Raw genomic sequence first — 288,358 nt, forward strand, 5'->3', positions numbered from 1 at the left:
AATAACAAACTAAATGGAACATCAAAAATATGACCATACATATATGTGTGTCTCACACCAGAAAAGCCACTACACAACACTAAACAATACATTCATTGCACTATAACGGTTTATGTTTATGTTGGGCCTACTTAAAGATGTCCCAACAGCAGAGCTTTCTTTTCAGCACCATGGAGTGAATCCTCACCACTGCTTCACCTGGCTATCAGCGGAGCCTTGTTTGGCAGCGAAACAGTTCATTCATCCTAATTTAACCTGTTTAAGATGCTGCGAATTTTCGCAGTTTTTTGTTAAAAATCACGCAACATTTCAACGTCCTGCTACTCATGGCAGGAATATAGTATATGCATATGATTAGTATGTGTGGATAGAAAACACTCTGAAGTCTCTAACTCTAATTGGTTAAATCATGTCTGTGGCTTTAACAGAACGTGTTTAGGATCTTTCAACACCCTGCCTTATCACATTCATGCATGCAAAACACTCACTTACACTACTGATTACTGATTACACACACCATTGTATATTTTCCTTAGTTACTTTAGTTAATAAATATATATTTTGTTACACCTTATCTCCACGTTGTCTCCCTTTTGTTACGGGCTTTGAGCCGGTTCAGGACACAAGGGTTAACACATTTAACACAATGTTTTACATTTAAAGGTTTTGGTAGCGGGCCATGTCGGTGGCACTGTATTGTCCACAAATCGAGCAAAGAAGTTGTTTAGTTTGTCTGGGAGCAAGACATCGGGACCCGCGACGGGGCTGGTTTTCTTTTTGTAGTCTGTGATTGACTGTAGACCCTGCCACATTCCTCTTGCTTCTGAGACGTTGAATTGCTACTCTACTTTGTCTCTATACTGACGCTTAGCTTGTTTGATTGCCTTGCGGAGGGAATAGCTACACTGTTTGTATTCAGTCATGTTTCCGGTCACCTTGCCCTGATTAAAAGCAGTGGTTTGCGCTTTCAGTTTTGCGCGAATGTTGCTATCAATCCACGATTTATGGTTAGAGAAGGTTTAAATAGTCGCTGTTTGTACAACATCACCGATGCACTTGCTAATAAACTCACTCACCGAATCAGTATATACATCAATGTTGTTGTTCGACGTTATCCGGAACATATCCCAGTCCACGTGATGGAAGCAATCTTGGAGCGTGGAATCAGATTGGTTGGACCGTTGAACAGACCTGAGCATGAGCGTTTCCTGTTTTAGTTTCTGTCTATGGCCTGGGAGCAACAAAATGGAGTTGTGGTCAGATTTGCCGAAAGGAGGGCGAGGGATTGCTTTGTATGCGTCGCGGAAGTTAGAGCAACAATGATCCAGAATTTCCCCAGCCCCGGTAGCGCATTCAATATGCTGATAAAATTTAGGGAGCCTTGTCAGATTAGCCTTGTTAAAATCCCCAGCTACTTTCTAGGTCAGGTGAACAAAAGGACTTGAGTTCCTGTATGCTGTTATGATCACACCACGACTTGTTAATCATAAGGCATACGCCCCCACCCTTCTTCTTACCATTGAAGTTTGTTTCTGTCGGCGCAATGCGTGAAGAAACCAGGTGGCTGTACCGACTCTGATAACGTATCTCGAGTGAGACATGTTTCTGTGAAACAGAATGTTACAATCTCTGATGTCTCTCTGGAAGGAAACTCTTGCTCGGATTTCGTCCACCTTGTTGTCAAGAGACTGGATAGTATAGTAGTAGTATACTCAGGAGCGGTGGATGATGTGCCCATCTACGGAGCCTGACCAGAAGACCGCTCTGTCTGCCCCTTCTTTGGCGCCTTTGTTTTGGGTCGCCTGCTGTCACTGCCTCCGATCCATTGTCCTGGGTGGTGGACCAAACAGAGGATCCGCTTCGGGAAAGTCCCGGCTGTATGTAATAGACTTAAGATTTCCTGGGGTAACAGTGTAAGAAATAATATGTAAAAAAAACAACTAAATACTGCATAGTTTCCTAAGAACGCGAAGCGAGGCGGCCATCTCTGTCGGCGCCAGAATTTGTTTACATCCCTGTAAGTGAGCATTCCCCCTTTGTCAAGATAATCCATCAACCTGACAGGTGTGGCATATCAAGAAGCTGATTAAACAGCATGATCATTACACAGGTGCAATGATAAATAAAGGGCGGTATGGCCGCTGACCATTTCTTTCCATTGGATTATCTGGAAGTTCTTTTCCAATAAGTGCAGTTTGCCATGTGCTGATATCAACCTTTGGTGGTTTACATTAAACTTGACATTTCTTTATATGAGTGTCTGAGCATCTGTGAAGGATGTCCTCTTTCCAGCCCCTGGGTTACCATGATGGCAGCCAGGCTGACTGGCCACCTGCTTCCAAGACTGTGCTTATTACACGGAACCCAAAACGGCTGCGCGTGTGAACCATCGTGCGCTATTTTGTCCCCCACACCAAACATGATCACTACACGTAGGTTAAAATATCCAAACAAACGCTGAGCCAATTAGTATGGGGACAGGTCAAAAAGCATTAAACATGTATGGCAATTTAGCTGGCTAGCTTGCACTTGTTAGCTAATTTGTACTTTTTAGCTAGCTTGCTGTTACTAGCTAATTTGTCCTGGGATATAAACATTGAGTTGTTATTTTACCTGAAATGCACAAGGTCCTCTACTCCGCCAAGTCATCCACACATAAAACGGTCAACCGAATCGTTTCTAGTCATCTCTCTTCCTTCCAGGCTTTTCTTTTCTTGACTTTATATTGCGATTGGCAACTTTCATAAATTAGGTGCATTGACCTCGATCGTCTTTCAGTCACCCACGTGGGTATAACCAATGAGGAGATGGGAGAGGCAGGACTTGCAGCGCGATCTGCGTCTGAAATAGAACTGATTTCTATTTTAGCCCTTGGCAATGCAGACACTCGTTGGCGTGCGCAATAATTGAATAACATTGAATAACAGATTTCTACATTTATTTTGCGATGCGAGCGGTGTGGTCAGCCTGTTACAGACCTCCAATGTAAGAATGCTACAGGGGACTGACTATTCCATAACCTTGTAATGAACAAATGAAACACCGTGGTCTGCCATGTTAATTCCAAGTCGTTATGTTGGTTATTTCAGAACTATACTGAACACAATATAAACACAACACGTAAAGTGTTGGTCCCATGTTTCATGAGCTGAAATAAAAGATCCCAGAAAGGTTTTACATCCCTGTTATTAGGCATTTTTCCTTTGCCAAGATAATCCATCCACCTGACATGTGTGGCATGTCAAGAAGCTGATTAATTAAACATAATGATCATTACACAGGTGCACCTTGTGCTGGGGCCAATAACAGTTCACTCTAAAATGTGCAGTTTTGTCACACAACACAATGTCACAAATGTCTCTAGTTTTGGGGGAGCATGCAATTGGCATGCTGACTGCAGGAATGTACACCATGGCTGTTGCCAGAGAATTTCATGTTAATTTCTCTACCATAAGCCACTTCCAATGTTGTTTTAGAGAATTTAGCACTACGTTCAACTGGTCTCTGATGTTTTTGTGCATTAACTATATTCCAATGTGAAGGGGTTCAAGGTCAAACATATGTTGTTCTGCAGACAAATGAGCAACAGGTCTCTCGCTCATTTCCCGACACTGGCAGCACCAAAAACCACCGAGGTGCCACACTGACATAGCACATTGAGCGACTTGCATGCTAAGTTCTCCCGCCGCTTCTCAGACTTTGGCAAGATTGAGACTGAGCTGGAGCTTGTATCAATGCCCCCTGTGTTTCGACAGTGAGAAAGCACCACTAGACACACAACTGGAGCTCATCGACATCCAGTGCAACAGTTCTTTGAAGGATAAGTACAACACAGCCACAATAGTCCAGTTTTGTGGCTCACTGAATGAAACAGTTTCCCAACATGAAAAAACACTTTTATTCAGGTTCACATATGTGCGTGAACAAACTTTCTCCATCATGAACTTCAACAAATCATGTCAAGGTCAAATTGAACAAATTACCACTTTGATGCCCTTTCCAAGAGAGGTGGACAGACCCATTCCTCACATTAAGACCGTAATCACCAAGAGTGGGGTAGGCCAGGCTTATGTTATCTTTCCGTGTTTTAAATAGTTTTAGGCTTCACCTGTCTTTGTGCTTGTCTCCGGCCCCCCTCCAGGTGTCGCACATCTTCCCCGTTATCCCCAGTGTACTTATACCTGTGTTCTCTGTTTGTCTGTTGCCAATTGGTTTTGTTTCGGCAAGCCTACCAGCGGTTTTCCCGTGCGCCTGTCTTTCTCTAGTTCCTGTTTTCTAGCTTTCCCGGTTTTGACAATTCTGCCTGCCCTGACCCTGAGTCTGCCTGCCGTTCTGTATCTTGTCACACCCCCCTGGATTAATGACCTCTGCCTACCCTGACCCCTGACTCTGTCTGCCGTTCTGTACCTTTCGGACGCTGATCTGGACTACTGGCTTCTGCCTGCCCTGAAATGTCCTTTGCCTGCCCCCTGTTTCTGTAATACACATTTGTTACTTCAAATCTTTCTGGGTCTTCTCCTAAACCTTGATACTATGTTTTAAAAAAAAATGTATTATGGTGATGGTTATTGCAGTGAGAACTATCCAGCAATGCACTTGGATTCTGGTCTTTTCACCATTCATTTGACATTGAACACTTACAACAATAGCTCAGATTGTACTTAATTTGGGCTGAGATGATCTGAGAACTGTTCAGTAATCTGCTTTAATAGATCTACATTAATTTGAACATGAAGCCAAATGTTTTATGTATGCTCTATGTGGCTCACAATGATCTTTTTTGGGGTTGAGGTGAATTGAGAATTGTTCAATAATATGCTGTCGATAGCTCTTATTTGTGTCACTCAGATTGTACTTTAGGAGAAGAGATGGTCTTTACAGTGCTCTATCAGACATCTGCTGTTTCCAGTTATATAAACATGCTTATTTCATGTTTCTTTTTGTAGATGTGAGTTGCATTGTACTTTAGAAGGGTAGAGATGTTACGGTGACTGAATAGTTCTGCAATCTTAGCAACATACGTAAACCTACAGTACACTAGTAGTTGTGTGTCAATGTGAACGAAGGCTTCAGATGTTTTGTCACACATATAGTATGTGGCCCCTCACATGGTTTCAAAAACTGAATGTGGCCCTTGAGTCAAACTGTTTGCCCATCCCTGTACTAGTGGCTATGTACTGTAGCATAAGGTGTGAAACTGTAAATGATGGACTTTTGGCACCTCTAACACCTTAAAGCTGGAATATGCAGTAGTGGAAAGACAGCATCTCTTCGCCCCAGCACATACTATTATTTCTGTTTTGTTTATGAAATGGAGGAGAGCATCTAATATGTACTTGTATTGCAGTGAAGGAATAGAGCCAGGAAGCAGGTGGGAAGTACAGAGGTGTAGCCTGGTCTTATAGACTAGACATAACATAGTAAAGGTAAATCCGGGACACTCAAATTAGTACGATATGTTACGTTTGGGATGGTTACTTTAAGAAAAAACAAAACTAGGGTGGTTGGTCCGGGTGGATGGGTGGGTGTATAACGCAAATGCAGGTTGTGAGTTCAAATCTCATTATGGACAACTTCAGCATTTTAACTAATTAGCAACTTTTTAACTGCTTACAACTTTTTTAGCTACTTTGCAACTTCTTACTGTAACATGTTTGCTAACCCTTCCCCTAACACAGCATGGCAGCAACACAGGACTGCACAGCATGATAGCAACACAACATGGCAGCAGCACAACATGGTACAAACATTGTTCGGCACAGATAACAGCACAAAGGACAAAAAGGTAAGACAACAACACATCACAAGAAGCAGCTACAAGTGTCAGTAAGTGTCCATGATTGAGTCTTTGAATGTAGAGATGGAGACAAAATTGTCCAGTTTGTGTGTACTTACTATGATGTAGCCTACAATCACAGTTAAAATACAAAGGTGCATGAATTGATATTTATTTTAAGTGAAACCTCAGCTTCTCATCCTGGAGAAGCTTTTCATTGGCAACGCATTCTTCAGGCTTATTTGAAGAATGGACAGCATCACCGGCACCAATACTTCCATGGACATTACCATGTCAATAGACAACAGAACAAGCTCCTCAAGGAGCGAAAATATGCAGAAAATTGTCTACGGACACTGCTGACTTGGAAACAACTCTGGTTGAAACCAGTCCATCAACAAGAAATGATTGATGCTAGAAGTTGTGCACAAAGATCTCAGTGAGCTAAAACGCCAATCTGGAATTCTTCCAGCTCCAAATAAAATACCTGATCAAAGACAATCTTCAGCTCAAAGGTAATGTTGAAACACAACTACTGTTAATTAATTATCACGTGACAATAACATGTTCATGAGACATTAGTAGACCTACAGTCCTGTTTGCTGAAAGAGAACCTGGTTTTCACAGGTATTTCTGAGAATAATTATGAAAAATCTGAGCAAATTGTCAGACTTTATACAAACAAAACTACATATCCCTGCAGATAAGGCATCAAAAATGGTTTTGGACCGTGTCCACAGAATGGCTAGCCCTTCTATGAAATGACATCTTCACTATAGAAGGAACAGTACTTTCTCAAGTAAGATCCCCCAAACCAGTGTCTATGAAAAAAAAATGACCTAGGTATTGACAGCTATAATTGTAATGGTCTTGTAAATTGTTGAAAAAGAAGATAAGTGTTCATGTGGTTTGAGATAGGTAGTTGCCCCCGGTAATGTGTTGTGCGGACCGCACTACCCTCTGGAGAGCCTTGCGGTTGAGGGCTGTGCAGTAACCATACCAGGCGGTGATATGTTTGTGAAGGTTTTAGATGACAAGCCAAATATCTTCAGCCTACTGAGGTTGCGCATTCTTCACCACACTGTCTGTGTGGGTGGACCATTTCAGTTTGTCCGTGATGTGTACACCGAGGAACTTAAAACTTTCCGGGGTGTACAGGAGAGGGCTGAGAACGCACCCTTGTGGGCCCCAGTGTTGAGGATCAGCGGATTGAAGACGTTTCCTACCTTCACCACCTGTAGGTGGCCCGTCAGAAAGTCCAGGACCCAGTTGCACAGGGCAGGGGGGACGGTAGCGTCCTACCTTGCCGACATCCAGTGAAATTGCAGAGCGCGAAATTCAAACTACAGAACTATAAATATTTAACTTTCAGAAAATCACAAGTGTAATACATCAAAATAAAGCTTAACTTCTTGTTAATCCAGCAGCTGTGTCAGATTTCAAAAAGGCTTTACGGCGAAAGCACACCATGCGATTATCTGAGGACAGCGCCCCGCATACAAAAGCATGAAAAACATATTTAAACCAGGCAGGTGCGATATAATAAATGTTTTACCTTTGATGATCTTCTTCTGTTGGCACTCCAAAAGGTCCCAGATACATCTCAAATGGTCCTTTTGTTCGATAATATCCTTCTTTATATCCATAAAAACTCAGTTTAGCTGGAGCGCTTCAATCAATTATCCACCCAGTTCACCTCCATCAAAATTCATACAAAATTAATCCCAAACGTTACTAATAAACTTTTCCAAACAAGTCAAACAACGTTTATAATCAAATCTTAGGTACCCTAATACGTAAATAAATTATAAAAGTTAAGACGGAGAATCATTATTGTCTTTACCGGAGAAAAATACCAAAGAATGCGCTCTCTGCCACGCACTTGGAAACACTACAGCCAAAATGGGAGCCACCTAGAAAAACTACAATTTCTGGCTAATTTTTCCAAAAACTAGCATGAAACTCTTTCTAAAGACTGTTGACATCTAGTGGAAGCCCTAGGAACTGCAATCTGGGAGGATTTTCCCATAGACAGCCATTTCAATGGGTGGTGACCTCAAAACATTTTCCGGATGGATTCTCCTCGGGTGTTCGCCTGCCATATCAGTTTTGTTATACTCACATACATTAATTTAACAGTTTTAGAAACTTCAGAGTGTTTTCTATCGAATACTACCAATTATATGCATATCCTAGCTTCTGGGCCTGAGTAAAAGGTAGTTCACCTCAGTCATCCACACTTCCGAATACTGCCCCCCATATCTCTAAGAAGTTAAAAGCCAGTGTTCCTTTGCTCAGGGGGAGAGAGCTGATTGATATGTCCTGTGTTGGTTGTAGCTCAGAGTGAGCTTATTGGTATGCCCTGTGTTGGTTGTTGCTCAGAGAGAGCTTATTGGTATGCCCTGTGTTGGTTGTTGCTCAGAGAGAGCTTATTGGTATGCCCTGTGTTGGTTGTTGCTCAGAGAGAGCTTATTGGTATGCCCTGTGTTGGTTGTTGCTCAGAGAGAGCTTATTGGTATGCCCTGTGTTGGTTGTTGCTCACAGTTTTTGTTAAGTATTTTGTAGCCGCTGCTTCTGAGGTAATGTATGTGCCAATAGGATGCAGTGTTTTTGATTATTGAAATGGTTTACTTACATTTGTATTATTCTGTTTTTGTTCCCAGGGGGGAAGGGGAAGGCACCTTCGGAGTGCTTAGGCAAGAGGCCTACGGGCATACATATACCCATAGTATATGTTTGTCTATGCACACTAGGTAAGACCTGGGCGGACCATCCCCTGTATTTTGGTTAGTGCGCCAGGTGGTGCTAGTTAGGTAAGTGTTTTAATTTTAAAAAATTTAACCAGGTAGGCTAGTTTAGAACAAGTTCTCATTTACAACTGGGACCTGGCCAAGATAAAGCATAGCAGTGTGAACAGACAACAACACAGAGTTACACATGGAGTAAACAATAAACAAGTCAATAACACAGTAGAAAAAGAAAAGAAAAAGAAAGAGTCTATATACATTGTGTGCAAAAGGCATGAGGAGGTAGGCAAATAATTACAATTTAGCAGATTAACACTGGCTTTAGGGATAATCAGTGAGATACACCTGCTGGAGCGCGTGCTACGGGTGGGTGTTGCCATCGTGACCAGTGAACTGAGATAAGGTGGAGCTTTACCTAGCATGGACTTGTAGATGACCTGTAGCCAGTGGATCTGGCGACGAATATGTAGCGAGGGCCAGCCGACTGGAGCATACAGGTCGCAGTGGTGGGTGGTATAAGGTGATTTGGATGGCACTGTGATAGACTGTATCCAGTTTGCAGGGTAGAGTGTTGGAAGCTATTTTGTAGATGACATCGCCGAAGACCAAAAAAAAACAGAACTTGAGCGTGCATAACTATTCACCCCCCCCCCCCCCAAAGTCCATACTTTGTAGAGCCACCTTTTGTAGCAATTACAGCTGCAAATTTCTTGGTGTATGTCTCTATAAGCTTGGCACATCTAGCTACTGGGATTTTTGCCCTTTCTTCAAGGCAAAACTGCTCCTACTCCTTCAAGTTGGATGGGTTCCGCTGGTGTACAGCAATCTTTAAGTCATACCACAGATTCTCAATTGGATTTAGGTCTGGGCTTTGACTTTGCCATTCCAAGACATTTAAATGTTTCCCATTAAACCACTTGAGTGATGCTTTAGCAGTATGCTTAAGGTCCTTGTCCTACTGGAAGGTGAACCTCCATCCCGGTCTCAAATCTCTGGATGACTGAAACAAGTTTCCCTCAAGAATTTCCCTGTATTTAGCGCCATCCATCATTCCTTCAATTCTGACCAGTTTCCCAGTCCCTGCCGATGAAAAGCATCCCCACAGCATGATGATTCACTGTGAGGATGGATGGTGTTGTCGGTGTGATGAGAGGTGTTGGGTTTGCGCCAGACATAGCGTTTTCCTTGATGGCCATAAAGCTCAATTTTAGTCTCATCTGACCAGAGTACCTTCTTCCATATGTTTGGGGATTCTCCCACATTCCTTTTGGCGAACACCAAACGTCTTTGCTTATTTTTTTCTGTTAAACAATGGCTTTTTTTTCTGGCCCCTCTTCCGTAAAAGCCCAGCTCTGTGGAGTGTACGGCTTAAAGTGGTCCTCTGGACAGATACTCCAATCTCTACTGTGGAGCTTTGCAGCTCCTTCAGGGTTATCTTTGGTCTCTTTGTTGCCTCTGATTAATGCCCTCCTTGCCTGGTCTGTGAGTTTTGGTGGGTGGCCCTCTCTTGGCAGGTTTGTTGTGGTGCCATATTCTTTCCATTTATTAATAATGGATTTAATGGTGTTCAGTGGGTTGTTCAAAGTTTTGGATATTTTTTTATAACCCAACCCTGATCTGTGTTTCTTCACAACTTTGTCCCTGACCTGTTTGGAGAGCCCCTTGGTCTTCATGGTGCCACTTGCTTGGTGGTGCCCCTTGCTTAGCGGTGTTGCAGACTCTGGGGCCTTTCAGAACAGGTACACTGAGTTTACAGTGGGGCAAAAAAGTATTTAGTCAGCCACCAATTGTGCAAGTTCTCCCACTTAAAAAGATGAGAGTGGCCTGTAATTTTCATCATAGGTACACTTCAACTATGACAGACAAAATGAGGATAAAAAATCCAGAAAAATAAGTATTTGGTCACCTATAAACAAGCAAGATTTCTGGCTCTCACAGACCTGTAACTTCTTCTTTAACCTGTCTACGATACTGGTTCCCAATTGGGAATCAACCCTCCCACGTTCAGCTGAAACGGTGGCGCATGGAACGCAAAAATATTCTTAAAAATATTTAACCTCCACACATTAACAAGTCCAATAGCTCAAATGAAAGATAAACATCTTGTTCATCTAGCCAGCAAGTCAGATTTCTAAAATGTTTTACGGCGAAAACATAGCACATATATATGTAAAACCACCACCAGACACAGCTCATTTCAATAGCCAAAACATGCAATCAACAAACGCAGGATTAAAAAATAAATCGCTCACTAACCTTTTGAAAATCTTCATCAGATGACAGTAATATGACATATTACACAGTACATTTTTTTTTTTTCAATAATATGCCATTTATATCCATAAATGTCCATTTACAGTGAGTTCACCTTCAGAAATTACTCAAAAATGCCCGCAGGAAATCTATGTAGTGCGGCAAGATAACGTAAATAGACATCATAAACTTTGACTAAATATACATGTTCTACATATAGTTAGAAAGATACACTGCTTCTTTATGCAACCGCTGTGTTAGATTTATTTTTAACGTTACAGAAATCGCACACTATTCCATATGCTGAGACAGCGCTCAGTTCCAAGCTACATTTCCACGTAATGTTGGAGTCAACAGAAACACAGATTTAAGCATAAATATTCCCTTACCTTCGATGGTCTTCGTTCAGAATGTTCTGGAAGGCTTCATACTTACCCAATACATCGTTTGGTTTCAAGTCTTGCGTCTTTGTATTAGCTACTGCTAATAACATCAGCTGAAATGCACCCAAAACGTCCTCTGGTCCGGATAAGTTGCGCATCAAAACTTCAAAATTACACATTATATGTCGACTAAACAGGTCAAACTAAGTGCAGAAGCAAGCTTTATGATGTTTTAGACGTGCAAAACAAACTTCAATTCAATCGGCCATCGTCTGCCCTTCTCTTGAGTGCTGGAAACAAAGGAATGGCTGGGACCAATTCGCGCCCATACGCACAGCCTATTCTCTCGTGGCACGCACTAATTTCACTCCCATAGGGAGTCCCAGAATCATAGCTGGTTGGGAAGGGTGTGGGCCATGACGTCAAAGTTGCTCCAACTTTCTTGGCCACAAAAACTAGTTTGGAAGAATGCCTGCCCTGTGAGTTCTGCTATACTTACAGACATAATTCCAACGGTTTTAGAATCTTTAGAGTGTTTTCTATCCAATAATAATTTTTATTTGCATATATTAGCAATTTTTGACAGATTTTTTTTCCAGTTTACTAGGGGTACCCAATCTCTCCAAACTCTCCAATCTCTCCATATGTCTGCCATATCCTTAACAGGTTGAGGCTCCTCTGTCCTCCACTCGTTACCTGTATTGGGGAGCCTAGACAGTTTAATAATATTTAAGCCTCATCTTTTTCAAATGATCCACAAAAGGGATCAACTCAGAAAGTGTTTATTGTCGCTAGTTCAGCATGACGGGAGACACCGTTTATGGGTTACAAATTGGAAACATATTTTTGAGCAGTTTTTCATGCACATGGCCGAAAATCATTTTTTAGGCTCAAGGCAGCTTGTCGCTAGTTCAGAATAGCGGGTGACACCGTCTTATCCGGTGTCCTGTGTGAATTTAAGTATGCTCTCTCTAATTCTCTCTCTATCGGAAGACCTGAGCCCTAGGACCATGCCTCAGGACTACCTGACCTGATGACTCCTTGCTGTCCCCAGTCCACCTGGCCATGCTGCTGCTCCAGTTTCAACTGTTCTGCCTGCGGCTATGGAACCCTGACCTGTTCACCAGACGTGCTACCTGTCCCAGACCTGCTGTTTTCAACTCTCTAGAGACAGCAGGAGCGGTAGAGATACTCTGAATGATCGGCTATGAAAAGCCAACTGAAATCTACTCCTGAGCTGCTGACCTGTTGCACTGTGATTATTATTATCTGACCCTGCTGGTCTTCTATGAACGTTTTAACATCTTGGCCATGTACTGTTATAATCTCCACCTGGCACAGCCAGAAGAGGACTGGCCACCTCCTCATAGCCTGCTTCCTCTAGGTTTCTTCCTAGGTTCTGGCCTTTCTAGGGAGTTTTTCCTAGCCACCGTGCTTCTACACCCGCAATGCTTGCTGTTTGGGGTATTAGGCTGGGTTTCTGTTCAGCACTTTCTGACATCAGCTGATGTAAGAAGGGCTTTATAAATACATTTGATTGGGTTACAAATGTGAAAAATATTTTGGAGCAGTATTTCATGCACATTTCCCGAAAATCTTTTTTTATGCCGGTAGTTTAGCATGATGGGAGACACCGTTAATGTGTTACGAATGTGAAAGATATTTTAGAGCAGTTTTTCATGCACATAGCCAAAAATATTTGTAATGCCCTTTCCGGAATGCTGCTAGGTCAACATGACGAGTGACCGTTTCTGGGTTACGAATTTGAAATATGATTTTGAGCAGTTTTTCACGCACATGGCCGAAAATCATTTTTTAGGCTCAATCCAGCTTGTCGCTAGTTCAGAATAGCGGGTGACACCGTCTTATCCGGTGTCCTGTGTGAATTTAAGTATGCTCTCTCTAATTCTATCTCTATCGGAAGACCTGAGCCCTAGGACCATGCCTCAGGACTACCTGACCTGATGACTCCTTGCTGTCCCCAGTCCACCTGGCCATGCTGCTGCTCCAGTTTCAACTGTTCTGCCTGCGGCTATGGAACCCTGACCTGTTCACCAGACGTGCTACCTGTCCCAGACCTGCTGTTTTCAACTCTCTAGAGACAGCAGGAGCGGTAGAGATACTCTGAATGATCGGCTATGAAAAGCCAACTGAAATTTACTCCTGAGCTGCTGACCTGTTGCACTGTGATTATTATTATCTGACCCTGCTGGTCTTCTATGAACGTTTTAACATCTTGGCCATGTACTGTTATAATCTCCACCTGACACAGCCAGAAGAGGACTGGCCACCTCCTCATAGCCTGCTTCCTCTAGGTTTCTTCCTAGGTTCTGGCCTTTCTAGGGAGTTTTTCCTAGCCACCGTGCTTCTACACCCGCAATGCTTGCTGTTTGGGGTATTAGGCTGGGTTTCTGTTCAGCACTTTCTGACATCAGCTGATGTAAGAAGGGCTTTATAAATACATTTGATTGGGTTACAAATGTGAAAAATATTTTGGAGCAGTATTTCATGCACATTTCCCGAAAATCTTTTTTTATGCCGGTAGTTTAGCATGATGGGAGACACCGTTAATGTGTTACGAATGTGAAAGATATTTTAGAGCAGTTTTTCATGCACATAGCCAAAAATATTTGTAATGCCCTTTCCGGAATGCTGCTAGGTCAACATGACGAGTGACCGTTTCTGGGTTACGAATTTGAAATATGATTTTGAGCAGTTTTTCACGCACATGGCCGAAAATCATTTTTTAGGCTCAATCCAGCTTGTCGCTAGTTCAGAATAGCGGGTGACACCGTCTTATCCGGTGTCCTGTGTGAATTTAAGTATGCTCTCTCTAATTCTATCTCTATCGGAAGACCTGAGCCCTAGGACCATGCCTCAGGACTACCTGACCTGATGACTCCTTGCTGTCCCCAGTCCACCTGGCCATGCTGCTGCTCCAGTTTCAACTGTTCTGCCTGCGGCTATGGAACCCTGACCTGTTCACCAGACGTGCTACCTGTCCCAGACCTGCTGTTTTCAACTCTCTAGAGACAGCAGGAGCGGTAGAGATACTCTGAATGATCGGCTATGAAAAGCCAACTGAAATTTACTCCTGAGCTGCTGACCTGTTGCACTGTGATTATTATTATCTGACCCTGCTGGTCTTCTATGAACGTTTTAACATCTTGGCCATGTACTGTTATAATCTCCACCTGACACAGCCAGAAGAGGACTGGCCACCTCCTCATAGCCTGCTTCCTCTAGGTTTCTTCCTAGGTTCTGGCCTTTCTAGGGAGTTTTTCCTAGCCACCGTGCTTCTACACCCGCAATGCTTGCTGTTTGGGGTATTAGGCTGGGTTTCTGTTCAGCACTTTCTGACATCAGCTGATGTAAGAAGGGCTTTATAAATACATTTGATTGGGTTACAAATGTGAAAAATATTTTGGAGCAGTATTTCATGCACATTTCCTGAAAATCTTTTTTTATGCCGGTAGTTTAGCATGATGGGAGACACCGTTAATGTGTTACGAATGTGAAAAATATTTTGGAGCAGTTTTTCATGCACATGGCCGAAAATTATATTTTAGGCCCTATCCAGCATGCTGCTTGTTCAGCATGACGGGAGACACCGTTTCTGGGTTTCAAATGTGAAAAATATTTATGGGCAGTTTTTCATGTACATGAGACTAGCCATAACATTACTGCACTTCTCACTGTCCTACAGTTAGCCTACACATAAATCCACTCAGATTATAGCGTAAATAGCAGTTTACAATTTGTTTTGGTCATTGTAGCCTTTCTCATTTCACTTTTAATTCTGTCATTTTAATACCATATTCCATTGATTAGATATCATGCAGCCCTTTTTTTTTTTTTTTTTTTTTTTTACCTTTATTTAACCAGGCAAGTCAGTTAAGAACAAATTCTTATTTTCAACGACGGCCTGGGAACAGTGGGTTAACTGCCTGTTCAGGGGCAGAACGACAGATTTGTACCTTGTCAGCTCGGGGGTTTGAACTCGCAACCTTCCGGTTACTAGTCCAACGCTCTAACCACTAGGCTACCCTGCCGTTTTGAAGACATTCTCAGGTTTATAGGCCTATCACAACTAAATAAATATTGGATTTTATTGGGATGGCTATATTACATGGATTTATTAAATATTTTAAATTGTAGATGTTCCAAAGTTGCGCTAAACATGTTTATGTTAATTAACGGTCAATAACCTTGAGACCGGCAGTCATTTGCATCTCAGAATGGGTGGCAATAAGCTGGTACTAAATATTTTAAAAATCCTTCAGTAAACCTTAAACCTCAACTAAATATTGCAATGAATAATGTGGAATTGAGCAAGATAAACTGCTTAGTTTGTAAACTGTCATGGTCAAAATATATTGTCATGTTTCACGTGAACACGAAGCCAATCCAGTGGTCTGAAAAGTTTTGGGAGCTATGCTCCGTCTGCCCTGTTTGAGTATTGTCTGTAGACCCCTTAACAGCTCACACAGACACACAAACAGAGAGTGGAAATATTTTTTAATATTTTTATATACACTCACTGACCAGTTTATTAGGTACACCACTCAGCTCACAAAAATGGATCGCTGCTACAGACAGTGGCTTGCTATATAAAGCAGGCAGACAGGCATCAAGGCATTCAGTTACAGTTTGATTGAAAGTTAGAAAAGACAAAACGAGTGACCTAAGCAACTTTGAGCGTGGTATGATCGTCGGTGCCAAGGACGCCGTATCCAGTATGTTAGAAACATCCACCCTCCTGGGCTTTTCATGCACAGTGTCTGGGGTTTACCGAGAATGGTGTGACAAACAAAAACCATCCAGTCAGCGGCAGTCCTGTGGTCAAAAACAGCTCGTTGATGAGAGAGATCGAAGGAGAAGGGCAAGAATCATGCAAGCTAAAAGGCGGGCCACAAACAGACAAATAATGGCATCTCGGAATGCACAACTCGTTGATCCTTGTCACGGATGGGCTAACGCAGCAGACGACCACACCGGGTTTCACTCCTATCAGCTAAAAACAAGAAGAAGCGGCTACAGTACGCAGGCGATCACCAACACTGGACAATTGAGGAGTGGAAAAACATGGTTCGATGAATCCAAGTTCCTGTTGCATCATGCTGGTAGCAGAGGCAGGATTTGGCTTAAGCAGCATGAGTCCTTGCATCCATCCTGCCTGGTGTCAACAGTACAGGCTGGTGGCAGTGGTGTACTGGTGTGGGGAATGTTTTCCTGGCACACGTTAACCTAATTTTATTACCTTGTGCAATCAACCACTCATAAAAAATACAGTTTGACAAAACAAACCATACAACTAATATATATGCCAAACTCACTAAAGGCCAGCATCCCGGAGTCACCTCTTCACTGTTGACGTTGACACTGGTGTTTTGCGGGTATTATTTAATGAAGCTGCTAGTTGAGGACTTGTGAGGCGTCTCTTTCTCAAATTAGACACTCTAATGTACTTGTCCTCTTGCTCAGTTGTGCACCGGGGCCTCCCACTCCTCTTTCTATTCTGGTTAGCGCCCGTTTGCGCTGTTCTGTGAAGGGAGTAGCACACAGAGTTGTACCAGATCTTCAGTTTATTGGCAATTTCTCACATGGAATAACCTTCATTTCTCAGAACAAGAATAGACTGACGAGTTTCAGAAGAAAGTCTTTGTTTCTGACCATTTTGCGCCTGTAATCGAACCCACAAATGCTGATGCTCCAGATACTCAACTAGACTAAAGAAGGCCAGTTTTATTGCTTCCTTAACAGAACAACAGTTTTTAGCTGTGCTAACATAATTTCAAAAGGATTTTCTAATTATCAATTAGCCTTTTAAAATTATAAACTTGGATTAGCTAACACAACGTGCCATTGTAACACAGGTGTGATGGTTGCTGATAATGGGCCTCTGTACACCTATGTAGATATTCCATAAAAAATCTGCAGTTTGCAGCTACAATAGTCATTTACAACATTAACAATGTCTACCTTGTATTTATGATCAATTTTGGTGTTTTTTTAATGGACAAAAATATGCTTTTCTTTCAAAAACAAGGACATTTCTAAGTGACCCAAAACTTTTGAACGGTAGTATATCTCTACTACTCATACGAATCCTCTCAGGATCCCTCCCCCTTGACCCATCTTGCTCAACTTTCTTCACTGCCTCAACATATGACACCCTCTGCTCTACTCTAAACCCTGGTAACCTCAACCTGCCTCTCTTGCACAGGACATTAACAATTCCTAAACTGTATTTCTGATCAATTTTATGTTATTTTAATCAACAAAAAATTTGATTTTCTTTCAGAAACAAGGACATTCCTAAGTGACCTCAAACTTTTGAACAGTAGTGTATATGCTTCAGTAAGATTGGCTTTTTAATGTTCATAGTAATGGTTATCAACTGTACTGCAGGGATGAAACGTAAGTCGCACAAAATAGAGGTTGTGGTGGCAGCTGCAGAGAAGCATTTGGGTGTACGAGATTTGATGTTTGCAGTGTTACAGGGTGTGTTGAGTGGTGGTGTTCCATTCTTTAGATAGGGTTAGATGGTAGGCTATTTGTTGATTTATTTTCCTTTTTTCAAATAAAGTATAAATCAAATAACATTTTATTGGTCACATATTTAGGAGATGTTATTGCGGGTGTAGAGAAATGCCTGTGTTCCTAGCTCCAACAGTGTAGTATCTAACAATTCACCAATCTTAAAAAGTAAAATAATGTAATTAAGAAATATATAAATATTAGGACGAGTAATGTTGGCTAAAATATGGTAGAATAGAATGCAGAACATACATATGAGTAAAGCAGTATGTAAACATTATTAAAGTGACTCGTGTTCCATTATTAAAGTGGCCAGTGATTCCATGTCTATGTATATAGGGCAGCAGCCTCTAAGGTGCAGGGTTGAGTGACTCGGTGGTAGCCAGCTAGTGATGGCTATTTAACAGTCTGATGGCCTTGAGATAGAAGCTGTTTTTTAGTCTCTCTGTCCCAGCTTTGATGCACCAGTACTGACCTCGCCTTCTGGATGACTATGCATAGTCACTTTGCCCCCGACCTACTTGTACAGATTACCTCAACTAGCCTGTACCCCTGCACACTGATTGGTACTGGTGCCCCCTGTATATAGCCTCATTATTCTTATTGTGTTACTTTTTATTATTACTTTTTTTTATTTTAGCCTACTTGGTAAATATTTTCTTCGTCTTGAACTGCACTGTTGGTTAAGGGCTTGTAAGTAAGCATTTCACGGTAAAGACTACACTTGTTGTATTCGGCGCATGTGGCAAATAAAGTTTGATTTGATAGCGGGGTGAATAGGCCGTGGCTTGAGTGGTTGATGTCCTTGATAAATCATACTCCAGTCTAGTTGGCGGTAATGCAACATTTATTGGATGCCAATCGCCAATAATCCTCATCGAAGAAGACAATTTCAGTTAGGTCCCTTCCAGTTTTGTTTGCTTCCGTTTAACCTGTTAGGCCTAGGCAGAATACTGCCCCCTTTGGAGGAATTGCGTGCCCATAGTAAACTGAAAAAAAATCTATCCAAAATTGCTAATATATGCATATAATAATTATTATTGGATAGAAAACACTCTAAAGCTTCTAAAACCGTTGGAATTATGTCTCTAAGTATAGAGCTCACAGGGCAGGCAATCTCCCAAACTAGTTTTGGGATCATGAAAGTTGGGGCAACTTTGACGCCATCGCCCCCACCCTTCCCAACCAGCTATGGATCTGGGGACACTTTCTATGTCTTCCACTAGATGTCCTCATTCAGTACAGCGTTTAATTGTTCAAATCCCGTGAGTTTTGACCCTTTGGGAGTGAATTGAGTGCGTGTCGCGAGAAAATACCTGTGCGTTAGGGCGCGAATTGGTCACAGTCATTCCTTTGTTCCAGCTCACCTGAGAAGAAGTAACAATGACCGGTTGAATTGAGAATTGTTTTGTACGTTTAGAACATCCTAAAGCTTGATTCTACACTTAGTTTGACCAGTTTAGTCGACATATAATATGTAATTATGGGTGCATTTCAGCTGATACTGCTAGCAGATGCTAATACAAAGACACGACTTGAAACCAAACAATGTTTTGGGTAAGTATGACCCCTTCCACTACATTCTGAACGAAGACCATCAAAGGGAATATTTATGTTGTAATTTTGTGTTTCTGTTGACTCCAACATAGCGGAGAAATATTACTTATGTCTGAGCGCCGTCTCAGATTATTGAATAGTGAGCGATTTCTGTAACGTTAAAAATAAATGTGACAAAGCGATTGCATTAAGAAGCAGTGTATCTTTCTAACTATATGTAGAACATGTATATTTAGTCAAAGTTTATGATGTCTATTTATGTTATCTTGCGGCGCTATCTATAATTTCTCCGGACATTTTTGAGTATTTTCTGAACATTCTGAACATGAATCATCCCCGAGAGGAACCCCTCACTTTCGATTCTGCAACAGAATCGTCGTAATGAATAGGCTATGCCAGTTATTTTGGTTTCTGTATTTTACATTCAGTAGACTGTAGTAGCAAATACAATGCTTGAAAAGTGTACAAACTATTCTATCTATAAGAGCTAGAGGAATTATTAGAAATAATACTGCGATAAATAGCTTATAGGCCTAGAATTTACACAGTGAAATATATTTTTTAATCTGATTGATATGAAATTACATGCCTGCAGCCTAGGATAAACATATCGCTTGAAAACGGAGAACAACTCGTAGGCATAGTCTACACATAGTCCAGCCATCCACATGGACTGTTGTCCTCATTCGGTAACTCCTCCAACACCTGATTGAATACATTCACTTTTTTCCAACATTCCATGGAACTTTTTTCCCGAGCTGTGGTCCTTGCGTAATTGTTTAAGGCCATGCTGGTTGTTGTGATAAAAATCACACAAAAAAATGGTTTAAGACAAAACAATTACAAAAATATATACTTCAGGACGGAGTCATGTCAGTGAAATTCAGGTCAGAAAGTCGAAGCTCGAGAAAGATGCCTGAGTTTCCGACTTTGAATTCCAAGTTGGATGACCATTCAAAATGATTTTCGCAGTTGCGCACATTTTTTTTTAACCAATGTCCCCACTTGTTTTGAATGCACATAACTTGAATTGCTGCATTTCTACCACAGTTCTTCTTGCGCACTAGCTCCCTATATCATCAGTACAAGCGCTATTTGATTTGCCAGATACTCCACACGCCAAGCACAAAGAGGGACTGATCGAACAGCCATGGCCTGGACAAAAACATAATAAATACCAAAACCCTCCCCCTGAATGAAATTGAAAAAGCATGACCCTGCCCAATTTTCCTCCAGGTAACAATTTCTGTAAATTAAAATTGACTGGTTCCTTAAACCAGGGTTTCCCAAACTCAGTTCTGCCCCCCGTGCACGTTTTGGTCACAGTACTACAGTTGATTTAAATAATCAAATCTTGGAGTCATTTGAATCAGTTTTGTAGTTAGTGGTGGGAAAAAAAACTAAATGTGCACCAGGGGGGGAGGACCGAGTTTGGGCTGGGTTAGACCACTTCAGCTGGGTTCCAACCTGAACAATGTTTAAAATGTTGATGCAGCCCCCAGTTATCCATAGTGTATACTTTTTTATCTTATCAAAATGAAGATCCCCAAAATTTGGTCGGGAAAACAGTACCAAGAGATGACTTACCTTTTCACAATTTGGTTACAATACTATGTTAAATCCAAAGTCGAGATCGTTTATTAAAAGCCTTTACATTTGTCAGTCCATTTTGTAGATTAATCAAGGCCTAGAATCAATTCAGATGGCGAAATTTAAAGGTCACATGTGCAGAGACTGCATTCAAGGCAAATGTTGCATACATCGGCTCAATCGGAAATCATAATTATCGCACTATTATGTGAATCTAGTCCGAAGTGTGGCAAAGCCCCTCTTGTCCCTATGAAAGTGCCACCCCAGTAAAGTTTTCCACAGACTGCTGGGGCATGCTTGGCATTTAAACGCATTAAAGGTATTAATGGAAACAATTTAACACAGAGCGCTTTGTTCAAGTTAACGCAGCTTACTTGGCTCTGATTAGATATCGGTGTCATGCTCTACAGAAGCAAAGCGAGCGAGTAGTGTCTGTAAAACATTAACATTGTCCCATTTGACCTATGTTGACACCTAACATACTGTATTAATTCCTCTGAAACTTTTTTCTTAGCTATCAGTTCTACACAAATACAGTGGTATCACATTCTACAATAGCAACACATCAGTACTACTGAATATATGTTTGCTATATCCAATCGATGAAATAGAAGGCATTAGCTGCAAAGCATAAATTGCTTTAATCCCAGGACCCTGGGAATATTTTGGCAAGAAAAACAAGCAGACCAGAAGTGAAATTCAAAATGTCAAAACAGACTGAAAAAGATGGTATTTCCAACATATCTACAGTAGCCCGTGCTTCATGATAGTCAATATTAGTCTTTATTATTATTGTAAATCAGACTCAACTCTCCAAAAGTTCCCTAGCCAACCCAACTCTTTGGAAGCGTGGTCTGGGCAGAGGCGGGAGGGGTTCCACTGGTTACACTCAAGTTTAAAAGACATGTCATCCACTCAATCATCTCAAAACTTTCATAGGTCTGCATTAAAATGGTGACTATCTCACAGGTTCTCTTCAATCTGAAGCTACCACTGAGACTTGAAGTAGCATACATTTGAATTAAAATAAGTGAATGGTTATCATCATAATTTAGATACATGTGTAAATAGGAGAAATGCACCACAGACTTAATAGTGGGGGTGATTTTTTATGGGATTCACTGGCATAGTCATGAGCTAATGGTTCAAAATGAATAAAAAACAGTGAGAGTAATAATACTTATTATAAAAAGGTTGATATCGTGTAACATTTTTCAGTAAAAAACAATGAATTTTGCCAGCAAATAATGAGGTTAAGAGCCAACGGAAAAGCAAGGACAAAAACTATGACAAAGATACACACTCATACACATTCTCTCATAGAAACCATGCACTCTCACGTACACATAGACACTTCTTGGATGACAGTTTCATGTGTGGAAGGACTCGGTGATGTGGCACGCTGTGAATGGCCATGGGGGGACTGAAGGTCAAATAATGGTTGATTGAACATAGCCCCATATCCCCTCTCTTCCATCCAATCTCTTTCTCCCTCCCTCTGTCTAGTCTTCTCCTGCTTTCATTCCTCTGACAGATCCCTCATTCCGCATCTGAAAAAAGCAGAGTAAAAACCATACATTATATCCCTGCAACATGTAAAAATGCATCCAATCACACATTTTTCAGACATTCCACGAAGCAACATACATTTTTTGTTAAAATATGATTTTAGGCCATAGCAAAACACATTTAGTGTACAGTCGTGTATGACAACTACAACAATAGCTTATACAGTATGTTGAGAGGGGCTAGGGTCAATTTGTCGTATCCGGTGTGCCGTGTGATCGTAAGCATGCTCCCAGTAATCTTTTCTCTCTCTGTCTCCCCTTCCGGAGGGCCTGAGACCGTAGGACGGCAGCTGAGGACACCCTGGCTCGATGATTGCTGGCTGTGCCTGTCCCCAGTCCACCTGGTTGTGCTGCCGATCCTGTGCTGTGGACTGCCTGGCCTGACTACACATGCTCGTAAGGTAGCCTTCCAAGGTGGCAAGCACAGTAGCATAGTGGTTAGAGATGCAAGCCAGCAACAGGAGGGTTGCCAGTTCTAATCCCAGGTCCGATGGGAAAAATCAGTCAGGAAGTGAGCTGTTAACCAGGGGGTTATTGGTATCAAATCCTAGATGATATCACGTGTCGCTGTGCCCTTGAGCAAGACACTTACGACTCTATTCAATCCACATTGCATATCTTTACAGTGTGATTGCCTTTAAAAATGTCAAAGTTCCTGCTTTAGAGGAGACTGCATTCATGGTAAATGCTGCATATGTCGGCTCAATCGGAAATTCACTTAATTATATTGCGGAATCTGTAAAGCCATTTGTATTTATTCTGGAACCCCATTAGCTGCTGCCAAGGCAGCTACTCTTCCTGGGGTCTGGAAAAATTAAAGCAGTTATACAATTTTAAAAACGTTACAATACATTCATAACAGATTTCACAACACACTAAGTGTGTGCCCTAAGGCCCCTACTCCACTACCACATATCTACAACACAAAATCCATGTGTACATGTGTATGTTATCGTGTGTATATGCATGTGTTTCACAGTCCCCGCTGTTCCATAAGGTGTATTTTATCTGCTTCTACTGCTTGCATCAGTTACCGGATGTGGAATAGAATTCTATGTAGTCATGGCTCCATGTAGTACTGTGCGCCTCCCATAATCTGTTCTGGACTTGGGGACTGTGAAGAGACCTCTGATGGCATGTCTTGTGGGGTATGCATGGGTGTCTGAGCTGTATGCCAGTAGTCAATAGCTCTCACAAATACAAGTAGCGATGAAGTCAATCTCTCCACTTTGAGCCAGGAGAGATTGAAATGCATATTATTAATGTTTGCGCTCTATGTGAATCCAAGGGCCAGCCGTGCTGCCCTGTTCTGGGCTAATTGAGTTGTGGCACCTGACCACACAACTCAACAGTAGCCCAGGTGCGACAAAACTAGAGCCTGTAGGACCTGCCTTGTTGATAGTGCTGTTAAGGTGGTAAAGCAGCGCTTTATTATGGACAGACTTCTCCCCATCTTCGCTACTGTTGTGTCAATATGTTTTGACCATGACAGTTTACAATCCAGGGTTAATCCAAGCAGTTGTCACCTCAACTTGCTCAATTTCCACGTTATTTAGTGAATGATTTGTCCCAAATACAATGCTTTTAGTTTTAGAAATATTTTAGGACTAACTTATTCCTTGCCACCCATTCTGAAACTAACTGCAACTCTTTGTTAACTTCTTGGTGACAGGGGGGCAGTATTGAGTAGCTTGGATGAATAAGGTGCCCAGAGTAAACTGCCTGCTACTCTGTCCCAGATGCTAATATATGCATATTATTAGTAGTATTGGATAGAAAACACTCTGAAGTGTCTAAAACTGTTTGAATTATGTCTGTGAGTATAACAGAACTCTGGCAGGCGAAAACCTGAGAAAAATCCAACCAGGAAGTGGGTAATCTGAGGTTTGTAGTTTTTCAACTCTTTGCCATTCCAATATACAGTGTAAATGGGGTCATATTGCACTTCCTAAGGCTTCCATAGATGTCAACAGTCTTTAGAACTTTGTTTCAGGCTTCTACTATGAAGGGGAGAGAATGAGAGGGGATTGAGCCAGGTGTCTGGCAGAGTGCCACAGGCTCGTGAGGCGCGGTCACGAGAGAGTTAGCTCTCGTTCCATTGCTTTTCTACAGACAATAGAATTCTCCAGTTGGAACATTATTGAAGATTTATGATAAAAACATCCTAAAGATTGATTCTGTACTTAGTTTGACAAGTTTCTACGACCTGTAATATAACTTTTTGAACTTTTCTTTTTGGCTGCTTTGTTGTCTGAACGCTGTACTCAGATTATTGCATGGTTTGCTTTTTCCATAACGTTTTTTTAAAACCTGACACAGCGGTTGCATTAAGGAGAAGTATATCTCTAATTCCATGTATAACACTTGTATTTTCATCAAAATTTATGATGAGTATTTCTGTAAATTGATGTGGCTCTCTGCACAATCACTGCATGTTTTAGAACTACAGAACCAATGTAAAATGAGATTTTTTTATTTAAATATGCACTTTAGCAAACAAAACATACATGTATTGTGTAACATGAAGTCCTATGAGTGTCATCTGATGAAGATCAAAGGTTAGTGATTAATTCTCTGTGCTTTTTGTGAATCCTCTCTATGGCTGGAAAAATGGCTGTGTTTTTCTGTGACCTAACGTAATCGTTTGTGGTGCTTTCGCTGTAAAGCCTTTTTGAAAACAGACACTGTGGCTGGATTAACGAGAATTGTATATTTAAAATGGTGTAAAATACTTGTATGCTTGACAAATTTTAATTATGAGATTTTTGTTGTTTTGAATTTGGCTGGCTGTTGGCGAGGTGGGACGCTATAGTCCCACATATCCCAGAGAGGTTAAGTGTTAATTTCAGTCGCTCTAGTAGCTGACATTTATAGTTTAATTAAGTTTACCTGATAACAACACACTATTTTGCAAAGAAAGTCCACAGTAGCCTCAACAGCACTCTCTAGGGTAGTACCATGGTGTAGCCGGAGGACAGCTAGCTTCCGTCCTCCTCTGGGTACATCAACTTCAATACAAAACCTAGGAGGCTCATGGTTCTCATCCCCTTCCATAGACTTACACAGTAATTATGACAACTTCCGGAGGACTTCCTCCAGCCTATCAGAGCTCTTACATCATGAACTGAAATGTTGTCCACCCAATCAAAGGATCAGAGAATTAATCTAGTAATGAAAGCATGCACTGCAGTGTACAACATTTGGTGAGTAGATTACTGAGGAAAAAATAAAATAGTTGAACAGTTCTGAAGAAATTAATTTCTTCCAAAATGAAGGAGAAGCACGAGTCTTTTTTTCTTCAATGAAATGTATTTATAAAGCCCTTTTTACATCAGCCGATGTCACAAAGTGCTGTACAGAAACCCAGCCTAAAACCCCAAACAGCAAGCAATGCAGATGTAGAAGCACGTGGCTAGGAAACACTCCCTTGAAAGGCCGGAACCTAGGAAGAAACCTAGAGATGAACCAGACTGAGGGGTGGCCAGTCCTCTTCTGGCTGTGCCAGGTGGAGATTATAATAGTACATGGCCAAGATGTTCAAACGTCATAGAATACCAGCAGGGTCAGATAATAATAATCACAGTGGTTATAGAGGGTGCAACAGGTCAACACCTCAGGATTAAATCAGTTGGCTTTTCATAGCCTATCATCCAGAGTTAGAGACAGCAGGTGTGGTAGAGAGAGTCCAAAACAACAGGTCTTGGACAAGGTAGCACTCACTTAGTTACCAAATGCAGCTAGCTAGTTTAGCCTACTGAAAGACCCTTCTCAAACAGAAGGATGCTATTTTAGCTAGATGGTTATGACTTTCCAACAACACTGGCACTCTTCCAAGTCAAGGTAAGCTTTTGGTATTACTAATTTATTGCCACCGGAACCACCGGTGTAACTGTTTACACTAACATTACGGCATGATTGTAGCTGGTTTACAAACACATGAGTTATATTAGCCAGTGGTGTAAAGTACTTAAAACACTTTAAAGTACTCCTTTAGTTTTTGGGGGTATCTGTACTTTACTATTTATATTTTTTGACTACTTTTACTTCACTACATTCCTTTAGAAAATATTGTACTTTTTACACCATACATTTTCCTTGACACCCAAAATTACTCATTACATTTTGAATGCTTAGTAGGCCAGGAAAATAGTCCAATTCACACACTTATCAACCGAACATCCCTGGTCATCCCTACTGCCTCTGATCTGGCGGACTCTCTAAACATACACTTTGTGTGTAAATTATGTCAGTGTTGGAGTGCCCCTGGCTTTCCGCAATTCAATTTTTTTGTTTAGAAATAAAAATGGTGCCATCTGGTTTGAAATGATTTATACTCAGGTATATTTTAAATCAAATACTTTCAGACTTACTCAAGTAGCATTTTACTGGGTGACTTATTTTCTATTAAGGTATCTTTACTTTTACTCAAGTATGACAGTTGGGTACTTTATCCACCACTGCTATTAGCTATGCTGACTATGACATTACTTTAGCTAATATGGTGACAACGACGTAGGCTGTTGTGTGTAGAGGTTTGGCTTGGGAAAGTTTTTTTGCCTGGTCACATACAGGACTGTGGCGGTCACAAAATTGTCAGCCGGTGATTGTCAAGAAAATAACAGTTGGTCTCACACTTCAAGATGCGCACCATTGTTCCTGTACCCAAGAAGGCACAGGTACAGTGCCTTGCGAAAGTATTCGGCCCCCTTGAACTTTGCGACCTTTTGCCACATTTCAGGCTTCAAACATAAAGATATAAAACTGTATTTTTTTGTGAATAATCAACAACAAGTGGGACACAATCATGAAGTGGAACGACATTTATTGGATATTTCAAACTTTTTTAACAAATCAAAAACTGAAAAATTGGGCGTGCAAAATTATTCAGCCCCCTTAAGTTAATACTTTGTAGCGCCACCTTTTGCTGCGATTACAGCTGTAAGTTGCTTGGGGTATGTCTCTATCAGTTTTGCACAACGAGAGACTGACATTTTTTCCCATTCCTTCTTGCAAAACAGCTCGAGCTCAGTGAGGTTGGATGGAGAGCATTTGTGAACAGCAGTTTTCAGTTCTTTCCACAGATTCTCGATTGGATTCAGGTCTGGACTTTGACTTGGCCATTCTAACACCTGGATATGTTTATTTTTGAACCATTCCATTGTAGATTTTGCTTTATGTTTTGGATCATTGTCTTGTTGGAAGACAAATCTCCGTCCCAGTCTCAGGTCTTTTGCAGACTCCATCAGGTTTTCTTCCAGAATGGTCCTGTATTTGGCTCCATCCATCTTCCCATCAATTTTAACCATCTTCCTTGTCCCTGCTGAAGAAAAGCAGGCCCAATCCATGATGCTTGGATTGTTTCCCAAGATGGCGTATTTTTGTCCTCGTCCTGTCGTGTCCCGTATATATATATATATATTTACAACTTTTTTTTCTCCACATACATTTTTAATTTTCCAAAAACTCATCTTCAGAACACTCTCCTGCAATCCGCTTCACCAATTTATATTTATATAAAAAAGTATTATTTACCTCAGATCTGTGATCCTCCGAAAGGCTAGCCAGAAATTAGCCAGAAGCTAGCCGGGAGCTAGCCAGAAGCTGGTCCAGAAGCTACTCTGAAGCTGGTGCAGGGGCTAGTTCAGAAGCTAGTTAGCTTATTTACTGGCTAATCGTTGGTACTCAGCTGACCACGGTTTGTGGTCATCGGCTGTCCTTTGGCTCGAGAATCTATCGCCAGTTTTGTACGGCGCGGTGCAGCGCAGCGCGGCTCTGAGCGGAACATATCGGACCAATTTTTCTCTCCATGTCCCTGGATTTCGGCTGCTGGCTCTGGACGTCCATGCCTGGATCTCGCAGCTAGCTAGCTGCTATCCGTGTGACTATCGGCTTTCGTCGATTCCGGAGCTAACATCAATTGTTCCGGAGCTAGCCAGCTGAAGAGTTCCATCAATCACTCCTGGGCTGCAGTCACCTATCCGGACCCGTTTTGCTGCCTACGCGGAGCCCCACCGGGCCTTCACGGCTAGACGGCCGACGTTGTCTACCCGAGGGAATTGTCCGGCTGGCTCCTCCGGCGCAACGTTGCCTGGGCGCCCATCTGCGGCCTGCTAGCCGTTGGCTATCTTATTGGCTGCTATCTGAATAGACAATCGGACAATTTTTATTTTATTTTAATTTATTTTTCTTCTTGGGCCTCTATAACTATATCTATTGTTTTTATTTTTGTTGTTGTTGTGTGATTTGGATTCATCCCCTCTACCACACGGAAACCCACTAATCTACTGACGGAACGCAAGAGTTGGCTAATAACAGGCCTCCATCTTATGCTAGCTTGCTCCTATGCTAGCTTGCTACCGATTTCTCGCCGTGACCCCCAACCAACCTCTCCACTCACTGGACCCTTTTGATCACTCGACTGAGCATGCCTCTCCTTAATGTCAATATGCCTTGTCCATTGCTGTTCTGGTTAGTGTTTATTGGCTTATTTCACTGTAGAGCCTCTAGTTCTGCTCATTATACCTTATCCAAACTATTAGTTCCACCACCCACACATGCAATGACATCTCCTGGTTTCAATGATGTTTCTAGAGACAATATCTCTCTCTTCATCACTCAATACCTAGGTTTACCTCCACTGTATTCACATCCTACCTTACCTTTGTCTGTACATTATACCTTGATGCTATTTTATCGCCCCCAGAAACCTCCTTTTACTCTCTGTTCCAGACGTTCTAAACGACCAATTCTTATTGCTTTTAGCCGCACCCTTATTCTACTCCTACTCTGTTCCTCTGGCGATGTAGAGGTGAATCCAGGCCCTGCAGTGCCTAGCTCCACTCCTATTCCCCAGGTGCTCTCTTTTGACGACTTCTGTAACCGTAATAGCCTTGGTTTCATGCATGTTAACATTAGAAGCCTCCTCCCTAAGTTTGTTCTATTCACTGCTTTAGCACACTCTGCCAACCCGGATGTTCTAGCTGTGTCTGAATCCTGGCTTAGGAAGACCACCAAAAATTCAGACATTTTAATTCCAAACTACAACATTTTCAGACAAGATAGAACTGCCAAAGGGGGCGGTGTTGCAATCTACTGCAAAGATAGCCTGCAGAGTTCTGTCCTACTATCCAGGTCTGTACCCAAACAATTTGAACTTCTACTTTTAAAAATCCACCTCTCTAAAAACAAGTCTCTCCCCGTTGCCGCCTGCTATAGACCACCCTCTGCCCTCAGCTGTGCTCTGGACACCATATGTGAACTGATTGCCCCCCATCTATCTTCAGAGCTTGTGCTGCTAGGCGACCTAAACTGGAACATGCTTAACACCCCAGCCATCCTACAATCTAAACTTGATGCCCTCAACCTCACACAAATTATCAATGAACCTACTAGGTACCTCCCCAAAGCCTTAAACACGGGCACCCTCATAGATATCACCCTAACCAACTTGCCCTCTAAATACACCTCTGCTGTTTTCAACCAAGATCTCAGCGATCACTGCCTCATTGCCTGCATCCGTAATGGGTCAGCGGTCAAACGACCTCCACTCATCACTGTAAAACGCTCCCTGAAACACTTCAGCGAGCAGGCCTTTCTAATCGATCCTGGAAGGATATTGATCTCATCCCGTCAGTAGAGGATGCCTGGATATTTTTTTTAAATGCCTTCCTAACCATCTTAAATAAACATCCCCCATTCAAGAAATTTAGAACCAGGAATAGATACAGCCCTTGGTTCTCCCCAGACCTGACTGCCCTTAACCAACACAAAAACATCCTATGGCGTTCTGCATTAGCATCGAACAGCCCCCGTGATATGCAGCTGTTCAGGGAAGCTAGAAACCATTATACACAGGCAGTTAGAAAAGCCAAGGCTAGCTTTTTCAAGCAGAAATTTGCTTCCTGCAACACTAACTCAAAAAAGTTCTGGGACACTGTAAAGTCCATGGAGAATAAGAACCCCTCCTCCCAGCTGCCCACTGCACTGAAGATAGGAACACTGTCACCACTGATAAATCCACCATAATTGAGAATTTCAATAAGCATTTTTCTACAGCTGGCCATGCTTTCCACCTGGCTACTCCTAACCCGGTCAACAGCACTGCACCCCCCACAACAACTCGCCCAAGCCTTCCCCATTTCTCCTTCTCCCAAATCTGCTCAGCTGATGTTCTGAATGAGCTGCAAAATCTGGACCCCTACAAATCAGCCGGGCTAGACAATCTGGACCCTTTCTTTCTAAAATTATCTGCCAAAATTGTTGCCACCCCTATTACTAGCCTTTTCAACCTCTCTTTCGTGTCGTCTGAGATTCCCAAAGATTGGAAAGCAGCTGCGGTCATCCCCCTTTTCAAAGGGGGTGACACTCTTGACCCAAACTGCTACAGACCTATATCTATCCTACCATGCCTTTCTAAGGTCTTCGAAAGCCAAGTCAACAAACAGATTACCGACCATTTCGAATCTCACCATACCTTCTCTGCTATGCAATCTGGTTTCAGAGCTGGTCATGGGTGCACCTCAGCCACGCTCAAGGTCCTAAATGATATCTTAACCGCCATCGATAAGAAACATTACTGTGCAGCCGTATTCATTGATCTGGCCAAGGCTTTCGACTCTGTCAATCACCACATCCTCATCGGCAGACTCGACAGCCTTGGTTTCTCAAATGATTGCCTCGCCTGGTTCACCAACTACTTCTCTGATAGAGTTCAGTGTGTCAAATCGGAGGGTCTGCTGTCCGGACCTCTGGCAGTCTCTATGGGGGTGCCACAGGGTTCAATTCTTGGACCGACTCTTCTCTGTATACATCAATGAGGTCGCTCTTGCTGCTGGTGAGTCTCTGATCCACCTCTACGCAGACGACACCATTCTGTATACTTCTGGCCCTTCTTTGGACACTGTGTTAACAACCCTCCAGGCAAGCTTCAATGCCATACAACTCTCCTTCCGTGGCCTCCAATTGCTCTTAAATACAAGTCAAACTAAATGCATGCTCTTCAACCGATCGCTACCTGTACCTACCTGCCTGTCCAACATTACTACTCTGGACGGCTCTGACTTAGAATACGTGGACAACTACAAATACTTAGGTGTCTGGTTAGACTGTAAACTCTCCTTCCAGACCCACATCAAACATCTCCAATCCAAAGTTAAATCTAGAATTGGCTTCCTATTTCGCAACAAAGCATGCTTCACTCATGCTGCCAAACATACCCTTGTAAAACTGACCATCCTACCAATCCTCGACTTTGGCGATGTCATTTACAAAATAGCCTCCAATACCCTACTCAACAAATTGGATGCAGTCTATCACAGTGCAATCCGTTTTGTCACCAAAGCCCCATATACTACCCACCATTGCGACCTGTACGCTCTCGTTGGCTGGCCCTCGCTTCATACTCGTCGCCAAACCCACTGGCTCCATGTCATCTACAAGACCCTGCTAGGTAAAGTCCCCCCTTATCTAAGCTCGCTGGTCACCATTGCATCTCCCACCTGTAGCACACGCTCCAGCAGGTATATCTCTCTAGTCACCCCCAAAACCAATTCTTTCTTTGGCCGCCTCTCCTTCCAGTTCTCTGCTGCCAATGACTGGAACGAACTACAAAAATCTCTGAAACTTGAAACACTTATCTCCCTCACTAGCGTTAAGCACCAACTGTCAGAGCAGCTCACAGATTACTGCACCTGTACATAGCCCACCTATAATTTAGCCCAAACAACTACCTCTTTCCCTACTGTATTTAATTTATTTATTTATTTTGCTCCCCCATTATTTTTATTTCTACTTTGCACATTCTCCCATTGCAAATCTACCATTCCAGTGTTTTACTTGCTATATTGTATTTACTTTGCCACCATGGCCTTTTTGCCTTTACCTCCCTTATCTCACCTCATTTGCTCACATCGTATATAGACTTGTTTATACTGTATTATTGACTGTATGTTTGTTTTACTCCATGTGTCGTTGTATGTGTCGAACTGCTTTGCTTTATCTTGGCCAGGTCGCAATTGTAAACGAGAACTTGTTCTCAACTTGCCTACCTGGTTAAATAAAGGTGAAATAAAATAAATAAATTTAAAAAATGCTGCCACCACCATGTTTGACAGTGGGGATGGTGTGTTCAGCTGTGTTGCTTTTACGCCAAACATAACGTTTTGCATTGTTGCCAAAAAGTTCAATTTTGGTTTCATCTGACCAGAGCACCTTCTTCCACATGTTTGGTGTGTCTCCCAGGTGGCTTGTGGCAAACTTTAAACGACACTTTTTATGGATATCTTTAAGAAATGGCTTTCTTCTTGCCACTCTTCCATAAAGCCCAGATTTGTGCAATATACGACTGATTGTTGTCCTATGGACAGAGTCTCCCACCTCAGCTGTAGATCTCTGCAGTTCATCCAGAGTGATCATGGGCCTCTTGGCTGCATCTCTGATCAGTCTTCTCCTTGTATGAGCTGAAAGTTTAGAGGGACTGCCAGGTCTTGGTAGATTTGCAGTGGTCTGATACTCCTTCCATTTCAATATTATCGCGTGCACAGTGCTCCTTGGGATGTTTAAAGCTTGGGAAATCTTTTTGTATCCAAATCCGGCTTTAAACTTCTTCACAACAGTATCTCGGACCTGCCTGGTGTGTTCCTTGTTCTTCATGATGCTCTCTGCGCTTTTAACAGACCTCTGAGACTATCACAGTGCAGGTGCATTTATACGGAGACTTGATTACACACAGGTGGATTGTATTTATCATCATTAGTCATTTAGGTCAACATTAGATCATTCAGAGATCCTCACTGAACTTCTGGAGAGTTTGCTGCACTGAAAGTAAAGGGGCTGAATAATTTTGCACGCCCAATTTTTCAGTTTTTGATTTGTTAAAAAAGTTTGAAATATCCAATAAATGTCATTCCACTTCATGATTGTGTCCCACTTGTTGTTGATTCTTCACAAAAAAATACAGTTTTATATATTTATGTTTGAAGCCTGAAATGTGGCAAAAGGTCGCAAAGTTCAAGGGGGTCGAATACTTTCGCAAGGCACTGTAACTGAACGTAATGACTATCACCCCGTAGCACTCACCTCTGTCATTATGAAGTGCTTTGAGAGACTAGTCAAGGATCATATCACATCCTCTAACTTACCTGCCACCCTACAGCCACTTCAATTTGCTTATCGCCCCAATAGATGCAATCGCCCTCACTCTGCACACTTCCCTATCCCATCTGGACAAGAATGCGGTTTATTGACTATAGCTTAGCAATCAACACCATAGTACCCTCCAAGCTCATCATTAAGCTTGAGGCCCTGGAACTGAATCCCGCCCTGTGGAAAACTGGGTCCTGGACTTCATGATGGGCCGCCCCCAGATGGTGAAGGTAGGAAACATCACCTCCACTGATCCTCACCATTTGGGCCCCACAAGGGTGCGTGCTCAGCCCCCTCCTGTACTCCCTGTTCACCCATGACTGTGTGGCCAAGCATGCCTCCAACTCCATCATCAAGTTTGCAGATGACATTACAGTGGTAGGCTTGATTACCAACGATGATGAGACAGCCTACAAGGAGGTGGTGAGGGCTCTGGGAGTGTGGCCCTGGAAAACAACCTCCCACTCAATGTCAACAAAAGGAGATGATTGTGGACTTCAGGAAACAGCAGAGCGTGCACCCCCCATCTACGTCAACGGGACCGCAGTGGAGAAAGTGGAAAGCTTCAAGTTCCTTGGCATACACATCACTGACAAACTGAAATGGACCACCCACACAGACAATGTGGTGAAGAAGGCACAAAAGAGCCTCAAACTCACATGCTGCTCATATATGTCAGTTAGGCTCTACACCCCTTGTAAAGTGGATTAATGTGCTTAATTTTAAGAAGAAGTTATTTGGCCACTTTAGTTGTGATACAAACCCCATTAAATCATATAGGCCTATGGGCTAGGCTACATATGGTGTGTGACTATGATTCGAACTAGTCACAAAAAAAGGCATTGTTTCTTATGCTGGGCATCATTCAAAAGTGATAATATATAATTCAAGTGACAGGCTAATATTGTCAACCATCAGACTTTTCTTGATTTAATTTTGTCTTTAAATAAACTAAATAATATGTGTGAAATTTGTTTTGATTTAGAATGGACCCTTATCATGCACCTGTATCGAAACAGGGGCAGCTTGAAAAAAATACATCTATGCACTTAAATAGCGTTTGGAGGATACATTTCCCAATGGCAGCCAGGTAGGCTATACTCCTGTTGGAAATATAAGAAATTTGCTTAATATTAGGAAAGTTGAGAAATACATTTAGTAGGCCTAGCCTATAGAAAACTGATGGGATCCTCTTTTTTAGCGGCCATCACTCGGTTTTCTCCCACAATTGCATAGCCTATAGAAATGTTACGCAACATGACCTCATGGGCTCGCATGAAGTGATTAGATTTTCAATTTCATTTGCATCTAATCATGTCAGAGTGATTAGAGGGACAGTAGAGTGCTGAGTACCAGGCAGTTAGCAAGTTTGGCAGGATACTAATGACAAGCAGCAGCATCAAAGCTTGAAGAAGCCTAATTACTGTGACTAAACGGTCATGTGGAATTTGACAGCCTTCATGACCAGTGACCGCTGGTGTTGCGGTAATAAGGTCACCGCAACAGCCCTAGTTACATACAGCTGTGTTGTGCATTGAAGTCCACAAGCGAAGATAACATGGCTGTTATGAGTGAACTCTGTTTACGCGTGATCAGGGGTGTATTCATTCTGCCGATTCTGTTGAAAAACATTTCTTCCAAAGAAAGTAAACGGAACAAAACGGGATAAACATACCTGAATTTGTCCAACAGAAACTCGTTTGTAACTGTTGGACTAATGATTACACCCCATTTCAGCTAGATGCAGGCAAATGTATGCAAGGCGGTATTGACTGTCACAGTTGGTCACCTCAAATTTGTCTCTCGAACTGTGTGCACCTACGTTTTAAACTTTCATTCATAGGCTAGGTTGTAGCAACCTCATGATGGGTATAGGGAAAATGTAAGTATAATGTAGTAGCCTAAACCTATCGCTATTACATTGAACTGGGTGAATGGAATATGAATGAGTCATCCAATATGCTGTAATAGGAATAAGGCCATGGTCATGAAAATAAAATCATCCTCCCTCATCTTAAACGGCACTGTCCGCCACTGTGGTAGACATATAGGCCCTACATGCACCGCACACAGAGACGGGCATTCCAGTGGCGTTGATGCCTCTGGAAAGATGGTCAATTGCAGATTACGGTTTCAATAAAACATTAAAAAAAGCTAATTGTGAACCAAAAACTAAAAGTGATTAGGTCAAAACATTTTAAAAATTGATAAATAAAAAAAAATCTAATCAATCACTGGCGCCCTTGAGACCAATAAAAAAAAATGTATGCCGCACTGCCAAGTCAAACAGCTGCAAAATGTGACTGTTCGGTCGCAGTATCAAACCCTGACATTTGCCAGAAAGAGTTTCCCTCTCTAAAATGGTTAAAGCAACAACAACAAAAAATCCAATGACTGGTTTGTATAAACCTCTATGACCTCAATGTTGCAATTTACAAATGCTACTATCCTTGTACCATAGAGTGAACAGTGTCCTGACAAGACAGCAACTTCTCTGAGCAAGGAAAAATCATGCATCAGCATCATTGATATGTAAAGTGCATTCATAAAGTATTCAGACCCCTTTACTTTTTCTATATTTTGTTACATTACAGCCTTATTCTAAAATGTATTAAATTGTTTGTTTTTTCTCTCAATCTACACACAATACCCCATAATGACAAAGCAAAAAACTTTAGATATTTTTGCAAATGTATAAAAATCCTGAAATATCACATTTACATAAGTATTCAGACCCTTTACTCTGCACTTTTTTTGAAGCACCTTTAGCAGCAATTACAGCATTGAGCCTTCTTGAGCTACAAGCTTGGCACACCTGTATTTGGGGAGTTTCTCCCATTGTCCTCTGCAGATCCTCTCAAGCTCTGTCAGATTGGATGGGGAGCATTGCTGCAAAGCTATTTTCAGGTCTCTCCAGAGATAGTCGATCAGGTTCAAGTCCAGGCTCTGGCTGGGCCACTCAAGGACATTCAGAGACTCGTCACAAAGACACCCCTGCGTTGTCTTGGCTGTATGCTTAGGATTGTTGTCCTGTTGGAAGGTGAACCTTCGCCCGGGTCTAAGGTCTGAGCGCTCTAGAGCAGGTTTTCATCAACTTTGCTCTGTTCATCTTTGCCTCGAAGAAATAGTCCGGACAAAAATCTGGTTGCTAATTATTTTTCGTTGCGAAGCAATCAATGAAGGCTGGCTAACATTCATGTCACTTGCTAGCTAACAAGCTGTCGACAGCAAACAAAGATGTAAAACTCTCCAGCTGAAATGACAGCAAACTATCTGCATTTGTTTGTTTTAGCTGTTTTCTTTTGACATCTCTTTGGATATATACAGTGCATTTGGAAAGTATTCAGCCACCTCGACTTTCTCCACATTTTGTTACGTTATAGCCTTATTCTAAAATTAATTAAATATGTTTCCCCCCCCCCTCAATCTATACATAATACCCCATAATGACAAAGCGAACCGTTTTTATTTTGGCAAATGTTTTAAAAATAAAAGGTGTGCCTTACATAAGTATTCAGACCCTTTACTATGAGACTTGAGATTGAGCTCAGGTGCATCCTGTTTCCATTGATCATCCTTGAGATGAGAACTTGATTGGAGTCCACCTGTGGTAAATTCAAATAATTGGACATGATTTGGAAAGGCACACACCTGTCTATATAAAGGTCCCACAGTTGACTGTGCATGTCAGAGCAAAAACCAAGCTATGCGGTCGAAGGAATTGTCCGTAGAGCTCCAAGACACAATTGTCTCGAGGCACAGATCTGGGGAAGGGTACCAAAACATGTTTGCAGCATTGAAGGTCTGCATGAACATAGTGGCCTCAATCGTTCTTAAAAGGAAGAAGTTTGGAACCACCAAGACTCCTAGAGCTGGCCGCCCAGAGCTGGCTGCCCAGAGCTGGCTGCCCAGCCAAACTAAGCAATCGGGGGAGAAGGGCCTTGGTCAGGGTGGTGACCAAGAACCTGATGGTCACTCTGACAGAGCTCCATAGTTCATCTGTGGAGATGAGAGAACCTTCCAGAAAGACAACCAATCTCTGCAGCCCTTTATGGTAGAGTGGCCACATGGAAGCCACTCCTCAGTAAAAGGCACATGACAGCCACTTGGAGTTTGCCAAAAGGCACCTAAAGAAGGGAAAGGAGGATGCCTAGTCAGTTGTCCAACTGAAAGTACTGAACTGAAATGTGTCTTCTGCATTTAACCCAACCCTGTGAATCAGAGGAGCGGGGGGGGGCCTGCCTTAATCGACATCCACGTCTTTGGCGCCAGGGGAACAGTGAGTTAACTGCCTTGTTCTGGGGCAGAACGACAGATTTTTACCTTGTCAGCTTGGGGATTCGATCCAGCAACCTTCCGTTTACTGGCTCAACGCACTAACCACTGCCAGACCATGAGAAACAAGATTCTCTGGTCTGATGAATTCAAGATTGAACTTTTTTGCCTGAATACCATGTGTCACGTCTGGAGGAAACCTGGCACCATCCCTACGGTGAAGCATGGTGGTGGCTTTGAGGATGCTTTTCAGTGGCAGGTACTGGGACACTAGGCAGGATTGAGGCAAAGATGAACAGAGCAAAGTAGAGAGATCCTTGATGAAAACCTGCTTCAGACTAGGGCGAAGGTTCTCCTTCCAACAGGACAACGCAGGAGAAGCTTCAGGACAAGTCTCTGAATGTCCTTGAGTGGCCCAGCCAGAGCCCAGACTTGAACCTGATCGAACAACTCTGGAGATACCTGAAAATAGCTGTGCAGCGACACTCCCCATCCAATCTGACAGAGCTTGAGAGGATCTGCAGAGAAGAATAGGAGAAACTCCCTAAATACAGGCGTGTCAAGCTGATAGCGTCATACCCAAGCAGACTCGAGGCTGTAATCACTGTCAAAGGTGCTTCAACAAAGTACTTTGTAAAGGGTCTGAAAATTACATAAATTATGATATTTCCATTTGAATAAACTTTTAAAAATATCAACCTGTTTTTGGGGTACTGTGTGTAGATTGATGGAAAAAAATAACAATTTAATCAATTTCAGAATAAGGCTGTTACGTAACAAAATGTGGGAAAAGTCAAAGGGTCTGAATACTTTCCGAATGCACTGTATGTATTTTGTCACGCATTCTAACTATTTTTAAAGTGAGATTTCCAATGCTCTTTGTCTCGATCTGGTTTTATATGTGCCATTTACAAGAGTAAAAGGTATCAATGAATATAACTCCTCTAAAGTAGATAGTACTGCTCCTTTTTCACAAGTGCATTAACACCAAATTGAACACTATTGGAGACTGTACAGGTAATAGTAAGGACTGTTTAGCAGGCAGAAAATGGTGCCCAATATTCATTCAATATCAGGGTTTATGAATGCATACCTGGTCCAGCTCTCTCTGTGTCTCCTCCTCCATCCGGCGGATGTCATCCATGGTTAGGTTCACCCAACGGTCTAGCCAGCAGAAGAGCTGCCGATGGAAATTAGTGAAGAGGCGCTTTTCTTGCTGCTCCAGGAGGGGGAGGGATGGAGGGCAGAAGAGGGGATATGAGTGTGGTGAGAGAGATATATTCTTATGGAACTCTTTTTCTAATTGTCACTGCACTGATCTTAAAGTGACTAGGTACAAACCAGTCTAATGACGACCTTTTACCCTATTGTCTTCACCAGTTTTTTTCCAATCAGTACAGATGAAAGGGAAGAGACAATGAGAGGATGTGTTTTTAAGCAGTCGAGAGAGCAGGGGTTCTCAACCTTTCTTACACAAGCAAGGCCCCACATTAGAATTTTCTTATTGATCAATCCTAAATCTAGTAGGGCATGTCAATCTGCTTTACATATATAAAAAAAAGGTAATTGGAATGTACTACCACAAAGAGATCATGCAGGACAATTGATTTTTTTGTTGGGATCTTTGAGGGCTCACTCTCTGGTAGGGATATGCATTTTACAGCAGATCAGTAAAGTGAAACGGTTCTTAAAACAAACATAAAAACAACACATTTAAATATGTTGTTCTTGAAGACAAAACTGAATTATTCAAGTAAAACTCTCGCTGCCCTACTACATGGATGGTTATATAGACTGGAGCAGTTATTCTGAAAATCCTAACGTGTCTTTCTATTGTGAATACGTGTTTGTCATTACTTTTTGACAAGTCATACAAATTGCTGTTAAGCCCAAACCCAGCCAGAAGTTGACTCTTAATCCAATTCTGAGACATTCAACTGCTTTTATCTTGCTCCATGTTATACCAGCACTAATGTATGTGCCATTTGGAATGTTGAGTGAAATACTGTTGAAATTCTGTTTTATCACATACATTGTCAATTTGAACAATTTAACCCATTAGGGAAATATTTGTATTGTACAGCAGTATACAATAAAACCCTCCTCCCCCTGTTGAGAACCAAACAACTACTGCAGAGTAGAGCAGAGGTGTAAATGTGGTTAAAAAAAGGTATCCACGTGACTTTTTTTGTGGTATTTAGGCAGTGACATGGTCAAATAAAACCAAAAATGTTTTGGGTTACTGCTATCATGTAGACTCAATTCACACAGATAGATGGTTCGAGATAATATACAAGACAGGATCATCAGAACTAAACAATAAATACATGCGTATACACATACATCAGTGTTTCCCAACCCTGGTCCTCGAGTACCCCCAACAGTACACCTTTACTGTTATAGCCAATAGAAACGCATTGAATAACACATTTGTACATGACAAAACATGTCAATCAAAAATAAATCAGAAGGAATCTAATTTTTAAGTGTCTGTCCAAGTGTATATCTAAGAAAACTCAGAGGGAACATTTTCGTTTTTTAGACCCATGTTTGGTCACATTATAATGACACTGACACTTTTCACCCCACATTGTGCCCTTTTTACAGCATGGTACTGGGTTACCTTTATACGACTACCCTGAAGCTTGTGTGCATCGCAGAGCAACACAACTAACACCTTCTTGTTCGTGAGAGTCTCCCCTTACGATATTGGTGACAGTCGGTTGTGAGAAGACCTCTTCAAAATGATGACGTCTGCGACATAGTTCAGAGGACTGCCGTAAAGCTCTTGGTTATAGATGTGGCCATAAGCCAAAATCCATTGGCGGATGATGTTGGTACTATTTGAGTATTTAAAACCTTTTATCTGAATTATTTGTTTTAACTTAGACTGGCTTACCCCGGCCTCAGACCATTTTAAGAATATTTGTCTCGACTTTAACCTGACTCAACTGATTGCAAAACCCACACGGATGAATGTAAAAAATCCAGCAAATGCCTCACTGATTGGGGGCTATCTGTCAGAATTAGGTCAAAAGTACTTGTCCAGTGGTGTCTTTGCTAATTATCTCAGGGATCACTGTTCTATAAAAACAGGTCCGGTCCTTCGTTACATAGCAGAAAACAAATCATTCCGTCAACACTCATTCCGGGTATTGGCTATGGCGATATCTATATATAAATACAGCTGCCACTGTATTGAACCCATTGGATGCAGTTGATCATAGCGCATTGCGCTTTATTACGGGTGATAGGTTCAGTACACATTGGATTTTGAATCAGAAAGTAGCCTGGCTCCCTTTGAAGTCTTGTAGATCGATGTATTGCATTATTTTTGTTTATAAAGCCCTCTTGCATAAACTTCCACCATACCTTACCTCATTCTAACTTTCAGATGTAGAAGTTACCAGACCCGGATTCAGGGATGTCTAACCCTGTATACTAGGCAGTGTCAGAGGAAGGCCCACCTGGACTATTTACATTGACACCCCGCCCTTTGTTTTTACACTGCTGCTACTCGCTGTTTATTATCTATGCATAGTCACTTTACAAATTACCTCGACCAACCCCTCACATTATATAGTGCAGGAAGGGATGGGCTCTTAACCAAATGTGCTATTTCGCATTGTTTGTAACTTATTTTGTACGTAATGTTGCTGCTACCATATTGTTATTTTACTGCTGCTCTTTAATTATTTTAGACTTTTATCAATAATTCTTTGTGGTATTTTTCTTAAAACTGCATTGTTGGTTAAGGGCTTGTAAGTAAGCATTTCACTGTTGTATTCGGCGCATGTGACAAACACAATTTGATTGACTAGGTACCAGTGCCCCCATGTATATAGCCTCGTTATTGTTATGTAAATGTGTTGTAGATTTTTTTGTAAACTTTAGTTTATTTAATAAATATTTTATTAACTCAATTTCTTGAATTGCATTGTTGGTTAAAACCTGTTGTGTGTAGGGGGCAGTATTTTGATGAAAAACGTACCCAAATGAAACTGCCTATTTCTCAGGCCCAGAATATGCATATAATTTTCAGATTAGGATAGAAAACACTCTAAAGTTTCCAAAACTGTCAAAATATTGTCTGTGAGTATAACAGTACTTGAGGAAAATCCAACCCGGAAGTGCTGTTTTTCCTGAAAGCTCTCTGTTCCATTGCCTGCCTTCGCTCCATTTAAAGGGATATCAACCAGATTGTTCACACCATGGGGAAGCCATAGGAAAAGCAGTCTTTAGACATAGTTTCAGGCTTTTATTTTGACAAATGAGCAAGAAAGATCACATCGCATCATTGTATGGCTGGGTGCCAGCAGCGTTTTGCATGCGCAACAGCTTGGAGCAGACATTTTCTCTCTCTCGCCTATTGAAGAAGCTACAGTCCTGGTTAAAATATTATCGATTATATATTGTAAAAACAACCTGAGGATTGATTATAAAAAACGTTTGACATGTTTCTACGAATTTACGGACACTATTTGGAATTTGTCTGCCCGGTCGTGACCGCTAGAGCCTGTGGATTTCTGAACATAACCCGCCAACCAAATGGAGGTATTTTGGATATAAAAATAATCTTTATGGAACAAAAGGAACATTTATTGTGTAACTGGGAGTCTCGTGAGTGCAAACATCCGAAGATCATCGAAGGTAAGCGATTCATTTTATTGCTTTTCTGACTTTTGTAACAAATCTACTTGGCTTTTAGCTGTTTGTAATGTTTTGTCTGCTGAGAGAGATGTCCTTACATAAACGCTTGGTATGCTTTCGCCGAAAAGCTTTTTTTGAAATCTGACACGCCAGGTGGATTAACAACAAGCTAAGCTGTGTTTTGCTATATTGCACTTGTGATTTCATGAAAATTTAATATTTTTTGTAATTTAATTTGAATTTGGCGCTCTGCAATTCAGCGGATGTTGACGAAAATGATCCCGGTAACGGGATGGGTGCATCAAGAAGTTAAGGGCTTGTAAGTAAGCATTTCAGGGTAAGGTTATACCTGTTATATTCGGCGCATGTGACAAATTAAATTTGATTTGCTTGTGAATTGTTGCATTATTGACGAGTGAAATTATTATTTCACACTATTATTCAACAGTGTAAAATGTTTAACATTAAAAGTTGTTGGCAAAGGTGGCGCAGTGGTCTAAGGCACTGCGTAGCTGTATCACTAGAGAATCTCTGGTTCGAGTCCAGGCTCTGTCACAGCCGACCGGGAGACCCATGGGGCGGCGCACAATTGGCCCAGCATTGTCCAGGTTAGGGGAGGATCTGGCCGGCAGGGATGTTCTTGTCCTATCGCGCACTAGCGACTCCTGTGGCAGGCCAGGCACAATGCACACTGACTTAGTCACCAGGTGTACGGTGTTTACTCCACCACACTAGTGCGGCTGGCTTCCGGGTTAAGCGGGCATTGTGTCAAGAAGCAGCGCAGCTTGGCTGGATTGTGTTTCGGAGGACACAGGTGTCTCGGCATTGGCCTCTCCCAAGTCCGTACGGGAGTTGCAGAGATGGGACAAGACTGACTACCAATTGGGGAGAAAAAGGGGTAAAAAAAAAAAAGTGTAGAAAAAAATAAAACACAAAAGACAAAATAAAAACAAACACTACTGTGATGTTCACTGTAAATTTGAGCTGCGCAGCAAGAATCTTGCATTGCCAAGCCACATCCAAAGGTAAGAAAAGGTTGTAATTTCAATATAAAAGTTTAAAATCTGGGGATCTACGAAGAAGACGGTGCAGCAACAAGTCTAATGAATGTAATGATGCTCTAAGCTCTTACCTTGTGAATAAAGTTCTCCACTCGTCCCTGCAGCCCCCACCAGCGGAAATGCACCGTTACAAGCTTATAGGCAGTCATATAGGGACAGTTACTGTTGTGGAGCTCCTTCTACACAGTAAAAGAGAGATTGAACAGACAAACAAGGGGAGGAATGAGAGAGGCAAAGGATTTAACATGTAAATCACTTTTCTATTCAATGCTAGATTGGGAAAACAAATATGCTTCTTTTACTTTGAAAATGTCACACTGCCTTTATGATACATAAAATCTATGGTAAAATATGGTAAAGTGTAATTTCAGACATGCCTTCCATCCTGGTCCCAGGGGTCCTCTTCCAGTTTTCTCAGAATGGAAGATGGCTGGGTCTTCCTCTGGCTTATAGTCCTACATATGAAAACAGAATTTAATATGTATACATTTTACATATAGACTACAGTATGCATAGAATCAGGAATTAGACATGAACCTTCTTAAATGGTATAAAAGTCAAACATTTTGGTCAGGGAGTTAATCAACCATGGTTTGCCAGTGCTGTGATAAGAAATGTGTTGTAAAACAATAAATGTTAAGTATTTATCTGCACTGTATGTTTATTAGCTAGCCAGACCGTTTTAGAAGAATGATTCCATGCCTATGAAATCCTTAAGAGTCTATTGAGAGTCTATTGACACACCCATGTGTCAATCTAAATAACAAAAAAGTGGAAGTATGGAGGTAGTTTAAGTTGAACAAAAATAATAGGGTTACATGTGTGCAAAAAAAAGATAAGCTCAGGAAATATTACATCTCCTAGATATAGGACAGACACTTTAAAACCATATGATTTATTTTTTGACTGTCTTCTTGCCATTTATTAATGTGTTATTCAATGCGTTTCTATGGACTATAGTAGTAAAGGTCAAATTCTTAATTTTTGTTATACCTAAAAGTCTAGATCAAATAGCGAAATGATCCATGGTATGAATAGGGCTGTTAGAGTCATGGCCGCAGTCAAATTCCACCTGACAATATTCTCATGGCTTCTGGAAGGAAATGCTGTCGGAATGCTCAACAGGTGTCGCTCATTCAGCCGACAAACTTTCAACCGGTTCTCCCCATTAAGCAACGCGTCGGAGTCAGAGGCCGAGCCTTCTCTGGTCTCTCCTCCACAAGTTACAGGATCTGAGCCGCCAAAGCCTCCCACCATTAGCGCTGACAAATTGAAAATCCTAGTCCTTAGCGACTCCATTACCCGCAGTATCAGACTTAAAAAGAATCATCCAGCGATCATACACTGTTTACCAGGAGGCAGGGCTACCGACGTAAAATAACAACTCAATGTTTATATCCCAGGACAAATTAGCTAGGGACAGCTATCCCAATTGAGACCGTGTCTGTGCCTCGATCTAGGTTGGGCAAAACAAAACACGGCAGTGTTCACCTAAGCAATCTCACAGGAATAAAGACCTCCATTCCTGGCATTATTGAAAGAGATAGTGATATCTCACATCTCAAAATAGGGCCACTTAATGTTAGATCCCTCACTTCCAAGGCAGTTATAGTCAATTAATCACTGATCATAATCTTGATGTGATTGGCCTGACTGAAACATGGTTTAAGGCTGATTAATTGACTGTGTTAAATGAGGCCTCTCTTCCTGGTTACACTAGTGACCATATCCCCCCACGCATCCCGCAAAGGCGGAGGTGTTACTAACATTTACTATAGCAAATTTCAATTTACAAAAATGACTGCATTTTCGTCTTTTGAGCTTCTAGTCATGAAATCTATGCAGCCTACTCAATCACTTTTTATAGCTACTGTTTACAGGTGTCCTGGGCCGTACACAGCATTCCTCACTGAGTTCCCTGAATTCCTAAATCGGACCTTGTTGTCACGGCAGATAGACATTTTTGGTGACTTTAAAATTCACATGGAAAAGTCCACAGACCCACTCCAAAAGGATTTTGGAGGCATCATCAACTCAGTGGGTTTTGTCCAACATGTCTCTGGACCTACTTACTGCCACAGTCATACTCTGGACCCAGTTTTGTCCCGTGGAATAAATATTGTGGATCTTAATGTTTTTCCTCATAATCCTGGACTATCGGACCACCAATTTATTACGTTGGCAATCGCAACAAATAATCTGCCTAGACCCCAACCAAGGATCATCAAAAGCCAGTAGTCTAATCTATAAGTGGCAAAAGCATGGATTAACTTTTCTGCATCATTTTTGGACTAAGTTTCAGATTTTTGCAATGTTACGAAGATGGAAAAAAGCTGTCCTTGAAATAGTCTAAGCATTATATCTGGGACAAATAATTCACTAAACCTTAAACTATGTCTCGTAATGAATGATGTGGAAAGTGAGCAAGTTGAGGTGGCTAAATTGCTTGGAGTAACCCTGGAATGTAAACTGTCATGGTCAAAACACATTGATACAACAGTAGCCGAGATGGAGAGAAGTCTGTCCATATTAAAGCGCTACTCTGCCTTAACACTATCAACAAGACAGGTTCTACAGGCCATGGTTGTTGTCACACCTAGACTACTGTTCAGTAGTGTGGTCAGGTGCCACAAAGAGGGACTTGGGAAAATTGCAGTTGGCTCAGAACAGGGAAGCACGGCTGGCCATTAAAAATACACAGGGCGCTAACATTAATAACATGCATGTAATTCTCTCATGGCTCAAAGTGGAGGAGAGACTGACTTCCTCATTACTTGTGTTTTTGTAAAAGGTGTTGACAAGCTGAATGTAACGAGCTCATGAATATAAGCTCCCCGCCCACTTAGACCATTCCTTTAGGCTTCCAGATAGTTTGAGATGAAATAAAATTGTCTTTAATTCTGAGTATTTTAATAGCGTAAAAATATTATGGGAACGTTATGGTCATTCAAATACTATTTTTACTTGGGAAATAGGATGACTGTGCGGGACTTTAAACAAGGCCCACAGGAACAGTGGAAGCAAAATAGCCCCAAACATCAAAGATCCACCACCATATTTTACAGTAGGTATGGGGTTCTTTTCTGCTTATGCATCCTTATTTTAACACCAAATCCACCACTGGTGCGCGGGTCCAAAAGAGGTCTATTGTCATGTGATCTGACCATAGCACCAGTTCCAATCCAAGTGCCAATGCCATTAAGCAAACTCCAAGTTTTCATTTGTTGGATGACATGAAAATAGAGCTCTTTGACCATGCACGCCAGTGGTGGGTATGTCATCAAAATAAGGATTCATAAGCAGAAAAGAACCCCATACCTACTGTAAAATATGGTGGTGGATCTTTGATGTTGTTATGAGGCTATTTTACTTCCACTGGTCCTGGGCCACTTGTTAAGGTCAATGGCATCATGAACTTTACCCAGTACCAGGACATTTTAGCGAAAAACCTGGTTGCCTCTGCCAGGATGCTGAAACTCAGACAAATGTGGATCTTCCAGCAAGACAATAACCCCAAGCACACATCAAAATCTACAAAAATGGTCTCACAGTCCCCGGACTTGACCACGACAGGGCCGGTGTTATGGATTTTACTGAGTTACAGCCTTAGGGCTCAAAGTGGAGGAGAGATTGACTTCATCACTACTTGTTTTTATAAGAAGTGTTGACAAGCTGAATGCACCGAGGTGTCCGTTTAAAATACTAGCACAGTTAGGACACCCATGCATACCCCACAAGACATGCCACCAGAGGTCTCTTCACAATCCAAGAACAGACTATGGGAGGCGCGCAGTACTACATAGAGCCCTAATCCACATCAGGTAAATTGATGCAAGCAGTAGAATCAGATTATTATTTTTATTATCTTATGGAACAACAGGGACTGTGAAGAGACACGCACACACACAGGCGCTAGCACATGCACTATACACACACGTAAATTGTAATATTGTTGTATGGTGGTATTATACATTTTATATTATAGATATGTAGTAATAATGCTATATGATGTACCATTTTATTTTTTGCTTAATGTGTAATGTAAGTGCCTTAATGTGTTTGGACCCCAAGAAGAGTAGCTGCTGAGCTAACGGGAATCCCTAATAAATAGAAAAGCAAATGTAACCTAATTTTTTAAGTGATTTGTTTGACAATAAGATGAAAACATCATGACTGGCTGAGTTCATGCAACATTAAAAAGGTAATACATTTTTACAGTACATTTTTTAATTCCATATCTACTATAAAACACTTTTTTTTTTTTTTTTCTAAACGAGGCCCAGGGAAGAAAATGTACCCCCCAATGAAAATCAAAGGCCCATCCAAATGATTCGTTAAGGCGCTGGCCCTGAACCCCTTTGAAAACTTGTGGTTTGAATTGAAGAGGACAAGGCTGACAAGGCCGTTGAAGGCCGTTTAGTCGTGATAACCCTGAAAAAAAGCAACTGTTACAGCCAAGTTTGCTACTATGCACTCGAATGGTAAGACAAAGTGGCCCTGACACATGAATATTGCACCTCTGCTGGAGTTCAAATCAGACATTTTTCAGTTTAATTGTGCTGCCCAAACTCAGTTTCCACTTCCATCAACTAGGGATGTAAAACAACTGTTTACTGTTAAGTTTGGAACCACCTCTTCAATGTTGGGTGATTATCTTCATCCCACTTTAGCCTAAATGAAATGACATACATTTTTTTAATGATACTTAAACTTTTAAATTTGTCTCATCTTTACAAGTACAAGAAGAATGGCTTTGAATGTGGATGGGTTGTCAGGTTTTCATAAAAAATATCGACATATTCAATGTAAATATTTTATAAATTTGATAGCAGCTCCCAGGTTGAATATCCCTGCAGCTATCATTGTTCATTTACAAAATCATGACATCAAAAACAAACAGAACAAGAGGTTTGATGTTTTTGGGGTAAGATGAGGGTAAGAGTGGTCCTAGCCTCATTATGTAATTTTCAACAATTAAGGAATGCGTTTAATTTCTTGAAGTTACAAATCAGCAACAGGGATTTTATGGTTTAAAAAAATCCATTTTAAACACAAATAATTCATTTTCTCTAGAGGGGGTCTCTAAAAGGAACTTACCACATCATCAACTTGTGATCGGTCAGCGATGTCAATTGGAACAACCTCAGCCTCCTCCCATTCCTCTGGGGAAAGACCATGGGGCTTCAAAGAGAAAGTGAGGGGGACTTATACTGTTAACACGTTTCCACTGGTGTAATAACAGAATAAGAAAAAAAGTGACATCACATATACCTTCATAAATACAACAGAGTTTATTATCTCTGCATAAATTCATGCAGAATATATTGGTAAAGGCATTACAAATCGAGAAGATTCTGAATTTCAGAATGATATTTAGTTTTATTATTGCCCAATCCCAATACCGTGTTAAGTCTGCATTAGTGTAATAATTACTTGAAAAAAATTCTCACATTTTCTGTGGTCCCCATGTCTAGTTTGTGCCAGGTCTCAATCTTAATGAAAAAGTCATCCTTCATGTATTCATTCTGCGAAAAGAAAAATAAGTAAAAATGTCTGCATAATGTATAACACGCACACTGTAAACAAAAATAAAGGTAATATAAATTAAAAACACTTACGGTCACAACTGCATAATCCCAGATTTAGAGCAAGACGAACAGGGTAGAGAGGGGAAAAAGAGAAAAGAAGTAGGAAGATACGTGATAATAGAACATTAAGGATGTTCCTACTAAAACTTTAACACGACAGTAGAATTAGCCACACATACAAATCCAAGCTATAAATCAAATACAAGTTATTTTTAAAGATAGAATATGTGCACCAACTTTGGTGTATCTTACTATAGTGCTGTGCTTCTATAAATCAAGTTAGATTGGATCGTGCCCATTCCTCCCATTTATTTGGGATTGAGGTTTATAGCGGGATCTAAACTCAGCAAAAAAGAAACGTCCCATTTTTAGGACCCTGTCTTTCAAAGGATTCGTAAAAATCCAAATAACTTCACAGATCTTCATAGTAAAGGGTTTAAACACTGTTTCCCATACTTGTTCAAAGAACCATAAACAGTCGTTAAGACACTAACAGCTTACAGACAGTAGACAATTAAGTGAACATGCCTTAGGCATGATGCAAACAGGCATGAGGACTGCAGATGTGGCCAGAACAATAAATTGCAAAGTCCGTACTGTGAGAAGCCTAAGACAGCACTACAGGGAGACAGGACGGACAGCTGATCCTCCTCGCAGCGGCAGACCATGTGTAACAACACGTGCACAGGATAGATAGATCCGAATATCACACCTGCGGGACAGGTACAGGATGGCAACAACAACTGCCCGAGTTACACCAGGAACGCACAATCCCTCCATCAGTGCTCAGACTGTCCGCAATAGGCTGAGAGAGGCTGGAATGAGAGCTTGTAGGCCTGTTGTAAAGGCAGGTCCTCACCAGACATCACCGGCAACAACGTCGCCTATGGGCACAAACCCACCGTCGCTGGACCAGACAGGACTGGCAAAAAGTGCTGTTCACTGACGAATCGCGGTTGTCTCACCAGGGGTAATGGTCGGATTGGCGTTTATCGCCGAAGGAATGAGCGTTACACCAAGGCCTGTACTCTGGAGAGGGATTGATTTGGAGAGTCCATCATGGTCTGGGGCGGTGTGTCACAGCCTCATCGGACAGAGCTTGTTGCAATCTCAACGCTGTGCGTTACAGGGAAGACATCCTCCTCCCTAATGTGGTAACCTTCCTGCAGGCTCATCCTTTACATGACCCTCCAGCATGACAATGCCATCAGCCATACTGCTCATTCTGTGCTGGATTTCCTGCAAGACAGGAATGTAAGTGTTCTGCCGTGGCCAGCGAAGAGCCCGGATCTCAATCCCGTTGAGCACGTCTGGGACCTGTTGGATCGGATGGTGAGGGCTAGGGCCATTTCCCCCAGAAATGTCCAGGAACTTGCAGGTGCCTTGGTGGAAGAGTGGTGAAACATTTCACAGCAAGAACTGGCAAATCTGGTGCAGTCCATGAGGAGGAGATGCAGTGTAGTACTTAATGCAGCTGGTGGCCACACCAGATACTGACTGTTACTTTTGACCACTTCCCCCCATGTTCAGGAACATATTATTCAATTTCTGTTAGTCACATGTCTGTGGAACTTGTTCAGTTTGTCTGTTGTTGAATCTTATGTTCATACAAATATTTAGACATGTTAAGTTTGCTGAAAATAAGTTGACGGTGAGAGGTTTCTTTTTTTGCTGAGTTAAGATAATAGTATGTAGGTAGTAATTCAAAAATCACGTTAAACACTATTATTGCACACAGAATGAGTCCATGCCACTTATTATGGGACTTGTTAAGCACATTTTTACTCCTGAACTTATTTAGGCTTGCCATAACAAAGGTGGTAGATACTTGACACATGACATTTCAGCTTTTCACTTAATTAATTTGTTTAAAAAAAATCCACTTATACATTATGGGGTATTGTGTGTAGGCCAAGGACAATCAATTTTAAATACAGGCTATAACAACAAAATGCAGAAAAAGTTGAGGTGTGTGAACACTTTCTGAAGGCACTGTATAAGCTAACTCATTACAGACCGTTCCTCATCAGTTCTGTCACTGCTCCATCATGTGTGTGCCACACAGACACTTAAGTCCTGCATCGGGTCGTATACCCACGGTTCCCCATGGGTGATCAGCAAATTTAGAGGTCGACCGATAATGATTTTTCAACGCCGATACCGATTATTGGAGGACCAAAAAAAGCCGATACTGATTAATCGGACAAATTTGATTTATTTATTTGTAATAATGACAATTACAACAATACTGAATAAACACTTATTTTAATATAATACATCAATAAAATCAATTTAGCCTCAAATAAATAATGAAACATGTTCAATTTGGTTTAAATACTGCAAAAACAAAGTAAAAGTGCAATATGTGCCATGTAAGAAAGCTAACGTTTCAGTTCCTTGCTCAGAACATGAGAACATATGAAAGCTGGTGGTTCCTTTTAACATGAGTCTTCAATATTCCCAGGTAAGAAGTTTTAGGTTGTAGTTATTATAGGAATTATAGGACTATTTCTCTCTATACCATTTGTATTTCATTAACCTTTGACTATTGGATGTTCTTATAGGCACTTTAGTATTGCCAGTGTAACGGTATAGCTTCCGTCCCTCTCCTCACTCCTACCTGGGCTCGAACCGGGAACACAAAGACAACAGCCACCCTCAAAGCAGCATTACCCATCGCTCCACAAAAGCCGTGGCCCTTGCAAGGCAAGGGGAACAACCACTCCAAGTCTCAGAGCGAGTGATGTTTGAAACGCTATTAGCGCGCACCCCGCTAACTAGCTAGCCATTTCACATTGGTTACACCAGCCTAATCTCGGGAGTTGATAGGCTTGAAGTCATAAACAGCTGTTGGCAAACGCAGGAAAGTGTTGTTTGAATGAATGCTTACGAGCCTGCTGGTGCCTACCATTGCTCAGACTGCTCTATCAAATCATAGACTTAATTATAACATGATAACACACAGAAATACGAGCCGTAGGTCATTAATATGGTCGAATCCGGAAACTATCATCTCGAAAACAAAACGTTTATTCTTTCAGTGAAATACGGAACCGTTCCGTATTTATCTAACGGGTGGCATCCATAAGTCTAAATATTGCTGTTACATTGCACAACCTTCAATGTTAGGTCATAATTACGTACAATTCTGGCTAATTAGGCGGCCCAAACTGTTGCATATACACTGACTCTGCGTGCAATGAACGCAAGAGAAGTGACACAATTTCACCTGGTTAATATTGCCTGCTAACCTGGATTTCTTTTAGCTAAATATGCAGGTTTAAAAATATATACTTCTGTGTATTGATGTTTCTGGTACACAGAGCAACGATACACACCGCATCGATTATATGCAACGCAGGACATGCTAGATAAACTAGTAATATCATCAACCATGTGTAGTTAACTAGTGATTATGATTGATTGATTGTTTTTTATAAGCTACGTTTAATGCTAGCTAGCAACTTACCTTGGCTTACTGCATTCGCGTAACAGGCAGGCTCCTCGTGGAGTGCAATGAAAGGCAGGTGGTTAGAGCTTTGGACTAGTTAACTGTAAGGTTGCAAGATTGAATCCCCGAGCTGACAAGGTAAAAATCTGTCGTTCTGCCCCTGAAAAGGCAGTTAAACCCACCGTTCCTGGGCCGACATTGAAAATAAGAATGCGTTCTTAACTGACTTGCCTAGTTAAATAAAGGTGTAAAAAAACATCTATATATGTATTTCTTTTGAATCGGCCAAATCGGTATCCAAAAATACAGATTTCCGATTGTTATGAAAACTTGAAATCGGCCATTCCGATTAAATCGGTCGACCTCTAGTGGAATGAAAACATTATTTCAACCCGTGGGTCAGTTCGCGGTTCAGAGCAATTACATTGCGGGCCGAAAACATTTTAAATCAAGATAATGAGCCTGAAAAACCCAGGAGCTTGGTGTACTTCCTGTCTGTGAGCGGCAAGGCAGACATAAGGCTATCAGCCACACACGCATTAAGTTTGTGTGGAGCCGGGAACTGTCCCTTATTTATGTGATGCTAAAACTTTCTATTTTGTCCACGCAGAGAGCTTATGGTCCCTTGCCACACATGAGAATATGACACATTGCCAAGTTTACTTTCCCTGAATAGCCTAGCACACAGGGAAATTACTAACATAGGCCGAACCAGAGAAATAAAAAGGTTATAAGGGAATTTAGGCTACAACATCATTGTGGAAACAGGTGCTGCGCAAGTGAAATCCCCAGGAAGGACAACAACACGGTAGATGGAGACAGCCTGCACAAAGTGCAAGCAGGTAGGCCTATTCGTTTTGATAATTAAGTTAATTATTACATTCATTCAGGCTTTCGTTCATTAGACCATATAGTGTAAACCAGTGCATCTGGTAAAAATTTGAGTAGTCTACTAAAGTGTTTTAGTTTGAATTCAGTTTGAATTAAGCCAAAACTATTTGATTATCCAAACGATATTGAATGTAAGGGTAGGCCTATTGTTTTGTTATGTCCATTATAGGCTTTCATTAGGTAAGAAGGCTAATTAGAAGGCTATTTTTCTCAAAGTGATTTGAGTGATACATCACATTATGAAAAGATTTCGTTCTTAATTCATGGCATGGTTTCCTTTTATGCAAATGTTGAATAGACAGGCAGACAAGTTTATTCAAGCAAGAAAGAAGAATAGTAGTAATAATTATTATTATAATAAATCCTACTACTCTGGAGTCATATAAACAATTAAACAAATTGATGTTATATGACGGGTAACGGACCAGCTCTCATAATAATTACAGTGGGGCAAAAAAGTGTTTAGTCAGCCACCAATTGTGCAAGTTCTCCCACTTAAAAAGATGAGGCCTGTAAGTTTCATCATAGGTACACTTCAACTATGACAGACAAAATTAGAAGAAAAAAAATCCAGATATCACATTGTAGGATTTTTAATTAATGTATTTGCAAATTATGGTGGGAAATAAGTATTTGGTCAATAACAAAAGTTTATCTCAATACTTTGTTATATACCCTTTGTTGGCAATGACAGAGGTCAAACGTTTTCTGTAAGTCTTCACAAGGTTTTCACACACTGTTGCTGGTATTTTGGCCCATTCCGCCATGCAGATCTCCTCTAGAGCAGTGATGTTTTGGGGCTGTTGCTGGGCAACACGGACTTTCTCAACTCCCTCCAAAGATTTTCTATGGGGTTGATATCTGGAGACTGGCTAGGCCACTCCAGGACCTTGAAATGCTTCTTATGAAGCCACTCCTTTGTTGCCCGGGCGGTGTGTTTGGGATCATTGTCATGCTGAAAGACCCAGCCACATTTCATCTTCAATGCCCTTGCTGATGGAAGGAGGTTTTCACTTAAAATCTCCCGATACATGGCCCCATTCATTATTTCCTTTACACGGATCAGTCGTCCTGGTCCCTTTGCAGAAAAACAGCCCTAAAGCATGATGTTTCCACCCCCATGCTTCACAGTAGATATGGCGTTCTTTGGATGCAACTCAGCATTCTTTGTCCTCCAAACACGACGAGTTGAGTTTTTACCAAAAAGTTATATTTTGGTTTCATCTGACCATATGACATTCTCCCAATCTTCTTCTGGATCATCCAAATGCTCTCTAGCAAACTTCAGACTGGCTTAAGCAGGGGGACACATCTGGCACTGCAGGATTTGAGTCCCTGGCGACGTAGTGTGTTACTGATGGTAGGCTTTGTTACTTTGGTCCCAGCTCTCTGCAGGTCATTCACTAGGTCCCCCCGTGTGGTTCTGGGATTTTTGCTCACCGTTCTTGTGATCATTTTGACCCCACGGGGTGAGATCTTGCATGGAGCCCCAGATCGAGGGAGATTATCAGGGGTCTTGTATGTCTTCCATTTCCTAACAATTGCTCCCACAGTTGATTTCTTCAAACCAAGCTGCTTACCTATTGCAGATTCAGTCTTCCCAGCCTGGTGCAGGTCTACAATTTTGTTTCTGGCTCTTTGGTCTTGGCCATAGTGGAGTTTGGAGTGTGACTGTTTGAGGTTGTGGACAGGTGTCTTTTATACTGATAACAAGTTCAAACAGGTGCCATTAATACAGGTAACGAGTGGAGGACAGAGGAGCCTCTTAAAGAAGAAGTTACAGGTCTGTGAGAGCCAGAAATCTTGCTTGTTTGTAGGTGACCAAATACTTATTTTCCACCATAATTTGCAAATAAATTCATAAAAAATCCTACAATGTGATTTTCTGGAGAAAAAAAATCTCATTTTGTCTGTCATAGTTGAAGTGTACCTATGATGAAGATTACAGGCCTCTCATCTTTTTAAGTGGGTGAACTTGCACAATTGGTGGCTGACTAAATACTTTTTTGCCCCACTGTATATGTGTCAGGTTGCAAATAAAAAAAATCTGCCCCGATGTCTGGTATTGGGCTCGGAATTGATGTGGCCGGCGTGGAACAGGCGCAAGTCCAAAACACTGACCAGTACAGGACTCCAACATACACACCTGTTCCACGCTGAAGCTCCACCATAAGGAATATTAGAACATATCTGCCTGCACCCAGGCATTCAAAAACATTATGCTTAGTCATGATTCGTCCAGTTGGCGCATTCGATTTTGAGCTATAGCAAAACATTTGTTAAAGCAGTTTGTTTTTCACACATTTTTGGGTTACTATTACCATCCTGTATCAATGTTCTATGGGTACATTATCACGATAGGACAAACCTATAGATGACTGCTTTTTTCGAGAAGAAATTGTGACCACAGAAACAGGGAAAACCAGATGCTATGAATATTATTCACTTGAGCAGGAAACTCAATCAAACCCCTCTCTCACACACACACACACACACACACACACACACGCACACACGCACACACGCACACACAGTCCTGAACACTCACTGGTGCGACAATAGGGGTAGGCATTCCAAGCTTTCTCGTGGAAGACAAGGGCTCCCTCTGGAGCAAACATCTGGATGAAACTGGGTACCTTGCTGTAAGAAGTGAGAGGATAGAATGGATTCAATCATGCAACAAAAACAGTTATGAGTTATTGTTTTAACACAAAATGTCCTCCAAGTAGGGTTCTTATACTTTCAACACAGGTGGAAAGAATCAAAACAATCAGTAACTGCAAACTGCAACTGTTACAAAAGGGGGGAAGTGATCATTTCTCTCTGGCTACAGATTTGCATTTTGACAGACAGGCAAAATGTGTGAATGTGTAATTACACTTTAACCCGGCGTTTAGTAGAGACCATTTATTTTTATAAAATTAGAAAACATATACCCGGCACTTGACATGGTTGGATAGAATTAGAGTAGGCCTAATAATCACATGGATGATGTTAAGCCAAGTGATATACAGATTAGTGTTTCCTTTATTATGAGGGATACAAAAGTATATTGAAAGCAGGTGCTTCCACACAGGGGTGGTTCCTGAGTCAATTAACATCTTATTATGATTAGAGTCATGTATTAAAACAGCCAGTTGCCCATTATTTTTGGCAACCATGGCTAGAAGAGATCTGTGACTTTAAAAGAGGGGTCTCAAAGGAGTATAGAGGGTTTAAAGGGTGTGTGTGTCTCAGTCACCAGATCCTAACCCAATTTAACTTTTAGCCTGCGATAGTTTTCCACCACCACCAAATGGTGGAATTTCTCCAGGAATATTGGTGTTGCATCCCTCCTATAGAGTTCCAGACACTTGTAGAATCTATGCCAAGAGGCAATGAAGCTGTTCTGGCAGCTCGTGATGGCCAAATGCCCTATTAAGACACTTTGTTGGTGTTTCCTTTATTCTGGCAGTTACCTACATATAATGTGCATGATGCTGTGGAAATTGTGATCTATATATTTTAATGGAATTAGCTAAGTAAATTTAGAGTCATGTGGTGCTTAGTTGTGTTGGCCTGCCAGCGAAGAAAAGCTGAATAAATTACAGAGCTTGGTCATTTCCAATAAGCAGTATGGGTGGGGCTCTGTCTATGAGATTGTTTGAAACATGATATGGCGGTTACCACTTTATTATATATCCCCTTAACCATACTCTCATCATGTACACTTTCCACTTCCAATCTGTGAAATGTTGGCTAGAGATATTGGAGTGGGCAAGTTATTAGAAAACGTTCACATGTAGTGGTTTCAATTCCAACACCCTATTTCACTAGTCTGTAACGTCAACTACTAAACAAATGTATTTTGTAAATGACGCTGCTAAAATGATCAATGCCAAAACTGAACTGTTTCACTCCATTTTTTCTTGTTCTGACTGTAAAAATGCATAGGTTAGCCTAATGTTTTCTTGCTCACCTAATAGGAAAATGTTTACGCTTCCATAAAAATTAAATACATTAAATCCCTACCTGTTGAGAAGTATTTACCTCCCTAGCAGAACGCATCTCGCAGCGGTTTTTACACTTTGAAGTAGGCTCATTGCATGCAATAGAAAAAAAGGACAGCAAATGTGTAGGCCAGATCCACCAGATGTATTTTTCCAGAAGTACTCACCTGTGTATGTGGTAGATCTTGTGCGTGTATTGGCCTTTCTCTCCATCCTTTTCATATGGTTCATTTCGAAGCACTTCAATACCCTCTCCTCCTCCAGTGTTATTCTTGCTAGCCTCAGCAACAGAGAACAGCTGGCCGACCTGGTACTGTAAATGAGTGAAGACGTTACATAAGTATGCATGTGTAGCTAATGTAGCCAGGCCTCCCACCAGCTTAATCAGTTCACAGCATGGGAAATAAAGACACGGAAGTTGGTATTCGATGTGGTAGATGCTGAAATACACTGAACAAAAATGCAACAATTTCAAAGATTTTACTGAGTTAGAGTTCATATAAGGAGATCAGTTAACTGAAATACATTCATTAAGCCATAATCTATGGATTTCACATGACTGGGAATACAGATATGCATCAGTTGGTCACAGATACCTTAACAAAAAGGTAGGGGTGTGGATCTGAAAACGAGTCAGTATCTGGTATGACCAGCATTTGCTTCATGCAGCGCAACATCACCTTACTTACCCTATTTTTTACTGAAGTGTCATGTACACGTTTAAAGTGGTGTTTAAATACAAAACAAAACTGACAATACAACTTTCATAACAGTTACATACCAATAAAACAAAAAATAATGTAAAAAAAACTAGCCTGCTGGCCTTACTGAGTTGATAGGAACATTAGTCCGAGCAATTTAGGAGGGATATCACACCTAGCACAAATGATTGTATAGTTCTGTTTTTTCTGCTGAGGGGTGCCCTATACCTGCGCCCAGAGCGGAGTAGTTCAAAGTCCGGGTACAGGGGGTGGCTTGGGTCTAAAATGATTTTGTAAGCCTTGCAGAGAGCCCTGACCTTAAAGATCTCATCCAGGCCTGTCTGTGTGACTCCAAGTACCTTGCTTGCTGTGGTGATAATCCTTCTCAGCATATTTCTCTGGCTGACAGTGGCATTGCCAAACCAACAAACAATACAAAAATTTCAAATTCTCTCAATGAAAGATTTGTAAAATAGAGATTTGTAAAGATTTGTAAAATCTACTTCGCTTAGGGCTCTATTTTTGGCTGCCATACGCACATTAGTTTGCAATTTCATTATGTAAAAACTGGCATTCTGGCATTTTTCAGCCCTAATGTAAATGCCCCACTGGCATTTACCTGTCTAACAACAGCTCACTTGCACTGTCGTGTGAGGGGGCAATATTTGAGATGTGTCCTTAAAAACATGAGCAAAAGTGACAATTTCATGCAGCACTAATGGGAAGTTAAGACTCACAAAAAGAAGGTCTTAGCAGTAATGCAGTCGATGACGGCATGGATTTTGAGAGCAGAAGTGCAGCCTATCCAGCCGTGACGCACAGTGAGTGCCCATTGGAGATCAAATTCAAATCAAATGTATTGTTCTCATAAACATATTTAGCAATGTTATTGTGGGTGCAGCGAAATGCTTGTGTCCCTAGCTCCAACAGTGCAGTAGTATCTAACAATTCACAACACACAAATCTAAATGTAAAATAATGGAATTAACAAATATATCAATATTAGGACGCGCAATGTCTCGAGTGGCATTGACTAAATACAGTATGAGTAAAGCCATATGTAAACATTAATAAAAGTGACTAGTGTTCCATTATTAAAGTGAATTTTATGCAGGTGAATCTCATATTTAGAAACTATTGGATTTCCCCCCCCCCCCCCCCATTTCATTTAATTAAGAACCAAGTATAGCCTCCCCTCCCCTTAATCAAGGCTGGTTTAGCAGCATCATATAGGTGTCGTTTTATCCTGGCCATTAGCCAACTAGCCTATGAATAAATGAGTTTTACCGAGCGTGCTTTGAAATATTTGGAGGTGTTTGTCCTCATGCTTTTTCATTATTCAAAATTGACATACTTGCATACTTCATTTAGCTTGTTTGAGTAGGCTTTCCATCCCCATTTTCAAAGAGGGCCCCTCGTCTGATTCTCCTGTCCTATTCGGTGTCCTGTGTGAATCTAAGTGTGCGTTCTGTAATTCTCTCCTTCTCTCTTTCTCTCTCTCGGAGGACCTGAGCCCTAGGACCATGCCCCAGGACTACCTGACATGATGACTCCTTGCTGTCCCCAGTCCACCTGGCTGTGCTGCTGCTCCAGTTTCAACTGTTCTGCCTTATTATTATTCGACCATGCTGATCATTTATGAACATTTGAACATCTTGGCCATGTTCTGTTATAATCTCCACCCGGCACAGCCAGAAGAGGACTGGCCATCCCACATATGCTCTCTCTAATTCTCTCTTTCTTTCTCTCTCTCGGAGGACCTGAGCCCTAGGACCATGCCCCAGGAATACCTGACATGATGACTCCTTGCTGTCCCCAGTCCACCTGACTGTGCTGCTGCTCCAGTTTCAACTATTCTGCCTTATTATTATTCGACCATGCTGGTCATTTATGAACATTTGAACATCTTGACCATGTTTTGTTATAATCTCCACCCGGCACAGCCAGAAGAGGACTGGCCACCCCACATAGCCTGGTTCCTCTCTAGGTTTCTTCCTAGGTTTTGGCCTTTCTAGGGAGTTTTTCCTAGCCACCGTGCTTCTTCACCTGCATTGCTTGCTGTTTGGGGTTTTAGGCTGGGTTTCTGTACAGCACTTTGAGATATCAGCTGATGTACGAAGGGCTATATAAAATAAATTTGATTGATTGATTGATTGATGATATCATGCTTCTGACCCAATCCTAATTAGAATACGAATATTCACCATCCATGGGTTTATTGTGATGAATTAGTCTGCTACATGGCTCGATGCAATGCAATTTCATCTGCTATTTCTGGAGTGCAAATACTAAATCGGTAAGATGGGTCCATGTTTATAAACATTACATTTGCAAGTAGTACAACAGTGAGTGGACAAGTCCCCTTTATATTGTATCTTTATCCTGCTACTGTGAAAAGGGGAGAAATTACAGCGCCTGTAAATGTATTTAGACATATCCTATTTAGAACATGTCATTTAGTTTCCATTCAAAATATATAGTCTTTTTAGGCTTTATCAATAGCCTATTGAATTTAAATCATGCTTATTGACTACATTTGGCATGTCCATGTCCAGACTGCAATTAACAGTAGGCCTAGACCAGAAATCAGTGAAAATGCCATAGCCTATTTAACAATGTATGTCCATATTGAGGCAATGCAATTAGAACTACAGCTGAAGTCAGATGTTTACATACACCTTAGACAAATATATTTCAACTCTGTTTTTCACAATTCCCGACATTTAATCCCAGTAAAAATTCCCTGTCTTAGGATCACCACTTTATTTTAAGAATGTGAAAATAATTATTTATTTCAGCTTTTTCTTCTTTCATCACATTCCCAGTGGGATAGGTCAGAAATGTATATACACTCACTTAGTATTTGGTAGCATTGCCTTTAAATTGTTTAACTTGGGTCAAACGTTTCATGTAGCCTTCCACAAGCTTCCCACAATAAGTTGGGTGAATTTTGTCCCATTCCTCCTGACAGAGCTGGTGTAACTGAGTCAGGTTTGTAGGCCTCCTTGCTCGCACACGCTTTTTCAGTTCTGCCACTCCAATACCTTGACTTTGTTGTCCTTAAAGCCATTTTGGAAGTATGCTTGGGGTCATTGTCCATTTGGAAGACCCATTTGCGACCAAGCTTTAATTAACTTCCTGACTGATGTCTTGAGATGTTGTTTCAATATATCCACATAATTTTCCTGCCCCATGGTGCCATCTATTTTGTGAAGTGCACCAGTCCCTCCTGCAGCAAAGCACCCACACATCATGACGCTGCCACCCCCATGCTTCAGGTTGGGATGATGTCCTTCGACTTGCAAGCATCCCCCTTTTTCCTCCAACATAACGATGGTCGTCATGGCCATACAGTTCTATTTTTGTTTCATCAGACCAGAGGACATTTCTACAAAAAGTACAATCTTTGTCACCATGTGCAGTTGCAAACTGTAGTCTGGCTTTTTTATGGCGGTTTTGGAGCAGTGGCTTCTTCCTTGCTGAGCGGCCTTTCAGTTTATGTAGGACTCGTTTTACTGTGGATATTTTGTACCTGTTTCCTCCAGCATCTTCACAAGGTCCTTTGCTGCTAATTGATTTGCACTTTTCACACCAAAGTATGTTCATCTCTAGGAAACAGAAAGCGTCTCCTTCCTGAGCGGTATGACGGCTGCGTGGGCCCATGGTGTTTATACTTGTTCATCTGTACAAACAACAGTACGCGTGGTACCTTCAGGTGTTTGGAGATTGCTCCCAAGGATGAACCAGACTTGTGGAAGTCTACAATTTTTTTTCAAAAGTTATAAAACTTCTCAACTTGTAAACTAACTTTTGAGAAAATGGCCTTTGAATGTTTTGTATTTTGTGAAGAGCTCTTTGTCTACACTCATTCAGCATCGTTCACACGCTCTTAAGCTTTAGCCCCAACCATCTCATTTCGCTCGTGGAGCGCACACTTCACGCTCTGGCCGATGATTGGATAACATGAAAATAGCCTAACCAGCTCTGCTGGCAACAATTTCATTACGCTTTTTTGCAGACGTTTACTGATACCGGTCATATTTAATGGGTTTTGTAAACACGTCACTTTCGCTAACGAACCAGCCAGCCAACGTTAGCTAGTTAAACAACAATGAACAGTGCCAAAAATGCCACAGTGCTGGATACTAACCAAGCTAGCTAACAGTACACTTTAACTTTAAATGAAACCACTGTCAAAATTAGAAAAGTAATATCTGAAAATGTAGCTAGCTAACGCTAGACTATCTGATCTGTCTACATCATCATGCATGATGGATGCGTCTCCCTGTCAGGAATGCCATACCACGGTTGCACTTAGGTTGAAGATGTAATCCGGAGACAGGTGTTCTCTCCATCTCTTTAGCTATTGTACTAATTCCACTGATTTCAAAACTTGATCCTCCAGAAAGTGAAGAGCAACAGTTCCACTCCCAAAAAATGAAAAGCCACGTTCGACAGGATTACCAACACAGACTGACAAGCACAAATAGACAGAAGCCTTCTAAATGGCAGACCAATCCGAAATCATCTCTCAGCATGTCCAGCGACTTATCTCAGCCAATCATGGCTATTGGGAAGGTTCCCGCCTTTTTCTGTTGCTTAACCAACAAGGCTCGTAATTTAACAATTGTATTCGTATTTACAGATGGCATGCAAGTTTGTTATTTAGACACGTAAAAGTTCACATGTTCAATTAGGCATTTCTGACAACAAAAAACACATTTTGATAAAACACATTTTATTACATTCAAACGGCTCTCCTGTGAAGTCGTGACTTGCGACATATGCCTAGTTTCCTGAATTGGGTCACATATTTAGCCAAGGAGAATGTTCTGATTGGCGAGTGAGGGGGTAAGCCTCGACACACCCGAAACTGGTTTATTCATCAAAACCCAGCCCTTTCAAATAAAATTGTATTGGTCACATACACATGATTAGCTGTGATTAGCTGTGCAGATGTTACTGCGAGTGTAGCTTAATGCTTGTGCTTCTAGTTCCGACAGTGCAGCAATGTCTAACAAGTAATCTAAGCATAGTTTCCTAAGGACTAGAAGCGAGGTGGCCCTGTGTCGGTGCCATCTTGGTAATTTGCGCAACTGCGCCAATAACTGTGGTGGTGAAAATAGCAAAACTATTTGACCCCCTCAAACCTACAGCGCTACCGCTTAGATTTACCACTGCATTAGGTTTGTTAAAATAGAGGCCATAGAGTTCATCAGGCTGTTGTTTGTGGCCTGTGGAATGTTCTTCCACTCTTCAATGGCTGTGCGAAGATGCTGGATATTGGCAGGAACTGGAACACTGTCGTACACGTCAATCCAGAGCATCCCAAACATGCTCAAAGGGTGACGTGTGTACAGATCCTTGCGACATTGGGCTGTGTATTATCATGTTGAAACATTAGGTGATTGTGGTGGATGAATAGCATGACAATGGCCTTCAGGATCTCATCACAGTGTCTGTGCATTCAAATTGCCATTGTGCTCATTGTCTGTAGCTTATGCCTGCCCATACCATAACCCCACCGCCACCATGGGGCACTCTGTTCACAACGTTGACATTAGTAAATCACTTGCCCACACCAGGTCATCTGCCCAGTACAGTTGAAACCGGGATTCATCCATGAAGAGCACACTTCTCCAGCATGCCAGTGGCCATCAAAAATTAGCATTTGCCCACTGAAGTCGAGCATGCAGATGAGATTCCCTGAGACGTTTATGGTAGAGAAATTAACATTAAATTCTCTGGCAACAGCTCTGTTGGACATTCGTGCAGTCAGCATGCCAAATGCTCACTCCCTCAAAACATCTGTGGCCTTGTGTTGTGTGACAAAACTGCATATTTCAGAGGCTTTTTATTGTCCCCAGCACAAGGTGCACCTGTATAATTATCATGCTGTTTAATCAGATTATTGATATGCCACACCTGTCAAGTGGATGGATTATCTTGGCAAAGTTGAAATGCTCACTAACAGGGATCTAAACAAATGTGTGCACAACATTTGCGATTACTTTTTGTACCTATGTTAACATTTTGGGTTCTTATTTCACGTCACATGTTGCGTTTATATTTTTGTTCAGTGTAAGTGAAATAAACGAAATATTGAAACCATGCTCTTACCTCTTCAACTGAACAGGGCAACAGCACTTGGCTATCAAGAGATGGAGGATAAAGAAAACGGACATACAAGTCAATACAATTGGATAAGTAGTTATTGTGTGAACATTAACAGAGTTTACTCAAATCCACAATATGTTGAGTGAAGTCGGCTATGCGGACAATTGTATGGTATCATCAGCTCGTGCTATAGTAGATTACATTCCACACGTTAGCATCGCCGCTAGCTTGCTACTAACCAAGGACAGGCTCGAAATTGGCTATCCGTAGAGCCGCTATCGCGTTAGCTATCTAGAGTCAGTGGCTAGATAACGTTAGCTATATTTCTACACTAAGTAACGTCAGCTAGCTATCACCGATCATTCAACATTTCTGAAAACCTGTCATCGGCTCAAGGAGTGCCATATTGTAGTGATATCTAGCTATGTATGTCCCACAATTGCGAGTTACATTAGCTAGTCTAATAGACAGCCAGTATTATCGAACAAACATTGACATAGCTTTACTAACTAGCTGAAGCTGGGTGGCTACCGTAGTAGCTAGCCAACCGCATACGTTACCTCGAACCAAATCACTGCTTCAAATTCCTCCTTGCATTAGCTATGTTATGCATTAAATAACATATTTTTATATATTGTGGTAACGATTAAGAGTCATGATGGACGCTATGATATAAATAGAATTCGCGTGCATAATGTACTCACTATTCCTTTATGAGTACCATCCCGAACGTGGACTGAACTGCTTCTTCTTTAAATTTGTATTGGCGGATCACAACTAAGGCGCATATACCGCCCCCTACTATACTGGATGGCTTGTGTACATCGCCGCGGGCCGCACAGAGTGTCTCGCTTGTGGGCGTGTTGGCAGCATATAGCAGCTTTTCGATTGTGCGTAAAGAATTCAGCATAGCAAGTTTGTATGAAGGTCTAGTTATTAAATGGGTAAATAGTGTAATCCGTTTTCCATGTCATGAATTTATTCACAGATAAATAGTAATATGCTCGAAACCGCGCTGGTGACAAACAAACTTTGCTGCCCTGTTTCTAATCGTCCTAAATACTTTTCAAAAATGTTAAAACAAACGATGTATTATTAGCTAACTAGCTACAGTACATGCTAACTCAAATGAACTAGCTAGTTGTGAAGTTGGCTAGCTAAGTGAATGACATATCACAATATACCTACAGTTGAAGTCGGAAGTTTACATACACCTTAGCCAAATACATTTTACATTTAAAATCACAATTCCTGACATTTAATCCTAGTAAAAATTCCCAGTCTTAGGTCAGTTATGATCACTTCATTTTAATGTGATATGTCAGAATAATAGAATAATAGAGTTCCTCCTGATTGATTTAAGCTTTTATTTATTTCGTCACATTCCCAGTGGTTCAGAAGTTTACATACACTCGATTAGTATTTGGTAGCACTGCCTTTAAATTGTTTAACTTGGGTCAAATGTTTCATGTAGCCTTCCACAAGCTTTCCACAATAAGTTGGATGAATTTTGGCCCATTCCTCCTGACAGAGCTGGTGTAACTGAGTCAGGTTTGTAGGCCTCGTTGCTCGCACACACTTTTTCAGTTTTGTCCACAAATTTTCTATAAGATTGAGGTCAGGGCTTTGTGATGGCCAATCCAATACCTTGACTTCGTTGTCCTTAAGCCATTTTGCCACAACTTTGGAAGAATTCTTTGGGATCATTGTCCATTTGGAAGACGCATTTGCGACCAAGCTTTAGCTTCCTGACCGATGTCTTGAGATGTTGCGTCAATACATCCACATAATTTTCCTTCTCATGATGCCATCTATTTTGTGAAGTGCATCAGTCCCTCCTGCAGCAAAGCACCCCCACAACATGATGCTGCCACCCCCGTGCTTCACTTCCCACTTATTCCTCCAAACATAACGATGGTCATTATGGCCAAACAGTTCTATTTTTGACTAGAGGAAAGTATGATGTTTGTCCCCATGTGCAGTTGCAAACCGTAGTCTGGCTTTTTTATGGTGGTTTTGGAGCAGTGGCTTTTTCCTTGCTGAGCGGCCTTTCAGGTTATGTTGAAATATTACTCATTTTATTGTGGATATAAATTACTTTGTACCTGTTTCGTCCAGCATCTTCACAAGGTCCTTTGCTGCTGTTCTGTGATTTATTTGCACTTTTTGCACCAAAGTGCATTCATCTCTAGGAACCAGAACGTGTATCCTTCCTGAGCTGTATGACTGCTGCTTGGTCCCATGTTGTTTATACTTGCGTACTATTGTTTGTACAGATGAATGTGGTACCTTCAGGTGTTTTGAGATTGCTCCCAAGGATGAACCAGGCCTGTGGAGGTCTACAATTTTCTGAGGTCTTGGCTGATTTCTTTTGATTTTCCCATGATGTCAAGAAAAGAGGCACTGAGTTTGAAGGTAGGCCTTGAAATACATCTACAGGTACACCTGCAATTGACTCAGATGATGTCAATTCGCCTATCAGAAGGTTCTAAAGCCATGACCTCATTTTCTGGAATTTTCCAAGCTGTTTAAAGGCACAGTCAATTTAGTGTATGTAATCTTCTGACCCACTGGAATTGTGACACAGTGAATTTTAAGTGAAATAATCTGCCTGTAAACAATTGTTGGAAAAATTACTTGTGTCATGCACAAAGTAGATGTCTTAACCGACTTGCCAAAACTATAGTTTGTTAACAATATATTTGTGGCGTGGTTGAAAAACGAGTTTTAATTACTCCAACTTAAGTGTATGTAAACTTCCGACTTCAGCTGTAACTTCATATTAGCTAGCTATCTTGATGTATTTATCACTGTAAAGAAACAAACTCCAAATACATTTGTAGGTAGCTAACTAACAGCCATGGCGGAGGGTGAAAGGAGAGCAGCCCCAACTGCCAGTGAGAGAGTAGGCTATGCTAGATAGGGCAGGTACTTTTGTGTAGTTCCTGTCCCTAGAAGTGAGGATGGAGATAATAGCAACATAATATTCAGTGTGGTGAATTTGACTATAATGAAGTCTATTTCTTGTGAGGTTTTCTGTCTTCAGATAAAGAGAGCTATGAAAGCCAGTCTACATATGAAGAGGTCCCAATGAAGAGCAGTGGTTCTCAGTCCTGGGGACTCAAAGGGGTGCACATTTTTGTTTTTTCCTTAGCACTGCACCGATGAATCAAATGATCAACTCATCATCAAGCTTCAAGTGGTATTTATGTATTCATTTGTGACGCTATCCTTGATATGATCCTGTTATTGTCACTTGTCACGTGTTATTGAACATGTGCCCATGCATCTTTTAATCCAGTGATGTAAATATCTAACAATTGTTTTCCATATTCCAACAGATACCTTGTAACTGGAGATTTCTTCAAAACGATTTCCTACAGTTAACGTGTAGGGCACTGCAAGGTTGGGTGACCAGGGCCATCTGGGACTGCCTCCTGGAGGAATTCAGGTGTGTGAAGGCTACCTTTTGCTCTACATAACTTCATGAGGATGGACACGAGGACCAGGAGGGGATCTGCAGCTCACTGCCGTGTGCCAGAGAAGCCTGCTGCGCTGCACGATGTTTCAAGGATGGGGTCCAACAACGCAGCAAGAGAGTCAAGCTGTGTGCTGGAGATATTCACCTCCTACTTCTTCGAAGAGGGTGCCGTTCCCTGGCAACACCATAGACTACACTATGCACAACCAAATACTATTTTAAGAGCCATTCACATTGCAATAAGAGTATTCTTCCATTTACGTAGCTATTTCAACTGCAGTTATTAAATTCCCAGTTTCTACTTTTCAGGTGAGGGTGCTGTTTAGGTAAGGGTGTGATGTCTGTACAAAAACAGGCTCCTTTTAAGAGTCATGCATATTGAAAAATGTAGACACCCTATAACCCACACCTACACACTTGTGTATCAATCTGATTGGTGGAGTGTGTTGTGCAGTAAGCAGGCTCAGGTGTGTTACTGTGACTCCTTCCACTTTCAAAGAATAAGCAAGAGGACCAACCATGGAGAATAGTAAGAAATGTCATTATTCTATTTATACTACCGTTCAAAAGTTTGGGGTCGGCCTCCGCGCAGTGGTTAAGGGCGCTGTACTGCAGCGCCAGCTGTGCCATCAGAGTCCCTGGGTTCGCGCCCAGGCTCTGTCGTAACCGGCCGCGACCGGGAGGTCCGTGGGGCGACGCACAATTGGCCTAGCGTCGTCCGTGTTAGGGAGGGATTGGTCGGTAGGGATCTCCTTGTCTCATCGCGCACCAGCGACTCTTGTGGCGGGCCGGGCGCAGTGCGCGCTAGCCAAGGTTGCCAGGTGCACGGTGTAGCCTCCGACACATTGGTGCGGCTGGCTTCCGGGTTGGATGCGCACTGTGTTAAGAAGCAGTACGGATGGTTGGGTTGTGTATCGGAGGACGCATGACATTCAGCCTTCGTCTCTCCCGAGCCCGTACGGGAGTTGTAGCAATGAGACAAGATAGTAGCTACTACAACAATTGGATACCACGAAATTGGGGAGAAAACGGGGTAAAATTCACACACAAAAAAGGTCGTTTGACCCTGTTGATGTGTTGTGTAGACCTCACTACTCTGGAGAGCCTTATGGTTGTGGTCGGAGCAGTTGCCGTACCAGGCGGTGATACAGCCTGACAGGATGCTCTCGAATGTGCATCTGTAAAAGTTTGTGAGTGTTTTTGGTGACAAGACACATTTCTTCAGCCTCCTGAGGTTGCACCTCAGGGTGCAAATGGGGACATTTCCTTGTTTTTGAAATATTATTTTTTTTGTCCATTACAATAACATCAAATTGAATAGAAATACAGTGTAGACATTGTTAATGTTGTAAATTACTTTTGTAGCTGGAAATGGCAGATTATTTTTAATGGAATATCTACGTAGGCGTACAGAGGCCCATTATCAGCAACCATCATTCCTATGTTCCAATGGCACATTGTGTTAGCTAATCCAAGTTTATAATTTTAAGGCTAATTTATCATTAGAATATTATTTTGCAATTATGTTAGCACTGCTGAAACCTGTTGTACTGATTAAAGAAGCAATACATCTCACCTTCTTTAGACTAGTTGAGTATCTGGAGCATCAGCATTGGTGGGTTTGATTACATGCTCAAAATGGCCAGAAACAAAGACCTTTCTTCTGAAACTTGTCAGTCTATTCTTGTTCTGAGAAAGGAAGGCTTTTCCATGTGAGAAATTGGCAAGAAACTGAAGATTTCGTACAACTCTGTGTACTACTCCCTTCACCAAACAAAGCAAACGGTCTCTAACCAAATCAAATTTTATTGGTCACATACATAATGTAAGGCAGATGTTAATGCGAGTGTAGCGAAATCCTTGTGCTTCTAGTTCTGACCATGCAGTAATATCTAACAAGTAATTTCGCAACAACTACCTTATACACACAAGTGTAAAGGAATTAATAAGAATATGTACAAATAAATATGTGGATGGGTGATGGCCGAACAGCATAGGCAGGATGCAGTAGATGTTATAGAGTACAGTATATACATATGAGATGAGTAATGTAGGGCATGTAAACATTATATAAAGTGGCATTGTTTAAAGTGACTAGTGACACATTTATTACATCCAATTTTTTATTATTAACGTAGCTAGAGATTTGAGTCATTATGTTGGCAGCAGCCACTCAATATTAGTGATGGCTTTTTAACAGTCTGATGGCATTGAGATAGAAGCTGTTTTTCAGGTTTGATGCACCTGTACTGACCTCTCCTTCTGGATGATAGCAGGGTGAACGGCAGTGGCTCGGGTGGTTATTGTCCTTGATGATCATTTTGGTTTTCCTGTGACATTGGGTGGTGTAGGTGTCCTGGAGGAAAGGTAGTTTGACCCTGTTGATGTGTTGTGTAGACCTCACTACTCTGGAGAGCCTTATGGTTGTGGGCGGAGCAGTTGCCGTACCAGGCGGTGATACAGCCTGACATGATGCTCTCGAATGTGCATCTGTAAAAGTTTGTGAGTGTTTTTGGTGACAAGACACATTTCTTCAGCCTCCTGAGGTTGCACCACCTTCACCACGCTGTCTGTGTGTGGGGACCATTTCAGTTTGTCCGTGATGTGTACGCCAAGGAACTTAACTTTCCACCTTCTCCACTACTGTCCCGTCGATGTGGATAGGGGGGTTACCAAAGTTATGTTGGCCAAAACAGCATGGGATACAATTAAGTATGGGAGGAGTACAAATTGAAGAAGTGGCAGAAACCAAACTACTGGGAGTGCAGCTAGACAACTGCTTATCATGGTCGTCTCAAATAACTAATCTATGTAAAAAAAAATAATATTAAAACAGCATGCATAATCAGAAGGATAGCTAAATATTTACCAGGGAAAATCCTTCAGAAAATAACACAGGCATTGGTTGAGAGTCAAGTGAACTATTGTTCGGTGGTCTGGGGAATGCATCATCTAGTGAAGTTAGGAGGCTGCAGAATGAACAGAATAAAGCAGCAAGGATTGTTTTATGGCAGAGATATGGTTCTTCTGTTGCAGTCATGCGCAGTGTTCTTCGTTGGTCATCAATCATCAAATTTGATAATATACATCATTTAAAATGGCCAAGTTCTATTCACAATGGTATTCAGTTGGTAAGAGACAGACATTCCGTAAATACTAGGAATAGATTGTCCACCATCTATCTATGCATTATCCAGACAGAAAAAATAAATGGGCAAAAGAACATTTCGATTTAGAGCAATAAAGAAATGGAATAAATTAACTGAGCAAACTAGAAACCTTTCAATATATACGTTTAAACATTATTTAAAAACAATTTAAATATAGTATATAGTAGAATGGGACTATAGTAGATGAAGAATCAATATTTTTTATTTTTTTTAGATTGAGTATTTATTGGGTCATTATGCTAGTGTATTATGTATGTTTGTAATAGTGTGTTATATGTGAAAGTGTGTTTGTATTATAAATTGTATTTTAATGTTAAGGACTCTTGGAAGATTAGTCCAAATGGGGACTAAAAGAGATCCTAATAAAATCAAAATCAAATCTCCACTACTGTCCTGTCGATGTGTATAGGGGGGTGCTCCCTCTGCTGTTTCCTGAAGTCCACGATCATCTCCTTTGTTTTGTTGACGTTTAGTGTGAGGTTATTTTCCTGACACCACACTCCGAAGGCCCTCACCTCCTCCCTGTAGGCCGTCTCGTCGTTGGTAATCAAGCCTAACACTAGTGTCGTCTGCAAACTTGATGATTGAGTTGGAGGCGTGCATGGCCACTCGGTCATGGGTGAACAGGGAGTACAGGAGAGGGCTGAGAACGCACCCTTGTGGGCCCCCAGTGTTGAGGATCAGCGGGGTGGAGATGTTGTTTCCTACACTCCACCTGGGTACGGCAAGTCCAGGACCCAGTTGCACAGGGCGGGGTCGAGACCCAGGGTCTGACGAGTTTGGAGGGTATTATGGTGTTAAATGCTGAGCTGTAATCGATGAACAGCATTCTTACATAGGTATTCCTCTTGTCCAGATGGGTTAAGGCAGTGTGATTGCGTCGTCTGTGGACCTATTGGAGTGAGTCTAGGGTGTCAGGTAGGGTGGAGGTGAAATGATCCTCGACTAGTCTCTCAAATCACTTCATGATGACGGAAGTGAGTGCTACATGGCGAAAGAGGAGTGGGAGGCCCCGGTGCACAACTGAGCAAGAGGACAAGTACATTAGAATGTCTAGTTTGAGAAACAGACTGGCAGCTTCATGGCAGCTTCATTAAGTAGTACCCGCAAAACACCAGTCTCAATATCAACAGTGAAGAGGCGACTCTGGGATGCTGGCCTTCTCCAGATACAATGGGAAATAAATTCTACTTTGAAGGTTGATAAACTCGTAACCCCACTTTTTAGAAAATGGCCTTTGAATGTTTCAGTAAATCTACTGTAGAACTCTTCTTTGTCTGCACCCATTCAGCATCTTTCACACCCTATTAAGCCTTAGCCCCACCCATCTCTTTAAGGATTCACGTGAGGTCATGTGGTAAACACACACTATATCAAATAAAAGTTTGTCACATGTACCAGGTACAGAATGTGTAAACGGTACAGTGAAGTAGTTACTTGCAACATCAAAAACAAAGTGTCCAGATAAAAATGTCATAATTATTAAATGACACTTACCTGACACACTTGTCTAAATTGATGGGTCATGTGAAGGAAATGCTATAACCACCCCCCAGTCACATATAGTGGATGGGTCACTATTGTCTAGACATTAAAATAGATGGCCGTAATCACCCCCAGACACACCTGACTAATTTGATGGGTCATGTAATAATCCACCTGAAGTGGAATCTTTTGTTTAGACATGTAGCTAGCTAAGTAGCTAAACAATAAACTGGCATAATCCCAACTAATACTACTACCAATGCAAACATTGGCATAACTGTAGTATGAATCTGCAGGTATCTAAAGCTAACAAACTAGGTTCAATGTTAGCTAGCTAACATTAGGCTATAACTAGCAATGCAAAGGGATTTCTGATTGGAAAAATATTAATACACAGATCATACATGTAATGTTAGCCAGCAAGCTAACTTTTGTTAGCTAACTAACCGTATGCATTAACTTTCTATAATTCTGACAAAATTAGAAACTTATCTGAAAATGTAGCTAGACTCTTACATACATGGATGAATGCTTCACGGCAGACTGGAACCATTTAACTCTGTTTTGTTTGTAGCTGCATCTTGTTTGGCAGCGTTGTGTCAGGTCACTCCAGTTCACACTGACCGTGGAGTGTGCAGTGTTGTTGAGAAAAGTAGCAAAACTTTTGTAGTTTGATGGCTAACGTTACATCTTTCAAAAACAGCATGGTAGAAAGGATTGTCAACACATACTGAAAAGCTTGTGTTATAGACAGAAACATGCTACATGGCAGACCAATCCAAAGTCATCTCCCGGCATGTCCAGCACATCCAGCCTAGCTACCGGGAACGTTCCTGTCTTTTTCCGAAGCTAAACCAACTACGCTCATAATTTAACAATTTGATTTGTATTTATGGATGAAAATCAAGTTTGTTATTAAGGCACATGATCGTTCACATGATGCAGAAGGCATTTCTGCCAAAAAACGCATTCAAAAAATAGAATGTTTCCATTCAAATGCCGCTCCTGTGAAGTAGTGACGTGCAACATACCCCTAGTTTCCTGAAACTAGTCACATATAGGGTTTAACACCAGCAAATCATTCTCATTTATGCACACCGAGATCATGGTTCAGTAACAAATTTAACATTACACCTGGCAGGAAAGGTGCAGTGCCCATCATTGTTTGCTCAATAACCCACATTTTTTGTGTTAACATTGTTATCAGGAAATATTCCAAAGTTCTGGAAATCAGCTCTAGTTGTTGTCCTTTTTGTTTGTTCTCACAGGTTACCACAAGGTGTAAAAAATGACCAAAGAACATTTGTAGCTAATACTTCAGTAGTTTTCTGACCTGACACTTTTTGTTGTTGTTACTTGAGTAGTTTCTTAAAAGGGATACTTTTACATGAGTAAATTGATCTAATTTACAGTACTTTTACTTAAGTGCAAACTTTCAGTACTCTAGCCACCTCTGCAAATGATAGTGCCTTCAGAAAGCATTCAGACACCTTGACTTCCTCCGCATTTTGTTACGTTTCAGCTTTATTCTAAAATGCATTAACTTCTTGGCGCACCAATCCCATTAGCGGGATCATTTTTGAAATCACAAGTGCAATATAGCAAAACACAGCTTAGCTTGTTGTTAATCCACCTGGCGTGTCAAATCTCAAAAAACCTTTACAGCAAAAGCTATCCAAGCGTTTATGTTAGGACACCTCTCTCAGCAGGCAAAACATTACAAACAGCTGGCTGCAAAGTAGATTGGTCACGAAAGTCAGAAAAGCAATAGAATGAATCGCTTATCTCTGATGATCTTTGGATGTTTGCACTCACGAGACTCCCAGTTACACAAATGTTCCTTTTGTACCATAAAGATTATTTTTATATCCAAAATACCTCCATTTGGTTGGTGTGTTTTGTTCAGAAATCCACAGGCTCGAGCGGTCACGACCGGGCAGACAAATTCCAAATAGTATCCGTAAAGTTTGTAGAAACAGGTCAAACGTTTTTTATAATCAATCCTCAGGTTGTTTTTACAACAAATAATCAATAATATTTAAACCGGACCGTAGCTTTTTCAATAGGAGAGAGAGAGAAAATGTCTGCTCTAAGCTGTTGCGCATTCAAAACTCTACTGGCTCCCAGCCATCCACTGAAGCCATGTGATCTTTCTCGCTCATTTTTCAGAATAAAAGCCTGAAACTATGTCTAAAGACTGTTCCCACCATGTGGAAGCCATAGAGAAAGGAATCTGGTTGATATCCCTAAATGGAGGGAAGGCATGCAATGGAACAGGGAGATTCGTATCTCTTAGGCATTTCCTTGTTGGATTTTCCTGAGGTTTTCGCCTGCAATATCAGTTCTGTTATACTCACAGACAATATTTTGACAGTTTTGGAAACTTTAGAGTGTGTTCTATCCTAATCTGACAAGTATATGCATATTCTAGATTCTGGACCTGAGAAATAGGCAGTTTCATTTTGGTACATTTTTCATCCAAACATCAAAATACTGCCCCCTACACTCAACAGGTTAAATTGTACATTGTACTGTCTACACTCAGTTTGTTGTTTACATTAAAAGATTTTCATTAAATCGATTTTAATCCGAACTAAAGTTTTGTTGCTAAGGATTCCACGATGCGGTTAGCCTTTACGGCTGGGACTGCAAGTTTGTGTTCCTTTTTTTTTGTGTGGATTCCGCGAGTGCTAGCTGGCTGTACTACAGACACATGTCGTCATCGTGGGAAAGACTCATTGTTAACTTTTCGTAAAACAACTGGTTGCAGTAAAGAGCCAATCTGGATACTAAGGAGATCCTGAGGGAAATCGACGAGTACCAACAGCTTTACGCAATGGAGGAACAACATACTCCATGGAAAGATCCGACCACCTCACAAAATTACTTTAACCTGACAAAAAAAAGAAAACAGATTAATCTACAGACACGGACGATTTACTTACCATTGAGGTAGAGGCTAGTGCTCTGGCTGGAATCAATGCAACACTGAAAAAGTTGTATGAGAAGGTAGCAGGGCTGAGAGGGAGTTTGGACTTCAGCCAGAGGGAAATTCTCACTCTCCAAAGAGAAAACAAGATACAGCCAAGGTAAAAATCCACGATTCCAACATGGATTGTCTACTCAGGGAAAACAGGGTGATGAAGGAGTCGCTACTATACATACAAAGTCGTAGCATGCATGATAATATTTTTTTTCTGGGATTCCTGAGGACGCATCCAATAATCCAGAGGGCGCGATCAGAGAATTCATGCAATCCGCCTTGAAACTTCCTTTAGAGACTGTGAACAAGGTGGCTTTCCACCGAGTACACAGACTTGGAGCTCGGAGCGACAAGACCAAAGGTCCCCGACCGATCATCGCAAAATTTTAAGACTACCAACAAAAGGAGCTGATCAAAAGCAAATTAGGTCTCAATGACAAATTTCCAAGGGAGATAAACGAATGTCGTAAGAGACTGTATCTGGTACAAAGACAACAAATGAAGGATGGTCGGCGTGCCTTTATCATTGTGGACAAACTCTTTATAGATGGACAGCTATTCCAAGACAGCTCCATAACACCATGGCTGTACTAAATTCTACAGAGACCTTCAGGTTACGAAAAAAAAGAAGGTACGGGAACTGTAAAATTATTTGAACATTATGAAGTGGATATGAACACACACATACTCAATTACATGCTTGCTTACACATATGGAATTATACATTCACACACACACCTGATCTCGCTCTCCTCTCGCACTCTCTTTTTCTCTCTTTTCTCCCTCTCTCTTGTCGAGAACTGTTTTATAATTTATTGTGTTTATTGTTTGTCTATCTTTTTTATGTATTTGTCTACACGTTTATATATATTTACAACAAGCAAGGGGAAGATATCAGAATAGGGGCATTGGGGAATAACATATTGTATGGAATACAAGTGAAGCCGTACTGTAGTGAAGCCGTCTTTAGAGTAATGCAAGGTCTCGTGAAACGTCAATTGCTATGGAAATGCTGGGATGTGTTTTTCAATTATGTTTAAGGTAATTATGACACAACTATGATGGTGATACGATATGGATTACAATTATCATCATGAATATTAAGGCTAAACGCACTACATGTTACACACAAACACTCAACCATGCAAATTGGCAGAGTTATAACTTATTTGGACATCACAGATTATTGTCTTACTCTTGACCAGACATCGTACACACTCACTATATCACATCCAATATCATACACATCAACCTACTCAGATTTGCTACACACATAATATCCTGTCTCAATTTTCTAACATCTGTGGAATTGGCTCACAGGCAAACAGACACGGGAATAAAACAAATATTGCTAGAACCTATTTCTTGAATTCTAAATTTCAGACATTTGAAAGCTTTAGTTTTGACCTTCATAATACCTCTGATGCCAGGAACTTTACAAGCACTAATTAGGGTCAGTTTAGACTGAGAATAGTATCTAGTTATGGTAAGGGGTGAAATAAGTATAGCCAGTTATAATTGTAATGGTTTAGCAGATAAAAAAAAAAAAAGATTTGTCTTTACATGGCTAAAAGAAAAGGAATGTATTCCCTTTCCCACTGAATATACTGTTTACAGGAAACTCACTCGACATCCTTAGATGAAGTTACGTGGAAAAAGGAATGGGGTGGTGAAATAATTTTCTGTCATGGACAAAGGAACTCAAAGGATGTGATGATATTAAGAAACAAAAATGTTGATCTGAATGTGCAAATAGTCAGGAATGATTCGCAAGGAAGGTGGAGCCTTTTGAATATAAAAGTGGACAAAAAAGAGATTTGGCTCATTAATTTATATGGTCCAAATCAGGATGATCCACACTTCTTCGAAAACATTTATACCAATTTATTGAACTTACAGGCAACAAATGATCTAATCATTATGGTAGGAGACTATAACACTGTGTTAAATACCTCAATGGACCATAAAGGTAATCACTCTACAAACTATCATCACCGTGCCCTTAAGGAAATCACAAATATTATGGACACATTAGAAATAGTGGATATTTGGAGACTAAAAAACTCAGACCTAGTGAGATATACATGTAGAAGACATAATCAAGCTAGTCGTCTTGACTACTTTCTTGTCTCTTTCTCTCTTGCATCAAAGGTTAAAAAAGTTTTAATGGGAGACAGAATGCGATCGGATCATCATCTAATTGGCTTTCACATAACTCTTGTAGATTTTCCACGTGGACGGGGATATCTTGCGTGGAGCCCCAGATCAAGGGAGATTATCAGTGGTCTTGTATGTCTTCCATTTCCTAATAATTGCTCCCACAGTTGATTTCTTCAAACCAAGCTGCTTACCTATTGCAGATTCAGTCTTCCCAGCCTGGTGCAGGTCTACAATTTTGTTTCTGGTGTTCTTTGACAGCTCTTTGGTCTTGGCCATAGTGGAGTTTGGAGTGTGACTGTTTGAGGTTGTGGACAGGTGTCTTTTATACTGATAACAAGTTCAAACAGGTGCCATTAATACAGGTAATGAGAGGAGCCTCTTAAAGAAGTTACAGGTCTGTGAGAGCCAGAAATCTTACTTGTTTGTAGGTGACCAAATACTTATTTTCCACCATGATTTGCAAATAAATTCATTAAAAATCCTACAATGTCCTACAATGTCCTACATTTTGTCTGTCATAGTTGAAGTGTACCAATGATGAAAATTACAGGCCTCTCTCATCTTTTTAAGTGGGAGAACTTGCACAATTGGTGGCTGACTAAATACTTTTTTGCCCCACTGTACATGTAATAGTGCCAGACATGCACACAAACATATACAGATTGCATTGCTGTTATGATTTTAGTCGTCCTTGATGTCCTTTGTTTTAAAATGATATACACTACTCAAAACAAAGGGAACACTAAAATAACACATCCTAGATCTGAATGAATTAAATATTCTTATTAAATACTTTTTTCTTTACATAGTTGAATGTGCTGACAACAAAATCACACAAAAATTATCACTGGAAATCAAATGTATCAACCCATGGAGGTCTGGATTTGGAGTCACACTCAAAATTAAAGTGGAAAACCACACTACAGGCTGATCCAACTTTGATGTAATGTCCTTAAAACAAGTCAAAATGAGGCTCAGTAGTGTGTGTGGCCTCCACGTGCCTGTATGGCCTCGCTACAACGCATGGGCATGCTCCTGATGAGGTGGCGGATGGTCTCCTGAGGGATCTCCTCCCAGACCTGGACTAAAGCATCCGCAAACTCCTGGACAGTCTGTTGGTGGATGGAGCGAGACATGATGTCCCAGATGTGCTCAATTGGATTCAGGTCTGGGGAACGGGCGGGCCAGTCCATAGCATCAATGCCTTCCTCTTGCAGGAACTGCTGACACACTCCAGCCACATGAGGTCTAGCATTGTCTTGCATTAGGAGGAACCCAGGGCCAACCGCACCAGCACATGGTCTCACAAGGGGTCTGAGGATCTCATCTCGGTACCTAATGGCAGTCAGGCTACCTCTGGCGAGCACATGGAGGGCTGTGAAAGAAATGCCACCCCACACCATGACTGACCCACCGCCAAACCGGTCATGCTGGAGGATGTTGCAGGCAGCAGAACGTTCTCCACGGTGTCTCCAGACTGTCACGTCTGTCACATGTGCTCAGTGTGAACCTGTGACGAGCACAGGGCGCCAGTGGGGAATTTGCCAATCTTGGTGTTCTATGGCAAATGCAAAACGTACTGCACAGTGTTGGGCTGACTCATTCCAAGCCACAGACCTTCATGTCTTAAAGTAATGATGGACTGTTGTTTCTCTTTGCTTATTTGTGCAAATAAGCCATGATATGGACTTGGTCTTTTACCAAATAGGGCTATCTTTAGTATAACCTGCTACCTTGTCACAACACAACTGATTTGCAAAAATGCATTAAGACAAATGAACAAGACACACCTATTTTCTGGTATAATGAGGAGCAACCAGAAGCTGCACTTGACACATTGATGAAATGGCTTATTACTAATAAACACGCACCAATTAAGAAAATTACTGTAAAAACTGTAAAAATTGTATGGTTGAGAGGGATGAGGCAAAAGTTATGGGAAATAAGTCTGGCAGCCCAACTGCAAATGTACTGCAAATTAAGAAATCATGTGTCTTGTAACGGCTTTCCTCCTGGGAAGGAGAGGTGGACCAAAATGCAGCGTGGTTATAGTTCATGTTTTTTAATAGGTAAACTCAACATAATACAAAACAATAAATGTGGCAAAAAAAACAAAACAGCCCAATGCAACAAAGACAGGAAACAACCACCCACAAAACCAAACACAAAACAGGCTACCTAAATATGGTTCCCAATCAGAGACAATGACTAACACCTGCCTCTGATTGAGAACCAGATCAGGCCCAAACACAGAAACAGACAAACTAGACATCAAACATAGAATGCCCACTCAGATCACACCCTGACCAAACAAAACATAGAAACATACAAAGCAAACTATGGTCAGGGTGTGACAGTGTCTAAGCTAAAAAAAAACGATACTAGTTTATACATAACTATACTATGAAATGAAGATAAATGATATAAAGAATGATAGTAAAACACTTTGGAGCACCTTAAATGAAATAGCCAACTTCGCTCCATCGTTCATTGAATCAGATGGCTCATTTATCACAAAAGCCACTGATATTGCCAACTACTTTAATTACTTTTTCATTGGCAAGATAAGCAAACTTAGGGATGACATGCCAGTAACAAACACTGACACTACACATCCAAGTATATCGGACCAAATTATCAAAGACAAGAATTGTACTTTTGAATTCCGTGAAGTCAGTGTGGAAGAGGTGAAAAAATGACAAGCCACTGGCGTCTGACAATCTGGATGGAAAATTACTAAGCATAATAGCGGACGATATTGCCACTCCTATTTGCCACATCTTCAATTTAAGCCTACTAGAAAGTGTGTGCCCTCAGGCATGGAGGGAAACTAAAGTCATTCCGCTACCAAATAATAGTAAAGCCCCCCTTACTGGCTCAAATAGCCAACCAATCAGCCTGTTACCAACCCTTAGTACACTTCTGGAAAAAATGGTGTTTGACCAGATACAATGCTATTTCACAGTAAACAAATTGACAAAAGACTATCAGCACACATATAGGGAAGGACACTCAACAAGCACGGCACTTACACAAATGGCTGATGACTGGCTGAAAGAAAATTATGACAAATGATTGTGGGGGCTGTCTTGTTAGACTTTAGTGCAGCTTTTGACATTATCGATCAGTCTGCTGCTGAAAAAACTTTTGTGTTATGCTTTACACAAGGCAGGTTCTAGTTTTGTCACACCTAGACTACTGTTCAGTCGTGTGGTCCGGTGCCACAAAGAGGAACTTGGGAAAATTGCAGTTGGCTCAGAACAGGGCAGCACGGCTGGCCCTTAAAAGTACACGGAGAGCTAACATTAATGACATGCCTGTCAATCTATCCTGGCTGAAAGTGGAAGAGAGATTGACTTCCTCATTACTTGTTTTTGTAAGAGATGTTGACAAGCTGAAGGTACCGAGCTCTCTGTTTAAAATACTAGCGCACAGCTCGGACACCCGTGTATACATCACAAGACATGCCACCAGAGGTCTCTTCACAATCCTCAAGTCCAGAACAGACTATGGGAGGCGCACAGTACTACATAGAGCCATGACTACATGGAACTCTATTTCACAACAGGTAACTGATGCAAGCAGTAGAATCAGATTTAAAAAGCAGGTAAACCTTATGAAACAGCGGGGACTGTGAAGTAACACAAATATAGGCACCTACACATGATAACATACACACTATACACACACGCACACATGGATTTTGCGTTGTAGGTACAGTATGTGGTAGTGGAGTAGGGGCCTGAGGGCACACACTAAGTGTGTTGTAAATTCTGTAATGAATGTATTGTAATGTTTTTAAAATTGTATAATTGCCTTAATTTTGCCGGACCCCGGGAAGAGTAGCTGCTGCCTTGGCAGTGTGCAAAGCCTTGGCAGCGTCCAAACTGTCACTGCCTTGGCAGTGTGCAAAGCTGTCATCAAGGCAAAGGGTGGCTACTTTGACAAATCTCAAAAAATATATATAATTTGATTTGTTTAACACTTTTTTGGTTACTACATGATTCCATGTGTGTTATTTCATAGTTTTGAGGTCTTCACTATTATTCTGCAATGTAGAAAATAGTAATAATAAAGAAAAACCCTTAAATGAGTAGATGCTCTAAAACTTGTGACCAGTAGTGTAAGTATTCAGACCCTTTTACTCAGTACTTTGTTGAAGCACCCTTGGTAGCTATTACAGCCTCGAGTCTTCCTGGATATGACTCTACAAGCTTGGCACACTTATATTTGTGGAGTTTCTCCCATTCTTCTCTGCAGATCCTCTCAAGTTCTGCGCAGCTATTTTCAAATCTCTCCAGAGATGTTAGATCGGGTTCAAGTCCGGGATCTTGCTGGCCCACTCAAGGACATTCAGAGTCTTGTCCCGAAGCCACTCCTGTATTGTCTTGGCTGTGTGCTTAGGGTTGTTATCCTGTTGGAAGGTGAACCTTCGCCCCAGTCTGAGGTACTGAGCGCTCTTGAGCAGCTTTTCATCAAGGATCTCTCTACTCCGTTCATCTATCTCTTGATCCTGGCTAGTCTCCCAGTCCCTGCCGCTGAAAAACATCCCCACAGCATGATGCTGCCACCACCATGCTTCACCGTAGGGATGGTTCCAGGTTTCCTCCAGATGTGACACTTGGCATTCAGGCCAAAGAGTTCAATATTGGTTTCATCAGACCAGAGAATCCTGTTTCTCATGGTCTGTGTCTGTTTAGGTGCATTTTGGCAAACTCCAAGCAGGCTGTAATGTGCCTTTTACTGAGGAGTGGGCACTCTACCATAAAGGCCTGATTGGTAGAGTGCTACAGAGATGGTTGTTCTTCTTCTGGAAAGTTATTCCATCTCCTCAGAGGAACTCTGGAGCTCTGTCAGAGTGACCATCGGGTTCACCTCCCTGACCTCCCTGACCAAGGCCCTTCTACCCCGATTCTTCCATTTAAGAAGGATGGAGGCCACTGTGTTCTTGGGGACCTTCAATAATGCAGAAATGTTTTGGTACTCAACCCCAGATCTGTGCCTCCTGTCTCAGAGCTCTACGGACAATTCCTTCAGCCTCATGGCTTGGTTTTTGCTCTGACATGTACTGTCAACTGTGGAACCTTAAATAGACAGGTGTGTGCCTTTCCAAATCATGTCCAATCAATTTAATTTACTACAGGTGGACTCCAATGAAGTTGTAGAAACATCTCAAGGATGATCAATCATGATTCTAGCCGTGTTGGGGGTAGAGTCCGGGAGGCATCGGCTGAGTGATCACAGAGTAGGCCGGGAGGTGGGCCTGGCTCAGGACTAGCTTCGGGGCTGGGTCACTCGGTGGCAGCTAGCTAGCTGTGATGATCAGGAGTAATGGTCCAGGGTTTACGGCAGGAATCCGGCGTTGTAGTGGAGAAAACAGTCCGATACCTGCAGGCTGGCAAGTATTATCCAGGCTAAAAAAATGGCTGGTGTCTGTGCAGAAGGTAAAGGCCGCTGGCAGTGGCTAACAATGATTAAATAGATAGTAGCCAATTTGCTGGTTAGCTTCTGATGGAGATTCTGGCTATAAGCTCTAAAAAATAATAGCAGATCTTTGTTACATTGAGTGAGGCGGGTTACCGGAGGGTATGTTGGAAAAGAGATTGAAAATAAATTGAAATATACAGTGGGGAGAACAAGTATTTGATACACTGCCGATTTTGCAGGTTTTCCTACTTACAGAGCATGTAGAGGTCTGTAATTTTTATCATAGGTACACTTCAACTGTGAGAGACGGAATCTAAAACCAAAATCCAGAAAGTCACATTGTATGATTTTTAAGTAATATTTTTTTTATTTTTTTATAAAAAAAACAACCAATTGTGGTCACAGTGCAGTCTCCACTGACCACACTATCTTCTCCTAACGCTGGCTGCAACACAGTCATCCATAAGGAGTACCTGTCGACAGGACCCCTTGGGAAAAAGATGTTTCAACACCTTTTGGTGCAGAATCTGACTCAAGTAGATATTATGATATCTCATCAACAAACCTGATTGACTATTCTTTTCATGATTTCTAGCCAGCAGTCTGTGAATGAGAAACTTCCCTCCTTCTTGGAGTCATGCGATACTGTAGTTAAGATAACTTCTCTTGTCCTTCAGATATATCCGCAAGCACCGCGGCCATCTCATTAATAAAAGCATCAACGTGCAGAGTGGAGTCTGCATCCAATTATACATTTTCTGCTTTGAGAGGGACTGAAACCCTTTTCTATGAAACTAACGGCGTCAGTCCCGCCACTGACCCGATGACTCCCACTGGTGAAACACTGTGTGATATCGCAGAAAGATATCCTCGTCGCAGTTCGCAGGCACTGGAACGGTGGCCACACGCGGACGCTGTGGTGACTGGCAGGCCACGAAAGCCACTGAGCATTTTAAAACACAAACACCAGGACATTTGGTTGAAAGGCTGCCGACAACTCGTACAAAGGGTCTGACCTTTTTGTTTGTGCCTCGGACACCAACACCAGCCCAGGCCCATGATGAACCTCGTCGAGGCCCGTGGGTAAGTCGAGACTAATTGCAACATTGTACGAGGCCGCCCAATCAGGAAACAAATCAGGTTGTAAACTTCCTTACGAGAACAGAGAGGAGCGGACAAGCCCCTCGAAGGGGATAACCTTAGAATACGTCTGAGATATCACTGAGGTATCCCACACTGGTCGTAAAAGAAGTCCAGTGGACTTTCCACCTCCAAAAACAAATGGTAACAATAATCATTCCTTGCCATGTGTAGTCTCAACTACAATACAACTAGAAAAATGCTCTAATCATGTGTTCTGATATCCGGTAGGGTAACATTTCAGAATAAAATCAGTAGGATAGCTGGTCCCCTTGGGTACCAGTACCAATGTCAGAAACAATCAGTAAGAAGGTTAGAGACCTAACAATTCGAATTGCTATTGATAACAGTGACAGAGGAGGTAGTAGTCACTCAGATTGCCACACATGGAAGGGAATCTCCAAAACACTCTTCTGAGGGTTAACACACATGCCACTAAAAAATATAACCCTCCATTCAGGAGGAAAGTTATTATTAGTCATGAACCATGATCACACCGCGTACGACTGGTTCGGTGCTTAAAGAGTAATTCCGTCGTGAGGTTAGCTCCTCCGTTGATAACATAGTTATGAAATAGACTCCTTCATACCTATCACCACAACAATGGTGTAAGAGACATTGACTTGTAGTAAAAACACAACAGGTCCCCCTTGGCGAATGGTTTGAGGTCAGCACCGATTCTTACTGACATACGGTCATTGACATGGAAGTGATCTGATGACATCAGACTTATTGTGAACAGGTTGCAGTCTACCAGGATACTTGTTTTTTTCCCCCTTGGCACGTGCGCTTGTGTAAGCATAAACACACATGTACAACGGAACATTTAAGGACTCGGATCACATAAGAGTCCGAGCAAAATACCAGCTTTGGTAAAGTTTCAAATGTATCCTGACGCCCCTGACTCTACAGCTACATTAATCACATATTTTTTCCTAGAGGTCCATAGGTCATCCCTGTAGACTGTCCGAAGCTAGTGTCTTACAGCTGTAGACTTATCATGTAGTTATCAACTTAGGATAGTGCCCCAAGCAACACACCGCTAAGTAGGATCGCCCTAGATATGACATTAGACAAATGCCATGATAGAGTCATTTAGCCAAGACCATGGATGTATACCGAATAGTCCAATTAGATGATTAAGGTGTGCTAACTATAATTTGTATACATTTTTGTTTGTGTTTTATTCTCCATTTTATTTTATTTTTCTTTGACACTTCGGAAGTGATAGAGCCACAATCAAGTTCCCCATACAACCACCAGTTAGTGCCACAACGTTGCTCATTTGGGGAAGAAATGTAATGATGTATTTTGTGAATGTTGTGCGTTATTAACGTCTGTCTAGGTTACTGCCTAGATCCACTGGTGCGGAACGACTACTGGCCATTATTGTGGTAGGCTACAGCTTGCAGAAATCCTACAAGGGTAAACCACCAGAGGGGACTACTACGATGATCCACAAACCAGGACATCCCGTGGTCATTTTTATGGTGGGTTGCAACTTGCAGAATCCTTCCCAGACTGAACCCACCAGAGGGGAGCTGTCATGACTGTCCTGGGAGGATCCGGATGAGTCAGATCAGCTTGGCAATGGATAAGTGTAACCAGACCTTCTCTCATCCACAGAAGAGAGGATGAGGGAGCTGCTACCGGGTTGACTGCTCGCACCCTGTTTTCAATTAAAAGAGAGGAGACCTAGGGTCTCCCTCTCCAGTATTAACCAAAGGAATGTCCTTTGTTAACAGCCTTTTCCCGCTGAAACTCTAAAATGTTCAAAAGTGAATACAGGAACAATATTTCTACCATAACAATGTGGGGAATGGTCAGCAGTGAGCTATAGAAAACAAATGTTATTAATGTCATTAAACATTTTATAAAGGAAATACTATAACTTGAAAAGTATATACACTACATGTACGAAGTCTCCAGTAGTATATGTTAAGATAGGAATGTGATTTTAGGAGCCATAAGAGAATTTCTCTCCTATAAACTTTGCATAGTAAGTAGCCACGCCCCAAGTGAGGTCAGAGAGCATGTCAGCCTGACGGAACCATCTCTGTCGACCAGAGTGCATAAAAGTATTGGTAAAGAAATTAACATTGAACCAGAAAGGTGTGAAGTGGTAGCTACAAGTTTGAAATGGTTGGAACTTTGAACCTCAACATGAGGTGAAGAAAATTAACTCATCTCCCAGATTAGGAAAGTCGGGGAGCTGCAGCCCATGTCTAAAGTGGTTTGAATTCTAAATATCAACACGAGGAAGAGGCAAGAAACTCCCATCTCAGACAATCACTGGTACAGAGAGAAAGAGACACTTATCGTTGATACATTTTAGAAACTACTCTCATAGTAATCATATACTTTGCACACGAACCGCCGCTAGTTTCTCTCCCTCTCCATGTCATTGTGTAAAAAGCCACCATGTTGTGTTAGTTCGCTAGGGGCCATTTCCTAATGTATTAAGTGTGTATGTTTATTCTGTGTTATCATTTAGTTAGCTTGTAAATAAATAATTAAACCAATTTGTATGGTACTGAATCATAAGTAAGGCTGGGTTTTTTTTTCAGATCCAAGGAGGTTATGACTGTTCAGAATGATGATAAGATAAGAGGTTATGATTGGTACGTTGACTGTTTTATGGATGTGATAGATAAAGACCTTTAGAGTTTAATTCAAAACTCTTTAAACAACCACTCTCGTAGTGTCCCAAATTCCAAACGAGTTCAATTGTTACATGATTAATTTAAATTGCGTAACAATTAAACACAGTTAGTTGATTAGATAAATAACAGTCCTCAGATTAATGAAAGTAAAGTCACGACACCGCCCTAACAATGGGAGTTGTTGTCCTAAAGGCAGGAAGGCTTATTCTGGACAGCCCTTTCTCACGTCGCTTCTTCCTCTCTGCCTGAATCCTTCTTGCAACCAAAGTCTTTCAAGCCATGTTCACCTGTCGTGGAAATTCTTACACAGGGACACTCGAAGCGCGCTGAAAAGGTATCCAATCAACTCAATGCATCATAGTTTGCATGTCAATCAGGAGCAGTCCCAGCAGACAAGTTATATTTGCATGATTTAGCATAATTTATTAATAATGACCATTTTGTCTCATTCATGTGACCGACCAATACGGTTTCATAATGTGAGAGACCAACACCTCACAAGGCTTCTTTCTCTCTAAGCTGAGACCTTGAAACAGATATTTTGTTTGTTCTCAAAACACAGTCGTTCGTTCTCAAAACACGGTCTGGGTCTCCTGCCAAATTGCAGCTACTGATAGGTGATTTGTACAGTCAGATACTTGCATGAACACAGAAATTGGTTATTAGAACAACACATGAATAGAACATAGAAATTAGTTATAAGAAAAGCACAATCATTAAAATTCCCATTACACACCCTCGGGTCGTTATTGTCATCAGAACAACTTCGTCCTTTTTTAACAGACTAAGAGTGATTTATCTATTTGACAATCAATTGAATACACTAGAAATAAACTATTTCCTCATTTACCACGGCAAATCAACTGTGGCAATTCACCCGACACTGTAGGAATAGAAACTAATGTTGGTGTAGCCTACTTATGTTATTTGTTTCCTATTTATGTTATCCAAAAGTGTCTGGTATGATTATTTCTTATCAAGATCGGGGGTAAAATATCCCTGGACTGTCCATATTTGAAATTTGTAACTAAATCAAGTCAAATCGGGGGCATTGAGTTATCTGTACCAGAAGGGCGTGGGCCAGAATCAAACCCAAGTGGGCCAGAATCAAACCCACGTAGACACGCTAAGTCTATATGTGCGCTGAAGGCAGCGGCCTTAACAACTAAACCAGGGTTTCTCAAACTCGGGCCTGGGGCCTCCCCTCGGTGCACATTTTGGTTTCTGCCCTAGCACAAATAACCAACTCATCATCAAGCTTTGATTATTTGAATCAGCTGTGCAGTGCTAGGGCAAAACTAAAATGTGCACCCAAGGGAGGCCCCAGGCCGAGTTTGGGACACCCTGTACTCGACCACCCCAGGCCACGATTGAACTCAATTTTGACAGTTCCTTCGTAACCTTAGGATACACTCCACACTTGTATGCCATTGCCTAGAGGAGACCAATATCTATCTGGTGTTATTAAGCTATATAAAATAATGGTTGTTGATCTGTATGGCTACATTTCAGATAAAGTTTTTTACATTTGAATGCTGCAGTAATAAGACATAGATAGGCCTTGCGTTTGAGCGAGCGAGAGAGAATGTTATTGACAGCAGATCCCAATGACTTGACTGCCACTGCATGGAGAGAAAGAGAACTGCTCATGTTCAAGGAATACCAAGGCTCATTTGAATTCCCTGATGCAACAGGACATTTCTCTGTGACAAGAGTGAAGATTAAGATCTGACATCTGTAGTGTTGTTTTGACTCAAAAAATATTAACACCATGACCAGAGTAGTTTTAACACAAAATGGGGGTGGGACCATATAAATCCCAAAATAGTGTTACATTTGACTTCATAGAAGTTAAATGAACTCTTGTGACATTACTATGCAGTAGCACCTCACATTAAATTCAAGATCCTCACTTGCCTACAGAGTAGCACAGGGAACTGTTCCTCCCTACCTCAACTAAATGGTCAAGTCCTACACTCCAGCACGAGCACTCCATTCTGCCACCTCTGGCCACTTGGAACCACCATCCCTGCGAGGGGCCAACTCCCACTCATCCAAATTTCAGTTCTTCTCTGTGCTGGCACCTCAGTGGTGGAACTAATGCACTGACTGTAAAATCACTTTGGATTAGACAGTCTTCTAAATGACTCAAATGTAATGTAAATATTGAATGAGAGGATATTTGGACACTTTTATTAGCTACATATTCACATACAGTGCAGAACATGCTTCATCAGTGCTATGATTTGTTCTTACAGACTATGCTTTTCAATTCCACATGATTGTGTATATACAGTACCAGTCAAAAGTTTGGGCACACCTACTCATTCCAGGGTTTTTCTTTATTTTACTATTTTCTACATTGTAGAATAGTGAATACATCAAAACTATGAAATAACACATATGGAATCATGTAGTAACCAAAAGTGTTAAACAAACCAAAATATATTTTAGATTCTTCAAAGTTGCCACCCTTGCCTTGATGACAGCTTTGCCCACTCTTGGCATTATCTCAACCAGCTTTATGAGGTTGTCACCTGGAATGTATTTGAATTAACAGGTGTGCCTTGTTAAAAGTTCATTTATGGAATTTCTTTCCTTCTTAATGCATTGAGCCAATCAGTTGTGTTGTGAGAAGGTAGGGATGGTATACAGAAGATAGCCCTATTTAGTAAAAGACCAAGACCATATTATGGCAAGAATAGCTCAAATAACCAAGGAGAAATGACAGTCCATTGTTACTTTAAGACATGATGGTCAGTCAAAACCTGGAACATTTCAAGAACTTCGAATGTTTCTTCAAGTGCAGTCGCAAAAACCATCAAGAGCTATGATGAAACTGTCTCTCACGAGACCGCCACAGGAAGTTACCTGAGGATAAGTACATTATAGTTACCAGCCTCAGAAATTGCAGCCCAAATAAATGCTTCACAGAGTTCAAGTAACAGACACATCAACATCAACTGTTCAGAGACGATTGCGTGAATCAGGCCTTCATGGTCGAATTGCTGCAAAGAAACCACTACTGAAGGACACCATTAAGAATAAGAGACCTGCTTTGGCAAAGAAACCGGAGCAATGGACATTAGACTGGTGGAAATCTGCCCTTTGATCTGATGAGTTCAAATTTGTGATTTTTGGATCCAACTGTCGTATCTTTGTGAGATGCAGAGTCAGTGGACCGATAATAGTCACATATGTGGTTCCCACCGTGAAGCATGGCGGAGGAGGTGTGATGGTGCTTTGCTGGTGACACTGTCAGTGATATATTTAGAATTCAAGGCACACTTAACCAGCATGGCTACCACAGCATTCTGCAGCAATACGCCATCCCATCTGGTTTGTACTTAGTGGGACAATCATTTGTTTTTCAATGGGACAATGACCCAACACACCTCCAGGCTGTGTACGGGCTATTTTACCACAAATGAGAGTGATGGAGTTCTGCATAAGATGACTTGGCCTCCACAATCATCCGAACCTGAACCCAATTGAGACGATTTGGGATGAGTTGGACCACAGAGTGAAGGAAAAGCAGCCAACATGTGCTCAGCATATGTGGGAACTTGTTCAAGGCTCTTGGATAAACATTCCAGGTGAAGATGGCAGAAAGAATGCCAGAGTGTGCAAAGCTGTCAAGGCAAAGGGTGGCTACTTTGAAAAATCTAAAAAATCTATTATGATTTGTTTAACACTTTTTAGTTACTACCCGATTCCATATGTGTTATTTAAACGTTTGTCTTCACTATTATTCTACAATGTAGAAAATAGTAAAAATTAAGAAAAACCCTTGAGTGTCCAAAAACTTGACTGGTACTGTATATATATAAACTCAGCAAAAAAATAAATGTCCCTTTTTCAGGACCCTGTCTTTCAAAGATAATTAGAAAAAATCCAAATAACTTCACAGATCTTCATTGCAAAGGGTTTAAACACTGTTTTCCATGCTTGTTCAATGAACCATAAACAATTAATGAACATGCGACTGTGGAACGGTCGTTAAGACACTAACAGCTTACAGACGGTAGGCAATTAAGGTCACAGTTATGAAAACTTAGGACACTAAAGTGGCCTTTCTACTGACTCTGAAAAACACCAAAAGAAAGATGTCCCTGCTCATCTGCGTGAACGTGCCTTGGGCATGCTGCAAGGAGGCATGAGGACTGCAGATGTGGCCAGGGCAATAAATTGCAATGTCCGTAATGTGAGGTGCCTAAGTCAGCGCTACAGGGAGACAGGGCGGACAGCTGATCGTCCTCGCAGTGGCAGACCATGTGTAACAACACCTGCACAGGATCGGTACATCCGATCATCACACCTGCGGGACAGGAAGGCAACAACAACTGCCCGAGTTACACCAGGAAAGCACAATCTCTCCATCAGTGCTCAGACTGTCCTCAATAGGCTGAGAGAGGCTGGACTGAGGGCTTGTAGGCCTGTTGTAAGGTAGGTCCTCACCAGACATCACCGGAAACAGCGTTGCCTATGGGCACAAACCGACCGTCGCTGGACGAGACAGGACTGGCAAAAAGTGCTCTTCACTGACGAGTCGTAGTTTTGTCTCATCAGGGGGTGATGGTTGGATTCGCGTTTATTGTCGAAGGAATGTGCGTTACACCGAGGCCTGTACTCTGAGGCGGGATCGATTTGGAGATGGAGGGTCCGTCATGGTCTGGGGCGGTGTGTCACAGCATCATCGGACTGAGCTTGTTGTCATTGCAGGCAATCTCAACGCTGTGCGTTACAGGGAAGACATCCTCCTCCCTCATGTGGTACCCTTCCTGCAGGCTCATCCTGACATGACCCTCCAGCATGACAATGCCACCAGCCATACTGCTCATTCTGTGTGTGATTTCCTGCAAGACAGGAATGTCAGTGTTCTGCCAAGGCCAGCAAAGAGCCCGGATCTCAATCCCATTGAGCACGTCTGGGACCTGTTGGATCGGAGGGTGAGGGCTAGGGCCGTTCCCCCCAGAAATGTATGAACTTGCAGGTGCCTTGGTGGAAGAGTGGGGTAACATCTCACAGCAAGAACGGGCAAATCTGGTGCAGTCCACGAGGAGGAGATGCACTGCAGTACTTAATGCAGCTGGTGGATACACCAGATACTGACTGTTATTTTTGATTTTGACCCCCCCCCCCCCCACCCAGCCACCTATGTTCATGGACACATTATTCAATTTCTGTTGTCACGTGTCTGTGGAACATGTTCAGTTTTTGACTCAGTTGTTGAATCTTGTTATGTTCATAGAAATAGCTACACATGTTAAGTTTGCTGGAAATAAACGCAGTTGACAATGAGAGGACGTTTCTTTTTTTGCTGAGTTTATATATATATATATATTTAAGCATGCTCACAAAAAATCTATTGAGTCAAACCAAATTAAATATCTAGATCACAGTATAATAACAAAACTGAATAGATAAAACAGTGGTTAATTGACTTTTTTCCCTCACAGTTTCTGCAGTTACTTATGAAAACCATGTGTTGAGCAAAAACTGTGATGATACAGTTCTACAAAATAATAAATATTTACTTGTTTTATTGGAGGATTCCTTTGCATCATGAGGTCACCTATCAAAAAGCTGTGATCAATCCGCAATGTCATTTGTATGTTTTGTTATTAAGACAGTGCAGTCCAAATGTGTGTGTGAGTGCACGTGTGCAGTTTAAAGCAGCAAAGACCAGTTCTGATCTTAAATGACTGTACGTTCATTCTGTTTCTACCCACTGGTCAAAACTGGTTGAATCAATGTTGTTTATATGTCATTCCAACCCCCAAAATGTTATGGCATGATGTTGAATCAACATGGATTTTAAAGAAGTCATCAACATAAGGAAATTGTAGTCTTTTTTTGACCCAACGTTTTACCGAAATCCAATGACATGGGGATTTATTTATTTATTTTCACAGTGAATTCAGCTTAGTTGACAACTCAACCAAATCCAGGCTTTATTACATCCGGCCGTGATAGGGAGTCGCCTGAGTTTGGCCGGGGTAGGCTGTCATTGTAAACAAGAATTTGTTCTTAACTGACTTTCCTAGTTAAATAAAGGTGGGTAAGCTCCCTTTGGCTATTTGGACTGTTTCAGTGGATTCACTGGTAACACACACAGTGATACTCGGACTGGATGAACATTGAGGTTGAAGAGCACAGCCCTCGAGACGAGGTTTGGGCACCTTTCCCTCATATCAAATAAGGGTGGAGCACAACTAGAACATGTGCACAGTGGAAGTTGTAGTTCATTGGTCAGGGCAGAAAATGTAGTCCAGGGCCTGTCTTTCTGCTGCAGCCACATTTGGATGCCAGAGGTCCACACTGAAAATCACCCGTGGCCCGTCCTCTGCCACCCCTTAACGAAAAACAAAAACAAGAAAACATTATAAATAAATAAGGCCGAGATTCAATCCAAGATGTGTTATAGAGCAGCACACTATACAGCCAACAATGCATCATTAAAATACATTTTCTCCGACATTCACAGAGATTGCATTCATGTTAAGAATGTTGTCTCAAAAATAAATTACCCTTAATTAAAAGTCTGTTATAGTGTGCTGCTCCGTAACTCAGTTCAGATTGAATGTCTGTCTTTGTACAGATAATGCACTTGTGATTATGGAGTTAGCTTCCAAAATTGAACAGAGTTGATGGGACTGTAACCAATGCTCACACACAGTTCGAATTCTCAGAACTGTTGTCTGCGAAACTACTGCTTACTACAGGACCATCTAGTGCTCTAAAAAGGCTAAGTTGTTTTATGGTTAGTTTTTTTCACGTTCAGAACGAGAAAGTGTTGGCTATATAGAAATAATGACACTCAAATTAAACATTATTAAATAACGGGGGTGTACAAAACATTAAGAACACCTGCTCTTTCCATGACAGACTGACCAGGTGAAAGCTATGATCCCTAATTGATGTCACCTCAAAGAAGGATTTTTAAGCTTGTGTCATTCAGAGGGCAAATGGGCAGGACACAAGATTTAAGAGCCTTTCAACGAGGTATAGCAGTAGGTGCACTGGTTTGAGTGTGTCAAGAACTGCAATGCTGCTGGGTTTTTCACACTCAACAGTTTCCCGTGTGTATCAAGAATGGTCCACCACCCAAAAGACATCCAGCCAACTTGACACAAGCATTAGTCAACATGGGCCAGTAACCCTGTGGAACGCTTTCGACACCTTGTAGAGTCCATGCCCTGATGAATTGAGGCTGATCTGAGGGCAAAATGGGGTGAAACTCAATATCAGGAAGGTGATGGGGTCAACTTTGGGGTCATGCTAGGGGCTGCACTCAATGATTGATGTTATTATTATAATTGATTAAGCTGATGTTGTATTAATAGAAGGGGAAGGGCTATAAGAACCCTCCCTCACTACATCTATAGGGTCCTGGACTACAGATAAGCAATATATATATTCATTATAAGGTTTAATATTGTTTCTAGTCCCTGCCTCTTATAAGAAACGGTCTGAGAGATGTGTGAGTTATTGCAGTCAAAACAGGGTGTCTGTGAGAAAGCGCCTCAAGGCTAAAAGAGATTTATAGACACAGAATCCTGCAAGGGAGTGAAAGAAATAAGAGACAAGTCAGACATACCACTATAAAGCAACTTGGAGAGTGGAAAAATACTGCTGAGCCCTTAGAAAACACTGGAACTATTGTTCTCTCCTGCAAGTTTGTAAAACTGTCTATGCATGGGTTTGGTCTCATGAGTAGAAGGTGTTGACGTAGGCAGTTACATCACTAGGGGTTGACTGCAAGCATATTAAAAGCAACTTGGACTTTTCCTATTTTTCAGAACTCAGAACTCCATCAGTTGTATGTTTGATGTTTGATCTTTGACTTCTGTCTACAGCTGTATTATGATTAAAATTGTTATGATTTATAAGTGCACATTTTGAGTATTCCCTATTTGTTAAGTAAATAACAGAGCCCAGAAAAGTGGAACCAACAAAGGTGTTCCTAATGTTTTGTACAGAGTGTACTGTATGTCACCCTAATCGAGGTGAAGATTACATCATACATTTCGTGCATGTTGGTAATGTCCGCAATAGAAGCCACTTGTGGATTTGGCAGCTCTAATGCAGTTACACCTCTGACACAGCCTAAATGAAAGCAATGCTCTTGATGGCTAACGCAGGTTCCCGCTGATCTGATTGAATCCTGGCCTAAGTTTATATCTTAAAAAATAAATAACGTACACCACTGGTCAAAGGTTTTACAACACCTACTCATTCAAGGGTTTTTCTTTATTTGTACTATTTTCTACATTGTAGAATAATAGTGAAGACAACAAAACTATGAAATAACACATATAGAATCACGTAGCAACCAAAAAAAAGTGTTAAATAAATCAAAATGTATTTTATATTTGAGATTCTTCAAATAGCCACCCTTTGCCTTGATGACAGCTTTTCACACTCTTGGCATTCTCTCAACCAGATTCATGAGGTAGTCACCTGGAATGCATTTACAAGTGTGCCTTCTCAAAAGTTAATTTGTGAAATGTCTTTCCTTCTTAATGCTTTTGAGCCTAACAGTTGTGTTGTGACAAGGTAGGGGGTATACAGAAGATAGCCTTATTTGGTAAAATACCAAGTACATTTTATGGCAAGAACAGCTCAAATAAGCAAAGAGAAACGACAGTCCATCATTACTTTAAGTCATGAAGGTCAGTCAATATGGAACATTTCAAGAACTTTAAAAGTTTCTTCAAGTGCAGTCGCAAAAACTATCAAGCGCTATGATGAAACTGGCTCTCATGAGGACTGCCATAGGAATGGCAGACCCAGCGTTACCTCTACTGCAGAGGACAAGTTCATTAGAGTAACCAGCCTCAGAAATTGCAGCCCAAATAAATGCTTCATAGAGTTCAAGTAACATCAAGGAGACTGTGTTCAGAGGAGACAGTGTGAATCAGGCCTTCATGGTCAAATTGCTGCAAGGAACCACTACTGAAGGACACCATTAAAAAGAAGAGACTTGCTTGTGCCAAGAAACACGAGCAATGGACATTAGACTGGTGGACATTTGTCCCTTGCTCTGGAGTCCAAATTTGAGATTTTTGGTTCCGACCGCCATGTCTTCATGAGACGAGGTGTGGGTGAACGGATGATTTCTGCATGGGTATTTCCGTGAAGCATGGAGGAGGAGGTGTTATGGTGTGGGGGTGCTTTGCTGGTGACAATCTGTGATATATTTAGAATTCAAGGCACACTTAACGAGCATGGCTACCACAGCATTCTGCAGCGATACGCCATCCCATCTGGTTTGTGCTTAGTGGGACTATCATTTGTTTTTCAACAGGACAATCACCCAACACACCTCCAGACTGTGTAAGGGCTATTTAACCAAGAAGGTGAGTGTAGGAGTGCTGCATACCTGGCCTACACAATCACCCGACGGCAACCCATTTGAGATGATTTGGGATGAGTTGGACAGCAGAATGAAGGAAAAGCAGCCAACGAGTGCTCAGCATATGTGTGAGCTCCTTCAAGACTGTTGGAAAAGCATTCCAGGTGAAGCTGGTTGAGATAATGCCAAGATTGTGCAAAGCTGTCAGCAAGGGTGGCTACTTTGAAGAATCTAAAATCTAAAATATATTTTGATTTGTTGAACACTTTTTGGTTACTACATGATTGTTATATATGTTATTATATGTTATTTCATCGTTTTCATGTCTTCACTATTATTCTTCAATGTTAGAAAATAATAAAAATAAATAAAAACCCTTGAATGAGCAGGTGTTCTAAAACTTTTGACCGGTAGTGTATGCCTAGCCATTTCTGAGAACCATAACCTCGAAAGCCATTGACCAATTTATGAAGGTTGATATTGCTAGTAATATAAATTGGAACTAGCAAAAAAGTTATATTTTTTCATATCTAAAAAGCTTATTAACTAGGATCTAGTATGAGAAGTCAAACAGAGCTACTGTAGAACGTAGAGTTAGTACTATAACTTCTGTTCCCAGGAGGAAGGAAAACGAGGTACAACATACTATGAGGAGTCACACTCTCGTGACTTCGGTTGAAGGATCTGAAGTCAAACTTGACAAGGCCAATGAAATCCACGTGAAATTCAATGTGACCTTTGAGCCACGGTCATCTTGTTTATGCACTCTGGACATGCTTTAGTAGTATCCAACTTGCTAACTACCATCAGGTCTTATTAGCCTGGTACTCAGGGCTCTATTGTCCCTTTAACTACTCTGACATCAATACAGATGCAATCAAAAATCACATCAAACACTTTATCATAACAGTAGGCCTATTGTACTTTTTAAAACTCACCTCACTGTGATGAATTTGAATAAAGAATTTCAACAGCATGGTTGTTTCAAAGCCTAACACAAGAAACAGACAGCGCTTTCTAAGGTGATGATTAATGGGCGGGAACCCAGAGTCTCTGGTGGCACAGCTAGCGCTGCGATGCAGTGCCCTAGACCACTGGGCCACGCGGGAAGCCGAAATATGTTTTAATATTCCTGAACAGATTTCACTTGGTTTCCAAAATTAAGCACTGGGTAGCTACAGAAACAAGGTTGATGAGCCCATGGCATTCAGAGTTTGGGCGTAATATCACCTGTCGGGCAGCGAGAGCATGCTCCTCAATCAGTGGTTGATGCATGGAGTGAAATAAGTGTTCTTATATTTACTTCTCAAAGCACGTGCTCTGCTATAAAACGAAGTAGCCTACAAAACGGATTGGCGGGAAAGCCTGTGGCCTCCATTAGCTACTCTAGTGCATACAGATTACTTATTTTCCCCTGCCTCTATTCCAGCCCATGGGCCATTCTAAATCGAAACAAATTTTACATATTAGTAAAGACAAGATTAAATTGAGAATAGTCTTTTTTCGCTACTTTCTCAAATCATCAATAGCCTATAGTCACACTATGCAGCCCATATACCCTGAATGTTTTGATTTCAAAGACATTCTATGTTTTGTATCATTCACAACAAAAGTTGCCAAATAACTCTAAATCTAGCATACAGGACCTGTTTCAAATGATTGATTTTATGCTCAACAACTTTACTCGCTCCATAATGGGAAAATATCCTTTCTATTTTATTCAGTTCAATTATATTCTTCTTCTTCCAAAGAAGAAACATCCCTTTTTCAGGACCCTGTCTTTCAAAGATAATTCGTAAATATCCAACTAACTTAACAGATCTACATTGTAAAGGGTTTAAACACTGTTTCCCATGCTTGTTCAATGAACCATAAACAATTAATGAACATGCACCTGTGGAACGGTCGTTAAGACACTAACAGCTTACAGACGGTAGGCAATTAAGGTCACAGCTATGACAAATTAGGACACTAAAGAGGCCTTTCTACTGACTCTGAAAAACACCAAAAGAAAGATGCCCAGGGTCAATGCTCATCTGCATGAACATGCCTTAGGCATGCTGCAAGGAGGCATGAGGGCTGCAGATGTGGCCAGGGCAATAAATTGCAATGTCCGTATTGTGAGATGCATAAGACAGCGCTACAGGGAGACAGGACGGACAGCTGATCGTCCTCGCAGTGGCAGACCACGTGTAACAACACCTGCACAGGATCGGTACATTCGATCATCACACCTGCAGGATAGGTGTAGGATGGCAACAACAACTGCCCGAGTTACACCAGGATCGCACAATCCCTCCATCAGTGCTCAAACTGTCCGCAATAGGCTGAGAGAGGCTGGACTGAGGGCTTGTAGGCCTGTTGTAAGGCAGGTCCTCACCAGTCATCACCGGCAACAACGTCGCCTATGGGCACAAACCCACTGTCGCTGGACCAGACAGGACTGGCAAAAGGTGCTCTTCACTGATGAGTCACAGTTTTGTCTCACCAGGGGTGATGGTTGAATTCGCATTTATTGTCAAAGGAATGAGCGTTACACTGAGGCCTGTACTCTGGAGCGCAATCGATTTGGAGGTGGAGGGTCCGTCATGGTCTGGGGCGGTGTGTCACAGCATCATCGGACTGAGCTTATTGTCATTGCAGGCAATCTCAACGCTGTGCATTACAGGGAAGACATCCTCCTCACTCATGTGGTACCCTTCCTGCAGGCTCATCCTGACATGACCCTGCAGCATGACAATGCCACCAGCCATGCTGCTCGTTCTGTGTGTGATTTCCTGCAAGGCAGGAATGTCAGTGTTTTGCCATGGCCAGCGAAGAGCCCGGATCTCAATCCCATTGAGCACGTCTGGGACCTGTTGGATCGGAGGGTGAGGGCTAGGACTATTCCCCCCAGAAATGTACGGGAACTTGCAGATGCTTTGGTGGAAGAGTGAGGTAACATCTCACAGCAAGAACTGGCAAATCTGGTGCAATCCACGAGGAGGAGATGCACTGCAGTACTTAATGCAGCTGGTGTCCACACCAGATACTGACTGTTACTTTTGATTTTGATCCTCCTTTTGTTCAAGGACACATTGTTCCATTTATGTTAGTCACGTGTCTGTGGAACTTGTTCAGTTTATGTCTCAGTTGTTGTGTCACGTTCTGACCTTAGTTCTTTTGTTATGTCTTTGTTTTAGTATGGTCATGGCGTGAGTTGGGTGGGTTGTCTATGTTAGCTATTTCTGTTTTTGGCCTGGTATGGTTCTCAATCAGAGGCAGCTGTCAATCGTTGTCCCTGATTGAGAACCATATTTAGGGAGCCTGTTTTCTATTGTGTTTCGTGGGTGATTGTTTTCTGTTGCGTGTCTGCACCAGCCAGAACTGTTTTTATGTTGTTTCTCTTTGCTATTTTTGTTATTTGCGTGTTCATTTGAATAAATATGGACACATACCACGCTGCACCTTGGTCCTCACCTTCTTCCACCAACAACTGCCGTTACATGTTGAACCTTGTTATGTTCATACAAATATTTACACATGTTAAGTTTGCTGGAAATAAACGCAGTTGACAGTGAGAGGACATTTTTTGTTGTTGCTGAGTTTATTAAATCAACAGCCTATGGCATGGAGCATAGTAATATAACATACTGTCGGCCGACAGTAGACAAACTCATATTCTGAAATACATTTTCTTCATATCATGTTTCCATAGGCCTGACTAAAATAAATAATGGCTCTATTGTGATGGTGTATATTAAATATATTTATTATCATTTTTGTCAACGTAGGATGTTCCAAAGGCGCCCATCAGCCGTGTGGAGGCCTGGAGATGCTAAACATGATTGTTGATTAATGGTCAATTACCATGAGACCAACAGTCTTTTGCATGGCAATAACCAGTTGACAAAATGGCATGACTGCCACAGCCCTAGTCATAATGTGAAATTCCCTTTCAGTCAGTCTACTCCAGTACAACATATTATGGGGAAATAGAATCTGGCCCCATGCCAACCCAAAAGGATACTACGTCCTGCAAGATGCGGCAGTCTGGGTATTGCACACATGGTGCTCTGCCTAGTGACTTTCCCCTGTCCCAGCTGTAAGCACACTGGGAGCAGTGACATCAAAGTGATAAAATCTCACAAAAGTCTGTGGTGATGCCCAATTCGCCTCAGCACAAATGTCTCCTACAGTCAACCCTTCTGTGACAATGAGCCTCACTCAGTTAAGGTGGTAAAATGTGTCCCGGTAATAGGCTGGCATCCAGGGTACCCAGCGAAAAACTGTTATTATACCCGCAAGTCATGTGTGCCGGTGCCACAGAACCTTACAAGGTGCTGTCTGTCCATTTTCCAGCTGGCAAATTATTCTGTCAAAGGGGAAGAATTTAAATTTATAATATAATCATATAATTTAATTATTCAACCCCCTGAGTTAATACATGTTAGAATCACCTTGCCATAGATTTTCAAGCAAATGTAAGTCAAAACTAACTCGGTATTCACTGTCTTCTTGGTAAGCAAATCCAGTGTAGATTTGGCCTTGTGTTTTAGGTTATTGTCCTGCTGAAAGGTGAATTCATCTCCCAGTGTCTGTTCGAAAGCAGACTGAACCAAGTTTTACTTTAGGATTTTGCCTGTGCTTAGCTCCATTCTTTTTCTTTTTTTTATCTTTAAAAACTCCCCTGTCCATTATGATTACAATCACACCCATATCATGATACAGCCACCACTATAATTGAACATTTGGGGAGTGGTACTCAGTAATGTGTTGCATTGGATATGCCCCAAACATAACACTTTGTAGGACAAAGAGTTAATTGCTTTGCCACATTTAACGTTAGCTGGCTGGCTAGCTAGCTATCTAGCTAACGTTATGTCTATTATCTGTGTAGTAATATTATTTGTATCTCAGAGCCATTTGCATTGCTAGTTATAGCCTAATCTTAGCTAGCTAACATTGAACCTGGTTGGTTAGCTACCTGCAGATTCATACAGGGTAGTACTATTATGAGTTGGGATAATGGTTTATTGCTTAGCTAGCTAGCTACATGTCTGAACACCTATGCAAGTAACCACTTCAATAGAATGTGCATGATGTCACTACCACAACTGTCGATAGACGTACTGTAGCTGGTAAAGTCGATCTGGCTATCTACTCCGAGTACTCTCTTCAGGGGTGCCAGAGCGTGGAATAACTGACAAATTTAAAAACGCTCAGCACCCGTTGAATATGGCCGGTGTCAGTAAACATTAAATATTGAATTAATTAAATAATAATTAATTAAAGTAATTACATTGTTGCCAGCACATGGTTGCAATCACCAACGCTCTGGATAACATACAAACAGTCTAACCAGCTCTGCTAGGGTGAGTAAAATGGTCAGAGTGAGCTGTTCTCTCATTTCTGTCTGGAAGTAGCTAGCCAACGTTAGCTTGGGTGCTTGACTATTGTTGTTATGTCAGAATGCTCAGATAAACCCTACAGTCGTGGCCAAAAGTTTTGAGAATGACACAAATATTAATTTACACAGTTTGCTGCTTCAGTGTCTTTAGATATTTTTGTCAGATGTTGCTATGGATTACTGAAGTATAATTACAAGCATTTCATAAGTGTCAAAGGCTTTTATTGACAATTACGTGATGTTGATGCAAAAAGTCAATATTTGCAGTGTTGACCCTTCTTTATCAAGACCTCTGCAATCTACCCTGGCATGCTGTCAATTAACTTCTGGGACACATACTGACTGATGGCAGCCCAATTTTGCATAATCAATGCTTGGAGTTTGACAGAATTTGTGGGTTTTTGTTTGTCCACCCGCCTCTTGAGGATTGACCACAAGTTCCCAATGGGATTAAGGTCTGGCCATGGACCCAAAATATCAATGCTTTGTTCCCCGAGCCACTTAGTTATCACTTTTGTCTTATGGCAAGGTGCTCCATCATGCTGGAAAATGTATTTTTCGTCACCAAACTGTTCCTGGATGGTTGGGAGAAGTTGATCTCGGAGGATGTGTTGGTACCATTCTTTATTCATGTTATTAGGCAAAATTGTGAGTGAACCCACTCCCTTGGCTGAGAAGCAACCTCACACATGAATGGCCTCAGGATGCTTTACTGTTGGCATGACACAGGACTGATGGTAGTGCTCACCTTGTCTTCTCCGGACAAGCTTTTTCCGGATGCCCCAAACAATCGGAAAGGGGATTCATCAGAGAAAATTACCCTAGTCCTCAGCAGTCCAATCCCTGTACCTTTTGCAGAATATCAGTCTTTCCCTGATATTTTTCCTGGAGAGAAGTGGCTTCTTTGCTGCCCTTCTTGACACCAGGCCATCCTTCAAAAGTCTTCGCCTCACTGTGTGTACAGATGCATTCATACCTGCCTGCTACCATTCCTGAGCAAGCTCTGTACTGGTGGTGCGCCCGATCCCGCAGCTGAATCAACTTTAGGAGAAGGTCCTGGCGCTTGCTGGACTTTCTTGGGCACCCTGAAGCCTTCTTCACAACAATTGAACCGCTCTCTTTGAAGTTCTTGATGAAACAATAAATTATTGATTTAGGTGCAATCTTACTGGCAGCAATATGCTTGCCTGTGAAGCCCTTTTTGTGCAAAGCAATGATGACAGCATGTGTTTCCTTGCAGATAACCATGATTGACAGAGGAGGAACAATGATTCCAAGCACCACCCTCCTTATGAAGCTTCCAGTCTGTTATTCAAACTCAGTCAGCATGACAGAGTGATCTCCATTCTTGTCCTCATCAACACTCACACCTGTGTTAACGAGAGAATCACTGACATGATGTCAGCTGGTCCTTTTGTGGCAGGGCTGAAATGCAGTGGAAATATTTTTGGGGGATTCAGTTCATTTGCATGGCAAAGAGGGACTTTGCAATTAATTACAATTCATCTGATCACTCTTCATAACATTCTGGAGTATATGCAAATTGCCATCATACAAACTGAGGCAGCAGACTTTGTGAAAATTAATATTTGTGTCATTCGCAAAACTTTTGACCATGACTGTACTCTTCGGCCAGAGCATCCAGTGTGCGCTCGGAACGCTCTGAGAGCAAAACGTTCTGAATTTACAAACGGACAATCTGACAAGGACTTAACGAAAGCCCAGAGCTCACTCTGGCACTCCCCATTAAATTTACGAACAGACCCGTAGTATCATCCAGTCTTTCATCTTGAAATCTTTGGTTGTTTAGTACATAGCCTCACATGTGAATCCTTAAAGAGATGGGTGGAGCTAAAGCTTAAGAGGGTGTGAAAGATGCTGAATGAGTGTAGACAAAGAAGAGCTCTCCAGTAGGTACCAAAAATTCAAGGGTCATTTTCTCAAAAGTTACAAGATTATTCACTTTCAAAGCAGAATTAGATTCCCATTGTTCCTCAACTGTAGTGTATGATTTATACTTTTCTAGCTCTGTCTCTACTTTTATCCAATGTAAAAAAAAAACATTTAAAATATTGCTACATAAGACTGACTGGAGTCGGTCGTTCACATATTTTATTTATTTATTTTATTTCACCTTTATTTAACCAGGTAGGCAAGTTGAGAACAAGTTCTCATTTACAATTGCGACCTGGCCAAGATAAAGCAAAGCAGTTCGACACATACAACGACACAGAGTTACACATGGAGTAAAACAAACATACAGTCAATAATACAGTATAAACAAGTCTATATACGATGTGAGCAAATGAGGTGAGATAAGGGAGGTAAAGGCAAAAAGGCCATGGTGGCAAAGTAAATACAATATAGCAAGTAAAACACTGGAATGGTAGATTTGCAATGGGAGAATGTGCAAAGTAGAAATAAAAATAATGGGGTGCAAAGGAGCAAAATAAATAAATAAATAAAATACAGTAGGGAAAGAGGTAGTTGTTTGGGCTAAATTATAGGTGGGCTATGTACAGGTGCAGTAATCTGTGAGCTGCTCTGACAGTTGGTGCTTAAAGCTAGTGAGGGAGATAAGTGTTTCCAGTTTCAGAGATTTTTGTAGTTCGTTCCAGTCATTGGCAGCAGAGAACTGGAAGGAGAGGTGGCCAAAGAAAGAATTTGTTTTGGGGGTGACTAGAGAGATATACCTGCTGGAGCGTGTGCTACAGGTGGGAGATGCAATGGTGACCAGCGAGCTGAGATAAGGGGGGACTTTACCTAGCAGGGTCTTGTAGATGACATGGAGCCAGTGGGTTTGGCGACGAGTATGAAGCGAGGGCCAGCCAACGAGAGCGTACAGGTCGCAATGGTGGGTAGTATATGGGGCTTTGGTGACAAAACGGATTGCGCTGTGATAGACTGCATCCAATTTGTTGAGTAGGGTATTGGAGGCTATTTTGTAAATGACATCGCCAAAGTCGAGGATTGGTAGGATGGTCAGTTTTACAAGGGTATGTTTGGCAGCATGAGTGAAGGATGCTTTGTTGCGAAATAGGAAGCCAATTCTAGATTTAACTTTGGATTGGAGATGTTTGATATGGGTCTGGAAGGAGAGTTTACAGTCTAACCAGACACCTAAGTATTTGTAGTTGTCCACGTATTCTAAGTCAGAGCCGTCCAGAGTAGTAATGTTGGACAGGCGGGTAGGTACAGGTAGCGATCGGTTGAAGAGCATGTATTTAGTTTTACTTGTATTTAAGAGCAATTGGAGGCCACGGAAGGAGAGTTGTATGGCATTGAAGCTTGCCTGGATGGTTGTTAACACAGTGTCCAAAGAAGGGCCAGAAGTATACAGAATGGTGTCATCTGCGTAGAGGTGGATCAGAGACTCACCAGCAGCAAGAGCGACCTCATTGATGTATACAGAGAAGAGAGTCGGTCCAAGAATTGAACCCTGTGGCACCCCCATAGAGACTGCCAGAGGTCCGGACAGCAGACCCTCCGATTTGACACACTGAACTCTATCAGAGAAGTAGTTGGTGAACCAGGCGAGGCAATCATTTGAGAAACCAAGGCTGTCGAGTCTGCCGATGAGGATGTGGTGATTGACAGAGTCGAAAGCCTTGGCCAGATCAATGAATACGGCTGCACAGTAATGTTTCTTATCGATGGCGGTTAAGATATCATTTAGGACCTTGAGCGTGGCTGAGGTGCACCCATGACCAGCTCTGAAACCAGATTGCATAGCAGAGAAGGTATGGTGAGATTCGAAATGGTCGGTAATCTGTTTGTTGACTTGGCTTTCGAAGACCTTAGAAAGGCATGGTAGGATAGATATAGGTCTGTAGCAGTTTGGGTCAAGAGTGTCACCCCCTTTGAAAAGGGGGATGACCGCAGCTGCTTTCCAATCTTTGGGAATCTCAGACGACACGAAAGAGAGGTTGAAAAGGCTAGTAATAGGGGTGGCAACAATTTTGGCAGATAATTTTAGAAAGAAAGGGTCCAGATTGTCTAGCCCGGCTGATTTGTAGGGGTCCAGATTTTGCAGCTCATTCAGAACATCAGCTGAGCAGATTTGGGAGAAGGAGAAATGGGGAAGGCTTGGGCGAGTTGTTGTGGGGGGTGCAGTGCTGTTGACCGGGTTAGGAGTAGCCAGATGGAAAGCATGGCCAGCTGTAGAAAAATGCTTATTGAAATTCTCAATTATGGTGGATTTATCAGTGGTGACAGTGTTTCCTATCTTCAGTGCAGTGGGCAGCTGGGAGGAGGGGTTCTTATTCTCCATGGACTTTACAGTGTCCCAGAACTTTTTTGAGTTAGTGTTGCAGGAAGCAAATTTCTGCTTGAAAAATCTAGCCTTGGCTTTTCTAACTGCCTGTGTATAATGGTTTCTAGCTTCCCTGAACAGCTGCATATCACGGGGGCTGTTCGATGCTAATGCAGAACGCCATAGGATGTTTTTGTGTTGGTTAAGGGCAGTCAGGTCTGGGGAGAACCAAGGGCTGTATCTATTCCTGGTTCTAAATTTCTTGAATGGGGGATGTTTATTTAAGATGGTTAGGAAGGCATTTTTAAAAAATATCCAGGCATCCTCTACTGACGGGATGAGATCAATATCCTTCCAGGTTACCCCGGCCAGGTCGATTAGAAAGGCCTGCTCGCTGAAGTGTTTCAGGGAGCGTTTTACAGTGATGAGTGGAGGTCGTTTGACCGCTGACCCATTACGGATGCAGGCAATGAGGCAGTGATCGCTGAGATCTTGGTTGAAAACAGCAGAGGTGTATTTAGAGGGCAAGTTGGTTAGGGTGATATCTATGAGGGTGCCCGTGTTTAAGGCTTTGGGGAGGTACCTGGTAGGTTCATTGATAATTTGTGTGAGGTTGAGGGCATCAAGTTTAGATTGTAGGATGGCTGGGGTGTTAAGCATGTTCCAGTTTAGGTCGCCTAGCAGCACAAGCTCTGAAGATAGATGGGGGGCAGAGGGTGGTCTATAGCAGGCGGCAACGGTGAGAGACTTGTTTTTAGAGAGGTGGATTTTTAAAAGTAGAAGTTAAAAGTAGAAGTTCAAATTGTTTGGGTACAGACCTGGATAGTAGGACAGAACTCTGCAGGCTATCTTTGCAGTAGATTGCAACACCGCCCCCTTTGGCAGTTCTATCTTGTCTGAAAATGTTGTAGTTTGGAATTAAAATGTCTGAATTTTTGGTGGTCTTCCTAAGCCAGGATTCAGACACAGCTAGAACATCCGGGTTGGCAGAGTGTGCTAAAGCAGTGAATAGAACAAACTTAGGGAGGAGGCTTCTAATGTTAACATGCATGAAACCAAGGCTATTACGGTTACAGAAGTCGTCAAAAGAGAGCACCTGGGGAATAGGAGTGGAGCTAGGCACTGCAGGGCCTGGATTCACCTCTACATCGCCAGAGGAACAGAGTAGGAGTAGAATAAGGGTGCGGCTAAAAGCAATAAGAATTGGTCGTTTAGAACGTCTGGAACAGAGAGTAAAAGGAGGTTTCTGGGGGCGATAAAATAGCATCAAGGTATAATGTACAGACAAAGGTAAGGTAGGATGTGAATACAGTGGAGGTAAACCTAGGTATTGAGTGATGAAGAGAGAGATATTGTCTCTAGAAACATCATTGAAACCAGGAGATGTCATTGCATGTGTGGGTGGTGGAACTAATAGGTTGGATAAGGTATAATGAGCAGGACTAGAGGCTCTACAGTGAAATAAGCCAATAAACACTAACCAGAACAGCAATGGACAAGGCATATTGACATTAAGGAGAGGCATGCTCAGTCGAGTGATCAAAAGGGTCCAGTGAGTGGAGAGGTTGGTTGGGGGTCACGGCGATTTAGACAGCTAAATCGTTAGCAAGCTAGCATAGGAGCAAGCTAGCATAGAATGGAGGTCTGTTATTAGCCAACCCTAACAATCCTATTGGTTCCATCAGTAGATTAGCGGGTTTCCGTGTGGTAGAGGGGATTAATCCAAATCACACAACAACAACAAAAATAAAAACAATATATATAGTTAGGCCCAAGAAGAAAAATAAATAAATAAATAAAAATAAAATAAAAATTGTCCGATTGTCTATTCAGATAGCAGCCGATAAGATAGCCAACGGCTAGCAGGCCGCAGATGGGCGCCCAAGCAACGTTGCGCCGGAGGAGCCAGCCGGACAATTCCCTCGGGTAGACAACGTCGGCAGTCCAACCGTGAAGGCCCGGTGGGGCTCCGCGTAGGCAGCAAAACGGGTCCGGATAGGTGACTGCAGCCCAGGAGTGATTGATGGAACTCTTCAGCTGGCTAGCTCCGGAACAATTGATGTTAGCTCCGGAATCGACGAAAGCCGATAGTCACACGGATAGCAGCTAGCTAGCTGTGAGATCCAGGTATGGATGTCCAGAGCCAGCGGCCAAAATCCGGTATGTTCCGTTCCGAGCCGCGCTGCGCTGCGCTGCACTGAGCCGTACAAAACTGGCGATAGATTCTCGAGCCAAAGGACAGCCGATGACCACAAACCGTGGTTAGCTGAGTACTAACGATTAGCCAGTAAATAAGCTAACTAGCTTCTGAACCAGCTTCAGAGTAGCTTCTAGAGTAGCTTCTGGACAAGCTTCTGGCTAGCTCCCGGCTAGCTTCTGGCTAATTTCTGGCTAGCCTCTCGGAGGATTACAGATCTGAGGTAAATAATACTTTTTTATATAAATATAAATTGGTGAAGCGGATTGCAGGAGAGTGTTCTGAAGATGAGTTTTTGGAAAATTAAAAATGTATGTGAAAAAAAAGTTTTAAATATATCTATATATTTATATACACGACAGGACGAGGACAAAAATACGTCTGAACTGCTATGCCATCTTGGGATGAGTCGATGACCACTCTGTGGAAAGATGAGACGCTCACGAACACGATGGTGTTCTCCGTTTTGCTCTACGACCCTCATAAGACCAGGGGACTCTTCTGAAGTCGATAACACCGATGTGCCAACTTCTGTATGTAGAGCACAAACTGTTTTGGATACGAACTAATATGACCCTACTGTGGAAAGGGGAAACTCTCACAAACACGATGGTGTTCTCCGTTGTCTGACTCGTCTGAAGGTAACCCAGTATGGAGGTAGTTTTGTGCCAACAAAAATAAAGGGGTTCAATATATGTCCAAAAATCTAAAACATTTCCTGAGTTTTCTTATATTTCCTAGATATAGGACAGACACTTCAAAACTTTATTCCTTATAATGATTTTTTTTACTGGTCTTTTTTGCCATGTATGAATCCAATCAAATGTTATTTGTCGCATTGCCTTAATCGACATCCACGGCGCCCGAAGAACAGTGGGTTAACTGCCTTGCTCAGGGGCAGAACGACAGATTTTTGCCTTGTCCACAATCATCTCCTTTGTCTTGGTCACATTGAGAGAGAGGTAGTTATCCTGGCACCACAAAGGGGATACCTAGTCAGTTGTACAACTGAATGCATTCAACTGAAATGTGTCGTCTGCATTTAACCAGGCCCCTCTGAATAAGAGAGGTGCGGGGGGCTGCCTTAATCGACATCCCCGGCGCCCAGGGAACAGTGGGTTGCTCGGGTGCAGAACAACAGATTTTTGCCTTGTCAGCGCAGGGATTTGGTCCAGCAACCTTCCGGTTACTGGCCCAACACTCCTACCCGCCAGGCTACCTGCCGCACATGTAGGTAGAGTTAAAGTGACTATGCATAGATAATAAACAAAGAGTAGCAGCAGCTTAAAAGAGGGGGGGGGGGCAATGCAAATAATCTGGGTAGCCGTTTGGTTAGCTGTTCAAGAGTCTTATGGCTTGGGAATAGAAGCTCTTAAGAAGCCTTATTGACCTAGACTTGGCGCTCCAGTAGCGCTTGCCGTGCGGTAGCAGAGAGAACAGTCTATGACTAGGGTGGCTGGACTCTGACAATTTTTAGGGCATTCCTTTGACACTGCCTGGTATAGAGGTCCTGAATGGAAGGAAACTTGGCCGTACACACTACCCTCTGTAGTGCCTTGCGGTCGGAGGCCGAGCAGTTGCCATACCAGGCAGTGATGCAACCAGTTAGGATGCTCTCGATTGGGCAGCTTAGGATCTAAGGACCCATGCCAAATCTTCTCCTGAGGCGAATAGGCTTTGTCATGTCCTCTTAACAAATGTCTTGGTGTGTTTGGACCGGGATAGTTTGCTGGTGATGTGGACACCAAGGAACTTGAAGTTCTCAAACTGCTCCAGTACAGCCCCGCCGATGAGAATGGGGGTGTGCTCAGGCCTCCTTTCACTGTAGTTCACAATCATCTCATTTGTCTTGATCACATTGAGGGAGAGGAAGTTATCCTGGCATGACACAGCCAGGTCTCTGACCTCCTCCCTATAGGCGGTCTCATCAGTGTCGATGATCATGCTGTTGTGTCATCAGCAAACTTAATGATGGTGTTGGAGTTGTGCCTGGCCATGCAGTCATGAGTGAACAGGGAGTACAGGAGGGGACTGAGCACTTACCCCTGAGGGACTGATGCTCTCATGCATGCTTCAGTGTTGCTTGCCTCGAAGTAAGCACAGAATAGGAGGGAGTTGGCCCTTGGATGTACACAGAGAGCTAATATTAATAATATGCATGTCAATCTCTCCTGGCTGAAAGTGGAGGAGAAATTGACTTCATCCCCACGTTTATTTACGAGCAGTATTGACATGTTGACATGTTGAATGCACTGAGTTGTCTGTCTAAACTTGCCAGCACACAGCTCGGACTCCCATGCATACCCCACAAGACATGCCACAAGAGGACGGTTTTATGACTTAACAGCCGGTCATAAATAGTTTGCTGAGACTCTCCCTCTGGCTCCCTAGAGTGGGAAGACTGAAATCTCTTTGTTACAGAGAGACTTTTCCCGCCAAAACCTTTTTTCTCTAAGAGAATGAACTTTCGATCAGTATTCATAAGATAGGAATGTTACGAATGGTCCGGGGGATCTAAAGAATAATCCTGTGACATTGTTTATTATTTTGTGATCTGATTAAGGATGGTACAACAAAGTAACTAAGTTAGGAAGGAAACAAGTTAGGACGGAAACATCTGTTTTATACAACATCTAAATGTTGTATAAAATAAATGATTTAGTATGAGAGTATTTTTTTAAAGATTTTCTAATGAGATTATTGTTTTTCATATGAGCTTTGCACAGTCAGTAGCCACGCCCAAGTGAGCTCAGAGTTTGTGTCAGCATGACGGAATGCCCACTTTGGCCAGAGTGACTAGTCATTTGGTGATTTTCAGTAACCTATACTGTTCTCTTTGAAGTAGAAGAAGAATCGATATCAGTTTAAAGACGTGTAAGCAGAATGAAGGCTGAGCCAATGTGAGTGTACAAAGCTGGATCAAGATCGAGTCAACTATTAGACATGTAAAAAAACAGAACGTAAGCAGAATCTGTGTGGATGAGGCAAGGTAGACCAACAAGACTTGACTGGTCTGGGCCATATCTGATCTTGTGAAGGCTACTGGACATGCACATGGGTTAATCATATACAGACAACATCGGCCTGAACTTGTGAAGACCTTTGGACAGGAACATTAGATAATCAGTTATAAGCACCAGCAGGAGTGTGCATGTCACACCACCAATAGAATCTATGCACCAATGTCTGAGTGAATAAGAGAATGGAAAAAAAGATTCGTAACAAGATTCGTAAAGTGGAGTGACGATGTTATGTAAGGGTAAGTCTGTATAAAAGCCAAGTACTAAGAATGAAGAGTCAGTTCTTCCATGGAATTGCTCGGCTTTGTTACTGTATGTAATAAAGTCCAATTGAATTCACAAGTTCCGGTATTGGTGAAATATTTTATTCAATATTTTCCACAACAAGTGCTTAAAAGGACTCGCTAAGAATTAATATATCAGACCAGCATGACGGACAGCGTGAGCTGAGGGTTACGAAATGGATTAAACTCTACAGGCCAGCCTGACAGACATCGTGAGCTGAACGTTACAAAATGGTTTTAACTACTGACCAACCGACATACAGCGCGAGCTGAAGGAGAATCCCCACAGAAAATCATCTGAAGTATCTGTCGAACAAACACACCACTACCATAGAAGCTCTAAAAAGAAGAAGGACATAGTGACCTTTGGTGGACAACCAGATTCTTACATCGAGCCACTACTCATAGACGGATCGAAGGGTCTCAACAGCTTGACAACGATCAGGGACAGCTACGCGTAAATATATCTTGCATTTCTAATAGTGATTCATATGTTGATGATGTAAAGAATATTTGCTGGTCTGTGGTGTGTAATGAGGAGCAATCAGACGCTGCACTTGACGCATTTATGAAACTACTTATTCCAGTTACTAATAAGCACGCACCCATTAAGAAAATGACTGTAAAACTGTTAAATCCCCTTGGATTGATGAGGAATTGAAACATTTTATGGTTGAGAGGGATGAGGCAAAAGGTTTGGCAATTAAGTATGGCAGCCCAACTGATTTGGCAAACGTACTGCAAATTAAGAAATCCTGTGACTAAACAAAATAAAAATAAAAAGAACCTACACTATGAAACAAAGATAAATTATATAAAGAATGATAGTAAAAAGCTTTGGGGCACCTGAAATTACATTTTGGGGGAAAAAAAGCCAACTCGGCTCCTTCATTCATTGAATCAGGTTGCTCATTCATCACAAAGCCCACTGATATTGCAAACTACTTTAATTACCATTTCAATGGCAAAATAAGCAAACTTAGGGATGACATGACAGCAACAAATGCTGACACTACACATCCAAGCATATGTGACCAAATTATGAAAGACAAGAATTGTACTTTTGAATTCCGTAAAGTCAGTGTGGAAGAGGTGAAAAAACTATTGTTGTCTATCATCAATGACAAGCCACCAGGGTCTGACAATCTCGATGGAAAATTACTGAGGATAATAGCAGATTTTGCCACTCCTATTTGCCACATCTTCAATTTAAGCTTACTAGAGAGCGTGTGCCCTCAGGCCTGGAGGGAAGCTAAAGTCATTCCGCTACCCAAGAATAGTAAAGCCCCCTTTACTGGCTCAAATAGCTGACCAATCAGCTTGTTACCAACCCCTTTGTGTTTGACCAGATACAATGCTATTTCACAGTAAACAGAATTTTAGCATGCTTATGTAGGGAAGGACACTCAACAAGCACACCACAAATGACTGATGATTGGCTGCGAGAAATGAATGATAAAGTGATTGTGGGGGCTATCTTGTTAGAATTCAGTGCAGCTCTTGACATTATCGATCATAGTCTGCTCCTGGAAAAATGTATGTGTTATGGCTTTACACCCCCTGCTATGGATAAAGAGTTCCTTGTCTAACAGAACACAGAGGGTGTTCTTTAAAATGGAAGCCTCTCAAATATAATCCAGTTAGAATCAGGAAGTCCCCAGGGTAGCTGTTTAGGCCCCTTGTTTTTTTCAAATTTTACTAACGATATACCACTGACTTTGAGTAAAGGCTGAGTGTCTATGTATGCAGATGACTCAACACTAAACACGTCAACTACTACAGCGACTGAAATGACTGCAACACTCAACAAAGAGCTGCAGTTAGTTTCAGAGTGGGTGGCAAGGAATAAGTTAGCCCTAAATATTTATACAACTTAAAGCATTGAATTTGGAAAAAAACACTGACTAAACCCTAAACCTCATCTAAATATTGCAATAAATATTGTGGAAATTGAGCAAGTTGAGATGACTAAACTGCTTGGAGTAAACCTAGATTGTAAACTGTCATGGTCAAATCATATTGATAGAGCAGTAGATAAGATGGGGAGAAGTCTGTCTATAATAAAGAGACACTCTGCTTTCTTAACAACACTGTCAACAAGGCAGGTCCTACAGGTCCTAGTTTTGTCGCTCTTTGACTACTGTTCAGTCTTGTGGTCAGGTGCCACGAAAAAGGACTTAGGAAAATTGCAATTGGCTCAGAACAGGGCAGCACAGCTGGCCCTTGGATGTACACAGAGAGCTAATATTAATAATATGCATGTCAATCTCTCCTGGCTGAAAGTGGAGGAGAAATTGTTGAATGCACCGAGTTGTCTGTCTAAACTTGCCAGCACACAGCTCGGACTCCCATGCATACCCCACAAGACATGCCACAAGAGGTCTCTTCACAGTCCCCAAGTCCAGTACAGACTATGGGAGGCACACAGTACTACATAAAGCCATGACTACATGGAACTCTATTCCACATCAAGTACCTGAAGCAAGCAGTAAAATTAGATAAAAAAATTTATAAAAAAGCAACTTATGGAACAAGGGGGACAGTGAAGCAACACAAACATTGCCACACACACACACACACACACAATAACATACGCAATGTAACGGCTGTCATTGGAGGAAGAAGAGGACCGATGCGCAGCATGGTAAGTGTCCATTATTTTAATGAAACAACTGAACACCGAACAAAACAACAACGTGAATAAACGAAAAACCGAAACAGTCCTGTAAGGTGATGAAGAAACACTAAACAGAAAATAATCACCCACAACCAAAATGGGGAAAACAGGCTACCTAAGTATGATTCTCAATCAGAGACAACGATCGACAGCTGCCTCTGATTGAGAACCATACCAGGCCGAACACAGAAATACAACAAAGAAAAAAGAACATAGACTACCCACCCCAACTCACGCCCTGACCAAACTAACACAAAGACAAAATAAAGGAACTAAGGTCAGAATGTGACACGCAATATACATACACATGGATTTAGTACTGTAGATACAGTTGAAGTCGGAAGTTTACATACACCTCAGCCAAATACATTTAAACTCAGTTTTTCACAATTCCTGACATTTAATCCTAGTAACAATTCCCTGTTTTAGGTCAGTTAGGATCACCACTTTATTTTAAGAATGTGAGATGTCAGAATAATAGTAGAGAGAATTATTTATTTCAGCTTTTATTTCTTTCATCACATTCCCAGTAGGTCAGAAGTTTACATACACTCAATTTGTATTTGGTAGCATTGCCTTTACATTGTTTAACTTGGGTCAAACTTTTCTGGTATCCTTCCACATGCTTCCCACAATAAATTGTGTGAATTTTGGCCTATTCCTCCTGACAGAGCAGGTGTAACTGAGTCAGGTTTGTAGGCCTCCTTGCTCGCACACACTTTTTCAGTTCTGCACACAAATTTCCTATAAGACTGAGGTCAGGGCTTTGTGATGGACACTCCAATACCTTGACTTTGTTGTCCTTAAGCCATTTAGCCACAACTTTGGAAGTATGCTTGGGGTCATTGTCCATATGGAAGACCCATTTGCGACCAAGCTTTAACTTCCTGACTGATGTCTTGAGATGTTGCTTCAATATATCCACAGAATTTTCCTGCCTCATGACGCCATCTATTTTGTGAAGTGCACCAGTCCCTCCTGCAACAAAGCACACCCACAAAATGATGCTGTCACCCCCGTGCTTCAAGGTTGGGATGATGTTCTTCGGCTTGCAAGCCTCCCCCTTATTCCTCCAAACATAATGATGGTCATTATGGCGAAACAGCTATATTTTTGTTTCATCAGATCAGACGACATTTCTCCAAAAAGTATGATCTTTGTCCCCATGTGCAGTTGCAAACCGTAGTCTGTCTTTTTTATGGCGGTTTTGGAGCAGTGGCTTCTTCCTTGCTGAGCGGCCTTTCAGGTTATGTCGATATAGGACACGTTTTACTGTGGATATAGGGTTAGAGTACTTTTGTACCTGTTTCCTCCAGCATCTTCACAAGGTCCTTTGCTGTTGTTCTGGGATTGATTTGCACTTTTCGAACATAATTACGTTAATCTGTAGGAGACGGAACGCGTCTCCTTCCTGAGCGTATGATGGCTGCATGGTCCCATGGTGTTTAAACTTGCGTACTATTGTTTGTACAGATGAACGTGCTACCTTCAGGCGTTTGGAAATTTCTCCCAAGGATGAAACAGACTTGTGGAGGCCTGCAATTTTTTTTCTGAGGTCTTGGCTGATTTCTTTTGATTTTCCCATGATGTCAAGCAAAGAGGCATTGAGTTTGAACGTGTGCCTTTGGAATACATCCACAGGTACAACTCCAATTGACTCAAATGATATCAGTTAGCCTATCAGAAGCTTCTAAAGCCATTACATAATTTTCTGGAATTTTCCAAGCTGTTTAAAGTCACAGTTAACATAGTGTATATAAACTTCTGACCCACTGTAATTGTGATACAGTGGATTATAAGCGAAATAATCTGTCTGTAAAATTTTTGGGGAAAATGACTTGTGTCTTGCACAAAGGAGATGTCCTAACTGACAAGAAATTTGTGGAGTTGTTGAAATGTATTGACTCCAACCTATGTGCATGTAATCTTCCGACTTTAGACTGTACGTCTATCGACAGTTGTCGTAGTGACATCATGAACATTCTATTGATGTGGTTACTTGGATAGTTGTTCAGACATGTAGCTAGCTAGCTAAACAATAAACCATAATCGCAACTCAGACGTTTTTGTGAGAACTGAGTTTTGGATTGTCTCATGGTCTGAGAAACACCGCTGTAGCTCTGCCACCCTCCACCAATTTACTGGAAGTTATGCATTATAGTCAACATTAGAATTTGAGGCTTCTAGTCTAAACTAGGCTAGCTAGCCTCTTTGACTGCAGCACGGTCCGTTGATATTTAGAATAGCCAAGTGACTTAACGCTAGCTATGTATACTAAACAAGAGATTACTATACCCAAACAATTCCACCGTTAGGAAGCCTGAATAGCTAGCCCTAATCTGTGAGTTAGCTAACCTGGCTAAACGCTATGCAGCGCTTGTTAGCTAGATTGGTTTCAAAAGTTTACTTTGGACTGTAACCGGCAACAGAGCACAATCCATCTCCACGTCCCTCAGCACCGAGGAGAGGAGTCACCATCAGACACACCAAGTCCTCTCAAGAATGCTACACAATTGTCAAGAGAACCTGCGCCGCAGACTAGTAGGGGAACAGTGCCCGCCGTCTGTACACAAACTGATTCAAGTGAGGGCAGCGTGAGCATGCACCGAGCCCGAAATATACAAAACAACAAACCTGAGTATCTTTTAACTCATTGGGGCTTGGTCGCAAACCTGGCTTCTTAGACTTATTGCTATAGCCAGGTCAAGCTAGCTGACGAATAATTAATTGTTCATCATTAGGAAACGTATGAGAACCATACAATCTTTCGCACGATAGGGTGAGCACGCTCAACCACTAAGGGACAGTTCAGTTGGCGCAATGTAAGACAAATTGTTGCAAATTGTTTGTTTAAGTAGCATGAATCCTTCCTGTTCACACTGAGGTTAAGAGCGGAATAATTGAAGGAATGAATCCAATCCTCAAGCTTATCACCTTTGGAAGGCGAGGTTTCCAGCGAGGCGCGAATTTCATTGGCTTTGCCAGGCGTGATTTTAGATCCTTCGACTACAGTCGCGAGAGTGCGACTCCCCATAGTATGTTGTACCTAGTTGACTGACTGAAAGGGAACTGGAATCGGAGCACAGCTTGAGTTTGTTTTGAGAGTGACTGCCTTGTTGTGGGAGGTGGAGTTGACTGACCATTATGGGAGACAGTGTGCAGGAAGGAGTCATCCACCAGGAGGCAGTGTCCCTCTGACCAGCACTGAGGCTCTCCTCCCACTACCAGCTCACACTGAGGTGGGGTCTGCACTCCTAAAAAGTGGTGGTGTCAAAAGGATAGATTCATGGCAATTATATATTTACACTGATTTGCATTGCATACATCAGATCTGACTTACATACTAACACTTTGTTAACAAACAGTGAAGTAAAAAAAACATGTTTGGGGGGTTATGATGGAGTTAGATAGTTGTACAAAGCTCATGAGGCATGTATCAAACGATATATCATTAATTTCAATGATCGTTAATACTAGACTGCACATTTAATGGATAAAATCATGCACAGAGAGCATGTAAGCAAAACTTTGTCAAGAACCATACTGAGACCCAATGATATGTGGGCTGGAACATGTCTGTCTCACTCACCGAGGTGGCAGCGTAGGCGAGTATTGGTGGGGCCATACACTCCCCCTAGTGTGGCCCCAGGCCCTAGCAGCCAGAACCCGGCGGCCCCCAGGGAGTTGCTACTTATGAAGGTGCGCAAGGAGAGAAGAGTGCGGTAGGTGCAGGGACAGGAGCGGCAGTTCCCTGCTACACACACGCCTGCGCTGTACAAGGGGAACACGGCTTGGCCCTGAGAGAGACACATAGACCTGTTACACATAGACCTGCCTTGTCACACAAACTACTGTGTTAAATAAATGTTACACACACCACTGCACCATACAAACACAGCTACCCATGTACCCACACGTGTTTGTATTGTATGTGTTTCAAACTGCTGCACTGCAAGCACGTTAGCACTTTTTTTTTATGTATGACAATTTTATAGTTCTGACAATGTTACCTCAATGCTTTTCCACTATACAAATAAGGAGAGTGTAGCCATGTGGCTTTTGTAGGCTGGTATTTAGTTTAATACTTATATTTGTGTGTCATTATTTGTATCATCGATAGAGCCTGGGGGAGAATGGGCTAAGTTGAGCCAAAGGGGTTTGTTTCTGAAAGATTTGACCAAATATTTAAGAAGAGGTCATCATTTCATTGAGACTATGAAGGAAGAAACCACATGGAAAAAGTGGTAAGGAAGTTAGGTCCAAAAAACATATTTTCATTAAGTCAAATTAATGTACTGTGTTAGAGGTTTCATTATACTTGTCTTTAAGCCAAAGTAGTTCATTTTAAGAATGTTCTATACATCAGTTGGGGTCTCTATAAGTTTCAATATGGGGTCCTAAACCTAGCATGAAATTGCATCATTCTAGCTCAATGGGTTAATATAGTCAAAATGTTTGTCTTCGGGCAAGTTGTGGCAATCGGAGGAGTTGAGATGGGACTTTGAATACCAGAGGGACAGGCTAATGGCTACTGGCAAGCAGATTGTCCTTTCCGGTCTTATCCCAACATACGATCGTGGAGTTGATCGCTTCTTCCGGCTATTTGCACTGGACTCATGGATGAAATCCTACTCTGACCTGAAAAAGTGTTGGATTTTATCGACAACTTTGATTTATTTTGTGAGCAACCTCAGTTGTCAAAAACGGAAGGCCTGAATAGAAGAGGAGCTAGAATGCTGAGTTCTAATATTGCAAATATACTAAACAAGTGATAGGATTTCAGTCCTGGCCCTCAACAGCTAACCCTCAATTATTCTTGTATCTTATACCATTTCAAGCCAGACCTACAGTATTTTTAAACAAGGGGTTACCTACTGAACATAGCATGTTTGTGCTAGAGACTGACCATCTGATCTGAAATCCTGCAGCTGTAGGCTTGGCCTGATTCATGTAAATACCAGAAGTTTGTTTATATACATGGATTTTATAGTTATTCTGGCTTCTCAAACCAACGCAAACAGATAGGCTGAAAGATATTTGTACTGAGCTAAACTTAACTCAGCTGATAACTAAACCAACCTACCCCAACTTTAAACACCCTGATATGAATCTACTCTTTTAGATATTACTCTGACAAATGTCCCTCATAAGTATATAGCCAATGGAATATTTGCTAATGAGCTCAGTGACCATTGTCCAATTGCCTGAATAAAAGATGTTAAACTACCTAAATCTCAGCCATTCATTATCACAGACCAATTTTTATTTGCTTTAATGAGTAACATTTGTCTTACCTGGGGTTGTGTGACTGGGGGTGGGTATCCATCTCTGAGTCGGATCTGGCCCTTAATTGTTTTACCTCTCTGTTCAATTCTGTTGCAGATAAGCATGCTCCATTTAAAATACTAAGGGTAAAAGACAGATCTAATCCATGATTCACCCATGAATTGTCTGAAAAAGTACAGGAAAGAAACTTAACCTAGGCTAAGGCTAGGTTGACTGATTCTGCATCTGATTGGCAGTCATTTGAGATATAGATGTCTAACTCTGATTAGAAAGGCAAAATTGACATCTGACATTTTCTGAGCGTGGTGGAAATCCAGCTAACTTCTAGAAAGTAGTCAAGTCCTTGAAGCTAAATTTCACCCCCGTATTGCCCCAGCAGGTTATGACAATCCCTGGTCCTCTAATAGATCAAATGAACATTTTTGATGCTTTAAATAGCTATTTTGCCTCAGCTGGCCACCTATTTGAAAGAATCGTTTCTGAAAATTCGTTTAATTCCACCTTTATTAAAATAATAATATATATATTTTTTAAAACAGCTTGCAGAGAATGATCCACTCCTAGGCACACATTCTTTATTTTCAACCGTTTGTTGTCTCTGACGTTTGTTGTCTCAAGTGCCTTGCTAAAAATCCATCTAAAAAAATCTCTGCCTCACTTATTGCAGAAACATTAACCTATATTTTTTACTTGACAATTGTTTCTGGTATTATCCCTAAGATCTGGAAAGCGGCACATGTCCTCCTCCTACACAAAGGCGGAGACCATTTGACTTAGCTTGGAAATAGGATGGTAGTTATCTATCTTGCATTGTCAAAGTATTAGAATCCCTGGCCAACTCTCAGCTAAGAAATTTTAACTTAGCATTCTATTCTTAATGTGTGCCAATCTGGTTTTAGACCTGGACATAGCATAATTTCAGCTGCTATGCTCGTCTTAAAATGTATTCCTTCTCCCTCTGTTTTGGAAGGACTCACTGATGTGACATGACTGGATCTGTGAAAGCTATGTAAGAGAACCCTTGCTTTCACCTAATTGTCCAATCAGGTTAGATCAGTGACTGAACAGGTACATGCTCATTGGGAGTTGTAGGTTTGTGTACCTTAGGTCCCAGGCTGGTCCAGCCAATCTTTGGATCAATGCCTCTCTGGTAGACCGCCTGAAACTCTGCGAGGATTATGGGATAGTTGGCCTCCAAGACCTCAATGTCATGTCGATGGGCGTCACGTGGGAAAAAAGGAATGCTGGGGACATCTGGGAGGAAGAAGAGATGAGGCTTTTGGATGGAGGAGCGATCATTTAATGTGGCCTGAGAAAGACAAATCACAGAGAAAGAGTCATACATTCTAGAGAAAGAACTAAACATTAGACATTGGTTAATACACATGTATTGTAATTGTTTTACACTGAGGATGAAAACAAACAAAAACATGCAAGGGATGTTTTGTAAATATTTTTATTTTTGCTTTCTGTTCTTTAAATGCCAACCACCAGGACATCAAACACACACAGGGAGGCTGGGAACAACATAAGCAGGTTAGGGATTGTCTGTCTTTTCTGAAAGAAATAAAACAAATCATATTCTAATGCTATCCAAGGCCTTTATACACATGGTTACTCTTTCAATAGCATATGACATGTATTAATTACAGTGTTAGAATGTTGCATTCAGAATGACAGAATGACAGAATGACTGCTCATTAGCTTGAAGGGGGGTCCCTCGCAGCGTGGTGAGAAGGCAACAACTGTTGGTGCAATTATTAGAAAATGGAAGAAGTTCAAGATGAAGGTCAATCACCCTCGGTCTGGGGCTCCATGCAAGATCTCACCTCGTGGGGCATCAATGATCATGAGGAAGGTGAGGGATCAGCCCAGAACTACACGGCAGGACCTGGTCAATGACCTGAAGAGAGCTGGGACCACAGTCTCAAAGAAAACCATTAGCAACACACTACTCCGTCATGGATTAAAATTCTACAGCACATGCAAGGTCACCCTGCTCAAGCCAGCGCATGTACAGGCCCATCTGAAGTTTGCCAATGACCATCTGGATGATGGTCATTGGAGGAGGAATGGGAGAAGGTATTGTGGTCTGATGAGCTAAAAATAGAGCTTTTTGGTCTAAACTCCACTCACCGTGTTTGGAGGAAGAAGAAGGATGAGTACAACCCCAAGAACACCATCCCAACCGTGAAGCATGGAGGTGGAAACAACATTCTTTGGGGATGCTTTTCTGCAAAGGGGACAGGACGACTGCACCATATTGAGGGGAGGATGGATGGGGCCATGTATCGCGAGATCTTGGCCAACAACCTCCTTCCCTCAGTAAGAGCATTGAAGATGGGTCGTGGATTCCAGCATGACAACGACCCGAAACACACAGCCAGGGCAACTAAGGAGTGGCTCCATAAGAAGCATCTCAAGGTCCTGGAGTGGCCTAGCCAGGCTCCAGACCTGAACCCAATAGAAAATCTTTGGAGGGAGCTGAAAGTCCGTATTGCCCAATGACAGCTCCGAAACCTGAAGGATCTGGAGAAGGTCTGTATGGAGGAGTGGGCAAAATCCCTGCTGCAGTGTGTGCAAACCTGGTCAAGAACTACAGGAAACGTATGGACTCTGTAATTGCAAACAAAGGTTTCTGTACCAATTATTAAGTTCTGCTTTTCTGATGTATCAAATACTTATGTCATGCAATAAAATGCAAATTAATTACTTAAAAATCATACAATGTGATTTTCTGGATTTTTGTTTTAGATTCCGTCTCTCACAATTGAAGTGTACCTATGATAAAAATTACAGACCTCTACATGCTTTGTAAGTAGGAAAACCTGCAAAATCGGCAGTGTATCAAATACTTGTTCTCCCCACTGTATATGATTCCAAGTTTCCGTGTGGTCTTTGTATAATGTACATATACACTGTATATATATCCAACACACATTTTTTGACCCTGTTCTATTGATTTCAACGTGATATCAATATGATTGATGAAGAAAATAGTGTTGTGTTCACCTTTCCAAGTTGGCGACTCACTTGAAACAAAATGTAGAAATCCAAAATGTAGCTGGCTGTCTTCTACAAGTTGTCATAAACCAGTGAAATCGACTGCATTCGGAAAGTATTCAGAACCCTTGACTTTTTCCACATTTTGTTACGTTACTGCCTTATTCTAAAATTGATTACAAAAAATGTTTTCCCTCACACTCACACACACACACACTACCCCACAATGACAAAACAAAAATGGTTTAAGAACTGTTTGCAAATTTATGAAAATAAATAAATATATTACATAAAAAATATATATATTACATAAGTATTCAGACCCTTTACTCAGTGCTTTGTTGAAGAGCCTTTGGCAGCGATTACAGACTCAAGTCTTCTTGGGTATGATGCAACAAGTTTGGCACACCTGTATTTTTGGGAGTTTCTCCCATTCTTCTCTGCAGATCCTCTCAAGCTCTGTCAGGTTGGATGGGGAGAGTCGCTGCACAGCTATTTTCAGGTTTCTCCAGAGATGTTCAATCTGGTTCAAGTCCTGTTGTCCTGTTGGAAAGTGAACCTTTCCAGAGTGACCATCTGGTTCTTGGTCACCTCCCTGACGCCTTTCCAAATCATGTCCAATCAATTGAATTTACCACAGGGGGACTCCAATCAAGTTGTAGAAACATCAAGGATGTTCAATGGAAACAGGATGGACCTGAGGTCAATTTCGAGTCTCATAGCAAATGGTCTGAATACTTGTGTAAATAAGGTGTTCATTGTTAATACATTTGCAAACATTTCTAAAAACCTGTTTTTGCTTTATCATTATGGGGTGTTGTGTGTAGATTGAGTGGGAAATCATTTTAGAATAAGGATGTAATGTAAGAAAATGTGGAAAAGGTCAAGAGGTCTGAAAACTTAAAATATTTTCTTAAACAGGACATGCAACCTGACTATTTCCCCCACCCAACTCTCCTTCTATTGATTTCAACTTGATAAAGGCAAGTGTCGCGTTTCTTTTTACACTTTGGTGACCCCAAAACCAAAATGTTCTTTGGATGGTGGACCATTCTTGATAAACATAGGAAACTGTTGAGCATAAAAAACCCAGCAGCGTTGAAGTTCTTGACACAAATTGTTGCGTCTGGCACCTACTACCATACCCCGTTCAAACATTTCGATTTTTGTAATTTAGCAGACGCTCTTATCCAGAGCGACTTACAGGAGCAAAAAGTGCCTTGCTCAAGGGTACAGACATTTTTCACCTAGTCGGCTCAGGGATTCAAACCAGCGACCTATTGGTTACTGGCCCAACGTTCTTAACTGCAAGGCTACCTTTAATATTTTGTCTTGTCCATTCACCCTCTGAATGGCACTAACACAATCCATGTCTCAAGACTTGAACATTTCTTTAACTTGTCTCCTCCCCTAACCTGCCTTTCTCTAAACAGAATATTCAGTCAACCTTTTAATCTGTTCTTGATTATGGTGATATTATTTATCAAAGTGCAGCTTTTACTACTCTTAAACCTTTGAATGCAATCTATACCATAGTGCCCTTCATTTTGTTACAGGTGACAGTTTTGATACTCATCACTGCATCCTGTATCAAAAAGGTTGGCTGGACTTGGCTAAAGACCCATAGATCTCTACATTACTCCCTTTTTGTTTACAAGGCCCTACTTCAAAACTTCTGTCTTATCTAACTTTACTGTTGAAGTATAGACACCCGAGTTGCCACACTGTTCACAGGATTGGTTAACTCAAGGTTCCTATGGTCTCCATCGAACTAGGTAAATCAGCTTTTAGTTTTAATGCACCGTATTGCTGGAACAAAACTCAAAAAATACATTTCTTCTTGATGTTCTGGTGCCATTCAGGCAATTTAAAGTATTGACTGGGGACTTATTTGTGGAGGAATGTAACTATTTTTTGGGGTGATTTGTGATGTTTTATTTGTGATTCCGATGACCATGCTGTACTATTATACAGGGTGTATTTGAAAAGGAGGTAAATAAAAGGCAATAAAAGGTAATAAGAGGTAAAAAGAGGTAAATAAAAGGAAATAAACGGTAATAAAGGGTAATGAGGTAAATAAAAGGTAATAAAAATAAAATCTATATTGATTGAAGTGGATTTAACAAATTACATCAATAAGGGATCATAGCTTTCACCTGGTCAGTCTACTGTATGTCATGGAATGAGCAGGTGTTCCTGATGTTTTGTATACTCAGTATATTAAAAAATGTTTCTGCATTTGATTTGAAAATGGGCTATTTATCAAAATGTCTGGTCAAAAGGAAGCATCAACAGCATCATTATTGTGCGTGCAAAGCAACACTACTATTAATTACACTTCAATTACTTATTATTATTATTATTACCTACAGCTTTTATACGAAAGATCCCATTTCAACTAAATAATGTGCAGAAAGGTCTAACTTAAGTTTCTTACATTTTTATTTGATATTTCATTTTTACTATTTTCTACATTATAAAATAATAGTGAAGACATCAAAACTATGAAATAACACATATGGAATCATGTAACCAAAAAAAGTGTTAGATTCTTCAAAGTAGCCACCATGGCTTGATGACAGCTTTGCACACTCTTGGCATTCTCTCCACCAGCTTCATCTAAAATGCTTTTCCAACAGTCTTGAAGGAGTTCCCCCAAGCTGAGCCATTGTTGGCTGCTTTTCCTTCACTCTGCGGTCCAACTCATCCCAAACCATTTCAATTGGGTTGAGATCGGGTGATTGTGGAGGACAGGTCATCTGACGCAGCACTCCATCACTCTCCTTCTTGGTCAAATAGCCCTTACACAGCCTGGAGGTGTTGGGTCATTGTACTTCTGAAAAACAAATTATATTGTGGAGTAAAGTACATTGCGTCGACGCAAGGGATAGTTAGAACGCTGATTATGCGTTGGTACACAGGCGGTAAAGTGTTTCTCTCCTCGCTGAATGACTGAGCAATATAAACCGATAATTGTTCATGTCTTCAAGATTGAATTTGAATTAACTGAATGGCGAGGATGAAGAAGAAGGTGATTGAATTTAGAACAATAGCGTACAAATGTATCTTCCTCTGTCCAGCGTGCAGAACAGCTCACACCAAGGAAAATACAACTTTTTTGTTGTTTCTACATTATCAGAAGAAGCTACCTGGACTGTAACCTATTTCTGACTATAAACTCATGTTTTATTGTAAGAGAAACGGAAATGGCTTCAGGACAACGAAAGAAAGTTGATATGAAAACCAATAGAACAGGAGAGAAATGGCATAGTGGTGGGCCAATAGGAAATACAATGGAAATATATTTGCCAAAATTACACTGTGTTGATCCCATGTTTTATGAGCTGAAATAAAAAATCCCAGAAATGTTCCATACACACCAAAAAAAAAATCAAAAATGTTACGCACAAATTTGTTGACATCCCTGTTAGTGAGCATTTCTCCTTTGCCAAGATAATCCATCCATTTGACAGGTGTAGCATATTAAGAAGCTGATTAAACAGCAGGATAATTACACAGGTCCACCTTGTGCTGGGGACAATAAAAGGCCACTGAAATGTGCAGTTTTGTCACAATACAATGCCACAGATGTCTTAAGTTTTGAGGGAGTGTGCAATTGGCATGCTGACTGCAGGAATGTCACCCAGAGCTGTCGGCAGATAATTTAAATGTTAATTTCTTTACAATAAGCCGCCTCCATCATTTTAGAGAATTTGGCATTACGTCATACCGGCCTCACGTGTAACCACACCAGCCCAAGACGTCCAAATCTGTCTTCTTCACCTGTGGGATTGTCTGAGACCAGCCACTCGGACAGCTGATGAAACTGGGTTAGCACATCCAAAGAACTTCTGCACAAACTGTCTCAGGGATGCTCATCTGCGTGCTCGTCGTCCTCACCAGGGTCTTGACCTGACTGCAGTTCAGAGTCGTAACCAACTTCAGTGGGCAAATGCTCACCTTTGATGGCCATTGGCATGCTGGAGAAATGTGCTCTTCACGGATGAATCCAAGTTTCAACTGTACCGGACAGAGTGCCCCATGGTGGCAGTGGGGTTATGGTTTGGGCAGGCATATGCGACGGACAATGAACACAATTAAATTTTTTATGAATTATGAATGGCAATTTGAATGCACAAAGATACCGTGACGAGATCCTGAGGCCCAATGTTTTGCCATTCATCTGCCGCCATCACATTTCAGCATGATACTGCACACAGGATCTGTACAAAATGTCCCAGTTCTTCCATGGCATGCTTATTCAGCATGTTTGGGATGTTCTGGATCGACGTGTACGATAGCGTGTTCCAGTTCCCGCCAATATCCAGCAACTTCGCACAGCATTAAAGAGGAGTGGGACAACATTCCACTGACCACAATCAACAACCTGATCAACTCTATACGAAGGAGATGTGTTGCACTGCATGAGGCAGATGATGGTCACACCAGATACAGACTGGTTTCCTGTAAAGTACTTCAGTAAAATTACTTTGTCGTATCTGTACTTTACTATTTAACAACTTTTACTATTACTTCACTGCATTCCTGAAGAAAATAACGTACTTTTTACTCCATACATATTCCCTGACACCCAAAAGTACTCATGACAGGAAAATGGTCCAATTCACATACTTATAAAGAGAACATCCCTGGTCATCTCTACTGCCTCTGATCTGGCAGACTAACTAAACAAATGCTTTGTTTGTAAATGACGTCAGTGTTGGAGTGTGCCCTTGGCTGTACGTAAATAAAATAAAAACATTGTGCCATCTGGTTTGCTTAATTATTTATATACTTTATTTTGATATTCAAATATATTTTAAACCAAATACTTTAATAAGTCTTGCTCAAGTAGTATTTTCTATTAAAACGGTATCTTTACTTTTACTCCAAGTATTATAAATTGGGAAATTTTTCACCACTGGGTATTTGTGACCAATAGATGCATATCTGTATTCCCAGTCCCAGAGAAACAAAAAAAGATAATTGAAATTAAACTGTTCCACAAAAATGCACATATGAAAATCAGATTTTTTTATGTAAGGCATAATAAGTATCCTATTTTCCAAAATCAAAATTGCACCATTTTATTAACCCATGTTCTCTCAACTTCGGGTGTCACGTCTGCTGCTGCTCCTCCCCTCCGGTGTACGACATTGCCAGAGTACTAACCACCGGTCCTGGGATTCATCATTACGCACACCTGGCACTCATCATTATGCGCACCTGTTCATCATTAGGATTCACACTTGGACTCCATTACCTTCATCATCTCCTCCTCTTTATATGTCAGTCTCCCATGTTCACTCACCAGTTGGGATTGTTCTTGTGTATCGGCAGTTTGCCTTATGTTAGTGTCGTGTTCTTGGTTTTGTTGTTTTATTAAAATGTTGCTCCTTCTTCCGACTCACCTCCCATCATTACATCGGGACCACCGGCCAGGCGATATTTTTTGCTTGATGCAGAACTAGTGCGAGAGGAGAGACTCTCGGACAGAAACATCCACACCTCCATTAGTTTACAAAAGGATAGAATAATTAACAGGTCGATCGTGAGCTACCAGTAGCTCGCAGCCCATCTATGAGTAGCTCACCAAACAATTCTGATAGTGAATGCAATTCCACCACTAACTGTCAAACAAATCTCACAAGTATCAGACACCGCAATACAACATTGACATTATCCCACCCCTGTTTAGCCACTATTGGCTTAAAAAGCCAAACCTAACAATATCTGCCCATTCATTTCCAGCAATATTGTCATCTGTCTGTGTGGTACATGTGTTTGTCTCACTCCATGTGTAGCCAGTTGTGATAACTGTCTGATAACAGTTGTGGGTTGACAGAAAAACCTTCCCCTAAACGTTCAATAAAATGCTAACCGCAAAGTAGGCTAACCTGGCAGAAGTACTGTATATCATGAGTAAGTATATCATTAGTATCTATTATTTGCAAATATTGCGCTAGATGCGCAATTCTGAAGTAATCCTGCTGCTGCTGAATGCTGTTCATAGTCGCCATTGTGGCATTCCCGACACATAAGTATCCGTCAAAAACACCACAACAAAGTGGCGTACCAGTGTATGAAATCAATGCCTAGGCTACATGAGTGTGTCTCCTGCTTTTCAGAGTCCAAAAGAGCCTCTTCATTCAGTTTGGCGTGGGAGGAGGAGAAAGGAGGGTAACTACTCCAGTCGCTTATCCTATTCCTCCCTCTTTGGCCCAATGACTTGAGAGAAAGTTGACTGGGCTAATGTCAGGGGACACTCAAGAACTTGGATACCTGTGTCAATACCTGCTTCCAACTAGCCAGCTTGCAATGGAGGTCACGCCACCTGGAATAGCTAATGAACATTTCCAGCGCTGTGGAAGCTGAGTTTGTTATGTTCTTGTCCGGTACAATATTGACAATCCAGAGCTCCAATGCAGCAATTGTTTGCTGGTGGAGGATTACAGGAATGGGGTGGCTATACTTAGCAAACAAATCTCAATTCTATGCAAACTTATGGGAAAACTCTAATTGGAACTCCTATGGCTGGACGCTGCTTGGGCAAGATGGATGTTTCCCCGCCTTGTGATCTGTCGCTATCCAAATGGCTTGTGCTATCTGGAACTTGCCTGCCTATGAAATTATTTCCATCTGCTTCTCCTCATCCATCCTGAGGTGAAGTAGACTGAGAACAGCAATAAGAATGTTCCAATCAGCGCTGGTCCCATTTCACAAGTAGTGGAAAACGAAGGCAGCGGCATGCTGCTAAGCGGACGGGAGTAACTGCGATAGGTTCGGAGCAGATTGACATAAGGAATAGCTTCGCTGCACTGGTGCCTGATCTACCTGCGCCTTCAGCGCTGGGACTGCCTGTGTCTGCGGCAGCGGTGCTGACTCCAACTACGTTGTCAAGTTTAGCTCCTTTCCTCCTCTATGGATCTGACGGGACACTGGCTGCTGTGGGAGGTCTAGACCTATGGCCGGGACCAGCGGGCGTACGCTATTTGTATTTACTAGGGATCCCCATTAGCTGTTGGCAAGGCAGCAGCTTCTCTTCCTGGGGTCCAAGCATAGTAGGCACTTACATTACATGTAAAAGAAAAGATAAAACAGTACATCATACAATTACACCACTACATAGCTACAATACAAAATGTACAGTGCCTTGCAAAAGTATTCGGCCCCCTTGAACTTTGCGACCTTTTGCCACATTTCAGGCTTCAAACATAAAGATATAAAACTGTATTTTTTTGTGAAGAATCAACAACAAGTGGGACACAATCATGAAGTGGAACGACATTTATTGGATATTTCAAACTTTTTTAACAAATCAAAAACTGAAAAATTGGGCGTGCAAAATTATTCAGCCCCTTTACTTTCAGTGCAGCAAACTCTCTCCAGAAGTTCAGTGAGGATCTCAGAATGATCCAATGTTGACCTAAATGACTAATGATGATAAATACAATCCACCTGTTTGAAATCAAGTCTCCGTATAAATGCACCTGCACTGTGATAGTCTCAGAGGTCCGTTAAAAGCGCAGAGAGCATCATGAAGAACAAGGAACACACCAGGCAGGTCCGAGATACTGTTGTGAAGAAGTTTAAAGCCAGATTTGGATACAAAAAGATTTCCCAAGCTTTAAACATCCCAAGGAGCACTGTGCAAGCGATAATATTGAAATGGAAGGAGTATCAGACCACTGCAAATCTACCAAGACCTGGCCGTCCTTCTAAACTTTCAGCTCATACAAGGAGAAGACTGATCAGAGATGCAGCCAAGAGGCCCATGATCACTCTGGATGAACTGCAGAGATCTACAGCTGAGGTGGGAGACTCTGTCCATAGGACAACAATCAGTCGTATATTGCACAAATCTGGCCTTTATGGAAGAGTGGCAAGAAGAAAGCCATTTCTTAAAGATATCCATAAAAAATGTTGGTAAAAGTTTGCCACAAGCCACCTGGGAGACACACCAAATGTGGAAGAAGGTGCTCTGGTCAGATGAAACAAAAAAACTAAACTTTTTGGCAACAATGCAAAACGTTATGTTTGGCGTAAAAGCAACACACCATCCCCACTGTCAAACATGGTGGTGGCAGCATCATGGTTTGGGCCTGCTTTTCTTCAGCAGGGACAGGGAAGATGGTTAAAATTGATGGGAAGATGGATGGAGCCAAATACAGGACCATTCTGGAAGAAAACCTGATGGAGTCTGCAAAAGACCTGAGACTGGGACGGAGATTTGTCTTCCAACAAGACAATGATTCAAAACATAAAGCAAAATCTACAATGGAATGGTTCAAAAATAAACATATCCAGGTGTTAGAATGGCCAAGTCAAAGTCCAGACCTGAATCCAATCGAGAATCTGTGGAAAGAACTGAAAACTGCTGTTCACAAATGCTCTCCATCCAACCTCACTGAGCTCGAGCTGTTGTTGCAAGGAGAAATGGGAAAAAATGTCAGTCTCTCGATGTGCAAAACTGATAGAGACATACCCCAAGCGACTTACAGCTGTAATCGCAGCAAAAGGTGGCGCTACAAAGTATTAACTTAATAAGGGGGCTGAATAATTTTGCACGCCCAATTTTTCAGTTTTTGATTTGTTAAAAAAGTTTGAAATATCCAATAAATGTCGTTCCACTTCATGATTGTGTCCCACTTGTTGTTGATTCTTCACAAAAAAATACAGTTTTATATCTTTATGTTTGAAGCCTGAAATGTGGCAAAAGGTCGCAAAGTTCAAGGGGGCCGAATACTTTCGCAAGGCACTGTACATGGTATAATGATTCTCTACTACACTATACTTGCTTGTTTTGTCAACTGTTCGAATTTCAGCGAACAGAAAATGGCAGAGCGATTTCTGCATATTGCATCTTTAATATTAGAATTAGAATGGATCAATACAATGGCATAGCCCACCCTGTTCTTCATTCATAAGTGGTGATTACATAATTATGCATCACTGTTTTCCCTCGCTTATCAACTCACCCAATCTACCCCTTTATCCCCATTATACTTTACTTAATCTTTTTTAATCTGTTGTAATATGTGTGAAATTAGTTTAGGTTCAGTTTCAAGGAAATTATCGGAGTGATTATCTGTTGGGCACTGCACTTTCTACTGTCGGAAGAAGGAGCGGAGCAGGCCCTACTGTCGGGAGGAGATGCAACGGGGGGAAACCATTCCCTCCTAAAACTCCAGTTCTGTTTGTGATATTAAGATTCTAACACAGACAGTGTGTTATACAGACTTATTTATAAAAAGTCAAGGACGGAGGGTGGCATGACTTGAAAAATTGCAGAGTAATAAATAAATACAATTCATGAGCAGCCAGAATGACTGCTTTAGCGTTAAAGGTAGACTCAGGAATATGATGTAGATGCAGAAAGAAAATGGTATCGTGGGTCAATTTCTGCAACAAGTAAGAGCATTGAAGTGCGAGGCTCAACTCCTCCGCTGTTTTGGTGCACATGCACAGAAAGTGTGTGACTGTGTGAGAGCGAAGTGTTGCAAATATCACCATGTTAAAATGTTTAGTGTTGCTCGTGGTAAAGTCATTTAGCGGAGTCTACTTTTAAGAAAGGCTTTTCACAGCACCGTAAAAGTTCTATACAGAACCTTTTGAACATGGTTGTTTATAGAACCTTTAAAAATCGGTTCTATATAGCACCAAAAAGGGTTTTGCTATCGTTACAAGCCAAAGAACCATTTTCTGGTACTATATAGAATCATTTTTTTAAAGGCCCAGTGCAGTCAAAATTCAGTTTTGTGTCATATTTGTACAACAGCTGGTGAAACTAACACTGTAAAAGTGTTTTTTAAATGTGATCAGTGTTATTGCTGATAGTTGCTAGCTAAAAATACAATCGACACAGGACCTTTTTGGCCTGCCTGGTGACATCACCAGACGGTATAATTGAATAGACCAATAAGAAACAGAGTTCCAAACCTCTCTGCCAATAACAGCTCGTTTTCAGGTTACATATTCCTCCCATTAAGTCCTAAACTCCTAGACAATCCTAGCAAAATTCTTCGATGAGAAAAGCTATTTTTGTTTCGTTTTGAATATTTTAATGGAAAACATATTACAGTAAGGTTGTTCTGATAGCTGTACTAATGTATAAAGTATTATATCTAGTGGCGAAGTTGGGTAACGTTACTGTAGCTTTTAATTTGCTAAATATCAGTGCAGAGCTATTTCCTGTCAGAACAATCCGAGCAATAACACCAGACAGACTAGCTCTATTTTTCTATCTTACTAGGCTTTGGTTAAAGATAAATCTGTAAGTACTTTGAGCTTTTAGGACATGCTTTTGCTATTTCAAATTGTGTTTCTAGAATATTTATGTTTTTTACATTTATTCTAGTTTTCTAAATTCCGATTATGCTAAGCTAATTGCGCTAACTATCGCCTATTCACTTAACATTGTGTGTTAGCATGCTAGCTAACGTTTCGTGATGGAATTAAGATTCTTTGGGTTTTGGATGTATAGAACTATTTTAAGTGTTCAGATATCTCTTGTGACAGAGCTAAAGTATAGTTATTAAGCTAAATGGACACTTATACACACAATCTATGTTTGTGATGTAAATTGTCATAATTTCTGCACGGTCATGTTGGCTAGCTAGGCTTATTTTCTTGTTGCTAGCTCGTGATAGAAATGCTGTTCTGTATTTGTATCCATTTGTGTGAATGTATATAGTGATTTTTCGAATACATTTTTTCCTTTCTGTATCGGTTACAGTTTTACAAACTAAATATCTAAAGATTATTTTGTAACAGTATTTTTATTGGAATTTCACAATTTTCACCCATATTAAGAGATACAACAACAAAGCAAAAAACAGCACTCACATACACATACCTGGATACATAAATACGTACATACATACATAGATACATACATACACCATCTTCCTCTCCCCGCTTGGCGCTTCTCTCACCCCATCCCCATCATTGCGTCTCTCAATACATACATTTTAAACAAACATACAAACAGAAATTAAACAAAAAAGCTCAGTTTAAACCAAGAAGTTAGGTTCAAGACATGGAACGTACAGTGTAATTCTGAAATAAATAGATCACCACCCTTCTAAGAGAATCCTTGCAGCATAATAGCTGATACCTCAGGTTCAAGATCATTTAGATAAGGTTCCCATACTTTGTAGAACTGATCTGTTTTAGAATGCAATGTACATGTCAGATATTCCAGTGGCACCCATTCAAATAGTATCTTATGCCAATCTTTAATAGAAGGAACCTTATCACTAATCCACTGTAAGATAATGTTTTTCCTCGCTGCGAACGTAAGGATGTTGTAAAGCCTCCTCTTACCCACAGAAGTAACATTCCTACTAGGGAGACCTAACAGTAAAGAAACTGGGTCCAATTATAGATAAACCCCTAGGATCTTTTCAATTTATTGCAAAACACCAGACCAGTATCACTGTAATTTGGAACATGACCATAAACAATGTGTTAGGGTGCCTGTATCAATTTTATATTTAAGACACCGAGGAGAAGAGGAAGAGGGGCTAAAAGCATGTCTGCGATTTGGGGATATATGCAATATGTGTATTATTCTTAACTGGATAGCTCTAGTATGATTACATATAGATATTGTTTGTGCATATCTCCAAATGTCCTCTGACACCTTTTCATCAATTTCGTCAACAGACAATTCTTTCTCCCACACTTGTTTCACCCTCTGTGTGTCAACAGCAGAAAAGGACCTTAAAGCATCATAAAACATACTTAGAAATTTTCCTTTGTGGGAAAAAAAAGCATTCTTTCAATGACAGACACATCAGGGTTGCCAATTAAGATGGTGCTCTTCAAAATATAATTACTTGTAGAAAGCGAAAGAAGTCCTGCTTTGGGAGTCGGTATTTCTCAACCATCTGCTCAAATGACAATAAAATCTTATAAGCAAATAAATAATTTAGTCTGCCTATGCCCTTATTAAGTCAAAAGTTAAAGCCAGCATCCAGAAATCCTGGATCAAAATATGGGTTGTTAAGAATTGGGGAAAGAGCAGAGTTTGGACCTTCCCAAAAAATGTTGAACTGACCTCCATACTTTAAGTGTGTTAAGTGTAATGGGATTATTGCAGTGATCTTTTACAGACTTGAAACTTCTGAAAAACAAAAGATCCTGTAAGGGGTATTTTGAAAAAGAAGTCTCAATGTCTAACCAAATAGAGGAGTCATCATTGTTGATCCAGTCAGAAATATAACATAGGTGGGCACACCACTGATAGAACTTAATATTAGGCAGATCTAAGCCGCCCCCATAGAACTTGGCAGCTGCAATATTGCCATTTTAAGTCTTGGCTTGCGTTTACTCCATATAAAGGAACTTAGCCTTCCATTTACATCCTTTATTACCTCATTGGAGAGTAATACTGGGATCATTTGGATTGGGTAGAGTAGTCTAGGTAAATTGTTCATTTTCAAGAGGGATATTCTACCCAACCATGCTATCGGAAGTGAGTTCCAGCTCTCCAGATCCTACCTTATTGTATCAAACAAGGGAACAAAATTGGCTTTGTACATTTGCTGGAATTTAGGAGTTACAAATATACCCAGATACGTAAAACCTGAGGGAGACCATTAAAAAAGAAAAGGGAGGAGAAGAATTAGGTACAGAATGAAGGTTATCAAGTGGCATAGCCTCTGATTTACTTAAGTTAATCTTGTAGACTGAGAATTCGCTGAATAATTCAATAATATTAACGCGAGATGAATATCAGGCATTCATCAAAATACAAGATTATTTTATGGTGTACATCACCAATGAGCAGCCCCTGTTTAGCAGGCCTACCAACAAAGTGATGACCTTGGCCAGTGGTTCCATAGCAAGTGCAAATAAGAGAGGGGACAGAGGACAGCCCTGTCTAGTACCTCTGCGTATAGAGAAGCTATTTGACCTTAGCCCATTAGTGAGGACAGCAGCCTGAGGATCATCATATAAAACTTTCACCCATTTTATAAAGTTGTCCCCTAGACCAAATTTAGTCAGAGCAAAGAATAGGTAAGACCACTCCACATGGTCAAATGCTTTCTCAGCATCTAGGGAGAGCACAAGGCCATCCATAGCACTTTGTTGGTAGGCTTGAATTACATTAAGAAGCCGCCTGACATTGTTACATGACTTACGGCCCTTAATGAAGCCAGTTTGTTCTCCTTTCACAATAAGTGGCAGTGAGTCCTCTAATCTTGTGGCTGGAATTTTAGAAAGCAATTTTCTATCCACATTCAGAAGGGAAATGGGTCTTTACGAGGAACAAGCCTGGGCAGCTTCCCTTTTTGAGAATAATTGATATGTTGGCTTATCTCAGCGTTTGAGGGAGGTGGTCATTTGAAAATGAGGGGTTAAACATATCACGCAATGGCTCAAGGATCAGGCCATGGAACTCCTTATAGAACTCACTACAAAACCCATCTGGTCCTGGGGCCTTACCATTTTGCAGATTCTTAATTGCGAACATTATCTCTTCCTTGGTAATAGGGGCATTAAGGAGAGACCTCTGTTCTTCAGTGATTAGAGGGAGCTGAATCTTAGAAAATAAGTCCTCCATTAATTTGGGTGCGTCATTTGTCAGTTCTGAGGCATAAAGATATGCATCAAATGTCTTAAATGAGTCATTTATCAATTTATTTTCCATATAAATGATTGCCATCAGAATCAGTAATAGTAGCAATTGACTGTGAGTCAGCTCTCTTTTTTAGCTAGGTACGCCAAATACTTTCCTGGTTTATCTCCATGGTCATAAAGCTTTTGCCTGACAAAATCTCATTTTCTTTTCAGCGTCCTGTGTTAGGAGAGAGTCCAACGTTGATCTAAGGACTGATATTTCCTTTAATAGGGCAGGAGTGGGAGTTTTAATGTTGTCCTTCTCTTTAATACCTAATTCACCCTCTAACGTTTTTTGCTTTTCACGCTTTTTCCGCCTCTTAGTAGCCGTGTATGACATAATCAGACCCCTGGCGTACGCTTTACAGGTTTCCTAAAGGAGCGAGGGGTTATCTTTTGATTGAAAGTTGATAGAGAAAAATGCTTTAAACTATGTAATAAAATATTATGTAAATGTATGGTCTTTAGGAATGGTTGTATTCAACTTCCAATGTCTTGACAGATTGGATGCCCCGCTGAGTTTTATGTCCAGGATCACCTCTGCATGATCAGATATGACTATGCTTCCTATCCTAGCAGATAAAACAGACTGCAAAGTTGTCCTGGGCATAAAAAAGTAATCTATTCTAGTCTGACATCCATGAGGTGCAGAGAAAAAAGTGAACTCTGTTGGAGGGATGAAAGGTTCTCCAAACATCAGCATACCCCAGATCATCACAAATAGCTTTAAGTGACTTAGCTTGAGGAGAGAGTGAAACTATACCACTGGAAAACCTGTCAATAAGAGGGTTCAACAAACAATTAAAATCTCCTCCAACCACTGCAGTGTCTGAGTTTAATTCTGAAAAGTCTAGAAATACCTTAGTGAGGAAATCAGGGGGGTGGGAAGTAAATATTCATTATGGAAATGTTGTGCCCTTGTAAAGTACCATTAATTATAACAAAACGACCAAATTTATCTTTCACACAAATCAACACCTTAAGTGGTAGGTTATTTTTCACAAGAATTGCTACACCTCTACTTCTGGATGTAAATGATGAGGAAAACACTTGACCAAACCCCCCTTGCTGCAACTTCAGATGCTCCTTATCATCCAAATGAGTTTCTTGCAACAGAGCAATATAAAAACTTTTCTTTTTTTTTAAAGACAGTACCTTCTTCCTTTTAATGGGGCTATTGCTCCCTCTAATGTTCTGTTACCTGCCATTGCACTTTTAGCAACCAATATCCAGACTGAATCCTACTGTAAAGATGGGGTGGTACCTTTTCCCACTCTCATCAATCTCACCGAGCATAAACAAATGATATGAACCCTGAACCAGAACTATACTAAACCCAAAAATTAAACATGTAAAGACTCAACAGGGGGTTTTCCCACTAGCTAACATGCAGGGGATGTAGACTGTAGACATCCAATGTAGACTCTTAAGTCCGCATTGCCACTCAATAGCCTCATCCTTTATATATATGGAAATGAAGATCAATAGAAGAAGTTTGAGGCTCTTCCACCTAAAACCAAGCCTGGGCACCAATATAGATTCACACATATTTCAGTCTGAGCTATAGTAGCAGTTACTTTAGCAAGAAAAATAATAAAGATACGCATATTACTGAACAGGAGCACGTGATAACTCACACTACTGCTTCATGATCGGATTCAAATGAAAAGAGTTATCAAATGCCACGGAGGTGCAGCTTAAAGTTATTTTACCCGAGAGAGTCAATAAACACAGCAGCCTCTTCGGGTGTGTAGAGTTCTTTAGGTGATCTGTTGACCATAATCTTCAATGTGGCCGGGTGCAGCAGTGCGTAGCCCATCTTTATTCTCTTGAGTCGAGCCCTCACCTCATCAAATGCTTTGCGTCTTTGTACAACCGCTGTGGAATAATCATTGAAAAATGAGACCCTTGGGCCTTGACTACCGTCAGAATCGATGCTTCCAGCCGCATCCATGACACGCTGCTTGTTGGTGAAGTTGTGGAACTTTATAACCACTGGCTGTGGGCGTTGGTTGGGGCCGGGTATCGGTGCTTGAGAGCGATGGGCTCTGTCCAGCTTCACACGACCAGCCTTAGTGTCCATTTGTAGGTAGCCAGGGATCCATTCCTCTAAAGAATTTACTGAACGTGGATATTGGATATTGCATCTGTGTCCTCGATTATCCAAGGCATCAGTGTGCTCTGCCATTTCGCGCACCTGTTTCTCAAGTGCCTTTATCTTAGTGTCCATTGATGTAGTTGAAGTTTCCACAGTAACAATTCTTCCTTCCACCTCATCCACACGCTTGACAACCCTCTGTAGTTCAGCTGAATGGCCTGCTATTGCTTCCAAGACATCCGGGATGTTATCCGTCATCCTTTGAATTACCAGGTCCATTGTGCCTGGATCCGCAGTGGCGTTAGTTAGCTAGCTCCTCCTGCACATCTACAGGGATGGTGGTTTTGGTCGAGGTCTTAGTAGTTCTGCAGGGCATGTTATCGAACATTTTTGAGAAATATCCGTCAAGACTCATTGTAGGATAACTTATTTAGCAAATTATACAACTTTTTCAAGCTAGAAGATTAATGTAAAAAGAGAAATCTATGAATGCCACGGGAGCTCACTGAAACCCAGTGTTCTCTTCATGGCGCCATTTTGTCCCCCATACCTACTAAAGATTCTTAACGGTACCATTGCCTCCCTGATTCTTAATTAGAAGAGTGTAAGGTGTCTGCCAAGCTATGTAGTTTACACATTGTGAGAGCAGAAGAGTAAAAAGACTGACTACACGACAGGCCCAGCCACAGGAAAAGTGGATCCCTTCTTCACATCGCTATCGAGGACTCGCAATGATCCAAGCTTCATCTTCATAAACATAGCAGGTTCAAGCACCACATAGACTGAAAAACCATCAGAGAAGCACAACAGAGAACACAGAACTCCAGTGTCCGTACGGAAGACAGAAGTTTCATCTCAGTCTGAAGATAACCAGGCTCATCCCTCAAGAAAGACAGTTGAGGACCCAAACAAACAGTGTCCATTACACAACAAGCCTCACCCTCTGAGAAAATCAAAGACAAACACATCTGTTTCAGATGCTGTGCTTCAACCAAACATCTCGCAAAAGACTGTGAGACAGCAGTGCAGTGCAAAGAGTGGAACAGTGATAGACATCCGTCTGCGTTACATCCGGGGCAAGCCCCATGGAAAACCGAGAACTCCACAGCCAAGGAAGACCATGGCGGGGAGCATAGGAAAAGGGCAACACCTGCAGTAACCTCAGAGTGCACTGAGATCTGTGGAGAGCCAGTCAGCTCTAGATCATGTTCCAAGATATGCTTAGTCAAAGTGTACCCCGCAGATCACAGAGAGAAGGCAGTCAGAATGTATACCGTCTTAGATGAACAGAGCAACAGGTCGTTATCCAGAACTGAGTTCTTCGACCTCTTCGCTGTCAGAGGTTGTCCAGCAACTACATTGTGTAGTCACTGGAAGGAAAAACACAGCTTACTCTTCTCACTCTCATAGAATGTGACATGATGCCTGACGATAGATCACAGATTCCCTCACCTGAAATTGCACATCATCTCCTGCATCTGATGCCTGTTGCAGACAAGATTCCAGCACTCGACGCGGGAGCAGCAATCCTTCTCCTGCTCGGGAAGAGACAGACTAAGAGTGCACAAAGTCAGAGAGCAATACAACGCACCCTATGCACATTGCCTTGACCTCGGATGGGCCATTATCGGTGATGTATGTCTGAACGGATCTCACAAGCCAGCTAAAGTTAGCGTTTACAGAACAAATGTGCTGCAAAATGGATGCACATCATTCCTTAGCCCTTGTGCTAACATCATTCAGATCAAAGAGAGACTGAATAACACAATACAACTTTCGGAAGCTCAGAGTTGCATAGAGGCCGCTGTCCCAGCTGGAGATACGGATGACATCGGATGCAAAGTGTTTGAAAGAACACAAAACTACGACAAGCCAGCAGCCATCCTCAAACACAACAGATGGCTCTCAGGCCCACTCTTCCTGACAGAGATAGAGATAGAAGAGACTACTCAGTTAGAAACCTTTGAACTCGTGGGATCCGATACTGACACAGAGATCTGGCTGCAAGACACAACCTTCACTACCGAAGCTACTGAAGTCCAACTTGTCTCACACAGGTTTGAACGTTTCTCCAGCTGGAAGTCACTCACCCGAGCAATCGCAAAACTACTCCAAATAGCCAAAGCATTCTCCAGGGCTCCAGACAGTGACAAGGGCAACCATCCTAAACAGGCCAAAACCACCATCATCAGATGCGTACAGAAAGAAGTCTTCAAAGAAGAAATCAAGTGCCTCACCAAAAGAGAAGAGGTCTCCAAACACTTTCCACTAAAGAAGCTGAACCCTAAACACTTAACACTAAAGAAGCTGGACCCTATCATCCATAAGGACGGGTTGATAAGAATCGGACTCATGGCTGAAGTCATGGCCATCATGAACGCTCAACCCATAGTTCCAGTGTCCATGGATCCAGAGATGACAGCAGTTCTTACACCTGCTATGCTTCTGACACAAAATGTTTTAAACTACAACAGCACCTCCAGGAGACTTCAACCTCAAAATCTCTTCAGCAAGCAATGGAAACAAGTTCAGAGCCTCGCAGACACATTCTGGAAAAGATGGAGACAAGAATACCTGGTGACACTCCAGTCATGCAGATGGCAAGTTGACAAACCTAATCTGCAAGTTGGAGATGTCGTCTTACTAAAAGACACGCAAGTCCACCTGTTAGATTCGGCGTCAAAACTGTACCAAGCGGTTATAACAAAGTCAGGGATAGTGGAAGTGAGAGTCATGAGACAGGGCACCCGACAGGGCACCCCTAAGGTGTTCTTCAGACCTGTCTCGGAAGTCGTCCTACTCCTCCAAAAGTAAACATAGTGACATAGCGGGGAGTGTTCTGATAGCTGTACTGATGTACAACTTATCCTTTGTTGTCATCTAGTGGCGAAGTTGGGTACTGTAGCTTTTAATTTGCTAACTCTCGGTGCAACGCTATTTCCTGTCAGAACAATCCGAGCAACAACAACAGACAGACTAGCTCTATTTTTCCATTTTACTAGGTCAATTTGTAAGAACTTTGAGTTATTAGGACATGCTTTCGCTAATTCAAATTGTGTTTCTAGAATATTTATGTTTTTTACATGTTTATTCTAGTTTTCTAAGTTCCGATGATGCTAAGCTAATTGCGCTAACTATCACCCATTCACTTAACATTGTGTGTTAGCATGCTAGCTAACGTTTCGTGATGGAATTTAGCTTCTTTGGGTTTTGGATGTATATAACTATTTTAAGTATTCAGATATCTCGTGACAGAGCTAAATTATAGTTATTAAGCTATATGGACACTTAGATTGTGTGTATATGTTTGATGTAAATTGTCATCATTTCTACATGGTCATGTTGGCTAGATGGGCTTATTTTTCTTGTTGCTAGCTCGTGATAGAAACGCTGTTCTTTATTTGTATCCATTTGTGTGAATGTATATCGTGATTTTTCTACTACATTTTCTCCTTTCTGTATCTGTTAAAGATTCTTCTACTAAAGATACAATACCAGTCCCTCCCTGATTCTTTATTGGAAGAGTGTAAGCTGTCTGCCAAGCTTTGTAGCTTACACATTGTGAGTGCAGAACAAAAGGTACTTCATTGTTACACAGAAATGTATTTGATATTGAAATAAAAACAGCAGCATTGGGCCTTTTAAGTGTGTAGTTGGAACCTGAGATTCTGATTCACCTTTAATATCGGTTTCATCTGGTGTCTTTTAAAAATACAGGCAATTCTATCCAGACTTGGCACAGATACACTTGGTTTACAAACAATGGAGTAAATCAACCACTAACACTTTATTTGTATAGTCCATCTGTAGATGCTCTACAGACTATTAGTAACATTTCAACTAAATATCTACTAACCCTAAACTTAACCCTTGCCCTAACCCTTACCTTTATTCTATACCTATCCCTAATCGCAAAATGTAGAAGGGGTTGGGTAAAATGTCCCTTTCCAGTTGCTTCTGAAAATATAGTTTGTTGATAGTATGACCATCTGTAGAGCATCTACAGATGGATTATCCGTACTATCCAAATAAAGTGTGACCAACCAACCATCATCTTTTGGGTTATGATGGGGTTAGACAGTTGTATTAAGCTCATGAGGCATTTCATATCATTCATTAATTGAAATGACTGTAAATTTCAGGTTTCACATTACCTGCTCCCGGAGTCCTTTATGAATGCGTCCCATGCCAGCCCAGCTGTAGCGTTTTGCATACTCCTGCAGTGCTGCATACAGCTTCCTGCCACTCGCTGTGGCCTGGGGTGGGAACAGGGCATGGCTCAGCACAGGGGTCAGGTATCCTTGCCCCTGCTCCTCCTCTCCCGTCTCCATGGTGATGCAGGGAGTCCCCCGATCGCCAGTGGCCACATTTGATGTGGCACTGCACACTGCTCCAGCACAGCTGCCGGCGCGGGACAACACAGAGCGCCTGGAGCCGGACTTGTGCTTACCTGGGATGGCTCGGCCTGGAGCTGGCGGGTCAGAGCCCACCCTGTAACAATACCATAGGAAGAGGAGCAGCAGGGTCCACAGGAGCCCATTCAGAGGACGGACCCCCAGCTCAGCACAGGGGGGCAATGGGAGCAGATCCATGGGCCAGTCCATCCTACAGTGATGAACTGAAATAACAGAGAGGAAGTAAAGGAGAAAGAGGAGGAGATAAGTATGCTATAGCATATAGCACATACATATTCCATATGTGTTATTTGATAGATTTGATGTCTTCACTATTATTCTACAATGTAGAAAATAGTACAAATAAAGAAAACCCCTGGAATGAGTAGGTGTGTCAAAACTTTTGACTGGTACTATGAGACTCAACATTAAGCTCAGGTGCATCCTGTTTCCATTGATGTTTCTAGATCTTGATTGGAGTCCACCTGTGGTAAATCAATTGATTGGACATGATTTGGAAAGGCACACACCTGTCTATATAAGGTCCCACAGTTGACAGTGCATGTCAGAGCAAAAACCAAGCCATGAGGTCGAAGGAATTGTCCGTAGAGTGCAGAGTCAGGATTGTGTTGAGGCACAGATCGGGGAAGGGTACCAAAACATTTCTGCAACATTTAGGTCCCCAAGAACACAGTGGCCTCCATCATTCTTAAATGGAAGACGTTTGGAACCACCACGACTCTTCCTAGAGCTGGCCGCCTGGCCAAACTGAGCAATTGGGGAGAAGGGCCTTGGTCACTCTGACAGAGCTCCAGAGTTCCTCTGTGGAGATGGTAGAACCTTCCAGAATAACAACCATCTCTGCAGCACTCCACCAATAAGGCCTTTATGGTAGAGTGGCCAGACAGAAGCCACTCCTCAGTAAAAGGCATGAAAGCCTGCTTGGAGTTTGCTAAAAGATGAGATAAGGCGGGGCTTTACCTAGCAAAGACTTATAGATGACCTGGAGCCAGTGGGTTTGGCGACGGATATGTAGTGAGATTGTTGGGGGCTACTTTGTAAATGACATGGCCGTATTCAAGGATTGGTAGGATAGTCCGTTTTACGAGGGTATGTTTGGCGGCATGAGTGAGTGTTGCGAAATAGGAAGCCGATTCTAGATTTAATTTTGGATTGGAGATGCTTAATGTAAGTCTGGAAGGAGAGTTTACAGTCGTCCACATATTTTAGGTCAGAACCGTCCAGAGTAGCGATGCTAGTCGGGCGGGAGGGTGCGGGCAGCAATCAGTTGAAGAGCATGCACTTAGTTTTACTAGCATTTAACAAAAAATGCAGGCCACAGAAGGAGTGTGGCACCCCCTGTGGGACCCCCATGGAGACTGCCAGAGGTCTGTACAACAGGCCCTCCGATTTGACACACTGAACTCTATCTGAGAAGTAGTTGGTGAACCAGGCGAGGCAGTCATTTGAGAAGCAAAGGCTATTGAGTCTGCCGATAAGAATGCGGTGATTGACAGAGTCGAAAGCCTTGGCCAGGTCGATGAAGACGGATGCAGAGTACTTTCATTTATCGATGCCAGTTATGATTTCGTTTAGGACCTTGAGCATGGCTGAGGTGCACCCATGACCAGCTTGGAAACCAGATTGCATAGTGGAGAAGGTACGTGGGATTCGAAGTGGTCGGTGATCTGTTTATTAACTTGGCTTTCGAAGATTTAAAAAATGCAGGGCAGGACAGTTTGTGTCTAGAGTGCTTTCTCGGTCTTCAATGAAAACGAATTGAAAAAAACTAACTAAACTCAATTATGTAGGCTACTCAATTGTGTTCATTTAAAATGTATGGATTAAAAATGTGTTCACTATTGCTGGAGTCTTACAGGATAAATAGCTGGATGTAAAGCCTGGTCTCAGAGTACAAGTAAATCTAAGACACGCAAATTAGTATGATATGTTACGTTTGCTATGGTACATAAGACATAAGGTTACTTAACGCAAAAACAAAAAGGAGGGTAGGCGAATAATTTGAACGTTTTAGCAATCCAAAGGTTGCGTGTTAGAATCTCATCACGGACAACTTTGGCATTTTAGCTAATTAGCAACTACTTAGGGTTAGGGGAAGGTTAGCTAACATGCTAACCGTAACCCTTTTAGCTAACCCTTCCCCTAACTTTAACCCTTTAACCTAACTCCTAAGCTTAACCTTAGCCTCTAGCCTAGCTAGCATTAGCCAGCTAGCTAACATTAGCATTAGTCACCTAGATAACGTTAGCCACAACAAATTGGAATTCGTAACATATTATACATTTTGCAAATTCGTTACATATTATATGAATTGTAATTCATAATATATCATACAAAATGGATGATGGACATTGTTACCAGTTTTGTTTTTTCCATTTATATTTAGAGGTAGCACGTTAGCATGTTAGCACGTAGGGCGCACCAATTTGTTTCGACACGTTTAGTAAGTATGTGTTACACCTATGTTGGCTTGTCCACCTCGTTAGTCAGAAGGTGGTTCACCTAGCCCTGGTGATATTTAAGAGTGGCTGGTCCAGTGCTCCAATTGAGGTTAAGAGATGTTGGGAAAGATACACTTCACGGCAGCTGACGTGCAATTTCGAGCTCAACCTATTTTAAGTTTGAAAGAAGACTTTTTTTTGGTGTTTCTCCTGTTTGTTTTGCTCCATATTCTTTTTACTCCCTATCCTAAGTTGTGTTTTTTTCTTTTCGTTGGCAGACCTAGTGGGCATCCTTGGCGGGTGTCTTTAGGAACCCCTTACTAGTGGCATTGCCAACTTTCTGTGAGAACCCACATGGGTGCCTTTCAGAACCCCTTTTAAACTCCTTTCCTTTTCTTTTGGTTGTCAAAGTTATTTTTCTTTGTTAGATCCCTTTGTTGTCAGCGACATTTTCAGTTTGTCAGTTGGGAACGTTACAAAATGGGGCCCCGTCCAGGATCTTGATTCCCATGAGTATGATAGAGGCTCTAATCACCTACTTTGAAGCTCTGCTGTGCCCAGATATTTGAGTGTTCAAAATTCAGTTTTGTGGTATAGTTTGTCACTGACATCCACCCAAAAGGATTATAAGATTGGTCCAATAATTTTGAAAGTTGCATAAACACACAGGTTTATTTAAAAAATCCATGGACTAAGTTGGAAGCGTTTGTGGAAAACCCTACATGGGGATGCTAGATAAATGTACTAAGGCATCTGCTCATCGTTTCAAAGTATTATGACATCAAAGTGGCATCTGGCAATCCAAACAGTAGTCAAAGAGTTGATCGGTACTGTTTTGGCGAGGCAGATGAAAAGGGTGCTTACGGGTGGTGGGGGGAGTCCTATAGGCCTGCAATTGAGGGAGTTAGAACTAAAGGCAAAGTTGGAGCAACAGAAATTAAACCTTGAGCACAAGGAAATAGAACCAAAGGAGAGATTGGGGCCACATAAATTAGTTGGAGCACAGGGAAAGACAAGTTGAGGGTGGAGCCAAACCACAAGATCAGGAATGTGAGCAATTCCATTAGATTAAGAGATGGATCTGGAAGCCCTCAGAATCCAGTCAGGCCATCCTGCACCCTCAGAGTTTGATCTTGGTTGGAACAGCCGGCTTGTACCGCCTTTCAACAAAAAATATGTGGATGTATATTTTACTCTGTTTGAGCGGATTGCCACATCCCTAAAATGGCCGTGAGATATTTAGTTACTGCTCCTCCAAAGTGTTGTTGTGAGAAGGGCTCAATGCATATGCCACTTTACCTCTTGACCAGAGTTCAGATTATGACACTGTTAAAGCTGCTATCCTTCGGATTTACGAGTTGGTCCCAGAGGCATACAGACAACAATTACACAAATTGCGAAAGACAGAATCACAAAGCCATGTTGAGTTCGCAAAGGAACAAGCATGTATTTTTGATCAGTGGTGTGGTTCTCAAGAGGTCGAGGACTTGGAGGATTAAAATTAAATGAGATCCTTCTCATCCAAGATCGCATAGCAGTTCAGACGTCTTTTGTCCTCGTCTTGTCGTGTCCTGTATATATATATATTTACAACTTTTTTCACATACATTTTATTTTTATTTTCCATCAACTCATCTTCTAAACACTCTCCTGCAACCAGCCTCACCAATTTATATTTATAAAAAAGTATTATTTACCTCAGATCTGCAATCCTTCAGGAAGCTAGCCAGAAACTCCAGGAGGCTGGCCAGAAACTAGCCAGAAGCTAGCCAGGAGCTAGCCCAGAAGCTAATCAGAAGCTAACCACGGTTTGTGGTCATCGGCTGTCCTTTAGTTCGAAAATCTATCGAAAATCTATCGCCAGTTTTGTACGGCGCAGCGCGGCTCGGAACGGAACATACCGGACCAATTTTTCTCTCCATGTCCCTGGATTTCAACTGCTCTCTGGACATTCATACCCGGATCTCACAGCTAGCTAGCTGCTATCCGTGTGACAGTCGGCTTTCGTCGATTCCGGAGCAAACATCGATTGTTCCGGTGCTAGCCAGCTCCGTCAATCACGCCTGAGTTCCATCATTCACTCCTGGGCTGCAGTCACCTATCCGGACCCGTTTCACTGCCTACGCGGAGCCCCACCGGGCCTTCACAACCGGACTGCCGACGTTATCTACCTGAAGGAGATCCGGCTGGCTCCTCTGTCGCGACGTTACCGGAACGCCCATCTGCGGCCCGCTAACCGTTAGCTGTCTTTCCGGCTGCTATCTGAATAGACAATCGGACAATTTATTTATTTGAATTATTATGTTTTCTTCTCGGGCCTCTATAACTATATCTATTGTTCTTATTTTTGTTGTTGTGTGATTTGGATTAATCCCCTCTACCACACGGAACCCCACTAATCTACTGACCGAACGCAAGAGGTGGCTAACAACAGACTCCATCCTATGCTAGCTTGCTACCGGTTGGCTTGGCTAGCTGTCTAAATCGCCGTGACCCTAAACCAACCTCTCCACTCACTGGACCCTTTTGATCACTCGACTAAGCATGCCTCTCCTTAATGTCAATATGTCTTGTCCATTGCTGTTCTGGTTAGTGTTTATTGGCTTATTTCACTGTAGAGCCTCTAGTCCTGCTCACTATACCTTATCCAACCTATTAGTTCCACCACCCACACATGCAATGACATCTCCTGGTTTCAATGATGTTTCTAGAGACAATATCTCTCTCTTCATCACTCAATACCTAGGTTTACCTCCACTGTATTCACATCCTACCTTACCTTTGTCTGTACATTATACCTTGATGCTATTTTATCGCCCCCAGAAACCTCCTTTTACTCTCTGTTCCAGACGTTCTAGACGACCAATTCTTATTGCTTTTAGTCGCACCCTTATTCTACTCCTCCTATGTTCCTCTGGCGATGTAGAGGTGAATCCAGGCCCTGCAGTGCCTAGCTCCACTCCTATTCCCCAGGCGCTCTCTTTTGACGACTTCTGTAACCGTAATAGCCTTGGTTTCATGCATGTTAACATTAGAAGCCTCCTCCCTAAGTTTGTTCTATTCACTGCTTTAGCACACTCTGCCAACCCGGATGTTCTAGCTGTGTCTGAATCCTGGCTTAGGAAGACCACCAAAAATTCAGACATTTTAATTCCAAACTACAACATTTTCAGACAAGATAGAACTGCCAAAGGGGGCGGTGTTGCAATTTACTGCAAAGATAGCCTGCAGAGTTCTGTCCTACTATCCAGGTCTGTACCCAAACAATTTGAACTTCTACTTTTAAAAATCCACCTTTCTAAAAACAAGTCTCTCACCGTTGCCGCCTGCTATAGACCACCCTCTGCCCCCAGCTGTGCTCTGGACACCATATGTGAACTGATTGCCCCCCATCTATCTTCAGAGCTCGTGCTGCTAGGCGACCTAAACTGGAACATGCTTAACACCCCAGCCATCCTACAATCTAAACTTGATGCCCTCAATCTCACACAAATTATCAATGAACCTACCAGGTACCTCCCCAAAGCCTTAAACACGGGCACCCTCATAGATATCATCCTAACCAACTTCCCCTCTAAATACACCTCTGCTGTCTTCAACCAAGATCTCAGCGATCACTGCCTCATTGCCTGCATCCGTAATGGGTCAGCGGTCAAACGACCTCCTCTCATCACTGTAAAACGCTCCCTGAAACACTTCAGCGAGCAGGCCTTTCTAATCGACCTGGCCGGGGTATCCTGGAATGATATTGACCTCATCCCGTCAGTAGAGGATGCCTGGATATTTTTTAAAAATGCCTTCCTAACCATCTTAAATAAACATGCCCCATTCAAGAAATTTAGAACCAGGAACAGATATAGCCCTTGGTTCTCCCCAGACCTGACTGCCCTTAATCAACACAAAAACGTCCTATGGCGTTCTGCATTAGCATCGAACAGCCCCCGTGATATGCAGCTGTTCAGGGAAGCTAGAAACCATTATACACAGGCAGTTAGAAAAGCCAAGGCTAGCTTTTTCAAGCAGAAATTTGCTTCTTGCAACACTAACTCAAAAAAGTTCTGGGACACTGTAAAGTCCATGGAGAATAAGAACACCTCCTCCCAGCTGCCCACTGCACTGAAGATAGGAAACACTGTCACCACTGATAAATCCACCATAATTGAAAATTTCAATAAGCATTTTTCTACTGCTGGCCATGCTTTCCACCTGGCTACTCCTACCCCTGTCAACAGCACTGCACCCCCAACAGCAACTCGCCCAAGCCTTCCCCATTTCTCCTTCTCCCAAATCCATTCAGCTGATGTTCTGAAAGAGCTGCAAAATCTGGACCCCTACAAATCAGCCGGGCTAGACAATCTGGACCCTTTCTTTCTAAAATTATCTGCCGAAATTGTTGCCACCCCTATTACTAGCCTGTTCAACCTCTCTTTCGTGTCGTCTGAGATTCCCAAAGATTGGAAAGCAGCTGCGGTCATCCCCCTCTTCAAAGGGGGGGACACTCTTGACCCAAACTGCTACAGACCTATATCTATCCTACCATGCCTTTCTAAGGTCTTCGAAAGCCAAGTCAACAAACAGATTACCGACCATTTTGAATCTCACCATACCTTCTCTGCTATGCAATCTGGTTTCAGAGCTGGTCATGGGTGCACCTCAGCCACGCTCAAGGTCCTAAACGATATCTTAACCGCCATCGATAAGAAACATTACTGTGCAGCCGTATTCATTGATCTGGCCAAGGCTTTCGACTCTGTCAATCACCACATCCTCATCGGCAGACTCAACAGCCTTGGTTTCTCAAATGATTGCCTCGCCTGGTTCACCAACTACTTCTCTGATAGAGTTCAGTGTGTCAAATCTGAGGGTCTGTTGTCCGGACCTCTGGCAGTCTCTATGGGGGTGCCACAGGGTTCAATTCTTGGACCGACTCTCTTCTCTGTATACATCAATGAGGTCGCTCTTGCTGCTGGTGAGTCTCTGATCCACCTCTACGCAGACGACACCATTCTGTATACTTCCGGCCCTTCTTTGGACACTGTGTTAACAACCCTCCAGGCAAGCTTCAATGCCATACAACTCTCCTTCCGTGGCCTCCAACTGCTCTTAAATACAAGTAAAACTAAATGCATGCTCTTCAACCGATCACTACCTGCACCTACCCGCCTGTCCAACATCACTACTCTGGACGGCTCTGACTTAGAATACGTGGACAACTACAAATACTTAGGTGTCTGGTTAGACTGTAAACTCTCCTTCCAGACCCATATCAAACATCTCCAATCCAAAGTTAAATCTAGAATTGGCTTCCTATTTCGCAACAAAGCATCCTTCACTCATGCTGCCAAACATACCCTTGTAAAACTGACCATCCTACCAATCCTCGACTTTGGCGATGTAATTTACAAAATAGCCTCCAATACCCTACTCAACAAACTGGATGCAGTCTATCACAGTGCAATCCGTTTTGTCACCAAAGCCCCATACACTACCCACCATTGCGACCTGTACGCTCTCGTTGGCTGGCCCTCGCTTCATACTCGTCGCCAAACCCACTGGCTCCATGTCATCTACAAGACCCTGCTAGGTAAAGTCCCCCCTTATCTCAGCTCGCTGGTCACCATAGCATCTCCCACCTGTAGCACACGCTCCAGCAGGTATATCTCTCTAGTCACCCCCAAAACCAATTCTTTCTTTGGCCGCCTCTCTTTCCAGTTCTCTGCTGCCAATGACTGGAACGAACTACAAAAATCTCTGAAACTGGAAACACTTATCTCCCTCACTAGCTTTAAGCACCAACTGTCAGAGCAGCTCACAGATTACTGCACCTGTACATAGCCCACATATAATTTAGCCCTATCAACTACCTCTTTCCCAACTGTATTTAATTTATTTATTTATTTTGCTCCTTTGCACCCCATTATTTTTATTTCTACTTTGCACATTCTTCCATTGCAAAACTACCATTCCAGTGTTTTACTTGCTATATTGTATTTACCTTGCCACCAAGGCCTTTTTTTGCCTTATATAAGGCCTTTTGCCTTATATTTTTGCCTTATATAGACTTTATTATTGACTGTATGTTTGTTTTACTCCATGTGTAACTCTGTGTTGTTGTATCTGTCGAACTGCTTTGCTTTATCTTGGCCAGGTCGCAATTGTAAATGAGAACTTGTTCTCAACTTGCCTACCTGGTTAAATAAAGGTAAATAAATTTTAAAAAAACACACTCATACTTCTCGAACAGTTCAAGAATTGCCTTCACGAAAGGGTTAAGACCTACATTTATGAGCACAAGGATCTCACACTTGAGAAAGCTGCAGTCCTTGCAGATGAGTTTGTGTTGACACAAAACTACCTTCACAAACAGAGCACCCAGTAGTTAATCCTTTCACAAATAGCAAACCAGTGAATTCACCTCATATTACTAGGTTTCAGACTTTTTCTACAGTGCCCAAAAGATAAAGATCGTCAGAAAACTGTTTTTTTGTATCCGCTAGTTTTTCATTACTGCCGTGAGAAACGACAGATTGTCCTAGGTTAAAACAGAAAACAGAGAGAGAAGAATATGTTTATTCTTGTGGGAGCCTTTAAGTCTGGTTGGGATTGGTGTACGTATCTCCTAAACAAGATTTTGGAAAATATGTATATGAACCCTTTGTTTCAGACAGGTTCGCGTCTCTGCAGAGTGGAGATACTTTTAAGCAGCCGGTAAAGATACTTGAGACACTTGGGCAGCCCAATCCTTCATTTTGGAGGTTGTTTTGCCTTTGTCTGACAATTCAGCAACTGATAGTAGTACAAGGTGTGAAGATTTGTTTCATGGAAGTTCCTTTGCATACAGTAATGTGGAACTCGAGTCTGATCTTGTTTCTGGTACCGTTGTCGTTGGAGTGAGGCCTAGCCTACCAGTGAAGGGGGTCTCATTCATTTTGGGAAACGATTCGGCTGGAGGGAAGGTCATGCCAAATCCTCTCATTTGTAAGGAACCTTGAGTAAAGGAACCTAGTGTTCCCAGCGTGCTATGGGTAAGAAAGTTGCCGGGAGCAGAACTAATGTTGTGGAGGATGTCACCAGATCCCACCATGGTCGATCTCTCCGATGTTTATGGGTGATCCTGATTTCCCTAAACCTCCTGAGTGTCTCTCAAATTGTCGTTCCAGTTACGCTTCGACAAGAGATTCTGAGGTTGGCTCAAGATGGTATTATGGCAGGCCATCTTGGGGTCAACAAGACATATGACCAGATCTTGCGTAACATCTTCTGGCCTGGTCTGAAACAGGATGTTGTGGCTTACTGTAAATCATGCTGTGTTTGCCAGCGGACGGGTAAACCGAACCAAGCTGTACTGGTTGCACCTTTGCAGCCTTTGCAACCCAATCAAACAACATGCCTATCGAGTGAATCCTGAAAAGAGAGAGATGCTCCGCAGTGAGGTGGAGTTCATGCTTGAGCACAGCATTGCACAACATGACAACTGTCAGTGGAGTTCGTCCTGTATTTTAGTACCTGCGATTTTGTTTCCGATTTTCGGAAACTCAATGCCATTACTAAGTCGGACTCGTACCCTTTGCCCAGGGTCGATGATTGTGTGGACCTTGTTGGTGCTGCTAAGTACGTTAGCAAGTTTGATCTGCTGAAGAGATATTGGCAGGTCCCTCTAACTGAGCGTGCCTACCTTTGTCTCCCATTCAAGTTAGGAAACGCCAGAGCCATGTTTCAAAGGCTCATGCACATCGTTCTATGTGGCCTAGAAAATGCTGAAGCATATTTGGATGTGGTCATATTTAGCACCACCTGGCCCCAACACCTTCAGGATATTAGGAGTCTGTTCTGCGTTTCACAGCTGCCAACCTGACAATTAACCTGTCAAAGAGTGAAATTGCCCAAGCAACAGTGAAATATCTCGGGAAGGTGGTGGGGCAAGGGAGAGTTTGAAAAAGTGGAGGCCATCAATAACTTGGCTTTTTGCAAGAACTTTGCCCAGGTTGATGCACCACTTACAGATTGACCAGTCCGAAAGTAATTTTCTGTTGGAGCCTCAACAGTCAGGAGGCATTTGAGAAGACAAAGACTATTTTGGTCTCTGCACCGGTGCAAGCTGCTCTGGATTTCCGTTGTCCATTTGCTTTTTACACCGATGCCAGCAATGTAGGAGCAGGGGCTGTGCACCTACAGAAAGACGATACAAATGTTGAGCACCCTGTGGGGTATTTTTAAAAGACATTGGCCTCATATCAAAAACACAACTCGACTATCGAGAAGGAGACGCTTGGTACTGGCTCTTTAGCACTTCGAGGTTTATGTATCGGTCTCTACACCTCTGGTGGTCTACACCAATTATAACCCTCTCATTTTCCTGCAAAAGACAAGTTCCACGAACCGCCGGCTCCTTCACTGGAGTCTCATATTATAGGAATTTCCCCTTGAAATCAGACGTCCGTAGTAAGGACAACTTGGTTTCTGATTTTGTCTTTCAAGGGTGGGCAGTCAATACGTTTTTGTGTTTAGCCAGTATGTAGCCCAGGCTTACAATTTATTTGGAGATTGGAGATTAGTTTTGGTTGTGCTCCTCCAAAGGGAGGAGAGAACATACATGATTTTACTACTTTTTCAAAACTTCTGTCTTTTAGGCAACTATATATAGAAAAATATTTATAGAGTAAAAGGTGGCTGTTTTTGTCTTGTATTTAATTGGTAGGCTTGATTACCAACAACGATGAGACGGCCTACAGGGAGGAGGTGAGGGCCCTCGGAGTGTGGTGTCAGGAAAATAACCTCACACTCAACGTCAACAAAACTAAGGAGATGATTGTGGACTTCAGGAAACAGCAGAGGGAACACCCCCCTATCCACATCGATGGAACAGTAGTGGAGAGGGTAGCAAGTTTTAAGTTCCTCGGCATACACATCACAGACAAACTGAATTGGTCCACTCACACAGACAGCATCGTGAAGAAGGCGCAGCAGCGCCTCTTCAACCTCAGGAGGCTGAAGAAATTCGGCTTGTCACCAAAAGCACTCACAAACTTCTACAGATGCACAATCGAGAGCATCCTGGCGGGCTGTATCACCGCCTGGTATGGCAACTGCACCGCCCTCAACCGTAAGGCTCTCCAGAGGGTAGTGAGGTCTGCACAACGCATCACCGGGGGCAAACTACCTGCCCTCCAGGACACCTACACCACCCGATGTCACAGGAAGGCCATAAAGATCATCAAGGACATCAACCACCCGAGCCACTGCCTGTTCACCCCGCTATCATCCAGAAGGCGAGGTCAGTACAGGTGCATCAAAGCTGGGACCGAGAGACTGAAAAACAGCTTCTATCTCAAGGCCATCAGACTGTTAAACAGCCACCACTAACACTGACACTGACTCAACTCCAGCCACTTTAATAATGGGAATTGATGGGAAATGACGTAAATATATCACTAGCCACTTTAAACAATGCTACCATATATAAATGTTACTTACCCTACATTATTCATCTCATATGCATACGTATATACTGTACTCTATATCATCGACGGTATCCTTATGTAATACATGTATCACTAGCCACTTTATACTATACTATGCCACTTTGTTTACATACTCATCTCATTTGTACATACTGTACTCGATACCATCTACTGTATCTTGCCTATGCTGCTCTGTACCATCACTTATTCATATATCCTTATGTACATATTCTTTATCCCCTTACACTGTGTACAAGACAGTAGTTTTGGAATTGTTAGTTAGATTACTTGTTATTACTGCATTGTCGGAACTAGAAGCACAAGCATTTCGCTACACTCGCACTAACATCTGCTAACCATGTGTATGTGACAAATAAAATTTGATTTGATTTGATTTGAATTGTTGACAGTAGAGGTCGACCGATTATGATTTTTCAACGCCGATACCGATACCGATTATTGGAGGACAAAAAACTGATACCGATTAATCGCCCGATTTAAAAATGAAAAAAACATTTGTAATAATGACAATTACAACAATACTGAATTAACACTTATTTTAACTTAATATAAAACATCAATAAAATAAATTTAGCCTCAAATAAATAATGAAATGTGTTCAATTTGGTTTAAATAATGCAAAAACAAAGTGTTGGAGAAGAAAGTAATATGTGCCATGTAAAAATGTGTGCCATGTAAAATATGTGCCATGTAAAAAAGCTAACGTTTAAGTTCCTTGCTCAGAACATGAGAACATATGAAAGTTGGTGGTTCCTTTTAACATGAGACTTCAATATTCCAAGGTAAGAGGTTTTAAGTTGTAGTATTTATAGGACTATTTCTCTTTATCCCATTTGTATTTCATCTACCTTTGACTATTGGATGTTCTTATAGGCACTATAGTATTGCCAGTGTAACAGTATAGCTTCCGTCCCCCTCCTTGCCCCTACCTGGGCTCAAACCAGGAACACATAGACAATAGCCACACTCGAAGCATCTTTACCCATCGCTCCACAAAAGCTGCGGCAAGGGGAATAACTACTCCAAATCAAAAAGCGAGTGACGTTTAAAACCGTATTAGCGCACACCCAGCTAACTAGCTAATCATTTCACATTGTTTATACCAGCCATTAGGCTGATAAGCTTGAAGTCATAAACAGCGCTGTGCTTGCGAAGAGCTGCTGGCAAAACGCACGAAAGTGCTGTTTGAATGAATGATTACGGGCCTGCTGCTGCTCAGTCAGACTGCTCTATCAAATCAGACTTAATTATAACATAATAACACACAGAAATACGAGCCTTTGGTCATTAATATGATCGAATCCGGAAACTATCATTTCGGAAACAAAACGTTTATTATTTCAGTGAAATACGGAACCGTTCGGTATTTTATCTAACGGGTGGCTTCCCTAAGTCTAAATATTCTTGTTACATTGCACAACCTTCAATGTATGTCATAATTACGTAAAATTCTGGCAAATTAGTTCGCAATGAGCCAGGCAGCCCAAACTGTTGCATATAGCCTGACTCTGCGTGCAATGAACACAAGAGAAATTACACAATTTCACCTGGTTAATATTGCCTGCTAAACTGGATCAGTAGTTATAACTAGTGATTATGATTGATTGTTTTTTATAAGATAAGTTTAATGCTAGCTGGCAATTTACCTTGGCTTCTACTACATTCGTGTAACAGGCAGGCTACGGTTAGGCAATGGTCAGAGCGTTGGACTAGTTAACTGTGCGGTTGCAAGATTGGAACCCCTGAGCTGACAAGGTGAAAATCTGTCGTTCTGCCCCTGAACAAGGCAGTTAACCCACAGTTCCTAGGCAGTCATTGAAAATAAGAATGTGTTCATAACTGACTTGCTTAGTTAAATAAAAGGTATTTAAAAAAATAATAATAATAATCGGAAATCGGCGCCCAAAAATACCGATTTCCGATTGTTATGAAAACTTGAAATCGGCCCTAATTAATCGGCCATTCTGATTAATCGGCCGACCTCTAGTTGACAGTCAGTAGACACCATTTTTATATTGTAAAAGATGACACATTTAAGTAGCGATGCATATAAGTTGAATTAAGTTATTTTCTGTTGGTTGTGATCAAATTTGTCCAACAAAAATATAGGATATATTTGTTGTCTTAAGGGGGAAGGTGTTACCAGTTTTGGTTTTTCCATTTATATTTGGAGGTAGCACATAGGGTGAACCGATTTGGTGTCACCTTGCTAGTAAGTATGGGTTACACCTGTGCTGGCTCGTCATCTCGATAGTCGGAAGTCACCTGGAATGCATTTCAATTAACAAGTGTGCCTTGTTAAAAGTTAATTTGTGGAATTGCTTTCCTTCTTAATGCGTTTGAGCCAATCAGTTGCTTTGTGAAGATAGCCCTATTTGGTAAAAGACTGTATACCACCCCTACCTTGTCACAACCCAACTGATTGCCTCAAACAAATTCAGAATGAAAGAAATTCCAGAAATTAACTTTTAACAACACACCTGTTAATTGAAATGCATTCCAGGTGACTTTCTCATGAAGCTGGTTGAGAGAATGCCAAGAGTGTGCAAAGCTGTCATCAAGGCAAAGGGTGGCTAATGTAGAAAATATTTTTAAAAAAAACGAAAAACCATGGAATAAGTAGGTGTCCAAACCTTTGCTGGGAATGTACAAGCAAAATATTTTGTGCCCCTGCCTTTGACAAAGTGAGCACTGTTTATCACAAGATGGCATCAGCTCTCACCTAAACAGCCCATAGTTTTTATGTGTTGTTGGGAGTGTGTTTTGGTCAGTTTAGCTCAGAACATGTCCTCCTCTCAATCTGCCACCATAGCATGCCTTCTAATAAGTGGTCTCAGGGATGGAGAACTCTGGAAGTTCCTTTGGTTTCCTTTAGTGTTCTTGCACCTTATTGTTCCACAGATCTTCAACATTTTCTTAAATATGATGTTCTGGTGCCTCTATGGCAATTCATAAAGCTGATTGAGGACCTTGTTACTTATGAATGTGTTTGTTTTTTATGACCGTTTTTTACTTTCGGCTTGCATTTCGTATTTATATTTTGATATGTGTATTTTCTACAATTTATGTAAATTAGGGCTCATCTGTAAAATAGGTCTCAGTATGACGCCCTGATAAAATAAAGGGGGAAAAATAGCAGTTGAGGAATCATATTATAATTTGTCTAAAATGAGTTTACAATCTTGCACACATCCAAATACATAGGCCTATTAGATTCAGTATCCCGGTCTTTTTTGGCTTACACAAAAAGCACACCCTAGAACTGTCCCCTCCGGTGCATTAACAAGGTATCATCGTCAGCGCACATTTGAGTAAACATATTGACAACATAGCACAACTGCGCAGATACTTCCATCACAGCCTTTCACTTGTAGTTTTGTCGATGACAATCATTGTAAGCGTTCCCGGGATAATGTCCAAATATAGAGAGGGGGTGGACAAAGCATTGAGTAGCCTAGGCTATTTATTCTGACAATAGTCGACATCTAAATATATAAGTTAATTTCTAGGCTATCATTTAAAAGGTATCTATTATGCGTGCATGCGGGGATCCTAATACATTTTAATTGTAGCCTAATGACTCACCACTGTCCCTCTTTTTTTCTGTGCTTCACTGTCTATCTGTCTTGATGGGCTGCGCCGGTGCAACTCGATACAATTTGTTCCGCATTCGATGTTTCCGCAAAGCGCCAGAGTATAATGTCCTCCTTTACGGAAAATACCGAAGGGTAAATTATTTTAGACTTATTTATTTATCGTCTGGTCAATTGAAGTGAAATATATTTTTGTATTCTAATTAGCTTGGTATAGGCAATCTTAGTTTAAATGTTGCATGCTATCCAATCTCTAGCCTGGGCTTTTAGATGTGTGTTGCTGTTTCGGCACTGTTGGTGTACAGCTCTTCGCCAAGAGAACCAAGTTCATGCAGATCTGCGAACATCCACCAGGGCGCATCTGTGAGCTATGACTCCCGATTTAAATGCCCTCACACACACCAACGCTTCAACCATACAGGTAGAACCAGCTGCCAGCGTTCCACCCATCCGCTCGCTCCAGGGCCTAGAAATAAGAGAGAGGCGTATAGACATACCATCAACGAGAAAGGGGGGAGCGGAGTCAGAAGACAGCAGGATACCTTTACACATATTTGGGAAGATCAATGGTAGTGATTAGGATATTAGAGGGGTGTAGTCACAAAGCCCCCTGCATACTCACACAAAGAGCAGGGCTGTGTGGGAGCAAATTATAATTTAAACATTTTATGTGCAGCATCAGCGCTGGTATTTTACGTAAGGGACTCGAAGGAACGCTGTAAAAGAGAACGTAGCTCAACCAACAATAGCCCGATTTTTGACTGAAACGCGAATTCCGGTGTGTAAGAGAAGCGCATAATAATAAGGGAATAGATCAGGACGTGATTTTCCAGGTACGTATGCTTCCCTCGCTGCTAACTATTACGCATAGGCCTAATAATAAGCGCAGGTCTCTTTTTCTAATCCATCACATTGCACAACACACGCTACCTGCATTGAAATCTTAAACCAAACAAAAAATATTCCTGATTTTCTCTGACGCAAATACAAATTAGGCCTATTCATTTTTTATAGCCGTCCGGTGAGAGTGGTTATCGGGCAAATAGAATGATTTGGTGGATATTTTGAAAAAGAAAACGGAACGCCATTGAAAGCATGAAGGAATTAAACATTCTCCTGCGATGCATAACTTAACATGATAGGCCTATTCTATGGGGCCTATCATGTTTAGTTTAATGTAGCTATACAGATATATGATCTCTATTACAGTATTTTAGATCTGAGTGACCGTGACAGCACAGAAGGCATGTCGTACGACCACGGATCGAAACCCCCTTGGGCCTTAGGACCCGCATAATGTAAATACGTGTTCACAATCTGAAATGTGTTAGCCTTTTCCTCTTTATCTTATATTGTGAGATAGATTTATATGATTAGACATTGGTGGAAGACAACACTAAAAAGCACCATTGATAATGCTGCACTGCTGATAATATCACGTTTTGAGCAATTTTACCTTTACCAAGGCACTTTTATTGTAGGTTTAAAGATACAAAATGGGATATGGGGATATGTTCAATGACATTGAAATGCTTGATATACCCATTGATAGAATTTATATGTCTCTTAAGCTTAGCACAATTCTTATATACAGTGACGCCTACACCAGCCAAACCCGGACGACGATGGGCCAATTGTGCGCCGTCCTATGGGACTGCCAATCACGGCCGGTTGTGATACAGCCTGGATTCGGACCAGGGTGTCTGTACTGTTGCATATAGCATTGAGATGCAGTACCTTAGACCGCTGTGCCACTCGGGAGCAAGCTTAGCCTAGCCTATCATAACCTAAAATAAGGTTACTTTACCCCATTGTTTACATAAACAATAGCATGAACAAATGTAAATACATGTTTTAAACTATCACCTGGATTACATTAATTTATCTTTGAATTTGAGAGGGGTTTGTACATTAGGGATGGATGGGTTGGGGAAATGTAACCCTCCCTAATACACATTTTGTAAATGTAGAATTTGTTCTTAATTTACTTGCCTAGTTAAATAAAGTGAAATAAAATAAGTAAACATGTTTAAACATTTTGAAGCTATACCTTGTTTGTTTATTGTTTGTAAACAAAGGAGGGAGCAATATAACCTTTGGCTTATGATGGAGTAAGACAGTTAGGCTAAGCTCATTTGTATGTGATATTCTTTACGAATCAAAAATGTAAATGACCACACAGACTGCACATTTGAATATCTGTCTCTCTAAAACAGGGGTGTCAAACTCATTTTGCTCTGATGGGGGCCTCGTTCGGTCTTCGATGAGGTCCGAAGGGCTGCACTGAAATTGGTTACATTTCTTGCCTGTTGAAATATTTTTACTTCACCTGCGAGCCGGATTGGACCCCCTCCGTATGTTGACACCCCTGCTCTAAAGCTTAGGTTTTTAATATATGATCAGTGTAGTTGCTGGTGCTGTTGTTCTGATTGATAAAGTACAATACTGCAGTAAGGAATCATTTAGGTTGTATCTGCTCTTCTTTCCTTCCTTACAATCTCTTTCCCTCCCCACTTCTGTTTCCCTCCCATCTCTGTCAGGCTGTTCTGATACTAAACCATGGTGTCTACAGTTCTTGCTGTGACACTATCTGTCACCATCCTCCACCTAACTACAGGTAGTGTGTGTGTGTGTGTGTGTGTGTGTGTGTGTGTGTGTGTGTGTGTGTGTGTGTGTGTGTGTGTGTGTGTGAGAGAGATAGTGCTGAGCGATTAATGTTGGTTATTTTTCTGCAGTTTCTCTAGAGATAAATCAGATCATATGCCCTAACTGTGCTTGGGAGTTGTAGTTTCCAACAGGCCAATGTTCTATTCTATATAGAACATGTTCTATATATATAGTTTACTGTAGAAAATGTGATAATTAACTACAATAATCATAATCCATTGCGCGGCTAAACTTGTCCAGTCTTTGTATCTTTTACGCCTGCTACTTAAGAGAGAAGAATGCACAATCAAGAGGGGATACGTAGAGAGCAGTTTATTTGCGAGGTATCTCTACTTGAAAATACCGTATATGGATCTAAGTGATTGATAGTTGGCATTCAGCAGTCATAAAATATGGCTAATTTACTTTGAAAAACCACTAAAATATTGACTGTCAGACAGCATGGCCAGCAGCTCTATAAAGATGAGATGATGACTTGGAATTAAATAAGTCATCAACTAAATCAAATGTAATATACACAACAACTTAAATATTTTATTAAAGTAATGTGAATAGCTGATGGTTAATATTTAAGTGATGAACAGTCATGGGCAGTCCCTACCATCCTGGGACTTTTATTAATTGATTTACTGTGTTACACCATTTAATGTTTTAAAAAATTATCAAAATTGTGATTTATTTTTAGTAATCGAAATGACCTCAAAGCTCCAATCGCTCAGCACAAGTGTGTGAGAGAGAGAGAGAGAGAGAGAGATGCAGAAATGTTTCTTGTGACAGATGTTTTTTGAATTAAAAAAATTAATAGTTTAAATTCCTCCATTTCCTCTGAAGTCAATTTTTTTCCCAAGTCATTATATATCTCTTTCCTCTTAGGCTTGAGCTTTGTGACCCCTGACCCTGAGGCTCCTCCCACAGCAAGTCCTGGTCCCCATCCATTGGGCAAGCTGATCCATGCAGCCCTTCTGAGTAAGGAGTACCTGGGCCACCCCCCAGTTGATACAGGTAGCATAGCTCACCAGTAGCAGTTTTAGATTATTATATCAGTACTGATATTCATTCAAATGCTACTACTCATTAATAATAACAATAACAGTAATACTATATTTTTATTTGTAAAACCCTTTTCAAATATACCTAAACCAACTGCTTAAATAGAATCACGATGGCATCAGTGGTGTAGGGTAGGTGGGGGCCACGATGCGGACCAATCAGCACACTCATGACAAAACTGTGCGTGTTTAAACCAGGTATGAGTAACTTTGATGGGGGTGGGGGCCACAAAATACCCACACATGCAGTCCTTTTGGGGCCCTAAGTGAAATTAAGTTTTACAGTTCATTTCCTGCAATTCTACACATTTTGCCATGGGGTGTTGAGAAAATGTATACATCTTATAAATCACTTCATGCAATTCTACTCATTTTGCCATAGGTTGTGGAGAAATGTTAGCATTTTTTAAATATGATATCTGACTAAGTGATTTGTTATCAACGTGGGCCCCCCGGTTGGTATTTCAACCATTATTACTAGAAGTTTAGATACCTGACCACAAAACTAACTTACAATAAAAAAAATGTTAGCTGACATGAGTGACCTTCAGTGACTGACATTACATGAGAAAACTGCTGATGCAAAACCATATTTTGAAATTGCACCTTGTGTATTCCACAATTCTAACTCTCAACAGTAAGTTGAGACCTCGAGTGAAGCCACCCCTGCCAAAAAAATAAACAAAACATGTAAAGTGTTGGTCCCATGTTTCATGAGCAGAAATGAAAAATACCAGAAATGTTTCATACGCACACAAAGCTTCTTTCTCTCAAATTGTGTGTACAAATTTGTTGACATCCCTGTTGTTGATCATTTCTTCTTTGCCAAGATAATCCATTCACGTGAAAGGTGTGACATGTCAAGAAGCTGATTATACAGCACAAGGTGCCACAGACCATGTGTACGTAAATTTGGACTTGAACCTGATCGAACATCTCTGGAGAGACCTGAAAATAGCTGCGCAGCAACGCTGTGCACCTTGTGCTGGGGACAATAAAAGGCCACTCTAAAATGTGCAGTTTGCCACACAACACAATGCTACAGATTTCTGAAGTTCTGAGGGAGTGTGCAATTGGCATGCTGACTGCAAGAATGTCCAAAAGAGCTATTGGCAGAGAATAAGGTTAATTTCTGTACCATAAGCCGCTCCCAACGTCACAACCGCAAACCACGTGTATGGCGCCGTGTGGGCGAGTGGTTTGCTGATGTCAACATGGTGGCGGTGGGGTTATAGTATGGGCAGGCATGAGCTATGGCCAACAAACACAATTGCATTTTATCGATTGGCAATTTGAATGCACAGAGATACTGTGACAAGATCCTGAGGCCTATTGTCGTGCCATTCATCCGCCGCCACAACCTCATATTTCAGCATGATAATGCAAGGTCCCATGTCGCAAGGATCTGTACATAATTCCTGCAAGCTAAACATGTTCCAGATCTTCCATGGCCTGCATACTAACTAAACATGTCACCCATTGAGCATGTTTGGGATGCTCTGGAGATATGTGTACGACAGTGTTCCAGTTCCTGCCAATATCCAGCAACTTCGCACAGTCATTGAAGATGAGTGGGACAACATTCTACAAGCCACAATCAACCTCCTGATCAACTCAATGCGAAGGAGACTGCATGAGGCAAATGGTGGTCACATTAGATACTGATCACAATCCCAGTCATCCCAGTCATGACTGGGATCTGTAATCCCAGTCATGTGTTATACATAGATTGGGGCCTAAGGAATTTATTTCAATTGACTGATTTCCTTAAATGAACTGTAACTCAGTAAAAGCATTCAAATTGTTGCATGTTGCGTTTATATTTTTGTTCAGTGTATCGACAGTGCATTCGGAAAGTATTCAGACCCCTTGCCATTTCCACATTTTGTTACGTTACAGCCTCGAAAATGTATTAAATTGTTTTTTTTTCCATTATCTACACACAATACCCCGTAATGACAAAGCAAAAAGAGATTTCTAGAAATTTTTGCAAATATATTATATAAAAAAAAGTGATATCATATTTACATAAGTATTTAGACCCTTTACTCAGTACTTTGTTGAAGCACTTTTGGCAGCTGTTATAGCCTCAAGCTTTCTTGGGTGTGACGCAGCAAGTTTGGCACAACTGTATTTGGAGTTTCTCCCATTCTTCTCTGCAGATCCTCTCAAACTCTGTCAGGTTGGATGGGGAGCATTGCTGCACAGCTATTTTCCGGTCTCTCCAGAGTTGTTCGATTGGGTTCAAGTCCGGGCTCTGGCTGGGCCACTCAAGGACATTCAGAGACTTGTTCCGAAGCCACTCCTGCGTTGTCTTGGCTGTGTGCTTAGAGTTGTCCTGTTGGAAGGTGAACCTTACACCCAGTCTGAGTCCTGAGCGCTGTGGAGCAGGTTTTCATCAAGGATCTCTCCGTATTTTGCTCCGTTCATCTTTCCCCTCAATCCTGACTAGTCTCCCAGCCCCTGCCACTGAAAAACATCTCAACAGCATGATGCTGCCACCACCATGCTTCACCGTAGGGATGGTGCCAGGCTTCCTCCAGATGTGACGCTTGGCATTCAGGCCAAAGCGTTCAATCTTGGTTTCATCAGACCAGAGAATCTTGTTTCTCATGGTCTGAGATGATTTAGGTGCCTTTTTGCAAACTCCAAGCGTGCTGTTATGTGCTTTTACTGAAGACTGGCTTCCATCTGGCCACTGATTGGTGGAGTGAAAGGCCTAATTGGTGGAGTGCTGCAGAGATGGTTGTCCCATCTCCACAGAGGAACTCTAGAGCTCTGTCACCTGTTTTCGCTTTGTCATTATGGGGTATCATGTGCACATTAATTTTTTTTTAAATGGTATATATATTTTTTCAAGTTTTACAAAATATACATCGATGTATTTTTATTTTTTCAACATTTATTTAACTAGACAAGTCAGTTAAGAACAAATTCTAATTTACAATGACGGCCAACACTGTCAATGTATGTATAAAGATTTGACCCTATCCCATCCCAACCTTCCTTCCTCCCTCCACACAACACATCCAAAAAAGTGGAGCAACATAAATAAATAAGTAAATCAATTATTAGTAAACCTTAGACAAACTTGCTTGGACTGGATAGCATTATATTGATGAGTGTACCTATTATGTAATGACCACTGGAAATACCTACTGGGAAACCTTAAAGCATCTCATCAGAGGGGAGCCTCTGCAAGCAATTGAAGTATGATATTGCCATTTTCTAACAAATGTATCAGTGGAACACCTAAGAGAATACTTAATTTTCTCAAGCTTTAGGAAGAACATTACATAATTTAGCCATTGAGAAGTAGAGGGGGGCTGCTGAGCAGACTTCCACTGGAAAATAAATCTGTCGAGCTAATAAGGATGTAAAAGCAGCAACATCAGCATGTTTGGGGTCCAAGGAGAACAAGTATTCTGGAATACCAAAACAGCTATCAAGGGACATGGCTGCAGGTTAATTTCAAACACCATTTTAAAAATAGAATCCCAGTAATTGTGTAGTTTAGAGCATTAAATGAATATGTGACTAAGGTCACATGGTGAGACATGACATCTATCACACTCATCATTTACATTCTGATATATTTCAGACAATCTGGATTGTACTTTATCAATCGCCTCATCCCAACACTCGTGTAAATTCAACACCCATTTCCCGTTCCCAAGCAGATTTAGTTTTGTTGGTGGAATGTTTGTCCAATGACATAATACACAGATTGATTAGAGAAATGACTGCTTTCTCTCGAGGTAATAGAGTCAATATGCCATCCCAGGGTTAGCAAGGACGTGGAGCAGGGAAGCCAGACAATTGGGAGGAGACACAATGCCTAATTTGAAGGTAACAGAAAAAGTGTGATGGATGCAAAGAGTATTTAGAGGGCACGGTGGGATAACTAGAAAAAAATCCATATATTCTACATATAAGTCTTTCCTTGTCCAGTAAGAGAAAGCATTATATATTAGGGAATAAGTGATTCTTATCAATAGGACCCATAGTAGATACAGAGGATAATTTAAAATGCCTTCAAAACTGGTGTGGAAAGTGTGGTAAAAGTGTGGAAAGCACTACAGGATTGCCAGTATAGCGAGAGGGGGATGCTGGGAGAGGAGCAGAGTAAAGCAGGAAGAGAAGCAGAAATACAAGAATGTGCCTCTAGGTGGCACCTGGAGTATGTAACCAGAATGGCAATTTCTGAAAGTTGTCTGCCCAGTAATAGTATAAAAAGTTGGGTAGTGCAAGCCCTCCACTAAACTTGCATCTCTGAAGTAAAGATCTACTGACTCTGGGTACCTTTCCTCCACAGAAAAACGTGGTAGCAGCCTGATTTGATTGACTTTAAAAAGCACTTTGCTAAAAACAATAGGTTCATCTTTTTAAAAATGTATTTAACATTTTTTTATTTAACCTTTTATTTAACTAGGCAAGTCAGTTAAGGACAAATTATTATTTATAATGACGACCTAGATTGAAAATAGATCACGGAACTTGGGTAAACTGTTCATTTTTACAGCATTAATCCTTCCTATAAGTGATAGTGGTAAGCTACCCCATCTCTGAAAATCAGTTTTAATTTGTGTAAGGTGGGGATGTAATGAACGAGTTACATTCACTCCAAGATATTTGAAACCAGAGCGGCTAAGCTGAAAATCCAAGTCTGACTGCTGGAGCTATAGCGCTGCTGAATCGATTGGGAATTTGGAATTTCTTAAATAACTCAGTTGGAAACCCATCAGGCCCTGGAGTTTTGCTGCTCTGCATTGACTTGATATACTGAATAACTTCTTCAAGGATGAGATGAGAATCAAGATCATCTGCAGTTTCAGCCTCAACTGTGGGAGTCTCCAGTTCACCCAAAAATGTAGTCATATTGGCAGTATCTGATGATCTATACAGGGAGGAATAGAAAGACTTGAACGTGTCATTGATCCCCGTAGGGTCAGAAATCATGCTATGAGAGGAATCTTTAATTTGGGGAATCAGACGGGATGCAGCACTGCATTTTAATTGGTGTGCAAGCAGACGACTTGCCCCGTTGCCATGTTCATAGTAGCTACCACGTGAAAACCTGACTGAACCTGGAGTTTTGAGCCTTGAGTGATCTTTAATTCGTATATGGGTCTCATGTAAAAATACCACATCTGCTTTTAGCTTTTCAAATGGGAGAAGACCCTAGACCTCGATAATTCATTGTTTTATTATTCCAAGATAAACACTTCATAGGATTAGGCCTGCCTATTTCAATATGACTATTATTAGCATTGTTAGCCATCCACAATATGAGTGAAACAAAAGGTGTGAAAACAGACCAAGCATTTGCAAAGATAAGAGAAAACTGATGAAAAAAGCACAAAAAAAATTATAAAAAATACAAATAGGACCAAAAAAGGTCACTCACCCTCCCCTCCCACCCAAACCCAAAGTCTCCTTCCCCAGCGAATTGAGACAGCAGATTGAAGTTTGCGCAGCTTCGGTGCATATAAACAGAAAACCTTCCTATCCAAATGCGGAGAGGCTCCATAGTAGTGAGTTGTGAAATATATTTAAAAAGGCATTCACAAAACGGTAAAGTAGGTCAACAGATAACAAAAACCCCATAACAGTAAAACGGAACGGTGCTGAGTCAGGGAGTCTTCAATCAGTGCAACATGTACAATGTGTGTTAAGGATGGCAAAATAAGTGTCCCGCAGTATGTTACCCTGTTACAACAAAGAAAAGGGGCTGAGTGTCTGTACATGTACGAATGATCAATTGGGTGTAATAAAGTGGTTTAAAGTCCTTCAGTGAGTATCTAAATCAAAAATCAAAAAAAGGAAAGCTCTGCAAAAGCCTGGAATTTTAGCCATGCATTACTACGCTAGCCATCTAGCCAAATAAAAAAGGACCTCCCAAACATGTTAGTCATTTTTATCATAGTTATGTAGTGTTTCTGCAGAGTAAAAAAGGAATGGCAACGTGGGGAAAAAGGCCCTGCCGTAAAAATCTAAACACACTTTCGACTTGGAGGGTAGGCTAGGCTATGCATGCTACCTGGCAAAAGAGTAGGTCATAGATTCAAGATACGGCTCAGAAGTGACTGTCGAACCAACTCTGGGCATCCTCGTGGGAGTCAAACTGTAGCTTCCCCCTGGCATGTTCAACTTGGAGACGAGCAGGGAAGCGGAGTGAGAATTGCACATTCTTTTCATGAAGGTTGCGTTTCACATTGAGGAATTTAGCTCTTTTCTTAGTGACACTCGTGTTGAGGCCAGGAAAGATGAACACCTTGTGTCCGCAGAAGTGTAGCTGGTCTCTGCCTTGCCTCTGAAGGATACGTTCCTTGTCACGGTAGTACTGAAAACGGACGATAAACACTCTAGACTTGGAGTTGTCGTCTCCTCCCGCTGGGGATGGGCCAATGTGGTGGGCTCGGTCCAGCTTCGGGGGTGAGGGAATGATGGCCGGACCTAGCACCTCCGCAAAGAAGTCTGACATGAACTTAACTGAGTAGTTTCTCTGGTATACCAACAACCCAAAGATTGCAACGGTGAGAATGGGATTCCAGGTTATCTGTCTTGTCAATCAGCTTTTGGTTTTCGGAGCTCAGACAGGTGACCGTTTTAATCTGTATTCATACAGGTCTAGTTCAAAGCTGTCAAGTTGGCGCCCATGTTCATCCGCAGCGGCTCGGACACCATCCAGGACGGCAGAGAAGGGGGCCAGAGCCGTATCGATGGCAGTTTTGATCTGAGTGCCCCTCATGATCTCATGTTAAATACAGTTGAACTATGATGGCTACAGGTTCGTCTGCCTCACCTAAAGCCCATTTGGGTGGGAAGCTGCTATAGACGACCAAGTGCAAACAGTCCGTATCTGGATAACGTATGAGATATAAACAGAGGTATATTTTCTGGGTGATTTTAAATATTGTCCGGCTTTCATCAAGCTGCACACTCAATAAAAGGCTTCAAACTGTATCTAGTGCCTGCAACCTTGTTCAGGTTATCAGTCAACTGCCAGGGTTGTTACAAACAGCACAGGAATGAAATCATCAAATGAGTGATATGCTAACTTACAAGCCCTGAACAAACTATGCAGTTTTAAGAAAATACATGAAAAAAAGTAAGAGATAAGATTAGGGGTGGCAGGGAAGCCTAGTGGTTAGAGCGTTAGACTAGTAACCGAAAGGTTGTAAGTTCAAATCCCCGAGCTGACAAAGTACAAATCTGTCGTTCTGCCCCTGAACAGGCAGTTAACCCACTGTTCCTAGGCCTTCATTGAAAATAAGAATTTGTTCTTAACTGAGTTGCCTAGTTAAATAAAGGTAATAAGTAAGAAAAAATAAAAAATAAATAAAGAGCAGCAGTAAATAACAATAGCGGGGATATAGACAGGGGGTACCGGTACAGAGTCAATGTGTCAATTTGCGGGGGCACCGGTGTCGAGGTAATTATGTGCATGTAGGTAGAGTTATTAAATTGGCTATGCATAGATAATATCAGAGTAGCAGCAACATAGAGGGAGGGGGCAATGCAGATAGTCTGGGTAGCCATTTGATTAGCTGTTCAGGAGTCTTATGGCTTGGGGATAGAAGCTGTTTAGAAGCCTCTTGGACCTAGACTTGGTGCTCCGGTACTGCTTGCAGTGCGGTAGCAGAGAGAACAGTCTATGGCTGGAGTCTTTGACAATTTTTAGGTACTTCCTCTGACACCGCCTGGTAAAGATGTCCTGGGTGTCAGGAAGCTTGGCCACAGTGATGTACTGGGCATACACACTACACTCTGTAGTGCCTTGCAGTCGGAGGTCGAACAATTGCCATAACAGGCAGTGATGCAACCCGTCAGGATGCTCTCGATGGTGGTAAACCTTGTGAGGATCTGAGGACCCATGCCAAATCGTTTCAGTCTCCTGAGGGGGCATAGGTTTTGTCGTGCCCTCTTCACAACTTTCTTGGTGCAGTCATGAGTGAACAGCAAGTACACAAGGGGACAAAGCACGCACCCCAGAGGGTCCCCCATGTTGAGGATCAGCGTGGCGGATGTGTTGTTACCTACCCTTACCACCTGGGGGCAGCCCGTCAGGAAGTCCAGGATCTGTTGGTGCGGTGTGCTTCCCTTTGTAGTCTGTAATAGTTTGCAAGCCCTGCCACATCCAACTAGCGTAGTATGATGTGTAGAATGATTCAATCTTAGCCCTGTATTGACGTTTGATAGTTCGTCGCAGGGCATAGCGGGATTTCTTATAAGTTTCCGGGTTAGAGCCCCACTCCTTGAAAGTGGCAGCTCTACCCTTTAGCTCAGTGTGAATGTTACCTGTAATCCATGGCTTCTGGTTGGGGTATGTACTTACAGTCACTGTGGGGATGATGTCCTCGATGCACTTATTGAGCCAGTGACTGATGTGGTGTACTCCTCAATGCCATCGGAATAATCCCGGAACATATTCCAGTCTGTGCTAGCAAAACAGTCCTGTAGTTTAGCATCTGCTTCATCTGACCATTTTTTTATAGACCGAGTCACTGGTTCTAACCGCTTAAATTTGTTGCTTGTAAGTAGGAATCAGGAGAATAGAACTATGGTCAGATTTACCAAATGGAGGGCGAGGGAGAGCTTTGTACGCGTATTTGTGTGTGGAGTAAAGGTGGTCTAGAATTTTTTCCCTCTGGTTGCACATTTAACATGCTGATAGAAACGAGGTAAAACTGATTTAAGATTCCCTGCATTAAAGTCCCCGGCCACTAAGAGCGCCGCCTCTGGATGAGCGTTTTCCTGTTTGCTTATGGCGGAATACAGCTCATTGAGTGCAGTTTTCGTGCCAGCCTCGGTCTGTGGTGGTATGTAGACAGCTAAGAAAAATACAGATAAACCCTCAAGGTAGATAGTGTGGTCTACAGCTTATCATGAGATACTCTACCTCAGATGAGCAAATCTTGAGACTTCCTTAGATATCGTCCACCAGCTGTTTACATATATGAATAGGCCCCTGCCGCGTGTCTTACCAGAGGCTGCTGTTCTCTCCTGCCGATAGAGTGTATAACCCGTCAGCTGTATATTCTCAATGTTGTCGTTCAGCCACGACTCAGTGAAACAAGATATTACAGTTTTTCATGTCCTGTTGCTAGGATATACGTGCTTTCAGTTCGTCCCATTTATTTTCCAGCAATTGAACGTTAGCTAGCAGAATGGAAGTCAAGTACAGATTAGCGACTCGTCGCCTGATCCTCACAAGGCATCTCCTGATCTCTTTCCGTGAAACCTAGGTTTCCTTTTCCAGGGATTCAAGGGGATCTGGGCCTGGTCTGGTGTCTGTAGTCTATCCCTAGAATCTATTTGAGCACGTGTTAATGCTGCAGAAATTAGCTTTAAAGAATTATCCAAATCCATTGGATGTAGTGATCACAATATAGTAACCATATCTAGGAACCAACGTTCCAAAAGCTGGGCCTAATACAGTGTATAAGAAGTTATACAGTAAGTTTTGTGATAATGGCTGTGAGTGTTTTTGTGACTAGGCTCTGATCTGACATAATCATATGGTGTGCTTTTGCTGTAAAGTCTTTTTGAAATCGGACACGATGGGTAGATTAACAAGAAGTTAAGCTTTAATTTGGTGTATTGCACTTGTGAATGTATGAAAGTTACATATTTGAGAATTTTTTATTTTTTATTTTGAGCTCTGCCTTTTCAGCGGAATGTTGTCGAGGGGTTCCGCTGAGCTATCCCTCCTGTTGTCATTTGACCCCACATGGATTGCGACAGTGTCAGCTCCCGGCATCTGTGGTAGAACAGTCGGAAGCAGCCTTGTTATATCCTGTACTCGTGCTCCTGGGTAGCACAGGGTTTTTGCTTTAGGGACCGAGATGTTTCTCACCATAGAGCTGCCTATGATGACAGCTGGTGATGTTGAATGGGCCGGTCTCTCAGGCAGCCTCATGGTCTGGTGAGGATTTGAACCCGAGGTAGAAGCCACCGGAGAGGGAGACAGAGCCGAAGACGCAGGTACCTCCGGATCCGATCTTGATTGGGAAGCCACCACTGACGAAGGCGCCACAACCTCTGGATCCAGGTTGAAAGCTGTTTCTGGTCTTTGTCAGTTCCGGGCTCAACATCTCCATGGAGACCCCCGTTGCCAGAGGACATCTTCTTCGACTTACACGGCGAGTGACGTACCTCCATGACTGGTTGGTTGGGTCGAGATCAGCTCCGTTCTCCAGGGAAGGGGGAGAAGCCTGCCTAGCACCGGCCAGTCGGCTGTGGAGAGCCGATACGGTGATGAAACTTCCACCAGACCAGTGCAGCTTCCGGCTATTTGGGTGGAAGAAAAATAAAAAGTAGGTGGGCGTGGGTTCCCCAGTAGCTTATGTAGGTTTTCTTCTTGCTTACTAAGAGTAGTTACTTCGCTCCTGTAGTCCTCCGCAAGCAAGCAGTTGCTACATTGAAAGTCAACGTGGTCCACATTGTCCCTTAACAAAGTTGGAAACGTTCAATATCGGCCTCCATTTGAGGCCGCCGAGCCAGCTATGCTAGCTGTCTCTCCCCCTATACGGAATCTGGCAGGATCCCGGGACAGATAGCAGCGCTCACAGTAATTTAGGCCAACAGAGCCACAGGATTCAAAATAAAATAAAAGTATATAAAAACACTGTTAGCTTTTAAACCCGAGGTCTTTAGTTCAGTTTCAGCGTTCGACAGCATTCAATAACAACAAACATACATCGCGCTCTGAGGTTTGTTACCTGTCTAACAGAACACAGAGGGTGTTATTTAATGGAAGCCTATCCAGATAGAATCAGGAATTCCTCAGGGCAGCCTCACTTTTTTCAATCTACTAATGACATGCCACTGGCTTTGAGTACCGCCAGTGAGTCTATGTATGCGGATGACACAACACTATACACGTCAGCTATAACAGCGAGGGAAATCATTGCAACACCTAACAAAGAGCTGCAGTTAGTTTTAGGATGGGTGGCAAGAAATAAGTTAGTCCTAAATATTTCAAAAACATATAAGTACTGTATTTGAGATAAATCATTCACTGAACCCTAAACCTTGAAATTGAGTAAGTTGAGGTGACAAAACCCTGGATTGTAAACTGTCATAGTCAAAACATGTTGATAAAACAATAGCTAAAATTGGGAAAAGTCTGTTCATAATAAAGCCCTGCTCTGCCTTGTTAACAAAACTATCAACAAGGTAGGTCCTACAGGCCCTAGTTTTGTCACACCTGGACTACTGTTCAGTCGTGTGATCGATCGGGTGCCACAAAGAGGGACCTCGGGAAATTACAATTTGCTCAGAACAGGGCAGCACGGCTGGCCCTTAATTGTACACAGAGAGCTAACAATAATCATATGCATGTCAATCTCTCATAGCTCAAAGTGGAGGAGAGATTCACTTCATCACTACTTGTTTTTGTAAGAAGTGTTGGCAGGCTGAATGCACCGAGGTGTCTTTTTAAACTACTAGTACATAGCTTGGACACCCATATATAAGACATGCCACCAAAGGTCTTTTCACAATCCCCAAGTCAAGAACAGACTATGGGAGGTGCACAGTACTACATAGAGCCATCACTACATGAAACTCTATTCCACATCAGGCAGCTGACGCAAGCAGTAAAATCAGATTTAAACAACAGATACAAATACACCTTATGGAACGTCGGAGACTGTGAAGAGACACACATACAGTACTGTCACGCCACCTGATCTGTTTCACCTGTCCTTGTGCTTATCTCCATCCCCTCCAGGTGTCGCCCATCTTCCCCACTTATCCTCTGGGTATTTATACCTGTGGTTTCTGTCTGTGCCAGTTCGTCTCGTTTGTCAAGCTTACCAGCGTTCGTCCTGTCATCTCCTGTCTTTTCACAGCCTATTTTTTTCTCGCCATCCTGGTTTTTGACCCTTGCCTGTCCTGACCTTGTATCTGCCCCCTGACCCCTCTTCCCATTCCTAATCCTGAGCCTACCTGCCTTCCTGTACCTTTGCTCCATCTCTGGATTACTGAACACTGCCTGTCCCTGACCTTGAGCCTGCCTGCCTTCCTGTACCTTTGCTCCTACTCTGGGATTGTCGACCCCTGCCTCCCTTGACCTGTTATTTTCTTGCCCCTGTGGGTACAATAAACATTGTTACTTCACACAGTCTGCACTTGGGTCTTACCTTAGTACGATCTGGCCATGACTGGCCCATCAGACTTGGACCAGCTCCCCAATGCTGTCTCCTCCCAAGGAGCCACCATTGGTAGGCACAAGAAGTTGCTTCATGGTCTGATGGAAGGGTTCCAGGCCGTGGTCGAACGTCATGACCTAGCCTTGGATGCATTGCGGGAGCAATTCCGTGGGTTGCCTACTAGGCAGCCTACCACGACGGTAACCTCCCAGCCCCTCTATAACCCGGCTGGTAGCAGGTTTCCCGGGAACCCCACTTACCTCCCCCAGAGCTCTACAATGGCGATTACAGATCCTGCCAGGCCTGTTTTCGAGCTGCAGCCTCCTTCATTCCCCTCGGACCACTCAAAGATAGTGTACATTAGTTAGCGTACATTAGGGCACTCGCTTTGGCCACGGCGGTATGGGAGCAACAATCCAGCATCTTCCTCAGTCTGGAGGTATTAGTCGCTGAGTAGAGAAGTTTTCAAGGCTCCTGTGTCCGGGAGAGAGGCTGCCAGGAAGTTACTCCAGCTTCAGCAGAACACCCTCAGTGTGGCAGACTATGCAGTGGAGTTCCGCACGCTAGCAGAGGGTACCTGGAACATGGAAGCGCTGTTCAACACATTCCTGCACGGATTATCGGAGGAGGTAAAGGATGAGCTGGCAGCCCGAGAACTACCGACGGATCTCGACTCACGCATCGCTTTAACCATCCGGATCGATGGTCAGCTATGGGCACGTAGGAGGGAGAAGAGGTCCGATTGTGGTCCCAATCGCACACTCAGGGATCCCACCTTGCAGCTGATGAACTCCGGAAGTCCCCGACATCTACATCCCCGAGAAGATCTGAGCTTACCCGAGTCCCTCCAAGAGCCTCAGGAGACTGCCGATTCACCTCTTCCCGAGCCGATGTAGGTTTAGGCTGTCTCCAGCCGAATACGTACCAGACTTGAGACCCAGAGCTGTTTGTATTGCGGTATTTCCGGTCATTTTGTGTACCCTCCATACTTTCCCTACCTTTTCTGTGTCTAGAGGGTCAAAAACCAGGAGGACGACCCTGTACCTGTCCGCCTGACCACTCTGCCCGTCCCTGACCCTGAGCCTGCCTGCCGTCCTGTACCTTTGCTCCACCTCTGGATTACTGAACTCTGCCTGTCTCTGACCTTGAGCCTGCCTGTACCTTTGCTCCTACTCTGGATTATCGACCCCTGCCTGCTTTGACCCGTCGTTTGCCTGCCGCTGTAGTTACAATAGACATTGTTACTTCACACAGTCTGCACTTGGGTCTTACCTTGATTCCTGATACAGTACACATGATAAGACACACACTTTACACACACAAACACGTGGATGTTTTTTTGTAATATATGTGAATGTGGCGTAGTTGTCTAAGGGAACACACTAAATGTAAATGGTAAAGTGTTATGAAATGTAATGTCATGTAATATTTTAAACTGTAAAACTGCCTTATGTTGCTGGACCTCGGGAAGAGTAGCTGCTGCCTTGTCCTCTCCTTCATCTGCACTGATTTGAGGTGGATTTAACAAGATTTAACATCAACAATATGAAGAGTGGTACTCAGTGATGTGTTGGATTTTCCCTAAACATAATACTTTGTATTGAGGACATAAAATGTATTTCTTTGTCACATTTTAGGCATATTTACTAGTGTCTTATTGCAAACAGGATGCATGTTTTGGAATCTTTTTTGTACTTACTCCGCAATAATCATCTAAGTGACAGAGTAAAAAGAAATAGGCCTGTACATAATTCAAATAGTGTTTCTATGGACTATAGTAGTAATGGGCTATAGTAGTAGTATTTAGCTTTTGGTATGATCATCTTACAACAATTCCATATGTTAGCTTAGTAGAATCCCCCCTCCATTTTGACATTATGGAGTATTGTGTATTGGCCAGTGAATATCTCAATGTATTAATTTTAATTTCAGACTGTAGCACAACATTCAAAAGGCACTCGCACATCTGAGCAATCTTATTTGCAGGTGCATGGCAACAATTGAACAATATGAAGGAAAAAGGAAACCGCACACTGCTCTTGATAGTATCACTGATCTTTAATAAGCTTACGTATCGGCCTCACAGCCTTTGTCAGAGCTTTTGTGATTTTTTTCAAAAGCCCCACCCACATCCATTCCACACATCGAAGGGGGTTGGAGGCAAAGGAAAAACAAATAAGTGCTACCAAATATAGCAGTATGCATTTCATAAATATTACAAAAGTGTATAAATAAGACGTATGAAACACGTCTGTAAAACCACAATGAGGACATAGCAAGTTTTCATTATATCAGTGATACTACCAAGAGCAGTGTACAGTTTCCTTTATCCTTCAGACTGTAACACAACAAAATGTGGAAAAAGTAAAGAGGTGTGAATACTTTCTGGAAATTGATCCAACTACAAAAGAGGGTTTCCGCGTGCCGCTAGTTGCCAATCTCTGGTTTAAACACTCTGCCTTGATTGCAGGTACAACCACCAACCCTACTCAGGCTGTACCACAGCTTGGGCAGACTGAGCCTGCAGCCACTGTGATGCTACCAGGGGTGCTAACTACGGCCCTGACCTCATCGCCTCCAGTTAGCCTATCAGGAGCAGGGAAAACTGTAACATCATCACCCACAGAGGAGGAGACGACAACCACTTTGATCACCACAACGACCATCACCACGGTGCACATGCCGGGTAAATGCATTGTGCGATTGTAAGCCTTAACAAGCCTAACATGTTAGGATGATGGTAGTGTTTCATAGGCATTACTTCCATAGGGTTGAGATATTTGTGCATTTTCAGTCAAGTGTCCTGACTTTCTCTCTCCAGTGCAGTGCAATGCCAGTCTCTCTGGGATGGAGGGCATTGTGGAGTCTCCAGATCCTCTCTCCTCATCCCCTTACTCTCCTCTGGAGTGCACCTACAGCATCACAGTGTATCCGGGTTATGGAGTGGAAATTCAGGTAAGTCACCGTTAGTCATCAACATCATACCACTATTGTTTATTTTTTATTATTTGCACACAAGAAAAATTACAAAGCAATGGGATTAGAGTTTAAGAAGCAAGTGAAAAGTGCACATATGGGAAAGGGTCTGGAAAGGCTCCTTGATCTTGTAGGCACAAAGCGTCTAATGAAGGGGGCTGTGCTTTTATACTGATTGGTTCTCTTGTGTCTTTCTCACTCAAACAACCACTTGGGCAGCCAAAAATCAAATTTTGGTTTTCATGAATTTTTACGATATAGCCCGTGTTGACTTTGTGGCTGTGGACTCTAGTGGAAAACGCTTATCAAGCACATAGGCTTGAAAATCACAGCGCCAGTTTAAGCACCACCTTCTCCCAATTCTAATTTGTCAAAATAATCCATGAAGAAAATCCAGAACCAGGAACTACTCCAGTGTTACCAATTTAGCAACCTTTTCAGTATATTTAGTAACTTTTCAGACCCCTCCAACAACGTTTAGTGGTAAAAGATTCAAGCAAGAAATGCAGTTACTTTTCGGGCTGCCTTCAGGGAGTTTGACACTGAGGGATTCTATGGTTTTGATAGCATTTAGCTAGTCTTGCTAATACCAGCCTCTCTACGTCCTTGATGTGAGAGTCTGGAACGGCTGCTTTGATGTGTCGGCAAGAAGCGACCATAATGAAGGGGCTGTGCCCTCAAGACTTCAATGCAGCATCCTACGCTGGTAGGATATCCCCATTTTGAATTTAGTCATGATCTATTGTTTTACATCGGACCGCTTAAGCCCTTCCGCTTCGAGGATAAGCAAACACACACAGTAGCTAGCTTGCACAAACTTTCAGAGTTCGGACATCGTTTGCCGCTAATCCATTTTATATTTTTGTATTCTTTATTTATTCAGGGAAAGCCCGTTGAGACCATGGTCTCAATGGGTTTTCCCTGAATTAACTGATGACCTAGTAACGGAGTGCTGTAACTGTTTTTCATAAATGTTGAGTTTTGTATTGATTGCTGTTTTGTTAGACATTGTGTTGGTTGTTGTATTGTTGTTATCAGGACCCCCTTGCGAAGGAGCAAGGGGGTCCACCACTATCAAATCAAATTTATTTATATAGCCCTTTGTACATCAGCTGATATCTCAAAGTGCTGTACAGAAACCCAGCCTAAAACCCCAAACAGCAAGAAATGCAGATGTAGAAGCACGGTGGCTAGGAAAAACTCCCTAGAAAGGCCAAAACCTAGGAAGAAACCTAGAGAGGAACCAGGCTATGTGGGGTGGCCAGTCCTCTTCTGGCTGTGCCGGGTGGAGATTATAACAGAACATGGCCAAGATGTTCAAATGTTCATAAATGACCAGCATGGTCGAATAATAATAGGGCAGAACAGTTGAAACTGGAGCAGCAGCACGGTCAGGTGGACTGGGGACAGCAAGGAGTCATCATGTCAGGTAGTCCTGGGGCATGGTCCTAGGGCTCAGGTCAGTTGAAACTGGAGCAGCAGCACGGCCAGGTGGACTGGGGACAGCAAGGAGTCATCATGTCAGGTAGTGCTGGGGCATGGTCCTAGGGCTCAGGTCCTCCGAGAGAGAGAAAGAAAGAGAGAAGGAGAGAATTAGAGAACGCACACTTAGATTCACACAGGACACCGAATAGGACAGGAGAAGTACTCCAGATATAACAAACTGACCCCAGCCCCCCGACACATAAACTACTGCAGCATAAATAATGGAGGCTGAGACAGGAGGGGTCAGGAGACACTGTGGCCCCATCCGAGGACACCCCCAGACAGGGCCAAACAGGAAGGATATAACCCCACCCACTTTGCCAAAGCACAGCCCCCACACCACTAGAGGGACATCTTCAACCACCAACTTACCATCCTGAGACAAGGCTGAGTATAGCCCACAAAGATCTCCGCCATGGCACAACCCAGGGGGGGGGGGGCGCCAACCCAGACAGGATGACCACATCAGTGAATCAACCCACTCAGGTGACGCACCCCTTCCAGGGACGGCATGAGAGAGCCCCAGTAGCCAGTGACTCAGCCCTTGTAATAGGGTTAGAGGCAGAGAATCCCAGTGGAAAGAGGGGAACCGGCCAGGCAGAGAGAGCAAGGGCGGTTCGTTGCTCCAGAGCCTTTCCGTTCACCTTCCCACTCCTGGGCCAGACTACACTCAATCATATGACCCACTGAAGAGATGAGTCTTCAGTAAAGACTTAAAGGTTGAGACCGAGTTTGCGTCTCTGACATGGGTAGGCAGACCGTTCCATAAAAATGGATCTCTATAGGAGAAAGCCCTGCCTCCAGCTGTTTGCTTAGAAATTATAGGGACAATTAGGAGGCCTGCGTCTTGTGACCGTAGCGTACATGTAGGTATGTACGGCAGGACCAAATCAGAGAGATAGGTAGGAGCAAGCCCATGTAATGCTTTGTAGGTTAGCAGTAAAACCTTGAAATCAGCCCTTGCTTTGACAGGAAGCCAGTGTAGAGAGGCTAGCACTGGAGTAATATGATCACATTTTTTGGTTCTAGTCAGGATTTTAGCAGCCGTATTTAGCACTAACTGAAGTTTATTTAGTGCTTTATCCGGGTAGCCGGAAAGTAGAGCATTGCAGTAGTCTAACCTAGAAGTGACAAAAGCATGGATACATTTTTCTGCATAATTTTTGGACAGAAAGTTTCTGATTTTTGCAATGTTACGTAGATGGAAAAAAGCTGTCCTTGAAATGGTCTTGATATGTTCTTCAAAAGAGAGATCAGGGTCCAGAGTAACGCCGAGGTCCTTCACAGTTTTATTTGAGACGACTGTACAACCATTAAGATTAATTGTCAGATTCAACAGAAGATCTTTGTTTCTTGGGACCTAGAACAAGCATCTCTGTTTTGTCCGAGTTTAAAAGTAGAAAGTTTGCAGCCATCCACTTCCTTATGTCTGAAACACATGCCACATATCTACAGTACAAAATCCATGTGTATGTGTCTGTATAGCATGTGTTTGTGCCTATGTATGTGTTGCTTCACAGTCCCCGCTGTTCCATAAGGTGTAGTTTTATCTGTTTTTTAAATCTAATTTTACTGCTTGGTAATGACGGACTGTCGTTTCTCTTTCCTTATTTGAGCTGTTCTTGCCTTAATATGGACTTGGTCTTTTACCAAATAGGGCTGTCTTATGTATACCATCCCTACCTAGTCACAAAACTACTGATTGGCTCAAATGCATTAAGAAGGAAAGAAATTCCTCAAATTAACATTTAACAAGGCAAACCTGTTAATGGAAATGCATTGCAGGTGAGTACCTCATGAAGCTGGTTGAGAGAATGCCAAGAGTGTGCAAAGCTGAAAAAAATATATATTTTGATTTGTTTAACACTTTTTTGGTTATTACTGGTACTGTAATACATTTAAACTCCGTTTTTCACAATCCCTGACATTTAATCCTAGTAAATATTCCCTGTTTTAGGACAGTTAGGATCAACACTTTATTTTAAGAATGTGAAATGTCAGAATAAAGGGGCCTCCCGGGCAGAAAAGGTAGAAAGTGGTTAAGGGCGCTGTACTGCAGCGCCAGCTGTGCCATCAGAGTCCCTGGGTTCGCGCCCAGGCTCTGTCGTAACCGGCCGCGACTGGGAGGTCCGTGGGGCGACGCACAATTGGCCTAGCGTCGCCCGGGTTAGGGAGGGCTTGGTCGGTAGGGGTGTCCTTGTCTCATCGCGCACCAGCGACTCCTGTGGCGGGCTGGGCGCAGTGTACGCTAACCAAGGTGGCCAGGTGCAAAGTGTTTCCTCCGGCGCATTGGTGCAGCTGGCTTCCGGGTTGGATGTGCGCTGTGTTAAAGAAGCAGTGCGGCTTGGTTGGTTGTGTATCGGACGACGCATGACTTTCAACCTTCGTCTCTCCCGAGCCCGTACGGGAGTTGTAGCGATGAGACAAGATAGTAGCTACTACAACAATTGGATACCATGAAATTGGGGAGAAAAAGGGGTAAAATAAAAAATTTAAAAAAACATTTAAAAAAGAATGTCAGAATAATAGTTTGGTATCATTGCCTTTTAAAATTGTTTAACTTGGGTCAAACGTTTCGGGTAGCCTTCCACAAGCTTGGGTGAATTTTGGCCCATTCCTCCTGACAGCTGTTGTAATTGAGTCAGGTTTGTAGACCTTGCTCACATATGTTTTTCAGTTCTGCCCACAAATGTTCTATTAGATTGAGGTCAGGGCTTTGTGATGCCCACTCCAATACCTTGACTTTGTTGTCCTTAAGCCATTTTGCCACAACTTTGGAAGTATGCTTGGGGTCATTGTCCATTTGGAAGACACATTTGCGACCAAGCTTTAACTGATGTCTTGAGATGTTGCTTCAATATATCAACATAATTTTCTGTCCTCATGATGCCATCTATTTTGTGAAGCGCACAAGTCCCTCCTGCAGCAAAGCACCCCCACAACATGATGCTGCCACCCCAATGCTTCACGGTTGGGATGGTGTTCTTCGGCTTGCAAGCCTCACATTTTTCCTCCAAACAAAACAATGGTCATTATGGTCAAACAGTACTATTTTTGTTTCATCAGACCAGAGGACATTTCTCCAAAAAGTACGATCTTTGTCCCCATGTGCAGTTGCAAACCGTAGTCTGGCTTTTTTTTTATGGCGGTTTGGAGCAGTGGCTTCTTCCTTGCTGAGCGGCCATTCAGGTTATGTCGATATAGGACTCGTTTTACTGTGGATATAGATACTTTTGTACCTATTTAATCCAGTGTCTTAACAAGGTCCTTTGTTGTTCTGAGATTGATTTGCACTTTTCGCACCAAAGTACATTCATCTCTAGGAGACAGAACACGTCTCCTTCTTGAGCAGTATGACGGCTGCGTGGTCCCATGGTGTTTATACTTGTACAGATGAACATGCATTTGGAGATTGCTCCCAAGGATGAACCAGACTTGTGGAAGTCTACAATTTTTTTTTGGAGGTCTTGGCTGATTTCTTTTGATGTCATCATGTCATGATGTCAATCAATGAGGCCCAGTTTGAAGGTAGGCCTTGTAATATATCCACAGTTACACCTCCAATTGACTCAAATGATGTCAATTAGCCTATCAGAAGCTTCTAAAAACATGACATTATTTTCTGGAATTTTCCAAACTTCTGACCCACTGGAATTGTGATACAATGAATTATAAGTGAAATAATCTGTTTGTAAACAATTGTTGGACAAATGACTTGTGTCATACACAAAGTAGATGTCCTAACCGACTTGCCACAACTATAGTTTGTTAACAAGAAATTTGTGGAGGGGTTGAAAAACTAGTTTTAATGACTCCAACCTAAGTGTATGTAAAGTTCTGTCTTCAACTGTATGTGCTGAGAGAAGGACAGTGCACCGTCTAGCCATACTCCCAAGTACTTGTATGAGGGGACTACCAAAAGCTCTAAACCCTCAGCGGTAGTAATGACACCTGTGGTAAGAGGGGCGTTCTTCTTACTAAATCACAACCTTTGATTTGGAGGTGTTCAGAACAAGGTTAAGGGTAGGGAAAGCTTATTGGACACTAAGAAAGCTTTGTTGTAGAGTATTTAACACAAAATCCAGGGAGGGGCAGGCTGAGTATATGACTATCATCTGCATATAAATGGATGAGAGAGCTTCCTAATGCCTGAGCTAGGTTGTTGATGTAAATTGAGAAGAGCGTGGGGCCTAGGATTGAACCTTGGGTTACTCCCTTGGTTACTGGCAGTGGCTGAGACAGCAGATTTTCTGACTTTATACACTGCACTTTTTGAGAGGTAGTTAGCAAACCAGACCAAAGACCCTTCAGAGACACCAACACTCGACACAAGAATGGAATGGTCTACCGTATCAAAGCTTAGGCCAAGTCAATAAAAATAGCAGCACAATATTGCTTAGAATCAAGGGCAATGGTGGCCTCATTGAGGACTATTAAGGTTGCAGTGACACATCCATAACCTGAGCGGAAACCAGATTGATTACCAGAGATAATACTATAGACATCAAGAAAGCCAGTCAGTTGATTATTGAGAAGTTTTTCAACACTTTTGATAAACAGGGCAAAATAGAAACAGTTAGGATCAGCTTAATCTCCCCCTTTAAATGAAGGATGAACTGTGGCTGCCTTCCAAGCAATGGGAACCTCCCCAGAAAGGAGAGACAGGTTAAAATGTTTGGAGATAGGCTTGGCGATGATAGGGGCAACAACCTTAAAGAAGAAAGGGTCTAAGCCATCTGACCCAGATGTTTTTTTGGGGTGAGCTTCTCCTTTATCACCTCGGACTCAGTAACTGCCTGCAGTGAGAAACTTTGTAGCGGGGCAGGGGAAAAGAGGGAAAAACATCGGGGATAGTCACATTAGAAGGGGTGGGAGATGAGGAAATGTTGGACAGGCAAGGAGGCATGGCTGTGTTAAATAGGAATCCTGACTTAATGAAGTGGTAATTAAAGAGCTCCGCCATGTGCTTCTTGTCAGTAACAACCACATCATCAACAAGGGACATGGGCAGCTGTGAGGAGGAGGGTTTCTTCTCCAGGTCTTTAACCGTTTTCCAGAACTTCTTGGGGTTAGACCCACAGAGAGAGAACTGCTCCTTAAAGTAACTAACTTTGGCCTTCCCGGGTAACCTGAGTGCACTTATTTCTCATTTGCCTGTACGATAGCCAGTCAGCCTGATTATGCGTGTGCCGAGCCTTTCTCCAAATTCAATTCTTGAGGTGGAGTAACTCTGCAAGATCACGGTCGAACAAGGGCTGCTCCTGTTTTTAATTCTCATTTTTAACAATACCATTACCATTGAAAATATCAAAAAATAAGGTCCAAGCGTCTTCTACTGGGGTAGAAGAGAAAGAAAAGTAGGTGGGCTTGGATTCCGCAGCTACCTATTTGCTCAGAGTAGTCCTCTGCAAGCAAACAGTTGCAGTATACATAATGTGAAATCCATTCGAAATTGTGGAGAACCAGTTTTGAATAATGTAAACATGGTGGTTGGAAACCAGTGTTAGGCATTTCTACTCCTCAATGATTCCTAAATGAGTCACTAGATGTCCACCATCTCCCCTCTCCCCAGGTGAAGAAAGTGAAACTGTCCAAGGACGAGTCCCTGACTATCCTTGGCTATGGAGGGACGGGACCAGAACTCTTAGCCAATGAGACCCTAATGAGTGAGGGTCAGGTGATTCGAAGCTCAACCAATCAGGTGCAGATTTACTACCGCAGTCTCCGGCAGACCGATCATGGCATGTTCAGCCTACACTATCAAGGTAAATTCAGAGGGGCGTCTTTTCTTTTTCCAATAAAACTTTTCTGAGTCAGTAAAATGTTCTTATAAAAGGGTGCTGTCCACAACAACGAGTGGAAGCACACCATAACTGGAGGTTATTATTTTAGTTTAATAAAAAAAAAAAAATGAAACAGACATCTCATTTTTCGCATGAATGATAAAGGTATTCCATCCCAGTGAGCGCTTTGAGTGTGATGGTTTGTTCACATGTCATCCTGCCTTGTTTTGTGCAATTAATCTGTAGCTCTCTCTCTTTCCTCCATGTTTCTCACTCCCTTAATCTGTCCTACATGCAACAGCCTTCCTCCTCTCCTGCTCATTCCCTCTTTCTCCTGGGGGAGGGGGTGTGACAGTAACGGACATCCACCCCGGAGGCCAGGCCCACTTCCACTGTGACCCTGGCTTCCAGGTCAGGGGCCACGAGGTAGCCACCTGCTTGAACATGACTCAACCTCATTGGAGCTCTCCTGAACCTCAGTGTGTGGGTCAGTGTCCGCTACATTCTGACTGTAGAATCTTTGACCATGTCAATATGATTCAACAATTGTCTGTGTATCTGAAAATGTGTATCTGAAACTGAAACGTACAATGTAGCTTTGTTGTGGCCAGTATGGGTACTGTGAGCTCATGAGAAATTGTTTGTCCATGGAAGGCCCCACATCTCATACAGTTGAGGGAAGTGTTGATGTTTCTGTGGCTGGCCCCAATGCCAGTGTCCACACACATTGTGTATAACTGATGACTCTTGATTGTTCTTCCCAAATGTCAGCTGTGTCATGTGGAGGGTGGATCCGAAATGCGACCGTGGGTAGAATCTTCTCTCCGCCTCCTCCATCTGCGAGTAACCACAGCAACGGCAATAATCTGAGCTGCCATTGGCTACTGGAGGCCAGGGAGGGACACAGGCTTCACCTCCACTTTGAGAGGGTTGCGCTGGACGAGGATGATGATAAGTAAGTTAAGATGTTAAATGGGTAATCTGCGATTGGTACATCCATTTCTTTACTTTTAAATTCATGATATATACCTTTTAATCCTTGAAAAATATAATTTATAAATGCCTCATGAGCTTCAACTGTCTTACCCCATCAGCACCCAAAATATAACCTTGTTTTTACTTCTATGTAATTGTAAACAAACACTGTATAACGTCAAAACATGTAGAAGTCTCATGGATGGTCAGTCTATGAATTTGAGAGTGGTTACATTTCTCCAGCCCCATCCCTCAGCTATTTACCAAATCAGTGCCAGGGTGACAGCGGTGTTATTGTTTAAACTGCAGATTCAGCTGCTCAATTCTACATGAATAATGTAAAACTATTTTGATTTGTTGAACACTTCTTTTGGTTACTACATGATTCCATATGTGTTATTTCATAGTTTTGATGTCTTCACTATTATTCTACAATGTAGAAAATAATAAAAAATAAAGAAAACCCTTTGAATGAGTAGGTGTTGTAAAACCTTTGACCGGTACTGTAAGTATTCAGACCCTTTACTATGAGACTCGAAAATGAGCCGAGGTGCTTCCTGTTCCCATTGATCGTCCTTGAGATGTTTCTACAACTTGATTGGAGTCCACCTGTGGTAACTCAATTGATTAGACAGGATTCGGAAAGGCACACACTTGTCTATATAAGGTCAAACTGTTGACAGTGCATATCAGAGTAAATACCAGGCCATGAGGTCGAAGGAATTATCCATAGAGCAGATTGTGTTGAGGCACATATCTGGGGAAGGGTACCAAAAAATGCCTGCAGCATCGAAGGTCCCCAAGAAAACAGTGGCCTCCATCGTTCTTAAATGGAAGAAGTTTGGATCCACCAAGATTCTTCCTAGAGCTGGCCACACTGAGCAATTGGGGGAAAAGGGCCTTGGTCAGGGAGGTGACCTAGAACCCGATGTCACTCTGACAGAGCTCCAGAGTTCCTCTGTGGAAATGGGAGAACCTTCCAGAAGGAAAATCATCTCAGCAGCACTCAATCAAATCAGACCTTTTTGGTAGAGTGGACAGGCGAAAGCCACGCCTCAGTAAAAGGCACATGACAGCCCGCTTGGAGTTTGCCAAAAGGCACCTAAAGACTCTCAGGCCATGAGAAACAAGATTTTCTGGTCTGATGAAACCAAGATTGAACTTTTTTGGCCTGAATGCCAAGCGTCACATCTGGAGGAAACATGGCACCATCACCATGGTGAAGCGTGGTGGTGGCAGAATCATGCTGTGGGGATGTTTTTCAGCGGCAGGTACTGTGAGACTACCAGGATCGAGGCAAAGACAAACGGAGCAAAGTACAGAGAGATCCTTGATGAAAACCTGCTGTAGACCTCTTAGGACCTGAGACTACGGTGAAGGTTCAACTTCCAACAGGACAACGACCCTAAGCACACAGCCAAGACAACACAGGAGTGGCTTTGGGACAAGTCTCTAAATGTCCTTGAGTGGCCCAGCCAGAGCCCAAACTTAAACCCGATCAAACATTTCTGGAGAGACCTGAACATAGCTGTGCAGCAACTCTCCCCATCCAACCTGACAGAGCTTGAGAGGATCTGCAGAGAAGAATGGGAGAAACTCCCCAAATACAGGTGTGCCAAGCATGTAGCGTCATACCCAAGAAGACTCGAGGCTGTAATCGCTGGCAAAGGTGATTCAACAAAATTGCTGAGTAAAGGGTCTGAATACTTATGCACATTTAATATCAGTTAGGGGAGGGTTTTGCCGGCAGGGATGTCCTTGTCGGGGCGGCAGGGTAGCCTAGTGGTTAGAGCATTGGACCAGTAACCGAAAGGTTCATATCCCCGAGCTGACAAGGTACAAATCTGTCGTTCTGCCCCTGAACAGGCAGTTAACCCACTGTTCCTAGGCTATCATTGAAAATAAGAATTTGTTCTTAACTGACTTGCCTAGTTAAATAAAGGTAAAATAAAAAAAGAAAAATTGCGCACCAGCGACTTCTGTGGCAGGCCGGGCATAGTGCATGCTGACACGGTCGCCAGGTGTACGGTGTTTCCTCCGACATATTGGTTCAGCTGGCTTCTGGTTTAAGTGGGCATTGTGTCAAGAAGCAGTGCGGCTTGGTTCGGTTGTGTTTCAGAGGACGCACGGCTCTCGACCTTCACCTCTCCCAAGTCCGTACGGGAGTTGCAGCGATGAGACAAGACTGTTGCTACCAATTCGATACCACGAAATTGGGGAGAAATGGGGTAAAAAAAAATATGCAAATAAATAAATAGATTGATGAGGGAAAAAAATATTTAATCAATTTTAGAATAAGACTGCAACCTAACAAAATGTGGAAAAAGTCTGTACACTTTCCAAAGGCACTGTACTTCTCCACATGTATTTTGATACTGTTCAAGTTGTTTTGTGTTTTTGTCTATCCTCAAGGGCTCCCTCTAATTCCTGATTTAGGTTTTGACTATTGTCTAGCACAATAGCAAATTCCTGCTTCTGTTAATCTAATCTATGTGCACGCCCTTTGGATATCCCCAGTTTTTAATTCATTGCATCGTTCTTGTCTACTGCATTTTACATCGCAGGTCTCTATTTTTCTCTTTTTACATTTTCATCCGCTGCTGATAAAATGCCATGGTTAGGATGCCTGCATCTTGTGGTCTGGACTGTTCCAGTATTCCACACTACTATTGCATCCACACACTCTGGTTTTAAACTTCCCATCTACGCGATAATATGGACCAATTTTGTCCAATTTGGAATATTTTTCCCACCATTTATTTGGTTATTGATGCTGGTCATATGCCTTTTTTAGTGTATCTAATGCTTTGGTAACATTGTCCCATTCTACCCCTCCCACTCCGGGAGTCTCCTGGACTCTAGAAGCCATATGTTATTTTTGTCACCCTGTATAATGATAGGAGACAGGTGCAGGAATACGTAATAGGGGTTGGTTTTGTTTCTCCACCCAAAATAAAGTATGTCATGAAAATGATGGGGACGAAGCCTAAAACAAACACGTACTGTATATATATAACACAGGGATGTAACCCAAATAAAAGAGTGAGGTGTAAACCACTGACCTAAAACCTCTACTGAACAAACACGTAGCATGAAAGCCGATACAACAGAGCACAGGTACTCACAAGACCAATGGACATGGGACAATCGACAAGGACAATGGGGAACAGAGGGCACTTATATACACATACTAATCAGGGGGAATGGGATCCAGGTGTGCGTAATGAGACAAGACAGTCTGGGGTTGGTGGTAATGAATCCAGTTTAGTGACGTCTAGAAGGCCGGTGACTTAGACCTCCGGAGCTGGTGAACGGAATGAGCAGCATTACCAGGGGATCCGTGACAATTATTGACTCTGTGTCACCCCCCAATCTGTTAAGTAGTAACAGCTTAGCATGTGATTGGGTTTTTGTCCAATTTCTCAACATAAAATACCACTGTTCCCAACACTCCTCATTACCAAAATTACTCACAGTTCTCCTCCTATTTCCACCTAATCTGTCATGGTTCTCCGCCCCAATATGGCATGGACCAACCTCTCTCTTTATTGCTACAGTTACTACAGACGAATCATGTCAAACATTCATACACACACACCCTACAGCCTCACGGCCACCTCGGCTGGGCTTTCACCCCCCCTTATGGGTCTAGCAGGAAATCAACCCCACCCAGGATTTACCCCCTAGAATTTACCCTGCTCAGTGCTTACCTTCCGGGACATACCCTATGCATTATGGTGCTCGCAGGAACCAACCCACTCGGGATTTACTCCCTAGGACTTACCCTCCGCAGGGACTACCCTGCTCAGGCTTACCTTCCTAGACTTACCTCATACCATGAATCTACAACCAGTCGTTATATAATGAGACTACTGAATGAGCTCAAGCTTTCAAGGTCTGTGTCATATTATTGTTCAGCCTACGACTTTCATCTCCACAAGATGTCGGAATGATCGGTAACAGGTGTAGGAACTGTGCTTACCTTGATTCAGACTTTCCAGTTCTACTGTAAATCGTGGTGAATCCTGCCGACAACGCCAACTGTCGTCTGCAGAATCTAACGGACTAGTCAAAGCTCAAACCAAGTTTATTCACCCAATGGGTCAAACAGCTGAAAAGACAACAACAGGTTTCCGCCAGCACAAGTATTTATACCCTACTATTAGGCGCATTCTCCTCCTTGCACATCTAGACAGCTAATACAACTCTGTTGCTAGGCAGGAAGTTATGTGATGTGTGTAATAAAACTGTTCCTTCTCACTTCATCTGACCTGACCTGACCTTGGCCTACGTTCCTCACTAATCCACAGCTATCCAGCCTTATCAGTGACCACAACCAAGTGATTGCCTTTTCCCTCACTCAGTAACTTTCCAGACCGCTAGTTTTTATCCACCCTCCATTGACCCCACCATATACATTCCTTATACATGTACAGTGGGGCAAAAAAATAATTTAGTCAGCCACCAATTGTGCAAGTTCTCCCACTTAAAAAGATGAGAGAGGCCTGTAATTTTCATCATAGGTACACTTCAACTATGACAGACAAAATGAGAAAAAAAATCCAGATATCACATTGTAAGATTTTTAATGAATTTATTTGCAAATTATAGTCGTCTAATACGACTATCCCCGATGCATCTCCCTCTTTTTCCCCTGCCCCGCTACAAATTATCTCCCGAAAGGCAGTCACTGAGTCCGAGGTGCTCAAGGAGCTCCTGAAACTTGCCCCCCAAAAAACACCTGGGTCAGATGGTTTAGACCCTTCTTTAAGGTTGCTGCCGTTTTCATCGCCAAGCCTATTTCCAACCTTTTTAACCTGTTTCTCCTTTCTGGGGAGGTTCCCATTGCTTGGAGGGCATTTAAATGGGTAGACCAAGCTGATCCTAACTGTTATAGGTTTATTTCTATTTTGCCCTGTTTATCAAAAGTGTTGGAAATCTTGTCAATAATCAACTGATTGGCTTTCTTGATGTCTATAGTATTATCTCTGGTAAGCAATCTGGTTTCCGCCCAGGTTATGGATGCGCCACTGCAACCTTAAAGGTTCTCAATGATGCCACCATTGCCCTTGATTCTAAGCAATGTTGTGCTGCTATTTTTATTGACTTGGCCAAGGCTTTTGATACGGTAGACCATTCCATTCTTGTGGGCCGACTAAGGAGTGCACCAGAGGAGTACCCCAAGGCTTGATCCTAGGCCCCACACTCTTCTCAATTACATAGCTCAGGCAGTAGGAAGCTCTCTCATCCATTTATTTGCAGATGGTACAATCTTATACTTATACAATCTTAGCTTGCCCATCCCCGGAATTTGTGTTAAATGCTTTTCAACAAAGCTTTCTTAGTGTCCAACAAGCTTTTCTACCTTTAACCTTGTTCTGAATACCTCCAAAACAAAGGTCATGTGGTTTGGTAAGAAGAATGCCCCTCTCCCCACAGGTGTGATTACTACCTCTGAGGGTTTAGAGCTTGAGGTAATCTCATCCAAGTAGTATGGCTAGACGGTACGCTGTCCTTCTCTCAGCACATATCAAAGCTGCAGGCTAAAGTTAAATCTAGACTTAGTTTCCTCTATCGTCATCGCTCCTCTTTCACCCCACCTGCCAAACTAACCCTGATTCAGATGACCATCCTACCCATGCTAGATTACGGAGACATCATTTACAGATTGGCAGGTAAGGGTGCTCTTGAGTGCCTAGATGTTCTTTACCATTTGGCCATCAGGTTTTCCACCAATGCTCCTTATAGGACACATCACCTCACTCTATACTCTGTAAACTGGTCATCTCTGTATACCCTTCACAAGACCCACTGGTTGATGCTTATTTATAAAACCTTCTTAGTTCTCACTCCCCACTATCTGAGATATCTACTGCAACCCTCATCCTCCACATACAACACCCGTTCTGCATGTCACATTCTGTTAAAGGTCCCCAAAGCACACACATCCATGAATCGCTCGTCTTTTCAGTTCGCTGCTTCTAGCGACACTCAAACTGGACAGTTTTATCTCAATCTCTTCATTCAAAGACTCAATCATGGACACTCTTACTGACAGTTGTGGCTGCTTCTCGTGATGTATTGTTGACTCTTCTTTCTTGCCCTTTGTGTTGTTGTCTGTGCCCAATAATGTTTGTACCATGTTTTGTGTTGCTACAATGTTGTGTAGCTACCATGTTGTTGTCATGTTGTGTTGCTACCATGCTGTGTTGTCGTGTTGTCATTGTCATGTTTTCATGTGTTGTCCTCGGCCTCTCTTTATGTAGTGTTACTAGTCTCTCTTGTCGTGATGTGTGTTTTTTCCTATATTTATTTATTTATTTTTCATTTTTAATTCCAGCCCCCATCCTGCAGGAATCCTTTTGTTTTTTGGTAGGCCGTCATTGTAATTAATAATTTGTTCTTTACTGACTTGCCTAGTTCAATAAAGGTTAAATTAAATAAATAAATATGTCAGTCACTGACAGTCACTCAATTAGCCATGTCAGCTAACAATTTTTTGATTGGTAAGTTAGTCTAGCCAGCTATCTAAACTTGTTGAATGCTGACCAGGCATGCAGGGCACGTGCCCAGGGGCCCTGACCTACAGGGGGGTCCAATTGATTGTATTAGTAACTCTCATTCAGATATCATATTAACATGGCAGAAGTCATGGAAAATTTTGTGGAATTGCAGGAAATTAGTTATAAAAAGTGAACATTTTCTCTCTACCCTGTGGCAAAATGTGTAGAAGTGCAAAAAAACTGCTTTAACACTGCAGCATTTCTCTAAGCCCCATGACAAAATGTGTAGAATTGCCAGAAATATACTTTAAAAAATGTCTCTCCACCGTCAAGATGGGGCCAGTAAAATGTTTTGCCCGAGAGGTGGTGGGGCCACCCAAGCAAATCTCACGTAGGGCCCCCAAAAAGCTAGGGCCCTTTCTACTGGTATAATGCATTTAGTTAAGAGAGTTAACTAGTCTAACTGCACAGATAGATTGATTGCACAAATCAGTTGACTGATCAGTTGACTTGTAAATTATTTTAAAGAAGAGAGACACTGAAGCCCAACCCTGCAGGAACTGTGTTGGTGGGAGTGTTGCCGCCATGTTGCCATGTTGTCTCTCCACAGCTGACTGGCCGGTGCCCTGCAGTGATTCCTCCCTGAAGGGGTTTCCACCTTCCCTGGAGAATAGAGTTAGTAGGATGCTTTTGGATGACTTAGTGGATGTTCCTATTCTTGACCCTACTAAGCAGCCATGGAGGAACGTCACTCGCCGTGAAAGTTGAAAGCAGCAGCCTTTGGCAATAGGGGCCTCCTTGGCAGTGGTAAGCCCGGACCGGATACATACTTCAAACAGCTTCACCACCCTGGATCCAAAGGTTCCGGCGCCTTCGTCCCTGGGGACTTCCACTTCGAGATCAGATGCGGCGGTACCTGCATCTTTGTCCCATGTTCTGTCTTTCTCTCTGGTGGCTTCTACCTCGGTTTCAGATCTTCAGAGCTCCCACATTCATTGGGCCATGAGGGTATCTGGGCGAAAGAAAGTCCGGACCTCCTCAGCCATTTCATCAGCTTTCATCATCAGTAGCTCTATGGTGAGAAACATCTCGGTTCCCGGGGAAAAAACCCTGTGCTATCCCAGAGCATGAGTACAGGACATTACAAGGCTCTCTCCTACCATTCTCCGACAGCTGTTGGGGGCTGATGCTGTCGTAGTCCATGTTGGATTAAATGGCATTAGGAGGGCTAGCTCAGAACTGCTGAAAATTGATTTTGAAGAACTGATTCTGGCTCTGAAAGATTCCAAAAAGCGGCCAGTTATTTCAGGCTCGAAGCCATCACTGGGCCACGGCTGTGAAAGATTCAGCAGGCTACTGGTATTACACATCTGGCTAAAATACTACTGTAGATCTGCTGCATAGCTTTTATAGATAACTTTGACACCTTTTGGAAACAGAAGATGCTCTACAGGAATGACAGAGTCTATCCAAATCATCTTGGCTCCTGGACCCTGCCCACGGATTTCAAGGCTGCATTTAGACAATGACTTATCAGTAACTAAGCCCTGCTCAGATAATCCCTACCATTGTGTTGCTGAGTTGTCGTAGTGCTCTTGCAAATGTGCATTGTCCCAGGGGCGTTGGCAGTCATAATATGAGTAGCCTAATTTATGTCCTTCTAACTCCCCTCAATGCCTCTGTCAATCCTACAGCTATTGTATGCAGTAATCATGCGCCTATGAACCTGACTTATACTGTTAGCACTGAGGAGGATTGCCCCAGTAGGAAGTCCACTGTGTGCAATCAAGAATTCCAGAAAAGTGCTAAAAACAGCCCACATTAAACTGGTACCTTCAGACTAGTCTTGTGAGGTTTATGGGCGTTAAGGGCAAAACAACCGACAAGTACACTTCTGTTCAAAAGTTTGTTGTCACTAGGAAATGTCCTTGTTTTTGAAAGAAAATCAATATTTTTGTCCATTAAAATAACATCAAATTGATCAAATGCAGTGTAGATATTGTTAATGTTGTAGCCGGAAACGGCTGATTTTTAATGGAATATCTACATAGGCTTACAGAGGCCCATTATCAGCAACCAACACTCCTGTGTTCCAATGGCACGTTGTGTTTGCTAATCCAAGTTTATAATTTTAAAAGGCTAATTTATCATTAGACAACGTTTTTGTAATTATGTTAGCACAGCTGAAAACTGTTGTACTGATTAAAGAAGCAATACAACTTGCCTTCTTTAGACTAGTTGAGTATCTGGAGCATTTGTGGGTTCGATTTCTTCTGAAACTCGTCAATCTATTCTTGTTCTGAGAAATGAAGACTATTCCATGCGAGAAATTGCCAAGAAACTGAAGATCTCGTACAACTTTGTGTACTACTCCCTTCACAGAACAGCACAAGCTGTCACTAACCAAACTGTTTGGACGCTACATACATTTTTTATTATGCGAATTAGCATTCCCCCAGTCTAGCCAAACACCTAGGTATTTGTAGTTGTCCACATATTCTAAGTTTGAACCATCCAGAATAGTGATGCTGGACGGGCAGGTGCGGGCAGCGATCGGTTGAAGAGCATGCATTTAGATTTACTTGCATTTAAGAGCAGTTGGAGGCCACGGAAGGAGAGTTGTATGGCATTGAAGCTCGTCTGGAGATGAGTTAACACAGTGTCCAAAGAAGGGCCAGAAGTATACAGAATGGTGTTGTATGCGTAGAGGTGGATCAGAGAATCACCAGCAGCAAGAGCGACATCATTGATGTATACAGAGAAGAGAGTCGGCCCGAGAATTGAACCCTGTGGCACCCCCATAGAGACTGCCAAAGGTTTGGACAACAGGCCCTCTGATTTGACACACTGAACTCTATCAGATAACTATTACTTGCCTAGAGAGTTCTCAGCTATACTTTTCGTTGCTGTTTATTTACCACCACAGACAGATGCTGGCACTAAGACCGCACTCAGTGCAAACAGGAAACCACTCACCCAGAGGTGGCGCTCCTAGTGGCCTGAGACTTTAATGCAGGGAAACTTAAATCAGTTCTACCAAATCTCTATCAACATGTTAAATGTGCAACCAGAGGGAAAACAATTCTAGATCACCTGTACTCCACACAGAGAGACGCGTACAAAGCTCTCCCTCGCCCTCCATTTTGCAAATCCGACCACAACTCTATCCTACTGATTCCTGCTTACAAGCAAATATTCAAGCAGGAAGCACCAGTGACTCGGTCTATAAAAAAATGGTCAAATGAAGCAGATGCTAAACTACAGGACAGCTTTGCTATCACAGACTGGAACATGTTCCGGGACTCTTCCGATGACATTGAGGAATACACCACATCAGTCACTGGCTTTATCAATTAGTGCATTGAGGACATCGTCCCCACAGTGACTGTACGTACATATCCCAACCAGAAGCCATGGATTACAGGCAACATTCGCACTGAGCTAAAGGGTAGAGCTGCCGCTTTCAAGGTGCGGGACTCTAACCCGGAAGCTTACAAGAAATCCCGCTATGCCCTGCGACGAACCATCAAACAGGCAAAGCGTCAATACAGGGCTAAGATTGAATCATACTACACCGGCTCCGATGCTCGTCGGATGTGGCAGGGCTTGCAAACTATTACAGACTACAAAGGGAAGCACAGCCGCGAGCTTCCCAGTGACACGAGCCTACCAGATGAGCTAAATCACTTCTATGTTCGCTTCGAGGCAAGCAACACTGAGGCATGCATGAGAGCATCAGCTGTTCCGGACGACTATGTGATCACGCTCTCCGTGAGTAAGACCTTTAAACAGGTCAACATACACAAGGCTGCGGGGCCAGATGGATCACCAGGACGTGTGCTCCGGGCATGTGCTGACCAACTGGCAGGTGTCTTCACTGACATTTTCAACATGTCCCCGATTGAGTCTGTAATACCAACATGCTTCAAGCAGACCACCATAGTCCCTGTGCCCAAGATCACAAAGGCAACCTGCCTAAATGACTACAGACCCGTAGCACTCACGTCCGTAGCCATGAAGTGCTTTGAAAGGCTGGTAATGACTCACATCAACACCACTACTCTCTTTTCATCATATATGCATAGTCACTTTAACGATACCTACATGTACATACTACCTCAATAAGCCTGACTAACAGGTGTCTGTATATAGCTTGCTACTCTTTTTTTAAATTACTTTTTACTGTTGTTTTATTTCTTTACTTACAGTGCCTTGCGAAAGTATTCGGCCCCCTTGAACTTTGCGACCTTTTGCCACATTTCAGGCTTCAAACATAAAGATATAAAACTGTATTTTTTTGTGAAGAATCAAAAACAAGTGGGACACAATCATGAAGTGGAACGTCATTTATTGGATATTTCAAACTTTTTTAACAAATCAAAAACTGAAAAATTGGGCGTGCAAAATTATTCAGCCCCCTTAAGTTAATACTTTGTAGCGCCACCTTTTGCTGCGATTACAGCTGTAAGTCGCTTGGGGTATGTCTCTATCAGTTTTGCACATCGAGAGACTGAAATGTTTTCCCATTCCTCCTTGCAAAACAGCTCGAGCTCAGTGAGGTTGGATGGAGAGCATTTGTGAACAGCAGTTTTCAGTTCTTTCCACAGATTCTCGATTGGATTCAGGTCTGGACTTTGACTTGGCCATTCTAACACCTGGATATGTTTATTTTTGAACCATTCCATTGTAGATTTTGCTTTATGTTTTGGATCATTGTCTTGTTGGAAGACAAATCTCCGTCCCAGTCTCAGGTCTTTTGCAGACTCCATCAGGTTTTCTTCCAGAATGGTCCTGTATTTGGCTCCATCCATCTTCCCATCAATTTTAACCATCTTCCCTGTCCCTGCTGAAGAAAAGCAGGCCCAAACCATGATGCTGCCACCACCATGTTTGACAGTGGGGATGGTGTGTTCAGCTGTGTTGCTTTTACACCAAACATAACGTTTTGCATTGTTGCCAAAAAGTTCCATTTTGGTTTCATCTGACCAGAGCACCTTCTTCCACATGTTTGGTGTGTCTCCCAGGTGGCTTGTGGCAAACTTTAAACAACACTTTTTATGGATATCTTTAAGAAATGTCTTTCTTCTTGCCACTCTTCCATAAAGGCCAGATTTGTGCAATATACGACTGATTGTTGTCCTATGGACAGAGTCTCCCACCTCAGCTGTAGATCTCTGCAGTTCATCCAGAGTGATCATGGGCCTCTTGGCTGCATCTCTGATCAGTCTTCTCCTTGTATGAGCTGAAAGTTTAGAGGGACGGCCAGGTCTTGGTAGATTTGCAGTGGTCTGATACTCCTTCCATTTCAATATTATCGCTTGCACAGTGCTCCTTGGGATGTTTAAAGCTTGGGAAATCTTTTTGTATCCAAATCCGGCTTTAAACTTCTTCACAACAGTATCTCGGATCTGCCTGGTGTGTTCCTTGTTCTTCATGATGCTCTCTGCGCTTTTAACGGACCTCTGAGACTATCACAGTGCAGGTGCATTTATAGACTTGATAACACACAGGTGGATTTTATTTATCATCATTAGTCATTTAGGTCAACATTGGATCATTCAGAGATCCTCACTGAACTTCTGGAGAGAGTTTGCTGCACTGAAAGTAAAGGGGCTGAATAATTTTGCACGCCCAATTTTTCAGTTTTTGATTTGTTAAAAAAGTTTGAAATATCCAATAAATGTCGTTCCACTTCATGATTGTGTCCCACTTGTTGTTGATTCTTCACAAAAAAAATACAGTTTTATATCTTTATGTTTGAAGCCTGAAATGTGGCAAAAGGTCGCAAAGTTCAAGGGGGCCGAATACTTTCGCAAGGCACTGTACCTACACACACACCCACACACATACCTTTTTTTCGCACCATTGGTTAGAGCCTGTAAGTAAGCATTTCACTGTAAGGCCTGTTGTATTTGGTGCACATGACAAATAAACTTTGATTTGATTTGAGTGTGTGAACCAGGCTAGGCAGTCATTTTAGAACCAAGGCTGTTGAGTCTGCCGATAAGAATGTGGTGATTCACAGAGTCGAAAGCCTTGGCCAGGTCGATGAATACGGCTGCACAGTAATGTCTCTTATTGATGGCGGTTATGATATTGTTTAGGACCTTGAACGTGGCTGAGGTGCACCCATGACCAGCTCTGAAACCAGATTGCATAGCGGAGAAGGTACGGTGGGATTCGAAATGGTCGGTGATCTGTTTGTTAACTTGGCTTTCGAAGACCTTAGAAAGGCAGGGTAGGATAGATTTAGGTCTGTAGCAGTTTGGGTCTAGAGTGTCTCCCCCTTTGAAGAGGGGGATGATTGCGGCAGCTTTCCAATCTTTATGAATCTCAGACGATACGAAAGAGAGGTTGAACAGGCTAGTAATGGGGGTTGCAACAATTTTGGCAGGTAATTTTAGAAAGAGAGGGTCCAGATTGTCGAGGCCGGCTGATTTGTAGGGTCCAGATTTTACAGCTCTTTCAGAACATCAGCAATCTGGATTTGGGTGAAGGAGAAATGGGGAGGCTTGGGCGAGTTGCTGTGGGGGGTGCAGTGCTGTTGACCGTGGTAGGGATAGCCAGCTGGAAAGCATGGCCAGCCGTAGAAAAATGCTTATAGAAATTCTCAATTATTGTAGATTTTTCGGTGGTGACAGTGTTTATTAGCCTCAGTGCAGTGGACAGCTGGGAGGAGCTGCTCTTATTCTCCATGGACTTTACAGTGTCCCAGAACTTTTTTGAGTTTGTGCTACAGGATGCAAATTTCTGTTTGAAAAAGCTAGCCTTAGCTTTCCTAACTGCCTGTGTATATTGGTTCCTAACTTCCCTGAAAAGTTGCATATCACGGGGGCTATTCAATGCTAATGCTGTACGCCACAGGATGTTTTTGTGCTGGTCATGGGCAGTCAGGTCTGGATTGAGCCAAGGTCTATATCTGTTCCTGGTTCTACATTTTTTGAATGGGGCATACTTATTTAAGATGGTGAGGAAGGCACTTTTAAAGAATAACCAGGCATCCTCTACTTACAGGATGAGGTCAATATCCTTCCAGGATAACCGGGCCAGGTCGATTAGAAAGGCCTGCTGGCTGAAGTGTTTTAGGGATCGTTTGACAGTGATGAGGGGTTGTCGTTTGACCGTAGACCCATTACAGATGCAGGCAATGAGGCAGGGATCGCTGAGATCTTGGTGGAAAACAGCAGAGGTGTATTTGGAGGACAAGTTGGTTAGGAGGATATCTGTGAGGGTGCCCGTGTTTACGGATTTGGGGTTGTACCTGGTAGGTTCATTGATAATTTGTGTGAGATTGAGGGCATCAATCTTAGATTGTAGGATGGCCGGGGTGTTAAGCATGTCCCAATTTAGGTCACCTAGCAGAACGAGCTCTGAAGATAGATGGGGGCAATCAATTCACATATGGTGTCCAGGGCACAGCTGGAGGCAGAGGGTGGTCTATAGCAAGTGGCAACGGTGAGAGACTTGTTTCTGGAAAGGTGGATTTTTAAAAGTAGAAGCTTGAATTGTTTGGGTACAGACCTGGATAGTTAGAACTCTGCAGGCTATCTCTGCAGTAGATTGCAACTCCACCCACTTTGGCAGTTCTATCTTGTTGGAAAATGTTATAGCTAGGGATGGATTTTTCAGGGTTTTGAGGGTCTCCCTAAGCAAGGACATCCGGGTGGGCAGAGTGTGCTAAAGCAGTGAATAAAACAAACTTAGGGAGGAGGCTTCTAATGTTAACATGCATGAAAACAAGGCTTTTACAGTTACAGAAGTCAACAAATGAGAGCACCTGGGGAATAGGAGTGGAGCTAGCTAGGCACATCACCAGAGGAACAGAGGAGGAGTATGATAAGGGTACGGCTAAAGGCTATAAGAAATGGTCGTCTAGTACGTTCGGAACAGAGAGTAAAAAGAGCAGGTTTCTGGGCGCGATAGAATAGATTCAAGGCATAATGTACAGAAAAAGGTATGGTAGGACGTGAATACATTGGAGGTAAACCTAGGCATTGAGTGATGATGACAGAGATATTGTCTCTAGAAACATTTAAACCAGCTGATGTCACTGCATGTGTGGGAGGTGGAACTAAAGGGTTGGCTAAGGCATATTGAGCAGGGCTAGAGGCTCTACAGTGAAATAAGACAATAATCACTAACCAGAACAGCAATGGACAAGGCATATTGACATTAGGGAGAGGCATGCGTAGCCGAGTGATCATAGGGGTCCAGTGAGTAGTTAGGCTGGCTGGAGACACGGCGATTCAGACAGCTAGCAGGCCGGGGCTAGCAAGCTAGCAGAAGGGCCTTAGAGGGACGTCGTGATGGGAGAAGTCTGTTATAGCCTCCTCATGCGGAGTCTCCTCGTGCGGTTACGTCGATAGACCAGTCATGAGGGATTCGTAGGGTTCCGTGTAGCAAAGGGGTCCAGTCCAATTGGCAAAATAGGTAGAGTGGCACAATAAATTGGCCGATGGATCTCTTCAGCTAACAGTCCAATATGCTCTAGACAGCTAGCGGGCTGCGGCTAGCAGGCTAGCAGATGGGCATTCAGGGGACGTCACGACGGAGGGGTCTGTTGGAGAAAAAACAACAATGTGCTACCACAATCCTATTTCAGAGTAAACAAATGAACAACTGCACGTTTATAGGGATGGACATTCAACATGTGCGGAACTTACACGAATGACTGATGATTGGCTGAGAGAAATTGATAATAAAACGTTTGTGGGGTCTGTTTTATCAGACTTCAGTGTAGCTTTTGACATTTTTGATCATAATCTGCTGCTGGAAAAACATATATGTTATGGCTTTACATCACTGCTATATTGTGGATCAAGTGTTACCTGTCTAACAGAACACCCCGGGGGGTGTTCTTTAATGGAAGCCTATCCAACATAATCCAGTTAGAGTCAGGCATTCCCCAGAGCAGCTGTCTAGGACCCTTACTTTTTTTCAATCTTTACTAATGGCCTGCCACTAGCTGTGCGTAAAGAATGTGTGTCTATGTATGCTGATGACCCAACACTATACACGTCAGCTATCACAGCACATGAAATCACTGCAACACTTAACAAAGAGCTGCTGTCAGTTTCAGAATGGGTGGCAAGAAATAAGTTAGTCCTACATATTTCAAAAACTAAAAGTATTGTATTTGGGACACATTCACTAAACACTAAACCTGGTCCAAACATATTGATGCAACAGTAGCTAAGATGGGGAGTGGTCTGTCCATAATAAAGTGCTGCTCTGCCTTCTTAAGAACGCTATCAACAAGGCAGGTCCTACAGGCCCTAGTTCTGTCGCACCTTGACTACTGTCCAGTCGTGTAGTCAGGCGCCACAAAGAGGGACCTCAGAAAATTACAACTGGCCCAGAACAGGGCAGCACGCCTGGCCCTTAAATTTACACGGACAGCTAACATTAATAATAGGAATGTCAATTGACCATATCAAAGATAAGATTGACCTTATCACTATTTGTATTTGTGAGAAGTATTGACATGTTGAATGCACTGAGCTGTCTGTTCAATCTACTAGCACACAGCTCAGACACCCATGCATACCCCACAAGACATGCCACCAGAGGTCTCTCACAGTCCCCAAGTCCAGAACAGACTATGGGAGGCGCACAGTACTACAAAGAGCCATGACTACATGGAACTCTATTCCACATCGCGTAACTTGTGCAAGCAGTAAAATCTGATTAAAATACACCTTGTGGAACAGCGGGGACTGTGAAGAGACACTTGCACAGGCAGACACATGCATACATGCACGATAACATACGCACAACACACACACGTACACAGATTTTTTGTTGTAGATATGTGGTAGTAGAGTAGTGTCCTTGGCAGCGGCTAATGGGGATCCATAATAAATACAAATACAAATAAAATGATTAAACGTCTTGAAGGAATAACCTCTCTCCCTTCACTCTTCTTTTCTCCCTTCTTTCCTTCCTTTTAACTTTCTTTCCTTTCTACCGTCCTTCCTTCCTACCCGATATTCTTACTCCCTCTGCCCTTCATTCTCCCCTTTCTCCCCACCTTCCGCCTCTCTACTCTTCTTTCTTTCCCTTTATCCTTTCTTCTCCCTCTTTGTCAGGCTGATTGTGCGCAGCGGAAACAACTCCATGTCTCCCCTGCTCTTTGACTCAGACCTGGACGACGTGCCAGAGCGTGGCATCGTGAGCGAGGGCTCCATACTCTACCTGGAGCTCACGGCCGACTCCTCTTCCATCCCGTTACTACTAGCTCTGCGCTATGAGGGTGAGACCTTAAAATGCTCCCAGCATCAGTACACACAGTTTCTCTTGTCTCTTTCTCACTCTTATTTGTAATTGACTGTGATATGACAATAATACAGACACTGCTGCTTGCTTTAGTTTAGGGCTGTCCCCGACAAAAAAAAAAACACTTTTGGGGTCGATCGAGAGTCGTTGTGTTCTTTCGACCAATAGATGGGTCAAAATGTTTAAACTTGTTTTTCCATATATGTGTTTGAATAAAACCAATTACGTATGCACTGAGCTTGTCTGATGGTTTAAGCACACTGTTTGATTAAGTCACACAAATGACTCAAGAAAGAGCCCAATGGTCACACTGTTAAAATTGACAGTGAGTGTCTGTGTGACTGGCGCAAGTTGTCTCGCTCTCCTCACATGCATGTGACCAATAGGGCCTGACCTATAGCCCACCATAATCGCATCAATAAATTGGTTATAACAAACTCCGAACAAAGTAATGTCAACAGCAAAATGGAGGCAGAGGACGTAAAAAAGAAACACGAAATGGGCGAATGTTTAGTTGCTTTGGAGGGAAAGGGGAAGTCAGATCTGTAGAAGACATTTGACTTAGCTTTGGAAACTACTGAAGATCAAGAAAAAGGAGTGTATTGGAGCAAGTGTTACGTTAGTATTGTGTGTGCCAAACAGTTGCTGTTTTTTCAGAACAGTGTAAACAACACCAAATAAATACATGTACCAGAGAGTCTGTTCTAACACAAAATAAATAATATACAGCCTTTATTACAGCAGACAAAAAATAGTTGCATGCATTCTTGAATTACGGTACAGTCGTCCCCGGGGCGGAGTGGTCAATCCCACAGTCATATGATCGGTGCGGCAGCAGAGAAGTGGCCTGGGCCTTACTGAACACCTCCCGGGGGTCCTGGTACGACCCGGGCGGGGCAGACTGTGCTGACTTCAGGCCATGAGCTTGGCAGAATGGGCTCCAGCCCATGATGGCACCAGTCAATGAAGGGATTGTGTTGCTGGAGCCAGGAGAATCCAAATACCCTGGGAACCTGAGGAGACTTAATGAGCAGGAACTGGATCATTTCGCTTTGGTTCCCTGACACACCTAAGTTGATGGGGGTGGTATTGTGGGTGACCCGGCCTATAGAGTGCCCGTCCAGTGCTCTAACGTCCATGGGAATGGATAGGGGCTGGGTGGGGATATCCAGCTCGGAAGCCAAGGTAGCGTCCATAAAGCTCTCAACGGCCCCAGAGTCAATGAGTACCCAGAGAGATTTCGACTGGTTCCCCCACAGCAACATGGAATGAAAGGAGGTGCAAGTAAAGGGAGAGGAAAAGTTATGCGTATGGCCCGCCAAAGTACTCACTCCTACCGGTAAGCCTGGTCTTTTAGTGGACAGGTGGAGACGAAATGGCCAGTAGTCCCGCAATACAGGCAGCTCTTAGTGTGAAGCCTGTATAGCTGTTCAGCTGGAGACAGCCTAGTTCTGCCTAGTTGCATGGGCTCAGGAAGAGGTAAATTGTCAGTCTTTGGAGGCCCTTGGGGGAACACAGGTAGTCTCGGGTTCTCTCGACAACGGAGCCATCGGGGACTTCCGGGATACCTTGGAGGCGAGGTGGAATCCATGGACGGGCGGGCAAAATCGAATCTCCTCTCCTTCTGTTGTTCCTGTAGTCGTCCATCAATCTGAATGGTCAAGGCGATGAGCGAGTCGATATCCGTCAGTAGCTCTTTTACTTCCTCCGATATGCTGTGCAGGAACATGTCGGACAGTGCGTCCAGGTTCCAGGCACTCTCAGCTGCCAACGTGCGTATTTCCATTATGTAGTCTGCCACACTGCGGGAGCCTTGCCAAAGCTGGAGTAACTTCCGGGAAGCCTCTTTCCCAGACAATGCAGCATCGAAAACTTTATTTTCCTTTGCCACAGACTGAAGCATATGGCCGAATGTTGTTCCCATACTGCCGTAGCTCAGGCCAGAGCCCTCCCGGACATCAGCGTGATGAGCTACACTATCTTATTTATAATACAGGGGCAGGCAAATTACAGGTCAAAGGCAGGCAGGGGTCAGTAGTCCAGAGAAGGTGCAAAGGGTCCAGAGCGGCAGGCATTCTCAGGGTCAGGGCAGACAGGCGTCAATAATCCAATGAGGTGGGGCAAGGTATTGAATAGCAGGCAGGCTCAGGGTCAGGGCAGGCAGAAACAACAAAAACAAGAATGACTAGGAAACAGGAGCAAGAAACAGACAGGAGCCGGGTACTATTTAATGAAGCTGCCAGTTGAGGACTTGTGAGATGTCTGTTTCTCAAACTAGACACTAATGTACTTGTCCTCTTGCTCAGTTGTGCACCGGGGCCTTCCACTCCTCTTTCTATTCTGCTTAGAGCCAGTTTGCACTGCTCTGTGAAGGGGGTAGTACACAGCATTGTACGAGATCTTCAGTTTCTTGGCAATTTCTCACATGGAATTGCCTTAATTTCTTAGAACAAGAATAGACTGAGTTTCAGAAGAAAGTATTTGTTTCTGGCATTTTGAGCCTGTAATCGAACCCACAAATGCTCCAGATACTCAACTAGTCTAAAGAAGGCCAGTTTTATTGCTTCTTTAATCAGTACTACAGTTTTCAGTTGTGCTAACATAATTGCAAAAGGGTTTTCTAATGATAAATTAGCCTTTTAAAATGATAAACTTGGATTAGCTAACACAACGTGCCATTGGAACGCAGGAGTGATGGTTGCTGAAAATGGGCCTCTGTAAGCCTATGTAGATATTCCATAAAAAATCAGCCGTTTCCGGCTACAATTGTCATTTACAACATTAACAATGTCTAAACTGTATTTCTGATCAATTTGATGTTATTTTAATGGACATTTTTTTTTGCTTTTCCTTCAAAAACAAGGACATTTCCAAGTTACCCCAAACTTTTGAACGGTAGTGTACATAATATAACCATTTACAATTTCAGTATCACATGTCTTAGAGTGATGGACTGTGCCATTCCTGTGGTGTCCGCAATGGATTAGTCCACTGAGACAGGCGTGAATCAGGTGTGAATCATGTGCACCATGAAAAAATAAATAACATTGCGACTGCTCAACTAAAGAAATCTCGGTCGACCAACAGCCTATCAACCAAACAATCGACCGGTTGACTAAATGCGGTCAACCCTTCTTTAATTAATCTTATATTATGCATTTTCCTACTTCTCTCCTCATATTAACACGTGCACACTGTTTTATCTCTCTCGCTCTCTCTCAGCCTTTGACGGGGAACACTGTTATGAGCCCTACTTGCCCCATGGGAATTTCAGCGGCAGTGACATCACCTTTCCGTTGGGCACCACAGTCACCTTCTCCTGCTCCCCGGGCTTTGTCATGGAGCAGGGCTCTGGGGTCATTGAGTGTGTGGACCAAAGCGATCCACACTGGAATGAGAGCGAGCCTGTGTGTAAAGGTAATACTATTGAATACTACCATTACATTATGATCATTTGTTTATAAAGCCCCTTTCATTCACTAAACTAAAAACTAAAGACAATAATACAAGTAATGTTACAATAACTTTTTTCCTGTGCTACTACCTCACATCCTCTCTTCCCACCCCCTCTCAGCTTTGTGTGGGGGAGAGTTGACCGATCCCTCCAGTACTGTTCTGTCCCCCGATTGGCCACAGAGCTACTCCAAGGGGCAGGACTGTGTGTGGCAGATCCATGGCAATGAGGAGAAGCGCATCGAACTGGACATCCAGATGTGAGTTTGGCCCCACCAACACCCAACAAGCATAATTCTGGTCTTTGAAGCTGTGGTTGAAGCATTTGGGAGAGGGAATTGTTCTCCTTTAATTTTCCCATGCCTCTTTTGCTTCTGAAACCTCACTGCATAACATGAGCGCTCCCTTTGCATAGTTTTTTTCCCACACCACACAAGAGGTCCATATGATGGAGGTAGAACTCAAAATAAGCATGTTTATTTAGAAACGTGCATGTTTTGTAAGGAATATACTTGAGGTATAAAATGTAGGTCGAACAATGTGAGCCTTGCGTTTCGCTGCTTCACTGATGGCTACTTCCGTGGCTGGTGTAGCGACGTCTTTTTGATTATAATGGGTGCATTTCAACTGTGACTGACAGACATAAAAAAAACTGATGTGATGCTTCCAGTGAAGTTTTTATTGTAAGGATTAAAAATGACAATGTTTGTGAGAAGCTACGTTTTATGACATTTTATGATTCCATTTGAAGTGACATTGTGTTTTAAAGGGAAAGTTGTTTTCCTCTCCATGTATTTTGTCGCTCTCAAAGTTTGAATATCCGCCACAACGACGTTCTCACCATATTCGATGGTCACGACCTCATGTCCCATGTGATTGGCCAGTACCTGGGGTCACGAGAACGTTTCCAGGTCGTGTCAGGTGGTTCTGAGGTCACTATTCAGTTCCAGAGTGACCCTGACGACTCCTCATTTATTCTCAGCCAGGGGTTCCTTATTCACTACCGTGGTACGTACACATACAGAACTTTTAAATACAGAGCATTACATACACATAAACGACATGATATGCAAAACATTGATTGCCCATACATGACATCACACAAATACAAAATCTACATTTTCCTGGCATATATTCAGTGACGCAAAATGTTAATAACTTTGTAGATATAATATGAACAGACAATACGATTACATATTCTACCTCAATTGTGTGTTCTACACAATATATTTAAATCTGAATGTTCTGTAACATTATATCCTCCTGAACAAGCACCTGGTTTATCCTACATCTGATGACATCTTCTTTTTCATCCAGAGGTAGAGCCTAATGACACCTGCCCTGCCCTCCCTCAAATCGAATTTGGCTGGATTAGCTCCTCCCACACCTCTCCCGTGAGGGGAAGTGTGTTGACCTATCAGTGCCAACCGGGGTATGACATCAGTGGCTCTGACATCATCACTTGCCAATGGGATCTTTCCTGGAGCAACAGCCCACCCACCTGCATCAAAGGTGAGCTAAAGTGCGTTCCTGCCCGACTACATTGCTGACGCATGCCAGATCATATATTATAGCAATCTGGTGCCCAACGGCACAGTCAATGTGGCATGCATTCATTGGTTGATGCAATGTAACAGCTGAGTAGGGGAACACAACCCTATACTTCAAACAACACTTCGGATGTGTTTGAGAGCCTCAATTTGACTGTTGCACATCACCGACTGAGCATACTAGCTGATTTACAAATCACTTTACATCTTAGAGGTTGAGTAAGACCTAGATTCAATCAGATCGAGCATTAACTGGCGATAGCCAAAACCGGCATAGCTGATGTTATGGTGGTGTCGGAGGTGGAACTGCATTGGAGCTTTCAAATAAGTGAGCAGCTGCTCTTGATCATTGTCACAAAGCCTCACCCGTCTCACATGTTAGAAGTTCAGAACGAGAAAGTGTAGGCTATATAGAAATAATGACGCTCAAATAAAAAATAATTGAAATAATGAGGATTTCTCTCAGCCTAATCAAGGTGTAGATTACATCTCATATTCCAGTGTTCGACCTTGTAAGCAAGGCTACATGGGATTTATCTTAATGCGACTCTGAGCAGCCAATGGCAATGTCCGCTTTAGGTAGAATACCAGGAGCCGTTTGTAGATTTGACAGCTCTAACGCAGTTCCACCTCCGACACCGCCAAAACAACCACTATGCAGATGTTGGCTAAATTGAATAGAGCCTTTGTAGGAAACACCATACACCCGGCGACAGTGTCAATGTGCACTGCACCCGGCCCGCCACAGGAGTCGCTAGTGCTCGATGGGACAAGGACATCCCTGCCGGCCAAACCCTAACCCGGACTATGTTGGGACCATAGGTCTCCTAGTCGTGGCTAGCTGTGACAGAGCCTGGACTCTAACCCAGAATCTCTAGTGGCACGTGACGATGCAGTGCCTTAGACCACTACGCCACTTGGGAGGCCCCGAAGTGTATAATTATTATACTTCTTAAAAACGTTTTAATCCATTTTCGTTGTTAGATATGTGGAAATATACAGTGCATTCGGAAAGTATTCAGACCCCTTCACTTTTTCCATATTTTGTTATGTTACAGCCTTATTCTAAAATATATATATTTTTAAATCCTCATAAATCTACACACAATACCCCATAATGACAAAGCGATTTTTTTGCAAATGTATTACGAATAAAAACAGAAATACCTTATTTACATAAGCATTCAGAACCTTTGTCATGAGACTCGAAATTGAGCTCAGGTGCATCCTGTTTCCATTGATCATCCTTGAGATGTTTCGACAAATTGATTGGAGTCCACCTGTGGTATCAGATATGAATGTAAGACCGAGATGCAGACCACTTTGGATAACGAATAGTTTAATAATCCCAAAGGGACAGGCAAATAGACAGGTCAGGGCAGGCAGGGGTCAATAGTCCAGAGAAGTGGGGGAAAGGTACAGGACGGCAGGCAGGGTCGGCGGCAGGCAGAGTGGTCAGGCAGGTGGGAAGGTCAAGGGTCGAAGCCAGGAGGGCGAGAAAAAGAGAGATTGGGGGGAAAGCAGGAGCTGAGACAAAACGCTGCTTGGCTTGAACAAACAAGACAAACTGGCACAGACAGACAGAAAACACAGGTATAAATACACAGGGGATAATGGGGAAGATGGGCGACACCTGGAGTGGGGTGGAGACAATCACAAAGACACGTGAAACAGACCAGGGTGCGATGTGTGGTAAATTCTATTAATTGGACATGATTTGGAAAGGCACACACCTGTCTATATAAGGTCCCACAATTGACAGTGCATGTCAGAGCAAAAACCAAGCCATGAGGTCGGAGAAATTGTCTGCACAGATCTGGCAAAGGGTAGCAAAAAATGTCTGCAGCATTAAAGGTCAACAATAACACAGTGGTCTCCATCATTCTTAAATGGAAGAGGTTTGGAACCACCAAGACTCTTCCTAGAGTTGCCACCCGGCCAAACTGAGCAATCGGGGAGAAAAGCCTTGGTCAGGGAGGTGATCAAGAACACAATGGTCACTCTGACAGAGCTCCAGAGTTCCTCTTTGGAGATGGGAGAACCTTCCAGAAAAGGACAACCATCTCTGAAAAACTCCACCAGTCAGGCCTTCATGGTAGAGTGGCCAGATGGAAGCCACTGTTCACTAAAATGCACATGACAGCCTGCTTGGAGTTTGCCAAAAGGCACATAAAGGACAATCAGACCATGAGAAACAAGATTATCTTGTCTGATGAAACAAATATTTAACTGTTTTGCCTGATAGCCAAGTGTCTGGCTCATCACCTGGCTAATACTATCTCTACGGTGAAGCATGGTGGTGGCAGCATCATGATGTGGGTTTGTTTTTCAGCGGCAGAGACTAAGAGACTTGTCAGAATCGAGGAAAGATGAACAGAGAAATGTAGAGATTCTTGAGGAAAACCTGCTTAAGAGCTCAGACCTCAGACTGGGGTAAAGGTTCACCGTCCAACAGGACAACAACCCTAAGCACAGAGCCAAGACAAAGCAGGAGTGGCTTCGGGACAAGTCTCTTAATGTCCATGAGTGACCAAGACAGAGTCCGGACTTGAATCTGATCGAACATCTCTGGAGAGCCCTGAAAAGAGCTGTGCAATGACGCTCCCCATCCAACCAGACAGAGGTTGAGAGGATCTGCAGAGAAGAATGGGATAAACTCCAAGTGCAGGTGTGCCAAGCTTATAGCGTCATACCCAAGAAGACTCGAGGCTGTAATCGCTGCCAAAGGTGCTTCAACAAAGTACTGGGTAAAGGGTCTTAATACTTATGTAAATGTACTATTTTGTTTTTAATACATTTGCAAAAATTCCTAAAACCTGTTTTTGCTTTGTCATTATGGGGTATTTTGTGTAGATTGATGAGCGGAAAAAAAACATTTAATCCATTTTAGAATAAGGCTGTAACGTAATTTTTTTTTGAAAAAGTCAAGGGGTCTGAATACTTTCTGAATGCACTGTATTGTGCAACCTTCCCTTTAAAGATAATTATTTATTGTACCAACAACATCTGCTAATCCCAATAAAACTATCACGTTTCGAAGTTTACTGTCCTTGCTTTGTCCAACAACACTATTATGAATCTAGCAAATACGTTTTGTGGTTCAGAGTGCACTATTTATTTAGTTCCATAGTGCAAATATTTGCTAGCAAGTTTCTCACACTGGATTTAATTTTTATTTCACCTTTATTTAACCAGGTAGGCTAGTTGAGAACAAGTTCTCATTTACAACTGCAGCCTGGCCAAGATAAAGCAAAGCAGTGCGACACAAACAACAACACAGAGTTACACATGGAATAAACAAACATACAGTCAATAACACAATAGAAAAGTCTATATAGAGTGTTTGCAAATGAGGTAAGATAAGGCAATAAATAGGTCAAAGTGGCAAAATAATTACAATTTAGCAATTAAACACTGGAGTGATAGATGTGCAGAAGATAAATGTGCAAGTAGAGATACTGGGGTGCAAAGTAGCAAAAAAATATGATGAGGTAGTTGGATGGGCTATTTACAGATGGGCTATGTACAGGTGCAGTGATCTGTGAGCTGCTCTGGCAGCTGGTGCTTAAAGTTAGAGAGGGAGATATGAGTCTCCAGCTTCAGTGATTTTTGCAGTTCGTTCCAGTCATTGGCAGCAGAGAACTGGAAGGAAAGGCCGCTAAAGGAGGAATTGGCTTTGGGGGTGACCAGTGAAATATACCTGCTGGAGCGCATGCTACGGGTGGGTGCTGCTATGGTGACCAGTGAGCTGAGATAAGGCAGGGCTTTACCTAGCAAAGACTTATAGATGACCTGGAGCCAGTGGGTTTGGCGACGAGTATGAAGCAAGGGCCAACCAACAAGAGCATACAGGTCGCAGTGGTGGGTTGGATATGGGGCTTTGGTGACAAAACGGATGGCACTGTGATAGACTGCATCCAATTTCCTGAGTAGAGTGTTGGAAGCTATTTTGTAAATGACATCGCCGAAGTCGAGGATCGGTAGGATGGTCAGTTTTACAAGGGTATGTTTGGCAGCATGAGTGAAGGATGCTTTGTTGCGAAATGGGAAGCCGATTCTAGATTTAATTTTGGATTGGAGATGCTTAATGTGAGTCTGGAAGGAGAGTTTACAATCTAACCAGACACCTAGGTATTTGTAGTTGCTCACATATTCTAAGTCAGAACCGTACAGAGTAGTGATGCTGGACGGGCGGGCAGGTGCGAGCAGCGATCGGTTGAAGAGCATGCCTTTAATTTTACTTGCATTTAAGAGCAGTTGGAGGCCACGGAAGGAGAGTTGTATGGCATTGAAGCTCGTCTGGGGGTGGTTAGTTAACACAGTGTCCAAAGAAGGGCCAGGGTGGAGCCATGGGTGGAGCAGGATGGTTGCCTAGCAACCAGACCTGGGTTCGAATGCTATCTCTATGAAAACAAAAAAACTAAGTTTTAAGTGAGAAGTAATTGGTCTGAAGCCGAGACATAAAGGCAATTCATGAGCACCACAATGCCTGCTCTATCAAGGTTTTCCAGCACACAGCTTTGACCTACAATTATACTTCAAACAATGAATAGGCATGTTGTTTAGGATTTAAACCTCATCAAATCTTGCTGTGCCGTGTGGAGATTATAAGAGTACATGGCCATTAAGGCCAGATCGTTCTTTAAGATGTTCAAACGTTCATAGATGACCAGCAGGGTCAAATAATTATCACAGTGGTTGTAGAGGGTGCAACAGATCAGCACCTCAGGATGATGAGCATTCAGAGGTGGAGACAGTAGGTGAGTTAGAGAGAGAGAGAGAGAGAGAGAAAGAGAGAGGGAGGGAGAGAGAGAGAGAGGGTCGAAAACAGCAGGTAGCACGATAGCACGTCTGGTGAACAGGTCAGGGTTCCATTGCCGTAGGCAGAACAGTTGAAACTGGAGCAACAGCATGACAAGGTAGCACCTCTGGTGAACAGGTCAGGTTCCATAGCCACAGGCAAAACAGCAGAAACTGGATCAGCAGTACAACCAGGTGGACTAGGGACAGCCAGGAGTCAGGTAGTCCAGAGGCATGATCCTAGGGCTCAGGTCCAGAGAGAGAGAGAAATAAAAATTCCTTCAGAAAGTATTAACATCCCTTGCTAATAAAGCAAAAAGTTAAAAATAGATATCATTTTTGTATACCTACAGGGGTCCTAAAATTCCAAATCAAATGGCTAAATGATGAAACAATTTCATAGGTTAGCTTAGTAGATATTGTGATCGAAGGGCTTAGACTTACAGGGGTTAAAGTGGTAACTACTAAATGTACATGAGCCAAGTGATAACAGACAGAGTTGTTAGTTGGACTCAAGTCTACCTGAGTCACAAATTTGATGATTTGAGATTCGACTTGACAGAAAATAAAATGACTTGACTTGGACTTGAGACTGATGACTTGAAATTATTTGGCCAGGTTTGTAATGTTGTGGCACAGAGACTACGTGGATTACTCTACACGCAAAAAAACTGCAACAGATTGGCTAGTGAAAAGCACAATGATTGGGCTCTATGATTGGACCAGCAAACACATGTCAGGTGGTGAGCTGGCAAACAGATTTTTGATTTTCTGTACAGCTATAGGATCTGGTGCAGAGCAAACGTCAAACTATAGGAAGAGAGGATTGCCATAATAAATAAATATGCAGCTCCAAAAATGGTTTGGTAATCAAGAATATTAACTGTTTACTTTGCAAACTCATCAGCAGTGGGGCAACAATTACTAGCATAGACCTACTGGTATTTTGGTACGTAACAATTGCTTGAAATGTATCATTTACATATGAAGCTTGCATTTGGAATTTGTTTAAAATTAATTATTACTATGGCACCATACTCCCGCCAGTGGAGAGTGCATTTTTTCTATCTTGTTTAAACGCATAGGCCCTTACTGGGATCCAACAACAATAAGGCAGTTATATACAATAAAAAATATGACATTACATAACAAATTGTGAATGACAGCTCAGGAGTTTCATGTATCTCTTTTCAATATAAACAGTTAATCGTACTATGGTTCATAAGTTCATACAGATTCAGCATGATATATGTGGCGGCAAAATATATTTAATTTAAAAAAAAATGATGTTATGATTTTCTCAAGTAATTTTTTTAAATAAAAAATCCTGCATATACTGTATGCACATACACGGAGTGTGCAAGACATTAGGAACACCTTCCTAATATTGAGTTGCACCCCTTTTTGCCCTCAGAACAGCCTCAATTCGTTGGGGCATGGACTCTACAAGGTGTCGAAAGCGTTCCACAAGGATGCTCGCCCATGTTCACCCCAATGCTTCCCACCACAGGAGGCTGCTGAGGGGAGGACAGCTCATAATAATGTCTGGAACGGAGCAAATGGAATAGCGTCAAACATGAAAACCATGTGTTTGATGTATTTGATACCATTCCACTCATTCCATTTCAGCCATTACCACAAGTCCACCCTCCCCAATTAAGGTGCCACCAACCTCCTGTGCTTCCCACAGTTGTGTCAAGTTGGCTGGATGTCCTTTGGGTGGTGGATAATTCTTACCGGCAGCGTTGCAGTTCTTGACACGCTCAAACCGGTGCGTCTAGTAGATACCCCATTCAAAGGCACTTAAATCTTTTGTCTTGCCAATTCACCCAATGAATGGCACCATACACAATCCATGTCTCAATTGTTTCAAGGCTTACAAATCAATCATCTACATATCAGAAAATAGGTGTGCTGTTGTTCACTCATTTAGCTCTGTTTCATCTGTAGTGCCAGGGTAGATAAAAAAAAATGTATACAACATTTTACGTCATGTCTTGTATACCCTTATCGTCCGCAGTCCAGCAATGTCCTGATCCGGGGGAGGTGGTGAACGGAGCGCGTTCGGTACGCCCAGAGTCTGGATTCGCTGTTGGAACAGTGGTACGCTTCTCCTGTAACCAGGGTTACCAGCTGGAGGGCCCTGGCCAGATCTCCTGCCACGGAAGGGATACAGGCACCCCCAAGTGGAGTGATCGCAGCCCCAAATGTGTCTGTGAGTCACTCCCCTGGGTGTTTGTCTGTGTGTGTTGAGATTGATGTCAAACACTGTAATTCTATGGGACTATACACTGTCTTCAGAAAGTACTCACACCCCTTGACTTTTTCCACATTTTGTTGTGTTACAAAGTGGGATTAAAATGGATTTAATTGTCTCTTTTTTTTGCCAGCGATCAACACATAATACTGTAATGTCAAAATGGAAGAAAAATTCTAACATTTGTAAAAAAAAAAATAATAATAATTAAAAAGTATGAAAAATAAAACACTAATATACTGAATCTGGATTAGATAAGTATTCAACCCCCAGAGTCAATACATGTTGCATCAGTTTTGGCAGCGATTACAGCTTTCTAGACAAGTCTCTAAGAGCTTTCCACACCTGGATTGTGCAACATTTGCCCATTATTATTTTCAAAATTCTTCAAGCTCAGTCAGATTGGTTGTTGATCAATACTAGACAACTATTTTCAGGTCTTTGTCATAGATTTTCAAGCAGGTTTGAGTCAAAACTGTGACTCGGCCACTCAGGAACATCCCCTGTCTTGGTGAGCAACTCCATTGTAGATTTGGCCTTGTGTTTTATGTTATTGTCCTGCTGAAAGGTGAATTCATCTCCGTCTGGTGGAAAGCAAACTGAACCTTTCCTCTAGGCGTTTGCCTGTGCTTAGCTCAATCACATTTATTTTTTATCCTGAAAAACTCCCCAGTCCTTAACAATTACAGGCATACCCATAACATGATGCTGCCACCACTATGCTTGAAAATATGGAGAGTGGCACCTGTGTTGTATTGGATTTGCCCCAAAAGATTTTGCCACATATTTTGCAGTATTACTTTAGTGCCTTGTTGCAAACAGGATGCAGGTTTTAGAATATTTGTATTCTGTATAGGCTTCATTTTTTCACTCTACCAATTAGGTTAATATTGTGGAGTAACTACAATGTTGTTAATCCATCCTCAGTTGTTTCCTATCACAGTCATAAAACTCTAACTCTAACACCTTTGGCCTCATGGTGAAATCCCTGAGTGGTTTCCTTCCTCTCCTGCCTGTATCTTTGTAGTGACTGGGTGTATTGATACACCATACAAAGTGTAATTTATAACTTCACCTTGCTCAAAAGGATATTCAATGTTGGTTTATTTTCATTTCTACCCATCTACCAATATATCTTTGTGGTTGAAACTGTGTTTGAAATTCACTGCTCGACTGATGGACCTTACAGATAATTGTATGTGTGGGGTACAGAGACAAGGTAGTCATTAAAAAATAAGAATTCCACTTTCACATTATCGGGTATTATGTGTAGGCCAGTAACAAATAATCTCAATTTAATCGATCTTAAATTCTGATTGTAACACAACAAAATGTGGAAAAAGGGCTGTTAATATTTTCTGAAGGCATTGCTCTCTCTCTCACTCACTCTCTCTCTCTCTCTCTCTCTCTCTCTCTCTCTCTCTCTTTCCCTCCATCTTTATTTATTTTCCCTAAACAGTGAAGTATGACCCATGCCCAAACCCAGGTGTGCCAGACAATGGTTACCAGACATTGTACAAGCATAGCTACCAGGCAGGAGAGACGCTACGTTTTTTCTGCTATGAGGGCTATGAACTCATTGGGGAGGTTATTATCAACTGTGTTCCGGGCCACCCATCTCAATGGAACAGTCCACCACCATTCTGCAAAGGTGACAATCTACATTGGACTGCTGGATATGAGGATGAGGGGTTAGAGGGGTTTCAAGAAAATCTGCATGAGAATTGAAACACTTTAACATTTTGTAAAGAAGGAATGAGGAATGATGATCTTATAATAATAATCTGCATCTCTCCATCTATCAGTGGCATACGAGGAGCTGTTGGACGATCATAAATTAGAAGGTGATTTTTCGTCTTCTTCTACGTCTTCTTTAGGGGAATTTCGGCACTTTTCAACCTCATATTCATTCTCCAGTTACTTACAAAGACTATGAGATTCATGGTGACACAGGGAGGAGGAAAATGCCTCCCCCTGGCTAGAAACTCGTAGTAGGTTTTGAAAATCAAATAGTTTTACTTTTAATGCAATTTGATGATATCAGAACCTTTCTTCTTCTTTCTAACTACAGAACATAGAAACGTCATGGTAAACAATTTTCAACATAGACAAATTTGTATGATGAATTTGTACTTTAGAAACAATGTCAGATCTTCAACTTTATCTCCACCATCAGATTTATTTTTAAATCCAGTTTATCAACAAGTTAATAATTGTTATGTTGGATTCACATCTCCATCTCAACCAAAAATCTAAGTTAAAGAATAGGGCTGGATTCAATCTGATCGCGGGTTGTGAAAAATGCGGATTGTAAGGTCAATGTTCCCGTGTTCATGGTAAATGCTGCAGATTCCATCTCAATCGTATTGATAACACATTGGGAATTCAACAAACTTTTGGCTGTCTTTTGATCAATGTCTCAACCAAATATGACCTAATTGCTCACGTTGAAATTACGTGGTGTGCTCAGTGGGATGGTAATGGAAATAATGAAAATTAGGTTGAAAAGTGGTGGAATTCCCCTTTAATCGCCTTTCTTTAACTTCTTCTTTCATTTATTATTTTGGATTATTTCCCTAGTATCCCAGTCATTTGAGCCCTCCCACCAGATGCTAAGTGAGAACATTGCCTTGGCAATCATCCTGCCAATCATCCTGGTCATCCTTCTGATTGGTGGAATCTACATGTATTACACAAAGTAAGTGCTGTGCAGTTCAGTAGTCACAATTCAAATGCATTCTTCTTCCTTTCACCAGATATTTGCATGGTCTGACCTAACACACACACACAACAGTACTGAGCCATTGCATAGATCAGATATCAGAAGTTGACTGTATTCTGTATTCTCTCCCTTTAACCTTTATTTCCCTTTTCCCTCTCCCTCAGTGTATGTAGACTGCAGTGGAAGCCACTTTTCTGGAAGTCTCTCTCTCACACCCACTCATACAGCCCAATTACTGTGGAGTCTGACTTCAACAACCCTCTATATGAGGCAGGGGTGAGTATTTACCCTATTTTTGCCTAATCAAATCAAACTTTATTTGTCACATGTGCAGAATACAAGTAAGTGTAGACCTTACTGTGAAACTTACAAGCCCTTAACCAACAGTGCAGTTCAAGAAGAGTTAAGAACATATTTACCAAATAAACTAAAGTAAAAAATTATAAAAAGTAACACTATAACATAACAGTTACGAAGCTATATTACAGGGGGTATTGGTACTGATCAGTGTGCGGGGGTACAGGTTAGTTGAGGTAATTTGTACATGTAGGTAGGGGTAAAGTGACTATGCATAGATAATAAACAGTGAGTAGCAGCAGTGTACAAAACAAATGGAGAGGGGGTCAATGTAATAGTCCGGTGTCCCTTTGAATAATTATTCAGCAGTCTTATGGCTTGGTGGTAGAAGCTGTTAAGGAGCCTTTTGGTTCTAGACTCCGGTACCGCTTGCTATGCGGTAACAGAGAAAACAGTCTATGACTTGGGTGACTGAAGTCTCTGACAATTTTATGGGCTTTCCTCTGACACCGCCTATTATATAGGTCCTGGATTGCATGAAGCTTGGCTCCAGTGATGTACTGGGCCGTATGCACTACTCTCTTACGGTCAGATGCCGAGCAGTTGCCATACCAGGCGGTGATGCAACCGGTCAGGATGCTCTCGATGGTGCAGCTGTAGAAATTTTTGAGGATCAGGGGACCCATGCCAAATCTTTTCAGTCTCCTGAGGGGGAAAAAGCGTTGTTGTGCCCTCTTCACAACTGTCTTGGTGTGGTTGGACCATGATAAATCGTTGGTGATGTGGACACCAAGGAACTTGAAACTCTCGACCGCTTCACTACAGCCCCATTGAAGTTAATGGTGGCCTGTTTGGCCTGCCTTTTCCTGTAGTCCACAATCAGCTCCTTTGTCTGGCTCACGTTGAGGGAGAGGTTGTTGTCCTGGCACCACACTGCCAGTTCTCTGACCTCTTCCCTATAGGCTTTCTCATTGTTGTCGGTGATCAGGCCTACCACTGTTGGGTCGTCAGCAAACTTAATGATGGTGTTGGAGTCGTGTTTGGCCACGCAGTCGTGGGTGAACAGGGAGAAAAGGAGGGGACAAAGTACACACCCCTGAGGGGCCCCAGTGTTGAGGATCAGTGTGGCAGATATGTTGTTGCCTACCCTTACCACATGAGAGCGGCCCGTCAGGAAGTCCAGGATCCAGTTGCAGAGGGAGGTGTTTAGTCCCAGGGTCCTTAGCTTAGTGATGAGCTTCTTGGGCATTATGGTGTTGAACGCTGAGCTGTAGTCAATGAATAGCATTCTCACATAGGTGTTCCTTTTGTCCAGGTGGGAAAGGGCAGTGTGGAGTGTGATTGAGATTGCATGTTGCAGTGTGGAGTGCGATTGCTGAATCATGTTATTGAATGTTGACCTGTTTAAAGGTCTTGCTCACATTGGCTACCGAGCGCGTGGGGTACATAATGGGTGAGTATTGCCCAAGCCCTCTCACTTTGGGGCTAGATTCTATCAGATCCGCATAGTGGTTGTTTTGGCAGTGTCTGAGGTGGAACTGCGTTAGAGCTGTCAAATACACAAGTGGTTCCTTGCGTTACCCTATCACGGACTCTGCAATTGCATGCAACGAAACCTCACCCGACTTTATACCAAACAAGTCAAGCAGCCGCATTACATGTTCAAACACTCTAATGTGTGATGTTCTATTGTCTACACCTCGATTAAACTGATAGAAATCCCCCCCTCCAAATGAACATGAAAACATGCATTAGCCTGTCATTATTTCTATTATGTATAGAAGCTACAGTTTCTATTGCCATTTTGAACTTCTAATGAGGTAGTAGGGATAATAAGAAAGGGAGTGGTTGGTGGCAGAAGAGCAGGTGCTCACCGATTTGTCATTTCATACCGCTTTCATACACACCTCCAACACTGCCAACGCGGGTTAACGCTCGATCTGATTGAATCAAGGCCTTAGCTATAGCTGGGTAGGAACTAGCTAACCTGAACCCCTAGCCAGGACACGATTAGCCCTGTCTGTGTAACCAACTGGGAATCAAACCCTAGGTTGTTAGTATAGCAGAATTTGACTTTGTTGTGGAGTTATCTATGTCTATATTGTAACAACTTTAATAATCAACTTTTCACCTTTTGACTAGTATTTAGGAAAATGTTATCTGTAACTTTGCTTTTTATTTGGCTGGAAGTTGCCATGCTATTGACTGTAAGTTAACGAAAAGTGTATACTCTAGTCCGTTGCTTATGAATCCTGGAGATTGCATGTCCTAAACTGCTGAGGATATTTTGCTGTAGCATTTTCTTCTTTAAATTAATTGTTATTTCGGTCTGTTGTATTGCTACCTGGTTCCTAGGACACACGGGAGTATGAGGTGTCCATTTGAAGAAGAAAAGTCTTGAGAAGAATGAAAACCCACAGATAGATAGAGATCTGGAGGAAGAGGAACCATTTTCTTTGTCTTTCAGATGACTTCTTTCACTTCCCTCATTTCCCATTCTGCTATTTCCTCTTTCTTGCCTCTCACTTTTGTTCTCTCTCTTTATCTTTGAGTTTGTGTCTTTACACCTAATTTTTATTTTGTTTGTGTCTCTAATTTCCCAGTCGCTCTTTCTGTCAGTGATTGTAGGTTTGCCCTTCCTTGGGCCAGATTCAATCCGATCGTGTTTTGTCCGCTATGCAAAACAATGTTAAAGGCAATGTTCCAGCGCTAGTGGAGACGACATTCACGGTAAACTCTGCATATGTCAGTTCAATTGGAAATTACCTTTAAATGTTGCACTTTAACGTGGATTTTCCACGGCCCAGATTGAATCTAGGCCCTTGTCTTCATCTGTTCATTGTGTGCAGCGATGACTCCCAGTCTCCCAGTGGTGTGCTGTTTTCCACAGTCCAACTTTTTGTCTAAAATTAGGATTGGTGCCTTACAGAGGTTAAGCGATGGATAATATGGAAGGAGAGACAGAAAAAGGGAGAGCTGAGATATATTTATGAGGTAAAATCACATAGAGAGAAACAAAAAAGTAAAGGGAGAGACAGGAAAGCAGACACACTCTCATGCTCAGTTGCACACAGTATACACACACAGACACACAGAGAGAGAAAGAGAGAGAGCGAGAGAGATGCATACACACATTGAATGTAAATATTTGGTGGAATATTGAGGCTCATATATACAGAAAATTCAGTGCCAAAATATAACATTGCATAATGTAATGTAACTTCATGTTTCAACTCTCGTTTCCATAGTAAAATGTAAAATTACAAAGCCAGCATTTCATATTGTTCTTTGCCATTTCTGAAGTGTATTTCCACTTGACTGAGAAAAAGGTGAAGACCTGAATGTTGTCACGCTTATAGCACGCGATGATTGTATATTTTACCGCTTCTGCTGAATCATGTTATGATTATCAACGATTATCATTGTTATCAGTGCAAATTTGAAGATGTTGTATATGCACTATGTTGAAGAAAATAAGCTAACTTGGCTGCTTGCTGTGATGCAGTATTTAACTGACATGCTTTTTGAATTTCTTACCAGTTTATTGTCTGAACAGTAAATCTAATTTAATTCACTGTGCCAATATAGGGGTCCAGGAGACTCTTTTGCATTGTAAAGGTATTATTTGCATCATAATTTGCCATGAAGGCATTATTTATTTGCTGAAATGTCATATTAAATAAAAGTCTCTGAATGGTGAAAGGTCTTGTGTGGCTCAGTTGTGGGTTTGATTCCCACAGGGGACCAGTATGAAAAGTAATGCACTTTAATGTCATGTAAATCCCTCTGGATAAAAGCATCTGTTATATTCTTTAAACATTTGTAATAGCTTTTACATTCTATTGTGTATGTACAGAAGACTGAATGCCCAAGACAAAATATCAGATGTGTACATTGTTTAAAGTTTGATCTGTTATACTCTATGGAGGAACTGCTCTGTGGAGGAACAATCACACCAATTTACTGCTGTTAATCTGTTAAATAGATTGAGGAACAGGTTGAGTTGGCCAACCCTTTAAGCCTGTCACCCATATTTAATGACATAGGAGATAAGGGTGACAAACTTAAGTCAGTGAAACACAGTCAAAGACAGTACACCAATTGATACAAAAACACAGAGTGGGAAGGAGAAATGCAGTGAAACATAAATATGGTGAGGAATGGGTCACACAGCAAAATAAACCCAAACACTGTTTTGTTTATGTAAATCACCAAATAACAGTAAATGAGCAATGCTAGCATGTGATAACTGTGCATATTGGTATCACTTTCATTGTGTTGACCTATTTCCAGATAGTCAAAAGGATGTGGAATCAGAATCATGTCGAGTTCAAGTACAGTCATTGCAAAATGGATTTAGTCTTAAAGGGGACTGTGACACATTAATACATTCTATTGCTAGTGACAAGATGACATTTAAAAAAAATAGTACAAACAGAAAATATATATGAGGCTCATGTTCAAGCTGTCATCAAGGCAAAGGGTGGCTACTTTGAAGAATCTCAAATACATTATTTGTTTAACACTTTTTTGGTTACTACGTGATTCCATATGCGTTATTTCATAGTTTTGATGTCTTCACTATTATTCTACAATGTAGAAAATAGTAAACAAAGAAAAACCCTTGAATGAGTAGGTGAGTCCAAACTTTTGACTGGTACTGTTAAGCACTTCTAGGAGTATTGGGTGCGGAGTCAGGCGCAGAGAGCAGAGGGTAAAGGCCAATCGTGTTTATTCCGGCAGAGAAAACGGTCATGTCAAAACACCAGGCACAACAAATGACCGGCCCAAAATCAGGACCCAAACAGTACAGAGAAAACAAGAAAATAGCACAACCACAAAAATGAACAGAGGAACAAGCCTGCACAAAAGCAGGCGGGTATAACAGGCTTAAATAGCCCTAACCAAAACCTAAACAAGAAACAGGTGTAACCAATAAGACAAAACTAACAGAAAAGGGGATCGGTGGCAGCTAGTAGACCGGTGATGACGACCGCCGAGCGCCGCCCGAACAGGAAGATGAGCCACCTTCGGTGGCAGTCGTGACAGGTACTGTACATCACAGAAAACCGAAATATAACATAGATATAACATGTTTGACATAGAAACACCAGATTTTTTAATAGCATTCCACCCATGAGGCCAAAGAGGGTGCTTTTGGGCATTTAGTGCAGGAAAGGGCTAACCAGTCTATTTCCCTTCATCTTACACTGACATCAATAGCTAGGGATCATAGGTTACACCTGGATTCACGTGGTCAGTCTGTCATGGAAAGAGCAGGTGTAACTAAGGTTATGTACACTCATTGTATGCATCCTATGACACAGTGCTAGATTTGAACCGTATAGTGTCCAGGAACCCCATTTTAAGCTTTTTGACCACAGTAAAAGTCCAGCAAACACTTCTTATGACTTATGACCACCCCAATTTAGCTGAGACGGGTAGTAGACAGTCCAATACAGTGTATTGCATTGGGGGCTATGGAAGGGGTGGAGTGAAAAGCCAGCAACTGTCCGTACGACACAGTCCCCCTCCAAAACTAAACATATTTGGTTAGTAGATACCTTTTCCAACTGACTTTAGCTGAGACAGGTAATAAACTTTTTCCTCTACAGTCCAATATGTATTCCATATACAGAGAATTGCATTGGTGGCTGTGTTCTGTTGCATGGGGAAATGGTCACAAACTCTGAATTACCCAATAGATAGTATGACAACTGCTAGGCACAGCACATAGCATTATGGTTTCACAGAACTAGGATAAGACACATGAGGCTTTCAGCTACTAGAGGGTGCAACTTGTATAATACACATGAGGCTGTAAGCCGCTAGGCCATACAGTATAATCACAGATAGAACCGTGTTAGTCATAGAAAAATATTTGCTATAATCATCTAGCTATACCACAAACTGAAAATAAATTAAAACTCTGATAGGATCTGTAAGGACCAAGAAACTCTTATAAGCATAGCACCAGTCACATACATAACATTACTAATACTGACTATTAACTACTACTACATTATGAGGTGAAGTACATTGAGAAATTGTAATGCATTTAATGTCTTAATGTCATTGTATAATTTGGAACATATTTGTAAGATTATGCACTATGACTATGCAAAGCTGCAAGAAAATAATGATTTAGTATACACATAGCGTTTTAGCGCAGACCTTTATTTTTGAGACAAAATTGTAAAATCGGAAGTCTTATTGTTGCTGTCTGGACGCTAATCTTGTCGGGATGGTGGCTGCAGAAGTGCGCTTGTTTGAAATGTAAAAGCGTTGCGGTAGCTTTTGATAAAGACGAACATCAAGACGAAGCAGCTGCTTTATAAGTGGGATGCACTTTTGAGCGCTACATCCCGAGGGGTTCTTGCTGATTGTACGGAGATTGTACGGAGATTGTACTGATTGTACGGAGATTGACAGCCGGTTAAATGGCGTCCCTTGAGAAGGCAAGAACAAGATGTATGTCATTAAAGATCCCATGGCCCTTATCGTAAGAGTAGGGCTGTTAACCCCGGTGTCCTGGCTAAATTCCCAATCTGGCCCTCAAACCATCACGGTCACCGAATAATCCCCAGTTTACAATTGGCTCATTCATCCCCCTCCTCTCCCCTGTAACTATTCCCCAGGTCGTTGCTGCAAATGAGAACGTGCTCTCAGTCAACTTACCTGGTAAAATAACGGATAAATAAATTAAAATGTACATATTCTTCATCCCTTTACACGTGTGTGTATAAGGTAGTTGTTGTGAATTGTTAGGTTAGATTACTTGTTGGTTATTACTGCATTGTCGGAACTAGAAGCACAAGCATTTCGCTACACTCGCATAAACATCTGCTAACCATGTGTATGTTACAAATAAAATTTGATTTGAAATAAAATTTGATTTGATGGTCTACAGTACCCTCAACAGTAGCTTGTGTAGCCGGAGGACAGTTAGCTTCCATCCTCCTTTGGGTACATTGACTTCAATACAAAACCTGGGAGGTTCTTGGTTCTCACCCCCTTCCATAGACTTACACAGTAATTATGACAACTTCCGGAGGACGTCCTCCAACCTATCAGAGCTCTTGGCGCATGAACTGACAAGTTGTCCACCCAATCAAAGGATCAGAGAATGAATCTACTACTGAAAGCAAAAGCTACAGGTAGCTAGCGCTGCAGTGCATAAAATGTGGTGAGTAAGTGACTCAGAGACAGAAAGACAATAGTTGAACAGTTTTGAACAACTTAATTTCTTAAAAAATGGAGGAGCGAGAGAGAGAGAGATTTCATAATTTTTTTTCCACTTTCAGTTTCACTTACTTAGCTACAAATGCTGCTGGCTAGTTTAGCCTACTCAGATACCCTGCTCAAACAGAGGGGTGCTATGTTAGCTAGCTGGCTATGACTATCCAACACAGTTTTAAAAATCTGGCGCGTTTCGGCTGCATGGCCTTCTCCCTGACGAAGGCCAGTGTCGGATTTTTAAAACTTTGTTTCTATTGAACATTAAATACAAATAAAGACATTTCAATTAATTATATGAAGAGTGCCTTGGTCCTCCTATCTTTTTGATGACCGATTCACCCCTTTTACTAAAGAGCACATTCTGTCTACCAAAATGTACTATTGTGTACCTTATTAGCGAATCCCTTTCTTTCTACAACACTGGAACTCTTCATGTCAAGGTAAGCGATTGGTTTTATTACTTTATTGCCACTGGGGCCCACCAGTGTAACTGCTTACTGACTTAACACTTACTTTACTGCATGTTTACTAACGCATTAGTTATGTTGACTAGGACGTTACTTTAGCTAATATGGGGACAATGATGTAGGCTGTGTGTTGCAGATATGACATGGTTTGGCTTGGAAAGTTTTTTTTTTCGCCTGGTCACGCACAGCTGATGTGTTGTGCATTAAAGTCCACAAAGGAATGGAAAAGGTGAGAGGAGGAGAGTGTATAGAGGCGAGAAGGAACCAAGGTAACGATAGTTTCAGGTTGGATATTCGCCAGAAATTTGCGCTTTCAAACCTCAATAGCTTTCAAACCCCTTAAGCCACAAACTCCAAATAAGTGTCAGTATGTTGTAAATATTGCACACAACATTGCACATGTCTTATTTTCACGTTTTGGACATTAATTCGCTTCCCAAAGCTAATAAACATGTGGAAATCTGAGCAGCATTCCATATTCCTATTTGAATTAGTTAGGGAGTGTAACCAAAGTACAAACTTTTTTTTACATTTTAATTTAAATAGCTCCTTAGTCATGTGACCTACTGACCTCAACCAAGGTTCAGAATGTCCACTGACTACCCTTCTATATTGCACACCCTTTTGTTTGTCCCTTTTCATCTCAGGTGATTTTGCATGAATTTTTCAAAATGTTACATTTCAATAGCTCCTTAGTCATGTGACCTACTGACCTCAAACAAGGTTCAGAATGTACATTCAGGGGGCCTACACATTGCAAAAGGTGCCACTGAGTGTACATTCTAAACCTTGTTTGAGATCAGTAGGTCACATGACCAAGGAGCTATTGAAATTAGAAAGTTTGAAAAATGTATGTAAAATCGTGTGAGATTAAAATATACAAACAAAAAGGGTGTGCTACATATACGGTTATTCAGTGGATATTCTGAAAGTAGCTTGAGGGTTGTAAGTCATATGACTAAGGAGCTATTGAAATTTGAACTCATTGTAAAATCTCATGAGATGCAAATGGACAAACAGAAGGGTGTGCAATGTGTAGGCCCACTGAGTGTACATTATAAACTTTGTTTGAGGTGTGTGGGTCACAAGACCAAGGCGCAATTGAATAATATATATATATATTTTAAATCATTTAAAATAGTGCGAGATGTAAATCTCCTTTTAAAAAGTGTGTGCAATATGTGTCTCTGCCATCAGGGTAGTTTTGAAAGTTTTAGGAGTAATGATTAAAGAGATATTGAATTTAGAAAAATATGATTTGTCACTATGTTGACGGTCCCTAACTGCTGTTGGTGGACGTAAGGAGAACTACAGGCGAATATCCATTGAATGTCCAACCTGAATCTGTTTTTACCTCGGTCGAGAACCGATACAATGTGGTGTTTACCCGTGATCAGGTGTGTATTCATTCCGCCGATTCTGTTGAAAAACTTTTCTTAAACAGAAGCAAACGAAACGGGGATATAAATGCCAGAATTTGTCCTATAGAAACTCTTGTTTGCAACTGTTGGACCAATGATTACAAGGCGATATTGAATGTGTCACTCTCTGTCCATGTGTCACTGTCTGTCACCTTAAAAATGTATCTCGACCTGTATGCATCTACGTTGTAAACATTCATTCACAGGCAAGGTTGTAGCAACCTCATGATGGGTATAGGGAAAATTTGAGTATCATATAGTAGCCTAAACCTATCGATGTTACATTGAATGGAATATGGATGACAGTAATCCAATATGCTGTAATAGAAATAAGACCATGCTGTCCTGTCTCAGCCTCCAGTATTTATGGTCAGTTTGTTATATCTGGAGTACTTCTCCTGTCCTATCTGGTGTCCTGTGTGAATTTAAGTATGCACTCTCTAATTCTCTCTTTCTTTCTTTCTCTCTCTCGGAGGACCTGAGCCCTAGGACCATGCCTCAGGTCTAGTCTACCTGGCATGATGACTCCTTGCTGACCCCAGTCCACCTGGCCGTGCTGCTGCTCCAGTTTCAACTGTTCTGCCTTATTATTATTTGACCATGCTGGTCATTTATGAACATTTGAACATCTTGGCCATGTTCTGTTATAATCTCCACCCGGCACAGCCAGAAGAGGACTGGCCACCCCATATAGCCTAGTTCCTCTCTAGGTTTCTTCCTAGGTTTTGGCCTTTCTAGGGAGTTTTTCCTAGCCACCGTGCTTCTACACCTGCATTGCTTGCTGTTTGGGGTTTTAGGCTGGGTTTCTGTACAGCACTTTGAGATATCAGCTGATGTACGAAGGGCTATATAAATACATTTGATTTGATGCTCATGAAAAAAAAGCGTCATCCCATAAACAGCACTGACAGCCACTGATAAGGAGACATATACTTGGAATACGTAGGAGGAATGGAGAGGGAAAAAGAGAGGCAGAGGAGGTCTGAGAAAGAGATGGAGGAAGAGGGTGAGCTTGAGTCGGTTAAAAATTGCAGGAAAAGGGGAGATGGTTTGTTTTAGAAGAATGGTAGAAAGTGTAAGCAGGGTGAGCTGAAGACAGGAGGTATCAGAGGGAGTAGGTGTGGTGAAGTTCTCTGAGCCGAGGTTTGCACCGAGGGTCAGGATAAAGATGAGTCTGTGACAGTTGGAGTGACTCTTGCCTTTTGGCTGATCCATTTGTCATTTCAGGGTGGGTGAAAACAGAGTTGGGTGCTGTGGATTCGGAAACCAAAAGTGGTCTTGTGATAATTGTTTGTGTTTCTGCTGGTCAGAGGGAGAAGGCACTCCACTTTAAATGAATGGGGGGCAAGACATTTGAATTGTTTTGCTTTCAAGAAAAGGGTGCCGTTGAAAGCTGACCAACTGAAGGGGAAGATTCCCGGTGTTTGTAATGCTCATCGTTTGGTGCAGCAGACAGCGTGGCGTGAGTGGTGGAACAGGAGTCATTGTCTGTTCTTTTGACTTTTGATGTTGCCCAACAAAGTGATGTTAGGATATATAAGTTATCCTGTATGAGCTTTTCTGGTGAATACATTACGTTGTTACAGGTGTCAAGCTTATGGGCATGTAGCAGCAGTGTGTAGGTGTGCAGAAGGGCATGAGACAAAATAATGTGTAACATTGGGAAAAGTAGTGGTATGTGTTAATTGTATGGGTGCCTATGGGGCTGGGGATCAGAAATGTCCCAGGCAGGTTGAGGTTTCCGGGTTAGAGTAGTGCAGAAGTTGTCATATGCTGAGACAGTGAAGAAAGTAGAGGAAGATGGGTCAAGGGGGAGGGATCCTGAGAGGAGTGGTGCGAGTAGTAGATCTGTACCAGTACAGTGGGATAGGTCAACAAGTGATATGTTTCAGTATGATTGGATTTTTAGCATTTATAGCAATGGTTATCAACTGTTCTTCAGGGATGAAACATAGGTCGCAGAAAATTGAGGTTGTGGTGGCAGCTGCAGAGAGGTATTTGGGTGTGTGAGAAAGAAGAGTAACAGGGTGTATTAAGTGGTGGTGTCTCATCCTTTCAGATTGTTGGCCTGAGGTAGGACTAAATATATTTAAATAGTGGAGTAGGGTGGTGTTATTCTTTAAAATATATATTTTTTTGTGATGGTAGGGTATTTGTTTACTTATGCATATTTTTTTTTTAAGCAAAGTATACGGGAGTTGTACTCCAGTCTACTAGGTGGCGGTAATGCAACATTTATTGGAGGCCAAACGCCGTTAAACCTCATCGAAGAATAAACTAATCTTGTCGATGACGTTAGCTAGTCAAGCAAGCTGAACATGTCAAAATGACCTCGTCCTAATTAACCACAGTATTTCCCTAATTCGTGCAACCTTGTTAAGTGTTTTCTTTTTCCGTTGTTTTAAATTCTCATTTTAATAGCATTGGAGATTTGGAGCCACCACAAAAGTTAACCGCTAATGTTAGCTAGCAAGTCGGCTAGCCTGGTGAGTACGTTAGCTAGCTAACGGCTTGCCTTTAGCATCCAACCAGAGACGTTACGGTAGCTTGAAACTAACGTTAGTAAATGTAGCTACCTAGGTAACAAGCCAAATACTAACTAGCAAGTTAACTAGTGTGATTGTAGCGAGCTAATTTGTTGTCTTCCATGTGTCTTGCAAGATGTCTTGCAGTGTCTGGAAAGCTAGCTAGCTAACAGTTAACGTTACCCATTTAAATTTCACCTGGACATGATGATAACTGGCCTAGAAGTAGGCAGGGCAAATACCCGAAATCGTCAAAATAAATTAAATCACAGCACGTTTTTGGACTCATCCAGTAGTTTTACCGGATTAAGTAGCTACACTACTGCTGGAAACTACTGTAGATTATAATTTAACATGAAGAAAAAATTACTTCAGTTTTTTGAAATAATGTGTGGCCACTCCTCAATGGTCCAGTTTTTCATCGGTGCCAGAGAGCAATTATGTTCTGATTTCAGATTTAAATAGCAGAGTAGAGGAAGATTTCAAATGCTCTTAATTTGTGTAATTTTTTGGGTCAAAGTAATTGATTTGTGTTAAAAGTAACATTTGTTTATAGTGAATGGAATGTTTGGAGTGATGTCACAATGGGAACTTTTAGAGGTATAAAAGCTATCAAAAAGTTGTATGTGAGCACACTATTCCAGACCAGTCTACACGTTTTCAAGTTAGAAAGACATTTCTAGCACGGTGTAAGAGGAGTAGCCTGGAAAATAATGATATCTATAAATCAGAATTATTGCAGTATTAAAAGTATAATGTTAATTACTTAAAAAAAAAACACTTTTCTCCCCAATTTTGTTATAGCCAATTGGTAGTTAGTCTTGATTGTGTATGTGTGCCATTCGGAGGGTGAATTGACAAGACAAAATATTTAAGTGCCCTTGAACGGGGTGTGGTGCCAGGTGCACAGGTTTGAGTGTGTAAAGAACTGCAACGCTGCTGGGTTTTTCACGCTCAACAGTTTCTTGTGTGTATTAAGAATGGTCCACCAACACCCAAAGGACATCCAGCCAACTTGACACGACTCTGTGAAGCATTGGGAGTCAAATAAAATTATATTTGTCATATGCCATGAAATGCTTACTTACAAGCCCTTAACCATCAAAACAGTTTTAAGAATATAGTTACGAAATAAACAGAAGTAATAAAAATGAGGCTGTATGCAGAGGGCACTGGTACCAAGTCGATGTGTGGGGATACAGGTTAGTCGAGGTAATTTGAATTGGTAAAGTGACTATTCATAGATAATAAACAGCGAATAGCAGTACTGTAAAAACAAAGGGAGGGTGGCCATTTGATTAATTGTTAAGCAGACTTATGGCTTGGGGATAGAAACTTAAGGTCCCTTTTGGACCTAGACTTTGCGCTCTGGTATCTTTTGCTGAGCTGTTGCAGAGAAAAGTCTATGATTGGGTGACTGAAGTCAGACCATTTTTTTGGGCCTTCCTCTGACACCGCCTAGAATATAGGTCCTGGATTGCAGGAAGCCTGGCCCCGGTGATGTACTGGGCCATACGCACTACCCTCTGTAGCCCCTTAAGGTCAGATGCCGAGCAGTTGCCATACCAGGTGGTGATGCAACCGATCAGGATGCTCTCAATCGTGCAGCTGTATAACTTTTTGAAGATCTGGGGACCCATACCAAATCTTTTCAGTCTCCTGGGGGGGGGGGGAAGGCATTGTAGTGCCCTCTTCACAACTTTTTTGGTGTGTTTGAACCATGATAGTTTGGTGTTGTGGACACCAAGGTACTTAAGTCTCAACCTGCTCCACTACAGCCCCATCGATGTGAATGGGGGCGTGTTCAGCCCTCCTTTTCTTGTAGTCCATGATTGTCTCCTTTGTCTTGCTCACGTTGAGGGAGAGGTTGTTGTCCTGGCACCACACTGCCAGGTCTCCGACCTCCTCCCTATAGGCCGTCTCATCGTTGTCAGTGATCAGGCCGTTGGGTTGTCAGGAAACTTAATGATGGTGTTGGAGTCGTGCTTGGTCACGCAGTTGTGGGTGATCATGGAGTACAGGAGGGGACTAAGCATGTACCCCTTAGGGGCCCCCGTGTTGATTATCAACGTGGCAGATATTGTTGCCTATTCTTACCACCTAGGGGGCGGCCGGTCAGGAAGTGCAGAGGGAGGTGTTTTGTCCCAGGGTCCTTAGCTTAGTGTCAACAAAGCTCATCACTATGGTGTTGAACGCTGAGCTGCAGTCAATGAACAGCATTCTCACATGGGTGTTCCTTTTGTCCAGGTGTGAAAGGGCAGTGTGGATTGAGATTGCATCATCTGTGGATCTGTCGGGGCGGTATGCCAATTGGAGTGGGTCTAGGGTTTCTGGGTTGATGGTGTTGATGTGAGCCATGACCAGCCTTTCAATGCACTTCATGGCTACTGACGTGAGTGCTATGGGGCGGTAGCCATTTAGGCAGGTTACCTTTCGCTCTCTGTGCACAGGGACTATGGTGGTCTGCTTGAAACATGTAGCTATTTCAAACTCCAGGTACAGGTTGCAAATGTCAGTGAAGAAACTTTCCAGTTGGTCTGCGTATGCTCTGTGTGTACGTCCTGGTAATCTGTCTGGCCCTGCTGCCTTGTGAATGTTTACCTGTTTAAATGTCTTGCTCATATGCGCTACGGAGAGCATGATCACAACATGGGCCAGCATCCCTGGGATTGCTTTCGACACCTTGTAGAGTCCATGCCTGATGGATTGAGGCTGTTCTGGAGTGCAACACAATATTACGAAGGTGTTCCGAATGTTTTGTATACACTTTTGTACATTGAATTATTTTGCCATATAATTAATCACATATACTTCTCACTAGTTTAACCATTTTGAGATGAAAAGACTCCTAAGCACAATTTAACCTGGCACTCTAGATTAGAGCGTCCATTGGGTCTGTGCAGCAGGCTGAACATTTTACATCCCTACAAAAAGGCAGGTTTCTGACGAAGGTAGATGGATCGCTAGCTAGCTAACGTTACCTACTCAGTTTAAGTTAGAGATACTGCACTCTAGCCATCTAAAGCCAGGATGGCTAACTACTTGTCTGAACTGTTTATATAATGCAACTGCTTTCTATATACACTACATGACCAAAAGTATGTGGACACCTGCTCGTCGAACATCTCATTCCAAAATCATGGGCGTTATTATGGAGTTGGTCCCCCACACTTTGCTTCTATGACATCCTCCACTCTTCTGGGAAGGATTTCCACTAGATGTTGGAACATTGCTGCGGGGGCTTTCTTCCACTCATCCACAAGCATTACTGAGGTCGGGCACTGATGTTGGGCGATTAGGCCTGGCTCGCAGTCTGTGTTCCAGTTCATCCCAAAGATTTTAATGGGGTTGAGGTTAGGGCTCTGTGCAGGTCAGTCAAGTTCTTCCACATCTCGTCAACCCGTTTCTGTATGGAGCTGGCTTTGTGCATGGGGGCATTATGATGCTTAAACAGGAAAGGGTCTTCACATAACTGTTGCCACAATGTTGGAAGCACAGAGTCCTCACTCCAGCCGACACTTGGCATTGCGCATGGTGATCTTAGGCTTGCTCGGCCAATAGAGACCCATTTCATGAAGCTCCAGACAAACAGTTCTTGTGCTGACGTCGCTTCCAGTGGAAGTTTGTAACTCTGTAGTGAGTGTTGCAACCGGGGACAAGGGCTGTCCCCAACTAAAAACAAAAATTGTGGTCGACTGAATTTCAATTTGTCAATTTTTAAACTGATATTTTTCCATATGTAGACACACCCTATGTGTTTTAATAAAATCAACTATGTGCATTGAGCTTGTTTGATGCTTTACGCTTACGGTTTGATTCCTCAAGGGCCCTAGAGATCTAGGTAACCAGAAGGAAAACAAATGTAACCTGACCCATCTATTCTGCTCCTGCTGGCTTTCACAGATTCTGCCATTATTCTCCAGAAGTTTCCAATAATAAGGCTACACGAGGAGTCTGCAACCTTTCTCATGTGGAATTCAATTTTTTTTCTACCGATCCAATTATGGTTTTCATATGCACATTTTCGTGAAACAGTTTAATTTATAATAACGTTTTCATATCTAAAAATCATTAATCAATTCTATCCAAAATAAATGAAAATAATAATTTTAGGTTTAACTTCTATTGCTATCTATGTAAAAAATTGCCTACATAAAGCCCCAGTTGTCGTCCCCCCCCCCCCCCCCCCCCCCCAAAAAAAAATGTGCAGCCTGCAGGTGAACTTGAAACATTGTATTGACTAACTTGGGTCTTGCCAAAAGCTTGTGCTAGCTAACTTGCAACATTGTATAAAATATTCACATTTTGTACTGCTTGACCTATTAGCTCAAAAGTATTGTGGAGCTCCTGCACCTAAATACACTGCTCAAAAAAACAAAGGAACACTAAAATAACATCCTAGATCTGAATGAATGAAATATTCTTATTAAATACTTTTTTCTTTACATAGTTGAATGTGTTGACAACAAAATCACACATCAATGAAAATCAAATTGATCAACCCATGGAGGTCTGGATTTGGAGTGACACTCAAAATTAAAGTGGAAAACCACACTACAGGCTGATCCAAATTTGATGTAATGTCCTTAAAACAAGTCAAAATGAGGCTCAGTAGTGTGAATGGCCGCCGCGTGCCTGTATGACCTCCGTACAACGCCTGGGCATGCTCCTGATGAGGTGGCGGCTGGTCTCCTGAGGAGGGATCTCCTCCCAGACCTGGACTAAAGCATCCACCAACTCCTGGACAGTCTGTGGTGCAACGTGGCGTTGGTGGATGGAGCGAGACATGATGTCCCAGATGTGCTCAATTGGATTCAGGTCTAGGGACCGTTCCCGTGCGGGCCAATCCATAGCATCAATGCCTTCCTCTTGCAGGAACTGCTGACACACTCCAGCCACATGAGGTCTTGCATTAGGAGGAACCCAGGGCCAACCGCACCAGCATATGGTATCACAAGGGGTCTGAGGATCTCATCTCGGTACCTAATGGCAGTCAGGCTACCTCTGGCGAGCACATGGAGGGCGGACCCCTCAAAGAAATGCCACCCCACACCATGACTGACCCACCGCCAAACCGGTCATGCTGGAAGATGTTGCAGGCAGCAGAACGTTCTCCACGGCGTCTCCAGACTCTGTCACGTCTGTCACGTGCTCAGTGTGAACCTGCTTTCATCTGTGAAGAGCACAGGGCGCCAGTGGCGAATTTGCCAATCTTGGTGTTCTCTGGCAAATGCCAAACGTCCTGCACGGTGTTGGGCTGTAAGCACAACCCCACCTGTGGACGTCGGGCCCTCATACCACCCTCATGGAGTCTGTTTCTGACCGTTTGAGCAGACACATGCACATTTGTGGCCTGCTGGTGGTCATTTTGCAGGGCTCTGGCAGTGCTCCTCCTTGCACAAAGGCGGAGGTAGCGGTCCTGCTGCTGTGTTGCCCTCCTACGGCCTCCTCCACGTCTCCTGATGTACTGGCCTGTCTCCTGGTAGCGCCTACATGCACTGGAAACTACGCTGACAGACACAGCAAACCTTCTTGCCACATCTCGCATTGATGTGACATCCTGGATGAGCTGCACTACCTGAGCCACTTGTGTGGGTTGTAGACTCCGTCTCATGCTACCACTAGAGTGAAAGCACCGCCAGCATTCAAAAGTGACCAAAACATCAGCCAGGAGGCATAGGAACTGAGAAGTGGTCTGTGGTTATCACCTGCAGAACCACTCCTTTATTGGGGGTGTCTTGCTAATTGCCTAGAATTTCCACCTGTTGTCTATTCCATTTGCACAACAGCATGTGAAATTTATTGTCAATCAGTTTTTTTTATTTTTTTATTTTTTTGAGCAGTGTATAAACAGTACCAGCACCCAATATGAGTTCCGGAACTGTTTTCAGTCCAAGTCGGGCACTGATAAGAAGCCTATTTCATGACTTTTCCACTGGATCAGAGCATTACATTTTTTTTTCCTTTCACGCCGAGTGGTTATCAAAAGGGAGAGAGCTGGAAAGATTTTTCAAATACATTGAGGAACTATTGTAATTCTCAATGGATGTAAAAACATACTGTTTGCTTGCTGTTTGAGGTGAATAAAACATTACTAGTGGTGGTGCGTTAAGCTCAGCAACAACAAAAAATGTCCCCTTTTCAGGATCCTGTCTTTAAAAGATGTAAAAATCCAAATAACGTTCCAGATCTTAATTGTAAAAGGGTTGAAACACTGTTTCCCATGCTTGTTCAATGAAGCATAAACAGTTAATGAACATGCACCTGTGGAACGGTCGCTAAGACACCAACAGTTTACAGGCGGTACGCAATTAAGGTCACAGTTATGAAAACTTAGGACACTAAAGTGTCCTTTCTACTGACTCTGGGGAAAAAAAAAAAAGAAGATGCCCAGGGTCACTGGTCATCTGCGCAAACGTGCCTTAGGCATGCTGCAAGGAAGCATGAGGACTGCAGATGTGGCCAGAGCAATAAATTGCAATGTCTTTACTGTGAGATGCCAAAGACAGTGCTGCAGGGAGACAGGATGGACAGCTGATCGTCCTCACAGTGGCAGACAACGTGTAACAACACCTGCACAGGATCGGTACATCCAACATCACACCTGTGGGACAGGTACAGGATGGCAACAACAACTGCCTGAGTTAGACCAGGAATGGACAATTCCTCCATCAGTGCTCTGGGATGCTGGCCTTCTAGGCAGAGTTGCAAAGAAAAGCCATATCTAAGACTGGCCTATAAAAATAAAAGATAGGCAAATGAATACACACTTGACAGAGATATGGCTTTTTCTTTGCAACTCTGCCTAGAAGGCCAGCATCCCGCAGCACGTGAACAATGGTAGACCTCTTGAAGCATGTTGGGACAACAGACTGGGATAGGGAGAGATTGAGTATGTCCGTAAACACTCCAGCCTGCTGGTCTGCGCATGCTCTGAAGCCGCGGCTAGGGGTGCCATCTGGACCGTCAGCCTTGCGAGGGTTAGCACACTTAAATGTCTTACTCCCGTCAGCCACGGAGAAGGAGAGCCCACAGTTCTTGGTAACGGGCCACGTCTGTGGCTCTGTTATCCTCAATGCGGGTGAAGGTGTTTAGCTTGTGCGGAAGCAAGATGTCGGTATCCTTGACGTGGCTGGTTTTCCATTTGTAGTCCGTAATTGTCTGTAGACCCTGCCACATACGTCTCGTGTCTGAGCCGTTGAATTGCGACTCCACTTTTGTCTCTATACTGACCGTTTGCCTGTTTGATTGCCTTACGGCGGGAATAACTACACTGTTTGTATTCGGCCATATTCCCAGTCACCTTGCCATGGTTAAATGCAATGGTTTGCTCTTTCAGTTTGTGAAAACAGTCTACTTTCTCTTTTGCAGCTCAAGCAGTTATTTTAGGCAAGGCTATTCTGTGTCAAGTCATTTGCTCAAGGCCCAAGCCTATACTTCGCCATCTACTGGTATGACGTTATTATTGAATGCAGTTCTAAAACAAGCTTTAGACATTTTATTTTGGAAATGAAACTGGATGCTCTAAAGCAACTTTAACTTCTGTGGGACTGGGGGGCAGTATTGAGTAGCTTGGATAAAAAGGTGCCCAGATTAAACTGCCTGCTACTCATGCCTAAAAGCTAGAAAATACATATAATTAGTAGATTTGGATAGAAAACACTGAAGTTTCTGAAACGGGTTAACTGATGTCTGTGACTATAACAGAACTCATATGGCAGGCAAAAACCAGAGGAAAGAATTGTGAAATCTGAGGTTTGTAGTTTTTCTAATCATTCCCTATCAAACAGTGTCTATGGGGTCATATTGCACTTCCTAAGGCTTCCACTAGATGTCAACAGTCTTTAGAACCTTGTTTGATGCGTCTACTGTGAAGTGGGGGTGAATGAGAGGAGAATGAGTCAGTCTGGTAGAGTGCCATTAGCTGACCACATGCATTCATGTGATAGTTAGCTTGCGTTCCATTGCAATTTTACAGAGAAGGGAATTCTCCAGTTGGAACATTATTGAAGATTTATGATTAAAAAACATCCTAAAGATTGATTCTATACTTCGTTTGACTTGTTTCTACGAACTGTAATAACTTTTGGTCTGAACTTTTGCATGGACTGGCCTGCGCGTCGTAATTTTGGATTGTGTACTAAACGCGCGTACAAAAGGAGGTATTTGGACATAAATTCGGGACTTTATCGAACAAATCAAACATTTATTGTGGAACTGGGATTCCTGGGAGTGTATTCTAATGAAGATCATCAAAGGTAAGTGAATATTTATAATGCTATTTCTGACTTCTGTTGACTGAACAGCATGGTGGTTATCTGTTTGGCTGTTTTGTTGTCTGAGCACTGTACTCAGATTTATTGCATGGTGTTCTTTTTCGGTAAAGCTTTTTTGAAATATTTCACAGAAGTTTATCTAAAGTGCCATGTATAAGACTTGTATTTTCATCATTTTATGATGAGTATTTCTATAAATTGATGTGGCTCTCTGCAAAATCACCGGGTGTTTTGGAACTGCTGAACATGACATGCCAATTTTTGGATATAAATATGAACTTTATCGAACAAAACACTGAACAAAACATACATGCATTGTGTAACATGAAGTCCTATGAGTGTCATCTGATGAAGATCATCAAAGGTTAGTGATTAATTTTATCTCTATTTCTGTTTTTTTGTGACTCCTCTCTTTGGCTGGAAAAATGGCTGTGTTTTTCTGTGACTAGGTGATTACCTAACATAATCGTTTGGTGTGCTTTCGCCGTAAAGCCTTTTTGAAATCACACTGGCTGGATTAACGAGAAGTTACTTTAATATGGTGAAATACTTGTATGCCTGAGGAAATTTAATTATGAGATTTCTGTTTTGAATTTGGTGCCCTGCACTTTCACTGACTTATTGAGGTGGGATGCTACCGTCCCAGATATCCCAGAGAGGTTAACTGGTCTGGGCTAGAGTTGCTTGATTTGACTAGCTACGTTAATATCTTTTGCAGATGCCACATTACTGACAAGTTTGTACGTATAAAAAAAGATCTCTAACCTAGTCAAGGGAGATGTAAAGTAATTAAATGTGTAAATATTAATTCATAGTCGTAACGGGAGAGATCGAAAGTTTTCATTTTATGTTTCAGCATTGGCTTATCTTATGATACTAACAATTTACGTGTTTTTTTTCTTACGATCCTAACAATACGTACAGTCTTGGCCAAAAGTTGAGAATAACACATTAATTTTCACAAAGTCTGCGGCCTCAGTTTGTATGATGGCAATTTGAATATACTCCAGAACGTTATGAAGAGTGATCAGATGAAATGCAATTAATTGCAACATCCCTCTTTGCCATGCAAATGAACTGAATCCCAAATAAAACATTTCCACTGCATTTCAGCCCTGCCACAAAATGACCAGCTGACATGTCAGTGATTCTCTCGTTAACCTCTAGTGACATCCCATCCCGTGAACGGGACCGTTGTCATCATCTGACACTAATTAGCATAACGCAACAGACATAAATATTACTAGAAAATATTCCTACTCATGAAAATCACAAGTGAAATATATTGAGACACAGTTTAGCCTTTTGTTAATCACCCTGTCATCTCAGATTTTCAAAATATGCTTTACAGCCAAAGCTAGACAAGCATTTGTTTAAGTTTATCGGTAGCCTAGCATAGCATTTTGTCCAGCTAGCAGCAGATAACTTGGTCACGGAAATCAGAAAAGCAATCAAATTAAATTGTTTACCTTTGAGCTTCGGATTTTTTCACTCACGAGACTCCCAGTTAGATAGCAAATGTTCCTTTTTTCCCAAAAGATCATTTTTGTAGGTGAAATAGCTCCATTTGTTCTTCACGCATGGCTGAGAAATCGCTCGGAAATTGCAGTCACGAAAACGGCGAAAAATATTCAAAATTAGCTCCATAATATCGACAAACATGGCAATCGATGTTTATAATCAATCCTCAAGGTGTTTTTCAAATATATATTCGATAATATATCCATCGGGACATTTAGTTTTTCAGTAGGACCGAATTGAGTAATGGCTACCTCCTGTATTTTACGCAAGAATCTCTCGGGAGCATCAGGTGACCACTTGCGCAATGTAGCCGCCTACGGGTATTCTTCAACATAAATGCGTAAAACTACGTCACAATGCTGTAGACACCTTCGGGAATACGGAGAAAGAGTAATCTGGTTGATAGCCCATTCATTGCTCAATAGGGACTCATTGGAACGCAGTGCTTTCAAAACATGAGGCACTTCCGGATTGGATTTTTCTTAGGCTTTCGCCTGCAACATCAGTTCTGTTATACTCCCAGACAATATTTTTTACAGTTTTGGAAACTTTAGTGTTTTCTATCCTAAGCTGTCAATTATATGCATATTCTAGCATCTTGTCCTGACAAAATATCAGTTTAGTACGGGGCATGTTATTTTTCCAAAAAATGAAAATACTGCCCCCTAGTCACAAGGTCACACGAGTGTTGACGAGGACAAGGCTGGAGATCACTCTGTCATGCTGATTGAGTTTGAATAACAGACTGGAAGCTTCAAAAGGAAGGTATTGCTTGGAATCATTGTTTTTCCTCTGTCAAACATGGTTACCTGCAAGAAAAAACGTGCCATCATGATTGCTTTGCACAAAAAGGGCATCACAGGCAAGGATTTTGTTGCCAGTAAGATTGCATATAAATCGGATCCTCAATAATTTCAAGGAGAGCGGTTCAATTGTTGTGAAGAAGACTTCAGGGCGCCCAAGAAAGTCCAGCAAGCGCCAGGACCTTCTCCTAAAGTTGATTCAGCTGCGGGGTCAGGGCACCACCAGTACAGAGCTTGCTTAGGAATGGCAGCAGGCAGGTGTGAGTGCATCTGCACGCACAGTGAGGCAAATACTTTTGGAGGATGGCCTGGTGTCAAGAAGTGCAGCAAAGAAGCCACTTCTCTTCAGGAAAAACATCAGGGACAGACTGATATTCTGCAAAAGGTACAGGGATTGGACTGCTGAGGACTGGGGTAAAGTCATTTCCTCTGATATATATCCCCTTTACGATTGTTTGGGGCATCCAGAAAAAAGCTTGTCCGGAGAAGACTAGGTGAGTCCTAACATCAGTCCTGTGTCATGCCAACAGTAAAGCATCCTGAGACCATTCATGGGTTGCTTCTCAGCCAAGGGAGTGGGCTCACTCTCAATTTTGCCTAAGATCACAGCCATGAATAAAGAATGGTACCAGCACATCCTCCGAGAGCAACTTCTCCCAACCATCCAGGAACAGTTTGGTAACGAACAATTCCTTTTCCAGCATGATGGAGCACCTTGCCATAAGACAAAAGTGATAACTAAGTGGCTCGGGGAACAAAGCATTGATATTTTGGGTCCATGGCCAGGAAACTCCCCAGACCTTAATCCCATTGAGAATTTATGGTCAATCCTCAAGAGGGGGGTGGACAAATAAAACCCCACAAATTCTGACAAACTCCAAGCATTGATTATGCAAGAATGGGCTGCCATCAATCAGGATGTGGCCAGGGCGGATTGCAGAGGTCTTGAAAAAGAAGGGTCAACACTGCAAATATTGACTCTTTGCATCAACTCCATGTAATTGTCAATTAAAGCCTTTGACACTTTATGAAATGCTTGTAATTATACTTCAGTATTCCATAGTAACATCTGAGACATATCTAAAGACACTGAAGCAGCAAACTTTGTGGAAATTAATATTTGTCATTCTCAACTTTTGGCCACGACTGTACTTTAAACCTTTTGGCCTTTTGGCAGATATCTTGCTCCATACTGAAACCCCCTATTCTCAACTATAGGGAATGGGAGCATATCAACAGCTATAAACCAAATACTGTAAAAATTGTAAACACAGCCTATCCTTCGCTCTTGTAATTTCTTTAGCCCGGTCAGAATCAGCTGCCAAGGGCTGCTTGAATGACAATGTTTTTTTGCCTTTTTCTTGCTCTGGTTAACTGGGGTGACGTCGGCATAAATCTGTCAACATATTTGAGGTGTTGGCAGCTGTATAGACTGTTCTCGTTGTGCGTGGCAAATTACTGTTAATGTTTTATCCACAACTGTCCACCGCCATTGTAATCTAATCTACTGGGAAGCCAATGTTTTCCCAAACTGGAGATTTAAAGAACGGAGGATTATCCAATTCTGGATTATCGATTCTTCCACTCGCCACAATACAGAACTAGTTCCCAGCTGCGCCTCACAAAAGGACAGTTTGAAATGCACCAATTTAAGATTATAACTTTGAATACAACGTGCCCATCGGCTCTAGTTTTAACTGAATTTTTCTTCTCAGATTTACTCGAGGCAATAGGCCTACAATGCAGTGTAGGCATAGCCTGTAGGCCTAGTGTTTTCATTTTGAATTAAAACAATTGATGTATTCATTTGGGTTCACAGTGCTGTCTGAACAGAGGTCCCCGTGTACCATTACACCCATAACATCCACCTAATTTCTGTTTGTTGACTGTGTGATATTTGTTTGTGATAATTCAATTGAAATCACATCCCCCAACTGAGGTCTCCTGTTTTTAAATCAGAAACTTCTGTAACTGCAAGCACGCCTGATGTCTGCCGAGGCTTCCGCAGGGAGTGTGGCAGCTGCCTCCATCCTCGCCACCCAGGCCTCTGGCCATTGCAGCGAGGAGAAGGGGGTTGGAGGTGGTCTGGCGGGGAGTAAATATGTGAAGCTGAATGTTGGGGGCTCCCTGCATTACACCACAGTACAGACCCTGAGCAAAGAGGACAGCTTACTAAGGAGCATGTGCAATGGAGGAGCAGAGGTCACCATAGATTCGGAGGGTAAGTATGGACCTACAGTTGAAGTCTGAAGTTTACATACACTTAGGTTGGAGTCATTAACTCGTTTTTCAACCACTCCACAAATGTATTGTTAACAAACTATAGTTTTGGCATGTGCATGACACAATTTTTCCAACAATTGTTTACAGACAGTGAATTATAAGTGAAATAATCTATCACAATTCCAGCAATTCCAGTAGGTCAGAAGTTTACAAACTAAGTAAATGTTTTAATGTTTTATTTTAATATTTGAAACATACAGTAAACTTGTAGTGAAGCCGCTCAATAACTACATCATACCAGTCATCCAACAGATTCCCATTCAGAGCGACACACAGAAACATCCAGGCTCGATGCCCTGCTCAAGGGCATGTTGACCAATCTACCACCAGGCCAAAAAATGTGAACCCAAACCCTCCCAAGATCTCCCCCCCCCCCCCCCCAAGAAGAATTAAGAATAAATTAATTCCATTCCCCACCCCCGAGAACCCCCCCACATACACTAAGTTGACTGTGCCTTTAAACAACTTGGAAAATTCCAGAAAATGATGGCATGGCTTTAGAGTCTTCTGATAGGCTAATTGACATCATTTGAGTCAATCTGTGGATGTATTTCAAGGCCTACCTTCAAACTCAGTGCCTAGTTGCTTGACATCATGGGAAAATCAAAAGAAATCAGCCAAGACCTCAGAAAAAAAATTGTAGACCTCCACAAGTCTGGTTCATCCTTGGGAGCAATTTCCAAACGCCTGAAGGTACCACATTCATCTGTACAACCAATAGTATGCAAGTATAAACACCATGGGACCACGCAGCTGTCATACCGCTCAGTAAGGAGACTGTCTGTCTCCTAGAGGTGAACGTACTTTGGTGTGCAAATCAATCCCAGAACAACAACAAAGGACCTTGTGAAGATGCTGGAGGAAACGGGTACAAAAGTATCTATATCCACAGTAAAACGAGTCCTATATCGACATAACCTGAAATGCCGCTCAGCAAGGAAGAAGCCACTGCTCCAAAACCGCCATAAAGCCAGACTACGGTTTGGAACTGCACATGGGGACAAAGATTGTACTTTTTGGAGAAATGTCCTCTGGTCTGATGAAACAAAAATAGAACTGTTTGGTCATAATGACCATCGTTATGTTTGGAGGAAAAAGGTGGAGGCTTGCAAGCTGAAGAACACCATCCCAACCGTGAAGCACAGGGGTGGCAGCATCATGTTGTGGGGGTTCTTTGCTGCAGGAGGGACTGGTGCACTTCACAAAATAGATGGCATCATGAGGACAGAACATTATGTGGATATATTGAAGCAACATCTCAAGACATCAGTCAGGAAGTTAAAGCTTGGTCGCCAATGGGTCTTCCGAATGGACAATGACCCCAAGCATACTTCCAAAGTTGTGGCAAAATGGCTTAAGGACAACAAAGTCAAGGTATTGGATTGGCCATCACAAAGCCCTGAACTCAATCCTACAGAACATTTTTGGGCAGAACTGAAAAAGCATGTATGAGCAAGGAGGCCTACAAACCTGACTGTTGCTCCCGCTCTGTCAGGAGGAATGGGCCAAAATTCACCCAACTTATTGTGGGAAGCTTGTTGAAGGCTACATGAAACGTTTGACCCAAGTTAAACAATTTAAAGGCAATGCTACCAAATACTAGTTGAGTGTATGTAAACTTCTAACCCACTGGAAATACAAGCTGAAATAAATCATTCTCTACTGTTATTGTGGCATTTCACATTCTTAAAATAAAGTGGTGATCCTAACTGTGAAACTGAGTTTAAAAGTATTTGGCTGAGGTGTATATGTAACCTTCCGACTTCAACTGTATGTGTGTTATTTATGTATACCAGTGTTTCCCAATATTTTATTCTAGGATCACTCAGGCTTGCACATTTTTGTTCCTGTCTAGCACTACCACACTTTGTACAACTAGGCAACTAATGGTCACGAATGTTGCGAATCAGGTTTGCTAATGCTGGAAGAAAACATGTAGTCCTATGGGAGCCAAAGGAACGGATTGGAAACACTGGGCTGTGTTCAGCAGGACATAACGGTGTGCATCATTTCAATTTATTGGAAACAATGCTGTAGTGAACAACCAGTTGAAGAATGTTGTGATTTATGGTGACTCAAAGGGCAATTTTGTGCTGTGTGCTACTGCACTGGTTTTGATATTTCAAATGGTTACACCCATATCAACGACTGAATAACGGTGCTCACCATTTACTCCTGTTTGCAGCGTGTGACGGGATGTGACTTATTTACCTTTTGTTTTATCCATGTCCTCAGGAATTCCTAAAGCAATCGACACATGTAAGAATGTGAAATTTAGATGAGTGATTCTTGCCTCAGTGCTCACTCAATATTTTTCCTCTTTCTTAGGCTGGGTAGTGTTGGACAGGTGTGGTCGCCATTTTGGCTTGGTGCTGAACTTTATGCGGGACGGCTCGGTACCGCTTCCGGAGTCCCACCGAGAGCTGGAGGAAGTTCTGAAGGAGGCTCAGTACTACAGGGTCCAGGGGCTAGTCCAGCACTGCACGTCTGCCATGCAGGTAAGACCGACTGACCCAAAGCAAATGATCATTGAGTGTCAGTAAAATTAAATGTCCTTCATAGAGGTCGACCGATTTCTGATTTTTCAACTCCGATACCGATTATTGGAGGGCCAAAAAAGCCGATACCGATTTTAATTGGACGATTTTAAAAAATAAAATAAAAATGGAATAATGACAATTACAACAATACTGAACACTTATTTTAACTTAATATAATACATCAATAAAATCAATTTAGCCTCAAATAAATGAAACATGTTCAATTTGGTTTAAATAATGCAAAAACAAAGTGTTGGAAAAGAAAGTAAAAGTGCAATATGTGCTAACATTTCAGTTCCTTGCTCAGAACATGAGAACATATGAAAGCTGGTGGTTCCTTTTAACATGAGTCTTCAATATTCCCAGGTAAGAAGTTTTAAGTTGTAGGAATTCTAGGACTATTTCCCTCTATACCATTTGTATTTCATTAACCTTTGACTATTGGATGTTCTTATAGGCACTTTAGTATTGCCAGTGTAACAGTATAGCTTCCGTCCCTCTCCTCGCTTGAACCAGCAACACAACAACAGCCACCATTGAAGCAGTGTTAGCCATGCAGAGCAAGGGTAACAACCACTCAAAGGCTCAGAGCGAGTGACGTTTGAAACGCTATTAGCGCGCACTAACTAGTTAGCCATTTCATTTTGGTTACACCAGCCTCATCTCGGGAGTTGATAGGCTTGAAGTCATAAACAGCGCAATACTTGACGCACAACGAAGAGCTGCTGGCAAAACGCACGAAAGGGCTGTTTGAATTAATGTTTATGCGCCTGCTTCTGCCTACCACCGCTCAGTCAGATACTTGTATGCTCAGTCAGATTATATGCAACTCAGGACACGCTAGATAATATCTAGTAATATCATCAACCATGTGTAGTTAACTAGTGATTATGATTTTTTTTTATAAGTTTGATGCTAGCTAGCAACTTACCTTGGCTTACTGCATTCGCGTAACATGCAGTCTCCTTGTGGAGCGCAACGAGAGAGAGGCAGGTTGTTATTGCGTTGGACTAGTTAACTGTAAGGTTGCAAGATTGGATCCCCCGAGCTGACATGGTGAAAATCTGTCAGTTAACCCACCGTTCCTAGGCCATCATTGAAAATATGAATGTGTTCTTAACTGACTTGCCTAGTTAAATAAAGGTATATAAAAAAAAAAATTGGCAAATCGGCGCCCAGAAATACCGATTTCCGATTGTTATAAACTTGAAATCGGCCCTAATTAATCGGCCATTCCGATTTAATCGGTCGACCTCTAGTCCTTCACTCTTTTTTGTCTTTAAGCTAAATCTGTAAGTCTTATCAAAAGGCTTTCAAAGTGCAATGTACTGTATGTTAGTCAAACAACTATTATGCACATACAATCTCCAATGCTTACATTGGATCCCAATGTTTGTGTGTTGAATACCCAGCCCAAAGTGTCAGCCTCCCATAGTGAGTCAGATGTTCATGTGAATCAAATGCCTTTGATGTCCCACAGAAACAAAGGGATGTCTATGAGGGGGTTTGCCGCATTCCCATGATTACCTCAACCAAAGAAGAACAGAGAATGATAAACACCTGCAGGAAGGTGAGAGGCATAGAAAGAGGGTGGATGGATGGGAGGGAAGACTGGCATAGGTAGGAAGGCTGTTCATGACAGATGGCATACTGGTTTGACTTGAAATGCTTACTTTGATCTCAGACGTTAGCTCTGGTATCATTGCTTAGCTTTAGGTCTCATACTGATTTTTAAGTCCATTTGAGTTTAGATTTTTTTATTGCCTTGTGTAAAGTGTCCGAAAAGCGCTATACAAACAAACAATTATTATTAAATTGGACACCCAACATTTTTCAGCAGTTTAACTTTTCAAAACAAATGTAAAAAAAATGTTTTATTTGCTACTGTTAAATTAGTACTGTTTCCTGTCTCCCACAGCCTGTAGTAAAACTACAGAACAACCGAGGGAACAACAAGTATTCGTACACCAGGTATTTTTTATTTTATTTTCTGAGACCAATGCGTCTTTTTCAGATGAGCCTTGAATTACAGAAATGATAGAAAATACACACATCAAAATACAAAATGCAAGCAGAAAGAAAACAATCAGGTTTCTTAATTCCCCTAGAAGTACCAAAACATCAAATTTAAGAACATTTTGAAAATTGTTCCACAAATAAGGTTGAGGAAAATTTTAAAGCTGATTTACCTAACTCACTAGAGACCAAAGGAATTTCCAGAGTTAGGCATCACTGAGACCCAGGTGTGGTAACTCATGTCTAAGGTTTAGTAATGAGTTAGTAATGGTTTAGTAAAAGAGCTTTATAAATTCAAACATAGCAATGATTCAAACTTACATCACATCAGAGGGCCAAACAACTGTCTGGTAGAGAATGCAGTGATGAGTACTAAAACTGTCGCCGGTATCAAAGCGCAGTGCTATAGTCTAGGATCGATAGGAACGTCAACTGAATAATCCGCTTTCTATAGAAGAAGCCCATTTGTATTCTCAGCTTCTTAACTCATCAATATGCTTTTTAAGACAGCTTTTCACCTATCCAGATGCCCAGATATTTGTAAGCAGGGACACGATCAGTATAAGAACCATCCAAAGTACATATGCTTAAATCATCTAATTTTTATGTACTCTAGAGTACAACCTGTACTTAGCTTTACCTGTATTCAATACTAATTTCAGGCCAGTTTTTCTGTAATACAATGAAAGCATGCTGTAGTTCCGATAGAGCTTGGTCAACCGTGGGGGCAATGGCATACACGACAGTATCATTGGTGCAGCATACAAGTCCAGGTACATATTTTTTTTTTTTACAGAGAAGTCGACATTGTTAATGTAAACATATTAAGTACAGACCCAGAATCGACCCCTACGGTACACCTTTCGTTATGTCCAGATTTGACACTATCAGAAGATATACATTTTTTTTACATGTTTTTCAAGTTGTTTTTTTTTATTTGTAAACCAGTTACATGCAGGCCAATTGAGGAAAGCCTCACAATTAGCAATGAGTGATCAACAGTATCGGAGGCCTTTGACAGGTCAATGAAGAGGCCCGCACAATGTTGCCTTTTATCCATCCTGTTACCCACATCATTTATACATGTAACTAGGGATGCAGCAGAGTGCCATGACCTGGTCTAAAACCAGACTGATGTACATTTAGAATACATTTCAAAGATAAGTTCTTAGTTGAGAATTAATCAATGATTTTCATCTTTTAGCTAGGCAATTAAGTTTAAAGAGGACAATAAGTATTTAGGTCTCAAGGGTCACCACATGGTTAATGATTCCACAATCGGTTGTAGGGCTGCAGCAAAAATGGATTAAGTGTATCAGCCCCAGTGGATTTCTAAAAAATACAAATAAATGTTTTACATCTTAAGCAAGGCATCTAGTACATCACAGGTAGTAAATTGTTGAAATGAAAACCAATTCACTAGAAGTAGACGCATTAACCAGCAAGTCGGCTAGAGGTTTGGTAGAGGGTAGAGCAGTCGATTGACTGACCAGGGTCAATTAAACCACTGTTTCTCTCAAATAAAAAACCTGTTGAGATAAAATGATTTAAAATCATCACTTATCCCATTCTCAGTTATGATACCAGAGTCAGACAGACCTCAGTTTTTCACAATTCCTGACATTTTAATCCTAGTGAAAATTCCATGTCTTAGGTCAGTTAGGATCATCACTTTATTTTAAGAATGTGAAATGTCAGAATAATAGTAGAGAATTATTTATTTCAGCTTGTATTTCTTTCATTACATTCCCAGTGGGTCAGAAGTTTACATACACTCAATTCGTATTTGGTAGCATTGCCTTTAAATTTAACTTGGGTCTCATGTTTCGGGTAGTCTTCCACAAGCTTCCCACAATAAGTTGGGTGAATTTTGGCCCATTCCTCCTGACAGAGCTGGTGTAACTGAGTCAGGTTTGTAGGCCTCCTTGCTCGCACACGCGAGGTCAGGGCTTTGTGATGACCACTCCATTACCTTGACTTTGTTGTCCTGAAGACATTTTGCCACAACTTTGGAAGTATGCTTGGGGTCATTGTCCATTTGAAAGACCCATTGGCGACCAAGCTTTAACTTTCTGACTGATGTCTTGATGTTGCTTCAATATATCCACATTAATGTTCTGTCCTCATGATGCCATCTATTTTGTGAAGTGCACCAGTCCCTCCTGCAGCAAAGCACCCCCACAACATGCTGCCACCCCCGTGCTTCACGGTTGGGATGGTGTTCTTCGGCTTGCAAGCATCCCCCCTTTTCCTCCAAACATAACGATGGTCATTATGGCCAAACAGTTCTATTTTTGTTTCATCAGACCAGAGGACATTTCTCCAACAAGTATTGTCTTTGTCCCCATGGCCAGTTGCAAACCGTAGTCTGGCTTTTTTATGGAGGTTTTGGAGCAGTGGCTTCTTCCTTGTTGAGCGTCCTTTCAGGTTGTGTCGATAGGAGTCATTTTATTGTGAACATAGATACTTTTATACCCGTTTCCTCCAGCATCTTCACAAGGTTGATTTGCACTTCTCTCACCAAAGTACGTTCAGCTCAAGGAGACAAAACACATCTCCTTCCTGAACAGTGTGACTGCTACGTAGTCCTATGGTGTTTATAGTTGCGTACTATTCTTTGTACAGATGAACGTGGTACCTTCAGGCATTTGGAAATTGTTCCCAAGAATGAACCAGACTTGTGGAGGTCTACATTTTTTTTTCTGAGGTCTTTGCTGATTTCTTTTTGTTTTCCCATGATGTCAAGCAAAGAGGCACCGAGTTTGAGGGTAGCCCTTGAAATACATCCACAGGTACACCTCCAATTTACTCAAATGATGGCAATTCACCTATCAGGAGCTTCTAAAGCCATGACCTAATTTTCTCGAATTTTCCAAGCTTTCTAAAGGCACAGTCAACTTAGTGTATGTGAACTTCTGACCTACTGGAATTGTGATACATTGATACAAGTGAAATAATCTGTCTGTAAACAATTGTTGGAAACATTACTTGTCATGCACAAAGTAGATGCCCTAATCGACTTGCCAAAACAATAGTTTAACAAGAAATTTGTGGAGTGACTCCAATCTAAGTGTATGTAAACTTCCGACTGCAACTGTATGTATATATATATATATATATATATATATATATATATATATATATATATACACTCCAATTTAGGCCCTCCTCCTTGTCTCCAATCCTTACATATAATGGTTAGACGGGAACCGGGTAATAAACCATAATTTCTCCCTTCAGGGGAACAGATCTGATCTTAACCCATCCTTCACCTAATCCACAGATGTCCGTCCGCTTCCCCTATAGCAATCTTGTGACTTCTTCCCATACACCCAACACATTTCAAAGCCATCTGTCTTCTACAGATAACGATTAACTTCTGATGTAAAAAAACAGTCTCTTTCACTCCTTTATATGCTATGCTTCTGCGTATAACAATGTTCATAGTTCTAATCCAGAATCTAACACCACTAAACAACTATTGATTTAGTCAGTGTGGAAGAGGTGAAAAAATTGTTTATCAACAATGACAACCCACCGGGGTCTGAAAATCACTGAGGATAATAGCGGACGATATTGCCACTTCTTCAATTTAAGCTTACTAGAGAGCGTGTGCCCTCAGGCCTGGAGGGAAGCTAAAGTCATTCCGCTACCCAAGAATAGTAAAGCCCCCTTTACTGGCTTAAATAGCCTACCAATCAGCCTGTTACCAACCCTTAGTAAACTTCTGGGAAAAATGGTGTTTGGCCAGATGCAATGCTGGTTTCACAGGAAAAAGAATGACAACAGACTTTCAGCACGCTTATATGGAAGGACACTCAACAAGCACAACACTTAAACACATGACTGATGATTGGCTGAGAGAAATTGATGATTAAAGGATTGTGTGGGCTGACTTCAGTTTCAGTACAGCTTTTGACATTAGCAATCATACTCTGCTGCTGGAAGAACTTGTGTTATGGCTTTACACCCCCTGCTATAATGTGGATTGAGTTACTTGTCTAACAGAACACAGAGGGTGTTCTTTAATGGATGCCTCTCAAACATATTTCAGTTTGAATCAGGAATTTCCCAGGGTAGCTGTCTGGCCCCATGCTTTATAAAAATTTTACTAACGACATACCACTGACTTTGAGTAAAGCCACAGTGTCTTTGTGTGCTAATGTCTCACCACTACACATGTCAGCTACTACAGCAACTGAAATGACTGCAGCACTTGACAAAGAGCTGCAGTTAGTTTTAGAGTGGGTGGCAAGGAATAAGTTAGCGTTAAATATTTCTCTAACGTAAAGCATTGTTTTTGGGACAAATCATTCACTAAACCTTAAACCTCAACTAAATCATGCAATAAATAATGTGGAAATTGAGCAAGTTGATGATTAAACTGCTTGGAGTTACCCTGGATTGTCAAAACGTGTTGATACAAAAGTAGCTAAGATGGGGAGAAGGATATCCATAATAAACCGCTGCTCTGCGTTCTTTATTTAATGAACATTTTATTTCACCTTTATTTAACCAGGTAGGCCGGTTGAGAACAAGTTCTCATTTACAACTGTGACCTGGCTAAGATGAAGCTAAGCAGTGCGACAAAAACAGCACAATTACTGATGGGATAAACAATCGTACAGTCAATAACGCAATAGAAAAATGTGTGTACAAAATTAAGGAGGTAACGCAATAAAAAAGCTAATAGTAGCGAAGTAATTACAATTTAGCAATTTACTCTGGAGTGATAGATGTGCAGATGAGGTGCAAGTAGAAATACTGGTGTGCGAAAGCGCAGAAAAACAAACAAATATTGGGATGAGGTAGGTAGTTGGTTGGATGGGCTATTTACAGATGGGCTTTGTACACTTAAAGTTAGAGGGAGTTATGTCTCCATCTTCAATGATTTTTGCAATTCGTTCCAGTCATTGGCAGCAGAGAACTGTATAGAAAGGCAGCCAAAGGTGGGGATGACCAGTTAAATATTCCTGCTGGAGCTAGGGGTGGGTGCTGCTATGGTGACCAGTGAGCTGAGATAAGGCAGAGCTTTACATAGCAAAGACTTATAGATGACCTTGAGCCAATGGGTTTGGCGACAAATATGCAGCGAGGACCAGCCAACGAGAGCATACAGGTCGCAGTGGTGGGTAGTATATGGGGCTTTGGTGACAAAACAGATGGCACTGTGATAGACTGCATTCAATCTGCTAGTGTTGGAGGCTATTTTGTAAATGACATCCCCGAAGTCAAGGATCGGTAGGATACGAGGGTATGTTTAGCAGCATGAGTGAAGGAGGCTTTGTTGCGAAATCGGGAAGCCGATCCTAGATTTAATTTTGGATTGGAGATGCTTAATGTGAGTCTGGAAGGAGAGTTTACAATCTAACCAGACACCTAGGTATTTGTAGTTGTCCACATATTCTAGGTCAGAATCGTCCAGAGTGGTGATTCTAGTTGGACGGGTGGGTGCGGGTAGCGATCGGTTGAAGAGCATGCATTTAGTTTTTCTAGCATTTAAGAGCAGTTGGAGGCCACGGAAGGAGTGTCTTAATAACACTATCAACAAGGCATGTCCTACACTTAGGAAAATTGCAATTGGCAGCACAGTTGGCCCTTGGATATACACAGAGAGCTACTATTAATTATATGCATGTAAATTTCTCCTGGCTCAAAGTGGAGGGGAGATTGACTTCATCACTACTTGTATTTATGAGAGGTATTAACATGTTGAATGCACCGATCTGTCTGTCTGAATAACTGGCACACAGCTCAGGCACCCGCGTGTACGCCACAAGACATGCCACGAGGTCTCGTCACAATCCCCAAGTCCAGAACAGACTATGGCAGGCACACAGTACTACATGGAACTCTATTCCACATCAAGTAACTGATGCAGGCAGTCAAATTAGATTAAAATAACATAAAAATACTATGTGGAACAGTGGGGACTGTGAAGCAACACATACATAGGCAGACACATGCATACACACACACACGATAATATACGCGCTATACACGGATTTAGTACTGTAGATATGTGGTAATGGTGTAGTAGGGGTCTGAGGGCACAGAGTGTGTTGTGACATCTGTGAATGTATTGTAATGTTTTTAAAATGGTATTAACTGCCTTCGTTTAGCTGGACCCCAGGAAGAGAGCAGCTTTTTGTTGACTAAAGTCTATCACACTGTCAAACCCAGTGGTGGTTTTAGCATGTAAATATTGGTGGGGCAAACTTCCCCAAAAAACTTTTGGGGATGCATGCCAGCAAAGCCACTACACAACACTAAACAATACATTAATTGCACTATAACAGTGCCAACAAACTTTTAGGGCCTACATAAAGCTGTCTCAACACCTTACGACTACACCTGGCTATCAGCGGAGGGCTTGTCTGGCAGTGAAACGGTTCATTCAGCCTCATTTACTGCCTTTCAAAAAAACATAGCTGAAATTATGACTTGCTTAAACAAATGTGGTTTCTACTGACAATTGAGATTTAGAATCTGGCATAAGGGGACAACGAGTGTATAAGAAGCAATCCGTAATGTCGATTTAAGATAATAATGAGCGAGTTAGGACGGACGTAGTCAAAATAAAAAATAAAAAAAACTGCACATGTACCGTGACAGAATTCAGAACACAGGCCTTTCTTACAGTTTTCATCCTGTACACCAAGACAGAACCATAGGATAAATAAAGGGGGCATATAAACAGACAATGAAACCTATTACAATATTCGATGACATTTCGCCAAAACAGGCTACATGTGCACCACCAAGTCAGAACAGTAGGCTAAATTATGAGGGGAAAATTGACCAAATTATTAAGGTGAGGCACATGGGCTACTAACAGTTAAACAACATACACTTAGTTTTTCTTTCTTAGCTACTGTATATATACACTACCAGTCAAAAGTTTTAGGACACCTACTCATTCAAGGGTTTTTCTTTATTTTGACTATTTTCTATGTTTTATAATAAACACTATGAAATAACACACGTGGAAACATGTCGGAACCAAAAAAGTGTTAAACAAATCAAAATATTTCAGATTCTTCAAATAGCCAGTGAAATGCTTACTAATACAAGTCCTTGGCCAACAATGCAGCTTTATGGAAAAAAGTTAAAGTAAAAAAAAAAATATATATATATATATATAATTAAGGAGCAATAATAAAATGACAGTAGCGAGGCTATATACAGGGGGTACTGGTGTAGGGTTAATGTGCGGGGCCACCGGTTAGTCGAGCTAATTGAGGTAATATGTAGGTAGAGGTAAAGTGACTATGCATGGATAATAAACAGAGTAGCAGCAGTGTAAAAATGGGGGTGGGGGGACATTGCAAATAGTCCAGGTAGCCATTTGATTAGCTTTTTAGGAGTCTTATGGCTTGGGGGTAGACTCTGTTAAGAAGCCTTTTGGACCTAGACTTGGTGCTCTGGTACCGCTTGCCGTGTGGATGATCCAGAAGAAGATTGGGAGAATGTCAGATGAAACCAAAATATAACTTCTTTTTTTTAAACTCGTCGTGTTTGGAGGACAAAGAATGCTGAGTTGCATCCAAAGAACACCATACATACTGTGAAGCATGGGGGTGGAAACATCATGCTTTGGCTGTTTTTCTGCAAAGGGACCAGGACGACTGTTCCGTGTAACGGAAAGAATGAATGGGGCCATATATTGTGAGATTTTGAGTGAAAACCTCCTTCCATCAGCAAGGGCATTGAAGATGAAACGTGGCTGGGTCTTTCAGCATGACAATGATCCCAAACACACCGCCCGGGCAACGGAGTGGCTTCGTAAGAAGCATTTCAAGGTCCTGGAGTGGCCTAGCCAGTCTCCAGATCTCAACCCCATAGAAAATCTTTGGAGGGAGTTGAGAAAGTCCGTGTTGCCCAGCAACAGCCCCAAAACATCACTGCTCTAGAGGAGATCTGCATGGAGGAATGGGACAAAATACCAGCAACAGTGTGTGAAAACCTTGTGAAGACTTACAGAAAATGTTTGACCTCTGTCATTGCCAACAAAGGGTATATAACAAAGTATTGAGAAACTTTTGTTATTGACCAAATACTTATTTTCCACCATAATTTGCAAATAAATTCATTAAACATCCTACAATGTGATTAACAGATTTCCACCGGTCTAATGTCCGTTGCTCATGTTTCTTGACCCAAGCAAGTCTCTTCTTATTGGTGTCCTTTAGTAGTGGTTTCTTTGCAATATTTTGACCATGAATGCTTGATTCACGGAGTCTCCTCTGAACAGTTGATGTGTCTATTACTGTTACTCTGAAGCATTTATTTGGGCTACAATTTATGAGGCTGGTAACTCTAACTTATCCTGTTCAGCAGATGTTACTCTGGGACTTCCTTTCCTGTGGCGGTCGTTGTGAGAGCCATTTTCATCATAGCGCTTGATGTTTTTTGCGACTGCACTTGAAGAAACCTTCAAAGTTCTTGAAATGTTCCGGATTGACTGACCTTCATGTCTTAAAGTAACGGACTGTTGATTCTCCTTGCTTATTTGAGCTGTTCTTGCCATAATAGCCCTACTTGGTAAAAGACCAAGTCCATATCTTCTGTATGCCTCTCCAACATTGTCACAACACAACTGATTGGCTCAAATGCATTAAGAAGGAAAGAAATTCCACAAATGAACTTTAAACAAGGTACACCTGTTAATCGAAATGCATTCCAGGTGACTATCTCATGAAGATGGTTGAGAGAATGTTAAGTGTGCAAAGCTGTCATTAAGGCAAAGGGTTGAAGAATCTCATCTCAAATATATTTTTATTTGCTTAACACTTTTTTTTTTGGTTACTACATGATTCCATATGTTATTTCATAGTTTTGAAGTCTTCACTATTATTGTACAATGTACAAAATAGCAAAAATAAAGAAACCCTTGAATGAGTAGGTGTCTAAACTTTTGGCTGGTACTTTATATATTTTCTTAATCATATTTTGGAGTGGCTAAGTTAATATAAGGGCAACACAAGTCTATTTTCCTTGCTTTAGCCCAGGCCTGATTTCTCATCGGAATGAACTCAGATAGCTCTGAATTGTTATCTCAACTAATACTACTACAAAAGCATCCCAGGTACTGTTGATACCCAGGCGCAATGTTCCCTCCATTTTTCACACACTGAGCAAATTTCAGGTCTTGGGATTGGAAACTTGAATACTGAGCATTCTATTCAACTTCCGGCACACGTTTACTTTGAAGTTCAACTCCTACCCCCCTTTAAGTTGACGTAGATGGTGGCCAAGTAGGCTACTGTGGCTATTTGATCCTAATAGGCTTATCAGAGTGGCCTGACAAGGAAAAACAATGCAAATGCATCCCATAACATTTTCATAAGGAAATACTAGCTATATGAGACTTTAAAAAAACATTATGCAGGGCGTAATAGGGGACTGGAAATTGCGTTGTAGGCTATGTTGCAAGAAACAAATTTTACAAAATCAAAGTCATTTTATTAATACAATAGAGAATCAGACAATGTAGGCTACCTTCTGCGTATTGGCTTCTTTTTGCATATTCAAGCCCGTCTCAAAATACAAACTGTTTTTTTACGACAAATCTAAGCTCTTACCTGACTCTCTTTTGAAAGATGGCAAGAAATGTTCATGTTTTGTGCTTTTATTGGACGTAATCACTCTCCCTTTGCTGACCGAAAAAATGCTATAACTGGGCAAATAACTTGCTAAATAGCAAAGAATATCAACAAATGTGCAAGTTGAGGGTTGCAAAATCTGCTCTTTGATCTCAAAAGCACATATTTGACAGCAGATGATTGAAAGACCGCCTACTACATCAAAATCACTGACTCAAGCTTGAGGTTTGTTGCATTGAAAGTTGCTGATACTGTGTTGATTTGATCACAATTCCCACATTAGAAGTAAACGATCTGTTTAAGGATCGTTGCCCCTTTAAGAGTTGCTCTGTTTAAGAGTTGCCCCTTTAGTTAAGTTCGATCTTGCACGGGCCAGCATTTGTTCTGCGCGGAAATCCTGAGAGAGTTGCGTGGCCGCGTGTTGCGCAGCTTAGAGGGAACATTGCTCAGGAGTTTAGGTATATCCAATAGGTAGTCATGTTGTAGCTGCTGTTGACTTTATAGGTGATTTCATGCCCAAAGTCTCTATTTTAGCAAGCACTGCCACAATTAAGCTAAGCAACAAAAAAGTTACATTAGTTACTCTTAGAAATGTAAAACCAAATATTTCACTTTGAGATTTCAGTGTTTTATGTATGTCAGGCATTGTTGCCAAGGGGTGATGCATCTCAAGTCAGGATCTCATGCTCTCTGCATGTGTATGTTGACAATGGTGCTGTCTTAGGAATTGACCCAACTCCTTGCTTTTCCCTCTCCTTCAGTAACTCGGACGACAACCTGCTGAAAAACATTGAGCTGTTTGATAAACTGGGGCTGCGCTTCAACGGGCGTGTCCTGTTTGTCAAGGACGTGCTCGGGGACGAGATCTGCTGCTGGTCCTTCTACGGTGAGGGCCGCAAGATCGCTGAGGTGTGCTGCACATCCATTGTCTACGCAACTGAGAAGAAACAGACCAAGGTAAGCCCAATTAAACCAATTTCACTCTGAGCTTCCACAGCTTAAACACTAACATGGAGGCTAGCAACATCAGGGTTTAGGTAAATGCTAGGGTATACAGTGCCTTCAAGGTATTTACACCCCTTGACTTTTTCCACATTTTGCTGTTAAAGTGGGATTAAAATGGATTTAATTTACATTTTTGTGTAACGACGTAAAGTACTCTTGTTTCAAAGTTGAACAAAAATTCATACTTTACAAAAAAAAACGGTATCTTGACTAGATGAGTCAATACATGTTAGTCACCTTTGGAATACTCACCAGCTGTGAGTATTTCTGGATAAGTTTGAAGTGCTTTCCACTCCTGGATTTTATAACATTTGCCCATTTTATTATTCTTCAAAATTATTCAAGCTCTGGCAAGTTGGTTGTCGGTCATTGCTAGACAACCATTTTCAGGGTTTGCCTTGTATTTTCAAGCTATTTAAGTCATAACTGTAACTCAGCCACTCATTCACGGTCTTGGTAAGCAACTCCAGTTTAGATTCGACCTCGTGTTTTAGGTTATTGTCCTACTGAAAGGTGAATTAATTTCCCAGTGTCTGGTGAAAAGCAGACTAAATTGCTAAGCTCCATTCTGTTTATTTTTTTTTATCTTGAAAAACTCCCCACTCCTTAATGATTACAAGAATACCTGTTAGGGCTGGGCGAGATATAGGATTAATTAGAATGTATGTTTTTGCGCGATATTCCAAATGCCTGTAATCGTAAGAATAATTATTTATTTTCCCATTTTTATTAGCGTTCATGTCCGTGTTACGCCCCTGAAAACAGGGGAGAAATAATCACGAGCGTGATACGGTGTTGTATTCTCAATTCAACGTAGTGTAATCATTTCACAAAAGTAACACATTACAAAACAACAGAAAACCCATTATACAACTAACACAGCAAAATATCTTATTAACAACGTACATGTTCATTCACAATCGACATAAAATGGCAGCTACTCTCAGTACGATGCTATTCTTCACTTCAACCGAGCAGGGCTAATATTACTCTCTTCAAACTTAACTCTAACTTCCTCAAGACGTTACTAAGACACACCTTAAACACTCTTGACATGTTAGCGAGTTATAACATTTAAATGACTATTTTATCATCAATAAAGTACCTGAAAACAGGGGAGAAATAATCACGAGCGTGATACAGTGTTGTATTCTCAATTCAACGTTTAGTGAAATGAGAAAAGACCGCGATTTCCCCAGGAATATGGGTGGAGACCAGAGCAATCGATCTCCGGCTCATAGATTAAGAGCATTTCGTAGATCACAGATTAACACTTTTAGGCACCACAAAATAAAGTAATCAATATAACGTTTACACATTACTCTCAATTCTTACCCTTTGACAGATTTTAACGTTAACACAATTATATGAATGTTATTCATCTCTATCAACTAATACTGAATGCATCTTTTTAACCTTAGATGTTTTACGATCCTCACATACATAATTAGAATGTATGTTTTTGCGCGATATTCCAAATGCCTGTAATCGTAAGAATAATTATTTATTTTCCCATTTTTATTAGCGTTCATGTCCGCTCGTTCTCATGTCTTTTTGGTCTCGTATCCTTCACCCTTTCTGTGCTGTGTCCCCGAGGTTTAATAAGAACTGGAGACTGCGCCCAAGATGTCTGCCTTTTGTTTTCAAGGTAATCTATTCATGTTTGCGTACGCCGATAGATGGACCCTCTATATCCAGGTTGCATTTGGACCAACTTTTGTATTTATTTGGGATCCCCATTACCTTCATGGACTCCAAACATATTAAAACACTTACATATAAAACAAAAGATACAGCAGTACATCATATATATATATATATATATATATATATATATATATATATATATATATATATATATATATATATATATATATATATATATATATATATATATATATATATATATATATATATATATATATATATATATATTTTTTTTTTTTTCACCTTTATTTAACCAGGTAGGCTAGTTGAGAACAAGTTCTCATTTGCAACTGCGACCTGGCCAAGATAAAGCATAGCAGTGTGAACAGACAACACAGAGTTACACATGGAGTTAACAATTGACAAGTCAATAACACAGTAGAAAAAGAGTCTATATACATTGTGTGCAAAAGGCATGAGGAGGTAGGCAAATAATTACAATTTTGCAGATTAACACTGGAGTGATAAATGGTCAGATGGTCATGTACAGGTAGAGATATTGGTGTGCAAAAGAGCAGAAAAGTAAATAAATAAAAACAGTATGGGGATGAGGTAGGTAAATTGGGTGGGCTATTTACCGATGGACTATGTACAGCTGCAGCGATCGGTTAGCTGCTCAGATAGCAGATGTTTGAAGTTGGTGAGGGAGATAAGTCTCCAACTTCAGCGATTTTTGCAATTCGTTCCAGTCACAGGCAGCAGAGAACTGGAACGAAAGGCGACCAAATGAGGTGTTGGCTTTAGGGATGATCAGTGAGATACACCTGCTGGAGCGCGTGCTACGGGTGGGTGTTGCCATCGTGACCAGTGAACTGAGATAAGGCGGAGCTTTACCTAGCATGGACTTGTAGATGACCTGGAGCCAGTGGGTCTGGCGACGAATATGTAGCGAGGGCCAGCCGACTAGAGCATACAGGTCGCAGTGGTGGGTGGTATAAGGTGCTTTAGTAACAAAACGGATGGCACTGTGATAAACTGCATCCAGTTTTCTGAGTAGAGTGTTGGAAGCTATTTTGTAGATGACATCGCCGAAGTCGAGGATCGGTAGGATAGTCAGTTTTACAAGGGTAATTTTGGCGGCGTGAGTGAAGGAGGCTTTGTTGCGGAATAGAAAGCCGACTCTAGATTTGATTTTAGATTGGAGATGTTTGATATGAGTCTGGAAGGAGCGTTTACAGTCTAGCCAGACACCTAGGTACTTATAGATGTCCACATATTCTAGGTCGGAACCATCCAGGGTGGTGATGCTAGTCGGCGTGCGGGTGCAGGCAGCGAACGGTTGAAAAGCATGCATTTGGTTTTACTAGCGTTTAAAAGCAGTTGGAGGCCACGGAAGGAGTGTTGTATGGCATTGAAGCTCGTTTGGAGGTTAGATAGCACAGTGTCCAAGGACTGGCTGGAAGTATACAGAATGGTGTCGTCTGCGTAGAGGTGGATCAGGGAATCTCCCGCAGCAAGAGCAACATCATTGATATATACAGAGAAAAGAGTCGGCCCGAGAATTGAACCCTGTGGCAGCCCCATAGAGACTGCCAGAGGACCGGACAGCATGCCCTTCGATTTGACACACTGAACTCTGTCTGCAAAGTAGTTGGTGAACCAGGCAAGGCAGTCATCAGAAAAACCGAGGCTACTGAGTCTGCCGATAAGTTGGCCGAGGTTGTAGTAGCCAGGAGGAAGGCATGGCCAGCCGTTGAGAAATGCTTGTTGAAGTTTTCGATAATCATGGATTTATCGGTGGTGAACGTGTTACCTAGCCTCAGTGCAGTGGGCAGCTGGGAGGAGGTGCTCTTGTTCTCCATGGACTTTACAGTGTCCCAGAACTTTTTGAAGTTAGAGCTACAGGATGCAAATTTCTGCCTGAAGAAGCTGGCCTTTGCTTTCCTGACTGACTGCGTGTATTGGTTCCTGACTTCCCTGAACAGTATTACACCACTACATATCTATAATGCGCACTAGCAACGTGAACAGCAACGACGTTATCATGTTATCCAAAGAATGGCAGACATTGGATGAACATAAAATGTTAATATCTGTGAGTGATGAAGAAAATCTGTTTCAGCGATAATTATTTGAATAATTCCATGTATTTTTTGTGCACAAAAGTGATGACTGAAGTCTCTTATTAGTCTGACTTCTATGTGGCTGTCTATGGAAATTGTCTTTCTGGGCCGGGCGTCAGTTACACTGCAGCACCGACGCAAAACTGCAGGAGCAATCTAAACTGTTTTAAACAAAATTATACTGAACAAAAATAGAAACAACAATTTCAAAGATTTTACTGAGTTACAGTTCTAATAAGGAAATGTGTCAATTGGTTAGCCCTAATCTATGGATTTCCCATTACTGGGATTACAGATATGCATCTGTTAGTCACAGATAATTTAAAGGTAGATGTGTGGATCAGAAAACCAGTCCGTATCTGGTGTGACCACCATTTGCCTCATGCAGCACAATCTCCTTCGCATAGAGTTGATCAGGCCTGTGGAATGTTGTCCCACTCCTCTTCAATGGCTGTGTGAAGGTGCTGGATATTGGCGGGAACTGGAACACCCTGTTTGAGAAGCTTTTTGTCCGTCTGGAAAATTTGGGGGATATTTTATTTCAGCTCATGAATCATAGGACCGACACTTTACATGTTGCGTTTATATTTTGTTCGGTGTGTGTTGTGTGCGTATATAAGGAAATTTGCAACTCATTCTCATTCTGCGAAATAAGGTAGGCTACGTGATTTCAACATCTGAACAAAGTGGACAGGCTAGCATGCTGTTCAAACAATTGGAGACGGACAGAATGGTGTACGCATAACAATTCAACTGTTATACCCTGTTAGCTAGCTAATAGGTCCAAGTTCGCAAAACTTGAAATATAACGATTGCTATAAAGATTAGCTGGCTACTCACTAGCATGTGGGCTTGTGCTTATGGGAGTGTTTATTAGACTTGTGTTAATTTCCTGTAACGCCTGCTACAAGAAGTGAATGTGCATTATGCATGGTTCTGGTTAAATTTGTAACAAAATGGGCATTTTCATAGATTTGAATGCCAGATCATTGATTATTTTGGTAAAATAATTACATTTATTAGTGGGTCTTATTTTATTTTACCAGGTAAGTTGACTGAACACATTCTCATATACAGCAACGACCTGGGGAATAGTTATAGGGTAGTGGAGGGGGTATGAATGAGCCAATTGGAAGCTTGGGATCATGAGGTGGCCATGATGGTATGAGGGCCAGATTTGGGAATTTTGCCAGGACACCGGGGTTAACACACCTACTCTTATGGTAAATGCCATATGGGATCTCTAGTGACCACAAAGTCAGGTCACCCGTTTAACATTCAATCCGAAAGACTGCACCCTACACAGGGCAATGTCCCCATTCACTGGCATTAGGATATATATTTTTTGTCCAGAGGAAAGAGTACCTCCTCCTGGCCCTCCAACACCACTTCCAGCAGTGTCTGGTCTCCTGACCAGGACCAACCCTGCTTCAGAGGCAAGCCAGCAGTGGGATGCAGGGTGCTGCTGGCTTATATTTAGCCTAGGTATAATTTCACAAACCCTGAATTCATTAGATTATTGCTGACTGTTTGAAATGCAGTGTATTTGACAATTATTTGTTCAACAAAGCTTTACACAAAAACATGATCTAAATATACTATATATACAAAAGCAAGTGGACACCCCTTCTTAGTGGCTTTGGCTATTTCAGCCACAAATAAACTCAGCAAAAAAGACATGTCCCTTTTTCAGGACCCTGTCTTTCAAAGATAATTTGTAAAAATCCAAATAACTTCACAGATCTTCATTGTAAAGGATTTAAACACTGTTTCCCATATTTGTTCAATGAACCATGAACTATTAATGAACATGCACCTGTGGAACAGTCGTTAAGACACCAACAGCTTACAGACGGTAGGCAATTAAGGTCACAGTTATGAAAACTTAGTAGAAAGGCCTCTTCAGTGTCCTGACTCTGAAAAACACAAAAAGAAAGATGCCCAGGGTCCCTGCTCATCTGCGTGAACGTGCCTTAGGCATGCCACCAGCTAGGAGGCATGGGGACTGCAGATGTGGCCAGGGCAATAAATTGCAATGTCCGTACTGTGAGACGCCTAAGACAGAGCTACAGGGAGACAGGACGGACAGCTGATCGTCCTCGCAGTGGCAGACCACGTGTAACAGTACAGTCGAACATCACACGTGCGGTACAGATACAGGATGGCAACAACAACTGCCCGAGTTAGACCAGGAACGCACAGTCCCTCCATCAGTGCTGAGATGGCTGGACTGAGGGCTTGTAGGCCTGTTGTCTGGTGAGGACCTGCCTTACATCACCGGCAATAACGTCGCCTATGGGCACAAACCCACCGTTGCTGGACCAGACAGGACTGGCAAAAAGTGCTCTTCACTGACAAGTTGCGGTTTTGTGATGGTCGGATCACATTTATCGTCGAAGGAATGAGCGTTGCACCGAGGCCTGTACTCTGGAGCGAGATGGTCCGTCATGGTCTGGAGCGGTGTGTCACAGCATCATCGGACTGAGCTTGTTGTCATTGCAGGCAATCGCAACGCTGTGCGTTACAGGGAAGACATCCTCCTCCCTCATATGGTACCCTTCCTGCAGGCTCATCCTGACATGACCCTCCCACATGCCACCAGCTATACTGCTACCGGAATGTCAGTGTTCTGCCATGGCCAGCAAGGAGCCCGGATCTCAAACCCATTGAGCACGTCTGGGACCTGTTGGATCGGAGGGTGAGGGCTAGGGCAATTCCCCCCAGAAATGTCCGGGAACTTGCAGGTGCCTTGGTGGAAGAGTGGGGTAAAATCTCACAGCAAGAACTGGCAAATCTGGTGCAGTCCATGAGGAGGAGATACATTGTGGTACTTAATGCATTTGGTGGCCACACCAGATACTGACTGTTACTTTACTGACTGACACATTATTACTGTTACTGACTGACACATTATTCAATTTCTGTTATTCACCTGTCTGTGGAATCTTACTATGTTCATACAAATATTTACACATTACCGAGTTCCATACTGCCTCTGGAAGAAGCCGTCAGCACTGTTCGTCGGGAGCTTCATGAAATAGATTTCCATGGCCAAGCAGCCGCACACAAGCCTAAGAACACCATGCGCAATGCCAAGTGTCGGCTGGAGTGGTGTAAAGCTCGCGGCCATTGGACTCCGGAGCAGTGGAAACCTGTTCTTTGGAGTGATGACTCACGCTTCACCATCTGGAAGTCCGACGGACAAATCTGGGTTTGTCGGATGCCAGGAGAACGCTACCTGCCTGAATGCATAGTGCCAACTGTAATGTTTGGTGGAGGAGGAATAATGGTCTGGGGGTGTGTTTCATGGTTCATGCTAGGCCCCTTAGTTACAGTGATGGGAAATCTTAATGCAACAGCATACATTCTAGATGATTCTGTGCTTCCAACTTTGTGACAACAGTTTGGGGAAAGCCCTTTACTGTTTCAGCATCACAATGCCCCGTGCACAAAGCGAGCTCCATACAGAAATGGTTTGTCGATCATTTTGAAAGCACTTTCCTGGCCTGCACAGAGCTTGGACTTCAACCCCATCGAACACGTATGGGATGAATTGGAACGCTGACTGCGAGCCAGGCCAAATTGCCCAACATCCGTGCCTGACCTCACTAATGCTCTTGTGACTGAATGGAAGCAAGTCCCCGCAGCAATGTTCCAACATCTAGTGGAAAGCCTTCCCAGAAGAATGGAGGTTGTTATAGCAGCGAAGGGGGGACCAACTCCATATTAATGCCCATGATTTTGGAATGAATGTTCGACAAGCAGGTGACCAAAATTATGTGGACATGTAGTGTATATCGTGAATCAGCCATAAGTTCGAAAAAATTTAGGTATGATTTGTATGCCATTTCGCCCAGCCCTAATACTCATAACATGAAGTAGCCAGCACTGTGCATGAAAATATGGAGAGTGGTAGTCTGTAATGTGTTGTATTGGATTTACCCCAAACGTAACACTTTGTATTCAGGACACAAAGTAAAGTGCTTTACCAATTGTTTTGATGTATCACTTTAGTGCCTGTTTTGGAATATTTTTATTCTGTCAGTTAGGTTAGTATTGTGGAGTAACTCCAATGTTGTTGATTCATCCTCAGTTTTCTCCGATCACAGCCAATAAACTCAAACTGTTTTCAAGTCATCTTTGGATTTTTGGCCAAATCCCTGAGCAGTTTCCTTCCTCTCCGGCAACTGATTTTAGGAAGGACGCCTGTATCTTTGTAGTGACTGGGTGTATTGATACAACATCCAAAGTGTGATTTAACTTCACCATGTTGAAAGGGATATTCAATGTTCCCCCCCCCCCCCCCCCCCCCCCCATCTACCAATAGGTGCCCTTCTTTGCAAGGCATTGGAAAACCTCCCTGGTCTTTGTGGTTGAATCTGTTTGAAAGTCAGTGCTCGACTCGGACTTTACAGTTAATTGGAATGTGTGGGGTAGTCATTCAAAAATCATGTTAAACACTTATTGCACACAATGAGTCCATGCAACTTATGTGACTTGTTAAGCACATTTTTACTTCTGAACGTATTTAGGCTTGCCATAACAAAGGGGTTGAACACTTGACTCAAGGCATTTACGCTTTTTATTTTTTTTAATTAATTCTTCAAAATTTCCAACAAACAGTTCCACTTGACATTATGGAGCATTGTATGAATGCCAGTGACCAAAACATCTCAATTTAATTATGTTTAAAATGTAAAGTGGTGTGAACACTTTTTTTCAATACTTAATTGGTACAGTGCCTTCGGAAAGTATTCAGACCCCTTGAATTTTATTCCACTTTAGTTATGTTACTGCCTTATTCCAAAATGGAACTACACACTACCCCATAATGACAAAGCAAAAACAAGTTAAGAAAATTTTACAAATGTAAACTGATACCTTATTTACATAAGTATTCAGACCCTTTGCTATGAGATTTGAAATTGAGGGTTTACCCTTGGTGTTTCTATAACTTGATTGGAGTCCACTTGTGGTAAAATCAATTGATATGATATGGTTTGGAAAGGCACACACCTGTCTATTTAAGGTCCCATAGTTGACAGTGCATGTCAGAGCAAAAACCAAGCCATGAGTTTGGCGGAACTGTCCGTAGAGCTCCAAGACAGCAATGTGTCGAGGCACAGATTTGGGGAAGGGTATCATAACATTTCTGCAGCATTGAAGGTCCCCAAGAACATTCTTAATTGGAAGAAGTTTGGAACCACCAAGACTCTTCCTAGAGTTGGCTAGGCCAAACTGAGCAATCCACTCCTCAGTAAAAGGCATAAGGCCGCTTGGAAAGACTCTGACCATGAGAAACAAGATTCTCTGGAAACCAAGATTGAACGCTTTGGCCTGAATGCCAAGCGTCACGTCTGGAGGAAACCTGGCACAAAGTACTGAGTAAAGGGTCTGAATACTTATTTAAATGTTTTTTTTTTTTTTTTTAATTGGCAAAAGTTTCTAAACCTGTTTTTGCTTTCATTGTGGTGTGTTGTGTGTAGATTGTTTTTTTTAACCTCAATTTAATCATTTTAGAATAAGGCTAATGTAACATTGTTGGAAAAAGTCAAGGGATTCTGAGTACTTTCCGAAGGCACTTTAATATAGAATTCTCTAATTCTCTACCCATTCTTTGCCTCCCTGTGTCCTGCTCTTCCTTCTCCCTGTCAGGTGGAGTTTCCTGAGGCCCGCATCTTTGAGGAGACCCTCAACATCCTCATCTATGAGAATGGTCGTGGTTCTGGCCCGGGGGGCGTGGCCCTTTTGGAGTCATCATCGCCTGGGGCCAGCCAATCAGAGGAGGAGGGGGCCAGCGCAGGGGACCGAAGGGTGAGGAGGATCCACGTGAGGAGGCACATCATGCACGACGAGAGAGGACACGGCCAACAGACTGTGTATAAGGACTGAGAAAAAAGAGTGAACTGTGGGGATAAAGAGAGGGAGTTAGCGGCAGGGTAAAGATACAGGTTGTTTGGCGGCGGGGTGTTTGCATGGAGAGGTTAGGGCGGATGTTTAGTAGGGGGCGTGGGACAGGTTCTTATATAAGGAAGCAGATGTGGGACTTCAAGATGCTTATTATCAAGGACTGAGATATTATTATTTTTTGGTGCCCGATTGGGAAAACAACCCCTAACCCAAAAGGTGGGACTAATACACTAATGAATGTGCACAATTATGGGAGAAAGGTAGCGAGAATTGGAACACAGCATTGGTCTGCAAATACCTAGGGGCTAGATTGGGCTATCTCCCGACCAGGTTTGGGTGGTGGTAATGTGACTGGAAGATGGAGGGGTTCACTGGTTCAACTAAGGTACTTTAACTGCACTAAAAGGGAACCGGGATGGTGGAGTGAGGTGGTGGTAGTAGGTTAGAGACAACGAGACTGCTGAGCATTGCTGGATGTTTATTCCTTTTGAATTGATTACTGTTGTATGTATTTGTCTCTATTTATTATTATTTGGTTAATTTGTCCTTTTATATAACTTTAAATACATTATTTATTATTTATTCTGTATAGATGTTGGTGGGAATTGTATGTGTTGAGGGTGCTGATCTGATTTGATATTTTGACCAGTTTATGCACTGATCACTTTCCTAACCGACACTTGATGCCATGCTCATCCATGGTCATGTTTAACTGCCATGTGAGTTCATGTGTACACATTGACTTGCTAAATCATGTTTTAATATTTTTTTGTCCATGATGCTACCGTGCCTAATTGAAACAGGATTTCATGTTGTCTGATGGTGAAATCAGGCTTTATTTGGCTCTCTAAAAATCATGTTTAAGTCTTTGTATTCAATTTGGTACATATTGCTTCCTCGCACTAAAGTCTGATCACAAAAAAAATAAAAAATAACAGGTGAAATGAAGGAAGTGATCCGAACCTGGGAAGTGTTTTATGTCCCATGGGTTATTGGACACTTGTTAACCCATAGAAGCATGTAATCTGGCAGGTAAATCTCACATCCTAATTCCCGTCAAATGTTCTTTGTGATATTGTAACTATCTGGGGTTTTGGATATTTTATGGACCATCAACATTCTCAATAAAAATCTAAACCCTGCATCTTGGTGTTTTGTGTGTTGGATCGAGTGGAAAATCCCACTCTTCCTGTCCTCTTAATCTTCTCGAATGGACAGATGAATGAATATGCATTCACCTTTCCATTAATGCAGGTGAATGACGAGAAGGCTGCGTTGTATTATTGAGATCCAGGCTGTATCACAACCAGCTGTGATTGGGAGTTCCGTAGGGCGGCGCACACTTGGCCCATCGTCCGGGTTAGACTGGTGTAGGTCGTCATTGTAAATAAGAATTTATTCTTAACTGACTTGCCTAGTTAAATAAAGGTTACATTTAAAAAATATGCCCCTCTAGGTAACTCGTAGAGCCAAACATACGGTTTACAATAGATTACACAGCCACAAAGTCAAAATTGGCTAGCTTTTTGTCTTAATTTAAGGTTAGGCATAAGGTTAGCAGTGTAAATTTCAGGTCCGTGCTTGACTTGGACTGAAATAGTTTCAGGTACTTATTTTGGATGACGGTACTGTTTACATTTAGGTGAAGGAGCTCCACAATACGTGTGCTGAGATTCTATAATAGGAACAGAAGCTCAAGCAGTAGAAATGTTATGGTTCCGGTACTTTGCTCCTATGAGCTCCTGCCTAAATCATGCACTGGGTTAAGTTTTAAATAAAATTAAGAAGAAATTGTAGAGGCTGTTAACTAGTGGCTGTTATTATGGCCATTATTGTGGCTGTTAACTAGTGACGAAACTAACATAGCAGGCGTAAAAGAAAGACTTCCAACTTCAGTGCGTTCAAGACAACTTGAGAAAAATATTTTGAATGTTCATCCATCTCGGAATTCCAGAGCTCCAACCTGGAGATTACTGACGTCATGATTTGCCCTTTTTTTTGCGAGGGTCCTAGACCTTTTGCAACGCCCACTTCCGCTCAACTTCCTACCCGATACATAGCTTCATGTTCTGTAAGCTTGATTGTAGCCACACTAGCCTCTAAGTCTCGTATCATTATCTCATTATATTAAGATTTCATTTCTATAGCTTTAAATTTTGAAAATTCTTATTAACAATTCTGCTTATCCGTTCAGTTAGATTTTTGTAATATGATTGTGTTCTTTGTCTCTTAGCTAGCTGAACTCAGCAAAAAAAGAAACATCCTCACGGTCAACTGCGCTTATTTTCAGCAAACTTAACATTTGTATGAACATAAGATTCAACAACTGAGACATAAACTGAACAAGTTCCACAGACATGTAACTAACAGAAATTGAATAATGTGTCCCTGAACAGGGGGGGGTCAAAAGAAAGTCAGTATCTGGTGTGGCCACCAGCAGTGCATCTCCTCCTCATGGACTGCACCAGATTTGCCAGTTCCTGCTGTGAGATGTTACCCCACTCTTCCACCAGGCACCTGCAAGTTCCCAGACATTTCTGGGAGGAATGTCCCTAGCCCTCACCCTCTGATCCAACCGGTCCAAGACGTGCTCAATGGGATTGAGATCCGGGCTCTTCGCTGGCCATGGCAGAACACTGACATTCCTGTCTTGCAGTAAATCACGCACAGAATGAGCAGTATGGCTGGTGGCATTGTAATGCTCTAGGGTCATGTCAGGATGAGCCTGCAGGAAGGGTACCACACGAGGGAGGAGGATATCTTCCCTGTAACGCACAGCATTGAGATTGAGCTTGTTGTCATTGCAGGCAGTCCGATGATGCTGTGACACACCGCCCCAGACCATGACAGACCATCCACCTCCAAATCGATCCCGCTCCAGAGTACAGGCCTCGGTGTAACGCTCATTCCTTTGACGATAAACGCGAATCCGACCATCACCCCTGGTGAGACAAAACTGCAACTCGTCAGTGAAGAGCACTTTTTGCCAGTCCTGTCTGGTCCAGCGACGGTGGGTTTGTGCCCATAGGCGACGTTATTGCCGGTGATGTCTGGTGAGGACCTGCTACAACAGGCCTACCAGCCCTCAGTCCAGCCTCTCAGCCTATTGCGGACAGTCTGAGCACTGATGGAGGGATTGTGCGTTCTTATTGTTGCCATCCTGTACCTGTCCCGCATGTGCGATGTTCGGATGTACCGATCCTGTGTAGGTGTTACACGTGGTCTGCCACTGCGAGGATGATTAGCTGTCCGTCCTGTCTCCCTGTAGTGCTGTCTTAGGCGTCTCACAGTACGGACACTGCAATTTATTGTCCTGGCCACGTCTGCAGTCCTCATGCGTCCTTGCAGCATGCCTAAGGCACGTTCACGCCGATGAGCAGGGACCCTGGGCATCTTTCTTTTCGTGTTTTTCAGAGTCAGGACACTGAAGAGGCCTTTCTACTAAGTTTTCATAACTGTGACCTTAATTGCCTACCGTCTGTAAGCTGTTAGTGTTTTAACGACCGTTCCACAGGTGCATGTTCATTAATTGTTTGTGGCTCACACAAATCAAGGAACCCACCAGGTACAACCCTAAATCTGTAAAGAAGGGCACCCTCATAGACGTTATCCGGACCAACTGGCCCTCCAAATACACCTCCGCTGTCTTCAATCAGGATCTCAGCGATCACTGCCTCATTGCCTGAATCCGCTACGGGTCCGCAGTCAAACGACCACCCCTCATCACTGTCAAACGCTCCCTAAAACACTTCTGCGAGCAGGCCTTTCTAATCGACCTGGCCCGGGTATCCTGGAAGGTTATTGACCTCATCCCGTCAGTTGAGGATGTCTGGTCTTTAAAAGTAACTTCCTCACCATCTTAGACAAGCATGCTCCGTTCAAAGAACTAAGAACAGATATAGCCCTTGGTTCACTCCAGACCTGACTGCCCTCGACCAGCACAAAAACATCCTGTGGCGGACTGCAATAGCATCGAATAGTCCCCGCGATATGCAACTGTTCAGGAAAGTCAGGAACCAATACACGCAGTCAGTCAGGAAAGCAAAGGCCAGCTTTTTCAAGCAGAAATTTGCATCCTGTAGCTCTAACTCAAAAAAAGTTCAGGGACACTGTAAAGTCCATGGAGAACAAGAGCACCTCCTCCCAGCTGCCCACTGCACTGAGGCTAGGTAACACGGTCACCACCGATAAATCCATGATAATCGAAAACTTCAACAAGCATTTCTCAACGGCTGGCCATGCCTTCCTCCTGGCTACTCCAACCTCGGCCAACAGCTCCGCCACCCCCGCAGCTACTCGCCCAAGCCTCCTCAGCTTCTCCTTTACCCAAATCAGGATAGCAGATGTTCTGAAAGAGCTGCAAAACCTGGACCCGTACAAATCAGCTAGGCTTGACAATCTGGACCCTCTATTTCTGAAACTATCTGCCGCCATTGTCGCAACCCCTATTACCAGCATGTTCAACCTCTCTTTCATATCGTCTGAGATCCCCAAGGATTGGAAAGCTGCTGCAGTCATCCCCCTCTTCAAAGGGGGAGACACCCTGGACCCAAACTGTTAGACCTACAGTGCCTTGCGAAAGTATTCGGCCCCCTTGAACTTTGCGACCTTTTGCCACATTTCAGGCTTCAAACATAAAGATATAAAACTGTATTTTTTTGTGAAGAATCAACAACAAGTGGGACACAATCATGAAGTGGAACGACATTTATTGGATATTTCAAACATTTTTAACAAATCAAAAACTGAAAAATTGGGCGTGCAAAATTATTCAGCCCCTTTCCTTTCAGTGCAGCAAACTCTCTCCAGAAGTTCAGTGAGGATCTCTGAATGATCCAATGTTGACCTAAATGACTAATGGTGATAAATACAATCCACCTGTGTGTAATCAAGTCTCCGTATAAATGCACCTGCACTGTGATAGTCTCAGAGGTCCGTTAAAAGCGCAGAGAGCATCATGAAGAACAAGGAACACACCAGGCAGGTCCGAGATACTATTGTGAAGAAGTTTAAAGCCGGATTTGGATACAAAAAGATTTCCCAAGCTTTAAACATCCCAAGGAGCACTGTGCAAGCGATAATATTGAAATGGAAGGAGTATCAGACCACTGCAAATCTACCAAGACCTGGCCGTCCCTCTAAACTTTCAGCTCATACAAGGAGAAGACTGATCAGAGATGCAGCCAAGAGGCCCATGATCACTCTGGATGAACTGCAGAGATCTACAGCTGAGGTGGGAGACTCTGTCCATAGGACAACAATCAGTCGTATATTGCACAAATCTGTCCTTTATGGAAGAGTGGCAAGAAGAAAGCCATTTCTTAAAGATATCCATAAAAAGTTTTGTTTAAAGTTTGCCACAAGCCACCTGGGAGACACACCAAACATGTGGAAGAAGGTGCTCTGGTCAGATGAAACCAAAATTGAACTTTTTGGCAACAATGCAAAACGTTATGTTTGGCGTAAAAGCAACACCCTGAACACACCATCCCCACTGTCAAACATGGTGGTGGCAGCATCATGGTTTGGGCCTGCTTTTCTTCAGCAGGGACAGGGAAGATGGTTAAAATTGATGGGAAGATGGATGGAGCCAAATACAGGACCATTCTGGAAGAAAACCTGATGGAGTCTGCAAAAGACCTGAGACTGGGACGGAGATTTGTCTTCCAACAAGACAATGATCCAAAACATAAAGCAAAATCTACAATGGAATGGTTCAAAAATAAACATATCCAGGTGTTAGAATGGCCAAGTCAAAGTCCAGACCTGAATCCAATCGAGAATCTGTGGAAAGAACTGAAAACTGCTGGTCACAAATGCTCTCCATCCAACCTCACTGAGCTCGAGCTGTTTTGCAAGGAGGAATGGGAAAAAATGTCAGTCTCTCGATGTGCAAAACTGATAGAGACATACCCCAAGCGACTTACAGCTGTAATCGCAGCAAAAGGTGGCGCTACAAAGTATTAACTTAAGGGGGCTGAATAATTTTGCACGCCCAATTTTTCAGTTTTTGATTTGTTAAAAAAGTTTGAAATATCCAATAAATGTCGTTCCACTTCATGATTGTGTCCCACTTGTTGTTGATTCTTCACAAAAAAATTAAATTGTATATCTTTATGTTTAAAGCCTGAAATGTGGCAAAAGGTCGCAAAGTTCAAGGGGGCCGTATACTTTCGCAAGGCACTGTATATCCTTCCTGCCCTGCCTATCTCAGGTCTTCGAAAGCCAAGTCAACAAACAGATCACTGACCATCTCAAATCCCACCGTACCTTCTCCGCTGTGCAAACTGGTTTCCGAGTCGGTCACGGGTGCACCTCAGCCACGCTCAAGGTACTAAACGATATCATAACTGCCATCGATAAAAGACAGTACTGTGCAGCCGTCTTCATCGACCTGGCCAAGGCTTTCGACTCTTGTCAATCACCATATTCTTATCGGCAGACTCAGTAGCCTCGGTTTTTTTCTAATGACTGCCTTGCCTGGTTCACCAACTACTTTGCAGACAGAGTTCAGTGTGTCAAATCGAAGGGCATGTTGTCCGGTCCTCTGGCAGTCTCTATGGGGGTGCCACAGGGTTCAATTCTCGGGTCGACTCTATTCTCTGTATATATCAATGATGTTGCTCTTGTTGCGGGCAATTCCCTGATCCACCTCTACGCAGACGACACCATTCTGTATACTTCTGGCCCTTCCTTGGACACTGTGCTATCTAACCTCCAAACGAGCTTCAATGCCATACAACACTCGTTCCGTGGCCTCCAACTGCTCTTAAACGCTAGTAAAACAAAATGCATGCTTTTCAACCGTTCGCTGCCTGCACCCGCACGCCCGACTAGCATCACCACCCTGGATGGTTCCGACCTAGAATATGTGGACATCTATAAGTACCTAGGTGTCTGGCTAGACTGTAAACTCTCCTTCCAGACTCATATCAAACATCTCCAATCTAAAATCAAATCTAGAGTCGGCTTTCTATTCCGCAACAAAGCCTCCTTCACTCACGCCGCCAAACTTACCCTAGTAAAACTGACTATCCTACTGATCCTCGACTTTGGCGATGTCATCTACAAAATAGCTTCCAATATTCTACTCAGCAAACTGGATGCAGTTTATCACAGTGCCATCCGTTTTGTTACTAAAGCACCTTATACCACCCACCACTGCGACCTGCATGCTCTAGTCGGCTGGCCCTCGCTACATATTCGCCGCCAGACCCACTGGCTCCAGGTCATCGACAAGTCCATGCTAGGTAAAGCTCCGACATATCTCAGTTCACTGGTCACGATGGCAACACCCACCCGTAGCACGCTCTCCAGCAGGTGTATCTCACTGATCATCCCTAAAGTCAACACCCCATTGGCCGCCTTTCCTTCCAGTTCTCTGCTGCCTGTGACTGGAACGAATTGCAAAAATCGCTGAAGTTGGAGACTTATCTCCCTCACCAACTTTAAACATCTGCTATCTGAGCAGCTAACCGATCGCTGCAGCTGTACATAGTCCATCGGTAAATAGCCCACCCAATTTACCTACCTCATCCCCATACTGTTTTTATTTATTTACTTTTCTGCTCTTTTGCACACCAGTATCTCTACCTGCACATGACAATCTGATCATTTATCACTCCAGTGTTAATCTGCTAAATTGTCATTATTCGCCTACCTCCTCATGCCTTTTGCACACAATGTATATAGATTTTTTTTTTCCTACTGTGTTATTGACTTGTTTATTGTTTACTCCATGTGTAACTCTGTTGTCTGTTCACACTGCTATGCTTTATCTTGGCCAGGTCGCAGTTGTAAATGAGAACTTGTTCTCAGCTAGCCTACCTAGTTAAATAAAGGTGAAATCAAATAAATAAAAAAAGCATTGGAAACGGTGTTTAAACCGAAGATCTGTGAAGTTATCTTTGAAAGACAGGGTCCTGAAAAAGGGACATTTCTTTTTTTGCTGAGTTTATTATCACACTAGTGACACCTCACACTAGTAAGGTGGCTAGCAATTAGCCAACACCCCTGTCCCTTACCAACCATGGCACTGTTTTACTCAAGGAGCTTGCAAGAGCTGCCAAAGATAACAGTAACGGATGTATATCGTCTGGCTAAGACCAGTAGCAAAGCACCGACCTCCAAGTTGGAAAAAGGATTCAAACTTTGTCTCCAGTTACCTTTTCAACTATGGTAAGGTAAGTTTTGCCAATTTGCCTATCAGACCAGACGAGGACGTTTACTAAAAGCTGTAACGTAGTTTAAGACATGCATTTTATAGTAGCTAGCTAACATTTCTCATTATTTTTATTCCAAACTGTTTTGGAACAGGGACAAAGTGACGAGAGGTCAGCATAGGGGCTTGCTGCTACAGGTCCATGAGGAAAAATTAGAAACCACAGTTTGAGTGTAGGGTGAAAAGTCAGCTGTTTGTGACAGACTACATGCCAGTTACACAGTCAGAGATGAAGCCTAGTCTTAGACTAAGAAGTAACGGTCAATGGAGATCTGCATTAAGAGGCATTGCTTAGTCTAGGACTAGGCTTAACCCATATCTATGAAACCGTTCTTGGTGTAGTAATTGTTCAGTTGTCTTCCTTGCTGTTTATGTAAGCTCTTATGTTGGACGCATTAGATTCAATTTAAACAAGGGCATATACCCTTAATAGAAAAGTTTAAACCCGTATTGCTGTCATGAATTTAGTGGCTGTTGCATCTTTCGCCAGTCACTTCTTCTGTCTGCTGGTCGTGACACATGAGTGATTTTTATAGTCGAATAATTACATTTTTACATCATAGGTTGTACTTAAGCCCTAAGAACCCGTAACAATGCCACATCACTGTTCATGTGTTGCTGGCACTGCATTATGCAACCACTCAGTTGCATTACTATTCCAGTCGGCACACAATTCCCAGATGGGAACACCAGTCGTCCCACCTGTGCACAGCTGCACAGAGGCCTAGCAGCAGTGGCATAAGCCAAGAACTATGGCATGTTTTAATAGCTATACCACATAACATCATATGGTTATAATAATGTCATAATGCTAATAAATTATTTAATGAAAACATAAATTGTCTCATGATTAGATTTAGAATAGTGCCCCTATACTGTCTTTTTACAGGGTCTGCAACCTGGGCCCATAGGAAAAATGACCATCACCAAGCTCACCAAAAAGCGCATGGCAGGAGGAGGGATTAGGTGAGTATTATCTAGTCATATTCTATTACACTTTGACTATATAAAATTATTTAATTTCAGGTGGTTTCAAGTACATTGTTTAGATTTGCTAACCACAGCGGCTGCTGTACACTACAGCACCCTTCTTGGAACACTCCCCGACCTCTCAGTTTCCCAGATAGAAGAGACATACAAGAGCTTTGACCCTCTATCCAAGCCATTGATCTGCAGCATAGGGATATCTGCTGAAAAGCAGATATCCCACTTTGGAAAGGTACAGGTGGGGAGCCTCCTGTCTTACCGGGAGCCTCCTGTCTTACCAGCAGCCTCCAATCACAACGTGACACAGTTCACCATAAGGAGACACCAGCATTCCCGTCACTACCCCTAGATGCCAACTTTCAAGGCTGCACATTTGTGCTCAGTGAAGACCAGCTTCACATAGTCTCTTCAGGTGAGAGAATACAGAGATCCAGTGGTGTTCACTAATTAGAAGGGTGACTGGTACTAATGTGTACATGCAAAAGTTCTTAGGCAGGAAAAACTAAATAAACAAGGGAGAAGCTCCTTTATCTTTCAATTAATGAAAGAGAAACAAAACCAATCTCTGAAATTAATTAATTAAAAAGAATTCAGTTAATAATGTTTCTGTCCTCTTGTCTGTGTAAAAAACTCTTTATAACATTTTGTTCAGAGTATAAGCAGAGGTGTTAATTAACAAATGGACGGTCACAGCAAAAAAAAAGTTAAGATGCATTGCAGTAATAGCTCATTGCTCCTTGGCCCATGCCTTCACAAGAGGCCCAAAACTGGGAGTTTTGTGAAAAGCCAAGCCACAGCCCAGATGCAGTTAATGCTTCCCATCGGTGACATGAGGATCTTTTGGACATCGTAGTTATTCCACATCGAATGTACTGCTCCCTTCAGACGGCGAAGCCCACCATAAGGTTCAATGAAATCTTCATTTCCTAAATTTCAATAAAGATGCCGGAACAAATAACGTTAACGTCATTAGCACTAACGTTAGCTAGGTACTGGTAGCTAACATTGCTAGCTAAAGAGACAATCGAATTACAAAAAACACTAACTGAACGGATAAACAGAATTTAAAACACGAATGATTTAAAAAAGCTATAGAAATATGATTATAATATACTGTGGAAATGATAAAACGAGCGATTTCGGGGCGACAGGAAGCTATGTATAGGGTAGGAAGTTGGACGGAAGTGGGCGTTGCTACGTTGTGCAAAAGTTATATTGTCTTGAAATCCACATGACCACACAAACAGCAAGTAAAACGTAGCTAGTTGCGTCATTACGGTTACGCAATGTTGTGGCAAATCTGGAGGGAAAAAATCAAGCAGCAAAGTTTTATCTGGCTAATAAATGGTGTCAGCGGAGGAAACACAGATTCGGAGGTTCGTTTCAGGACAACTCCGTGATTGTCCTGACCTAAGGTAAACTCCCTTTTGCAGTTCCTTTAGACGAAGTCAAATCATGCATTGAAATTCCTGCTAGCTTGTGGCAAAGGTTTAACATACCATAACCGCTCTTGCGTGGTTGGCTTGCATGTTCCCCTGTTTGCCGTGTCTGTTCTCTAACGCCCAGGGCCCGGTTTAGTTATTAGAACCATAGTTAAATCTCGAGCTGATTCCCTAAACCATCTAAAGTTACACTTAAACGCTCATTAATTACCGATTGCCTCAGACCACTCGAATGCCTCGTTCACAATACCCATAAGCAATATTCGTTATTTTTGAACGACTCTTTTTACTCACTGGAAAGTTATTTTTTTCTGAATGACTCGTTCATAAAAGGCGAGTCTGTATATACGTCTGTATTGAGGCCCCCGAAGGGCGCAGTGGTCTAAGCACCTCATCTCAGTGCCAGATGTGGCACTACAGTCCCTGGTTCGAATCCAAGCTGTATCACATCCGGCCGGGATTGGGAGTCCCATAGGGCTGCGCACAATTGGCCCAGCGTTGTCTTGGTTTGGCGGGGGTAGGCCCTCATTGTAAATAAGAATGTGTTCTTAACTGACTTGCCTAGTTACATTTTTTAAATTCACTCTGCAGAAGTCAGAGCATTTATACTTTGTGGAGCAGAGCTCTTGTGAAGAAAGTTGTCTTTCTGTGGATTTTATATGGTGGTTGGCAACCAACTTTAAGGTTAAGGTGCCTTATTTATTTTTTATTTAACTAGGTAAGTCAGTTTAGAACAAATTCTTATTTACAATGACGGCCTACCCCGGTCTAAACCCTACCCAATAATCTTGTCTCTCTAAGGAAATGAAATATATAATGAAATACTACATCCCCTGAAGATTTCCCCAGCACTACGTCATATTCGTCATAATGTCAGTTTCCATTCTCTGTTTCATTGAAAATGTATCTATTTCATTCTCTTTTTTCCCCCCCCTCCTAGCACATTGACTCTTGGCATCTTAAGAGGGCGGTATTTGGCATGTGTTGGCCGGGACTCACTAAACCAGGAGGACAGACAGTTGATGAAGAGAGTGGTAGAGGAGGAACTGCTGAGGATGCAGGTAAAGATGTTTGTGAGTAGATACGATTTTGTCAATCAATATATCTCCCTCAGACCTGGATCAAATAGGTAAGTACTTGAATTAAACTCAATTTAGTTTGCCCAGTACCATGGAACAGTCTCAAAAGTGCAAACCTTCAGCCTAAATCAAGCAGATTGCAGGTACTTTCACATATAGCCTATGTCTGTAAGTATTTGTAAGTAAAGTTTGACATGTATTTGACCCAGAGCTGCTGTCCTGTCTTTCAGTTTGATGCCCCATAACTTTTGATAAAATATTTTCTTTCTCCATCGAGTACACACAGATCTGAAGTGATTGGGTGACCGCTACAGGTCTTGGGTGGTCAGAAGTGTGGAAGGAATCATTTTGAAGTACATTTTGTTCTTAAATACACTGAACAAAAATATAAACGCAACATGTCAAGTGTTGGTCCCATGTTTCATGAGCTGATTTTCCAGATGCACAAAAAGCGTGTACAACAGCTTTCCCGCCAATATCCAGCAACTTCACACAGCCAATGAAGATGAGTGGGACGACATTCCACAGGCCACAATCGACAGCCTGATTAACTCTGTCGCACTGCATGAGGCAAATGGTGATCACATCAGATACTGACTGGTTTTCTGATCCATGCACCTGACTATTTGTATTTTTTAAATTTGTATTAGTAATTTGTAAAAAAAAATGTAGGGTGTCTGTGATCAACAGATCTGTATTCCCAGCCATGTGAAATCCATAGATTAGGGCCTAATGAATTTACAGTGCATTCTGAAAGTATTCCCCTTGACTTGTTCCACAATTTGTTACGTTACAGCCTTATTCTAAAATTGATTGCATTTCCCCCCTCAATCTACACACAGTACCCCATATTGACAAAGCAAAAACAGGTTTTTAGAAATATTTGCACATTTTATCAAATAAAAAAAACTCACATTTACTTTAGCATTCAAACCCTTTACTCAGTACTTTGAATCGCCTTTAGCAGCAATTACAGCGTCAAGTATTCTTGGGTATGACAGTACAAGCTTGACACATTTGTATATGTGGAGTTTCTTCCCTTCTCTGCAGATCCTCTCAAGCCCTGTCAGGTTGGATGGGGAGCATCGCTGCACAGCTATTTTCAGGTCTCTCCCAATATGTTCAAGTCCGGGCTCTGGCTGGGCCACTCATGGCCATTCAGAGACTTGTCTCGGCTGTGTGCTTAGGGTCATTGTCCTGTTGGAAGGTGAACCTTCGCCCCAGTCTTGTCCTGAGCGTTTCATCAAGGATCTCTGTACTTTGCGCCATTCATCTTTCCCTTGATCCTGACTAGTCTCGCTGCCACTGATAAAAAATCCCCACAGCATGATACTGCCACCACATGGTTCACCGTAGGCATGGTGCCAGGTTTCCTCCAGATGTGACACTTGGCATTCAGGCCTAAGCGTTCCATCTTGGTTTCATCAGACCAGAGAACCTTGTTTCTCATGGTCTGAGAGTCTTTGGTGCCTTTTAGCAAACTCCAAGCGGGCTGTCATGGGCGTTTTACTGAGGAGTGGCTTCCGTCTGGCCACTTTACCATAAAGGCCTGACTGGTGGAGTTTTTCAGAGATGGTTGTCCTTCTGGAAGGTACTCCCATCTCCACAGAGGAACTCTGGAGCTCTGTCAGTGACCATCGGGTTCTTGGTCACTTCCCTGCCCAAGGCCCTTCTCCACCGATTGCTCAGTTTGGCTGGGTGGCCAGCTCTAGGAAGAGTCTTGCCGGTTCCAAACTTCTTCAATTTAAGAATGATGGAGGCCACTGTGTTCTTGGAGACCTTAAATGCAGCAGACATTTTTTTTGTACCCTTCCCCAGATCTGTTCCTCAACACAATGCTGTCTCGGAGCTCTACGGACAATTCCTTCGACCTCAAAGCTTGGTTTGTGCACTGTCAACTATGGGACCTTTATATAGATGGGTGTGTGCCTTTCCAAATCATGTCCAATGAATTTACCACAGGTGGACTCAATCAAGTTGTAGAAACATCAAGGATAATCAATGAAAACAGGATGCATCTGAGCTCAATTTCTAGTCTCATAGCAAAGGGTCTGAATACTTATAAGCTATTTCTGTTTTTTTAATTTTTTTATAAATGTGCAAAAATAATGTCTTAACCTGTTTTTGCCTTTTCATTATGGGGTATTGTGTGTAGATTGAGGGAACATTTTTTTGGCTTTTTTTGTGTGAATTTTACCCCGTTTTCTCCCCAATTTCGTGGTATCCAATTGTTTAGTAGCTACTATCTTGTCTCATCGCTACAACTCCCGTACGGGCTCGGGAGAGACGAAGGTTGAAAATCATGCGTCCTCCGATACCCAACCAAGCCGCACTGCTTCTTAACACAGCGCGCATCCAACCCGGAAGCCAGCCGCACCAATGTGACGGAGGAAACACCGTGCACCTGGCAACCTTGGTTAGCGCACACTGCGCCCGGCCCGCCACAGGAGTCGCTGGTGCGCGATGAGACTGAGGATCTGAGAAGGATATCCCTACCGGCCAACCCCTCCCTATCCCGGGCGACGCTAGGCCAATTGTGCGTTGCCCCACGGACCTCCCGGTCGTGGCCTGGCCGCGAACCCAGAGTCTCTGGTGGTACAGCTGGCGCTGCAGTACAGCGCCCTTAACCACTGCGTCACCCGGGAGGCCGAGGGAACATTTTTTAAATCCATTTTTGAATAAGGCTGTAACGTAACAATGTGAAAAGTCAAGCGGTCTGACTTTCCGAATGCTCTGCATTTCAATTGACTGATTTCCTTATGAATTGTAACCCAGTTAAATCTTTGATTGTTGCGTTTTTATATTTTTGTTTAGTTTATTTCGGATGAGAAGTCACTACAGTTTTCCAGTCCCAATTACATTACATTCATGTTATTGCTCCTGGTAGGTGCATGCTGTCATGACAGTCCCGAGCTGTTGCATTTATCTCGGTTCGAGCTGGTTTCGATTATAATCTGACCTGGGACCTCTGCCCCTCTCTCAGGACAGTGACAGCAGTGACAATGAAGCCATTATCAACGTTACCCCGATGCCTCTCCACAACAAACGGAAGAGGGGTGAGGAGGAGGAGAAAGGAGGCAGGACCAAAGCAGATGGATCCAAGGCAAAGAGATCTCGGCTTCAGTCGGCCCAATCAGGTCATTTCCAATAGTAGTGGCCCTTGGGTGAAATTCTCCTCACTTAAAACGGCACAGAACTGTTAAAAAAAATGTCTCCGTACTATTTATTTATATTAAGCTTTTTTTATAAATGTCTGAAAATGTATATTATCCAATAACTTGAGTTAGTGTGTTGCAACTTGTCCACAGCTCAACTGTGGTGCAGTCCCATCTATTTCAGTTTTTAATTATAGCGGTGCAATGAAAATGCTGCCCTTTGTCATAGTGAAAGCCCACAGTGTGTGCTGCGGTTCATATTGCTGGTCAAATATTAACTTGAGACACATTTATTCAGATTTGTGTGAACCATGCCTATTATGAAGTTGAGACTCATCCCATGATTTGTTTTAAAGAATTAAGACTTATCTGTGATAGCCACGGTATTTTAAGCAATATTTTCTTAATCTAATTTGGACATTTTATTTCCTTTAACTATTTTAAGATTCCCCAGATTCTGGACTCGAGAGAGTGGGAAATGGAGAAAGGCAGATGGCGGAAGAAGAGGAGGGGAAGGACATGGGAAGTGTTGAGCAAGTTTCCCAAATCGGCACCAAGAAAAACAAAGGGGGACACACAGGAGTACACAATAGTGGGAAGACTGAAACTAGCTCAGAAAGTGATGTTGAGATCAAAACGGTGAATCTGAGGAAGAGAGAACATGACTCTGAAGTCGAGGAAGAAGATTTTGAGGAGAACAAAAAGAGGAAACGAGATGAAACCCACAAACAGGAAAAGGACCAAGTCAATTCAGAAAGTGACAAAAAAAGAACGGGAGGAAAAGAAAATGTGGATGTGAAAGTGCAGAGCAAGTGTTTGAAAAGGAGGGAGAGTGGAAATGGGTTAAAGGAAAAACCATTGCAGAGAAGAGAAAGAGTGCAGGTTGTTGGGAGTGACTCGGAGCACATTGGAGAGGCTGAAGTAATGGCGCAGAAAGGGGTAAAAATACAAAAAAATGACAACGACTCCAGGTCAGAGAGTGAGGGAGAAAAGAATGACGGTGCATCTTCAGAGGAAGCCAGCGGGGGAGAGGGTGAGTTATCAAGTGGTTGTGTTCATGAGCATGCATAATGTGTCCTAGTAAAGGCCCAAACATAGTGAAAAATCCAGGGATAGGATACCATTATGTAGCCCCAATGACAAGCGTTCAAGTAATGTACTATTTCCCCCTCCCTAAAGTAATTTTTCTTCTTTCTCAGATGAAACCGAAGAAGTGATGGCTAAGACGAAGGATGAGCCAGCCCAAGACTCTGGCTCATCCCTCCCATCATTGGAGGACGAACAGGAAAGTGAGGTCAGGCCAGAACAGGTGAAAAAGAGGAAGTCTGTGGCGAAGCGGCCAATAAAGGGTGAGAGCAGTGAGAGTGGATCCAAAGGTGGAAAGGTGAGGCCAGCGGCTTCTATGCCAACTCAAGCACACAGTAGGCACAGGTAGTTGCCAACACACTTTCACATTCGCAATGTACTTGGTTCAGACATGGTTCAAATACTGAAGTAGTTCTGAAGGTATTGGATCAATATAATATGCTGTATGATGAAATTACAAGGCAAGGTATATAGTTACTGCTATATTGCCCATGCGTCCCCAAATCCCTTCTGATCTATACAAAGTGTTGCCTGGAAACCCAACGTTGAATTGCATAGAATTCTTGGTTTTGGCCGAAGTTAGCGTTTTGAATCAGGAAAGTTTCCCATCTTGACCTCTACAAGCTAGAATGTTTAATAAATACAATTTTAACATTGATGTAATTATACTTTCCTGTGGATATATTGTCTCGCATTCCCTACCACCGAAAGGACCAACTGAATGAACAACCGGTAAAGTGTGTTAAAATATAATTTTATTCAACATTCTGGTTTGTAGGGGTTGTAAGAGGAAACTTGCCTGACTCAAACGCTAATTTCTGCCTGACGAAGAATTCTATACAATTTTATGTCTGGTTTCAAGGCAATATAAAGTGTAGAGGCAAGGGGCTCTTTCTGGAGTCGGCCTTAGATGGAACCCAAACTGGCTGCGCGCGTGTGCCATCGTGCATAAATGTATTTTGTCCCCATACACCAAACGCGGTCATGACACGCAGGTTAAAATATCAAAACAATTACTTTAATTTGGGGACAGGTCAAAAAGCATTAAACATGTATGGCAATTTAGCTTGCACTTGCTAGCTAATTTGTCCTATTTAGCTAGCTTGCTGTTGCTAGTTAATTTGTCCTGGGATACAAACATTGAGTTATTTTTCCTGAAATGCACAAGGTCCTCTACTCTGACAGTTAATCCACACACAAAACGGTCAACCGAATCGTTTCTTGTCATCTCTCCTCCTAGGCTTTTTAAATTTTTGAACTTATATGGTGATTGGCATCTACACTTTCATAGTATTACCACGACAACTGGCAAAACTGTGTCTTTCAATCACCCACGTGGGTAAAACCAATGAGGAGATGGCACGTGGGTACCTGCTTCTATAAACCAGTGAGGAGTTGGGAGAGTGATCTGCATCAGAAATAGAAATTACTTCTATTTTAGCCCTTGGCAACGCAGATGCTCGTTGGCGCGCCCGAGCACTGTGGGTGCACAAATTTAGTAACATATTTTCCTACATTTATTTTGCAACGCGAGTGGTGTAGTCAGGGTATTAGCCTAGGCTAATCCTGGAAAAATGTGCTCCATCCATGTAACATGAAGGACAACACGGCGGTAGCCAGGCTGAAGCGTTACATCGCCCTCTGTGGTGTGAGACGGAATTACAAGAAGCTCCTGGATGGCTGCTGCTCCATCAAGTCAAAGGTGGCTGTGCTGAAGAGGGAGCTTGAAGAACTGGGTGTCAAAGGTAATTGGGGGGCTTTGGCAATGAATTTGAATTCTCTTATTTGGTCCGTATGCCCTCGCTCACTCCACCAAATTGAAAATGTAAATTGACTGAATAGGTTGTACGCAATAGCTCCATGTAGCCTTTCAATTGGTTAAAGGGCTAATCCACTGTATTGTTCACACCTATGTGATGCTTTTAAAGTCCTGTTTATACCTAGCGCTAATATGTGTCCTTTGTCCTGATCTTGTCAACATTCTGATTGTGCACACATTTTGACATACACATGGTATAAAAATGTCTCTGTCCACTGTGCCGCATTGTTACCAGATTTCCAGGACCCTGCCTGTATGCATAATTGTTTTAATAATATATGTATTTAAAGACTCTTATTGATGTTTTAAGTCAATGGTGCCACCTGTCAATGATTTGAGGGTGAGATGACGATGATTTAAATGGCTTCACTGTCCAGATGCGTCTACACTTGTAAGTATATCCAGACACGATGCGTGCCTGACTACTTCTGAATGTGATCAGATCTTCCTAATCACCATCAAATCACAATGCGTCTTTTAATCTACACCTATATAAAAAAATTGGGGACAATCAGAATGTGGACAAGATTAGTACGAAGGACACATTAGCACCAGGTATAAACGGGGCTGATATCCGTGAGGTGGAGTGAGCCATGGTGGCATTGCTGGACAGTGGAAACTTGCTGGGGACTAATGGCTTCTGTCTCTCCCCCCTCAGGCCAGCCTTCTATAGAGAAGTGTAAGAAAGCCAGACTTAAGAGAGAGGAGGCTCAGGAGTTGGCAGACCTAGATGTCTGCAACATCATAACTACACAAGGTGACATTTTCGCCCACTCCTTAATCAACTGCTTGCTTCTAGATCTTAGCTGATTGCATACCCTGACATTGCACTCTGATTGGCTAGGTGGATATTTTTCTGTTCTATTGCTTTAATAGTCTTATCCAATCTTCTCCATCTTTGTTTCAACTTTAGGTACAGGGAATACTTGTTGAAGCACAAACTGTAGATCTGAAATCAAAATGTAGATCAAATGAACAATAAAGTAAATAAAGTTAGACTGGTTGTAAAAAATTAAACAAAGTAGCAATAAACAGGGTGTCTGAGGGTCCTTAGTCTTAAATTCATTTCAGATTTTTAAAGGCTTTAAGTCTTAATGTCATCAATTTAGTTTTCAAAGGTCTTAACATGTGATGGAGATGACTACATTGTTTCTTACATTGTGCTGCTGCTTAATTGTTGCCACCATGCCCATTTTATTTGTTTAATTCAAATAATACTCGAGGTGCACTTTCAAGATGGAGAGCCCTCCACATGTGCACTTCTGTGTGTGCGAGTCTGGCCATTGCCAGAGGGGGGAAAGAGAAGAGATCAAGGTAGCCTATACAATTTGATAGACCACAACATTAACTAGAGTTGTCCTCTTACCAAATACATTTTGCTTACGTCGGTGATAAGGCTACACAATGTTCCTGCAGATTTTTTGGTGTTCTTAAACCATTATTTTTTCAAACAGTAAGGTGCATTAACCTGCTTCCTGTAATGAAAGCATATGCCCCTATTTCGCTTCTCTCGCACTCCTTCTCCCCCTTTGCACACAGAGTAAAAGGAGAGTTGCAACTCTAGTTAATGTTGTAAATACTACCACCATTACTGTTAACGTACCAGCATTTACACCCGGTGCACATGACCGTAAGAGAGACTGACTAATGGGCCCCAATTGTGTGTTGTCTTTGTGACCGGTATAGTGTTTCATCAGTGATCATTTTTGTTTGCATGATTTTGAGTTGGGTTATGGCCTATTTAGTGTCACCATGTAAGTCTGTGAGTGTTCAGACTTATTCTTTGACAGGTGTTGCTCGCATTTTGTGAAAGGAGAACAATACATTGAACTAAGTCCTGCGCGTAAGCTATACATGAATATAGTGACACGATAGGAAAGATGGTTCAGAAACTTGGGAACCAAGCTCGAGTTATCAGTGTGGCCCTGTCACCGGGACATGTTGAAATAATGTATCGTCACACGTAGAATAGAAACCTTCAGGCTTCTGTCATAACTGTCCATTTATTGGAAAGAAATTGACAATTTACAGGGAGCAGTTTGGAAAACTAATCCCGTCCGATTTGTCCTCTGGAATAACTAATCCTGTGCAAATAAGTCTTTGGTCACGTGTATGCGATGCATACATGTGTGACGTAAAGAGAACAGGTTGAGGGAATAAGGAATGTTTTTCCTAAACAAATTAGGGATTTTGTTCACAGGACTTTTAAGTCAAATGGCTTTATGTTGCAGCTTCAGCAACACGGACAGAGCGATTAACACTTTGTTCTGTTGTGGTGAGACTGTTGTCTTTAAAAAATAATGTATATTTTTTTTAACAAAGCGCAGCAAGTCAGCCCGGCACAATCAAATCGATTGCTGGTTGGACTCACTCGTCATTTGTATGACTTAATTATTTAATCAAACCATGTGCTGAATGCATCAGACAAGCTCAGTGAATATAGTTGATTAGAACGCATAGGATGTGTCAGTATATGAGGAAAATACACATGGAAAAATGTAGACCAATCGATTGGTTGAAATATTGTTTGCGGTGGGGGAAAGCCCTAATTTGAGAAGATGCGGAGCGCGACATTTGCTGTGTATACAGCAAGTAGCCTATATAGGCATACCAATGGAAAGTTTTTGTAGGACATTACATTTACTGTTCGATCAATTGCATGGCTATCTTGCAACAATATCATATTTTAAAGTAAATACACACCTGTATTTGGGGAGTTTCTCCCATTCTTCTCTGCAGGTCCTCTCAAGCTATGTCCGGTTGGATGGGGAGCGTCGCTGCACAGCTATTTTCAGGTGTCTCCAGAGATCGGGTCCAAGCTCTGGCTGGGCCACTGAGGCTTGTCCCAAAGCCACTCCTGCATTGTCTTGGCTGTGTGCTTAGGGTCGTTGTCCTGTTGGAAGGTGAACCTTTGCCCCAGTCTGAGGTCCTGAGTGCTCTGGAGCAGGTTTTCATCAAGGATCTCTCTGTACTTTGCTCCGTTCATCTTTGCCTCGATACTGACTAGTCTCCCTGCCGTTGAAAAACATCTCCACGGCATGATGCTGCCACCATGCTGCACCGTAGAGATGGTGCCATGTTTCCTTCAGACGTGACGCTTGGCATTCAGGCCAAAGTGTTCCATCTTGGTTTCATCAGACCAGAGAATCTTGTTTCTCATGGTCTGAGATTATTTTGGTGCCTTTTGTTAAACTCCAAGCGGGCTGTCATGTGCATTTTACTGAGGAGTGGCTTCTGTCTGGCCACTCTACCATAAAGGTTTGATTGGTGGAGTGCTGCAGAGAGAGCTCTCCCATCTCCACAGAGGAACTCTGCAGCTCTGTCAGAGTGACCATCGGGTTCTTGGTCAACTCCCTGACCAAGGCCCTTCTCCCCAGATTGCTCAATTTGGCCAGGCGGCCAGCTCTAGGAAGAGTCTTGGCGGTTCCAAACTTCTTCCATTTAAGAATGGAGGACACTGTTCTTGGGGACCTTCAATGCTGCATAAAATTTTTTAGTACCCTTCCCCAGATCTGTGCCTCGACACAATCCTGTCTCGGAGCTCTACGGACAATTCCTTCGACCTCATGGATTTGTTTTTCCTCTGACATGCACTGTCAAGTATGGGACCTTTTATATAGACAGGTGTGCCTTTCCAAATCATGTCCAATTATTTGAATTTACCACAGGTAATGTACTGTACTTAGTTACATATGTGAAAATCAGTCAATTGAAGTAAATAAACGAGGCCCTAATCTATGGATTTCACATGACAGGGAATGCAGATATGCATCTGTTGGTCAAACACCTTATACAAAATTGGGCCTCATAACGGACTTCAGGTTCTGGTCACGGTATTTTTGTGCATTCAAATTGCCATTGATAAAATGCAATAATGTTTGTTTGTAGCTTATCCGTCACCATGGGGAACTCTGTTCACAACATTGACATACACAAACTTCTCGCTCACATGATGCTATACACATGGTCTGCGGTTTTGTGTCCGGTTGGACATACTGCCGAATTCTCTAAAATGACATTGGAGGCGGATTATGGTAGAAAAATGTACATTCAATTTTCTGACAACTTTGGTGGACATCTCTGCTGTCAGCATGCCAATTGCGTTCTCCCTAAATTTGAGACATCTGTGGCATTGTGTCTCAGCTGCATATTTTAGTGGCCTTAGTGTCCCCAGCACGAGGTGCACCTGTGTAATTATCATGTCAATTTTGTCACATGCGCTAAATACAACTGTGAAATGCTTACTTACAAGTCCTTAACCAACAATGCAGTTCATGAAATAGAGTTCAGAAAATATTTACTAAATTAACTGAAATAAAAAGTAACACC

General features: G+C 42.1%; 5 protein-coding genes across 18 annotated transcripts in view; 3 read left to right on the forward strand and 2 right to left on the reverse strand.

The window, feature by feature from the left end:
- Window positions 1–21,606: 21,606 nt before the first annotated feature.
- Window positions 21,607–65,204, reverse strand: pitpnbl (phosphatidylinositol transfer protein, beta, like). Its single transcript, XM_021624308.2, has 11 exons — window positions 64,984–65,204; window positions 64,283–64,313; window positions 57,629–57,774; window positions 56,021–56,112; window positions 49,161–49,168; window positions 48,993–49,067; window positions 48,640–48,723; window positions 43,920–43,997; window positions 43,614–43,721; window positions 38,925–39,047; window positions 21,607–22,396 (listed from the first exon to the last, which is right to left on the reverse strand). Exons 1-11 carry the CDS (start codon window positions 65,187–65,189, stop codon window positions 22,349–22,351), a joined length of 999 nt encoding a protein of 332 aa, XP_021479983.1. The 5' UTR covers window positions 65,190–65,204; the 3' UTR covers window positions 21,607–22,348.
- Window positions 65,205–92,040: 26,836 nt separating this feature from the next.
- asphd1 (aspartate beta-hydroxylase domain containing 1) lies at window positions 92,041–158,032 on the reverse strand. The gene is made up of 6 exons (XM_021624315.2): window positions 157,902–158,032; window positions 142,133–142,596; window positions 120,354–120,560; window positions 117,555–117,762; window positions 117,106–117,219; window positions 92,041–93,143 (listed from the first exon to the last, which is right to left on the reverse strand). Exons 2-6 carry the CDS (start codon window positions 142,580–142,582, stop codon window positions 93,034–93,036), a joined length of 1,089 nt encoding a protein of 362 aa, XP_021479990.1. The 5' UTR covers window positions 142,583–142,596; window positions 157,902–158,032; the 3' UTR covers window positions 92,041–93,033.
- Window positions 110,809–220,561, forward strand: sez6l2 (seizure related 6 homolog (mouse)-like 2). Of its 5 annotated transcripts, none has more exons than XM_036937902.1 (19): window positions 110,809–111,243; window positions 160,450–160,526; window positions 161,450–161,578; window positions 176,254–176,469; window positions 176,605–176,738; window positions 183,817–184,009; window positions 184,329–184,514; window positions 184,799–184,982; window positions 201,594–201,757; window positions 205,003–205,197; window positions 205,355–205,493; window positions 206,045–206,241; window positions 206,551–206,745; window positions 213,604–213,798; window positions 215,300–215,491; window positions 215,646–215,684; window positions 216,421–216,538; window positions 216,727–216,838; window positions 219,215–220,561. In XM_036937902.1, exons 2-19 carry the CDS (start codon window positions 160,469–160,471, stop codon window positions 219,242–219,244), a joined length of 2,676 nt encoding a protein of 891 aa, XP_036793797.1. In that variant the 5' UTR covers window positions 110,809–111,243; window positions 160,450–160,468; the 3' UTR covers window positions 219,245–220,561. The 5 variants fall into 5 exon arrangements, with proteins under 5 accessions (XP_036793797.1, XP_036793795.1, XP_036793799.1 ...); XM_036937900.1 differs by lacking the exon at window positions 110,809–111,243 and adding an exon at window positions 111,264–111,745; XM_036937903.1 differs by lacking the exon at window positions 110,809–111,243 and adding an exon at window positions 157,945–158,044.
- A 7,672-nt stretch (window positions 220,562–228,233) lies between these two features.
- On the forward strand, window positions 228,234–267,382 carry kctd13 (potassium channel tetramerization domain containing 13). 2 transcript variants are annotated; one of them, XM_021624316.2, is made up of 7 exons: window positions 228,234–228,472; window positions 241,071–241,332; window positions 243,723–243,892; window positions 245,415–245,504; window positions 245,853–245,905; window positions 256,317–256,512; window positions 265,986–267,382. In XM_021624316.2, the coding sequence occupies exons 2-7, from the start codon at window positions 241,098–241,100 to the stop codon at window positions 266,220–266,222; spliced, it is 981 nt and encodes a 326-aa protein (XP_021479991.2). In that variant the 5' UTR covers window positions 228,234–228,472; window positions 241,071–241,097; the 3' UTR covers window positions 266,223–267,382. The 2 variants fall into 2 exon arrangements, with proteins under 2 accessions (XP_021479991.2, XP_036793800.1); XM_036937905.1 differs by lacking the exons at window positions 228,234–228,472; window positions 241,071–241,332 and adding an exon at window positions 243,088–243,393.
- Window positions 267,383–276,189: 8,807 nt separating this feature from the next.
- The window catches only part of hirip3 (HIRA interacting protein 3), a 23,484-nt gene continuing 11,315 nt past the window's right edge, over window positions 276,190–288,358 (forward strand). The window contains exons 1-7 of one of the 9 annotated variants that reach the window (XM_021624324.2): window positions 276,190–276,353; window positions 277,831–277,951; window positions 280,953–281,106; window positions 281,579–282,157; window positions 282,324–282,508; window positions 283,811–283,955; window positions 284,688–284,786. In XM_021624324.2, the coding sequence (XP_021479999.1) occupies window positions 276,316–276,353; window positions 277,831–277,951; window positions 280,953–281,106; window positions 281,579–282,157; window positions 282,324–282,508; window positions 283,811–283,955; window positions 284,688–284,786 (1,321 nt within the window). In that variant the 5' untranslated portion in view covers window positions 276,190–276,315. Of the gene's footprint in view, window positions 276,354–276,605; window positions 276,864–277,478; window positions 277,609–277,830; window positions 277,964–280,952; window positions 281,107–281,569; window positions 282,158–282,323; window positions 282,509–283,810; window positions 283,956–284,687; window positions 284,787–288,358 lie in introns of those variants that run through there. The other 8 variants (XM_021624321.2, XM_021624322.2, XM_021624317.1 and 5 more) reach the window with 8 other exon arrangements.

This window comes from Oncorhynchus mykiss, chromosome 12, assembly GCF_013265735.2.
Source record: "Oncorhynchus mykiss isolate Arlee chromosome 12, USDA_OmykA_1.1, whole genome shotgun sequence".
Lineage (NCBI taxonomy): Eukaryota > Metazoa > Chordata > Actinopteri > Salmoniformes > Salmonidae > Oncorhynchus > Oncorhynchus mykiss.

What these genes read in the sequence shown, in the direction of transcription:
- asphd1 (XM_021624315.2), bottom strand. Translation starts at nt 142,582, where the DNA reads ATGGACTGGCCCATGGATCTGCTCCCATTGCCCCCCTGTGCTGAGCTG. An exon ending in ATAAAGGACTCCGGGAGCAG is followed by an intron (nt 120,561 to 142,132) that starts GTAATGTGAAAC and finishes TGTCTTTCTCAG; the next exon opens with GCCACATTAAATGATCGCTC. An exon ending in GGACCAGCCTGGGACCTAAG is followed by an intron (nt 117,763 to 120,353) that starts GTACACAAACCT and finishes TGTCTCTCTCAG; the next exon opens with GGCCAAGCCGTGTTCCCCTT.
- kctd13 (XM_021624316.2), top strand. Translation starts at nt 241,098, where the DNA reads ATGTCTGCCGAGGCTTCCGCAGGGAGTGTGGCAGCTGCCTCCATCCTC. An exon ending in AACAAGTATTCGTACACCAG is followed by an intron (nt 245,906 to 256,316) that starts GTATTTTTTATT and finishes CCTCTCCTTCAG; the next exon opens with TAACTCGGACGACAACCTGC. An exon ending in CTGAGAAGAAACAGACCAAG is followed by an intron (nt 256,513 to 265,985) that starts GTAAGCCCAATT and finishes TCTCCCTGTCAG; the next exon opens with GTGGAGTTTCCTGAGGCCCG.
- sez6l2 (XM_036937902.1), top strand. Translation starts at nt 160,469, where the DNA reads ATGGTGTCTACAGTTCTTGCTGTGACACTATCTGTCACCATCCTCCAC. An exon ending in GAGCGAGCCTGTGTGTAAAG is followed by an intron (nt 205,198 to 205,354) that starts GTAATACTATTG and finishes ACCCCCTCTCAG; the next exon opens with CTTTGTGTGGGGGAGAGTTG. An exon ending in ACCCTCTATATGAGGCAGGG is followed by an intron (nt 216,839 to 219,214) that starts GTGAGTATTTAC and finishes CCTGGTTCCTAG; the next exon opens with GACACACGGGAGTATGAGGT.
- pitpnbl (XM_021624308.2), bottom strand. Translation starts at nt 65,189, where the DNA reads ATGCTGAATTCTTTACGCACAATCGAAAAGCTGCTATATGCTGCCAAC. An exon ending in ACATGGGGACCACAGAAAAT is followed by an intron (nt 48,724 to 48,992) that starts GTGAGAATTTTT and finishes TTCTCTTTGAAG; the next exon opens with CCCCATGGTCTTTCCCCAGA. An exon ending in TGGAGAACTTTATTCACAAG is followed by an intron (nt 39,048 to 43,613) that starts GTAAGAGCTTAG and finishes CTCCTGGAGCAG; the next exon opens with CAAGAAAAGCGCCTCTTCAC.